This window comes from Pongo abelii, chromosome X (assembly GCF_028885655.2).
Source record: "Pongo abelii isolate AG06213 chromosome X, NHGRI_mPonAbe1-v2.0_pri, whole genome shotgun sequence".
In the NCBI taxonomy this organism is placed as follows: Eukaryota; Metazoa; Chordata; class Mammalia; order Primates; family Hominidae; genus Pongo; species Pongo abelii.
In genome coordinates, this window is record NC_072008.2 from 91,296,422 (window position 1) to 91,540,214 (window position 243,793).

General features: G+C 37.1%; 1 protein-coding gene and 1 pseudogene across 7 annotated transcripts; both read right to left on the bottom strand.

Moving 5' to 3' along the window:
• Window positions 1–39,946: 39,946 nt before the first annotated feature.
• On the bottom strand, window positions 39,947–40,669 carry LOC100445689 (swi5-dependent recombination DNA repair protein 1 homolog; annotated as a pseudogene).
• An 11,451-nt stretch (window positions 40,670–52,120) lies between these two features.
• On the bottom strand, window positions 52,121–234,490 carry CHM (CHM Rab escort protein). Of its 7 annotated transcripts, none has more exons than XM_054543979.1 (18): window positions 234,409–234,482; window positions 232,501–232,633; window positions 213,879–213,945; window positions 175,305–175,371; window positions 175,121–175,197; window positions 174,164–174,236; window positions 171,213–171,337; window positions 157,083–157,470; window positions 152,283–152,399; window positions 151,276–151,396; window positions 149,576–149,801; window positions 102,680–102,757; window positions 92,417–92,521; window positions 91,979–92,042; window positions 85,202–85,298; window positions 69,938–70,036; window positions 64,042–64,202; window positions 52,121–55,800 (listed from the first exon to the last, which is right to left on the bottom strand). In XM_054543979.1, the coding sequence occupies exons 5-18, from the start codon at window positions 175,177–175,179 to the stop codon at window positions 55,609–55,611; spliced, it is 1,905 nt and encodes a 634-aa protein (XP_054399954.1). In that variant the 5' UTR covers window positions 175,180–175,197; window positions 175,305–175,371; window positions 213,879–213,945; window positions 232,501–232,633; window positions 234,409–234,482; the 3' UTR covers window positions 52,121–55,608.
• Between the last annotated feature and the right edge of the window lie 9,303 nt (window positions 234,491–243,793).

Genomic DNA, 243,793 nt, shown 5'->3' on the forward strand with positions numbered 1-243,793 from the left:
GCCTCTTTCCCAGAATTCACCATGGTGGCAGAGGCAGCACAGCTTGGGGGTGCTGAGAAGGGGCTGCTGTCAAGTGTGCACACAGTCACCCTGGTGGTGGTGTTAGCACAGAGGTGAAGCACTGGTGGGCACAGTTCTGTGTGCACTCTCTGTGCCACAGGCAGGGGTGGTTGCTCAGGGTGGGGGAGTGTCTGCTGTTCTCTGTGCCCAGTTTCACTGCCATGGCAGTGTTGATGCAAGGGAGTAGCACCGGAGGGGGCAGGGCTGGCTGTCTCTGTGCCTGCCAAGGCTGTGACTGTAATAATGGTTCAGCCGGGGTAGGGGGAAGTGGAGTGAATCCACCACAGCAGTGGCAAGGGAAAGTGATCACACATATGCATGCTGGTGGGGCAAGGAAGGCAAAACCTGCCTGTGGACACATGCACCAGCAAAGTGATGTGGGGAATTCCTGTGAGCTCAGAGGAAGCTGTAGTGTGGGAAATGAGTGGGCAGGCTGGCATATGGCTGTGGGGGCCATCCTGCTGGAGCTCTTCACTAGTCAGAAACAGTCCACCAGCACAGAAGCTATGATACAGGCCCCGCAGGCACCCAAGGCTTTCCTGCAAGCAGGCCCAGCCAGGCTAGGGCCCAGGGAGAGGCCAGCAGATCAACGGGTACTCAGGTGGGACTGACCTCACAAGATGGCCCTGAAGAGTTCAGGCGTAACAATTCCCCTAAAGCTAAACGAGCAAATAGAGCCTAGGGAGATGGGCTTTCCTGGCCTTACACCACTACAGATGCTCCCACACAAAACCCTCTGGGCTCAACCTCAACTGGCACGCTGCCCCTACCACTTCTCTAAGCACCTCTCCCTGCCAACTCAAGTGTTCGTGGTGGTTGAGGGGTCTCCTACTGCTGAAATTCCAGAGGCCCATGGCAAGATTGGATTGCTCCTTGCCAGTTCAACTCACCCATTCCCCGGGGGTCATTGGGGGCCAGAAACAAGTCCTGGTGTGGGGTAGCCCCATGCACAGTTCCCAGCTTCCTCTCCCTTCAGACCAGCTGCTATGTCTTCCCTCTATTTATTCTCCATGCCTTCTCTCTGAATATCTGTTAGGAGTGCACCAGTCATCTTGGTCTCTCGGTGGCAGCTTTTCTACCTGGCTGTATCTAGTCAGCCATCTCCCATTTCTTTTTTAAAATGACTTATGCTTTGAATTTTCAATAAGTCTTGGGGCTTCCAACTAATTAGTCTAAACTACTAGGATGAGATTATTCAATAAATCAAGTATCTGTTGAGCAACGACAATGATATTGACTGGATTACAACCCAATTACAAACCCAAACATAATGGCTTCTCCTGGTATTAAAATTCAAGATGTCGGCCAGGCATGGTGGCACATGCCTGTAATCCTAGCACTATGAGAAGCCAAAGCAGGAGAATTGCCTGAGCTCAGGAGTCGGAGGCCAGCCTGGGAAACATGGTGAAACCCCATCTCTACAGAAATACAAAAATTAGCCAGCCTGTATTTCCACCTACTTGGGGGGCTGAGGCAGGAGGATCGTTTGGGTCTGTGAGGTGGAGGCAATGAGCCAAGATCACACCACTGCACTCCAGCCTGGGTCACAAAGTAAGACCATGTCTCAAAAAAAAAAAAAAAATTCAATGTGTCTTAATAAAAAATGGACATTATTCTGGAACTTTAGTGCACTTAATAATTACCTAAGGTGGTGTAGATTCCTAGCCAACAATCCAGGTTCTGCTTCAAGAGGTTTAGGGTAGAGCCCAGGAAATTACATTATTAAACAAGCATCCTAAAATAATTCTGATACAGTTTGTCCAAAGACTACAATGAAGAAAGCTTAATATAAGAAAGAAGGCTGTTTTCTTTAAAAATGGGCAAACATCCCAGCTATACTTTTACACCAAATATCCAGACAATTATAATTGAAGTTACTTACTTTGGGTTTTGCCACATTCATGTGTGCCCTCATATCATCAGTTTGAAAATGTTGCTGGTAGTCTTTGTGTTAGCTATAGTTTTGTCTGCTTAACTTGCTCCTCTCCCACCCCATTCCCCCTCTGGTAACCGAAAATTGTTGTTGGGCTAACTGCTCTCTGTGACAATAGGAGTAGTAAGATGACTTAGACTTTTCAAATAGGAGTGTCCAATCTTCTTGGACAAAATGTTTAGTCCAGGAATGAGCAAGTGACCTAAGTTTCTCAATGAGGGAAGATTCTAGGACTTTTGTTGGACCTTAATAAATTTATTCCTATCTTTGCAATCTGAGAGATATAATGTAAGCCTGTACCTGCTACTACTGTGGGAAGAGATTTTTCCAGAGGATGAAGCACACACAGAGGGAATCAGAATAAAGAAGAGAAAGAGAAAGCCATTCCTTGAGGGTCTGGCATCAGTTCTGCTTGACGCTCTGAACTTTCCAACTCCACATAACAAGATTTCTCTCTTCTTTAAATAGTCTGAGTTTGTTTATCTTTCATGAAACTGAAATTGTCATAACATACCTTACCTTTGACTAACATTTCTATCTGCTTCACTCACACTGCCAGACCTATGCTCCTGGACACACACACACACACACGCACGCACACATGCACACACACAAACACCCCTTTCAGCAGTTCTGGAAATAGCTTCTATTTAAAAAAGACATATTGAATCTCCCTTTCTTAGCTCTTAATACACATTTATAAAAAATATAATTTTAACAAAAATAAGTTATAACAAGTAATGTCCACATATAATTTATGAAAGATTAAAATTCCACATTTTAATCCAAACCCTACCCTTTTGAATGCTCATTATCTCAACTTTAATAACTGAAAAGTTAGGGAACACATTTGTTTAAGCTCCCCAACATTCTATACTGTTTCTAGTGTTCCAAACTCTCTCACCTTTCTTAAAGCTCTAGTTGTTTTTGTTTCCAGCAGCCATTTCAGAACCTGAGGATATCCTTCTGAATCCTGGCACATCTTCATCTATTCTGAGTGCCTTAGTTCACACTATGATACTCTGCTTACAATACCCTAACTCTGGAAGAGAAGAAACAAAATTGTAATTTCTTTCTTCTTGTATTGCTTCCTTATTAAAAAGGCATGACTCCTCCCTAATCCCAGAACCTGGGAAGGCTTCTCCCATTCATCCATAAAAAAACCTTCTTAATGGTAGCATGCTGATTACAGAACCAGTGTCCCTTCTTCACCAATCCTACCTCTTTGCAGTTATACATTTACATACCCATGTGCTTCATTTCACTTACTCTTCCTCCATTCTTATAGACACAAAGTTTTAGAAATAAGACCATTTGTCTGTAAGATTCGCTATTTTGCATGTTTACAATAATAGAAAAATAAATGTGATTCAGTAGCATTCATTCTCATGTGAATTTCAGTTCATCATACTTCAAATTAATGAGAGCCATCTATGACAAACCCACAACAATAATCATACTGAATAGGCAAAAGCTGGAGGAATTCCCCTTGAAAGCTAGCAAAAGACAAGATTGCCCTCTCTCACCAGTCCTATTCAACATAATACTGGAAGTCCTAGCCAGAGAAATCAGGCAAGAGAAAGAAATAAAACACATCCAAATTGGAATACAGGAAGTCAAAATATCTCTGCAGATTATATGATTATATACTTAGAAAACCCCATAATCTCTTCCCAAAAGCTCCTTGATCTAATAAACAAGTTTAGCAAAGTTTCAGGATAGAAAGTTAATGTACAGAAATCAGTAGCACATCTATATAGCAACAATATCCAAGCTGGGAAAGCCAAATCAAGAATACAATTCCATTCAAAAAAGACACAAAAAGGATAAAATACCTAGGAATACAGTTAAACAGGAAAATGAAATATCTCATGAGAATTAGAAAACACTGCTACAAGAAATCAGAGTTGACACAAATGGAAAACCATTCCCTGCTCATTGGTAAAAGAATCAATATTCTTAAAATGACCATACGGCCAAAAGCAATCTACAGATTCAATGCTACTTGTATCAAACTACTGATAAAAGACTTAAGAAAAAATTACTTAGGCAGATAGTGAGGGTACAAATGTCCTCAGTAATGTTTTCCTTTTAATGAAAAGCAGCCACAAATCATTTTCTTTTCTAACAAACAGCAGCCTGTAAAATCGAGCTGCAGCCATAGATGCCAGTAGCTGTGCTAATCATGTTCAAAATGGTGGCCCCAACTTCCCTTCTCTTTATCAGCCACATGTACAGTAAGGAGCAGAATAGATATCACTGGTCAATGGGAGAGTTCATTTGCATAATAAGAGTAGGGTGGGGCAGCCAGCCTTCCCCATGCACTATGTAAATGTCATACCTGATCAGACCAATCTGTGAGTCCTATGTAAATCAGACATTACCTCCTCAAACCTAACTATAAGATCCAGCACATCCATGGACCACTGGTCCTTTCTGCTTGGAGACCTCTCTCTACAGACAGAGCTGTTTCTCTTTCTCTTCTCTTATGACTATTAAACCTCTGCTCCTAAACTCCTAATGTGTCTCTGTGTCCTAAATTTTCCTGGTGAGAGACAACAAACCCAGGGTATATACCCCAGATAACATAGCCGCTTCATACTGGGGGCTCGTCCAGGATACCAAGGTACAACATTCATAATAACAGTGAGTAGAGGAGTAGACTCCAACTCTGTCCTTTCACTTTGAGATTCTTGGCCTCCATTTTAGAACCAAATCAAACCAAATACTAGTCCCCTTTCAGTTATTTAAAAATGATTAGTGTGGCTGCCAGCCTTACAAGATTTGGGGGACAGGCTTACTGGGGAGATCACGGAGAATTCTCCAGCACCCATGGATTGCTGGGCATGTTGGCCATGTTTGAACCAGCTTCCTTTCATAGAGGAATTAGCTGTCATGTGGAACTGGAAGAAGTCCTGGGGTAACTGAGGATTTCTGGCTGAGGCTACCCCTGGTGTTATCCAAAGGCTTCTGGACTGACCCCTGCCTCCAACTGCCTGATGGGATGTTGGCAATAGGATCTCCAACTTTCCTATTGTAATTACCTCCTTTCCTGTTTGCAACTGCCATATCTCTTATCCTCTCTGTGTATGCAATGTGCAAGAAGTTTTACAGTTCAGGGAGGTAATCTTGTTTGGCACGATCAGGGAATGTCATAGTAACTGGGGATATAGCTCAAGGGAAGGCACCTTTGTGATTTTCTAGGAACAGAGGGTCCCCACCCACACAGTGAGCATCACTCTCTGCCCTTTGTCTGGAGAGCACATGGCATTTCAAGGTCAACAGCCCCACCTAGTGGAATAGAGATCCTCTCCATGAGGCACATTTTTGGTCCTTTCCTGAAACACTCTAGCTTCCCAATTCTCCCTTTATTCACCCCTCTACCAGAGACCACGTTTTATGTTGCTTCTGTGAACAGGAAAACTTTACCTTCAACAATTAGGAGTAAAATGTTCTCTGGAACCAAATTTTAGTCTTGATACTGTCCCATCAGCAGGAAAATGGCCATTCAGCCCCTACATTTTTAATGCATCTATTCTGCCTCCAATTTAAATGGTACTTAATTAGTAAGGGGATTTAAAGTTCAGAAGTTAACCAGGACCATTCTCTAAGGGTAAATGCTTTAGCATGGGCCATAAAAGCAGGATATAGAGCTCAAACCAGCACACTTCCTCCATTAAGGAGGGAAATGCAACTGTCACATAGTCTCTCCTGAGATCCATTTATCAGGGAGTCAGGCAGGTCACACAAGTCTAAGAAGTCAAAGGGAGATCACAGGCAGATGACCAGAGCCACATGGGTGAGCATGACTAATCTTAATCACTTAATTATTCTGGTTCCCCGGCTGGAGTTCATGCCTGCCGCCATGGACAGCACATTTAACAAAGTGCCAGTACCCGGGAACCGTGGAGGGGAAACAGCATGGAGGATGCCCCTGCTGTCTTCCTCAACACCCTGGGTCACACTAAAAGGAAGGAGACTAAAAGGACGCCTTTTTCTCACTTCTCCTTCAAGATGGGTAACAGACCATCTTCAGCTTGCACTCCTAGAGTGCATTCTGAAGCACAGGAGCTCCTTTGACCCTGAGACTTTGAAGAAAAAGTGGCTCATTTTCTTTTGCACAAGGGCATGGCCTTCTTACTACACCTTTGTAAGCATTGCACAATCAACCCAGCTCTTTTAGCAGCCATATCAGGCAGGCTTATAAAGAATGATTCTCCCAAATTAGAGAAACAACTTCCAGGGGCACCATCTGAGGATCCCCCTTATTTGGGGCCCCCTTGAGTTCTCTTCTCACTACAGGGCCTTGTTCAAATAAAGGGAGATTTAGGCCAATTTTCTATTGATGCTGATAAGTATATAGAAGCTTTCCAAAATTTAACTCAGGTTTTTGATCTCTCATGAAAGGATGTTAGGATGCTCCTAAGCCAAACCCTAACTGCAGCTGAAAAACAGGCAGCTCTGCAATCAGGAGAGAATTTTGGAGATGAGCAATATCTCTCCTATAGTAGGCCAAAAGGGAAAAGAAAAAATAAGGAAGGCAAAGAAATAGGGGAAACACATTCCCAATAGGAAGAGAGGCAGTCTTGATGACCCTAATTGAAACCCCCAAACTTTTCTACGGTATTTTTCCTTCTTTCATGGTTTAAATGGCTTTATATCTTTTCATAATGCTCTTCCAAACTTGGAAAGGTTAAATTTCCAAACATTTAAATGCTTGGCTTAGAGTTGAGCTATGGAGAAGGGAACCCAGAAGCCTGACAGGTGAGCAAAAGGGTAAAAATTTCTTACCAGTTGGCCTTTTGGTTTCTCTCTCCCTGTGAAAACTGGTAAAAGAAATAATAAGGATCATTGTTTATATTCTTAAGTTTTAATTGATGAAAAACTGTTTGTGAGGTTGTTCTTAAGCTGTAGCCAATCTGGTGTACTTTATGTGTCTTTCTGCATGATTCTGTCAAAAGAAAGGATACCTTAGGTTAGGATACAGGCATGGGACCCCATAAACCTGCTGTTCAAGCCAGCCCAACAAAATAGTCAATAACAAACATGGCAACAGGTCTCCATCTTGTTACATGCTCTTGGCAAAATGACCTGTAACCACTTGGCAATACTTTATTTTAGTCTCCGCTATTTTACAATGGTGGCTGTCTTCTTGTGCTAAGTCAGTTCCTGGGTGAGGACCATAAAATCAGATAAGCCAGTTTATCAATAGGGGAAGGGCCAGCTAATCCATCAAAGGCAGGGTTTACAAAATACCTTAAGCACTGATCTTGAGAGCAGTTAAGGGAGAGTCAAAATCTTGTAGCCTCCACCTACGTGATTCCTAAGCCATGGTTTCTAATCTTGTGGTGAGTTTCTTGGTCTGTTCCCCAGGCAAAAGGGAAGCTGTCTTAGGAAGGGGCTGTTATCACATTTGTTTTGGACTATAAACTGTAAACCAGGCTCCTCCCAATGTTGGTTTGGCCTATGTCCAGGGATGGGCAAGCTTGGGGGCTGAAAACAAAATGGAATTGGTTGGGTCAAATCTCTTTCACTTTCTCAGCCACAAATTTGCAATGATGGTTTCAAAAGCTGCTTATCACCCCTTTGAAAATACCTCATACATTCATGGTTAAGTCATAACCTAATTATGGCTTGTTAATTTCACCTGTTAGGTTACTTTTTGTGAAACTCAAAAGCCAAAAATCTTAACTCTTGGCATGGCTAGAGTAACAAGGGATTTAAAAGGATTTTCTTAAAGAGGGCTCAGCTTAATTAAAAGTGTATGTTCAAGTTGTAGGTATATTTAAAAGGTCTTTATGTTTTTCTCTTCTTGGATCTTGTTTTTCTGGAAAAAGTGGTTGTTTTTTTTAATTTTCAGTCAATTGAATTATTTTTCTCCATTTTTTTGTCTTGCCACTCATAATGCACACAAGAGAGGCCCTAAGATAACTTCTGGTAGCCTGGGACTCCTTGGGAAACAAAACCCTATTTTCCTCATGAAACCCCAGGAATTAGAAGCAGATAGTTCATTCTCAAATTTAAAGGCTCTGTTCTGTTTTGCATTGTGTTATCTGACAGTTTTGAGTTTTGGGGGTACCAAATTACTTCATATTATGAGAGAGCTTTGGTGTGTAATAACTAGGTAGGAAATACACTTTAAGGGAGGCTAATAGTAGTTATGGAGGAATACTTAACTCTTTGCACATTTAAATCAGAGAAGCATGCTCTTGGTCACCAGAAGATATGGAAACATCCCCACCCCACATTAAGAGATGAGACTCCCACAGGGGATGGGCTGATTACAAAATAAGCCAAACTGGCTTTGGGTTGCCTTGCAATGAAATGCATGGTAGAAGCACTGCACTGTCTTCTCTCATGGTATCTCCCTCCTTTTGGGGATCCAAGATCCAGTATAGAGTAGCACCCTTAATTTTGGGGATCTGTCTTTTGCTTTCAGCTATGCCTGCTTATTAGGCCCTAAAAATGCATGATATTCTGACCCTGTTCCTCCAAGGGCTCCACCCTTAAGCCAGTAATCCAATTAAGAAACTGGCAAATGAAACATCTTACAAGTGCTGAATCTTCTGTTTGTGTTGCTATATATGTGTTGTGTGTAATGTCTATAAAAAGAGCTCTAATTGATTGGCTTAAAGAAAAAATAAGTGCTTAAATCAAATATATTTTAGTTCCCATTACTTTAATCTTTAAGAAATAAAAATAGTCTTAAGCATTATTTGTAAAATTCAAGTGTTGTCAAACTGCAAATTGGTGGTCTAAATCATACAACTTAGATACTAGGTTTGCTAAATGTTCCAAGGTTGTATACTGCCTATTTTACAGATAGGTAAGGCCTGGGACATGTGGGGTTAGACGTTGGAAAGAGTCAGACCTTACCTGCACTTCTGTCTGGGTTCTAGACTCCACACCTGGTACATAATTGAAATAGCTTACTAACCATGTTTTTAATCAAAAGTAAAAGTCGCTAAGAGTTAATAGTGCAACATGTATTTGAGACCACTAAACAGGTTTACATGCAAGGCATATAAAAACAGGAAAATGTGGTTTTTTAGTAAAAGATTATAAGAAAGCATGGAAATGTAAATTTTTCCAAGGGATGAGGGATTATCTTAGATTTAATAAGATAAAGCTAGAGGCTTAAGCAAGTTACAGAAAGATTATAAAAATTAATCTCACAAAATCCCATTTTTAAACATCAAACTCAAACGGGTATTATATGGTCTTTTCATAAATTAAGTATTGAAATAAAAACACAGCAAGGTTGTCTTAAGATGCTAATCTGCCCTTTAGCAAAAGGGGTTATAATAGGTTTGTAAACATTTCACCTCATGGTCAAATTGGTTAAGATTAGATGGAATTTTCTATGAGGTGTCATTAAAAATTGGGGTTAACATTAATAAACTAATGCAAGGATAAAATGTGGCTTTAAGCAGGATTTTTACATAATAGTAAAGGCTAATAAAAGGTTTTTTCTCTTGAGTCATCACTTTGGCAAAATAAATAATTTATGGAAATCTGGAATTCTATTTCATAACATCAAGTGTTTTAAACCTCTAACATTTAACAGGCTCCCCAAAATCAAACTTCAAAATTGTCTTTCCTGATGTCTGGCTTTCTAGATTGTTCAGAGGGCCCCTGAAACATCCAGAAAAGAGGTGAACAGGATTATTTGACATGTTTAGTTACATGGGATTGTCAAAATGATGTTCAAACTTAAGTTATATTTTAGTGAATAATACTAATATATGTTCCAAAATTAAATTGTATGGGACTTCTAAAATTCTAATGTCTAAGTATATACTATCATCAATCATAATTAATGGTAAAGTTATTGTAAACCACGGAGATAATTAAACTTCTTTGTCTGTCATATTTTTAACTGTAACTATCCTGGGAATTTTGTCATTCACATACGATTGTTGTCTCTCTTTGTTCCTTCTCAAAAGATGGTTAATAATCAAGCTGTAAGACTTTAAAGGTGTTCTCAAATGCTGGTTTCTAATAGCTTTGAAGATTGTAATATTGGAATAGAGAAAACATACAAGACTCATGAAGAGCTGAAATGTTCATGAATGTAGAGCAAAACAAGAGTTAACTGAATAGACTGCACTCAAAAAGTTAAAGCAACCTCTTTTGACTTTTCATTGGAATATTGCTGATCCTTATTTTGTTTTTCAGAGTCAAGGAAACTTATTTTGATCTATTTAAAGCCTTTAATAATTAAGTAAACTATTCTTATGTGAACAAAATTTGGAGCATGTTTATTTCGCTTTGCCTAGTTCCTCTAGAATTTGGAAACTATCTGTGAGTATTCTTAACTTATGGCAATATAATTTTTGCATCAGTGCAATAAGAATACATTTTTCTTTTGCAACAGGACACAGTTGGAAAGAGAAACTGGATATTTTACCAAGGCTTTGACTGGAAGTGTGTGTTTCCCTTTAAGGAATCAATCTTGACATGTAGAGCCAATAAAATCCCCTTGGGGAAGACTGGCACCATACCTTATCTACACAGTCCCTGTACAGAGTTTCTGACCTGTGGTCAGTAAAGAATGTCACTTTCTAACAGGTCCAGGAGCTCCAAGTTTATCTTGGGATCTTAAGAGAAAAGGCTCACGCATCTCACAGGTATTTGAGGATACAAACTCATGGCTGAGCTCCACTTTAAAAGGTTTTATCTGAGATTCCTTGTGGAACAGAGTTCCATGAAAGCCAAGCCAAAAAGCCCATTTAGAGTTAATTATTCCTGCTGCACATTATGCAAATAACCAGACCAAGTATGAGACTGAAGTTTATTCTGTGAACAACACGATCCTATCATAATTGTTCTTTTACCAAAAATGAGGACTTGAGAGAGAAATTATGCTCCAAAAGTTATCATACATTTGTCATTAAATCCTAGTCTCATTAATTGTTTTTAAGCTTTTTGCCTACATTTTAGACTAACCTTCTTATTCCTGTGAATTAAGTGGTGATCTCCTGCAGCTTGGGAGAAACAAAACAGGGTTGGGTAATGTAAATATCTGGATCAATATGCTAATTCTGAGCAATTATCTTGCAAGTTCTGCCAGGTAATGATGTCACACTTGTGGGAATGGCTATACTCACTCTATTTGCAGTGAGATGATATACTGTTGCATCTTCTAACTGGAATATCAAACAAAGAGTTTCCATTGCTGTAGTATTTTGCTTAATTATCATCTTAATAGCAGGGATAATAGTTACCAACATAAAGGAAGCGTGAAAGTTTTTCTATCACTGAGCCTCCTAGGACTTTTTATTGGGTTTGGTAATATGTCACACCCTGGCTATGCAAACAAGGTTACAAAGGAAACAGAGTTTATATAAGAAAGAATCTTGTATGGCAGATACTTGCCCCAAACAGAATAGTTGGTTGTTTAAAAAGAAGGATGTTTAGGACAAGTTGGAAAGTTTAAGCATGTTTTCAATGGTCTATGGAGGTCATGAAGGGATTAATAATTGTAGGAAAGATTTAGCCAAGGTTAACGCTAAAGTTACTTTAGCCACCCAAATTCAATGCCACTTATCCTAAAAGAAAAGTTACTTTTATATTAATGTTTCAGCAACATCTGGTGGAGGCACACTAGTGTTACAACTTATTGGAATGGCTGACAGCAATCAAACTCCAAATGGTGCTGCAGACAGAACCACACATGACCATGCCTTTCTCCTTAGGACCCTTAGATTGACCACAGGAGGAGCAATTAGCTGCTGTTCCCCACATAATGTCTCTTTTCAGCAGGAAGTAGGCAGAAAGAGTTGTCATCCAATACCTCTCACAGCAGTTAGGGTTAGCACTCCACAGGGGGCAATGATACAGGAGTTAAGAAGAAATTACTTAGGCAGATACTGAGGGTATGTATGTCCTCATAAGGTTTTCCTCTTAATGAAAAGCAGCCCCAAATCATTCTCCTTTCTAACAAAGAGCAGCCTATAAAATTGAGCTGCTGACATAGATGCTGGCAGCCGTGGTAATCATGTTCAAAATGGTGGCTCCATCTTCCCTTCTCTTTATCAGTCATGTGTACAGTAAGGAGCAGATAAGGTGGTGCCAGTCAATGGGACAGTTCATTTGCATAATAATATTAGGCTGGAGCAGCCAGCCTTCCCCACATGCTATGTAAATGTCATACCTGATCAAACCAATCTACGAATCCTATGTAAATCAGACACCACCTCCTCAAATCTGACTATAAAATTCAGTGCATCCACTGTCTGCTGGTCCTTTCCATTTGGAGACCCCCTCTCTCTAGAAAGAGCTGTTTATCGTTCTCTTCTCTTCTGCTTATTAAACCTCTGCTCCTAAATTCCTCGTGCATCTCTGTGTCCTAAGTTTTCCTGGCATGAGACGATGAACCCCATGGTATACACCCTAGAAAATGAAGCCACTTTACTACCAATGACATTATTCACAGAATTAGAAAGAAACTATGTTAAAATTCATATAGAATCAAAAGAAAGTCAGAATAGACAAGGGAATAATCCTAAGTAAAAAGAACAAATCTGAAGGCATTGCATTACTCAACTTCAAACTATACTACAAAGCTTCAGTAACCGAAACAACATAGTATGGTACTGGTACAAAAACAGACACATAGACCAATGGAATAGAATAGAGAGGCCAGAAATAATTCCATACACCTACAATCATCTTTCCTTTGACAAAATTGACAAAAGCAAGCAATGTTTAAAAGATTCTATATTCAATCAAAGGTGTTGGGATAACTGGCATTAGCCATAGGCAGAAAAGTGAAACTGGACTCCTTCCTTATACCATATACAAAAATCAACTCAAAATGAATTAAAGACTTCAATGTAAAACCTAAATCTATAAAGCCCTTGGAAGATAACCTAGGAAACACTATTCTGGACATAAGACCTCTCAAAGATTTCATGATGAAAACCCCAAAGAAAGCAATCACAACAGAAACAAAAATTGACAAGTGAAAGCTAATTACATTGAAAAGCTTCTTCACAGCAAAAGAAACTATCAGCAGAGTAAACAGACACCTTACAGAAAGGGAGAATATATTTGCAAACTATACATCTGACAAAGATCTAATATCAATAATCTATAAGGAACTTTAATATACAAGACAATAGAGTCCTGAAGATCATGACAGACAGGAGGCAGGACTAAATTGCAGCTCCTACTCAGATGGAAAGAGCAGCTTATGGAGCCTCGCATCATGAACTCTTGCTCCAGGACTACTGCAGGAAAAATTCAGGAAAGCCAAGAGAACCCACAGACTCTCTGAAAAAAGTGGATTGCTCCTGCAGGACCTGAGAGATAACCCAAATACTGTGAGTGCCCAAACTATGGAAATAAGAAAGGAGGATTATCTGCCCCTGAACACACACCCTCGCTGGGAAACTTGAAGGTCTAGATCACAGGAGAAGATTCTGACCTTACCTGGAGCTAAGTCAATTTAGACAGCCAAGTGAAATACAGGGGGTAGAGAAACCAGCAGGAAAAGCCCTGTGGGATCTCTGGGTTCCCAGAGAAGCCATTTCTGACTTGTCTCACAGAGCTACTTAGGGAGGGCTGCCAGTGGAACTGGGAAAAGGCTACAAGGAGAAGGAAACCTCCAGCTGAACTTTGTAACAATTCCAACCATATGAGAAGTCTCCTGGCCAGAACCTGGGGGAGGGCATGAATCCGGTGTGCAGTCTCCACTGGCAGGGAAGCACAAAGCCCTACTTGCTTTTGCAGTTGGGAGGCAGGTAGCCTGGGACAAGTTATCAGCCCTGCTTGCCCACTGCCTGGAAACAGACTTGGTGCTGTTGGGGGGAAGCATGGTGAGACTGGCCTTCAGGTTCTTGTGGGAGCTGGGTGAGACCTGTGACTGTCAGTTTTCCCCCATTTCTCTGACAATCTAAATGACACAGCAGAGGCAGCCATAATCCTCCTAGAAATATAACTCCATTGACCTCAGAACCACACCCCCATCCCCCACAGCAGCCACACCAAGTCCTGCCCAAGGAGAGTCTGAGCTCAGACATGCTTATCCCTGCCCCAACCTGATGGTCCTTCCCTACCCACTCTGGCAGATGAAGACAAAAGGCATATACTCTTGGGAGTTTTAGGGCCCTGTCCACCATCTAATCCTTCCCATAGTACCACAGCTGATGGTCTCCTGAAAGTGCCACCTCCCAGCAGGAGGCCAACAAGCACAAAGATAGTGCATTAAGCAACCAAAAACTAAGGACCCTCACAGAGTCAATTTCACCTCCCTGCCACCTCCACTGTAGCAGGTGCTGGTATCTACAGCTGAGAGACCCTCAGACAGTTCACATCACAAGACTCTGTGCAGACAACCACCCGTACCAGCCCAGGGCCTGGTAGACCTACTGGGTGGCTAGATCCTGAATAGAGATAACAATCACTACAGCTCATCTCTCAGGAAACCATATCCCTAGGAAAAGGAGAAGAGTACTATATCAAGGGAACACCCCATCGGACAAAAGAATCTGACAATAGCCTTGAGCCCTATAGCTTTCCTCTGACAGAGTTTCCCCAAATGAGAAGGAACCAGAAAACCAACTCTGGTAATATGACAAAACAAGGTTCTTTAACACCCCCAAAATATCACATTAGCTCACAAGCAATGGATCCAAACCAAGAAGAAATCCCTTATTTACCTGAAAGAGAATTCAGAATGTCAGTTATGAAGATAATCAAGGAGGCACCAGAGAAAAGTGAAGCCCAATTTAAGGAAATAACAATTTATAATACAAGAAATGAGGGGGGAAATCTTAAGTGAAATAAATAGCATAAATTTAAAAAACAATAAAAACTTCAGGAAACAAAGGACACACTTATAGAAATGCAAAATGCTCTGAAAAGCCTCAGTAATAGAATTGAACAAACAGAAGAAAGAAATTCAGAACTTGAAGACAAGGTGTTTGAATTAATCCAATCCAACAAAGACAAATAAAAAAGAATAAGAAAATATGAACAAAGCCTCCAAAAAGGCTGGGATTATATTAAACCACTAAACCTAGGAATAATTTGTGTTCCTGAGGAAGAAGAGAAATCTAAAAGTTTGGAAAACATATTTGTGGAAACAATCGAGGAAAACTTCCCTGGCATTGCTAGAGACCTACACATCCAAATACAAGAAGCTCAAAGAACACCTGGGAAATTCATCACAAAAAGATCATCACATAGGCACATTTTTATCAGGTTATCTAAAGTTAAGATGAAGGAAAGAATCTTAAGAGATGTGAGGCAAAAGCACCAGGTAACCTGTAAGAAAAACCTATCAGATTGGCAGCAGATTTCTCAGCAGAAACATTACAATCTAGAAGGGATTGGGGCCCTACCTTCAGCCTTCTTAAAAAAAAAATTATCAGCCAAGAATTTTGTATCCAGTGAAACTATGTTTTATAAATGAAGGAAAGATACAGTCTTTATCAGACAAACAAATACAGAGAGAATTTGCCACTACCAAGCAAGCACTAAAAGACCTGCTAAAAGGAGCTCTAAATCTTGAAACAAATCTTGGAAACACATTAAAATGGAACCTCTTTCAAGCATAAATCTCACAGAACTTATAAAACAAAAATAAAAATTAAAAAACCACACACAAAAAAAACAAGGTATACAGTCAACAAATAGCAGGATGAATGAAATAGTACCTCACATCTCAATACTAACATTAAATGTGAATGTCCTAAATGCTTCACTTAAAAGATACAGAATTGCAGAATGAATAAGAATTCATGAACCAACTATCTGCTTCCTTCAAGAGACTCAGCTAACACATATAGACTCACACAAACTTAAGGTAAAGGGGTGGAAAAAGACATTGCATGCAAATGGACACCAAAATCAAGGAGGAGTAGCTATTCTTATACCAGGCAAAACAAACTTCAAGGCAACAGCAATTAAAAAAAACAAAGAGGGACATTACATAATGATAAAAGACCTCGTCCAACAGCAAAATATCACAATCCTAAATGTATATGCACCTAACACTGGAGCTGTCAAATTTATTTAAAAAATTACTACTAGACCTAAGAAATGAGATAGACAGAAACACAGTAATACTGGGGAACTTCGATACCCCACTGACAGCACTAGACAGGTAATCAAGACAGAAAGTCAATAAAGAATCAATGGACTTAAACTATACCCTAGAACAAATGAACATAACAGATACTTACAGAACACTCTACCCAACAACTGCAGAATATACATTCTATCCATCAGTGCATAAAACATTCTCCAAGATAGACCATATGATAGGCCACAAAACAAGCCTCAATAAATTTAAGAAAATTGAAATTATATCAGGCACTTTCTCAGACCACAGTGGAATAAAACTGGAAATCAACTCCAAAAGGAACCTTCAGAACCACACAAGTACATGGAAAATAAATAACCTGCTCCTGAATGATTATTGGGTCAACAATGAAATGAAGATGAAAATTAGAAAAATTCTTTGAACTGAATGGCAATAGCCACACAACCTATCAAAACCTCTGGAATATAGCAAAGGCAGTGCTAACAGGAAAGTTCATAGCCCTAAATGCCTACATCAAACAGTCTGAAAGAACACAAACTATCTAAGGTCACACCTCAAGAACTAGAGAAACAAGAACAAACCAAACTCAACCCTGGCAGAAGAAAGGAGATAACCAAGATCAGAGCAGAACTAAATGAAATTGAAACAAACAAAAAACAACAATGCAAAAAACAAATGAAACAAAAAGCTGGTTCTTGGAAAGGATAAATAAAGTTGATAGAACATTATTAGCAAGATTAACCAAGAAAAGAAGAGAGAAAATCCAAATAACCTCATTAAGAAATGAAACAGGAAATAATACAACTGACACCACTGAGCTACAAAAGATCATTCAAGGCTACTATGAACACCTTTATGCACATAAACTAGAAAAGCTAGACGAGATGAATAAATTCGTGGAAAGATTTACAACCTTCCTAGCTTAAATCAGAAAGAATTAGATACCCTGAACAGACCAATAATAAGCAGCAAGATTGAAATAGTACTAAAAAAAATTACCAACAAAAAAATTCTAGAACCAGCTGGATTCACAGCTGAATTCTAACAGACATTCAAAGAAAATTGGTTCCAATCCTACTGACACTATTCCACAAGATAGAAAAAGAGAGAATCCTCCCTAAATCATTCTATGAAGCCAGTGTTACCCTAATACCAAAACCAAGAAAAGACATAGCCAAAAAGGAGAACTACAGACCAATATCCCTGATGAACATAGATGTAAAAATCCTTAACAAAATACTAGCCAACTGAATCCAACAACATATCAAAAAGATAATCCACCATGATCAAGTGGGTTTCATATCAGGGATGCAGGGATGGTTTAACATACACAAGTCAATAAATGTGATACACCACATAAACAGAATTAAAAACAAAAATCACATGATCATCTCAATAGATGCAGAAAAACCATTCAACAGAATCCAGCATCGCTTTATGATTAAAACTCTCAGCAAAATCAGCATACAAGGGACATAACTCAATGTAATAAAATCATCTATGACAAACCCACAGCCAACATAATATTGAATGGGGAAGAGTTGAAGCATTCCCTCTGAGAACTGCAACAACACAAGGATGCCCACTCTCACCACTTCTCTTCACCATAGTACCAGAAATCCTAGCCAGAGCAATCAGACAAGAGAAAGAAATAAAGGGCATCCAAATTGGTAAAGAAGAAGTCAAACTTTTGCTGTTTGCTGATGATATGATTGTATACCTAGAAAACCCTAAAGACTCCTCCAAAAAGCTCCTAGAACTGATAAAATAATTTGGCAAAGTTTCCAGATACAAAATTAATGTACACAAATCAGTAGCTCTGCTATACACCAACAGTGACCAAGTGCAGAATCAAATTGAGAACTCAACCTCTTTTACAATAGCTGCAAAAAAAAAAAACTTAGAAATATACCTAACCAAGGAGATGAAAGACCTCTACAAGGAAAACTACAAAACACTGCTAAAAGAAATCACCAATGACACAAACAAATGGAAACACATTCCATGCTCATGGATCAGTAGAATCAGTATTGTGAAAATGATCATACTGCCAAAAGCAATCTACAAATTCAATGCAATTGTCATCAAAATATCACCATCATCCTTCACAGAACTAGAAAAACCAATCCTAGAAATCATATGGAACCAAATAAGAGCCCACATAGCCAAAGCAAGACTAAGTAAAAAGAACAAATCTGGAGGCATCACATCACCTGATTTCAAACAATACTATAAGGCCATAGTCACAAAAACAGCATGGTACTGATATAAAAATAGGCACATAGACCAATGGAACAGAATAAAGAACCTAGACATAAACCCATATACTTACAGCCAACTGATTTTTGACAAAGCAAACAAAAACATAAAGTGGGGAAAGGACACTCTATTCAACGAATGGTGCTGGGAAAAATTGGCTAGCCACATTTAGGGGAATAAAACTGGATCCTCATCTCTCACCTTATACAAAAATCAACACAAGATGGATCAAGGACTTAAATCTAAGACCAGGAACTATAAAAACTCTAGAAGACAACATCAGAAAACCCCTCTAGACATTGGCTTAGGCAAGGATTTCATGACCAAGAACCCAAAAGCAAATGCAATAAAAACAAAGATAAATAGCTGGGACTTGATTAAACTAAAGAGCTTTTGCATGGCAAAAGCAACAGTCAGCAGAGTAAACAGACAGCCCACAGAGTGAGAGAAAATCTTCACAATCTATACATCTGACAAAAAAACTAATATCCAGAACCTACAACTAACTCAAATAAATTAGCAAGAAAAAAACAAACAATCCTATCAAAAAGTGGGCTAAGGACATGAATAGACAATTCTCAAAAGAAAATATACAAATGGCCAACAAGCATATGAAAAAATGCTCAACATCACTAATGACTAGGGAAATGCAAATCAAAACCACAATGCAATACCATCTTACCCCTATAAGAATGGCCATAGTCAAAAAATAAAAAAATAATAGATGTGGGCATGGACACAGTGATCAGGGAACACTTCTACACTGTTGGTGGGAGTGTAAACTAGTACAGCCACTATGGAAAACAGTGTGGAGATTCTTTAAAGAACTAAAAGTAGAACTACCATTTGATCCAGCAATCCTACTACCAGGTATCTACCCAGAGAAAAATAAGTCATTACACGAAAATGATACTTGCATACATGTTTATAGCAGCACAATTCACAATTGCAAAAATGTGGAACCAACACAAATGCCCATCAATTAATGAGTGTATAAAGAAACTGTGATATATATGATGGAATACTGCTCAGCCATAAAAAGGAATAAATTAATGGCATTCACAGCAACCTGAATGAGATTGGAGACTATTATTCTAAGTGAAGTAACTCAGGAATGGAAAACCAAACATCGCATGTTCTAACTCGTAAGTGGGAGCTAAGCTATGAGGATGCAAAGTATAACAATGACACAGTGGACTTCGGGGACTCAGGGGGAAAGGATGGGAAGGGGTTAAGGAATAAAAGACTATAAATTGAGTCCAGTGTATGTACTGCTCGGGTGATGGGTGCACCAAAATCTCACAAATCACCACTAAAGAACTTACTCATGTAACCAAACACCATCTGTTCCCCAATAACCTATGAAAATATAAAAAATTTAAAAAGACAATAACTCCATTAAAATGCACAAAGGACATGGACAGACACTTTTCAAAAGAAGACATACATTGGACAACAAGTAAATCAAAAACAATATCACTGATCATTAGAGAAATGCAAATCAAAACCACAATGTAATACCATCTCACACCCATCAGAATGTCTATTATTTAAAAGTCAAAAAATAACAGGGGCTGGCGAGGCTGTGGAGAAAAAGGAAGACTTTTATACACTGTTGGTGGGAGTATAAGTTACTTCAGCCGTTGTGGAAAACAGCATGGCAATTCCTCAAATACATAATAACAAAACAACCATTTAACCCAGCAATCCCATTACTGGGTATATAAACAAAGGAACATAAATCACTCTGTCGTAAAGACATATGCACACATACATTCTTTACAGCACTAATCACTATACCGAAGACATGGAATCAACCTAAATGCCCATCAGTGGTAGACTGGATAAAGAAAATGTGGTACATATATATCCTGGAATATTATGCAGCCATAGAAAGGATGAAATCATGCCCTTTGCAACAACATGGATGCAGGAGAAGGCCATTATTCTAAGCAAACTAACACAGGAACAGAAAATCAAATACTACATGTTCTCACTTAAAGCCTAAACACTGAGTACACATAGACACAAAGAACGGAACAACAGTCACTGGGGCCTACTTGAGGGTGAAGTGCGAAAGAAGGGTGAGGATCAAATATCTACCTATCAGGTACTATGCTTATTACCAGGGTGGTGATATAATCTGTAAACCAAACCCCCGTGACATGCAATTTGCCTATATAACAAACCTGCACATGTATTCCTGAACCTAAAAGTTAGAAAGAAAAAAATTATAAAACATAAAAAGAATGCCAATTCATTTGAAATATGCATAAAATGAATATTTTTGAAAAACTTAAAATATGTATTTTAGAGTTGGAAAAATGTTAGTTTGTAAATATGACCTTTTTCAGCACCTGGTCATAAAAGAAAAGTTCACAGCCTTATCAAGCAAGAATATAATGACATTAACATTTACTCTGCTAGCAAATCATGTGCAGAAGTAAAATATATTTTAATAAAATGTCATTTTGTGTTATACTTTGATTGCTTCTGTTTTGATTAAACTCCAAACAAAGCAATGTTTTGTGGGTCAATAAAAGTGACTCAAAAAAAATAAATATTAGTGATGGAAGTCGTACTTGGTCTGGGAAACATCTGCTGTTCCATCACGTATTATTACAACTATATTTGATTTTCCACACAGAAAATTGTTTGCACCTGTCGTTAGCATTTTTTTCCAGCACATATTCTTGGCTTATCATTAACACTCCCTATTTTCTCTGCTAAACAACACTTCACACTGTGCTGCCGTACATGTCAGAAGAAGATTATTTAGCCATTTATCACTGTTCTGGCAGCGCCTATGAACCTGCACGCAGGTATTGCAGTCAAAAGGCATTAGAATGGACTGTTTGCACTTAGTGTTGTCAATCAGGCTATATAATTAAATCAGGCAGAATAAATAATTTGAGTTGCATACTGAGACAATACACTTTCAAGGATACACTGACAGCAATGGCTGCATTTTATTGCCACATTATATCTGATTAAAATTTAGAGCCATTTGAAAAACATGATCTTCATACAATTGTTTTAACACCACCAATTAAGTTTGAGCAGTGCCACTTAGCTCAAATTTTATTTTTTGCTCACTGCCTAGTGTCTTTTAAGAATTGAACAGGGCCATATCTCTTGCATTAGGTGAGGAAGAGTGTAATCTGTCTTTCACATCTTGGATATAATCCAGTCTCCTTAGCAAACAACTTGGGCCTGATTGATCCAGCTTTCCTGTCAGGGCCCAGTTTTCCTGGGCAAGATGGCCTGCTTAAGATGAGATTCATTTAATTTTGTTGAAATATTAGACCAGGCATTCATTTATCTGATGGTGTAGTAAACTCTGCACTTCTCTCTGCTAGTGAAAACTATGCCCATAAAACTATTTCTCAGCAGACTACATTATTAGACTAGAAGATTCTAAATATGAAATATGTTACTTTCTCTTAATGGAGGTCAAATAAGAAAACTCTGCCATGGTGAGGTTATAGATGGCCTATCATGGAATTTCTACTCTAAAGTTGTTGGGTAAAAAATTCTACAGAAATTGAGCTACTAAAATTGTCCAGTATGTTGTACTTTAAATAAGTGAGAGATTTGCATCAGAATCAAACATTTGGCTACTGCTCTCTCTTTTTTTAATTTAACCCCCTAAACCACCATCAAATGAAAGAGACAATGCAAAGTTAGTAGGGGAAAGGGGGTAGGGAATGTCGCTACTATGCATTCAGATTTATTTATTGCTTTTACAAGATCCGAATAACCAAAACCCCACGGGTTTTAATTGCCCTAGCTTCGGAATCAGATTGCTTGGGTTTACACCTTGGCTTTGCCACTGAATATGTGATATCGGGCAATTTATTTAACCTCTCTGTGACTCAGTTTCCTCATCTATAAAAATGAGGATTAATAGTGTCTGCATTCCTGGCCGAGCTAATGTATATAAAGCATCTAAAACAATGCCTGTTCCAGAGTATGTGCTATGTGGGTGTTAACTATTAGCTAATTATTAATTAGTCTTAGTCAATGATAAAATCTAATTAATAAAAGTTAAGCCTGTTTTTTAAACACACACACACTTGCCATTCTAAGAAGTTTCTTTTGCTTGTTGTGCTTTTCCTATTGATCTCATTTATTCAATTGTTCAATATTTCTTCTGACCCCTTTCGTGCTCTCAGATTGAGATTGTCCAGAAAACAAAACTCCCATTTTAACAGGTATCTTGTATCTACCTCTGAGCATGTTAAAGCAGAATGAGAGCAGCATTCATAACATCCTGCCCTTGACTCATTAACTTGGGTCCATGCTGAAAGCTCCAAGTGCAATTTGGAAGCACTTTGATGTTCAATTTTAAGCAGCTGTCTTCTTCTTAAAGCCTTTCAGTCTTAACAATACAGCAGAAACAGAAAGCAGAATAAGTAGACATTTCCTAGCTGACAAAATGTATGAGTTAGAATCCTGTAATTTTCCAAATTGTAAATATATGTAATTTTTTTTTTGCCACCACACCAATCCTGAAACGGTTATCTGAAAAAAGAATATTTTTATTAGTCCTATAATTCTAAAATTTCTTAATCAAAAAACGTTATGCTAGATATTTCAAATCAGGCCCTGTATAGCATAAATAAACTTCATTTCTATTCAAACCATTTTAATTTAACAAAATAATTTTTATTTTATTATAATTACTTAATTTTGGACTGAATTCTGAATGCACAATTTAATTACTACCAAATGTGTTTTGTGCTTTAGAGAAAATAATAGAGAATTTTGACCTGCTTTAGGATAATAAAGAAGTCAAAACTGAGAATCTCTCAAGGCTTTTCTCATAGTAGCAGTTTATTTTCCTTAAGTGGCATCTCTATTCTATCACAAAGTCATTTATTGACATATGAATTTGGGTTTGTTCTCATAGCTTGTAGACATTTTCTCTTTCTCATTCCAAGAAAGGAGACAAACTTCTGTATTCTGAGTTCTGAGCAACGTTTTTCAGAGAATGGTAGTTTTTAACTGATTTTGTGTTGCCATAGAAGGAAAATTGCAGGATGCAAGATATTGAAAAAACCTGAAACTGAAGCTTTGCTGAGAAGAGCAGATATATTATTGTAAAACATGCATAACCAAAGACTTAAAAGAACAAAATTCTGAAACTCTGAGATGACCGAGACACAGTTTCTGCTCTCAAATAGCTCACCAGTCTATTAGAGTAACCTGTAAAACTAGGCAATGCCAATGTTAAGCAATGTAATGGAGGTGTGGAGAATGTACCCTAATTTGGCACTTAACCTGGACTGGGGGTAACAAGGAAGGCTTTTGGGAGAGGTGATACTTGAGAGGTTTTGTTTTTGTTGTTGTTTTTGTTGTTTTGGTTTTGTTTGTTTGTTTGCTTGTTCGTTTTTGAGACAAGGTTTACTCTGTTGCCCAGGCTGGAGTGCAGTGGTGCAATCATAACTCACTATAACCTCAAACTCCTGGGCTCAAGCAATCTCCCCACCTCAGCCTCCTGAGTAGCTAGGACTGCAGGCACATTCCATCATGCTCAGCTAATTTTTTAATTTTAATTTTTTGTAGAGACAGGGCTTCACTATGTTGCTCAGGCTGAACTCAAACTACTGGCCTCATACAATCCTCCTGCCTTAGCCTCTCAAAGTATTAGGATTACAGGCATGAGTCACCGTGCCTGGCTAACCTGTGAGTGTCTATGTAAGAGATATCCAGGCAGAGAAGGGCATTCAAGAAAGTAAGAATAGCATGTGCAAACACACAGGTAAGACAGAGCATGGCATCTTCAATGAACTGCAAATAATTCTAAATGATTGGAGCACAGGCTGCAGTGGGGTAGGGTACCTAGTGTACCCTAGGTGGAGTAGTGATTGAAAAGACATTAAAACATTTTTAGTAGAGAAATGATGTGATTATATTTACATATCATTTTAAGAAAGATTGTTCTGATTGTACTGTGTTAAAAGGATTATAGGGAACCAAAAGTGGAGGCAAGGAAAGCAGACCAGTTAGCAAGCTATTCTAGGGGTCAAGCTGAGTGATGATAATGTCTTGGACCAAAGAGTTGAGATGGAAATAGGGAGATATATTCAAGAGAAATTTCAGAAGTAGAAATCACAAGGATTGGTTACTAAAAATTGATAAAGGGTAGGGAAAGATACAAAGAATGACAGGATGATTCCTAGGATTCTGGTTCTGGTCAATAGGTTGGCTTCATGTGGGTGTCATTTGTTAAAAAATAAGGAGTAACTGAAGGAAGAGAAAATCTGAAAGTAGGAAGCTGTGAGATGTTGCTTTCTATTTTGGATGAGTTAAGTGTGAGTGCTCCCCAGGGACATTTAAGTGGAGATGTTCCATAGACACTAAAATATGAGTCCTGAGCAAAGAGAGGATACTGAAGCCATGGGAGAAGATGCAATTACCCCAGGAGAGTGTGTAGATTGAGAAGAGGGCGTAGGGTAGAAGAACAGAGATGAAGAGATCTAACATTATGTATAATTGTCACCCTTCCAATTCCTTGTTTGTAGAGTGGGCTGATTTCTGGATTTGTAGGTTAGCCATGGCGTTTAAAATTATCTTGGGAAAATATGACTTTTGAAACACTGGTTCTGGTGTAGGCCTGTTACTTACCCAATGAGTGATCATATAGGGATTTCAAAAAACTTTCACACATGGTGTCCTATTGTATATTAATACACAATAATTCCAAGAGACTTAAACACATAACCCTTCACATTAAGATACACATAAAATCTAAATTAAAAGCATTAACTCATTATAGGAAAGATTAAAATGTATGTTTTTACAATGACAAAATTAATAAGACTTATTTTTTTATTTTTATTTTTTTCCTTTAGGTTTTTTGGCATTTCCCAAGCTTTTACTTTGTTTTGTTTTTTTTTTGTTTTGTTTATTATTATTATTATTATTATTATTATTATACTTTAGGTTTTATGGTACATGAAGACTTATTTTTAATATATGTTAAATGTAAAAAGTATTAGCAAAATGTGCCTGTCAATGGATGAGTGGATAAAGATAATGTGGTATATATGTACAATGGAATACTATTTGGCCTTAAAACAGAGGAAATTTTGTCATTTTCAACAACATGTATGAACCTGGAGGATATTATGCTAAGTGAAATGAGCCAGGCACAGAAAGACAAATACTGCATGATTCCACTTATATGTGGAATCTAAAGAAGTCAAACTCATAGAAGTAAAAGAGTGGAATGGTGGTTGCCAGGGCCTCGGGAGGTGGGTGAGAGGGGAATGGAGACATGTTGGTGAGAGGGTACAAAATTTCAGTTAGATAAGAGGACTAAGTTCTTGAGATCTAATGCACAGAATGGCGACAACCATTATTAATAACATAATGAATATTTCAGAATTCCTAAGAGAATAGATTTTAAATGCTGGCACCATGATATGGTTTGGCTGTGTCCCCACAGAGATCATTGAATCATGGGAGCGGTTTCCCTCATCCTGTTCTCCTGATAATGAGTTAGTTCTCAGGAGATCCGATGGTTTTATAAGGGGATTCCCTGTTCACTGGGCACTCATTCATTCTCCTTCCCACAGCCCTGTGAAGAAGGAAGTGTTTGCTTCCCCTTTCACCGCAATTGTGAGTTTCCTGAGGCCTCCCCAGCCATGCTAAACTGTGAGTCAATTAAACCTCTTTCCTTTATAATTACCTGGTCTTGCATAGTATCTTTGCAGCAACATGAGAATGGACTAATACACACCACAAAAAAAAAAAGTTAAGATGAGGTGACAAATAAAGGAATCAGCTTGATTTCAACATTGCATAATGTGTACAAGTATCAAAACATCACATTGTACTCCATAAATATATATAATTATTTGTCAATTAAAAATTTTCTAATTAACAAAATAAAAATCACTTCAAATCCTACCTTGAGTTTACTACTTTAATATGTTTCCTATAAGCCTCATTTCCATCAAGTATTTTTTCTTTGCTCATGTGTACGTGAACAAAATTGGGAGATATATACTAATAATTTTTTATTCTGATTTTTTGTATTTAACATTAAAGTATGTACATTGTCATTTTGATTGGCTTTCTTTGATTTGCTTACAGGGACCAATTTGGAAAACAGCACTTACGGACTGTAAAGACTTTTTCCAGGAACAAACAAGACAAGAGCTTTGTGCTAATATATTACAATGAACCTAGAAACATTTTTCATATCACCAAAGGAAATTGCAACTGGGAGCAAAGAATACTCAGTATTGGCTACTTTCATGTCACATAATCACTCTTATCTGCATGTGAGACAGCGTCCATAGTAGATGAAGGCAAGGGAGAAGTGGATTCTGAATGGCTTTTGAGTAGTAAATATTCAGTGTCTGTCATGTTAGCTCACATGATCTCACAGGCCTTCACTAAAAAAGTGTTTAAGATTTTAAAATACTGGGCCATTGCATTATCATCTTTATTTATGAACTGTAAGCCTGTCACTTGGGAGCATTTTCAATGAAAACTTCTCATACCTTCAATAAGTTAGCCTTCAGTGACAGTTTTTGTTATTGCTTTATTTTGAAAATTATTTGGGGATAAGGACTACCATTAAATTTTTTCTGTGGTGGGTGTGTTATGTAAAATTAAAGGGTTTAATGCAGTTTATCTCAGTTGGTTTAACTCAACATAGATTGAATCCCTACCAATTGACAAGAACTGTGCAAATCAATCTAGAAATGTAGTGTCTAATGCCACTGAGGAGTGCCAAATGACATATTTTCCAAGTAATATAGAGACCACATATCTTCTAACCTCATTCCACTCACTGAAAATGATGGTTCTAATAATAAAAATTTTCAGGGGTAGACCACTGAAGTTTAGCAACTCCCTAGATTTGGCAGCAGACAGGAAACTGAGGGGCACACATTACACTTGAGTTACTTAATTGAAACCTTGCTTCTCCTCCTCCGTCTTCTCCTCCTTTTCCTTTTTCATCCTTTCTCTACACTCTCCTCTTTATGCTTCATCTTCTCTATAGAGACCTTGGTTCCAGTGCTTTACTCTCATGTAAAAGTTTGGGAAACTCATATTTATTTATTGGAACATTATTATTCCAAACACATTTGAGAACATCAAGTTTCTCCCCCAAAATGAAAATTCTATCACTTCAAAAATGAGCAACAGAGAAGGAGAGGGGGAGAGAAGAGAGAGAGAGAGAGAGAGAGAAAGAGAGCGCACGCGCGCGCGCGAGAGAGAGAATGCCTAAACATATAGTGGATTAGAATAACTATTTATTTGGAGGGAAAATGTAGAGTAATGTAATTAAACCCTGAACAACATTTACTGATAGTTTTGTTATATAAATATTTGAAAATAGAGCTAAGATACCTATTTGGGATTAACAATAGTTCTAAAGGTAAGAATATATAGACTGATAACATAAATTTCACAAATTGCTGCCTTGTGACATTAGTAATATATTTCTAAATGGGAACAACTATCAACTACTGATAAACAGCCACCAACAAAGAAACCCAATTTATTCAGAGATGTATAAAGCTGGGCACACTTCATTCATAGATTTTCTATTTTTAGAATTCTCAGCACATTAAATTTTTCTGAGAAAAAAATGTGTATTCATTTATTCATACTCATTTTTGAACTAACATTTATTTAAGGTCCACAATATGCTAGATATTTTATATTAATTTTTGATTACTTAATGCAAATATAGCAACACTAAGAAGCCAGTATTATTATTCCTGATTTACAAATAAGGAAATAAACTCAGGGAGGTGAATGTGTTCAAAGATACATAGTTAAGAAAGTTAAAGAGAGAGGATTCAAGCCTAAGTCTGTCTGACTTCAAAATCTCTCTTCTTCCCACTATATATTGCTCCCTATGAGTTTATATTAATGAAATCTAAAATCCCACTTCAAGTGGTATAATGAAGAAATTAAGAAAACCACCTGCGATAGTGATATAATTTTTCTAATCACTAAATATTTTTTCTTAGCTCTTCTTGTGGAACAATATACAATATGATTCTTGGGACTGGTTGAACATATCTGCCTTATTTTAACTCAAATTTATTTAAGATATGTGTTTTATAGTATTCTGCCGCTGGAAATATTACAAATACAGTAATAAAATATATCATTTATTAAATAAAATAATAAGGAACATGAGTAAAACATTTTGCCTATATTATGCCAGCAGCTATGCTATGCACTGGCAACACACACAGGCTTACAATGAACCCAGAGGTGGGAGCATCTATGTCACTAGGAGAAATTTAGGGAAGATTTAACATTTAAAAACTATTAATATAGTTTATTACATTAATAGATGAACGGAGTGAAAAACGTGATCAGTGCTTAGCCCATAATAGGCAATCAATAAATAGATGCAGAAAAGGCTTTGGTCAAAATTTTAGACCCATTCATGATAAAAGCTCCTTAGCAAACTAGAAATAGAAGTCAACTCCCTTAACTTACTAAGACCTACAATAAACATACACCTAATGGTGAACTGTTTTAACCTTTCCTTTTTCACAGCCAGGAAAATTAGAAGTACGTCTAGTATCACCACTTCTGTTTAGCATTGTATTGGAGGTCCTTGGCCGTTCAGTAAGACAAGATAAAGAGTTAAAATGTATAGGACTGACAAGGAAAAATAAAACTGTCATTGATCACAGATTATATATTTATCAACATAGAAAACTGAAAAGATTTATAGATATATTATTACTAAGAGAGTTTAGCAAGGTTATTAGCTACAAGATCAACATATAACATTAATTTTTTTCCTATACATCAACAACAAATTATTATAAAAGAAAAGTTTAAGAAACAGTATATGATGTCTTGGAGTATATAAAAGATGGTCAAGACTTTTTAATTAGTCAGGGTAATGTTCGCTATGCTGTGATAACACATAATCCCTGAAATATCCATGTTGTAACACAACACCAATTTATTTCTTGCTCCAGTTACAGTTAATGTGAGTCAGGTGGCTCTCTGGCACAGCTTCCCTTTAAGAGCTGACTCAAGATTCCTGGAAGCTTCCAAACTGTGGCAATGCCATCTGGACTACTAGTTAGTTATAGAAAGGAGAAAAAGGAATGCAAGAGGCAAACTGGCTCTTAGCTGCCCAACTACCTGAACTTATCTTCAAAACAGAGTGGGAAATATAGATCTGAACATGGATATTTGGTGGACACTATCACTGTCTGCCAAAAAGTATAATATTATTTAGAAAACATGGTAAAAAATTAAATAAAAGGAGTGATATACCCTCCCATTCATGGATGGGAAAGTGAAATAATATTGAATGCAATTCCAATCAAACTTGCAACAAGGATTTGCGTGTGTATGTGTGTGGAACTTGACAAAATGATTCCAAAATGTATATGAAAGAGCAAAGGGCCAAGCATAACTAAGACAAAAAAAAAAAAAATGAGGCAGAAAGGCTGACTCTACCAGGTATCAAAACGTGTTCCAAAGTTACAGTAATTAAAATAACATCATATTAGTATAGGAATGGACAAAATAGCAATAACATTGAATATAGTCCAGAAACAGATCTCATGTATAAGAATTTAATAATTGATAATGGTAATATTTCAGATTAGTGTGAAAAAGATGATCTCAAAAAATGGCATGAGGAAAATTGGATATTCATATATGAAAAGTTATGGTAGATTTCTATCTCACATAAATCCCCCAAATAAATTTCAGGTCAATTAAAAAAAAAAACCTATAAAAGTATTGTATTAGGGTTCTATAAAGGAACAGAACTATTAGCATATATGTATATGTATATGAAGGGGAGTTTATTAGGAAAATTGATTCACACGATCACAAGGCAAAGTTCCACAATAGGCCATCTGCAAGCTGAGGAGCAAGGAAGTCAGTCGGAGTCCCAAAACCTCAAAAGTAGGGAAGCCGACAGTGCAGCCTTTGGTCTGTGGCCAAAGGCCCGAGAGCCGCAAATCACTGGTGTAAGTCCAAGAGCCCAAAAGCCGAAGAACTTGGAGTCTGATGTTCAAGGGCAGGAAGCATCCAGCACAGGAGAAAGATGAAGGCCAGAAGACTCAGCAAGTTTCCTCATTCCACTTTCTTCTGCCTGCTTTATTCTAGCCATGCTGGCAGCTGATCAGATGGTGCCCACCCAGATTGAGGGTGGGTTTGCCTCTCCCAGTCCACTGACTCAAATGTTAATCTCCTTTGGCAACACTCTCACAGACAGACCCAGGAATAATACTCTGCATCCTTCAATCTAATCAAGTTGACACTCAATATTAACCATCACAGGTGTTTTAGCAACATATGGGACATATTTTCCTACTAATGAATTGAGAAAGACTCTTCTAGACAAGACGCAAAGTCCAGAGCCATTAAAGAAAATACTAAGTGAATTGTCTACATCAAAATTTAAAATTTCTAGGTAATGAATCACACCATAAAAGTTAAAATCTAGAATGAAAAAAAGATTTGCAATATGTGTAATGAAGTATTAATATGAAAATATAAAAAGAATTTTTTCAAGTTATAATAGTGGCAAGGCCATAAACTGAGAAATCATAGAAGAGGTAACTCAAAATTGGCAGTGAACATATGCTTCGACATATAAGGAGGGAAATACATAGTATAACAATATGATACCATATTTTTTAGCTCATTAGATTGGCAGACATTTAAAAAGTAATAATATCTAGTATCAATGAGTGGAAATCAGCTTTTTTAAAGTACCATTTGGCAGTCTATCAAAATGTAAAGTGTACATACCCTTTAAACCAGTAATTCAACCACTAAGACTCTATCTACCAGAGATATGCATGTGAACAGAGATATATGTACGAGATGTTTGTTGAATCATTACTTAAAAGAACAATAAAACTGAAAACAACCAAATATTCATTAATAATTGTTGGATAAATAGATTTCATACCATGGAATGCTATGCAGCAATAAATAAGAGGGAAGAACATTCTTATGTGCTGGTATTTTATGATGTCTAAGATATAGTTGTTGAAATAAGCCAATTACGGAACTATGATGTGAGCCAACTTATGTTTTTAGAAAACATTTAAAAAGACCCTATACCCTTATACTCAGTGTGTGTGTGTGTGTGTGTGTGTGTGTGTGTGTTTGTATACACATGCATATGTGGAGAAAAATATCTGAAAGAACACACCAAACAGCAGTTTTACATCTGGGAAGAAGTTATATTATAAATGGTGGTAAAGGAATATTTCAAAAAATGTAGAAAATTCAAAAGTAGAAAGAAAAAAGACTGTTCACAAATTCCCTCAATTCAAAACTAACTATTGTTACCCTTCTGTGTACACACACATACATATATGCAAGTAGATATCTCTAGCTCTCTTTTACACAACGTGGGATCCCACATACATGCTACTTTCATAACTTGCTCTTTTGTTTAACCATACACTGTGGATTTTTTTCATGACATTAATTGCCTATTTTATTTATTTAACAATAACTTATAGTGCATACTATATTCCAGGCACTTTCCAAAATACCATATGTATACATAAATCTGAATTCTTTCAATGCTTTTTAAAGGTATTATTGTTACTGCTGTAAAAGCATTATCATTTGTGTATGTAACATCAACATTAATCATTCAGATGAAGGAGAAATAAGGAAAGAGTGCCTATCACTGTAGTGGAACTGAGATAATTTTCAGAGGACCTTCCATTCACAGGTTGAGGACTTTCTAGAGAATACCTGGAAAATGTTATTTGGATCTGGACTGCAACATGAAGAGAGAAGCAAGTTAATGACTCTTTTTACAAAACTCTATTCATATACACAGCACATTTTTGTTATACATCCAAGTAATTTTTTTTAAACCACAAAGAGAATTACCAGTCAAGTAGCTCTGACACAAGCTTCCTTTGATTAGACCTCCCATGCTGGTAGCCACTGCAACTGCTTGGATCTTTTTTTTTTTTTTTTTTAAGACAAGTCCCATTTGCCACAGAGATTTATAGTATTTCCATTTCAGCCTGTATAGCACTAATCACTATTAGAATATGGGCAAAAAGCCTGTCAATAAATATAGTGATGGAATCCATAACAGATGTTTTTCTCACAATAAAAGCTTGAATTTCACACACCTCCTAAATTTCCTGTGTCTCATGACCAAATTTCAGGTAATTGGAAATTTATTTGATAAAGTGTCACTTGGAGATAAGAGATGGACCATTTCTCTCAGAATTAAACCTGAATATTTAGACTTCATTGCCTCTTTGAATGTACTCTTATAGATGCCACTTTTCAACTTGCAGGTTTAAGTATCTAAAACCACTAACACCAAGTAATGAGAAGGACTCTAGTCTGATTATACTAGAAAATCTCAGTTCAAGTTCACTAAAAATTCTCCAGCACATCTGCTGTTACAATCATGGTGGAGAGAAGAGTGACCTGGTAATTAGAAAACCTGGCTCCTAACCCTGGCTCTGTCCTTAGTCATGCAAACAGTAATGCTATCTTTTATTGAGTTCTATTCTACATGTCAGGTACTTTGCTGAGTGCTTCACATGGATTTTGACATATTGGCTCTTACAAACACCCTATGAAGTAGGTACTATCATTATTCTTGTTTAACAAACAAGGAAACTGATAACTAGAAAGATTGAAATGATTTGCTAAGAGTTACAGGTAACAGCCCAGCACCACACCCATGAGTGCCCATGCATGTGGACAAGGGGCCTGGGGATCGACCCACTAGCTCAATGCCATCAGTGTCCACCCACATGTTTCAGAAACCTGAGGACAAGCCATTCCAGCCTGCTGGTGCCTATGCACATCAGCTGAGAGCCTGGAGATTACCCAGCCACACCTGCCACAGCCTGCATCTGTGTGCACCATCAGGAGCCTGAGTACAGGCCAGCTCTCCCTGGCACCACCTCCTCTAGTGCCCATATATGTCTTTGGGGGTTCTGGGGATTGGATTGCCTCACTTGCTGCCAGTGGTATCCAGAAACTCCTCCTGGGGGTCTGAGGATGTGCCCACCTGTCCTGCTACCACCACCACTGCCAGCACCTACTTGCATAAACCACCTGGTAACCTGGGGATTGGCCCACCCAGTTTGCAGCTGTCACTGCTGATGTCTGTGCACACCACATGAAGGGCCAAGAGCTGGCCTGCCACAGCTACTGCCACCATTGTCAATTGCTACACACACCAATTGCTACATACACCATCAATTGCTACACACACATTTGGGGTGACCCAAAGACACACTTGACTTACTGTTACCACTCCACTGCTGGCACATGAACAAGATACCTGGAGGCCCAAGGATCAACGTGCCTTGACCCACTACCACCAGATCTTACATACATCTCCTTGGGGGCCCAATGACTGGCATGTTTGGCCCACTGCTGCCACCACTAGGGCCCAAGGATCAACCCATCTGGCATCCCTGTCTCCAGTAAGGCCCTACCACAGCCTCCACTAACAACTTCAGCCTAAGCCACTGAAGAACTCACAGACACCATTTATGCTCATTGCAGTCAAATAAATCACACAGAGACTGCAGAAAAGCATGCACCCAGAATCAATGGAAAATCACCCAATCCAACCAGAGCTATAGATACATCTACAAGAAACAGTCTTTACCTACAAAATACTATCCATAAAATAAGTGACTGCTACATCAGACATGCAAATATCAACATAAGAACACAAGAAACATGAAAAAACAAGGAACTATGACACCTCCAAAGAACATAATTCTCCCGCAATAGATTCCACTGAAAAAGAAATCCATAAAATGCCTGAAAAAATGCAAAATGATATTAGAGAAGCTCAGTGAGATGCAAAAGAACACAGATAAACAATACAAAGAAATCAGAAAAAAATTATTTATAATCTCAATGAGAAATTCAACAAAGATAGCTATCATAAAAAAGAATCAAACAGAAGTCTTGGAACTGAGGAATTCAATGGACGAAATGAAATACAACATATAACTGAGTTTCAACAATAGACTAGATCAAGCAAAAGAAGGAATTTTTAAACTTGAAGGCAGGTCTTTTGAAATAACCCAATCAGACAAAAAAGAGGAAAAATAATTTTAAAAAAGAATAAAGAAAGCCTATGTGGCATATGGAACATCATAAAGCAACCAAATATTGAAATTGTGGGTGTTCCAGAAGAAGACATGCCAAAGGCACAGAAATCTATTTAATGAAATAATAGCTGAAAACTTTGAAGTCTTGCAAGAGATACAGACATCTAGTCACAGGAAGCTCAAAGATCCCCAAAGAGATTCAACCTAGACTGGTCTTTTCCAAGGCATATTATAGCCAAACTGTCAAAAGTCAAAGACAAAGAGAATTCTAAAAACAGTAAGAGAAAAGTGTCAAGTCACATATGAGTGAATCTCCATCAGTGTAAGAACGGATTTCTCAACAGAAACCTTATAGGAAAGGAGAGGATGGGATGAGGTACTCAAAGTGCTGAAAAGAAAAAAAAAAAGAGGCCAGTCAAGGGTAATACAACAAGCAAAATTCGTCTTCAAAAATGGAGATATAAACTCTTTCCTCCACAGGCAAAAACTGAGGGAATTCATCAACACTAGACCAGCCATCCAAGAAATACTTAAGGGAGTCCTACATCTGGAAGCAAAAGGACAATACCTATTATCACAGAAACACACAAAAAAGTATAAAGGAGACACACAAATGAGAAAGAGAAACAACTCAAATATTACCACTACAGAAAACCACAAAACCATAATGATAAATGGATGGAAGGAAGGAAGAAACGAAGGAAGGAAGGAAGGAAGGAAGGAAGGAAGGAAAGACTCAGACACCACTTATGCTGATTACAGCCAAATAAATCACACAGAGACTACACAAAAGCATGCACCCAGAATCAAAGCAAAAGTGCCTTACCCAACCAGCACTATAGATACATCCATAAGAAACAGTATTTACCTACAAAATCCAATCCATAGAATAAAAGAGGTGACTGTTACATGAGACATGCAGATATCAACATAAGGACAGTTGATATCCTTTGATGAATTTCTCATTGAGATTATAAATCATTTTTTCTGATTTCTTTGCATTATTTGTGTTATTTTGCATATTATTGAGCTTCTGTAATATCATTATTTTACATTCTTTTCAGGAATTTTATGGATTTTTCATAGGAATCTATTGCTAGAAAATTATTAAGTTCTTTGGAGCTGTCACGGTTCCTTGTTTTTTCATGTTTCTTATAGGTTGTACAAAACAATCAGAAAATAATTAGCAAAATGACAGAAATAAGTCCCCACCTATCAATAATAACCATGAATGTAAACAAATTAAATTCCCCTAAAAGATATAGACAGGTTAAAATGGATTTTTAAAAATATGACCCAATTATAAGCTACCTACAAAAAACTTAGTTCCCTGTAAAGACATGCATACACTGAAAGTAAAGGGATAGAAAAAGATATTCCACGCAAACAGAAACAAAGGTAAGCAGGAATAGCTATACTTCTATCATATAAAAGAAACTTCAAGTCAAAAATAGTAAATAGAGATAAAGAAGGTCACTATATAATGATAAAGGGATCAATTCATGAAAAGAATATAAGAATTCTAAATATGTTTGCACCAAAACTCAGATAACCCAGATATATATAGCAAATATTTTTAGATATAAAGGGAGAGATTCATTCAAATACAATAATAGTTGGGGACTTCAACACCACACACTCAGGATTGGACAGGTCATCTATAGACAAAATTAACAAGGAAACAATCGCACTTTAGACTAAAATGGATGTAACAAATACTTGCAGAACATTTCATTCAATAACTGCAAGATACACATTCTTCTCATTAACACATGGAACATTCTCCAAGATAGACCATACATTAGGACACAAAACAAGCCTCAACACATTTTTAAAAATTAAAATCATATCCTGGTCAGGTGCGGTGGCTCATGCCTATAATTTCAGCACTTTGGGAGACTGAGGTGTGATTGCTTGAGGATTGCTTGAAGCCAGGAGTTTGAGAAGAGCCTGGGCAACAAAGCAAGACCCTGTTGCTACACAAAAATTAATAAATAAATCAGGTGTGGCAGCATGCACCTGTAGTCCCAGCTACTTAGGAGGCTGAGGTAGGAAGATTGCTTGAGCCCAGGAGGTTGAGGCTGCAGTGAACCACACTCACACCACTGCTCTCCAGCCTGAGCAACAAAGCAAGACTCCCTTCTCTTTCTCTCTCTCTCAAAAAAAAATTATGTATCTTCTCAGGCCACGATTACATAAAAGTAGAAATCAATAACAAGAGGAACTCTGGAAACACTACAAATACATGGAAATTAAACAACATGCTCTTGAATAACCATTGTGTCAAGGAAGAAATAAAGAAGGAAATCAAAAATGTCTTGAAATAAATGAAAATGGAGGCTAATCAACAGAATGAAGAACAAAACAATGTGACTATATAAATCGATGCACAAAAAGCATTTGACAAAATTCAGCATCCCTCCATGGTAAAAACTCACAACAAGTTACACACTGAAGGATCATACCTCAACAGTATAAAGGCCATTTATGACAAAACCACAGCTAACAACATACTGAATGAGGAAAACCTGAAAGCCTTTCCTCTAAAATCGGGAGCAAGACAAGGATACCCACTTTCACCAGTCCTATTCAACATACTACTAGAAGTCCTGGCCAGAGCAATCAGGAAATAGAAAGAAATGAAAGGTATCCAAATAGGAAAAAAAGGAAGTCACACTGTCCCTCTCTGTGGATGACATAATTGTATATATAGCAAAACCTGAAGGTTCCACAAAAAGCTCTTAGGTTAGAGAAAGAAACTGAGTAAAATTTCAGATACAGAATAAACATACAAAAATCAACAGCATTTCTACACAACAATAAGAAACTAACTGAAAAAGCAATACCAAAGACAGGCAATAACAAATGCTCAGTATCACCAGCAGAGGCTGCAGAACAGCAAAGATTGCTATCTGTTCCTTCCTCTGGAAGCTTCGTCCCAGAAAGGCACCCACCAGATGCCAGCTGGAACTCTCTTGTATATCTGTCAACCGCTGCCGGGAGGTGTCTCCCAGTCAGGAGGCACAGGGGTCAGGGACCCACTTGAGGAGGCAGTCTGTCCCTTAGCAGAACTCCAGCGCTGTGCTGGGAGATCCACTGCTCTCTTCAGAGCCAGCAGGCAGGAACATTTAAGTCTGCTGAAGCTGTGCCCACAGCTGCCGCTTCCCCCAAGTGCTCTGTCCCAGGGAGATGGGAGTTTTATCTATAAGCCCCTGACTAGCCATACACAAAAAACTGAAACTGGACGCCTTCCTTACATCTTATACAAAAATTAACTAAAGATGGATTAAAGACTTAAATGTAAGACCTAAAACCATAAAAATCCTAAAAGAAAACCTAGGCAATACCATTCAGGACATAGGCATGGGCAAATAGTTCATGACTAAAACACCAAAAGCAATGGAAACAAAAGCCAAAATTGACAATGGTATCTAATTAAACTAAAGAGCTACTGCACAGCAAAAGAAACTATCATCAGGATGAATAGACAACCTAGAGAATGGGAGAAAAATTTTGCAATCCATCCATCTGACAAAGGGCTTATATCCAGAATCTATAAGGAACTTAAACCAATTTACAAGAAAAAAACAACCCCATCAGAAAGTGGGCGAAGGATATGAACAGACACTTCTCAAAAGAAGACATTTATGTGGCCAACAAACATATGAAAAAAAGCTCATCATCACTGGTCATTAGAGAAATGCAAATCAAAACCACAATGAGATACCATCTCACACCAGTTAGAATGGCAATCATTAAAAAGTCAGGAAACAATAAATGCTGGAGAGGATGTGGAGAAATAGGAACGCTTTTATACTGTTGGTGGGAGTGTAAATTAGTTCAACCATTGTGGAAGACAGTGTGGCGATTCCTCAAGGATCTAGAACCAGAAATACCATTTGATCCAGCCATCGCATTACTGGGTATATACCCAAAGGAATATAAATCATTCTACTATAAAGACACATGCACATGTATGTTTATTGCAGCACTATTCACAATAGCAAAGACTTGCAACCAACTCAAATGCCCATCAATGATAGACTGGATAAAGAAAATATGGCACACATATACCATGGAATACTATGGAATACTATGCAGCCATAAAAAAGGATGAGTTCATGTTCTTTGCAGGGACATGGATGAAGCTGGAAACCATCACTCTCAGCAAACTAACACAGGAACAGAAAACCAAGCATCGCATGTTCTCACTCATAAGTGGCAGTTGAACAATGAGAACACATGGACACAGGGAGGGGAACATCACACACTGGGGCCTGTCATGGGGAGGCTAAGGGAGGGATAGCATTAAGAAAAATACCTAATGTAGATGACGGGTTGATGGGTGCAGCAAACCACCATGACACATGTATACCTATGTAACAAACCTGCATGTTCTGCACATGTACCCCAGAACTTAAAGTATAATAAAACAAAACACACAAACAAACAAACAAATGCTGGCAAGGAGGTGGAGTAAAGGAAATACTCGTATACTGTTGGTGGGAATGTAAATTAGTACAACCACTATGGAGAACAATTTAGAGGTTCCTCAAAAAAATAAAAATAGAGCTACCATATGATCCAGCAATCCCACTGCTGGGTATATATCCAAAAACATGGTAATCAGTATATTGAAGAGATATCTGTACTCCAATGTTTATTTTAGCATTATTCACAATAGCCATGATACAGAATCAACCTAAGTGTCCATCAGCAGATAAATGGATAAAGAAAATGTGGTACACAATGGAATATTGTTCAGCCATAAAAAGAATGAAATCCTGTCATTTGCAGCAACATGGATGGAACTGAAGGTCATTATGTTAACTGAAATTAGCCAGGCACAGAAAGACAAACATCATATGTTCTCACTTATTTATGAAATCTAAAAATGTAAACAATTGAACTCATGGACATAGAGAGTAGAAGGATGGTTACCAGAGGCTGGGAAGGGTAATGGGGGTGTGGGAAGGAGGTGGGGACGAAAAATAGAATGAATAAGACCTAGTATTTGATAGCACAACAGGGTGACTAGAGCCAATAATAATTTATTTTTATTTTTTAAAAAATCTGGACATATGAGTTTAATTACCTGCTAGGTCATCAGATGGAAATATGTAGTAGTAAATGGATGGAAAAAAGGTTTATAAACTTAGGAGAGAGGCGGGCATTTTTAGACCACTTGAAATTTAGACATTCACCAGATTGGACAATTTTGGGCATTTAAAATAAATCGTTTTGCCATAAAAAACACAAAGCAATGTATTAAAACTGGTTTAGAGAATTGCCCAAATGATTTTTTCAACATGATTTGAATTTTTTACATATTACATTAAACGTCAAATTTTCTTCGGCAAATCTATCCAAATACTACATTTTCATTCTACAACTTAATTTATATTAACATAGTAGAGTGTCCTAAATTGATGTTCATCAGGATACGTTCCTCTAAGCCCTAACGGTTTCTATCTTCCATTTAAAATGTATAAGTATCTTTTAATTAAGTTGTTATTCTCAAAGATATTCTGGAGAAATGATTAGGAATTAAACACCTATAAATTCTTCTTCACTTCTGTTACAGTGTAGCAATTTATTATCCAACCCATAGTGGGCTATCAATAGAGTAGGTTTACTTTCTTGTTGTCTTCAGACATAGCTGACTACAACTCATAAAGCAACGGCTGGCTACAGCTTCTCCACTTCTTTATTAACAACTGTAACTGAGACGGATCAACATTCTTTGATCTATACATTTGGACAAGATTTTGCCTCCAAAGAAAGTCTTCTTTCTCCTGAACCTGCTTCACCAATTTTGCTTTTTCTTCGTTTAATTCTTGTTTAGGAAGATTCTAATTCACAATCTTATTTTGGAGAGCACTGCATGACACAGAATCAAGTGACTGAGATTCACTCACATTGATATTCTTGAAGGTATTTTTCAAATATGTGATTTCTTCAAATTCACTTGTCTATGTGTTGAAAATTTTCTTGAAATTCCAAACAGTTTTCCTCTGTGGAAGATGCTGGTTTCTCCGAAAAGTTCTGATTGTTTTCTTCATTCTCTACTTTAAGACGTTTTATCACATTGTAACAGGAATTAAATGAAGATCTTGTTTTCCTTAATCTTTCTTTAAGTGTCGCACTCATAGGTTGTTTTCATGAACTAGATGTATGGGGAGACGATGGATTCACAAAGCCCTGTGGAGTACTAGGCAAAACCACAGCTGAGTCTGACTGACTTTCCATCTTGAAAATGAGATCTTGGTTTACCTCTCTGCTCTCCCCAGCATAAGCAGAAAGCACATGCAGTTGCAGCCATAAATCTATCCTGTGCCCAAGGTGGGGCCATGCGAGAGAGCTATAGTCAATAATAATTTAATTGTACATTTAAAAATAACTCAAGGAGTATAATTGGATTGTTTGTAACACAAAGGATAAATGCCTGAGGGGAAGGATACCCCATTCTCTATTATGCAATTACTATGCATTGCATGCCCGTATCAAAACACCTCATATTCCCCATAAATATATACACCTACTATGTACCTACCAAAATTTTGAGAAAAAGCAATCCCATTTGAAATAGCTACAAAAAGGTACCTGGGAATAAACTCAACTAAGGAGTTGAAAGCCCTCTCCAAGGATAACTAAAAAAACTCTAATGATTTTTGTTCTTGCGATAGTTTACTGCGAATGATGATTTCCAATTTCATCCATGTCCCTAAAAAGGACATGAACTCATCATTTTTTATGGCTGCATAGTATTAATCCATGGTGTATATGGACACAGGAAGGGGAACATCACACTTCGGGGACTGTTGTGGGGTGGAGGGAGGGGGGAGGGATAGCACTGGGAGATATACCTAATGCTAGATGACGAGTTAGTGGGTGCAGCGCACCAGCATGGCACATGTGTACATATGTAACTTACCTGCACATTGCACACATGTACCATAAAACCTAAAGTATAATAATAATAATAATAAAAAAAATAAAAATAAAAATAAAAATAAAAAAAATTAAAAAAAAAAAACTCTAATGACACAAAATGAAGAGGATGCAAACTAATGGAAAGACATCCCAGGCTCACAGATCAGAAGAATTAACATCATTAAAATAAGAAGACTGCCCAAAGCAGATTCAGTGCAATACTTATCAAAATACAAATCTAACTGACACCTGATCATCAGAGGTGACGTTTTTTACAGAAATAGAAATAACAATCCTCAAATCCATATGGAAACACAAAAGACCCTCAATAGGCAAAGTAATCCTGAACAAAAGAACAAAGCTGGAGGCATCATACTACCTGACTTCAAAATATACTGTATCAAGCTATAGAAACCAAAACATCATGGCATTGATATAAAAAGACACATAGACTAATGGAAAACAACAGGAAACCCAGAAATAAAACCACATATTTACAGCCAACTGATTTTTTGACAAAGGTGACAAGAATATACATAGGGAAAAGGATACCTTCCTCAATAAATGGTGCTGGTGTTTTACTGTCCCTTCTGTATGGAGCTTTGGACCTGAATCTTTTATGACCCTTCCTAATCAGTATAAATGTAAATTTGCATAGTACACAAATAGATTCACAGACATACACATATAGATATGCATGAATAATAACAGAGACCATTGATCAGCATGTTTCATGTTGGCCACTGTGGACAGTGATTTCATCCAAAAAGAACATACGTTTTAAACATCTGAGTAGTTTAAGTTAGAAAAAAATGATGAAAAGAAAACAAGAAAACGGGATAAGTGTCCTCCAAAGAGCAGTAGCTGATGACCATACGTTGTAAACAGCCTGACTTCGACAGTGAGTGATAGGGGACATGTAATAAAGCCTGGTAGAACCCAAGAAATCCAGTGTGTCCACAGGCAGATAGGTTTATAGTATGGACCAATGTTTCTACAATTTAGGGTGAATCTTTCTGTCCCCAGTTAGTTGTGAAAATAGTTTTTAAAAACAGTTTTATCCTTTTAAGAGTAATTTTCTAGTCCCTTCTGTGCTTTGAAATGTTAAGGATCAAGTTTAGGGGCAAGTTCCCTGTTGGAAGATCCTTGTTTTCAGGATTTGAACATGTGCGCGACTTGCACCACATACTGCCGGCAGATGGGGCACGTGCTCATGCGCTTGCTACACTTGGTGCAGGTGATCATGTGCCTGCACTCAAGCAGGTAGAGGCATTTTCAGAGGTTCTAATAAATGACATTTCCCAGAAGTGTGTATTTCGTTTAAACATTTTGTGTGCAAGTGTCAGAAATCCAGTGGTGTTTTCTGAACATCAAAGCAGGGGATTTGATTATAAGGATACAGGAGTGTATCACAAACCCCCAGGGCAGGAATGATACTGGACCTCCAGTATCATTAGAGTTAGAAAGCTCTCAGAAACCAATTCTAGGTTCCCCTGGCAGTTCTGTGTCTCTCATCTCTGTTTTTTTTTTTTTTCTTTACAAACAGATTTTCTCTGCTCTGCTGTCCACCTAGTGGAAAATATGGCTGCCTATAGCTAAAGAGGTTTCATGGTACATATCAGCCACACAGAGAATTTAAAACTCATTATGGATCTCAATTTCAAAGTGGGTCAGGGGCCTGTCCCCACCCTAGGTCGAGTCTACTGTGGCCAGAGGAGCAGGGTTATGCAGGTGATGCATGGCAATGAGTCAGGCATTGTCATGTGCTGAGGACACAAGGATGAATGGCAGAGTCCCTGCACTCAAGTTGTTCACTGTCTAGAAGACAGAAACAAAATCAGAAAACTTAGAATCCAACGAAGTAAGTACTTTATGAACAGTACTGTGGGTTCCACAGAGGGAAAAGTAATTTTGCCAAAGTATTAGCAGTCGAAGTAACACTACATCTGCATTTTAAAGGCAGAATATAAATTTGTTGGAATAAAAGGGGTGTGGTAGTAGCAGAGAGAGGTTAGAGGTTAGGGCAGGGGTCCCCAACCACTGGGTCACAGACCTGTACCAGTCCGCGGCCTGTTAGAAACTGGGCAGCACAACAGGAGGTGAGTGGCGGGCAAGCAAGCATTAGTGCCTGAGCTCTGTCACCTGTCAGATCAGCAGCTGCATTAGATTCTCATAGGAGCACAAACCCTATTGTGAATTGGCATGCGTGGGATCTAGGTTGTGCACTCCTTTTGAGAATCTAACTGATCCCTAATGATCACAGGTGAAGCAGTTTCATCCTGAAACCATCCCTGCACTGCCTCCCGTCTGTGGAAAAATTGTCTTCCACAAAATTGGTCCTTGGTGCCAAAATGGTTGGGGACCGCTGAGTTAGGGCATTTTAGAAAAAGAAATGATATGTGCAATGGGCCAGAGTCTGAGGATAGTGGGAAGTTCATTGTGATTGAAGAATAGAGTGAGAGGTGAGAAGAGAGGTAGAATGACAGATGCAGCAAGAGAGGAATATTTTGTATTTTGGGGAGGTGAATTCACATGTATACTGAAGAGGTCAGATTGTATTTTATAGGCAACAGTTTTAAAGGACTGACATGATCAGGGCTCTTATGTGTATTTAATTTTTAGGTGAAACTCTGCCACTGGTAGGGCAGGCAGATATAGTTCATTATGATGAGAAAGAATAGAATCTTACTATTTACTAGTTCATAAACATGTTTTGATGTGTACCAATTCAGAGGAGCAATCCAAGCCTTTCCAACTATGACCTTGGATGTCATTCTATCTCTCGGCGCTTCAGTTTCCTCATCAATGTCCTCATCTATAAAATGGAGGATAATTACTTACAAGTTATTATGAGATTAACAGAAGAGAGCCGAGTACATAGTAGGCACTACAAGTGTTACCTGTAATTTTTTTCCTATCCTCTGAGCTATGCTCAGGGTCCCAAGCTCTACCTTGTCACAATCACATATGGTGCAGGCTGGGGATACCTACTGAACGGCTTCATTCTTACATATCTGTGGTGTGTTCCTGTGCTAAATGACCTCCTTCTCATAATGCATAAGCAGAAGAAGGAACCAATGCGGTGATTTCTACCTCAATAGGTATTGGAGTAGACAGAAGAGCCTGGTGTCAGGATAACTCATTAGAATAGTCTGAAAGAGAATGATAACAGTGGGTCGTGGGAATAAAGAGAAGGTGGCTGTGATCAGGAAGATATTCTGAGATAAAAGATCAGTAAGATTGTGTGCCCAAATGCATGCGGAAATTGAGGAAAAGTGATGAATTGTAATTTACCATGTGTGTAAGCAAGATGAATAGATCTTTTGACTCTACTGGATCAACTACTTTGATTTTTAAAAATCCTGCAGATTTCAGTTGGTTTATTCACTTGTTCCATTGATAGCATGAGTTAGACAAAAATAACTGGCATGATCTCCACTCAACCCTTAAGAAGAATAGGAAAAGAAAAACTAGCCAGGTGTGATGGTGTCTGCCTGTTTTCCCAGCTACTCAGGAGGCTGAGGTGGGAAGATTGCTTGGGGCTAAGATGTCAAGGTTGCAGTGAGCTATGATTGTGCCTTTGAACTCCAGCCTCAGGGACACGGCGAGACCCTGTCTCTAAAAAAAATAAAAATAAATTTAAAAACACAATAGATCTACTGCCCCATCACTGACAATTGTTGAAGGCAACAGCTAGTAACAGTGAAACTATATTTATTTCTTCCAGTTTTACTAATATAACTGACAAACAAAATTGTACCCAAAGGATTATAAATCATTCTACCATAAAAACACAGGCACATGTATGTTTATTGTGGCACTGTTCACAATAGCAAACACTTGGAACTAACCCAAATGCCCATCAATCATAGACTGGATAAAGAAAATGTGGCATGTATACATCATAGAATACTATGCAGCCGTAAAAAAAGGATGAGTTTATGTCCTTTGTGGGGACACGGATGAAGCTGGAAACCATCATTCTCAGCAAACTAACACAAGAACAGAAAACCAAACACCGTATGTTCTCACTCATAAGTGGGAGTTGAACAATGAGAACACATGGACACAGGGAGGGGAACATCACACACCAGGGCCTGTCAGGGGGTGGGAGGCTAGGGGAGGGAGAGCATTAGGAGAAATACCTAATGTAGATGACGGGTTGATGGGTGCAGCAAACCACCATGGCACGTGTATACCTATGTAACAAACCTGCACGTTCTGCACATGTATCCCAGAACTTAAAGTATGTTAAAAAAATTAAGAAAAACCACAATAGATCTACTGTCCCATCACTGACAATTGTTGAAGGCAACAGCTAGTCACAGTGAAACTGTATTTATATCCTTCCAGTTCTACTGAGCTATAACTGACAAAATTATACATATTTATGGTTTACACGTTTTGATACATGTATATATTGTGAAATGATCTAATGTACAGCGTGGTGACTATCGTTAATAATACTGTATTGTATATTTGAAATTTGGTAAGAAAGTGGAACTTAAGTGTTCTCACCACAAACGTACAAACATAAAGGTAACTGTGGATAAATGAATGTGCTAATTAGCTTGATTGTGGTAATCATTTCACAATGTATACATATATCATTTCACAATAAATTATATTTTTAATATAGGGCAAAGATTGAATTTTTGACTGGATAATTAGGGCGAAGATTGAATTTTTGACTGGTAATTGGGGCATACATTATACAGTATATATTTTCGGCTGTTTCTGAAAAAAAAATATTCAACAGATTCTCATAGAATAGTGTCACAAGTCCAAATGTGAGGCATCAAAAAGGTTTCATGTGTGGAAATTAGTAGCAGGCTCCACGTTGCAACGTCTAAAAACTGCCTAGATAGAAACATTTTAGAAGTTAAAAAGCATTAACAATTTTATCATTGATTGGTGATAATAAAGTAGGCAATCTAAGTTGTAAGATTATAAATTCCCTCCACTCCATGGTACTCAATAATGCCATTTTCATTTTTAAATTTTTAACTAAGACAGGGGAAGAGAGAGGGAGGAGGGGCTGACTCTGTAAACATGTTTATTCTTCCTGACTTTGCCCTGTGCCAGTGTTGCTCAGCCACACTACCTCTTTCTCTTTTTTTCTCTGGCCTGGGAAGACATCAATCAAAGGTAATAAATTTAAACAGGTGATTTTTAGAGTCCCTGGTTTCAAAACATTATAAAACAAAGTATATAGGACTGAACTGAATCCTATAAGACCTCCTTTTCAGAAATAGTGGGGGGTAGTTATGTTGTAAAGGAAGAAACAACGTACAGGTAGGTTATTATTATTATTAACCTATATATTATTATTAACCTTTATCTGTCATTTAAAAAATTTACTATGAAAAATTTTAAACACAATAGAAAATACATAATAGAAATAACTCCCCATATATCATGTATTTAACCATTGTTAACATTTTGTTATACTTATTTCATCTATTTTTAAAATCTCTAAGAGATATCTTTTAAAAATTAAAATTACTTCATTCAACACTATTAATAAGAATTCCTTATAACAACTATCATCCAGTAAATGTTCAATTCCCTCTGATTGCCTCAAAACGGTCTGGATTTTGCTTTAAAAAAAAAAAAAAAGATGTCAGTTTGGGTGCTGTGGCTAACGCCTGTAATCCCAGCACTTTGGGAGGCTGAGGTGGGTGTATCATTTGAGGTCAGGAGTTCCAGACCAGCCTGACCAACATGGTAAAACCCCGTTTCTACTAAAAATACAAAAAAATTAGCTGAAAAAAATTAGCTGGGCGTGGTGGCCTGCACCTGTAATCCCAGCTACTTGGGAGGCTGAGGCAGGAGAATCACTTGAACCCGGGAAGCAGAGGTTGCAATAAGCCCAGATCACATCACTGCACTCCAGCCTGGGCAACAGAGCAGGGCTCCATCTTAAAAAAAAAAAAAAAAAAGTTGTCATTTGTTCAAAACAAGGTCAGCATGTTGCAGTTGTTTGATATCTCTAAAATCTCCTTTAGTCTGTAATAATGCTTCCTCTATTTTTTTTTCCTGTGCCAGTTAATTGTTGATAAAATTGGGTCATTTGTCCTGTAGAATTTTACACGTTGTATCCTCATGGTGTCACTTAGCATGCTTTCCTGTCCCCCTCAGGCCTGTAAGCTGGTAGTTCGAGCTAAAGGCTTGATTAGATTTGGGTTCATTTTATTTTTTTATTTTGGCAAGAATTCTTCCTAGGCAATGCTGTATACTTTCTATTTCAACACACAAGGAAACTTATAATGTCTGCCTTTCTACTTGTAGTAATTTTAAGATTGATCAGTAGGTTCGAGAGATGCCTTTCAACTACAGGTTTTAGCAGTCATTGATAATCATTGCCTAGGTACATTATTATACTATATTGAGTTTACAAAACAGTGATTTTTCTAATTCTATCATTCCTCATGCATTTATTAATTGTGATTCTTCTACAAGAACTTTAACAACTATTTGGATATCCTGAAATACAGTTTTTACAGGATATATATGATAATTGCTTTCTTCTCTTTATTTATTAGTTTCTAGAACAAAGAGTGCCTTAGCAATCTTCATGGCTGGTCAACGAGGTTCGTTTGCTTTTTGGAGTATCATTATTCACGCTTGATGTTCAAATGACCTTATCTATGACCAATGGGAGTTCCTTCACATCGGTTCTTATGTTCTTTTGACATGACACCAGTAGACTTTGCTAATTTTCTAGCTAGAAAATATATATTTTTTTAGAATGAAGTAACTGCATCTTGAATGTATATTGATTTTTTGGGGTGGGGTTATAATTGAAATCCAAACACTGCACATATTTAATCTGTACAATTTGATGAATTTGAACATATGCATACATTGATCTGATTCAAATTAAAGAGCACAGGGTTTTTTACTTATCTTTTATATTGTTTTCTTGTTCTAAATGTTAATAATTCCATCAACATTATCTATCACAATAAATATTAGCACTATCATTAAGTCCACTCAATAAAGTTTAAGATTTCTTTGTGTTCTCTACCCATCTCCATATCTTACAATATATACTTAAATACTATGCTTGTATTAGTCCACTTTTGCATTGCCATAAAGAAATGCCTGAGACTGGGCAATTTATAAAGAAAACGGGTTTTATTGTTTCACAGTCCTGCAGGCTGTACAGGAAGCATGATGCTGGAATCTACTTGGCTTCTGGGGAGGCCTCAGGAAACTTACAATCACGGTGAAAGCAGAAGCAAAAGAGAACTTTTAAATGACTAGGTCTTGTGAGAATTCACTCTCTACGGTGAGGTGGGTGCCAAGAGGACTGTACTAAACTATTCATGAGAAATATGCCCTTATGATCCAATCACTTCCCACCAGGCCCCATCTCCAACATTAGGGATTACAACTCAACATGAGATTTGGGTGGGGACATAGATCCAAACTACACCAATGCTTTGAAGTCACTTAATTCTACATATAGTTATGCCAACAACTCAATACATGGTTATTAATGGTTTCACATTTTACGGATTGCTTTTGGTTTCAAAGTCAAAACTATAAAACAAAGTACAAAGAGGTCTAGCTTCCATTCCTCCACCCTGCCTCCTCCCTTTCACAATAGGTGACTATTTAAATATGTGTTTTGGAATGCCCCTACCTTTCTTACACAAAATGAAGATATACACGCACATTTGTGTATATTGTTCTGTCACTTAAAAGTGTATTCTGGTGATCACATAGGCAGTAGTTTCCTAATTCCGTCTTACAACTGCATAGTACTCATTGTAAGAGATGAATCACAGTTTATGTAACTAGTCACCCATTGATTATTACCTTTCATATCTGAACTGCACTTTATAAAACATCAATGTAACCCAAAGTCTGAAGTCACTATTTTTGGAGGTCCCACATGCCACCTAAGAACTTGGTGTTGGATTACTAAACAGATTCAAATTTTAAATACAACAATACATGAATACTTGCTAGCTATAAAAAACTGGAAAACTAAAACAATTGTGTAGAATTAGAAGTCTTTTCATTCTCCCCCTATGAATACTAATCTCTTCCCAACATAACCAGTTACCATTTTAGTATGTAACTTCCTAAAAATTTTCTATGATAGGCATATATATGTAATAAACACAGGGTTTTGATTTTTACACATATATACTTACCATTCTGTGACTTGGTTTTTAAACATGTTGGACATATATTTCATACAGATGCACCTCACTTTTCGCAGCTGCATAGTATTCTATACTATTAAATGCATATATTAACAATTCAAGCCAGTCTCCATTTAATGAACATATAGGTTATTTCAAAAATTAAATAAAACCACAAAGCTATAGTGTGGAACCTTGTATTTTGTGCATATGTACAAAACATTCTATAAGCTGGGTTTTTAGAAATGAAAGTGTTTGGCCAAAGGCTATCTGCATTTAAAGTTTTGATAGGTTTTGATTTGCATTTCTGATGCCAAATAAATCATTCTACCAAAAAGACACATGCACTCATATATTCATCAATGTGCTATTCACAATAGCAAAGACCTGGAATCAATCCAGGTGCCCATCAATGGTAGACTGGATAAAGAAAATGTGGTACTTACACACCTTGAAATGCTATGCAGTCATAAAAAAAAAAAAAGACGAGATCATGGCCTTTGCAGCAATGTGGATGGAGATGGAGGCCACAATCCTAAACAAATACAGGAACAGAAAACCCAAATCCAGCATGTTCTCACTTGTAAGTGGGAGCTAACCACTGAGCACATGTAGACATAAACATGGTAATAACACACAATGCAGCCTACTAGAGGAGGGAGGGAGGGAGGGAGGGGGACACGTGTTGTAAAACTACTTACTGGGGTGCAGCACACCAACATGTCACATATATACATATGTAACTAACCTGCACGTTGTGCACATGTACCCTAAAACTTAAGTATAATTAAAAAAAAACAAAAAACTACTTACTGGGTACTATGTTATCTGGGTGATGGGATTCATATCCCAAACCTCAGCATCATGCAATATTCCCATGTAATACTCCTTCATATGTACTGCCTGAAGCTAAAAGTGGCAATGAAAAAATGTGTAAATATTAAAAATAATGTCATTTTAATAATCTGCAAAAAAAAGTTTTGACAGGTTCTGCCAAATTGCCCTTTGAAGAGGCTGTAACCTACTTATGTACTTTCTTACAATGTATGAGTGTCTTTTCCCCTACATCCTTACCACTCTGGCTATTATCAGTCTTTGGGATTCTGCCAACTTGATAAACAAAACATATCTCCTGGGTTTGTCTGCATTTCCTTGGTTGTTATGAGACTGGATTTTATTATATAGCTTTAAGATGTTAATTTCCAGAACTTTCAGGATGGTATTGACATATTAAAATGTGATTTCCACACAACCTTGGGCAAACTTATTTTACTTTTAAAAATAAGAGAAAAAATGCTATATTAATAGTACACATAGAGCAGTAGTTTCTAACATATTTTAGAAATGGAAATGGAAAAATTAAGTGCTAGTATTTCATCTTTTCAAGCTCTGGAGAAAATGCTCAGCTAAGTTGGTACACTCATTCTATTTTTTTCCCCACACATAAAAATTCTGAATAGGACAATTCACCGAGGCTTCTAGATCAGTTACAGTGTCCACCTCTAAAGAATGTTTCTTTTAGGAGTCAACTGTCTCATTGACAGGAGGAAGATTTACACATGCAAGTCCTATTAACATTAATAGGAGTTACAAGCATAAATCCCCCTGCAACGATAGACCAAAAAGACCCTACAGTCTACCAGGATCCAGGTTCTAATAATTACCTGTCATACTGTCCTAGGAGTCATCACCAGAAAGAGCAGACGTGGCAACTTATACCACAAGGGTATCTCATTGCAGCCCCAAAGCTAAATTGTGCATCAATGGAAAGAAAAGTGGCCTTCAAAATGTGACTTGGGATACTAAGTGTTAAACCACTTAACCAGTATTTTTAAACAGCCGTCATTAAAGAAAATTCAAACATTTGGAACCATTTTTTTTTAAAGTGTGACTATTGTATGAGTTTCAAGGTACTTGAAGGATAATACAGCTATTTATTTAAAAATTCAATTAATCTTATCTTTCTTAAAATTGATTAATAATCTCACAGATAAGCTGCCAGTTTTGAGAGTCCTGTTATCTTTTTAATGTCTCCTTACTGAGGAACTTTAGAAACTACTTGAAATTGACAGAAAGTGTCAGTCTGCTTTAATTATTTGACTCAATAGCAAATCATAGTTTAGTGAATAATTTCTGCATAAAAAGAACATCAGCAGTCTCTTGTCTGTTGCAAATGAGTTGCTGGGGACTCAAACCCCTTAAAGAAAAACATTTCAGGTTCTCATTTACCAAGCAGATATGAAAAACCTTTCAGATTCTCATCATGTAAGTGAGATGTGAAAACAGTCTGTAGGCAATCAATCTTCTATAAATTCACAGCCCATGCCGCACAGCCTCTACAGCACTGATTCCAAACAGAAAAAGGTCTCATCCACGTTTGTTTGATATTGGCACTAATGTTGGCATCTAGAACAGTTTACAAAGTAGCTCATGCCCCTATATTATTTCATTGCTTTTCTCACAAACTTAGCACAGTTGGCAGATGCCTAAAAACAAAACCAAATATACAGCTTGACAATTAACTATTTACATACTAGACTAATATTAAAACATAAATCAGGTTAAAGGCAATCTTCAAATTCTTGGCATATATAAAAGATGCAAGTACTACAAAATATGACACCATGACTGAAAAGGATTTAAAAGTCTTTTATTTCCTCTGAAAACTTACTGTTAAAGTGTACAATTTGTGAATAATCATACATTCATGCTTTTTGAAATACATCTGAGTAAAAGACAAATTATTCAATATCAATAGCAGTAAATAACTTATTTGCAAGAAAATTATTACAATTCCTACTGTAAAGAATCACCAACCACTATTTAGCAATTAAATTTCAACAAATTTTCTTTGGAACTCTTTAGGACTTTAGACAAAGGCTACCAAGGCTGCCAATCCAGGTAACTATGGCAGTGACAGAAGTCAATCATTAATATTGCCATTATTTTAGACAAAGGGCTGACAATCTCAGAAACTAGTTCTAGAAATTATCATCAATGTGGCCATTTTACTGTGGACAAATAAATATTATGGGAGATAGGGAACTTGTTACTCCATTTTCCTATAGAAAAATATATAAATTGACCTTTTATATATACACAGGTATGTATACACACACAGTATATGTTTTTCTGAGCAGGCACACCAACTAGGAAAAAATACAATAGCAACATAGGATTAGGTATTGGTTCTCATACTGGTCACTAAACTGAATGGTATTAATCATTTTTGGTTAATAAGAAGCATGCATAACTAAACAGTTTAAATACACGAATCAAAATTCTTTAATAGCATTTTTTGAAATTTTAAATTAGCTACTGAAAATTTTCCACTATGTACAATATATTAATTTTATTAATATGACTTCAAGCTTAAGGTTTTATAACAAAAGATGTTTCTTTTTGATTTAAAACTATAAGAACAAATATTTATTTGCAGTAATTAGGATAGCTAAAAACAAAGCTCTAAGAATAATTTGTTACATTTTGAGGCAACAAGAAATATATAAAGTTCTTAAAGTCTTTTATCAGTTGTATGATATTTTAATCATCATGAATCATGTTCAGGAACTTTTAAACATTTCAATCATATTTAATAAATGACCTGAAAGAGAGATTCTGATGCTGGCTAATGGATGAAACAGGGTACAATAATGGACCACAAACTATCTCCTCCATTGTTCTACATATAGGCGGCTGCAGTAAGGCCAATAGAATTTTTGTGGTTATTCTAGGCCTACCCTGATTGTCTGTTTACATGAATGTGCATGCTGCATTCAAGCGGCCTTAACTCTAAGACCGTAACAGTACAATATCTTTATTGGCACGATTTACTGCAATTGTATTCAGACTCAATCGTCTCATCTACTGGAACCTTTTATAATATATTGCTGATATCCAGGGGCAAGGCCAATACCCGGTACATTAATAGGTATGTATTAGACATTGAGTGCATATGCCTCAGCTGGGTTTCAGGAAACATGATTTGATGTAAGAAAAATCGAATCCCTGTGACAAAGTAGGTTATAATGTGATCCTACTGTCCCTGATTTATGTGACATTATAAAAGGGGACGCGAGGGAAAGGGGACTAAAGAGATGGGGAGGGGCTGTACACTGGGAGGTAGGGATATGAGCAGCCTGAGAGGCCAGTAAGTTAAGTTCTTCCATTATTCTGGCTTGAACTATATCTGCAGTGGGTAGAAAGGTGAGGCAAGAGCTATATTCCTTGGTTCTTTCCATTTCCCATGAATCTGTGACCTCCCACAGCTGGCTTCCTTTAAGAACATCTCTGAAACCTGGTGAGGTCAGGGACCAGCTGCAGCTGAAGTATGTAAGAACTATGTACTTTACACTGGAGCCATGGCTTCCTGACAGACAATATAGGCCAGATGTTGTGGAAAAAAAAAAAAAAAAAACCCAAATAGTTCATTTGTTTGTTTATTTACAGGCAATTATAAGTCTAAATTATTGCTCAAATAAAGTAGACCATCAGAGCTTGGCCATTTGAGAAAATTTAAATATAGGCAACGTCACTGCAGCTTGGTTTGCTGCCTATGTACAGCCCTAACTTTTTTTTTTTTTTTTTTTTTTGAGACAGAGTCTTGCTCTGTCACCCAGGCTAGAGTGCAGTGGCAAAATCTTGGCTCACTGCAACCTCCGCCTCCCTGGTTCAAGTGAGTCTGCTACCTCAGCCTCCAAAGTAGCTGGGATTACAGGTGCCCACCATAACACCCAGCTAAAATTTTGTATTTTTAGTAGAGACAGGGTTTCGCCATGTTGGCCAGGCTGGTCTCGAACTCCTGACCTCAAGTGATCTACCCACCTCAGCCTCCCAAAGTGCTGGGATTACAGGCAGCCCTAACGTTTTTATGTAGAGTACATAATAGGGCTTACCAACTGTCATACACAATTTGGAGTCCTTGGTGGTTGCAGGTTTACCTACCAGAAAAGGAATAAAACAATTTATAGAGTGTTTTCCTTAGTAATATTTCAAAACCACAATTCTACTTGTTACTATTTTTACTGGTCTGTAAGACTATAAAATACTACTTTAAAAAAGAAATTTTCATTTAAAAAGCTTAATGCAATAAAAACCCTGTGATCTATTTTGTTTGGAAGTTGACTGATAGCAAGCAATTATTTCCTGCATGAGACTTTTGAGATTCATCAAGTCAATGGGAAAATTCTAAAACAATTTTCTTCTGGCAAACCCATTCTAAATATGGCATTGCATTTGTCTTCATAACCATTCTCATATAGTAGGCATAGTAATACTATTTCCACTTTATATATGGAGAAACATAGGCTCAGAAGTTAAACAATTTACCAAATATCATCAGTAGGACAGCCAGGATTAAATTAGGTCTGTAGACAATTAGCCTAATGCTCTAGTTACTTGACAGACAGAACATCCAAATACCAATGAGCCTATCCACACCTTTCCTTCCATTCTTTCATTTCTTCATTACTGACCTTTCCCAATATGTAAATAATTTACAAACAAATAATCACTACTGATACTAAAAAACACTACTGACTTGTTCGTAAAAATGTCTAAACACCTTTATATTAGCATTTTCAATGATTCTCAACATAGAAAGCAAAACAAACCTGTATTCCAAATACAGGCTTCTATGTAGATCATGATACTTTAAGTTTTTCTATCTGTTTTTATCATTATGTTATGATGCTCTTGTCCATAAAGAAAATATAATTCAAATAACCAAAGAAAATACGTGAGCTGGTTCTGAAAATGTGACTTTCAAACAAAGATCCAAAGTGGTAAGCAAAATTGTCCTAAGACCATGGAATTATTAACAATGCATAGGATCACTTTCATATCCACAGTTACATTCCTGAGAATCAACTGATTTATAATTTTCATCTGCTAGTCACGTGAGTTTGGTATTTAAAATGAGCAAGTCAATGTGCTTTATAAGTGTTGTGTGTTCTTGGAATGTCCTCTATAAGGAAAATCCCCTTTTGGATTTCTATTACCTATTTTGCCTTATAATTGCTGCTGCTTTCTAACATTTCTCAAACAGTCCTTCTATCAAGTAGACTCTGAGACCAGTCGAAATTTCCAAAGTTGGGTATCCAGTTTGGTGTATATCCATTATTCAGAGGACTCCTCTAGGTTTCCAAGGTTTGTGCTTTCCTCGAAAGTCTCTGAGTTAGCCTCTGGTATGGCAATGGATTCTGAAGTCTCTGGCTGTAAACCGTCTCCATCAAGGACAATGTCTTCAGGATTTGGTGGAGGGGGACAGAAATCTTCATTGGGGCAGATTTCCTGGAAAAGTGTTTCAGCCTGGCCAAGGAGGAAAAGATAAAATCGTTTTTGGAAATCGGTTTAAAATGTGTGTGCATTTCTGGCATTAACTAAAAAAAATTAAGTGTTTTATCCTTAAAAATTTGCTTAAACAGGTTACAGTACTTTATCAGAATACACGAACTTCTGTAAGTCTGTTTTCAGAATTCTATGACTTCTCCCTTTAATTCTATACATGTATTCAGGTCCACTCTTCAAGGATGGCAGTACCTCATCAGGTTCATTATCAAGTGTTCAGATTGTTGAGAACTGAAACACATTCATTCTATATATCAATAGAAATACAATTTCCTTAATATTGTTTATATGATTTCTTATAGAGCCTTGATATGGTTTGGTTCTGAGTCCTCACCCAAATCTCATCTCAAATTGTTATCCCCACGTGTTAGGGGGTGATTAGATTATGGGGGCAGCTGTTCCCATGTTGTTCTTGTGATAGTGAGTTCTCAGAATATCTGATGGTTTAAAAGTATTTAGCAGTTCCCCCTTTTCTCTTTCTCCTGCCACCATGTAAGATGTGCCTTGCTTCCCCTTCACCCTCCGCTATGATTGTAACTTTCCTGAGGCCTCCCCAGCCATGTGGCCTTGTGAGTCAATTAAACCTTTTTTGTTTACAAATTACCTAGTCTCAGGTAGTATCTTTACGGCAGTGTAAGAGGCACTAACACTAAGAATTGGTACCAGGAGTGGGGTACTGCTAAAAGATAACCTGAAAATGTGGAAGTGACTATGGAATTGGGTAACAGGCAGAGGTTAGAACAGTTTGGAGGGCTCAGAAGACAGGTAAATGTGGGAAAATTTGGAACTTTCTAGAGACTTGTTGAATGGTTTTGGCCAAAATGCTGATAGTGATATGAACAATGATGTCCAGACTGAGGTGGCCTCAGACGGAGATGAGGAACTTATTGGGAACTGGAGCAAAGGTGACTCTTGCTATGCTTTAGCAAAGAGACTAGTGGCATTTTCTCCCTGCCCTAGAGATCTGTGAAACTTTGAACTTGAGAAAGATGATTTAGGGTATGTGGCAGAAACAATTTCTAAGCAGCAAAGCATTCAAGAGGTGACCCGGCTGATTCTGAAAGCACTCAGTCATGTGTGTTCACGAAGAGATGGCTTCACATTGGAACTTATGTTTAAAAGGGAAGCAGAGCATAAAGGTTTGGAAAATTTGCAGTCTGACCATGTGGGAGAAAAGAAAAACCCATTTTCTGGGGAGGAATTCAAGCTGGCTATAGCAATTTGCATAAGCAATGATAAGCCAAATGTCAATAGACAAGACAATGGGGAAAATGTCTCCAGGGCATGTCAGAGATCTTCCCTAGGAGGAAAAATGGTTTCGTGGGCTGGGTGGGCCCCACTGCTTTGTGCAGCCCTGGAACATGGTACCCTACATCCCAGCTGCTCCAGCTCCAGCCATGGCTAAAAGGAATAAAGGTACAGCTTGGGCTGTTGCTTCAGAGGGTGCAAGCCCCGAGCGTTGCCAGCTTCCGTGTGATGTTGGGTCTGAGGGTGCACAAAAGACAAGAGTTGAGGTTTGGGAGCTTCTGCATAGATTTCAGAGGATGTTAGGAAACGCCTAGATGGCCAGGCAGAAGTCTGCTGCAGGGGTAGAGCCCTCATGGAGAACCTCTGCTAGGGCAGTGCTGAAGGGAAATGTGGGCTTGGAGCCCCCACAAAGAGTCACTAGTAGGGAACTGTTTAGTGGAGCTGTAAGAAGAGGGCCACTGTCCTCTAGACCCCAGAATGGTAGCTCCACTGACAGGTTGCACCATGCACCTAGAAAAGTCACAGGCACTCAATGCCAGCCCGTGAAAGCAGGCACAGTGCCTATGCCCTGTAGAGCCACAGGGTTGGAACTGCCCAAGGCTGTGGGAGCCTAGCCCTGGTATCAGCATGGCCTGGATGTGAGACATGGAGTCAAAGGAGATTTTGGAGCTTTAAGATTTAATGACTGCCCGGCTGGGTTTTGGACTTGCATGGGGCCTATGGCCCCTTTGTTTTGTCTTCTCCCATTTGGAATGGGGACATTTACCCAATGCCTATACCCCATCGCATCTTGGAAGTAACCAACTTGCTTTTGATTTTACAGGTTCATAGGCAGAAGGGACTTGACTTGTCTCAGATGAGACTTTGGACATGGACTTTTGAGTTAATGCTGGAATGAGTTTTAAGACTTTGGAGGGCTGTTGGGAAGGGATGATTGGTTTTGAAATGTGAAAAGAACATGAGATTTGGGAAAGGTCACGGGCAGAATGATATGGGTTGGCTCTATGTCCCCACCCAAATCTCATTTGCAATTGTAATCCACAAGTATTAGGGAGGGACTGGTGGGAGGTGAATGGATTATGGGGGCAGTTTTCCCCATGCTGTCCTCGTGATAGTGACTTCTCACAAGACCTGATGGTTTAAAAGTGTTTGGCAGTTCCCTCTTCGCCTTCTCTCTCCTGCCGCCATATAAGACATGCCTTGCTTCCCCTTTGCCTTCCACCATGATTTTACATTTCCTTAGGCCTCCCCAGCTATGAGGAACTATCAGTCAATTAAACCTCTTTTGTTTATAAATTACACAGTCTCAGGTGGTATTTTTATAGCAGTGTGAGGACAGACTAATACAAGCCTACATGTGATACTGGTATAGTCTAATTTAGCATATAGTAATTTTAACAAGTCACTGTTCAAATGAAGAAAACTCTTCACTGTTTGTTCAACTATTTGCTTTTTGATATAATTCCTATTCCCTGGACTTTAAGGACTATAGCACTTGTTTAAGCTCATGGGTTTTGAAAAATACTGACTCAGTAAAATACTCAGTAAAAATACTGGCTCTACAATTTAGCAGCTATGTGATTTGGGGAATGCTTTCTCAATTTCTGAGCTTTGGCTTCCTTATCTATAAAATATCAGAGATTAAGCTGACATATATGATAGCTATTTTCATTATTACTAATAATAACATAAGTAAAAATGTCAAGATTTAAGCTGAACTTATTAGTATGACAGGGTAACAGAATAAAAAAACTTCAAGGGTATGTTTCTGGACACGCCAATTACTATAGACAATTTAAGTTTTTAAATACTTAATTGACAAAAATTATATATATTTAAGGTGTACAAGGTCACTTGATATACACTGTGTAATGATTACCACAATTAAGTTAACACGTCCATCACCACTAATAGTTACCACTGTGTGGGTGTGTGTGTTTGTAGTAAGAATACTTAAAATCTGCTCTCTTGTCAAATTTGAATTGAAGAATCCTGTCATTTATGACAAGATAAATGAACCTGAAGGACATTATGCTAAGTGAAATAAGCCAAGCACAGAAAGATAAATACCACATGATCTCACTTACATGTAGAATCTAAAAAAGTTGAGGGTGGTTGCCAGGGGCTGGGGAGTGAAGAGCTGTTGGTTTAAGGGTATGAACTTTCAGCTATAAGTTCTGGGGATCTAATGTACAGCATGGTAACTATAACTAACTGCATTTTTTATTATGGCTATTTGGAAATTAAACATTACAGATGCCTGTCTTTGCTCTCCATCCCGGGAACTCACCATACTCCTTTGCTAGAGACACGCAACCCCTGTAGAAGCAGGACCTAGGTCAGACAAAGCCATTACCTCATACTTCTGTTCCCCTAATGGTCTTTTTGTCTTACATCTCTATCTTTACTATCTGTAAAAGTTCTCCCTCCCTCCCTTTTAGCCTTGGCATGCAAACAATCATCAAATTCTATCAATTTTATCTTCTATCTCTTAACTTCATCTGTTCCTTCCCCACTGACATAGCCCAGACATGCACCATCTTTCAACTAGACGACTACAATAGCCTCAGAATTGGACTGGTCTCCTTGCCTCTAGAGTTCCCCCATATAATCCATCTCCATGCCATCCTCAGATGGGTCAATGGAAAATAAAATTCTGTTTATTCCATTTTTGGGTTAAAATTCTTCAATGACTCCCCATCACCAATAGGATAAAATCCAAGATCCCTACTATAGAAAATAAAACCCTTCAGGCCTACCTTCTCTGATCTTATCATATACCACTTCATCTAGCCTCCATCTCTCAGACTTCTTGATTTACTAATACCTGTTTATTTGTATGAAACAATACACCATGATATTTATCTTTTACATCCTGGGCTGGTACCAGTGTTATTCTTCACACCCAGAATGTTTCAATTCTACTGTCTTTGATTTAGATGGAGAATTGCTACTCTTCTATTATACCCCTCTCTGTGAGGTTCTCTGACTCCTAGATTGGGCTCATTGCTCCTTTGTGTTATTTCTAGACTTTGGATATATTAGTACATATACCACACTACACTGTCATTTGTTTACATGCTTTTCTCCTTTACCTGACAGTGATTCCTCCAGGATGACAAATACTTTTAGTCAACTCTGGATCCTTAGTGCCTTGGCATAAAATAGAATGTCAGTAACATTTAATACAAATATTAAGTATGAATATAATAATAATTATTATTACTACTAATTCTTTTACTTCTTCTATGCTAGTTCCTCTGTGTTTGACAGCTTGTTTCCCTTTTGCCTCCTCCCCATAGAATAGCTTTTACCCTGAACTCCAGTCTCTGTGGCTGGATCCCACACCATATACTTCCATATATCTTGTCATGCACCGCCTACCTCCTAAGATTAGCAGCAGTTGCAGGTTGTCACACCACTCTTCCTTGTGTTCTACCTGCTTATGAAACTCCCACCTACAGCCCATCTGCCCTGGCCCTTGTTGATGCCAATTTCCAATAGCCGGACTCCAGCCCTTCCCAAATCTCTCCTCTCTCTAACTCCTGGAACCTCTTAGGGTCAACTGCCATGCTCTGGAAAGTGTATCTAATGCTTCTCAGTCTGCTACATTTTGTTTGCCAACTAAACCTAGTTCTAAGCACAGAATAGTTGATTGGCAACTTTTCATCCTCTTCACCTTTTTTAAGCCAGAAGTTAGCTCAAAGGGCAAAAAATTTCAGGTGGTTAAAACATTGGAAAGGGCTAATTATATTGTGACTTGGTGTCCTCACACTGGGAAGTACAGAGAGAACAAAGTGAATTATTTAAAATATTTCTATGTTTAGTTAACATACATCAACACAAAACAAAAATAAACATTTCATCAATATAGTACTTTAATGTTTTTAGGATGTATGCCTACTCATAAACCGAAAGTAGCATATAACACTGGGTGAGTGTACAAGCACTGGGATCCAAAAGAGTTGAGTTTAATTCTTGGCTCAAGAACTTACTAGCTATGGGACCTCTGGACAAGTTATTTAGCCCCTTCAGGACTTAGCTTCCTTATCTATAAATGGGGATATCATAAATACTTATCTCGTAAGATTGTTTTGAGGACCAAATAAGATAATATATATGAGATGCTAAGGATAGAATCTGACACACAGAAAGTGCTCAAATGAATGGCAGCTACAGAAAATATGACATCTAAAATTGCCCTCTCTCTCTCAAAGGCATGAGAAAACAAATGGCACTACAGTATGTGACCAACCTGATAGTTCAATCTATACAGCTAGCTCTCAACTTAATAATGGGCTGTATATCAAACGTCGTAAGTGACTGGCTAATCTGTCCATAAAACAATGCTCTAAATGGTGGTTAAGTTGCCTGCCCAGCCCAACATCACCCAATTTAACTCATTTTATACTTGAAATAAAATACAAAGAGTATGGTACTATTTATTCTTATTCCCATGGTAGTGACATCTCCTAGAGGGTGGGGCTCCTGAAGGAGTGAGCTATCAATGTCTTGGGAATGAGGACTATGGAACTGTCCAGCAGTACGTTTGGGTAAATGGTACACAACATCTACCAAGAAAAGAGATATATCAGATGTCAGTTTCAGAAAAATAAAAACAAAACTGAAATACAAAAATGAGCAAGTCATAGAAAGAATCACAACTATCACTTAGGTTGGTATTGCGGTGGCAATAGAGAATGTCTTGGAGGCCAGGAGCACACAATTTGAACTTGTGGGTATTAAAGACAGATCACTTTACGTTTTCGGTGCATCTTCAAATCATAAATAGTTCCCTATGAACACAAGAGTGTCAAGTTTACATTACTCAACCTCTATACATTTTACAAATAAGAAAAGATGTAAACCTGCCAACTGGTAAAATGAAGTATTTAATTTGTTTTATAAAAATGAAGAAATCGGGCTGGGCGCGGTGGCTCACGCCTGTAATCCCAGCACTTTGGGAGGCCGAGGCGGGTGGATCTTGAGGTCAGGAGATTGAGACCATCCTGGCTAACACGGTGAAACCTCATCTCTACTAAAAATACAAAAAATTAGCTGGGCGTGGTGGCAGGCGCCTCCCAGCTACCTGGGAGGCTGAGACAGGAGAATGGTGTGAACCCAGGAGGCGGAGTTTGCAGTGAGCCGAGACTGCGCCACTGCACTCCAGCCTGGGTGACAGAGCGAGACCCTATCTCAAAAAAAAAAAAAAAAGAAGAAGAAATCTGCATGGGCTTGTGTTGTCTACACAAGCAAAGTCTAGGTGATATTCTGAGAGCTTTTATGGATAATCTTCATTTGGAAAATACCAATCACCAGAAATCACCAATTAGTGATTGACATTAATTACAGGCTGATACACAGGAATTAGCATGCAGTTTATCTGAATACACAAGCTATTCATAAATATTGTCAATGCTCTTTGAAGTAGGCATTATAATATTTCCCCCAAAATTGATGAGATTAAAAGCTATACAACAAATTTAAAACTGCTTACATTTAACAGCATATATTAATTAGCACCAAAATTAGCACTATACTGTTTTCTACTGTATAGCACGTTACCTCTGAAGATTATCTTCTTGAGAAGCAAATTACCTCATGATAAAATTATCCCTCAATTATCTTCTAGCATGCAGTTTAGATGTTTAGATTACATTAGTACTTGTATTATAAGACCTTACTTAAATTTTTTTGGTTAAAAAATGCTAAAAGTTCATTCAGGGATAAAAATGACCTAAGCTACCTTGCTAAAAACTTGTTGGCAATTTCTACTTGCAAAAAATTAGAACATCAAAGTAAAAATGACTTGATCATTTCAAGCTATAAATGTAGATCTTCAGCCATCTTGGGTTCTCACTAAACTAACAGAATGAATGATGGATGAGAGATGTGACTTCCTACTTTTGTTTGGTGTCACTGGCTGAATATGATTATCCAGGATCACCATCAGGCACTGAAAAAAATACACAAGAATTCTAGAAAAAAACTGCAGATGTCTGTATCCTCATGATAGACATAGCTTTGCTACTATGACTCAAAATTAGATTACAGGCTCAACCAGGACATTTGCTACTATAAGATCCTTGCCACTGGCGGGAATGAAAGTTCCATCTGTGGTCTTAGAACAATGTTAAATTACCCATTTATTGACTTAATGGACAGATGTGCCAGTTCTACCTGTGAAAAGTTTAGAAATGTGTCTCAAAAAATATTTTCTGTTTGTTTTTGTCCTGTCCAGGGCAAAGACGTATATTTATATATACATATCAATATTCAGCTTAATGGAATCATGGCTCACTTTTAGCAGCTCGTATCAAACTGTGCCTCTTCATAGCCCTGACCAGGATGGCTATCACAAACTTCCACCTTACTTTACAATAGACCTCAGCAGCAGTAATGGTAGCTCCTGGGACAGGAATTTGTGTCAAAACATAAATGGAATCAAGTTAACTATGTAAAACTACGCTATAACTTATTTTCTATGATTAAAAAATGCATTAAGACTACTGTAAAATTAATTTTATAAGCCTTAGTAGTTACAACCTTCTTGAAATGACTGTTTACCAAGAAAAATAATTTATGTATTTCAAAATAATATAGCAATCGTCCAACTGTTTAAGTTAGAAACAATGTTTCTTTAAAATATTGGCATTATAAATTCTTATTTATGAATATGTATTTTTAGCATCTTCTATCCTCATTCCCACGATGGAACTCATAAAAAATCCCTGTAACTCAACATTTTATTCAAGAAAGTGAAAATACCTGATCCTGTATTTAAAGTATATTTAAAGTAGCTTTGTAGGTCATAGAAAAAACTTTTAGGGCAAATTACAGAAATGGTATTACTGAGAGATGCTTTTCTAGACTTTTCTCTCCTCCCAGAGGAAAAAATATTTCCCAACCACACCAACATTTTAATACAAAACTGAGAAACATCAAGAGCCTTACCTGTTTGACTGCGTTATCATTTCCTAAACCACAATCTGGGCCAGAGCAGACATAAACGTTGGATGGTAAATCATTATAACAGCTCCTGCTGATGTCTGACGAATCTCTCATATTGAAGTAAAGAGCCCACAGAATTCTTGGCTTTTCTACTTGTTCATTTTCTAAATATAGAAATAAATTTTATTTACATTCTAAAATACAATATGCTTGTCAATTACTACACTGTGTAGCCTATTACCGATTAAGCCATGACTAGACATTGTAGTAAATCAGAGCTTCGTATGTAAACAATTAGTAAATTTGCATCTACACACTCTATTTTGATTAGTAAGTTAATTAGATTTTACTCCAATCATGCTCCTTTGGACTTCTATTACTTCTTCTCACTAGTATCAAAGGGTTTATGATCACATTTATCCTTAAATTTTCCCTATAAAGAGAGAAGATAACATAAATTGATTTCCTTATGTTTCAAATGGACAAACCAACTTGATAAATTATATAGTAATTCAATAGTATATACACATGAAATATCCAGGATAAGCAGGAAGTGAGTTAGTAGGTTACCTAGGGCTGAAGGAAATTGGGGGCAAATGGGAGGTGATCACTAATTGGTATGACATTTCTTTTGGGGGGATGGAAATGTTCTAAAACTGATGGTGGTGATGTTTGGACAATTCTACAAATATGCTAAGAGACAATGAATTGTACACTTCAAATGGGTGAATCATAAGGTATATGAATGATATCTCAATAAAGTTATTATTAAAAAAATAGTAAATACAGGGTTAAGACTTTGTTGTCCTAACTCACATCCTAATGTTTTGTCTTACTGGATTAAAAAATTAATGACAACCAACAAATATCAAAAATGAAGTCATAACAGTGAATGCCATTTTGAGCACATGTTCTCTCATTTAGGAGCATGTGTCTATTATGCATGTTAGGCATTGAGCTAGGAGCTGGGGATATACACATGAAGTAGACTTAGTTCTTACTCTCCTTCCTTGTTTTTGGTTCCCTAATATAGGGCCTAGCACACGACAGATGCTCAGTAAATAACTTCTGAATTGATGTTATTGTATTTTCAGGTATGATCAAAGTACGATGTGCTTATAAAAAGGTCCAACATTATTAATCTCAATGCATAAAGCCTATTTCTTGCTAATTTGATAATCATTTATTTGCCTCTCCTCTTTAAAATTGTTATAATTAAATTTTCTTTGTTTGAAAACATAAAATATTGCTGCTGATACATTTCATTGACTAGATAGAGATTTCTTTAGCCTGAATCTGAACAAAAGTTCAAATTTTGTACAATAATAATGAATGTTTATGAAGATTTCCCAAGACCATGAGGCACCTCATGAATAATAAAGGAAATGCTAAAGGCATAATTATCTCATTAATTACTATTATTTAATTGGTAATCAATGTAGAGAAATCTTCACCTAATAGCAGTATTCAATTAACAAGAAAGCCCTATTTCCCACATCAGGATAAACAGGATTTTATTATATTTAATTTACAGTATCTCCACTATAAGAACACCAAATAAGTTATTTTCCTAGTTCATCCTGAATAATCCATAATTATTAGTGGAACAGGATGAAGAAACTGAGTGGAAGAAGTGATCTCCTAAGATGCCCCTTTCTAGTGCTAAGATCTACGAATCATCTAAGATATCACCAACTTCATGTAGGAACATATTAGGTGGCTAAATCTATTGACAAAATAAAGGAACATAAGGAATTCATATTTTATAGCTAACATCATATGGCTCTTAGTAAACTGATTAATGAGTTTAGTTACATGAATCTTATGGGAAGATACTTAAATGTATCTCCTATGATTTGGGATACCAGACTTGGGGAGCACTGCTAACAAGTGGGCTAAGGTCTGGAAAGTCTTTAATATTGCCCAGCCCATTTCTAAGCATATACTAGGAGAGCTTATCTTGTATCTCATTAAACATCCAGCTCAAAGGAACACTTCACTTAATAAACGTTGGAGGAAATGAATAATCCAATAGATTTAAACTAATTTCATAGAGGTTGCGCCTTTGAAAAGAAACCATGAGGAAGGTGAAAAACTGACATAGGCTGAAGATAAATGCTCTGGATACAAGGGCATTATCAGGCTTTGACCTTAAAACTTTAAAGAGATATATAATTGCTTCATCTTTCTTTGAGGTCAGCTGGAAGGCAAAGAGATAGCTAGAAAAATAATATGCAGTTGTGAAGTACAAAACTGTCAAAAAATATTAAAATTGCTGAGCTTTGGCTAGGAGTGCATCACAAGTTGCCAGGGGTAGAACTGGTTTTCTGTAGTAGCTGATTTCATTCAATTTGATAGTAAGAAGGACTAAAGATGTAATAGGTAATTTAGAATAGGATCTTGGGCAAATTAAACTGGAGTAAGTGTAGAATCGGGTAGGTAGAAGAAAAGCAACTATAGCACAACAATAACAAGAAAGCAAGAAATGGTGTCTACAGCTGCATGCCATGTTTAGGGATAGAGTAAACTATGTTAGTAATACCAGCAGAGTGGTGGAGACTGTCATAGCCCTGACTGAGTCTGGATACAGCACACACAGAAAGGAATTAAGACATTTGCTTTCACAGCCCAACAATTACTTAACACACTAGCTATGGACTTTAAACTACACCTATAAGGGAAATTTCTGTTTTTTTAGGCAGTGTTGCTCTTTGAGATAGAAAATGAGTGAGACGCTTCACTGACAATATGATTCTATACCTAGAAAATCCTAAAGACACCATCAAAAGGCTCCTTGAATTGATAAACGACTTCAGTAAAGTTTTAGGACACAAAAATCAGTAGGATTTCTATACACTAATAACAATCAAGCAGAGAGCTAAGTCAAGAATGCAGTCCCATTTACAATGCCACAACAAATTTTTACAAGTCATGTATCTGATAAGGGATTAATATTCAGAATATGTAAAGAACTCCAACTCAACAACAACAAAAAATCCAATTAAAAAATGTGCGAAGGAAATGAATAGATATTTCTCCAGAGAAGACAGACAGATGGCCAATAAGCTCTTGAAAAGATGTTGAACATCACTAATCGCTGGGGGAGAAGCAAAGCAAGACTACAATGAGATACTACTTCACACGTACTAGGATGGCTACTATATAGATTTTTTTTAAAAGGTGACTAGGCTGACTTTCACTGAGGATTATGAAGCACAGAGAATGTAGAATTCAAATACAAACAAAAAGAAAAAAGCCCAAATAATGTTATTCCTTTGGTACATGTTTTAAACTAAAATATTTACAATGCAGTAAAGCGTAAGGTATTATATGAATGTCAAATAATCAAAACATAATACTAAAAGCCATCAATCTGTGAAAATAGGGGCTTCTCCTACAGAGAAGAATGTGCTTTAATGTATTAAAAGTTCATATTGCTCATAAAGTTCCTTCTTCCTCATTTAGGCAGGAAAATGAATTGAGTTCTCTTCTCCAGGTGACTTTGCCTCTTTGACCTGCCATGGCCCAGTGCTCACTTTATCTGGTGATTCATTTTCAATAACTCCAACAGTATTTGTTCTGACATTTTAATTAAAATATGACCACTACCTCATCCTGATGATAAAAAGGCCTATGTGTCAGTGAAAACTAGCTTTTCAGTGCCTCAGTGCACCTGAGGACCCTTCTGAGCACATAGTTCTTACCAAAGAATTCCTCTCAGGTTCTAAACAATACATCATTTCAAAATGGGATCACTTTAACTATTAAGATTAATGTTTAAAAATCTAAAATGGATAGAGGATGCTAAGTAATGAACATGTAATTTCCCCCAGCTTGATTTTTTTTAAAGAAAATTAAATGCATTTAAAAAGTGAAGAGTAATGATATGATTCATATTTAGTGCATTGAGACTACTACACAATGAAATTACAACATAAGAATTATTTAAAATTTCAGAAATAATTAAGAAACTCAGGGTTTCTACACAAAGTATAGTTGTAGTTAAAGCCAAAAGAAAAAACTATGACTCCATATTAGATTTAGGAATATTATCATGTATTTTACCTTGGCAATCAAATTTTTAATAATCTAAACATTTATATGATACTTTCCAATAAAGAAAATACATAACTTACAAATTAATACATTATAACTAAAATAATTTAATTTGTAAAATAACTCCCAAACTAAAGTGAAGTTTTCAAAGACTTTATTTGGGTAGCTCCCAAAAAATATAATTGATATTAGCCTCTGAGAACATAATAGGTTCATTATGTTAAGTGAAATAAGCCAGGCACAGAAAGACAAACTTAACGTGTTCTCACTCATTTGTGGGAGCTAAAAATTAAAACAATGTAATTCATGGAGACAGAGTGTACAATGATGGTTATCAGAGGCTGGGATGGGTAATGGAGAAGGAAGAGGGAAAAGTGGGGATGGTTAAAGGGTGCAGAACATAAATAGAATGAATAAGATCTAGCATTTGATAGCACAACAGGGTGAGTATAGTGAACTTTAAAAATAACTAAAAGAGTATAACTGGAATGATCGTAACACTGAGAAATGATAAATGCTTAAAGTGATGGGTATCCCATTTACCATGATGTGATTACTCCACATTGTATGCCTGTATCAATATATCTCATGTACCCAATAAATATATACACCTAGTATGTATCCATAAATTAAAAAAAATTAAAGAACAGTTTGCCTTCTTATGTAAATAAACCCCCCTCTATGCACTATCTCTGCATTAAGAAAATAAGCAACCCACATAGGAAATGAGCTGCAAGGAAACAGAATAGGTATGAGTAAATAAATGGTTGCATGAACAAAAGTAACATGCAAAGAAAATAAAGATATATAAATCAATGGAAGAAAATGATCAAGATTCAAGTGCACATGCAAATCCTACAATAAAAATCACCTTCACTTCATATAAAAGAAAATGCAAAAGGCTTCTTTTATCATTTACACAGAAAATATGCCAAATTTTCTCCATTCACAGCTGCAAGTGCTACCCTATTATGTAGGGGGAAAGTTTTAAAATGTGTTTCCCCCATGAATAAGTAGCATATACACTTTTGGGAGTTAAATATTAAATCACTAGCACACTATGTATTAAAAGACTCTCAGAGGCTGGATGCAGTGGCTCACGCCTTTAATTCCAGCACTTTGGGAGGCTGAGGTGCGTGGATCACCTGAGGTCAGGCGTTCCAGACTACCCTGGCCAACACGGGAAAACCCCGTCTCTACTACAAATACAAAAATCAGCTGGGTGTGGTGGCACTCGCCTGTAGTCCCAGCTACTCAGGAGGCTGAGGCAGGAGAATTGCTTGAACCTGGGAGATGGAGGCTGCAGTGAGCCGAGACCCCACCACTGCACTCCAACCTGGGCGACAGAGTGAGACTCTGTCTCAAAAAAAAAAAAAAAAAAAAAAGACTATTAGATAGGAAAGGATTTCTACATCTGCCAATTAATATTTTGTTAGTTGAATCTTTTTTCCTTAAAGGAAGATACATTTTTCTGATAAAGGAATATACGCTTTTTGTACAACACTTGTAAAATAAAGAAAATTATAAGGAAAATTGCCCATAATCCCACCAAAATTAACTGATTTTCTAACAATCCTTTTTCGGTGTAACTATACATATAAATGTATATTTTTGTGCTTTTTTTTTGTGTGTGTGTATGATGTATATATTTCCTTTAACATTGTAGAGTGAACATTTTCCCACATGTTTAGGCAGACACTGTGCTCAACCATCTTACCAAAACATGTGAATTGTTGAATACATCCCATTTCAGTTCAGGTTGCAGAAACTTTCATGATATATCTAAGAAGATTATGATGGTTACATTACCTTTCCATCATGACTCATCAATTATTTTTCTTACCTATCTCCATTTCAGTATATGGAATAAACAATTTCTGCACAACTGGTTCTAAATCTTCTCTTGCTGTTTTAGAAGATGTGCAAGTCAAATGAACCAAATCTGTTAAAAAAAAAATGTTTGAGTTCCTTCTCATCACAAATCTATTTTACTCATACTTAAGGCATTAAGCTGGTATTATGGATCATGGTAGTTACAACATTTGTTAACTAACAGCTAAAGGAAGTACCCAACAAGTACCCAATAAGTACCAGTTGATGTTAATTTGATAAAACAGAATAGAAAATCTTAGACAATCATTTATTCACAGAAAAGAGTTTGTTATACTTATGACATTCCTAAAGAATAACTGGGTAAAAAAAGGCTGAAAGTGAGGTATGTATTTACCTAAGAGAACACACTTCATATACTGCAGACAGAAAAATCCATTTATACATGTTTTGCTGATAAGTTAACAACAAATTATCTACTAATTACAGGGTTCTCTAAAAACCTTTTGGGAGAATCCTGCTGACTTAGTTAGAATCACACATACACTTGAAAGCACATAAAACAGCATAGGTTAAAACAGTCTATAATATTTTCAGGAATTTCAAATTACTTTCCTTTTGCATTTACAGAGTTATGGGGCCTGAATCTTGGAGAATGTTTATGTTGGAGAAAATCATGTACAAACAAGGCCCTTCATGGAAGTAAAATACTGTAGCCTAACTCCATTAAAACTCCTAAAGGCCTATGCACAAAGGTGAAGAAAGCTTAAAGAGTTCCGTGTTTTGCAATAAAGGAGTAAAGGGATCTCCAAATGAGAGAAGTTCTTATGGTCCTGTTATTTGGGATGAGATACAATAATTGCAGAAAGAATATATTAGAGAACAGTAAGTACCAGTACCGAGAAATTCCCCCCCCATTATATTAGTAGGGGGAGAAAGATACACCCACTTCTCTTCCAATAGTTTATTTCAGACTACTAGAATTTTTTTTTTTTTAACTCCAGGAAGATAGTTCAAATTTTATCATGAAAGCCAATATCAGAATAAGATTCTCATTATCAAAATTTATTCTAAATTCAACTACTCTAAAATATATCTAAGCATAAATTGAGGGACTCTAATAACCATGGAACTAAAATCAAATGTTGTAGCTTTTTCCCTCCCAGGTCCACTAAAGGAAGTGTATTTTCGGATGGTTCCTGAATTACTTATGGACCAATAATAGGTCTACCTTATTTAAGCATTGTTTTTACATGAATTTAACAATGATTCTCATTGGTTCTGGGATACTGTAGGATGTATGGTACTAATTATTTCCAAAGATATAATGAGCTTCATAACAAAAATTATTTTGGTTAACTTTTTTCAAATGCTGTATAGCACTAGTTGGGATGAGACTTAATCCTCCTAGAAAATTACTGAAGTAAACAGGGTATGCAATTACAAAGGTCAGTAATCCACAGGAGAGAATCTATCCTGTCTCTTATTTCAAAATCTCGTGAAATACCAATGCCCAAAGTTCTCAATTTTCCAGTTTTTTGTTTGTTTGTTAATGTTTATTAGGGAAAAGCAGATGAACCTGGATATAAATAAGTATATTTTGAAAAATATCTTAATGGGTAAACTATTGGTTCTTTTAAACAGGACATATATTTTAAAGAGATACGCTTAAGTTAGTATATCATTATATTTCTTAGCAATATAACAGAGAGTTCAGGTTATGCTAGGAAAAATGTCTAGCAGTGAAGTAAGATTATCATCTCATGATTAATGAGTTTTATAACAATTCTTACAAAGACATTCATAAGCTGAATTAGAATCCCTATACCTTGACTTTGCTTAGAGGCTACATTGTTAATTGATCTATTAATACAAATTTAAGGTATGAATAACTACTTTTTCCCCTTACCCTTCCTGCTTTTCCTGTTACCTAGGTCACCTTCTAGTATAGATTACTGAATTCATTTTGGTTCTCTTCAAATCAGAGATTGCTGATTGTGCTATTTTTAAAATTCATTGATTCTCAACATTTGTTTATTAATCTTAATATATCTTGTAAGTCCTTTCCAGGGGCAAGCTTTAGAGTCGATTTTTCTCCTTTTTGTTAAATACAACTTTTACTTAGAGTGGGTATTCAATAAATGTTTGTTAATTATAATTTGTCTCACTGTCACAGACAAACATTAAGTATTCCTGCGTATAAACAAATATGCATTCCCATACCAATAAATCTATGTGTACATATTCATGGGGAAATTCTGATTAGTTTCTTGTATAAAATGTGGGAAATCATCTGATTTACCAGGAAAGAGGAAATGGAAGTACCAACTGATAATCTCAAATTATTTAAATCTGTCTGAGAAATGCTTATAAACACATTAAGATATATCTATAAAATTCTCAAAATACATTTAAGAGAATATCTAGAGTTGACTGTACAACTAACATGCATGTGTTAGACACTATTTTAAGCATGCTACAAGTATTATTTCACTTTACTTGTGCAACAGCAAACTGTTATTCTCATTTTACAGATGAGAAAACAGGGATGGGGGGCTACGCAGATTTCCTAAAGTCACGCAATTAGTAGAAGGAAGAGCTGGGACTCAGAGCTCTAACTGAAGCCCATATGGCCTGCCTGCAGAGTGTCTGCCTTTAGTCACTAAATTATATTATGTGATTCTAATAATCTCCTGCAGAAGGCACAGTCAGTCACTTAAGTCAGCAGCATTCAAACTGGGATGTGTGTGAGGATACAAGAGGACTTTTCACAAGTTATATCACCTACAAGGGGGTTCTCATACAGATGCTCAGCTCCACCTCTCCTACTTCATTCAGTGACACATTTCAATAAATTTTACTTATTCTGTTTAATATTTACCAAAACTGTAATGTATTTATGACAGTTAGATTAATTCTGTAGAAATAATAATTGCATTAATTACTAAATCCAGAAGAAAATTTTAGATAATTAGAAGCTTATTGCCCTAGAAAGTTTCAAAAAAATTATATTTCCATTTATTTTTTTAAATGGGTGATGGGTATCAAATATCCCTGGTACTTAGATTCCACTGAATACATTTAAATGACTCATGTTATAGTTTTACTATAAGTCAATATTTAAGATGTTACAAATTATATTCTTTGCAATTATTTGACTCTTCTGATGAAAAACTGTGTATGTCAACTTGTAAAGGGTTCAAGGGATAAATGAACAAAAAGTCTGAAGACCTTAAGGGTGTAAGGTAAACTCAAAACCAAACATGTAGAACATGCTATCACATTTCTACTAAAATTCAATTATGTAAAATACTTCTTTGCATCTATGACTTTAATTCTTCTCCAAATAATGAACTTGCTCAATACAGGCCAACAACGAGCACAAATTAGATCATACAGGGCAAATGCTTTCCTAAAAGTATTACATTTCATTAGTACCAACTGACAACTATTACTAAGATCGTGGAAGACGCAACACAAGTGGAAACATTTCCCACAGGCACCATGTGAGATTATAACTGAACAAAAAAAAATTTAATATCTTTTTATAAACTATGCTCCTTTGACTTCATTTAGCAACTGCTTAAAGGCTTAATGAGCTAAAAATGGCCAAAGACTTAATGAAAAAATGTGTTTTCTATCACAATCCCTCTTTTGGCAATACACTTAGATTTGTATTGGCATTAAAGAAATCTTAGTGCAAAATAAGTTTTAATTTAGAAGTGAGAAGCAACTCAACACAAAACTAGAAATAACAACACACTTTCAGTTCTCCAAAACTGCCTTTGGAATGATGATCGCTCTTACGACTTGTTTTGAAACACATGAGAAGTAGGATTTCTACTCAGAATGTGCACAATAATGAGCACATTTAAAAGTAACAAGTCCAATGTACAGTAGCAGAGTGACATAGTATAGGATGATTACGTGGGTCTGGTATTACTTCAGCTCTCTATATCTACTTGGCCAAGTCAGTTTTTTTCTCCGGCTTCAGTGTCCTCATAATTAAAATGAAGGGGTGCAATTAGTCCATCTATAAGACCTCTTCTAGTCTCAAATTTACGAAGCTAATTCCTTACTCACCAGCTACAATTCTTTCAATGATGACAGATTTTAAATCAAAACGGATGGCATTACAAATGTGAATGTAAAACCTAAGTAAATGCTTGCTGTAAAAGGTAGGAAATCTATTCCTGAAACTTCTGAGGTTACCACATACAGCAGTCATTCACTCTATACAAGCAGGCAAAATTGTTCCAAATGCATTTAAAGAATCTTTATTTATAGGCTAGTCAGCAAGTAGGCTTTGCTGTATAACCTAACTAGAAATATGTAATTAATTTACATAGAGATCAATGTGGCTGGTAATGTATCTTTCATATAACAATAAGGCCACGTGTAATTTATGTAATATAGCACAAATGAGGATATGACTGTATCAACAAAACAGAGAACCTCAGAGACACACTTTCCCTATGGTAGCAAGTAAGGAACTGAGTTTGATGATATATGACACACAATTTAATTTTTTAATTCAACTATGAAAAAGTCTATAGTCGGCTTATACTTTCTCAGTAGAATTTAAGAAAAAAACTCCAGAATGTCACCTTAAGATCAGGAAGGAAAATCAGTTTACATATAATAAAATCAAATCTTTGTTTTGTGATAATACTAATAATAATAATTTGAAATGTCACATTTTCAAAAAGCAAATGAAAAAGGCACTGATAATTGTTTTAAATCAATATCTAACTCATTTTTATAAAAGGTATATAGCATTTTAAAACTAGGGTCACAAAAGCAGAAAAAGTATATAAACCAGTACCTACATGAAATTCTAGATTATTACATATATCATATATATATTTCACATTATATATTCACAAATATATAATCATATCACAGATAAATAACATCCTGTAACGTCAAATCCCAGAATAAAACACCTGTTATTGCCTGATTAGTATGTACGAAAAAAATTAAAAATGTCTAGTGTATGAGTAAGTACTGCAAAGAACATGAAAATGAATGTCGAATGGAAGGGCTGCAAAGATAATGTTTTGTTCATTTACAAATGACTTTAAAAGAAAGTAAATCTCATATTAAATTCACTTAGGATATAAGATGAATAGAAATAAATATATTAGGTATGTCCTGAAAGATGAACTCTGTGAAAAAAAAATATGGCTTGTTTAGCTTTGAAAAACACAATAAACAAATACATTTCAGTTATTTAACAATCTCAGTAACTTGAACCAAATTAGCTGAGGGGAGGAAAATTTAAGAGGACTTATAGATTTTACAAAACATAACTCTACTACTTTAAAAAAAGATGCAATAACGATGCTAACCCAAAGTTGCTTAGAAAAACCCCTGCATTACTGGATAATCATGATTTCCTATCAGTCTATCAAAATATCAGCTTAAGTAACATTGATACTAATAACAGTCCTGAGGTAGATAGTATCATTATTCCTATTTCACAGATAGGAAAGCTGAGGCACAGAGAAATTAAGTAACTTGCCTAAGGTTAGTCAAGTAGTTAGTAAAAATTGGGATTTGAACCAGCCTATGTTCTCCACCACTATATGGTAGTATGTTAATGAAATGTATCTCCCTTGTTTACTGAACTATTTATTTGCCTTTCAAGAACCTTTCATACATACTATTCCCATATGATGTGAAGGTAAATTTCAGTGGCATACGTATGGTTTTACAAATTCTAAATCAAACCAAATTTAAGGCAATGTGACATCTATGAAAAGTCATTAAAGAGAATAAAAAGTATAAGTGAACTCTGAGGTAGTTTTATGTCTTAAGCACATTCTTGAGCACACACTTAAGACTACATACAGTATAGCATTTGCATAGCACAGGATTAAAAATAAAAAGTGTAAAAAGTGTGATTTGTATAAAGAAAAAAGTGGTTGAGAAGTTGAAAACACTGAGAATTATACATTTTATCTTATTACATGACATCTAAAACATTAACATTTAATGTTTTATATATTATACACCACTGAAAGTGACACAGTAATTAAATAATATTTAATATAAAGTGCCACAGTATTAGTCAAACCTGATTAGTTGACACTAAAAATTCGCAAATTTCTACCCCATGCTCAATGGGAAGTAAAAGCTTGTGCTGATTTAAGAATGGATGAATTTGAGTAGTAGATACTGAAAAGAAGTGAAGATAAAATGAGTATCAGAATTAGTTAACAAGTGAATACTTAATATGTACTTAAAGACAACAACAGAAAACCTTCACTAGTTAAGAGTAGAGTACCCGTGACAAATTTAAACTTCCTCATCTGCTTGGATTTATCTATGTGGGGAAAATACCTTTAAAATCAGTAATATTTTTCAAAGAAAAATACATCTTCACATATAGATGCTTATGGCTAATGAATAATGGACACACTAGATCAGACATAAATGAAATCCAGTGTTTAAAACTACAAAAAGGCTTAAATTTTTACTGAAGAATTCCCATAATTTCTCTAAAAGCCATAATTTTGTAATAAGTATGTCCAAGTTAATTTGCTCATGAATAATATATCTTTAAAATACATTCTTTGTTAAACAATTGAACTCTAATTAAATCACCAAAGTTTACATCATTTACTTTCTATAAAATTCATTTTACAAACTTTGAGGTATGGGTACAAGTCACAAAGTCTCATTGGTCTATATTTTGATTATATTTGATTTATTCAAGTATAACTAAATCAGTTACAGTACTTGCCAATATTTGTCAAATGATTCTTCCAACAGGAAGAACAATAAGTTTATTTCATGATTTCATTATTACAGCATCAAGTTTTAGGGCAAGGGAAGGCACTTGGTTCCACTCATTTAGCAATACTGATTACATGTCTGTCACTTATACAATGGAACCAAAGTTTAAATGTAGATGTGTTTGTCCACTTGTATAGATGTGTTTGTCCACTTATTTTAAGTAATTGTTTGAAGGGAAAATAAGTCACAACAAAATCCATTTAGAGTTAATGATTTTTTAAAAATATAAAATTTACATTTAAAATTTATTCTTCTTAAACACGATTTTATTGTTTGATTTCTACAAAACCATGATCAAATGGATGATCACAAACATTTCAACATCATAATTACTACAAATATGAGAATTCCACCACATAGCTAATGTAGACATATATAAATAACAACATTCAGATAGAATGGTAAAAAGCCTTCCACCAAGAATTCTATTTGAAACAAATTCTTCTGAATATACATTTCTTTCCAATTATGAGTAATGTCAAATTCCACACATCCTTCCCCCCAAAAGTGGGATGTTATGGCACAATAAGCATATGTAGCATTTTCAGTTTTTGGTGCTTGACCTAGAAAATAATGAAATTATGTTTCTAAGTTATTCTGTAAAGAAACAATTATGTGAATTTTAAAACATGTTCTATTGTGCTCAGGATATGCTTTATTCAAAAGGTATAGGAAAGTCAAAACCCTTAAAAGAGATTTGGAAGTAAAAGTAGTTAGGAAAGAGAATGACTGTGTAACATTCTAAACTACATAATTTGCCCATAATTGGGGAGCTTAAAAAGAGAAAAATAAATGAGTTACAAACAGGTTTGGATACATAAAATAAACACAGGGTATATTTGCTTCTTTTTCTTTTTTCTGACTTGAAACAGAAAGAAAACAATAGAAAAGTAAAAGGTGGTTTAAAGCCTTCTATGAGATTATAAGGCTAGTTGTTTCAGAAGACAGACTGAGAACAGAACAACTTGCAACTATTTGTGACGTCAATGACTCTCAATTAGGGCGGCAGCAGGAAAATATACCATTAAAGTCCTTTAATGTCCAAGTTACAAATTGCTCCTGAATGTCTATGAACAGGCCAAAAGCATTAAAAAAGAAGGAGAAAAAAGAATGTAAGCTTTAATAAGAACAAGTGAATGATAAAAATATCAGTTTCTATCTCAGTGTATTTCTTAAGTCTTGTTATATATTACACATTAACTCTATTATAGCACTACTACAGTAATGAATATTTTAAAAAGAATGCATACAAGATTTTTAAATGAAGATCAACTTCTCTTTTTATTGAGAACAAGGCATAGTATAAATAATAAATTGAAACTTAACTTTCTCAGTCAACCTTCCTGGTGTAAGCCTTACTATTAAGACTAAAAAACCCAAACCCAGTCCATTTGTCTAGTTTTGTGCTGATAAACTGATTAAACTACGGTGATATGGTTTGGCTGTGTCCCCACTCAAATCTCATCTTGAATTCTCACATGTTGTGGGACGGACCCAGTGGGAGGTAACTGAATAATGGTGACAGGTCTTTCCCATGCTGTTCTTGTGACAGTGAATAAGTCTCATGAGATCTGATGGTTTTATAAGAGGGAGTTTCCCTGCACAAGCTCTCTCTCTTTGCCTGCTGTCATCCATGTAACACACGACTTGCCCCTCCTTGATTCCTGCCATGACTGTGAGGCTTCTCCAGCCACGTAGAACTGTAAGTCCATTATAAACCTCTTTCTTTGGTAAATTGCCCGGTTTCTGGTATGTCATTATCAGCAGCATGAAAATGAATGAATACAGTAAACTGGTACCATTAGAGTGGGGTGCTGCTGAAAAGACACCTGAAAACGTGGAAGCGACTTTGGAACTGGGTAACAGGGAGAGGTTGGAACAGTTTGGCGGGTTCAGAAGAAGACAGGAAAATGTGGGAGAGTTTGGAACTCCACAGATAGTTGTTTAATGGCTTTGACCAAAATGTTGATAATGATATGGACAATGAAATCCAGGCTGAGGTGGTCTCAGACGGAGATGATGAACTTGTTGGGAACTGGAGTAAAGGTGACTCTTGTTATGTTTTAGCAAAGAGACTGGCAGCATTCTGCCCGTCCTACAGATCTGTGGAACTCTGAACTTAAGGGAGATGATTTACGGTATCTGGTGGAAGAAATTTCTAAGCAGCAAAGCATTCAAGAGGTGACTTGGGTGCTGTTAAAGGCATCCAGTTTTGAAAGGGAAACAGTGCATAAAAGTTTGGAAAATTTGCAGCCTGACAAGGAGATTAAAAAGAAAAACCTATTTCCTGAGGAGAAATTCAAGCTGGTTGTAGAAATCTGTATATATAATGAGGAGCCAAATGTTAATCACCAAGACAACGGTGAAAATGTCTCTAGGACATGTCAGAGACCTTTGCAGCAGCCCCTCCCATCACATGCCTGGAGGCCTAAGAGGAAAAAATGGCTTCATGGGCCAGGCCCAGGGCCCCCCTGCTGTGTGAAGCCTAAGGATGTGGTGCCCTGCATCCCAGCTGCTCTAGCCATGGCTAAAAGGGGCCAAGGTACAGCTCATAACTCATAACGTTATGAGTTATTAAATGCAAGTTTAAACACAATATTTCAATTTTCAAATTGGCAAAAGAGTTTTGATAAGATAATATTCAGTGCTCTTGAGGCTTTGAAGAAAACAGACATGCTTGTTTATAAACTGCCATTGGATGTGTAAGTTGGTATAACTTTGGGGGCACTTTGAGACTTTCACATCCGGAAAGAATAAAGGAGGTTATCCCGGTTTTTCCTGAGTACAGCTAAAAATCTTAGACATAATATATAAAACCAACATAGCAACACTCTGAAAGCTGGAACGAAGAAAGCAGACTGGCTAGAGAACTTGGGACCAAAAGAGCAAAATGGCAGAGTCCCCTAGGTTTTCTTTTTGTATCATATATCTCCAAGTAAGAGCCATAGAAACTGACAACTGGAAACACCAATGGACTCAGATTTTAAAAGCCCCAACAAAAACCTACACTCTCTAGCAAAAGACCGTATCTTAGCAAGATAGAAAACTTTGAGACAATAATTGCTCTACTCCTTCCAAGCATTACTGAAAAAACAGGTCTCACTTCAGTTTAAATGGCATAACCAAAATCACTGAAAATGCTATCACAGACATGCAAAAACATTTTTGTACTACATTTATTAAAAAACATATTAGAAAACAGTATATAAAACAATATTGCATTTTATGAAAATACATGTGCATGCCCATACAAAGAAAAAAGGACAAAGAATCATACACCAAGGGTATTTATCATTATTTGGTAGAGGGATTATAGTAACTTTTCTTTTTTATATCTTCCAAATTGTCAACAGTGAACATGAATTATTAGACTGGGGATATTAAAATATGACAAATGGAAAAATAATTTACAAAACAATTTATGAAGACTATTTACAATTTATGACCAAGTCCTCAAAAGCAATTGCAACAAAAACAAAAATTGACAAATGGGACCTCATTAAACTAAAGAGCATGTACACAGCAAAAGAAACTATCAACAGAGTGAACAAACAAACTATAGAATGGGAGAGAATATTCACAAACTATGCATCTAAAAAACAACTAATATCCAAAATCTATAAAAAACTTAAATCAACAAGAATAAAACCATCCCATTAAAAAGCAGGCAAAGATTTGAACAGATGCTTCTCAAAAGAAGATACATAAGTAGCCAACAAACATATGAAAAAATGCTCAACATCACTAATCAGAAAAATGCAAATCAAACCACAAAGAGACACCATCTCACCCCAGTCAGAATGGCTATTATTAAAAATTCAAAAAATAACAGATGCTGTCCAGGCTGCAGAGAAAAGGGAATGCTTCTACACTGTTGGCAGGAATGTGAATTAGTTCAGCCACTGTGGAAAGCAGTTTGGAGATTTCTTTAAAAACTTAGAACAGAGCTACCATTCAACCAAGCAATCCCATTACTGAGTATATATCCAAAAGAAAAGAAATCATTGTACAAAGAAAACAAAATGCACTCCCATGTTCATCACAGCACTATTCATGATAGCAAAGACATGGAACCTAGGTGCCAATCAACAGTGGACTGGATTAAAAAAATGCGGTACATATACAGCATGGGATACTATGCAGCCATAAAATCAAAGAAAATCATGTCATTTGCAGCAACATGGATGCAGCTGGAGGCCATTATCCTAAGTGAATTAACACAGAAATAGAAATCCAAATATTACATGAACTCACTTACAAGTGGGAGCTAAATCTGGCATACACAAGGACATAAAGATGGGAACAATCGACACTGGAGACTCTAAAAGGAGGGAGGGAGGGAGGAAATGGCTGAAAAACTTCCTATGGGGTACTATGTTCACTATCTGAGTGACAGGATAAATAGAAGACCAAACCTCAGCATCATGCAACATACCCTTGTAACGAACCTGCGCATATAGTCCGTGAATCTAAACTAAAAATGGAAATTTGAAAAAGAATATTCATAAACATAAAATAAATACAAATTACAAAAACCATAATAGGTGCAGTTTTATTTTATATCTAAGAAGCTAACACAGATAAAAAGACACGAAAAATAGTTAAAGTGATAATAGAAAATAACAACAACTGTCATGGTCAAGATTTTCCTGTAGTACAAATCACTATATGATATGGTTTGGCTGTGTCCACAGCCAAATCTCAACTTGAATTGTATCCCCCAGAATTCCCACGTGTTGTGGGAAGGACCCAGTGGGAGGTAATTGAATCACGGGGGCTGGTCTTTCCCATGCTATTCTCATGATAGTGAATAAGTCTCAAGAGATCTGATGGGTTTATTAGGGGTTTCTGCTTTTGCTTCTTCCTCATTTTTCTCTTGCTGCTGCCACGTAAGAAGTGCCTTTTGCCTCCTGCCATGATTCTGAAGCATCCTCAGCCTATGGAACTGTAAGTCCAATTAAACCTCTTTTTCTTTCCAGTTTCGGGTATGTCTTTATCAGCAGCATGAAAACAGACCAATACAGTAAATCAGTCCCCGTAGAGTGGGGCATTGTTGAAAAGATACCCAAAAATGTGAGAGCGACTTTGGAACTGGTTAACAGGCAGAGGGTTGGAACAATTTGGAGGGCTCAGAAGAAGACAGGAAAATGTGGGAAAGTTTGGAACCTCCTAGAGACCTGTTGAATGGCATTGACAAAAATGCTGATAGTGATACGAACAATAAGGTCCAGGCTGAGGTGGTCTCAGACGGAGCTGAGGAACTTGTTGGGAACTGGAGTAAAGGTGACTCTTATTATGTTTTAGCAAAGAGACTGGCAGCACTTTGGCCCTGTCCTAGAGATTTGTAGAACTTTGAACTTGAGAGAGATTATTTAAGGTATCTGGTGGAAGAAATTTCTAAGCAGCAAAGCATTCAAAAGGTGACTTGGGTGCTGTTAAAAGCATTCCATTTTAAAAGGGAAACAGAGCATAAAACTTCAGAAAATTTGCAGCTTGACGATGCAGTAGAAAAGAAAACACATTTTTTGAGGAGAAATTCAAGCCTGTTGCAGAAATTTGCATAAGTAGCAAGGAACCTAATGTTAATCCCCAAGACCATGAGGAAAATGTCTCCAGGCCACGTCAGAGACCTTCACTGCAGCCTCTCTCATCATAAGCCTAGAGGCCCAGGAGGAAAAAGTGGTTTCATGGGCCAGTCCCCCCATGTTGTGTGCAGCCTAGGAACTTGGTGCCCTGTGTCCCAGCCACTCCAGCAGTGGCTCAAAGGGCCCAACATAGAGCTCAGGCTGTGGCTTCAGAGATGCAAGCCCCAAGCCTTGGCAGCTTCCACGTGGTGTTGACCCTGTGGGTGCATAGAAGAACTGGGGTTTGGGAACCTCTACCTAGATTTCAGAAGAAGTATGGAAATGCCTGGATGCCCAGGCAAAAGACTGCTGCAGGGGTGGGGCCCCCATGGAGAACCTCTGCTAGGGCACTGTGGAAGGGAAATGTGGGATTGGAGGCCCCATACAGAGTCCCTATTCTGGCACTGCCTAGTGGAGCTGTGAAAAGAGGGTCACCGTCCTCCAGACCCCAGAATGATGACAGATCCACCAACAGGTTGCGCCAGGAAAAGCTGCAGACACTCAACACCAGCCTGTGAAAGCAGCTGGGAGGCAGGATATACCCTGCAAAGCCACAAGGGCGGAGCTGCCCAAGACCATGGGAACCCACTTCTTGTATCAGTGTGACCTGGATGTGAGACCTGGAGTCAAAGGAGATCATTTTGGAGCTTTAAAATTTGACTGCCCCGCTGGATTTTGGACTTGCATGGGGCCTGTAAACCCTTTGTTTTGGCCAATTTCTCCCATTTGGAATGGCTGTATTTATCCAATACCTGGACCCCCATTGTATCTAGAAGTTAACTAACTTGCTTTTGATTTTACAGGCTCACAGGCAGATGGGACTTGCCTTGTTTCAGATGAGACTTTGGACTGTGGACTTTTGGGTTAATGCTGAAATAAGACTTTGGGGGACTGTTGGGAAGGCATGATTGCTTTTGAAATGTGAGGACATGAGATTTGGAGGGGCCGGGGGCAGAATGATATGGTTTGGCTGTGTCCCCACTGAAATCTCAACTTGAATTGTATCTCCCAGAATTCCCACGTGTTGTGGGAGGGACCCAGGGGGAGGTAACTGAATCATGGGGGCCGGTCTTTCTTGTGCTAGTCTCATGATAGTGTGTAAGTCTTACAAGATCTGATGGGTTTATCAGGGGTTTCCGCTTTTGCTTCTTCCTCATTTTTTTCTTGCCACCGCCATGTTAAGAAGTGCCTTTTGCCTCCTGCCATGATTCTGAGACCTCCCCAGCCATGTGGAACTGTGATTCCAATTAAACCTCTTTTCCTTCTCAATTTCGGGTATGTTTTTATTAACAGCATGAAAACGGACTAATACACTATAAAAGGAGAAATGGTCCTCTGAGCTACTTTTCCAAAGGAAATTTAGGATTATAGCAATGTTGAAAAGTTTTCTTAACCCTCTCTGCTGGCATCAGACTTCCCACTTTTCTGCCTGACCACCTGTTCCCATTTTTAAGTAGTAGCTCTACATTTCCCCACTGAAGTTTTCCTTGTGACAACGCAAAATCATTATTAGTTTTTTTGCTTCTCAGAACTCACATAACAATCTGAGTAACACTTAACGTTTACGCAAATATTTCTTTACAAAAAATATCTTTCTAGTTAATGATATTATGTCTCCCTCCTATGAATCCCTAGAGTACACTGTTTGTTGGTACCTCTCATATTTTGCATCTTCCAGCTACTTCTGTGCTTGTTTTATCTGTTCAACTAGACTGTGAATCTCCTACGGTCAGGGGATATCTTATTCATCTTTACATACCATGAAATGCCTAGCACAATATGTTGTACTTGGTTAATAAATAGTCTTGTTCCATTAGGTGAGCAGTAAGATTATGAGCATTTCAAATCAGGCATCTCACCTTCTGCTTCTAATACTTATAGTACAGAGCTTAGGTCTAGGCACAGTGATGTATAATGTATACTTATTGACTCTTATTTACTGAAATATCCTCAAGAAATATGTTGTAGAATGCATGATATCTAATGCTGGAAACAAAAAATTTGAAACATATAAGTGAAAGAGCAGGTAAAGTAGTCCTTAACTTTAGTCTCATAAATAAACAAAATAAATTGAAAATTTATACATGAAAAAAGTTCAGTAATTGGATTTAGAATTTAGAATTCAAGGTGCTATGGTTTCAATGTTTGTGTCTCCCCACAATTCATATGTTGACATATGCAATACAAAAGTATTACCTCTTAATACCTCAAGTAGGCCCACAATGCAAAAGTTATTAAGAGGTAGGGGCTTTGGAAGATGGTTAGGTCACAAGAGCTCTGCCCTCATAAATGGGATTAGTGCTCTTAAAAAAGGGTTCAAGGAAGCTTTTTTATCCCCTTGCCTGTATGAGGACACACAGAAGGTGCCACTTATGAGGAACAGGTCCTCATCAGACACTGAATCTGCTGGCACCTTGATTTTGGACTTTCCAGCCTCTAGAATTGTGAGCAATAAATTTCTATTGTTCATTATAAGTTACCCAGTCTAAGGTATTTTTTCATAGCAGCCCAAACGGACTAAGAAAGTAAAGAAAAAAAAATTAGCAATAAAAAAAAAAATGTTATGCAACCAGGTTTTCAATAAGCTAAATAAAAATTAGAATTGAAAGTCATAAAATTCCTTAACTGGAGAACTAAAACATTATGCTTGTGAAGATTTAGCCACTGAAATGTTTATAGGTAAGGGGATGGTATGAAATGACTTACTCTATAACCATATTTTACATAAACAAAAACTGTGAATAATAAAACAGTAAGGAAATCTCTACAAATACAACCTTGACAACTGTAATAACTGCCCTCTTTACCCCCTAAACAAACACAAAATACAAATACCACTCTACTATGCTTACAGGTGCCTTTCATGCATGTCATCGTTGAAGAACATAACTCAATGACCCGAACAGCAAAAGTTCCTGGTTCCTCTGCTGGCACTGTCAAAATGGAAATCTAAAAAGCAAAAATAAAGTATCAGACACAGCTGTTAGATCTCATTTTCATTCTTCTAACATTAAAATGCTGTTAACTTCTAAACTGAGTATCTTTTTCAAACATCTCTTGATGTCTGAAAAACATATGGCTTGTAAGGATTTAATTTTGGAACAGAATTTGAAACATATTTATGTATCATTTTCATTATTCTCATAGATAATAACTATTTTAAATATCTTTAATATTTATTAAATCCTTACTTACTATAGGTTTCTTACTATAAACTTACTATAGGTTGAGTAACCATTATCTAAATTCCAAAATACTCCAAAATCCAAAATTTAGCACCGACATGATGCTCTAAGGAAATGCTCATTGGAGCATGCTAGATTTTAGATTTTCAGATTAGGGACATTCAACCGGTACACTCCAAAATCTGAAAAAATCTGAAATCCCAAACACTTCTGGTTTCAGGCATTTCAGATAAGGGATACTCAATCTGTATTTTCAAAGGATACAATTATGACTTCTTAGTTCTGAAATATGTGTATTTTGCTGTTTGAAATCAGACCATATTAAATCAATCTTGATTACTCATAATGGCTAAAAACAGCAGTTAGCACTAATAATTAAAGATGTTACCCATTCCAATTATATTGAAGCAAGCAGTCAAACTAAATATATATCAAAACATTTGAAAACAAACAATTTTTAAAGACTCCGTTAATAAAACTAGAAATTCAGAATCAAAAGTAAAATGTAAAATTATTCTTAAGTACTATTTATTTATATGTAGTATGCTATCCCAGGCATTAATGATATGCTAGATGGCTTTATATTTAAAAACTTTAAATGATCTTCAGGTCAATGTTTTTTTTTTTTTTTGAGGCGGAGTCTCACTCTGTTGCCCAGGCTGGTGTACAGTGGTGCAATCTCGGCTCACTGCAACCCCCGCCTCCTGGGTTGAAGTGATTCTTGTGCCTCAGCCTCCCAAGTAGCTAGGATTACAGGCATGCATTACCACACCTGGCTATTTTTTTTTTTTTTTTTGTATTTTTTATAGAGATGGGGCTTCACCATGTTGGCCAGGCTGATCTCCAACTCATGACCTCAAGCAATCCAGCCACCTTGGCTTCCCAAAGTATTGAGATTATAGGCGTGAGCCACTGCGCCCGACCCAGGTCAATGTTTCTTTGTAGATCCTAAAGTTTCAATACTAATCCTCAATCTAATATTCATCTGAGGAAATTTTATCCTCTCACATAGAAAATACTTGTCAAAAGGGAAAAGTCCATTTGCACTTTGCCCTATAAGTGCTATGCTACGTTTTGACTGAGAATGTCACAGTGATGGCCCAAAGAGGAAACACCTAAAACAAATTTTACAATAGAAATTATTTTGATAAACATGACTATCCTACTTTTATATGCATTTCTGGCCTCAAAATGTCTCAAAAATTTATTTCTCCATGTGCCTCTTAATTCCCTTTGTTCATGACAGACAATGTACTTTGGCATTAAAGAGACAGAAGCCACTAAGACATTGAAAGTTGAACAATAGTTAAATGAGTACAACTAAAAACAGGACCATAATTGGAAAAGTACCTTAATGACTACAATAACATGTAAGGACGTCTTTTGATTTCTACGACTATCACCTTTTCTTTTTTTTAACTGAGATGCAATTAGTAACCTCCTATTACAGTACCTCCGTCACCTGAACTCTGAGAAGTTAACTGTCTCATAGAGATGATAAAAACCATCAAAAAAGAACTCCCTCAACCCTCTACTATCACTTCCATAAAATTTACCTGGACCCACACCTATTCTTCCCTCTAAGTCTCATCATTCTATCTATACCGCACAACTCAAAAAAAAAAAAAAAGAAAAAGAAAAAAGGAGAGAAGATGAAAGAAGAAAACTCTCTACAGGGAACAAAGAAAGACAAGCAGTACACACACTTTAGACTGATCACTCTGAAGGATATGTAAAAGGCAGATTTGAAGTAGACAAGATGAGAGGCAGGGTGACCAATTACAAGTCAGAGGTGATGAGTCCCGTAACTGGAACAGTCAGAAAAGGCAGATCAAAGCAACTTTTAGGAAGTACATTGAAGGACGTGAAGGTGATGAGATGTCAGAGAGGGAAGGAAGAAGTTGCCATTGAAAGTATGTCAGAACTGTTCCCAGAAGTAGGGAACACTGGATGAGGAGCAGTTTGCGGAGGGAAGATGGTGAGTTCAGTTTTGAGTGTATTCCATTTGACAGATATCCAGCAGGAAGCTTAGCATGTGGGCCAGACACTCCTGGGAGATACAGAAGTGTCTGTCACCAAGATTTATGCAGAATTGATACCATGAGACTACACCGAGTCATCTAGTGAGTATGCCCAGAGCAAGACATACTGTGGGATGAGGGAAAAACACTGAGGAGCCCTGATATTTAAGGACTCGGTAAAGGAACAAGAGCCCACTAAAGAAGTAGAGAGGAAACAGCCAGAGTCATGAGGGGAACCACAAGAGCAGTTTCATGGAAGCCAAGAGTACAGACTTTCAAGAGAAAGGGAATAATAACATTGTCAAATGTACCAGAAAAGTCCCAGTAGACAAGAACCAAAAAATATCCCCTAGCTCTGACTTTTGAGAAGTTATTAATGAACTTAGCAAGAAAAAAAAGTGGCAGAAATATGAGGGTAGAAGCCAGGTTGGAGTGTTACAGAAATGAATGAGAGGTAAGGAACTGGTAGCAGCAAGTATAGACACTGTCTTGAAAATGTTGATAAGAAGAGGGAAGATAGCTAGAGATGGGGACAGAATCAAGGGAGTGGTTCCTTTTCGTTTCTATTTTTAGAACAGAAAATGCTAGTACGTATATATATATATATATATATATACACACACACACATATACATTTTCTATTTCATATATGCTAGCATATATATACTTTCATATATGCTAGTATATATATAAAATACATATTATATATAGTATATATAATATATAATATATAACATATAAATAATATATAAGTATTATATATTATATATAACATATATAATACATATCATATGATATATAAAATACATATTACATATATTATAATATGTAATACGTATTATATATTAATTATGTAATATATATTAATTACATAATATATTATATATACCAGCATATATGAGGTATATATATAATATATGTATATATGTATAATATATAGTATATATAATATGTAATATATAATATATATACTATATATTATATAGTATATATAATATGTAATATATAATATATATACTATATATTATATAGTATATATATAATATATATACCAGCATATATGAAAGTATATATATACTAGCATATATGAAATAGAAAGTAGTATATATATATATACTAGCATATATGAAATAGGAAATGCTTGTGTGTGTGTCTGTGTCTGTTTAAAAAAAAATGGTGCCAGCAGCAGTGGGGAGAGGCTGAAGATACAGGAGAGCAGGCAATAAAGGGTGGTGTGTGTGTGTGTCAAGGGCACTTGTCAAAAGGGCTGGCTTTGAACAAGGAGGGGAGCCTCCTGATTCCTTCCTGGGCTGAAGCACACACGTGGTGGTGGGGCAGGAAGTCAAGGACTACCGTGCGTGGTGGACAGCCTCACTATTTTCAGTGAAGCAAGGTTGGTGGGGGAGGGGCAGCAGGTTGAGAGGAGCAGGGGATAAGCAGGGTGGGTAAAATCATGAAAACTTGGATTAGGCACTGAGGGAAAAGGGAAAGGGGTTGTCTGAGGCCAGTGGAAGAACTGACTGGTGGTGTGTGCTGAAGGTCCAGCTGAATAACGCTGGCACCCTCGGGTCTGTGGCATGGTTAGTGTCTGGTTGCATGGTTTTCTTAAGCAGCCATCAGTGATCCAGATGAAGATTACAGCCTGACTCAGGGATGGGATCTTCCTCTGTGGGTGTAGTGGAAGGACATGACAACATGGGTACTGAGAGTGTCAGAGAAAGAGCAATTCAGAAGATTTACTATGGGGTCTAACACAGGGAAAAGGAAAAGGGCAGAAGAGAGATGATAAACTGAAAAGAAACAGGGAATGAAGAATTGTACGTCTTAACAGACTGGGTGGGGGTAAGAGAATGAAAGAGCTGGAAGGATAGGAGCAGATTAATGCCACTATAGATTCATGACCTTCAGACTCAACTGGGCCATTAATATTGCCCAGCAATTTGACCATGAGACAGTACACTCTCCAACTCCTTATGGTGATTATTTTACATCTTTCCTTGAGCTTCTACCCATCCACATTTGCACACCCCCATTCTCAAAAGATGACCTCACCTTGTTTATAATTTAAAGAATAAATGTAACCCATAAGATGGGAATTCCCAAATCTACAAATGCATTCACCCTCTGATTTCAACGTGTCTCCTATCCCATCCAAGGGCAACATTTTTGCCTGTTCTCTGAATTTTAGCCTCCCCAGTCTTTGCCTGGACCTTGATCTATCAATTATCCTCCTCCTTACTTCGGTATCTTCACCCTCTCCCTCTCTACTGGCCTCATCCCATCAGCTGAAATATATACTAATCTTTTAAAGTAAAGAAACACCCTCTTCATCTCCACATCCCTCTTCAAAGACCAGTTCCTCTCTCTCACTCTTCATAGCTTAGCTTCCTCCAAGAGTTATCTCTATTTGCTCTCTTCACTCTTCTGCCTCCCTGGCACTCTTTGATCCACTCACAAACCTCATAGCTTACTGGGAGATACAGACAATAAACCAGTAATTGTAGGACAGTGGAGTAAGTAATATAATAGCTGCTGTACTATTTCTTCTACACGCCCATGCTCATACTTGTCACACTGAACTACAGTTGCTACTTATCAGTATCTGTATTATCCAGACTGTAAGCTATTTGAGAGCAGAGATGCTATCATAGTGACCACTATCTCCTTAGAACCCAGCAACACTGGCTGGAAGGTAAAAGGCACTCATTGTTTGCTGAATGGCTTAATGAAAGTATTTATACTTACACATATAACAAGTATATCTGGGGGACTTTTTTGTATGTAACGTTCATTTATTAGCAATAAAAATTGTTACAAATGAATTGACTTTATCCACTCACATATTTCTTTTATATAAGAAGCAGCTTTCAACTTAAAGAACTATAGGAGCCTACTTTTAGCAGTGGCATACAGAACCGACAGTCACACCTACTGAGTAAGGTGATTTTATCAATCACTATAAAATATGGTCAGAAGGAGAACTGGTACCCTGGAATTTAAAAGGTCTGACTGAGGAAAAATCAGAGGCATAATGACATTCCTCTATGGAACTGGGGGTAAGGAGAAAGAAGAGGGTACTGAAATGAACAACGGTGGTAAGGAAATACCATAACCGGGGATATGTGTGGAAATACATTCAAACCAGGCCTAACAGTGGACTTACAGTCATTGCCATAGGGTTGGCTACTGTCTTTTCCTACCAGATTTTTAAATGTATTCTCTGGGGATTCTCTTTTTCTCCCCATAACAATGTATTTTCAATTTCACAGAAATAATCGTCAAAATCTAGTATTTAGTCTGATTTTCCTAAAATAAATCTGTTATATAAGATGCAACTATTTGTTCCACTGGATGGAAATCCTTAAGAAACCAATGCCATTACATTATTGCCATCATGTATTTTTTAAAAACACATTTAAAAAATACGACAAGCTGAGTACCCTAATCCAAAATCCAAAATGCTCTAAACCGCCCCCCCCCGCCAAAAAAAACCCTAAAATCCAAGCACTTCTGATCCCAAGCATTTCGGAGAAGGGATACTCAAACTTTATTACATATAGCTTAATACGCTGTATTTTGCCAGTACTGATTTATACATATTACCATGTAGATTAAGTTAGTAACAATGTTATTAGCACAGGACTCAATGAGGTTTCATCTCACACCTATTATTAACAAGACAAGAGATAACAAGTGTTGACGACGATGTAGAAAAAAGCAGACCCTTTACACTGTCGGTTGGAATGCAAATCAAATCTATACAAACATTATGGAAAACAGTATGGAGGTTCCACACAAAAATTAAAAATAGAATTATCCTATGATCCACCACTCCCATGTTCAATGCAGCATTATTCATTGCAGCGAAGATTTGGAAACAACCTAAGTGTTCATCAATGGAAGAATGGGTTTTTTAAAAATGGGGTGTGTGTATGTGTAAACAATGGAATATTATTCAATCTTTAAAAAAGAAGAAAGTCCTACCATTTGCAACAATATAGATGAACCTGGAGGACATTATGCTAAGTGAAACAAGCCAGACACAAAAAGGAAAATACTGTATGATTGTACTTATACATGAAATACAAAAAGCTTCAAATTCATAGAAGCAGAGAGTAAAACGGTGCTTGCCAGGAGCTAGGCAAAATGGGGAGACGTTGGTCAAAGGGTACAAACTTTCAGTTACACAAAAAGAATAAGTTTTAGAGATCTAATGTACAGCACAAGACTACAGTTAATATGGTATTATATATTTAAAATTTGCTGAAAGTAGATCTTAAGTGTTCTCACCACAAAAAAAAGGTAACTATGTAAAGACATATGTTAATTAGCTTGAGTGTAGTGATTAGTTCACCATGTATATATATACCGAAACATCTTCATATATACAACTTTTATTAAAAATATATAGGACTGAATTTACCTGTTGATCTGAATCTGTTTTTAGGACAGATCTATCTGTAATCAGCACTGCCCTGGAGATCTGCCTGTAATGCACAAAACAGTGAAGCAGTAATTCTGATTCCATGGATAAGTTTCGTTTATAGTTATATAACCACCAGAAGGCACATTTCAAAGATTTAAGTCAGGATAAAAGTGTCACCTCCCAAAACCAAGTCAAGTTTGGCTTTAATCTTTTCTTGGCTCATGAAAGAAGAATGCCTGACCTACAGACAAACCCCAGCTGAAGCAAAGGAGTTGAAATTATGCTAGGCTTCCCTAAAACCAGACCCTGTAAGTGAAGTAAGATATTGAATATATCTTTGGTTTGGCATTTATTTGCATGTTACCTGAAGAACAGAATTATACAGGAATGTCAATAAAATTACCTTCGCTTGCTAATGGGTGGAGGGGGCCTTACCTGTATTGCACACGTGAGCACATGTTCTCAGAAAAGTAACTGTCCTCCACGAGGAAATGCTCAGAGATTATTCTCTGACCAAACTGATCTATAATTGCTTTACATCTATAAAGAAGATAAGCATACCATAAAAGTTCATATTAATGATTAAATAATTGAGAAAAACAACGTAATCGGCTACCAATTTTGAATCTAAAATGAATTTCTCGTGAAGACAAGATTTAAAACTTGCCTACAATTCCACGTTTTCTGACACAAAACTGACACTAAATGACAGAATATATATTCTTATTGCTGTTTTGAGGGCTTTTAAAGTACAAAATGAACATGGAATGCAACTTAAACATGTATTTTGAATGCCATTAATAAGAATAAAGTCAGGATAAGAATTATAGTAAACCATAAGTTTCCTAATATTTAGGAACATAAAAGCATTTCCTTTGTTTAGAAAACAGGCTTTTTTTCTCCCCCTTCACAGCTCTAAGAAAAGAAAGAGAGAAAAATTGATTAAATACCTTGCTATACCATTCAGAGCCTGTAAAGGCCTTTTACAGGGTTTTTATTTTTCTGTTAAATGTTGGTTTCTCTTTTGTCCAAGAATAGCTATATGGTCACGTGTTGGATAATGTTTGAAGGAGAAAAATGTGATAGAGCTTCTTTTAATATCTGTTTCCACTTTACTTCAAAGGATGATCATAGAAAGATTTCTTTGAAGTGCTGTTTCCAAATAAGGAAAACACTTATGCACGGACATTATCAGGTCTCTGTCATCTGATATGTGTTGGGACAATGAATCATATAGAACCCTCCATTGACCTTCTTTCAATGTGTCTAGATAAAAGGATGAAAATTAGAATCCATCTCCTTGCAGTGCCACAAGTTATAAATGTACTTTATAGGGCTCATTATCCAAACTAATGGACTAAGGGCAACATCCTTGAAATGGACTTACCAGCACTGACAAAGCCAGTATGCAATATTTCAGGAACTATATGCAAATGACTGTGTGTTTGCTATATCTTTTGATTATGGAAATATCAATTTATTTGTGTCACAGCTTCTCCTTCAGGGAACAGAATTATTTTATTAGAAATGAACTTATGTGTTGCCCCTCATAAAATGCAAGCAAATTAATTCCAAAAGCATACTGTAAAATATACTGGTATAAGTTAAAATCTGTTCAATCACTCTAAAAATAAGCCATATAAGTGATATTTTCCAGGAATAAAGGCATTAAAAATAAAATGACTAACACTCAAGACCAATAGTGAGAGGAATTTAATTTGTATTTCCTAAATGCAGATTATAATATGCTGGTATTTTTTAATAAATGGCATCCCACTGTTGTAAGGATAGTCTATGATGTCTAGTGATGTTACATGTACATAATAGATATTTTAACCAATTAACCACCTTTTAATATAACATTTGTTATATTACGTTAATATTTACATGATTTTTTTCCATCTCATCTCCACCTTCTTTCTCTTCTACACTTCTGTTTCTATATATACCTCCTCATATTTCATTGAACTAGAGCTCTTGCCTTATAAAATACTTAACAAAATAGATCTGAAGTATTTATATCTGATATTCTCCAAAATAATGTTTTAAAAACTGAAAATATAAATAATTCACTCAGTCTTCTATTTTAAAACACTCATATACCATTTGAAACACAAAGTACTTCAGGCAATTGAGAAGAGAAATCTGTCATTAAACATCAATCTCTATTTGTCCTGTAAGCACTGACGAGTCTTTTTCTTACCTTTAATTCAGAGACTATGTAAAGTCAAGAGGAAATAACTGGGCAGAAAAAAGGGGTTGTTAAATTTCTATATCTTGATAGGGGCTTAGGTTATACAGATTTATCATTTGTTAAAACTCAGTTAAGAAGCACTTAAGATTTGGACCCTTCACTGTATATAAATTTACATCAAAAGAAAAACACTTAACAAATATTGAGCTCCAGGTAATAATATGCAAGCTGAAGTATTTAGGGGAAATTTTACTGACATCTACAATTTACAGTCAAATGCATTAAAAAGATGACTCAATACATGGATAGAAGGGTTAATATTTGGGTAGACATGTGACTAAACAAGTTTATTAAAATGTTAATTATAGAATCCAGGAGGTGGATATACAGGTGTTCTCTTGAATTCCTTCCATGTCAGTATAAGTTTGAAAATGTTCATTATAAAATGTTAAAATAAAACTGGGGGAGGGGGTCAGTGTTAATATAAATCTCAGACCGGAGTAAGTCTTTACAAAGGGTTCCCATTTAAACTGTATTATTAAACCTGGCCCTCAAGCTTTGTAGGCTTCTAAACATGAACAAGGTTGTTTTGGTGGTAGCCATACCTTTGGTGACAGACATTTGTTTCAAAAGTTATGATATTAGAAAGAACTAACGGAGATCACTCAAAAGGCAAGTATGGGGGTTTGGGAGTTACGGAGCTCAACCATACCAGGAGAAGATACTAATACATGTGCCTATTTACGCTGAGGCTTCTAATGAAACGGTGATTCTCAGAGCAGGAGGAGGAAAAGGAAGCAAATCAGAATCACACCTGGGGGACTTTTTGAAATTATAAAGTACCCCTGGAGATTCTGATAAGCTCCCAAATCCCAGGAAAAAAATCACTGTCAAGCGTGCCACTGCTACTGTTGTATCTCTTATGTTGTGCTAGGTGGAGAAAAGCCAAGGGCTATTGGTACAGATAAAATATTTGTTTCTGCAGAAATTGAGGTGATGGTCACATATGCCCAATTCTCAGTCTGGTAGATCATAATAACATGACTCACCCGATAATATCACGCTGAAGTACTAAGGCTCTAGGCTTAAGCAAAGCTGCTCAAATGAAGACATGTTTAAGCAAGTGATAAGATATGTTTTCTTCTCAGACATTTAACTTACTGTCATATATTCAGCGTAATTGGGAAAACAATGAATAAAAAAACATTGATTTTTAGATCTAAATTTAGTCTTTGTATTATAAAGATTCATATAAAAAATTAGATGACATTTAATTAACAGAAAGCAGCAAAATAAAACAGTGCTGCCAGAGTCATGAAAATACCCCACCCACATAAACCTGAGGAAGCCAGGAAAGATTAAACCACGTAAGATTTAGTTGAGGGCCTTGCTGAGCCTCATAAATAGTAACGTGAGGAAGAACATAATAGGTGTCCCCAGTTACAGGGACACAATGACCAAGCTGATCATACAAAACACTCAAGCCAGACAGAACATTTCTAGAGCTAAGCTTTCTAAATCAACAAATCACAAGTTATTCAGTTATTGGTCCAACGATATAAGTGTGTAGATAGCAAAATGATGATGAGGAAGAAAATAGCAAGATGAAAACTCAATATCTGGAATTTGGCCCAGAAGAGAAAAATAACACTAAAACAAGTATTCAATCTCTGTGATCAGCTAAGCTTTCTAAATCAACAAATCACAAGTTATTCAGTTCTTGGTTCAACGATATAAGTGTGCAGATAGCAAAATGATGATGAGGAAGAAAATAGTAAAATGAAAACTCAAAATCTGGAATTTGGCCCAGAAGAGAAAAATAACTCTAAAACAAGTATTCAATCTCTGTGATCTTCAGAATGAATATACCAAATAATTTTATGATAAAGAAAGCAGAAATCACATATGGAATAATTTAAAGGAAAATGTACTAAGGAAATGAGAAGATTCTCAATCACTGAAGAAAACAAAATAATTTTCCCTAGTCACTGCCCTTCTGAGCTTTCTCAAACACATTAGTTCAAATGCCACCTCATCCATAAAACCATTTCAAATGCTTCCCACTCATTTTTCTTGGGTGAAAAACACTCTCCTAGTTCTAAACACCATTAGCAGGCAAATAACTTCAAATCTATAGTTTTAGGCTCTGACCTCTGCTAAGCTCTGTATCCATATTTGTAATTGTCTATTATCTACTACTTTCTGGATAGACTCCAAGCTCCCTTTTAATAAATACTTAATTGAAAAACAAAAATTGTATATAGTCAATGTGTATAATGTAATGACTTGATATAACACTGTGTAATGATTACCACAAATTAATTAACACATCTATTGCCACCCATCGTTACCATCTGTGGGTGTCATGAGGAACTTAAAACCTGCTCTTACCAAATCTCAAGGAAATAATATAGTATTATTAGCCAAGCGTTTTTTAAAACTAGCATGCTGCAAACTGAGTTTATTATGGCTCCTCACCTGCTCCCACTCCCTTGGAATCCCTATGTCAGGCAATGGCATAATCAGCAGTTTTCCTACCTCAAATCTCTTTTTATATCTAGTCTGCTATAACATTTTGATTCCACTTTATAAATACTTCCTGAAACTAGCCTCTTCTCTCCATCTCCACTGATACTGCCTTAGACTCTTATAATGTCTAATACGGTAATGACCTGCTAGCAAATTGGTAGTTCATTTGTTCAACATAAATGCGTAGCATAACAACCATGTGCCAAGCACTGTTCTAAGAGGTAAGAATAAAAATGTTTTGCCCTAAAGGACAAGATTCAGACAGAGACAATTTTTGAAGATTCAGGCAGAGACAATTTTAAGACAATAGCAAAGTCCAGTGATAAAAGATAAGGATAGGGAATTACACAGTACTAGAAGAGGTACCTAACTCATCTTATGGTGGAGGGGTGGAGTATCAGGGAACGCTCTTTGGAAGAAGTGACACGTTTGTTGCTTTTAAAGGATAACATACAGTTAAGCAAGCAAATAAGGATACAGACATCTCAGGTAGAAGGGCAGAATTTGCAGGGTTACAAAGGCAAGTAAGAGAAGAGCAGGTACAGAGACCCATGAACAGTTCAGTATTATGTGACAATAAAATGAAAAGCAAGTAGGGAAGAGAGATGAGCCTAGACAAGGAGACAGAGGCCAGATTACAGAGTCTCACCCGTCATATGTCATGTAAAAAGGTCTTACACTTTATTCTGAGATTATATAAAGGCACTGAAGCTTTTTAAATAAGGAGGGGGCCAGATCTGCATACCGAACAGATCTCAATGTGCAATTATCCTATAAATTTAGTTGTTCTGTAATGTCCCCCAGTAGACTGTAAGTTCCTTAGAACAAAGACCCTGACTGTCTTATTCTCTGCTGTATCCCCAGTGCCTGGCAAAAAGAAAACAAATAATACTTGTTGCATGGATGGGTGAATGGATGGATGGTTAATGAAGTATTCCGTACTTTGTGACTAGTGTAGAGACAGGAAAAAAACGATACAGAATCTCTGATTTAGGAGGAAAAGAATCACTTTCCATCACAGTGCTTTTTCCAAATCACTGCCAGAATTACTAACTTAAAAGTAGCAAATTTAATCTTGTTTAAAACTACCTCTGATTATAGTCCAAATTCCTTATTAGCATAACACAGAAGAATCTTCACAATAGGTCTCCCCCACACTGGATTCCAAGGTCTCCAATTATATTAATAGTTATTGTTAGCTAACATAGGTAGCACTTACAATGTGTAACAAATGGTTCTACAACTTTTATCTATTTAGTTAATACTTATAATAACCCTATGAGGTAGGTGTAGTCAATTGTCCCAGTTTCTAGATAAAGAAACTGGGTCATAGAGAGTTAAACAATTGCTCAAGTACACACAGCTAGTGACAAAGTCAGGATCCAAATCCAATCTATCTAACTTTAGAGCTGTACTCTTTACTGAAGTCTCCTTGTATACAAGGGCAGGGTCCATGTTTCATTCACTTCTTTATCCCCATAACAACTAGCACGGGGGTTGGCAGACATTAAGTATCTAGAATATGACCACTACCATTTTGCAAGCAGGCCATGCTAAAATCAGTGCTTCAGCAATGACTATTGGTATTAACAGTCAATCACCTCAAACTTGGTCTAACATTCAATTCATTACTAACTTCCAAGTATCTAGAAAAGGCATAGACAGCCAGACGTGGTGGCTCACGCCTGTAATCCCAGCACTCTGGGAGGCCGAGGCCGGCTGATCACCTGAGGTCAGGAGTTCGAGACCAGCCTGGCAACATGGCGAAACCCCGTCTCTACTAAAACTACAAAAATTAGCCAAGCGTGGTCACGTGCCTGTAATCCCAGCTACTAGTGGGGCTGAGGCAGGAGAATCACTTGAACCTGGGAGGCAGAGGTTGCAGTGAGCCAAGACTGCACCACTGCACTCCAGCCTGGGCAACAAAGTGAGACTCTGTCTCAAAAATAGAAAAAAAGAAAAGAAAAGAAAAGGCATAGACATCAGAAAAATATATTCCTGACATCAAGAAAGAGTCATAGTAGGAAAGCTGGTAAGTGAGACAGGTGAAGTACACAGGAAACAGCAGCTGAAGTAATTAATTACAACTATTGGTTATAGATGTATCTGGTCCTGGTCCAAGGTCATCTCTACCCTACCGAAATATCAAATACTATACTACTAAATGGCCAGATCAAATTTACAAGAGTTTTACCTGGTCAGCATAGCTGCAAAGGAAAAGACAACTGTTCAACTAGGACATTCAGTTTTTCTAAAAACAGTCAATGGAAGCATGCAGTATTAGAATTTAGTGAAAAGGTTTAGAAAAGAACCACTGATGCATACCTATATCCTCTCAAATAAGAAAGCAGAACCAATCAAACAAAAATGAAAAATAAAATCTGGCTGAAAATAGGTATGTATTTGGTTACATATTCCATATACCATGATTTAATGTGCCTCCTCAATGCCCTATTTCTTCTGTCAAAGTTTGTACAGTGTTTTGATGTATAATCACCACATTAAACTCAATGCTGTGATCACTTATACCTCTCTCAGTTTTCCTAAATGGAGAGTGCAAAGAAAAGCACAAAAAGGGTTATAGTCATTCTTTAATCTTTAATCATTTATTTAACTCAAAGTTATTCAGTATAACGGCTACCAGGAACCTGCCTTGGTTCTGAAGATACAACAGTGAGATCCTGCCTTTTCTTACAGAGAACTTATAAAATGATCGTACGAGGGGACGTGACAGTGGGGAGTGGAGACTGACAGAGTAGTCTGTGGGATCACAGAATAAACTCAGAACGTTGACTCAAAGTGTAAGTAGTTCTTAACCGTCCTAAAGAGGACAGAGGATGTCAAGTGTTCCATATAGAAAACTAGGAAAAGAAAGGCAAACTAAAACCGTAAGGAGACAAATGCAAATCTTTGCAGATTCCTTAGTTAGTACCCTAACTATACTTAGAATATAACAATTGTTTAAGCCAGCCTTGAATTCTTAAAAAGAAATGTATGTTGGATTTGCCTAATACAATGTCAAGGTTTTTCCCCCAAAAAACTATCCCTCACTTTATATTCAAGTCCTAACAAAACATCTCCTATTACTGGTTATCTCTCTTGTATATTTGATTTTGAATGGCAAAGCTGTGTTTGGTAAAGATATACTGACCTGAGCCAACTTTAGTCAATGCTAGCTTTAGGTATTTATAGAGACTATTTGACTTGCTAGTTTAAAGAGGAAAAATTTAATATAAATATGGTAATTATTACTGAAGGTATAAATATGAACTTACACTTTTCAAGTATTGCTTGAGTCTTAAAACTTTTAAAGATCACTTAAGCAATTTAGTATAGTGAGAATATTGTAGATGACAGTAGTATTATGATTACAGGTCAAGTTTTAAAAACTGTCAAGTTACAGAAATAAATAATTATAGCTTAGAATAAATTTTCCAGGAAGAGATTCATATACAGAATCCAAAATTGTTGCATTCTGAAAAAACAAAATGGACAAGATGATGTTCACTGGAAAACTGGGGTTCTAGTAATATAACAATATAATTAATAGCACAAGACTGTGTGCTATTTAATTTATATTCATAAAAGCAGGCACATCCAAGTTGTTCAACTTTTTAAAATTTCTCACCGGGACTGAAGATTATGCATTATGTGAGAATGGCTTACATTTGAGCATATAAAATATTTTAAGATAATTTATTTCTAAATAAGGAAAAGCCAAGTACTTTCTAAGAACATTACCAAAGAACTATCTAAGAACTCAACCAAGGCATGTCAAATCTAGAAACAGGTCCAGAGATTACTGCAGAGTCCATGTCATTCATCTTACAGATAAAGGATCCGGTCCAGAGGAAAGGATTTGCCCACTGTCATTCATGACACTAGTGGAAATCCAAGTCTCCTCTCATTCAAGGGCTACACAACCTTTACTCATGCCTTAGAAGCTACAAAACAAGACATGTCTTTCTTAGAAGCAGTCTGCCTGCTATTTAAAATTCACATTTGATTGTCGGTATATCTGGCAGTTTCATATTGATACGGCCTTAGACTGAATTAAGACCTAGAAACCCCAGTTTGTCATGGAACGCAGTACCCTTTACTAAACCCTCAATTTTACTTTACAGATAAGTGTTTCTCAGTGTCATCTAAGGACTTCCTATACTAGATTCACTTGGGGTTTTCTTTAAAACTGCAAATTACTGCATTCTCCCTAAGCATATTAACCAATTTCACTTTCTGAGGGTGAAGAACAGAAATTTGCATTTTTGCCAAGATTACCTGGTAATTTTTAGGCACATTCAAGTTTGAAAACCACCAATCTAGAGATTCATTTGGTCTCTAGACCATTAGCTTTCAGCTATCTGTTGCAACTGGAATCTGTACCGGATCATAAAAAAGAGCTCCTCTGTTTAGACCATGTCATAAAAACTAAGTCAAAGGTAAGGAAAAGGTAGCCTTTAGTTCAACAAAGGCAATTACTATACTAGCATACCTTTAAAAAACAAACAAACAAACAAACATGAGCTATGCAAATTATTCATGTCACATGGGACTGAAATGGGACCCCAAGGGTAAAAGAATCTAAGCAAATAAACACCAAATAAGCAATTCATTATCTGGCTTTCTGTCATGGGAACATACTCTTGTAGCAAAATGAATGCACAAAGAAACATCATTCTAGAAGTCTAAAGACAACTATTCCTTAACTTCCATAGAGTTCTTCATGAATCAAGATGTTAACATCCTGGGCCTTTAGGGATTAATTTTTCTCTGCATACTATCATGTTTCATTTTGTACTATCCTTCTATAAAAGTGCTAAAGGTACTTTACAAGCCTTTTAAAATATGTATCAATGTTATCTTATACTACAGAATTACTCTTCTAAAGCAAATTTACTATCTAAGCATTACATATTTCTAGAGTTGAGGATTTTCTTCACCATAACTCAAAATACTATTTTTTCACTACAATTAGTCTATAAGAAGTTAATAGACATTGTATGCCACTTAAACGATACAAAACTTTTGTAAAATGAAAGAAACTGCTTAAAATTTATATTAGTTAAGCTTCCAGTTCAAATATTAAAATGTTTTATAACCTCAAAAATACTATTTAACTATATACTCCTAAAAACAATCATCTTAGAAATACAGGTCAGTAGATTGTTGAGAACATGTAACAAAAAAGAAAAACACATTGCAATTTAGATAGTTTCTAAAACTGGATCTAAAATATTTAAGTTTCAGTGTAGAAGGCAGAAATCAGAATATTTTATCCAGTGTAATTCAGACCAGTGATTATAACTGAAATATAAAATACACAGTAAACAGATGGTGTTCAGCTCTTTTAAGGAACAGGTAAATTCTTATTTCAATCCTAAAGCAGCCTATAGGCCTGATACTATTGTAAAAAATTTATCCTCAGATAAGAGGGCAGCATAGTTTACGACAACAATCTACCTAAAAACTCATTAAAGTCTTTTCTCTTGGGGTGACATGCATTATCAGCAGAGATTAATCTGATGAGTCTTTAGGTGAATTCCATTTTTAAAAATGCAATAACAGAGGGCTTTGTTGTCATCTGATGAAAATCAATTAGAGGAGGTAAGGCCACAAGGAAAACTAACATCACTCATCACCCACCCCCTGGCAGCTGAAATGATTTGTCTTCCAAGCTTGGATGACCAGGAGCTATAGGCATATTGCAGGGAAATTAATTTAGTTTCTATATTCTGAACTCACTATTCTTGTTCTGGAGGACCTAAACACAAATTACTTTTAATCAAGGTTGATATGTTATTAATACCAAGGAGGATCTTTGAAGAATCTTTTTCTTAAAACTGACTTCAGCATTTTTCACTTGTGTTTGGGAGATATATCTATATATATATATAGATATATAGATATATAGATATATAGATATATATAGATATATAGATATATATATATATGAAGGTTACTTATATCATCCTTACTTTCTGGATTCTTTGTCCACTACAAGGCACTGTACTGAATGGCGAAGACAATAAATTCCACCAAACACAGCACACATCCTAGAAAGAGAACAGGAAAATAAGAATTAGGGTAATTGGGTTGAAAATAAAGGTAAAAGTATTTTCTTTTAAGTATTTTACACTTCATAACTGGTATTACAGAAAAAACATTTTGATAATGTATTATTTTCTCTATCATAATATTAAAAATCTCTCAGAGGTAAGATTAGTAATATCTTGACACAGTAGAGGTGCTACTGATAATAATACAATGCTGACACTTAGAACTGTGACCAAACCAAAAGTGTCCCTAAGCAAGAGCCAATTATCCCCCGAAAATCAGCTCCTGCCTACCTAAGGTACAAAGAACACAAACAGCTTCAAGAGGTAATGCATGTATGACACATCCAAGAGAAATCACCATTGAGAAGTGTTAAAGAGGAATTAAGCAGGGAAGACTCTGGAAAACTCCTAGATATTTTACTTACAATAAATGTAAACAAAATCTCCAGTAGCCAAAACTAAACTGGGAACTGAAAGCTAGAGCAGTAAACATGAGTAAATGCAGCAGAAGCCCTAGGGAGTGTGTCTATCTCAGTAGTAATCTAAGTGCGTAAGTTTTAATGCACACATAAGGAGAGGAGAGGCCTTAAGATCCAAACAAGGCAGTAAGTAGGAAAGGAGATATTTTCTTATAATATCTGGATTATTAAAGAGCTATGCCTCAGTTAAAGGGTAACCAAGAAAAGAAATCCATGTACAAAAAGAGGGAGAAAACAAGCAAAAAAAAAAACCCATTTCTGTTTGGGTGGATCTCTGAATGGAGGAAGATTACACTGTGTATTTATTAATATTATCAGTAGTCTGCCCTCATACATGTTAGGGGTTTGAAATTATACCACTATATGATAAAAGAAACTCTCAGCCAATAAAATATAAAATATCATGAGAAGTGGCTCTGGGTCAGTGAGTAGACTCCTGGACACTTAGGGGAAGCAATGGCTAAAGCTTTCTGGTGGAATAAGACTAACCAAGGCCACATGAGATTGCCACAGATAGAGTCCCTAGATGATGAGTTTATAATCTAAAATTATACAACACATGAGGAAACACATCTTACTTTGAGTGAGCAGACAAAAGAAATAGGATTAAACTCCCCAAAATGTTATTTGGATAGTATAACTATCTGATTGAGATTATAAAATGGGTATGCTTAGGGTGAATGAATAAAAAACACAGAAAAATAATAATGGAATGTCCAGAAAGACGACCATGATAGGCTGAAAAATGCACTCTCCCATTAAGATGCTCACATTTTAATCTCTGGCTCCTGTGAATACATTACCATACCTGGCAAGAAGGACTTTACAGTGGTGATTAATGCACTGATCTTGAGACTGGGAGATTATTCTAGTGGGTGCAACATAATCACAAGTGTCTTTAAAAGAAAGAGGTGGCCAGGGAGCAGAGGCTCACACCTGTAATCCCAGCACTTTGGGAGGCCGAGGCAGGCGGATCACCTGAGGTCAGGAGTTCTAAGACCAGCCTGGCTAACATGGTGAAACCCCATCTCTACTAAAAATACAAAATTAGCCAGGTACGGTGGTGCATGCCTGTCATCCCAGCTACACGGGAGGCTGAGGCAGGAGAATTGCTTGAATCTGGGAAGCAGAGATTGCAGTGAGCCAAGATCGCGCCACTGCACTCCAGCCTGGGTGACAGAGTGAGACTCCGTATCAAAAAAAAAAAAAAAAAAAAAAAAGGAAAGAAAGAGGCAGGGCCGGGAGCGGTGGCTCACGCCTGTAATCCTAGCACTTTGGCAGGCAAGGCAGGCAGACCACCAGAGGTCAGCAGTTCAAGACCAGCCGGGCCAACATGGTGAAACCTTGTCTCTACTAAAACTACAAAAATTAGCTGGGCATGGTGGCACACGCCTGTAATCCCAGGTACTCGGGAGGCTGAGGCAGGAGAATCACTTGAACCTGGAAGGTGGAGGTTGCAGTGAGCTGAGATTGTGCCACTGCACTCCAGCCTGGGCGAGAGAGCAAGACTCTGTCAAAAAAAAAAAAAAAAGAAAGAAAGAAAGAAAAAAAGAAAAGGAAAGGAGAAAGGAGACGGGAGGGGAGGGGAGGGGAGGGGAGGGGAGGGGAGGGGAGGACAGGAGTCAGGAAGGCCAAAGTCAAAGAAGATGATGTGAAGACAGGAGTAGACGTCAGAATGATCCCACTGTTGGGAGTGGGGCACATGCCAAGGAATGCAGGCAGCTTCTATATGCTAGAAAAGACAAGGAACAGATTCTCCCCTAGCAGCCCGAGAAGAGATGCAGCCCTGCCAACCAGTTTTAAACTTCTGACCTCCAGGATGGTAAGATAATACATTTGTGTTGTTAAAAGCTACTAAGTTTGTTATGGCACCAATAGGAAAGTAATAAAAAGATCCATGTATGTATGGAAATGATGACAGAAGTGGCATTACAAAACAGTGGGGAAAGAATGGAACCTTGAAAAAATGATTTGGAAGGAGAAGAGCCAAGATGGCACACTAGACACAGCCAATAAAAGCTTCTCCCACCAAGAGAGACCAGACAATCAAGTAGACAAGCATACTGCATCTTCAGGAAGAAGGCACTGAGAGTGGATATAGAGAGAAAGAATGCAGGCCCCAGGGCTGAAAAGAGAGGAGGCCGAGAATACTCCATGGGGTTGCCAAACACCAAAACTTGTTCCTGGCCACTAGCGGCTCCTAAAGAAGGGGTGAGTGAAATAGGCATAGAATGGTTCACCTTTGTCATGGACCTCTGGAATGCTAGATGCAGGAGCCCCTATGAGCCCCATGGACATTTGAGATGGCAAGGAGAATTGCTTGGAGAGTTGGTAGAGACAGAAATCCAGTATACTTGGAGCCCAGAAGGTTTGGCATGGGAAGAGTTGCAGTGGAGCACAACCAAGGGAGCCCATCCCCCAAGGCTCACCATGCTCCTCTAGGTGGTTTTATCCTTTGTGAACAACTGGACCTGGAGACTGCAAGGCTATCTTACCTGCAGGATTGGGCCGGGGTGATCTAAACAAACCCCCATGTGCTGATATCTCCTCTGGCCACACCTGCTTGCAGCACAGCCTCAGCTGCCCTGACAAAATCCTTGCCAGAGTTCACTATCATAGATCATTGACTGACAGTCTCCACCTTCCCATCAGAGTATTTTTGAAGACAAACCTCCACCAGTGAGCATCCACTTGCAGCCTCCCCTCAACGGTGCGTACTCAGCTACAGCCTCCCCAAGCCACGCTGCCAGGGCCCACATGCATAAGAATCCACCACCACCACATCAGCGCCCATGCACACACAAACCAACCACAGTCCCACTGACACACTGGGAGCCCTTCCCTCAGCGATACCATTGCTGCAGTCACCCATGGAGCCCAACACTGCCCTGCTAGTGTACATTTGCCTGTGCCCCAGCTGCCACAACACCCATTCTGTGCCTCCCACGCCCAATTGCAGCACTTCTGCTGGCAGCCCCTGTTGAAGAATTGTTGCCATTGGAATGGGAACACCTCACCTTCTCCAGCACAGCAGGTGCTTGACCTCAATAAACCAGAACAAAGCAGCAGGCCTGGTCCCAGCCACCTAGGGTTAGAGCATGCAGCCCAGGACAGGTGAGCTGAGCCTTGGCCACCTAAAAGTACCCAGAAAGGAAGCCAATGAAATAAACCCAACTTATACCACAAACAAACCTTCAAGGAAATAAAAAAATATAAAAGCAAAAAACCCATATAAAAAAACTCCCAGCAACTTCAGAGGTTAAACACCAGCTCACACAGACGAGAAAGAACTACCGTAAGAATTCTGGAAACCCTGGCATCATCCAGATACCAAAATCTGGCAGAGATATAACAGAAGAAGAAAACCTCGGGCCAATATCCTTGATTATTTCAATAGATGTAGAAAAGACTTTCAATAAAATTCAAAATCCATTCATGTTTAAAATGCTCAATAAGTTAGGTATTGAAGGAACATACCTCAAAATAATAAGAGCCATCTCTGATACAACCACAGTCAATATCATGCTGAATGGGCAAAAGCTGGAAGCATTCCCCTTGAATACTGGCACAAGACAAGGATGCCCTCTCTCACCACTCCTATTCAACACAGTATTGGAAATTCTGGCCAGGGCAATCAGGCAAGAGAAAGAAATAAAGTGCATCAAAATAGAAACAGAGGAAGTCAAACTATCTTGTCTGCAGATGACATGATCCTATATCTAGAAACCCCATAGTCTCAGCCAAAAGTTTCTTAAGCTAATAAACAACTTGAGCAAAGTCTCAGAATACAAAATCAATGTGCAAAAATCACTAGCATGCCTATACACCAACAACTGTCAAGCCGAGAGGCAAATCAGGAAAGACCACCCATACACAATTGCCACAAAATGAATAAACTACCTAGGAATACAGCTAACTGAAGAGGTGAAAGATCTCTCCAAGGAGAACTACAAACCACTGCTGAAAGAAATCAGAGATGACACAAACAAATGGAAAAACATTCATGCTCATGAATATGAAAAATCAATATTGTTAAAATGGCCATACTGCTCAAAGCAATTTATAGATTCAATGCTATTTCCATTAAACTACCACTGATATTCTTCAAAGGACTACAGAAAAAAACTATTTTAAAATTTACATGGAACCGTAAAACAGCCTGAATAGCCAAGGCAATCCTATGCAAAAAGAACTAGGCTGGAGGTATCAGGCTACCTGACCTCAAACTATACTACAGGGTTACACTAACCAAAGCAGTATGGTACTGGTACAAAAACAGACACATAGACCAATGGAACAGAATACAGAACCCAGAAAAAAGACCACACACCTACAACTATCTGACCTTTGACAAACCTGACAAAAACAAGCAATGGGGAAAGGATTCCCTATTCAATAAATGGTGCTAGGATAACTGGCTTAGCCACATGCAGAAGATCAAAACTGGATCCCTTCCTTACACCATATATATACCTAAATTAACTCAAGATAGATTAACAACTTAAATGTAAAACCCCAAACTATAAAAACCCTGGAAGACAATCTAGGAAATACCATTCTGGACATAGGCATGGGCAAAGATTTCATGACGAAGATGCCAAAAGCAATTGCAACAAAAGCAAACATTGAAAAATGGGATCTAATTAAACTAAAGAGCTTCTGTACAGCAAAAGAAACTATCAACAGAGTAGCCAACCTACAGAATGGGAGAAAATTTTTACAATCTATCTATCTGACAAAGGTCTAATATCCAGCATCTATAAGGAACTTAAAGTAATTTAAAAGAAAAAAATCACCCCATTAAAAAAGTGGGCAAAGAATATGAACACACACTTTTCAAAAGAAGACATACACGCAGCCAACAAGCATATGGAAAAAAGTTCAACATCAGTGATCATTAAAGAAATGTAAATCAAAACCACAATGAGATACCATCTAGCACCAGTCAGAATGGCTATTATTAAAACATCAAAAAATAACAGATGCTGGCAAGGTGGTGGTGAAAAAGGAATGCTTATACACTGTTGGTGGGAGTGTAAATTAGTTCAACCATTATGGATGACTGTGGATATTCCTCAAGGACCTAAAGACAGAAATATCATTCAACTCTGCAATCCCATCACTGGGTATATAACCAAAGGAATATAAATCATTCTATTGTAAAGACAACAAACACATGAATGTTTATTGCAGCACTCTTCACAACAGCAAAGACACAGAATCAACCTAAATGTCCATCAATGACAGAAGGGATAAAGAAAATGTGGTACATATATACTGTGGAATACTATGCAGCCATAAAGAAAGATGAGTTCATGTCCTTCACAGGGACACGGATGGAGCTGGGGGCCATTATCGTTAGCAAACTAACACAGGAACAGAAAACCAAATACCACTTGTTTTCACTTATAAGTGGGAGCTAAATGATGAGAATATATGGTCATATAGAGGGGAACAACATACACTGGGGCCTATGGGTCAAAGGAGGCTGGGAGGAGGGAGAGGATCAGGAAAACTAACTATTGGGTACTAGGCTTAATACCTGGGTGATGAAATAATTTATACAACAAGTCACCATGACACAAGTTTAGCTATGTAACAAACCTGCAAATGTAGCCCTGAACTTAAAATCAGTTTTTTAAAAAAGAAAAAAACAAACAAAATACAATTCTGGCGACCCTAAAAGGCAGAGTGCCTTCTTACCTCCACACAACCACATTAGCTCTATAGCAGTGGTTCTTAACCAGATTGAAATGGCTGAAATGACAGACATATATTTCAGAACCTGGATGGGAAGAAAGCTCAATGAGATACAGGAGAAGGTTGAAAGGCACCCAAGTAAAGCAGTAAAATGATCCAAGAGTTGAAAGATGATTTAGCCATTTTAAGAAAGAACCAAACAGAGCTCTGGAAATAAAAAAAAAAAATCACTACAGGAATTTCATAATGCAACTGGAAGCATAAATAACAAAATAAACCAATCTGAGGGGAAAAAAAACCCCTCAGAATTTGAGGACTGATGCTTCGAATCAACACAGACAAAAATTTTTCAAAGAACTGAAAAACTGAACAAAACCTCTGAGAAATATGGGACTACAAAAAGAGACCAAACCTATAACACATTGGCATTCCTGAAAGAGATGGAGATAGAGCAAGCAACTTGGTAAACATATTTGAGGATATTATCCATAAAAATTTCCCCAACCTTGCTAGGGAGGTCAACACACAAATTCAGGAAATCCAAGAACCCCTGTGAGATAATATGCAAGATGACAATCCCCAAAACACAGTCATCAGATTCTCCAAGGTCAACTCAAAAGAAAAAGTCTTGAGAGCTGCTAGAGAGAAGGGGCAGATCAGGTACAAAGGGAACCCCATCAGGCTAACAACAGACCTTTCAGCAGAAACATTACAAGCCAGAAGAGATTAGGGGCCTATATACAGCATTCTTAAAAAAAGAAATCCCAACACAAAATTTCATATCTAGCCTAAGTGTCACAAGCAAAGGAGAAATAAAATACTTTTAGACAAGCAAATGCTAAGCGAATTCGTTACCACCACACCTACCTTAAAAGAGGTCCTCTGTTCTCACTCATAGGTGGGAATTGAACAATGAGAACACATGGACACAGGAAGGGGAACATCACACTCTGGGGACTGTTGTGGGGTGGGGGGAGGGGGGAGGGATAGCATTCGGAGATACACCTAATGCTAAATGATGAGTTAATGGGTGCAGCACACCAGCATGGCACATGTATACATATGTAACTAACCTGTACGTTGTGCACATGTACCCTAAAACTTAAAGTATAATAATAATAAAATAAAAAAATAAAAAAAGAGGTCCTCAAGGGACCTAAATATGGAAAAGAAAGATATTTGCCAGCAGAAAAACATGCTAAAGTACATAGACCACTGCCACTATAAAGCAACCACACAACCAAGTCTACAAAACAACCAGCTAACAATATGATGACAGGATCAAATCTTCACATATCAATACTGACCTTGAAAGTAAACAAGATAAACGTCCCACTTAAAAGGCATAGAGTGGCAAGTTGGATAAAGAAGCAAGACCCAACAGTATGCTGTCTTCAAGAGGCTCATCTAACATGCTGTGACACCCATAGGCTCAAAGTAAACAGTTGGAAAAAGATCCATCAAGCAAATGGAAAACAACAAAGAGCAGGGGATGCTATTCTTATTTCAGACAAAACAGACTTTAAGCCAAAAATGATCAAAAAAGACAAAGAAGGGCATTACATAATGATAAAGGTTTCAATTCAATAAAAAGACTTAACTATCCTAAATGAACCCAACACAGGAGCACCCAGATTCATAAAACAAGTTCTTAGTGACCTACAAAGAGACTTAGATAACCACACAATAATAGTGGGAGACTTCAATACCCCACTGATAGTGTTAGATTACTGAGGCAGAAAAATAACCAAGATATTGAGGACCTGAATTCAGAATACCCTACCCAACAACGACAGAATATACAATATTCTCATCTGCACATAGCAAATCCTCTAAAATCGACCACATGTTCAACCATAAAGCAATTCTCAACAATTTTTTAATCAAACCAACGAAACTCAGAATACAGAACAATAAAAATAGAAGTCAATACCAAAAATATCACTCAAAACCACACAATTACATGGAAATTAAACAACCTGCTACTGAATGACTTTTAGGGAAATAATGAAATTAAGGCAGAAATTTTTTAAAAATGCTTTGAAATGAACAAAAATGAAGATATGACATACCAGAATCTCTTGGACATAGCTAACACAGAATTAAGAGGAAAGCTTATAGCGCTAAATGCCTTTCTCAAGAAGTTAGAAATGCCTCAATTTAATGACATAACATCACACCTAAAAGAACTAAAAAAAACAAAAAACAAAAGCAAATCAACTCCAAAGCTAGCAAGACAAGAAATAACCAGAATCAGAGCTAAACTGAACAAAACTGAGGTGCAAAACTCCACACGAAATATCAATGAAACCAAAAGGTGGGTCTTTGAAAGAATAAACAGATTGGTAGACGACTAGCTAGACTAATAAAGAAAAAAAACGGAGAAGGTCCAAATAAACACAATCACAAATGACAAGGTGACATATAACCGACCCCACTAAAATACAAAACACCCTCGGAGACTATTACAAACACCTGCATGTACACAAACTAGAAATTCTAGAAGAAATGGATAAATTCCTAGAAACCTACAATCCCCAAGACTGAACAAGGAAGAAACTGAAATACTGAACAGACTAATAATAAGTTCTAAAATTGAATCAGTAATAAAGTCTACCAACCAGAAAATGCCCTGGGCCACACAGAGTCACAGCCCAAATCCTACTAGACGTACAAAGAGCTGGTACCAATCCCACTGAAACTACCCCAAAAAATCGAGGAGGAGGGTCTTTTCCCTAACTAATTCTATGAAGCCAGTGTCTTTCTGATACCAAAACTTGTCAGAGACACAATGAAAAAAGAAAACTTCCGGCCAATATTCTTCACGAACACAGATGCAAAAATCTTCAAAAAAATACTAGTAAACTGAATCCAGCAGCATAAAAACTAATCCACCATAATCAAGTAGACTTTATTCCTGGGATGCAAGGTTGGTTCAACATATGCAAATCAATAAATGTGATTAATAAATATGCCCAAGTGGCAGTCTGCCTCCTGTTGTTGATAGGGGAATACTGATATAGGGGAAACTGATGTAATCGAGACAATCAGCCCAATCTTCATCGTCAATTTTCTATTGATACTGAAAGAGCCCATATGAACATGAAATATTACAGGCCCATTCCACATCAATAGGCTGAATTAGGTTAAGTCCCCCAAAAAGACAAGGAAAAAAACCTGTCAGTTGGGCATAAGATACATGAAGAAAATACAGAGGTGAGAGAGGGAACAAACGCCACCATTGTGAGCTACACATATCTCCCCTTTCTAACAGTCAAGACTGGTATGGAGAAAAAAAACAATCAGAAGCAGTATGAAAAATGTATACGCATATGTAGCTATACACCTTTGCAATTGCAGAAATGTATAGTAGACCACATAATCAGTGTTCCAAATTTGCCTGAGGATATCTTATGCCACGTGAATGGTAGCACCTGTGTTTCCAAGCTCTTCGTAAGCAGCTATACATGAGTTATTACCTATCAACCTACTGAATTTTCCATTTCAGTCAGATGGACCATGTTTACATATACACATACACACACAGAAAAAGAGCATTAGATAAAACTTAATATTATTGAATCAATTCTCCGCTGGAGAAAAATAACTTTTAAATGTCTTTCCACATTACAAGAAATACAAAGGAATAAATTCAGAACCCACTGGAAGCTGTATAAGGTTAAAAATAAATAAAACAATATGCCACAGGCTATTACATTATCAAAAGCCTAAATAATCCACTTAACCAAAATTAAACGTAATTTTCTATAAAGACCTCCTTTTATGAAATAGTATAATGTTTATGAAATATACTATTACTTTATAATATTAAGTATCCTTTTCTTTGAAAATTAATTTTATAAAGTATTTTTAGGCTAAATGGGACCTCAAATACATTTAAATATAGTTATAGATGCCGAGATATAGGGACATCTATAACTACATATAGTAAATCATCAAAAAATTACCTGATTTTCAACAATATGATTTATTAACAGTGGATATATACTATATGGAAAAAAACAGAAGAATGTAAAGAATGTTAAGAACTAGTTAGTGTGAATGATGGGAAATATTATAGAAGTTTAATAATGAGACAGAATTGTAATAATTCATTTAAATATCCTCTTAATTTTAAATGAGAACATAAGAAGTATTTTGTGCTCTTGGAAAGGTATATGGTTACATGCGCACATACATTTTTCATACTGCTTCTCATTGCTTTTTCCCCCATACCAGTCTTTGTTAGAAAGGGAAGCTATGTGTAGCTCATAATGGCAGCATTTGCTCTCTGTCACCTCTGTATTTTCTTCACGTACCTTATACCCAAGTGAAAAAAAAAAAAAAAAAACAGTGATTTGTAAGAAGTGCCACACAAAATGAGTATTGATATGAAGACTCCTCTGTATGCTATTCTTATCAGTCATTCCGATAGTCTTTAAAAAAATAAGTTTTGGTTGGGCGTGTGAGGATTACTTGGTGTCAATGAGCAATAGCGGAAATCTTTTTTTTTTTTTTTTTTTGAGATGGAGTCTCGTTCTGTCACCCAGGCTGGAGTGCAGTGGCACGATCTCGGCTCACCGCAAGCTCTGCCTCCCAGGTTCATGCCATTCTCCCGCTTCAGCCTCCTGAGTAGCTGGGACTACAGGTGCCCACCACCACACCCGGCTAATTTTTTCTATTTTTTAGTAGAGACGGGGTTTCACCGTGTTAGCCAGGATGGTCTCGATCTCCTGACCTCGTGATCCGCCTGCCTCAGCCTCCCAAAGTGCTGGGATTACAGGCGTGAGCCACCGCGCCTGGCCCAATAGTGGAAATCTTTTATAAGTGGGTAAGAAGCACAACAGTAGGGAGTTCTTGAGAGCTGTATTCAAAACCCAAATAGGAGGCATTTACATGAGAAGTAGGGAATTACATGTGGGGAAATAACTATTGGCTACATACTGTTCTTTGGGGCACACAGCCAACAACAACCACCATACAAATAATAATCACAACTAGCATTGAGTGCTTACTACACAACAGATGTTTTACATGTATTAACACACTATATCCTACAATAATCCTATAAGCCAGGGTTTCACAGATTTGGAAACTGAGGAAGACGTCAAGTGAATTGCTTGAGGTCATTTAGGAAATGGTATTGCTGGGGTAAAAATCCAAGTGATTTGGTCTCAGAGGTTTCTCTGTTAACCATCATACCAACCTGGCCCATTGTCAGTATTATCTTTCTTGGGATTATGAAGGAAAGCAACAGAATCAGATGACCAAATTTACTCTAAGACTTGTTCTAATTCCTGTTGAATTGCAAAAATTATTACAAAGAGTAAAATAATCCCTCAACTTCTACACATTATTTTCTCTCAAGAAAGTACATGTTTATTCTGTCTGTACATGTTAAATGGATTATGTGTGACTTCATTTTAGATAGTGCAAAAACTCAAAGGAAGTATAACCATGGGAATAGTGGTCTTCAGAGTACCTAGCAAATTATGACTATCTTGTAATCCGTATTTTAAAAAGTGATATATAAAGTATACTGGTAAGCTAGAAATTTTTAAATAAAGAAAATGCTTTGAGTAGAATGTAAATACTTTACCATGATTTTGGGGGAGGTAATAAGTTTCCACATGACACGTTTTCTTCCAGTGCATTAAATGGCAGCCTAACAACCCAAAGGTTAACACGCCTTAGTGAAGGACAATTAAGCAACCAAAGATGACAAACAACTCTGAGATGTCAGGCAGGCTCCAGCTTTGGTGCAGTTTATAGCAGCCATCCTAAGGCCTAACATAACGCCTGGCGAGACAGCTCTGTACACCTCCCTTCCAAAGGGTAGTATGCAGGCCAGTGGCAAGCAAGTATAAATTTTGCAGGACTTATCTAAAAAAGAAATCTACTAAACACAGTAGGTAGGACTGTCCCTACACTACAAAAATACATTTGAACTCTTTATCTTTATCGAATTCCATTAAAAACAAACCAAACAAAAAGGTCTGTTACAAGAGAAAAATTAGAGTGACCATTGATCATCAATGTGCTTTAGTGACACCCCAGCTAAAACCATAAACTGAAAAGCAGAAGTTCCATTCCAACAGTAAGTGTAGGCATGTCTACATGTCACGAGACACTACAAGGCTTCAGTGATTGCATCTATCTATAAAAAGTTCAACTTTGTTTCTTGTAACTATATTCATACATATGCATTTATCATAACACTATATTTAAAACAACATACTGAGTTTTCTGTCAGGTTGTAATGTTGACCTGATTGGTGGCTGCCAGTCTGAAAAAATACATGTAGGGAAACCTAAATGCATATATTTATTTTTATATACACACACACACGGGAAGGGGATCCCAAAAGTCTTAGTGGTATTTACACACATGTGCATGAACTATAAATGCAGTTTTTACACAGGATGGTCTTAGTGCTGTTTACACACATGTTCATGCACTATAAATGCAGTTTTACTATATACTGTAGATCAGATAGCATGTTTGTGGGTTACATACTTATATTGCATATTTATGCTACTAAATCATGTAGTAGTAATATAAATGATATAAATATGCAATATAAGTATGTAACCCACAAACATGCTATCTGATCTACAGTATAAAGTAAATTATCAGAGTGTTCACTTATGCTAACGTCCCCCAATTTTTTTTCTTCCTTTTTTGGTATTTGGTATCTTTCTTTGAGCAGGAAGTAGAGGGAAGGAGAATATTTGTATGGTGGGTGTCAGAAGGTAAATGCTGCATTTTGCTGTAGTGGGTCTGGCTCCTGGGAAGGCAAAATTGGACGGCATATGCCATAGCATCATCTCTCCCCAAGATCCCTGCTAAGACTCAAGCTATTGGAATCCAACTCAGCATACATAGACAACTGGCCTGAAACAGAATGCTTCCTCAAGAGCAGTAGCTAAATACAGATGCTCCTTGCCTTGTAAATTGAAAATATCAATGGGTATAATGGGACACAACTCCATCATAAGTTGAGGAGTATACTGAATGTGTATCACTTTCATACCATTTTAATGTCAAAAAAACCTTAAATCAAACCAAGTTGGGGATGATCTGTCATAGGCAATGACTCCTGCAGCCTCAGGAAACAGTTACCTTCAAAACAATCCCAAGCCAGGCCTCATCCTCTGCTATAAGCTCTTGAAACTCATTATCTATAAGGTTTTACTCTATTCAGCAAGGCCATCAAAAAAGCCTTCAAATGAATGTTCCACTACAACATAGCCTCATTCACAATGATCCAGTATTGCCAAAACAGCAAGCATGACCTGATACGAGTCATGATGACAGAAGTTGAGTGGGCTTGTTTAGCAAGCAGTGATCACCAAAATCAAAATTACTAGGTCACTAGAAGTCAAGTGTATAACTTTAGTAATGATGTGCAAATTGCAAAGAGATCAACTCGTGGGGGTGATTGTGAAATTAATGTGGACATTCTAACTCTTGAGTCAGACTGCCTAGGTTCCTTTCCCGATTCCCCCCACTTACCAGCTGTGTGACAGTGCTTCAGTTCTCAAGACTATAAAATGGGGATAATGATATCTATTGCATAGACTTGCCACAAGGATTAAATGGGTTAATACATGTAAAGTGCTTACTATCCGCCTGGTGCATGGTAAATGTTAAATATATCATAGCTTTTGTTAGCTACTATCTTTTGTAGCAAAGGAGATAATAATTACAGATTGTACCACCAATGTGGGGTTTGTAGGCTACATTGCTCTTATTGACTGTGTGAGAGTCCACCTCCAGGTGTTCAAGCCCTGTAGTTTCTAACAGAATTCAAGCAACTTGGGGACCTGGTCAATTCAACTACCTTCTACAGAGGAACTTGTGACAGTTTTAAGAAAAGTGTTAATGCTGATGGCAACGAGCAACAACATTTATACCTTTATGCACAAATATTTGTAGAACTAGGCCTACTATGTACCAGGTATAATTCTGGGCACTGGGGATACAAAAGTATGTGAGACAAATGCTGTCCCTGCTGTCATATAACTTATCTAGTACAAGACAGAGACAACAAACAAGAAATAAGAGTAGATAGTGGTAAGTGTTCTGAAGATAATAAAACAGGATAAGGTGAAGGTGATATGGGGGTTGGAACATTAGACAGGGTATTCAGGGACAGTCTCTTTGAGGAACTGATATCTGAGCTGAGACCTGAATGATCAGAAAAAACTGACCACATGAAAGGGTGGAAGAACATTCCAAGCAGAAAGAAAATGAAATTTCAAAACTTGAAGTGCAAACTAGCTCAGTGTATTTGAGGAAGAAGAGAGATGGCTAATGGAGCTGGATCACAGTGAATAGGGAGGAATATAGCAGGAAATGAGGACGCATATAGTTGGGGGCCTAATCATGCAAGGCTTTCAAGGCCAGGGTAAAGATCTTAAACTTTACTCTTAAGTACAGTGAGTAGTACAACCAGCAAGTTTTGAGCAAGGCAGCAACACGATCAGATTTGTATTATTTTTAAAATGGGTCTGGCTGCTCTGTGGAGAATTCTCAAAGGGACAAGAGTGAAAGAGGGGAGGCCAGTTATGTCTGCCATAGACCAAGTAAGAGAAGATGGTGACCTAAAGCAAGGTAATGGCAGTGCAGATGAAGAAGTGGAGAGGCTGGGGACATATATAAGACATAAAGCTGACAAGAATTACTAATAGACTGGAGGTAGAAGGGAGGTGTCTTCCTCAGAACAAGTATAAGGTAATGTGCACATTCATGAAAGCAGTCTACCCCACGAAATGTGAAGCAATCAAATGCAACTGCTCAAGCTTGGTAGTCTTCCTATACAAGTACTGCTGTGAAGGAATACCCAGAAAGCACTCTTACTCCACCTGTGGGGTGATTATTAGAGAGAGCAAATTGTTACCAACCTCAAAAACCACTACTATCTCTTGGCCATTCATCAAGATTACAACTTAATACTCTGGGTACTAATTTCTGTATAGGAGGGCACAAGGAACAGGTTAGTTTCTGTGCCTTAAGGAGTCATCATGGACCTGGAATAACAGCACTGCTGCTAATTCAAGAAATTATTTAGTACAAGTATCTGAGTCTAGCGGGGCTTTTGGTGTAGATTTCCCACTCGAGGAAAAGGTTGTGGGCAGATGGACTGCCCTTTAGGAACTGCTGTCAATCTTGGAAGGCATAATCATCATGCTTAATTTAGAAAAAGCTGTCAAAAAAAACAACACATAGCCTTCAGAAAACTTGCTCCCAAAAAGTGCCTCCTTTTTATAAATCTTAGCCATTTATCTAGCTTCCTCTATTCTTGATGAGACTGTAGATGATATATTTATTATCTTTCAGTTTTTCCAGCTGTCCTTAAATTTAACCTTCTATAGGAAAGTCACAATAAAACTATGTATTGGATGACAAAAACAGATCTGTATTAGTAATTGCACCAGGGGTCCAGAATAAATTAGCACAAATTGTAGACTACAAGTGATCAATCTTTAAAACATAAAGCCTTCTAAAATATTCAGGGTCAACTTATATGTTTGGGTCAAAACCTAGCCTCCATGTCTATGTTTCATAAGTACAGTGACTACCTGGTTTGTACAAGGGCCAGAACCACCGAGCCAACTCAATGATTCGTCAATATAGCTTATCACAATGATGTCAATGGAACTTTTGGTGGAAAAGCACTGGTGTTTCCTGACTACTCTTTAAACATATCATAATTTAAACTAAGCTCTTAATAAAATTGAATTTTTCAGTCTGAACACTCATGCTATTTGCCCCATCTTTATTATCTGCCACAGAGATACCTAAGCAAATTCATTCAAAAATAGGTTTTTTAAATTCAACAGAAAGCCTTTGGTTCAAACTTTTGGGGTGTAGCAAACTAGCCTATAGCAATCCTACTTAGACTCTCTATAAGATTTCTTTTGCTCAATCTCCTTTCTTGGGCTCTTTCTCTGGTTTAATGTTCTGTATGATATATATTCATTTTTGTTTTGAATAATCCTTATTTAAATCATTGTTCCATTTTGCTGCCTAGTCTTGAAAATTCAAATTGTACAAATAACATAAAGGTAAAGAGACATCCATTTTGAATCCAGATAAGAATATACTTTTTTTACTTCTAATGCTCTTCATGGCTATGTCGGTTTTTCTGAATGTAGTAACAAAAATATCAAAAGTGAACATCTTTAGGAAGCTCCACATAACAACTCCTAGATCTCTTTCATGGGTTGAAAAATGTACAGAGATCATCTTCTTAGAAACACGGTCACTCATGCCATTTTCCTGGTTTTTCACAGAGTCCTTGTGAAACAGTCTGTTAGCAAATACTCTTCAGCTTAGCATTTTATTTTACTATCTATAAGCTCTCAGCATCAACAATAAACTGGAAGGTGGGTTGGAAGTGTGTTACTATGCTGACTCTTAAATCATTTATAAAAATGTTAAAAAAAAAAACAAAAAACTAAACATTGATTCTTGGCAAAGCCTACTGTAAAAATCTCCCCATGCAAGTAAGAGCTCACATAAACCACCCCCTACCTTCCATATTGTGTTTAAACTAGATCTTTATGCATGACTAAACATTATTCCCAACCCCATGGTGGGAGAACATTTATTTTTTAAAGCAGTCTTTGGTATAAAATCTTCTCAGATTTGAATTTGGAAATTCAAATGTTCACTGGCTCCCCCTTGTTCATACCTTATTTACCTCTCTCAAAGAACTCTGTTAGATGGTTGAGATATAATTACCTCACAAAAACCATGTTCTTCCCTCCTGTGGGTTATATGTTCAAGAATTTCACCCTTTAGCTATTTTTCACAAAATTGACTGTCATGCCACGGTAATAGTTAGCCTTACTTCTCTGTGGTTTCTGGCCTGTTTCTGGAAACTTCAGAAGGGGAAAAAAAAGAAAAAAACTATAGAATACTATATATTTCCTCTGATGAGAAAAAATATATATATTTCAATGCATAGCAAAAGATCAGGAAAGATACACCACAAACTGGCAAGAGCTCTTACCTTCCAATAGAGGGTTAGAGGGCTAAGGATGAAATTGAGGAGGATAAAAGCCTTAAGGGCACTCTGGCCTTATTTGCAATACTTCCATTTTTAATAGAGATTTTTCAATAATTAAAATTTAATTTAAAATAAAAATATCTCTCTCTGAGATGAGAGCCAGTGATAAATGAAAGTTTAAGCCTTATTCTGAGTTATTCTTACATAGAATGCTCATACGTTTTACATAACAGTTATTTGCCATTCAATACCAAGATAATCTTCATACTTTTCAGAAGTTTTGGAGAGTTCTGAAATTAACACAATGGGAATACTAATTTGAAAAAATGGGCATTTATTTGAAATTAATACCTGGGTCTGACTACTGACTGAGAGTAAAGACAATTTTCCTCACTTGTAAGCATGGTTTTCTTTTGTAAAAAATTAGTTACAAAAAAAGAAAATGTCACTTTCACGTATACAAAATAAATTATACTGCCCAGTAATTTAAAAATTGTTTTCTAAGTTAATACAGTCTTGGATTTTTTTTAAAAAATAAATTTACTTTAATAGGCTCTGACAAGAGTATAACATTTGACTGTACAAAGCTGTGGCTAAAACTTGCAGTTAGTATCATCAGCTAGTATCACAATTCCTGTATATGCAACTGTAAAAAAATACAAAGCTCAGCAGCAAGGAATTTCCCATTTGTCCTATTTTAATTGAAGTTAAAAAGAATATGGGAATCCATGTAAATAGTTTCTGAGTAATGTGAAGTACTGAGTCTAATGAGATATTTTTCCTGCGTAAGTTTCAATTATTAAACTGCCACTTCAATTACTTGTTTACAAGCTCGAGAAACATTCACAAAAGCAACTTAATATCTTGACAGTATATTATTCAGATAATTGTGTATATCTGGAGTATAATCTAATTCTTTGATGTTATTAACCCCAAACAACAGACATTTAAATCAATATAACTCTAATTGAATATATTATATCCAACGAGTCAGATTTTACTGAAAGAGAGCGTACCAACATGTACTGAATTTCAACTTTGCCCTGGTGACATCAAATTGTACTATAGATAAACTAAAAGTTGTGAAAATTTTTGGCTGGTAGCCCCCCTTCTACATATGCTTTACAAAAGCAATTTTGGTTCCTATCAAGGTACAAATCAGCAGTTGTAATTTTCTTAATCATAGCTGCAAAACAGTATGACCCATTAATAGCTGAACTTTTGACGGCACTATTCAAGATGATTTATGAGTTTGTATATAATTTGATTATTCTATTAATTCTTCTGATTACTGCTTCAGCTAATAAAGTGAAGGTCACTTCCAAAATAAATCTTCATTTCACAGAAAGTAGCTGCATCCAACTAGTTTTCTTTAATTAAAAACTAATCTATATAACAAGAAAGAAGACAGGCTTCAGGTTAGTGAATCTGTTAAGACAGAAATATACTGCGTGGACACAATGAAAGTGTCTCTTTATTCAGTATCTTTATTGTCAAAACATAAGAACTATTATATACATATGCATTCATACTAATTTTAAAATTATAAAAAATAGGGCCGGGCGCGATGGCTCAGGCCTGTAGTTCCAGCCCTTTGGGAGGCCAAGGCAGACGGATAATCTGAGGTCAGGAGTTTGAGACCATCCTGACCAACATGGTAAAACCCCATCTCTACTAAAAATACAAAAATTAGCTGGGCGTGGTGGCGGGCGCCTGTAGTCCCAGCTACTCGAGAGGCTGAGGCAGGAGAATCTCTTGAACCCAAGAGGCAGAGGCTGCAGTGAGCCGAGATCACGCCACTACACTCCAGCCTGGCTGCACAGCGAGACTCCGTTTCAAAAAAAAAAAAAAAAAATTAAAAAAAATTATAATAACTGAATTGTATTAATGTTTTAGAAATTGAAAACATAAAAGCATCTTTGAAAATAGCTTCCAAATTCATAAGTGCAATATGTAAGGCAATGTTTTCATTTCTAAAATTATGTATGTGGGATTCTATATATGAAAAATGAACAGCAGGTCTTTGCCTTAACCGGAGTTTTTCCTAAAGGTGACAAGAGGCCATTTCTGCCCCTTAAGATAAACACTGGGCACAAGGCCATGACAGGTTGGAGGGAGATCAGAGGAAAAAATGTCAAGGGACATTGATATATTATTATTATTTAATCTATTTTTATACACAGAACATTCTGTGTCCTGAATTTAATGCTTCATTTTATTATGTTTTTTAAAGTTCTCCAGCCCTTCAGCTAAGGTTCTATCATCAAAGCTGTTGAGTCATACAACTATATAAAAGCAATAAAGCAAATTAAATATGATGCATATTTTCCAAAAGAAGTAAAAAGTCTCAAACTCAGAAAATCATATACCAAAAGACAGAAAGCTTGAACATAAGAAATTAGGGAAGCACAGTGATGCCGCAAAAAAGCAAGCAGCAATGATTTGTATGCTCACCAATGGCCTCCATTGGTTTTGTCACAAACACACTCCTGATTAACTCCCTCACTCAACCTTTCTGCATAACAAAAGATCCTCTGACACTCAACAGTTCCTTCTGACTAGACAGCTCTTCCCTCAAATATTCAAAAACTCATCCATTCCCATCATATTCTGGTATCATTACACACTCAAATGCCACCCTCCTTAGTGGCCTTCATTGACCACTATGCCCTCTAAAGAGGAATTCCTCCCTGTTCCTGCCAACTGTTACTCCTTGGCCTATCTATCACCGTATTTTTTTTTTTCTTTTCTTCACAGCACATTCACTCTCGCAAATTTTATTTGTCTACTGTCTCTCTGGGAAGAGCCTTCAACATCTTCCACAACCAGAGTTTCTGTTTTCAGCAGTGTATTCCAAATATCTACAAAAGAGCTGCGATAAATACATTCAGTATATATTTACTAAATGAATCCTAATTTTTATTCTAAATATGCATATGATAAAACAGCCTGAATTTATAGTCAATTCCTCCATTTTCATTTAATAAAATATTAGTTTTAGGTCTTTTTATTCTAAATATGCATATGATAAAACAGCCCGAATTTACAGTCAATTCCTCCCTTAAGTTTCATTTAATAAACTATTAGTTTTAGGTCTTTGGTAAGAAATTCCATAACCAGGCCAGGTGTGGTGGCTCACGCCTGTAATCCCAGCACTTTGGGAGGGCAAGGCAGGTGGATCACTTGAGGTCAGGAGTTCGAGACCAGCCTGGCCAACATGGTGAAACCCCGTCCCTACTAATAATACAAAAATTAGCCAGGTGTGGTGGCATGCACCTGTAGTCGGGAGGCTGAGGCATGAGAATCCCTTGAACCAGGGAGGCGGAGGTTGCAGTGAGCCGAGATCACACCATTGCACTCCAGCCTGGGGGCAACAGAGACTCTGTCTCAAAATAGAAAATTTTAAAAAAAAAAGTTTTTTAAAAAAGAAAGAAATTCCATAACAATTAACCTATACCTAACATGCCTTAAAGCGTGTCTGTGTATGCATACATAGACAAAACTCATATGGCTATCAAAGAATGTTAGAAATTCACTAATGTACTGGTAGTAACAGACACATGAACCATTCCTACTCTTATGAGGTCCCTCTTGTGACCAAGAGTACCTACTTGCAAGACAGGTTTAAGGCCTCAATCTTTGGACAGGGAAGCAGTCTGTTTTCAAAGAGGACACAGTCAATGGGTAGAAGAAAATGAGATCAAAACTAGTACAAGTCCCCAAGGTCAAAGTTCCTATTTAAATTTCTTTTACAGTTTTGTTTTTAAAAAACCTCTAATGTAGAAAAGGCTGATTTTATTGAAATGTCCAGTTTCTAATTTAACAGTCATAATAACTGGCATACTTCAGTCTTGCAAAAAGTAGCATATAAACATATATACTGTTTTTTATTCCTACATTCTAGGGAAAAATGCCTCAACTTTGATGGATGGACGTCTGAAATCTACTCTCTTATTCCCAGTCCTCACAGAAACTTTGTGATAATACTATTTTTAAAAAACACACAAAGAGACAGAGAAATGCTTTCCCATAACTTAATTTCCCCAACTTATGGATTCAAGTTTATTACGTCTTGTAACTCTTCCCCTCATGAGAAATTCAAGTCTTTATCGAGTTATTTGTAGGAGGATCAGAATTTCTTCCTTTGCCAATAGATCATGTAAATATTAAAAAGGCAAAACATATTTGCAACACTGGAAGCCACAGAAGAGCGAAAAAAGCCTGAGAATTTTCAAACTTTAACAACAAACTTGTTTACAAAATGATACCATATTGAGCAATATGAAAGAGCTCTTTTTCGTTTTCAAGTATTCTAGTAGTATTGACACTATGCATAAATTAAGGCTGGGATACTAAGTAGCAGGATGGTCAAAGTAAAGATAAGCCTATACAAGCCATTTTTAAAACAAACCAAAATGAATCAAGGTAATTCTGATAAAAATAATTATTAATTTAAATTTTATGTTCTTAATACCGTCTTTCCTATCCAAATTCCTAATCATAGGCATGCATTATTTTCATAAGAAAAAAATACTTTATTTCAGGGGAAAAAAAGGTCAACTTGCTATGAGCCACAACCAAAAACAGAACAGCAGTAAGTTAGGGAAAAAAAATAGCAAAAAAATAAACAGAACTCTATCCTTACCTAATATATGCACTGCCAAAAATAGACCAGTTCGATTTGCTTTATGGAACTAAAAATGCGTAAAAATCCAGACCCACAAAGAGATATAGTTCACATATCTTAGATACTATTTTTTCATCCAAACAAGAAATCTAAAATTGTGTTTTCTTTTTTCCTTAAAACATAAGGAAACACATATATCAGTTGTTAATAAGTCAACTTCCACCTAACAAGATCAATAAAAGCTATCACTCCTAGATGACTTATGGATCTACTATGAATTTCATGCTTAGTTTTATAATATAGTGGTCTTAACCTTGATGGTCTGAGAGACAGTATTGTACCCCAATCCCATAGGAGAAAAAAATGGTGTCACAGTGGGACCCATGCAGAGACTATAGCCTCTCATCTATGCCAAAGCCTGTAAAAACTCCAGGTACATCCCTGGGAATGAGTCACATGTGAAAACACATCCACCATGTATGTTGACATATAAATGGGTTTAAAGAACTTATAATTATTTAAGTATTCAATTCTTAGCAGAACAAGAGGGCATCCTGCCAGAGAGGACCTCAAAGTACCTTACACTATGCTTTTGTGCTTTGCTGCTTTCAGTGTCCTCATTTTTACTAGCTTGATTTCTGATAGTATCTTTTCCTCATGCCATTTCAACATACAAACAATATGCTCCAAACTGACATTAAGGAATTAAATTCAATTTGGCAAACTTAGCTTTGTATCACTACGGAAAATATCCCTACTTATGGAGATATGTCACCCATAGCTCCTTTGATACCTTCCAGGGGGAGCAAACTGCACAGAAGCTCTAATTTAATCTGCAAGGTTGACAGATTCGTATTTCTTAACCTCACTATATAAGGGTACTCCTAAAACCTTTCTGAAGGCAATAGGCCAATTTTATTAGTACATTTCTAGGATTAAGACTATCTCTCTAAAGAATGGCTAAAGTGAACAGCAGAAATATTTGGTTTGTTCAATTGGCTGTGAATATCAACAAGCATCAATGTGTTTATTAGGGCCTTAAAATACCACTTTCAAAGTTTACATGTCCAAGGAAAATTATTTTCTACCCCAGAAACTATTCAGAAATAAAGCAATATTTCTTTTCTCATATAAGTTGTGATATTATTAAATCTATATTATAAAACAGAAACTGCACTGGACATGAGTAGTGCAGTCTCATCATGGCTAGAATACTGAACATATAAAAACATGTGACAAAACACTTCTGAGTTGCACTTGATTTATCTGTACAATACAGTGATTGCCTTAGTTTGCAGACATTAAAGAGCCCATTTCAAACATTAAAACTTTCATGTCCTAATTAGACATTAAACAGCACTTTTTATTTCTCCTTTTGGAGCACAAAGAAAACTAATGCTTGTTTTCATCTGTATATTCTAGGAAAGAAGTACATCATAGCATACACTACCGCCCCACCACAATGCATGGAAAAGAGTGAGGCCTAACCTCACAAAAAAAGACAAGCAAGAAAGTTCATTCAGTGAGGGACAAGTAGGTGCTACACAAGATGTGTGACAGTAGCAGCTCTGATCTTGGTACATTTACACTTGTTATAGGATCACTACAGCCTGGCAGTTAAGTGTTGATTATGAAAATATCACGGAAGGTAGAAACACTCCAGTCTGAAGTTTGTTTCTCAATTTGTTAGGCATTTGAGACCAGTCTACTATACCTAAGAACCTAAACTCAAAGCCAGGCACAGTGGTGTGCTTGTAGTCCCAGTTACTCGGGAGGCTAAGGCAGGAGGATCCCTTGAGCTCAGGAGTTTGAGGCTGCAGTGCACCAAGATCGCACCTCTGAATAGCCATTGCACTCCAGCATGGGATTTAGTGAGACTGTGTCTCAAAAAATAAAATAAAATAAATAAATAAATAAGAAAAAAAAATCTGAATTCATATATTCACAACTTAACACAGTTTGGAAATTATTTTAACTAACTATGGCTCATATAGTGCTAATCATGTGCCACGTATTATTCTAAGAGCTTTGCAAATATCAATTTCCTAATCCTCATAATAACCCCATGATATAGGTACTATTCCTTTTTTATAAAGGAAGAAATTGTAAAACAGAGAGGTTAAACAGTAGGATTCTAACTCAGAAAGTCTGGCTTCAAAGTCTGTGCTCTTGACCACCACACTATGCCTATGTACACTTTGCAGACTTTTATAATACAAGAAGTTAAAACACAAAGTTAGGACCAAAGTTAATTATTTGTTCAATAAATGTGTGCTATTTAAAAGGGTTATTTTAGAGTTAATTTCTCCTTTAAATACACGTGAAGAATAAGATTCTATGCAGATATGACCACAATTAAAGACTGTGGGGATCAAGAAGGAATATTTTACATTCTAATAGAGTCAAAAGAGATTTACTTAAGAAAAACAGCCACACAGAATCATATTTTTCTTTTAAAAACTCCAGATGGAAAAGCAAAACATTTAATAGGTATGGCTGTTTACAAACACGTGTGTACCTGCATGGCAAAATTTAATTTCTATGAAATAATTGAAGGATGCATATTATAAAATACAGGTTTATTAAATCCAAGTGTTGTCACTCAGTACATGAATTCAAGATTGCAGGAATCATTTACAAAATGGTTGAAACTAGTTTTTGTTTTTTTTTTCTTTGAGACGGAGTCTCACTCTGTTGCCCAGGCTGGAGTGCAATAGCACAATCTTGGCTCACTGCAACCTCCGCCTCCCGGGTTCACGCCATTCTCCAGCCTCAGCCTCCTGAGTAGCTGGGACCACAAGCACCCGCCACTACACCAGTTTAATTTTTGGATTTTTAGTAGAGATGGGGTTTCACCGTGTTAGGCAGGATGGTCTCGATCTCCTGACCTTGTGATCTGCCCACCTCGGCCTCCCAAAGTGCTGGGATTACAGGCGTGAGCCACTGCACTCGGCCTTTTTTCTTTTTTTTTTTTTTTTTATACTTTAAGTTCTAGGGCACATTTGCACAATGTGTAGGTTTGTTACATATGTATACATGTGCCATGGTAGTGTGCTGCATCCATCAACTCATCATTTACATTAGGTATTTCTCCTAATGTTATCCCTCCCCCCTCCCCCCACCCCATGACAGGTCCTGGTGTGATGTTCCCCATCCTGTGTCCATCCTGTGTCCAAGTGTTCTCATTGTTCAATTCCCACCTATGAGTGAGAACATGTGGCGTTTGGTTTTCTCTCCTTGCGATAGTTTGCTCAGAATGATGGTTTCCAGCTTCATCAATGTCCCTACAAAGGACATGAACTCATCCTTTTTTATGGCTGCATAGTATTCCACAGCGTATATGTGTCACATTTCCTTAATCCAGTCTATCACTGATGGACATTTGGGTTGGTTCCAAGTTTTGCTATTGTGAATAGTGCCGCAATAAACATACGTGTGCATGTGTCTTTATAGCAGCATGGTTTATAATCCTTTGGGTATATACCCAGTAATGTTTGGTTTCTTGAGTAGGTATAATAAGAAGGTAATATACCTTCCTGTTCATGCTATTCATTTGTTCAGCAAACTGTTTACATACAGAGTAGGAGGTAAAAACATTAAAATTGTTATGAATGTTTTGTTATAAATTCTAATTTGGTGAGATTAAAATCAGAGAAGTTTTACCAAATAAAACTGTCTTAGTCTGTTTGCACTGATATAAAGGAATACCTCAGGCTGAGTAATTTATAAAGCAGTTTATTTGGCTCCCAGTTCCACAGGCTGTTCAAGAAACATGGTGCCAGCATCTACTTCTGGTGAGAGCTTCAGGAAGCTTCCAATAATGGTGGAAGGCAAATAGGGAGTAGATGTGTCACATAGTAAAAGAGGACGAAGCAAGGGAGGGAGGAGAGGAGGCCAGGTTCTTTAACACTTTCCATGTGAAATAGAGTGAGAACTCACTTATGACCTCAAGGATCACACCAAGCCATTCATAAGGAATCCACCCCCATGTGCCTAACACTTCCCACTAGGTCCCAATTCCAACACTGGGGGATCAAATTTCAACATGAGATTTGGAGGGGATAAATATCTAACCCACGTCACCAGCCATCCATCGCTTAACAACAGGTCTGAGAAATGCCCCATTAGGCAATTTCATTGCTGTGTGACCATCACAGAGTGTACTTACACAAACCTAGCTGATACGACCTATGACATGCCTAGGCTATATGCTATATAGCCTATTGTTCCTAGGCTACAAACCTGTGCAATGTGTGACTGTACTGAATACCGTAGACAAACGTAACACAATGGTATTTGTGTATCTCAACATATCTAAACAACATAGAAAAGGTACAGTCAAAATACAGTAATAGAATCTTATAGGAACACCATCATATATGTGGTCTGTTGTTGACTGAAATGCCATTATGCAGCACATGACTGTAAAAGTATTTGTCGAAACTTTCATACTATTTTATTATATTAAGCAAGCGTGAATCTACTGCCTAATTTGGAGGGAGGGCAGAGGATGGAGCATGAAGAGATCGAGAAATAAAAAGGAGGAAGAGTAAAAGCTACATTAATTATTTCAGTCCTAACAGAGTTCTTTTTACAAATTATTTCTCTAGCACATGAAAAGTTTCTGTCCCATAATATTTAATTTCTTTTTATGGTAATTGCTAATTAAATTTTAAAAAGCCAATTTACTAAGCACCTACTGTGTGCCTACCAAAGTTCTAGGCAATTAACTGTGTATGAGAAAAACACAGAATTTGATAAGAAAAAATTATGGAGTACCCATTTTGTAGAAGGCAATATGCTCAGAACTATGGGAGAGATGAAGATGACTTTTATAAAGCAAATACATCTATCAACAGACATAAATTATTAACTAATTTAATTACATAATTAAATGTTAATACCAAATCTAGTTTGTATAAACTGAATCATCTATAATGTATAAATTAATCTTTCAGTAATCACCAAAACATTCATTCTAAACACCAAGACCGCAAAGTCATGCAACTTTCATGTAATAATACTCCGCATTAGTGTGGGATAAAATTCAACACACTCTTCCTTACATTATCACATACAAGTCTCAAAGTAGCCAAGGGTAGGAGGTAAGACTGGATTATGGCCTTTTCCATAACACAGGTAAGACAACTGAGGCTTTGAGAATTTAAATGACACGTTCAAGTCCACCTAAATAACAACATGACAAAGCTAGAATCAAAACCCATTTCTGAGATTGATACTTCTGTAGCACATGGAAAACCTTATAAAGTTCATAAGATGTAATAAAGATTTTATAAAAAGACTCAGTTTTTGAGTATTCCCTTCCAAAGTAGAAGGTAAACTGATGAAGAATCAGAAATAGCTTTGCTACAATTTATACCAATCACATTAATTGGATTATTTTAATCTAGAACAAAAACAAATGTACACTGGGGAATAGTAGAGAACACAAGGAAACCCAGCAAGTAAAGCCTTAGATCTGGATGCCTTTGTTTTGTTTGTTTTTGTTTTGTGTTATACTTTTTATTGAATGGCAATCTTAAATTTAGCTAGCAAATAAACACATTTCACATATTATTTCTATCACAACTGGCTAACAGTATACTGGTTCCAAAGAGATGGGTCAAGAATTATCTTGAACAATCTTTAAAAAATTAGTCTGTGCAGGCCGGCTGCGGTGGCTCACGCCTGTAATCCCAGCACTTTGGGAGGCTGAGGCGGGTAGATCACGAGGTCAAGAGATCAAGACCATCCTGCCTAACACATTGAAACCCTGTCTCTACTAAAATTACAAAAAATTAGCCGGGTGTGGTGGCGGGCGCCTGTAGTCCCAGCTACTCAGGAGGCTGAGGCAGGAGAATCACTTGAACTCGGGAGGCAGAGGCTGCAGTGAGCCAAGATTGCGCCACTGCACTCCAGCCTGGTGACAGAGTGAGACTCTGTCAAAAGAAACAAAACAAAACAAAACAAAAAAACCAGTCTGTGTAATAATACTATCTTTCAATTTAAACAAACTAAGATTTCATCTCCAAACACTTGCCTTAATTCAAATATCAGCCTTGCTCTATTATGAGTCAACCACCTTTTATTCTAATACAAACTATTAAAATTATTTTAAGAGCTGAAGTAGTATACATATACAACATACAGAGAAAACTGGACTGGGTAAGTTTTGTATCTACCTATGAGGGTAATCTAGTATCCAAGTTAGTTTGCACTGAAGGGAGCTATTATTAAAATAGAAAATCAGGCTGGGCATGGTGGCTCACGTCTCAAGCCTGTAATAACAGCACTTTGGGAAGCTGAGGTGGGTAGACCACTTGAGGTCAGGAGTTCGAGACCAGCCTGGGCAACATGGTAACATGGCGAAACCCCATCTCCACTAAAAATATAAAAATTAGCATGGCGTGGTGGTGCACACCTGTAATCCCAGCTACTCAGGAAGCTGAGGCAGGAGAATCACTTGAATCCCTGAGGCAGAGGTTACAGTGAGTCGAGAGCCTGCTACTGCACTCCAGCCTGGGAAACAGAGCAAGACTCTGTCTCAAAAAAAAAAAAAAAAAAAAAAGGAAATTAAACTGTATCCGCACCATAGGAAAGGTTTAAAAAAGAAGGAAATCAAACTCTATGATCTGTATAGCCGATGTAATTCCAATATACTCATGAGAGTCACAATAATTCCTCCACAAAATATACTTAAATGTAAGTTTTGAAAGAGGTTATTCCCAAATGGGAAATATTTTTCTGTCAAAACGTAAGGAATAATGCAGGCAAGGACACAAAAGCATTCCATTGCTTTATTAACGACAATGTTCACTGATCTGTGAATAACCTGGAAAAAAAATGAAGATTATTGAGTTACTTTACCAATATATCCATCCATCACCAGAGAACAGGTTTCAAAATGATGGATTATCTCACCACCCCCTTCTGTTTATCCCAAGAAACACTCTTTCCTCAAGGGAAAAACAAATAAATGATCATACAAACATAATCATGTATCATCTCCATGCTAATATAAACTATCAACTAGAGAGGAAATTGTCTTTAAAATCATATACAAATTATTCCGAAAATAAAGTATGTTGCTGTGCTTATTTTATCCTCCAAAATTCAATAGTTTGTAAGAATTCTATTCAAATAGTAACCTTCAAACTTTTGGGATAGAAGCTTTTTGTCAATCTACCGTACACTACTCTTCTAATTTAGTAAAGACAGTTCTCAATTGAGATAGTATATCTCAGTAGGTCCTAATCTTTTTTTTTTTTTTTTTTTTTTTTTTTTTTTGGTGGTGGGGTTGCAGGGGGCAGTCACACACTCCTCTGAGACACTAACAGAGACACTATGAACTTCCTTCCTAGAAAAAGGTAGCTATGCACATTATACGCACAATATTTGGCATGCAATTTCAGGGTGTTTACCCCCTAAATTCCTGAAACCCAAGTAACTGATTACAGACACTGAATATCAGTTTAAGGCCTCCTGAATTTAAAGACCTCCTCTTAATCTACCCAGCCTTCCGTTGCTATTTTAAGCTAATATATGTGTGTATGTTTTTTTAATGATGGCTGTAAGTTTGCTTATTCTATAGTTGAAGATGCCCAAATACAAAAAATATTGAGATTATAACCATGCGCCACATAACAATATTTCAGAGAATAACAGACCACATATATGAGGAAAGTCCCATAAGATTCTAATACTGTATTTTTACTGTACCTTTCCTATGTTTAGGTATGTTTAGATACACAAATACTTATCATTATGTTACACAATTGCCTACAGTATTCAGTGCAGTCACACGCTGTACAGGTTTGTAGCTTAGAAGCAATAGGCTATATCATACAGTCTAGGCGTATGGTAGGTTGTATCATCTAGGTTTGTGTAAGAACACTTTATGATGTTTGCACAACCATGGAATCACCTAATGATGCATTTCTCAGAATGTATCCCTGTTGTTAAGTGATGCATGAAGCTATATACTTTTTCAAATGTGTGGACTAAAAAAAGTAGAAGAAAATACACCAAAATATTCAGTGTGCTATTGTTAACAGGTGATGGGATTTCAGTTAATTCTTATAACAAAAAATAATACTTATGTTATTTTCTAAAATTTCTAGATATGAGATATTTCTTCCATATCAAAGACATCATTTTAACGCTTACACCAACAAGGAAAGTGATTAAATTATGGCATATACATCCTCATACCAGACAATACAGCCATCTAAATTTCTTTAATGTATGCATATATGTACTCATTTATACACACTTACCTGTACAAGCATGCAAAATGTAGGAAGACATGCAACCAATTTAACAATGATTAAGGGTGGAATTTGAGGGTGGGGAATGGTGCTTCTATTTCTTTATAAAATTGAGGAGGATATGCGTATGTGCACATTATTCCCCCCATATTCTTATTCTTTTTCTAACTACTAAGATATGGTGTACAAGAATTTGCTCATCAATGGCTACTCAGTATCTCCTATATGCTTTGGCACCTTGCTAAATAACCCTCACAAATTAGCCCATTGGTTCAAATGCCAACACATCTAAAACTGTCCTGTTCCTTAAATAGATTTTACTTTGTTCCAGACTACAGAATCAAAACAGGAGTAATAAGATTCAAAGAAAGGACTGCAAGAAAATTTTATTCCTCCTGCCTCTATTAGTCCATTTCCACACTACTATAAAGAACTACCTGAGACTGGGTAATTTATGAAGGAGGTTTAACTGTCTCACAGTTCTTCAGGCTATACAGGGAGTATGGCTGGGAGGCCTCAGGAAACTTTACAACCATGGCAGAAGGTGATAGGGAACAAGCACGTCTTACCATGACGAAGCAGGAAAGAGAGAGGAAAGGGGGAAGTGCTACACACTTTTAAACACCAGATCTCTTACAAACTCACTCACTATCACAAGAACAGCAAGGGGGAAATCCGCCCTCATCCAATCACCTCCTACCAGGTCCCTCCCCCAACACTGGGAATTACAATTTGACATGAGATTTGAGTGGGGACACAGAGCCAAACCACATGCCTTTCAACATTGAACTAGTTTGAGGTTACTCATTAAAGAGAAAGAAAATCATATATTTATCATATTATTGTAAAGACTACAACAATTCAATATATACTGAGTTGGAGCAAACCAGTATTTTTCAAGCGGTTATGGTTTTGCCTCTATAGGGCATTTGGCAATGTTTAGAGACATTTTTGTCTGTCACAAGTGGGTTGGGTGAAGGTAATGGCATCTAGTGGGTAGAATCCAGGTATGTTGCTAACATTTTACAATGCACAAGACAGCCCTTTCCCCAACACAGAGAAAATTATCCTGGCAAAAAAATGTAAATAGTGCTGAGATTGAGAAACTCTGGTCTAAACCATGAGTCTCTGGAACAATTAAGTATCTCAAACATATATGCACCATGTTAAAGATAGGTATGATCAGACCACTGATGGTTATTGGCTTAGAGTGGAACCCAATCTTGTTGCTCTTTTCTGAGAATGGATGGGTTAACAGTAGTCTGAGATTCCTATAACTTCAGCAAAGTAGTCAGCCTACTTTGATTAGTTTCATGTCACAACTGTTTAGGCCCCTTCTGATCATTTCTGAGTACCGATAGCATTCACACCTCTATTGAAAATTTTGGAACCCAATAAAATACATTTTCTAATTCTCTAATTGGTCCATAAGTGCATACCACCTGTCTTTAACTAGATGCTTCTTGACACTGATATCAAGGTCTATGTCATATTCTTTTTCATATACTGTACATCCACTATACCTAGAAGAGTATTATGCAGAGAATAGATGCTTTAAAAAGTTGTTGTTGAATTAAATGGAAAGAAATGAAAAAAATTACATTTACAATAAAGACACAGATGCTTCTTCAAAAGATTTTGGTCATTTTAACTAAACCCTTTCTTTCTTGTTCATCAGAATTAGGCCCAGAGAACAATTCTTGTGATTGCTTCTTCTACAGCAGTGTTCCCTAGACCAGCAGCATGAGCAACACCTGGGAATTTGTTAAAATTTCACATTTTCATGCTCCACCCAGATCTACAAGTAAGAAATGCTGGAGATGGAGCTCAGTAATCTTAATTTCTGACACACCTGAAAGCTTGGAAAAACACTGCTCTATCGTTTCCTTAACATACAATTTCCTCAGTTATACATCATCTGCTATTCATTCATTAATCCATCAAATACTTAGTGCATGAGTAATATACACTAGGCATTGCATTGAGACATTCCTGTATAATCTCTTAATACTGGGGTTTTTTAAAATTATTATTTTTTGGAAAAAAAGACTATTCAACTGAAGTTGGAAAAACCTGCCACCTATTTTTAGAAATAAATTTTTTAGAATACAGCCATATCCATTTGTTAACATATTGTCTATGGCTACAAAAGATTTCAATGGAGACCATGTGGCCTGCAATAACTAAACTATGTACTGTAATATTTGTCTATTTACGAAAAAAAAAATTCGCTGATTCCTAATTTAGATTACTAAATCTAGCTAAGTCTCTAACTGCCTCATATTTGCCCTGCTGGCATTCTGTAACAGCAGCAGCAGCAGCAGCAATGGTTAAAAACAATCACAGTAACAACAGTAATAGTAATAACAGCTAACACTTACATAGTACTTGGGCAAGCAATATTAAAAGCACTTTCTTCTACATATTAGCTCATTTTAATCCTCACAACCTATGAAGTATGTACTATTATCCCCCCAAAAATGAGGAGCACAGAAAAGTTAAATAATTTGCCCAAGGATACACAGTTAATACATAGCAGAATCAGGAGATGATCACATTGGTCTGGCTCCAAAATATACTTTCTTATACACTATTCTACACTTATTATAATATTTCTGTCCCACATGACTAAGGCATAGATATCACCTGCTTGCATGTTATATGAAGAGGTGCCTATATATCATAGTACTAACGGCAACATTTTCCAACTTTTCCCCTTCGCTTAGCCCCCAACCCCCAACCCCCAACCCCCAACCCCGAGTCTTTACATCTCAGAAGCACTCTTGTATTCACTCTTTAGGACCTCTTCCTTTTATAAGCTCTTAAGGAATGCTTATCTGAGTTTAAAAAAACAATAAAAATTCCTAACAATGGTTCTCAATCCTTGTTTTTAAGTCATGGATGCCTGTGAAATGTGATGAAACTATGGACTCCTTTTATGAAGAAACATAAAACATTTTGTAAATAAATTTCAAGGTCTAATGGACGCTAGATCAAGAACTTTTCGCATATCTCAATGCAGTTCTCCTCAGCTGCAGTGCTGTAAAAGGACAGTATGTTGTGATTCAATAATCGAGCTTCACACACACACACACACATTTGGACTAGTCAAATCTACCCATTTGACACAGGGTCAGTTTCTGCACCTAGATTTAGCTATATCAAGTGGTTCTGTGACACTGTGGGACGAAACCAATGGGGATGGGGACATGAAACAGATCAATGCTTTCTTTTTTTTTTTTTTTTTATACTTTAAGTTTTAGGGTACATGTGCACAACATGCAGGTTTGTTACATATGTATACATGTGCCATGTTGGTGTGCTGCACCCATTAACTCGTCATTTAACATTAGGTATATCTCCTAATGCTATCCCTCCCCCCTCCCCCCACCCCTCAACAGGCCCTGGTGTGTGATGTTCCCCACCCTGTGTCCCTGTGTTCTCATTGTTCAATTCCCACCTATGAGTGAGAACATGCGGTGTTTGGTTTTTTGTCTTTGCGATAGTTTGCTGAGAATGATGGTTTCCAGCTTCATAAATTGACAAATGGGATCTAATTAAACTAAAGAGCTTCTGCACAGCAAAAGAAACTACCATCAGAGTGAACAGGCAACCTACAGAATGGGAGAAAATTTTTGCAATCTACTCATCTGACAAAGGGCTAATATCCAGAATCTACAATGAATTCAAACTACAATGAACTCAAACAAATTTACAAGAAAAAAACAACCCCATCAAAAAGTGGGCGAAGGATATGAACAGACACTTCTAAAAAGAAGACATTTATGCAGCCAAAAGACACATGAAAAAATGCTAACTATTCTAACCGCTACTGGGCTCCTCAGCATTAATGCTTATCAAATGCACAAATTCAAGTTATGGGGTAAGGAGGAGATAATTTGCTCATGGCTTGATTTTCCTTTTACCTTTATCAATTAATTAAAATATAGAAAGTTGAAATAAATTCTTTATCTAAACTGGCATTTTATATTGGGCACAGAATTGGAACATGTTTCTAGAATACTGTAAAAATGCCCCGTATTCTCTCCAATTTTTTCTGGAAGCTGAATATGCATCCATAATGAGAAAATAAATAAGTCATAGCAAATTACAAGTTGTTAAAAGTTAAGAAATACCACAAATATAACAAGTTCCAGAAAATAACACAATATTTTTGCAAGTTATGTGTTAATTATTTTCAGAAAAGTTGTTTAAAAATTATATAATAGGTGAGTCAAGAAAAATACATATTAGAAAATCTGGTTTCTAGACTCAGCCTTTTTATCTTAACTTTGTTCATTTGTAAAAATTAGACAACCAGTCAAAACAATATAAAAGAGTTCTACCAACTTTAATTTTTTCTTGTACTGCTACCAGAATAGTAGGTAGATTTTTACAAGAAAAGAGGTTAAGGAGAATACTATGGAAGAAAAAAAAAATAATGTACTGTTGAAGAATCTACATCTATAATCTAACTCCAACTTGTTAAGGTAGAGGAGCAACAACATCGGGGGCAGACACTAAAATTCCATCTCAGTGTTGCTCTGACCTCACATGCAGTTGAATATATAAACCCTTTAAATTTTCCAACAGTATACTCCTTGGCCAATTTTAAGACTTCTCTTGGTTTTCTAATAGGTTGATCCAGGATAGGAAATGTTTCTTAGATTTCTGAAAACTCTCTGAAGAAAAACACAATGGTTATCATAGAATAAAATAAGGTAGTTCCTTTGGTCTAAGAGATGCTTTATCTTATGATTTATCCAAAGAGAACTAAAAAAAATTCAGTAAAATGTATTGACTCTGCACTGAAGAAGGGGATTTTTAAAAGCAGGGGGAAAAGATAAAACAATATAAAATACCTTACAGTCTATACAAATGCACAAATTCCATGGTTATGACAAAATCACAGTAGCATGTTGTCCCATTTTGGGCATATTCTGTCATCACTGAATAAGTTCATTAAATGGGAGATTCCTTTTCCATTCCCTCCATGTTGCTCCTATAATTTTGAGCAAGCTGCTTAAAGATACATATATCCATTTATATATTTGTAACTTTTGGTCTTCTCTAAATCTCTTTTTAAAAGCTGTAAGTTAGACAGCTGCTGGTGAGGCTGCAGAGGAAAGGGAAGCTTATACACTGCTGGTGGGTATGTAAATTAGCTCAGCCACTAAGAAAAGCAGTTTGGTGATTTCTCAAAGAACTTAAAACAGAACTATCATTTGACCTAGCAATCCCATTATTGGTTACATACGCAAACAATACAAATCATTCTACCATAAAAACACATGCACCAGTATGTTCACTGCAGGACTATTTACAATAGCAAAGACATGGAATCAACCCAAATGCTCATCGATGGAAGACCTGATAAGGAAAACGTGGTATATCTACACCATGGAATACTATGCAGCCATAAAAAGGAACGAGATCATGTCCTTTGCAGGAACATGGATGGAGCTGGAGGACATTATCCTTAGCAAACTAATGCAGGAAGAGAAAACCAAATGCCACATGTTCTCACTTATAAGTGGGAGCTAAATGACAGGAACACATGGACACATAGAAGGAAAAAATAGATGCTGGGACTTACCTGAAGGTGCAGGATGGGAGAAGGGTGAGGACTGAAAAACTAGAAAAACTACCTATCAGGTACTATGCTTATTACCTGGCTAACAAAATAATATGTACACCAAAGCCCCGTGATATAGTTTACATATTTGTCCCCGTCGAAATCTCAAGTTGAATTGTAATCCCCAGTATTGGTGGTAGGGCCTGGTGGGAGGTGACTGAATCATGAGTGTGGATTTCTCATGAATGGTTTAGCATCATCCTCCTGGTGCTGTTCTCACTATAGTGAGTTCTCACAAGATCTGGTTGTATAAAAATGTGTGGCATCTCTCTCTTTCTCTCTCTCTCTCTCTCTCTCTCGTTCCTGCTCTTGCCATGTGATATGCCTGCTCCACCTTCAGCTTCTGTCATAATTGTAAGCTTCCTGAGGCGTCCCCAGAAGCCAAGCAGATGATGGCACCATGCTTCCTATGGTGCTGCATCCTTCCTAAAGGCTGCAGAACTGTGAGCCAATTAAACCTCTTATTTTTATAAATAGCCCAGTGTCAGGTATTTCTTTATACGAGTGCAAGAACCGACTAATACAGAAAACTAGTACAGAGGAATGGGGCATTGCTATAAAGATATCTGAAAATATGGAAGCGACTTTGGAACTGCACAATGAGCAAAGGTTGGAAGAAATTAGAGGACCCAGAAGAAGATAGAAAGATGAGGGAAAGTTTAAAATTTCTCAGAGACAGGATAAATGGCTCTGATCAAAATGCTGACAGTTATATGGACAATGAAGTCCAGGCTGAGGAGGACTCAGATGGAAAGGAGGAACTTATTGGGAACTGGAGCAAAGGCCACCCATGTTACGCCTAAGCAAAGACCTTGGCTGCATTCTGTTCATGTCCAGGAGATCTGTGGAAGCTTGACTTGAGAGTGATGATTTAGGGTATCTGGTTAAAGAAATTTCTAAGCAGCAAAGCATTCCAGATGTGGCCTGGTTGCTTCTAATAGCCTATGCTCAATGAAGGAGCAAATAAATGACTTAAGTTGGAACTTATATTTAATGGGAAAGCAGAGTGTAAAAGTCTGGAAAATTTGTAGCCTGGCCATGTGGTAGAAAAGAAAAGCCCATTTTTAGGAGAAGAATCAAAGTGAGCTACAGAGCAACCTCTTTCTAGAGAAATGTGTATAACTAAAAAGGAGCCAAGTACTAACGGCCAAGACAATGGGAAAAAGGCTTAGAAGGCATTTCAGAGAACTTCGAGGCAGCCCCTCCCATCACAGGCCCTGTGGGCTAGAAAGAAATGGTTTCAGGAGCCAGGCCCAGGGCCCTGCTTCCCTGCACAACATGCTCCCCATATCCAGGCCACTCCAGCTCCAGCCTCAGCTCAGACGACCTCAGGTTTGGCTCTGGTCGCTACTTCAGAGGGTGTAAGCCATAAGCCTTGGTGGCTTCCACATTGTGTTAAGACTCCAGGCACACAGAGTATACGAGTGGAGGGGGCTTGGCAGCCTCCACCTGGATTTCAGAGAATATATGGGAAAGCCTGGGTGTCCAGGCAGAAACCTACTGCACAGATGGAACCCCCACAGAGAACCTGTATTAGGACAGTACACAGGGAAAATGTGGGGTCGGAGGCCCCATGCAGAGTCCCTACTGAGGCACTGCATAGTGGAGCTGTGGTAAGGGAGCCACAATACTCCAGGCCCCAGAATGGTAGAGGCACAGGCAGCTTGCACCCTGTACCTGAAAAAGCCACAGGCACTCAACAACCTGTGAGAGCAGCCACAGGGGCTGAACTCTACAAAGCCACAGGGGCAGAGCTGCCCAAGGCCTTGGGAGCCCACTCCTTGCAGGACTTGAATGGGGCCTGTAGCCCCCCTTTTTTGGACAATCTCTCCCTTTTGGAATGGAAATGTTTACCCAATACTTAAACTCCCATTGTATCTTGGAAGTAAATAACTTGTTTTGATTTTATAGGCCCAGAGGTGGAAGGAACTCATTTCCAGAAAAGAATTTGAATTTGAGACTTGGGAATTTTGAGTTGATGCTGGAATGAGTTAAGATTTTGGTGGGGATTATTGAAAAGGGATGCTTGTATTTTGAAACGTGATAAGGAAATGAGATTTGGGAAGGGCCAGGGACAGAATAAGTTTGTACATTTGTCCCTATCCAAATATCATATTGAATTGCAGTTCCCAGTATTGGAAGTGTGAAGCCTATTTGGAGGTGATTGTATCATGGAGGTGAATTTCTCATGAATGGTTTAGCACCATCACCTTGGTGCTGCCCTCATGATAATGAGTGAGTTCTCATGAGTTCTGGCTGTTAAAAAGTGTGTGGCACCTCCCTCTATCTTGCGCCTGCTCTGGTCATGTGACATGTCTGCTGCCCTTTTGCCTTCCACCATGATTGTAAGCTTCTTGAGGCCTTCCCAGAAGTTGAGCAGATGCCAGTACCATGCTCCCTGTAAATCCTGCAGAACCATGAGCCAATTACACCTCTTTTCATTATAAATTACCCAGTCTCAGGTATTTCTTTATAGCAATGCAAGAATGGCCTACTACACACAGCAATTTATCTATAGAACAAACCTGCACATCTACCCCGAAACTAAAATTTAAAAATAAATAAATAAATAAATGAAAGCTATAAGCTAGAGATCAGCTTGTGTTACACAATTTCCTATAAATCTCACATCTTCAATTTTCCACATACAACAGTCAGGAAAATTTCATCTGAGGTTCAACAATTGGTAAAAAAGTGTTTGGTGGTGAGAATTTACATGATTTATTTATATACATAAATTTATTTATATACATAAATTTATTTATATACATAAATTTATTTATATACATAAATTTATTTATATACATAAATTTATATCACATGCTACAAGTGAAACATATTCATCCCTCATCTTTTAACAATTCTACCACATTAAAGGAAAAAATTAGATCAAATCTAGGCCACAGAATAACGAAAGGCTGAATAATCTAGAAGGCTGACAGTTAAATGCCCTCTTTTAACAAAATTAAGTAACAATCTCTGGGCAGTTCACATCTACACATAAAAAAAAATGTGAAGTTTGTTCCCACTGATACTGCTTCAATTAACAGGTTATAAATACCTGACGTAGTATATAAAACTTATTCCGAACTAGAATGTAGTTTATAAAGGCTACTATGTTACCAACCACACAGATAAACAAATAGGTCAGTTAAGGCTTAAAAAGGACTTCTGTTTGGAAGATCTATTGTGAGAGTTTTAAAGTCTATAAACTGCATATATATCCTGTGCAATGTGCCAGAAAATGTATCAACCAATTAAGTTACATTAGGGAAAACTGTAAAGCTTGTTAGACTAGAAAAATATATAGGTTTTAATGACTTTTCTTCCAATATGTTCCAATTATTATATCCTGACATATTAATGGATACTAGGTAGCAACATAAATATGTTTCATTTTCTTTACTAAAAAAAAATTTACCTATTTAAATTGATAAAAGCCTCAAAGGACATTTATTCATGAAAGTTATCTCTAGTAGTTAAAATGTCACATGCAGAAATCATTTAGAATGCAAGGATATGACTTCCAAATGTCTTTGAATCCTTCACATAAATATGCATGCATACCATTTATAATAGTAGCCTTGATGAGAACATGCTGTAACTGGCTGTGAGAAATGCTTAAGAGGCTTATATTAAAACAGAATATAGAATGGTGGTTAGAAATCACAGAACAGGTGACACCTTATTCTGATAACCTGGTGATAAAAAGTGTAGGCTATGATGTATAGATGGTAATAGTGTTACTACTTTAGGATAAAAATAAAACAATATTTATATGGAATTATAAAGCATTATGGAGAGAATCTAATATAAAATTAAAAGTTAATATCTGTAGGTCAAGGAAATGCATGTTTATTATAATTCACAGACAGACTCTTGTATATAAAATGTAAGAACTCAAGAGAATTACCCAGAAGTTTAATATATTTAATCCCAAAGTGCTGGGATTACAGGCATGAGCCACCGCACCCAGCAGGATGAAGTATAATTTTTATAAAAAACATTCAATCTGAGCCACATGTAGGCCCTGCAGAGAATAAAAATATATGTAAGGCTGACAAATCTCAGCCTTAAGGTTACAACCATCTTTAGAGAAAAATGTTTTCTTTGTCTAAGATTCAATACATAAGATCACATTCTGAAATTTTATATCTGTACATGACAAACAAAACTTGTGAATGTCTTTTCCCTTCAAAAGAAATAAAAACAAAATGCATTTTTTAATGTATGAATTAGAAATAGAGGAATTTAGTGGAAAAAAGAGAAATAGGGCTAAACATTCCATTTTTGTAAAACACTAGTAAGGAGGCCAGTGAGCTTTAGATCACTTCCCGGTGATCTGTTCCTTCTGTTTCTGTTCCTTACCCTAAGCTCCATAGGAGTGAGTAGCAAGTGGCAACATAAGAGAAAACATGGTGTGTCTCCTTTGAATCAGGCAATGACAAAGGAAGAGGGAAAGAGTAACTAAGAAAACCACAGAACTCCCCTGCTTGTATTAAGTTGATAGAAGGACCTTTGGTTCCTGGGGGACATGGCACTCCCCATTTATTCCTACTTTGACAAGTAATCAGAAGAGGAAGAGCTTGTCTAGAAATACACAGATCTATCATATTCAGAAATAAGTTGCTTCCAAATTTATAACGTTCCCACCTAAAGTCATAAAATCACATATTTAGGAAATGTAAATTTGAGAATATCTACTTCCAGTGGTAAACTGAACTAGATACTATGAAGAGACTTCCAGTTAATACCAAAACTAAGTCTTGGATGAAATAATTGCTATTGAACCAATGACACTGAAGGAAGGAGAATGTCCATGGGAAACACTGATCCCCATGTATATACAATACAAACCCTAACCTGAAATAAAAGCTTTGAGCAATAAACACTGAAATTAAATATATATATATATATATATCTTGTAACAGTATCACTATGTGGAGGTTGTATTGCATTATTAAGTGACCACCCCCAAAGGGAACTAAAATGATCCTAATTCTGCAGTGCCTTGAGGATGAAGCAAACACAAACAATCCCTGAAGAAAGGCACTCCCAATTTGGGTCCCCAGATTAAAATCAATCAAATATAAACTCTCAGCTAAGGAAAAGCATTGCGCGCGCACACACACACACACACACACAAATCACTGAGATGAATCAGTAGAAACAATACATGGCAATATTATATCGTTATGAAGTTTAAATATTAGAGTTATCAGAAAGAGAATGCAAAATATCTATATATGAAATGAATAGAATAAAAAATTTCAAAAATGAACAAGTAAAAAAAAAATCAAGAATGACAAAGAAGATGGTGAGTAGAATTTCTAAAAATGAAAGATAATATTGAAGAAAGAAAATGAATGGGTTACAGGTGAAGAGAATTAATATGCTGGAATACAGATCTTAATTATGTACCCAGAATGCAGCCAGAAAGACAAGAAGATAGCAAATATGAAAAAGAGATTGGGAGATATAGAAAAGAGAATGCTAAGTTCTAAAACTTACCTACTTAGGGTTCCAAAAAGGCGAGAAGAGAAAAGGAAGAAAAAACAATACTTATAAAGATATTGGCTGATAAATTCCAAAACAATAAACATAAATTTACAGACAGAAAAAGCACAATGTATTTAGTTGAACCACAGGATAATGTAGGTGTAAAATGGTTGAATAATGTTAATTTCATATGGTTCAACCTATACTAAGCAAGATAAATACAAAGAAATTAACACCTAAGATTCACTGTAGTAAAAATATAGAATACAAAAGACAAACTATATTAAAAACAATGTGAGAGAAAAAAAGATATCTTTGTAACTTGTCATAATAAAAAATGACAAAGTAGGCTGACACTGAACTTTTCAGCAGCAAAAATGGAACACAAATGACAATGGAATAAAATTTTAAAGTATTAAAAAAAATTGTCAGCCTAGCATTGTTTACTCAGTAAACTTCCACTCAAGAGAAAAAAGAAGAAAAAGTTATTTTCAGATACACACAACTAGGAAGCATTTGCCTCCAGTAGATGTAAACTAGAGGAACTATTCTTAACTGCTTATATTAAAAAATATTTAAAAGATGAATACTTAATTCATGGAACTTCAGCCTAATAATTGCCAAGGGCAGGGGAGGGGAGAGATGATCTAAATATAATCCAGAGAAAGCAAAACAAAGGAGATAATAAAGAGCAGAAAATAATGAATTAGGACACAAAGCTACAACTGAATAAAAAAATCCCAAATTTGATTCCTGAAAAACAGAGAGAGGTCGTAAAACTTGCCCAAAGTTACATGGATAATAAACAGAAAAGTCAGGACCTAAATCTAAGCAGTCTTGTCTCTATACTTCAGGTATACTAAATGATCTCCCAAAAAAAGCTAAGCATAAAAAAAAAGATTGCTCTATTTGACTATATTAATCTTCATGACCTTTATGTATCATAAAAACCATAAGACAAAATACATCCAACACATATAACTGAAAAAAGATCACTAATCAGAATATATTTTAAAACTCCTACAAATCAATAAGAAAAAGACAACAACCCAATAGACAAATGGGCAAAAGTCAACAATGAGAGGGTGGACCAAGATGGTCAAATAGATGCCTCTAGTGATCATCCCTCCCACAGGAATGTGAAATTTTAACAACTAACTACATACAAAAAAAGAACCATCATAAGAAGCAAAAATCAGGTAAGCAATCACAGTACCAGGCCGCAACTTCCTATCACTGAAGGAGGCACTGAAGACAGTCTTGAATCGTCAGTGCCACCCCTCCCCAATTCCACAGTAGTGGCCATGTGGTGTGGAAAGAGAAATCTATGCATTTAAGGGAGTGAGCGCATAGCAACTGGGGGATGTAGCATTGAACTCGGTGCTGCCCTGTCAATGGAGAGCAAAGCTATGCTAGGCTCAGTTGGCACTGAGAGAACATTTGGACGAGCCCTAGCAAGAAAGGAATGGCCCATCCCAGCAGCTGGAACTTGAGTGTCTCAGCAAGCCTTGTCACAATGGGCTAAAGTGCTCTGGAGTTCTAGGTAAACTTGAAAGGCAATCTAGGACACAAGGACTGTAATTCCCAGGCAAGTGCTAATGCTAGGCTGGGCTTAGAGCCCAGGGACTAGGGCAGCACATGACCTAGGGAGAAACCAGCCTGGGCAGCTAAGGGAGTGCTTGTGCCACCCCTCCCCAAACCCTAGGCCATGCAGCTCACAGCAACGAAGGTGACTAATTCCTTCTGCTTGAGAAGAGGAGAGCAAAGAGTAAAAGGACTTTGTCTTTCATCTTGGATAGCAGCTCAGCCACAATAAGATAGGACACCAGGCAGAGTCATGAGGCCACCATTCTAGACCCTAACTCCCAGAAAACATTTCTAGACATACCATGGACCATAAGGGAACCCACTGCCTTCAAAGGAAGGGCCCAATCCTGGCAGGGCTCATCACCTGCTAGTTAAAAGCCCCTGGCTACAAAATAATCAACAGTAATACCCAGGTAGTATGCCGTGAGCCTTGGGTGAGATTCTGAGACATGCTGGCTTCAGGTGAGACCCAGTACATTCTCAGCTGTGGTATCTATGGCAAAAGACTTCTGCTTGAGAAAAGCAGAGAGAAAAGTAAAGGAGACTTTGTGTTGTGTGTTAAACACCAACTCAGCCACAGGGGTGCAGAGCACCAAGCAGGCTCTTGGGGACCCAAGTCGAGACCTAGGCTCTTAGAAAGCCTTTCTGGACCTACCCTCGGCCAGAGGGGAGCCCAGTGCCATGAAGAGTAAGGCCCAGGCCTGGAAGAATTCAACACAAGCTTACTGAAGAGTACTTGGGGTTTAAGTGAACATCAGGGGTGGCCTGGCAGAACTCCCAGTTGACCAGTGGCTGTGGTGGCCACTGGGAGACACTGAGAGAAGTCAAATTATCCTTGTTTGCAGATGATATAATTTTATATTTGGAGAAACCTAAAGACCCCATCAAAAAACTATTAGACTGACAAATTCAGTAAAGTTGCAGGGTATAAAATCAACATACAAAATTAATAGCATTTCTATATGTCAACACTGAAAAATCCAAAAAAGAAATTTTAAAAAGTAATCTCAATTAGAATACCCACAAATGCAATTAAATACCTAGGAATTAGCTTAATCAAAGAAGTGTACGATTCCTACAATGAAATCTATAAAACACTGATGAAAGATACTGAAGAGGACACAAAGAAATGGAAAACTATTCCATGTTCATGAACTGGAAGAATCAATATTGTTAAAATGTCCATACTATGCTAAGCAATCTACAGATTTAATACAATCTATATCAAAATATCTATGGCATTCTTCAGAGAAATAAAAAAAATCCTAAAATGTATATGGGGCCACAAAAGACCCAGAATAGCCAAAGCTATCCTGAGCAAAAATAATAAAACTGGAGGAATCACATTACCTTACTTCAAATTATACTACAGAACTATAGTCACCGAAACAGCATGGTACTGGCATAAAAACAGACACATTAACCAACAAAACAGAATAGAGAACCCAGAAACAAATCCACACACCTACAGTGAACTCATTTTTGACAAAGGTGCCAAGAATATACACTGGGTAAAAGACAGTCTTTTCCATAAAGGGCGTTGGGGTAACTGGATATCTGTATGCAGAAAAATGAAACTAGACCCCTATCTTTGCAGTATATGAAAAGCAAATCAAAATGGATTAAAGAATTACATCTAATGCCTCAAACTATGAAACTACTACAAGAAAACATTGGAGAAAACCTCCAAGACACTGGTCTGGGCAAAGATTTCTTAAGCAATGCCCCACAAGCACAGGCAACTAAAGCAAAAATGGACAAACGGGAACACATGAAGTTAAAAAGTTTCTGCACAGCAAAAGAAACCATAAACAAAGTGAAAAGACAACCCACAGAATGAAAGAGAATATTTGCAAACTACTCATCTAACAAGGAATTAATGACCAGAATATTTAAGTAGCTCAAACAACTCTACAGGAAGAAAATCTAATGATATAACTAAAAAATGGGCAAAAGATCTGAATAGACATTTTTCAAAAGAAGACATACAAGGAGACAGACAAGGAGACATATAAAAAGGTGCTCAACATCACTGATCATCAGAGAAATGCACATCAAAACTACAATGAGATATTTTATTATCCCAGTTACAGTAACTTTTATTCAAAAGAAAGGCACTAGCAAATGCTGGCAAAGATATGGAGAAAAGGGAACCCTTGAACACTGTGGGTGGGAATGTTAATTAGTACAACCACTGTGGAGAACAGTTTGGAAGTTCCTCAGAAAAGTAAAAATAGAGCTACCATACGATCCAGCAATCCCGCTGCTAGGTATATACCCAAAAGAAAGAAAATCAGTGTATCAAAGGGATATCTACATACCACATTTGTTGCAGCACTGTTCACAATAACCAAGATTCAGAAGCAACCTAAGTGCCCAGCAACAGAGATAAATGGATAAAGAAAATGTAGTACAGTTACACCGTGGAGTAATATTCAGCCATAAAAAGAATGAGATCTTGGCTGGGCATGGTGGCTCACGCCTGTAATACCAGCACTTTGGGAGGCTGAGATGGGTGGATCACGAAGTCAGGAGTTCAAGACTAGCCTGGCCAAGATGCTGAAACTCCATCTCTACTAAAAATACAAAAATTAGCCAGGTGTGGTGGCACGCGCCTGTAATCCCAGCTACTCAGGAGGCTGAGGCAGAAGAATCACTTGAACCCGGGTGGCAGAGGTTGCAGTGAGCTGAGATCGCACCACTGCACTCCATCCTGGGTGACAGAGCAAGACTCCATCTCCAAAAAAAAAAAAAAAAAAAAAAAAAAATGAGACTCTGACATTTGCAACAACATGACAACATGGATGAAACTGGAGGTCATTATATTAAGTGAAATGAGCCAGCCACAGAAAGACAAACAATGCATATCCTCACTTACTTATGGGAGCTAAAAATTAAAACAATTAAACATATGGAGACAGAGAGTAAAAGGATGGTTATCAGAGCCTGGGAGGTTTTTGAGGGGGCAGCGGGTAAGTAGGAATGGTTAATAGGTACAAAACGTAGTTAGAAAGAATGAATAAAATCTAGTATTTGATATCACAACAGAGTGACTACAGTCAATAATGATTTAATTGTACATGTTAAAATGAAGAGTATAATTGGATTGTTTTCAACACAAAGGATAAATGCGTGAAGGGATGGATACTCCATTTACCATGATGGATTACACTTTGCATGCCTGTATTAAAGTATCTCATGTACCCCACAAACACATATGCCTCCTATGTACCCACAAAAAATAAAAATTTTTAAAAATGTGTAAAACAAACAAAAAAAGACACAAACAAGTATTCCCTGAAGATAAAACATGAATGGCCAGTAAACATATGAGAAAAGGGTCAACTTCATAGGTAATTAGGGAAATGAAAAATAAAAATCCAATGCAATGATAATTTATGTGAGTTAGATTGACAAAAAAATTTTAAATGTTGGCAAACATGTAAAGCTTTGGGTATTTTTATGTATTGCTAAAAGGTTATAATTGGTACAGCCCTCTAGAGAAATAACTGAACACGATGTTGTAAAGTGTTAACATTCATGTATCTCAGGACTTGGGAATTCCACTCCTAGATATGTTCCCGAGAGAAATTCTTGAACATATATAACTTGAAGCATACACAAGGGTGTTAACCGCAAAAAACTGGAAACATCCTGTGTTCATCAACAGAAAAATGAAAAAATAGATTGTGCTGTATTCACAATAACATACTATATAGTAATAAAAATTAACTAAAATTATATGCAATGACAATACTTTCCATCATGCTATTGAGTGGAAAAAGCAATTTATAGTATTTTTATCAAGCTCAAAAACAGGCCACACTGAATATATCACTCAGGTGGGTAGATAGGCAGGTAAATAGATTATAAAAAATAAATAGAATAAAGTATATATCTGCATATACTAAACCTTGAATAAATCTCGTTTTTGCCTGCCTAATTTTCATCTGTTATTCAAGTATCACCTTTAGAAGGGACAAGAAAACCAATGGCAAACTTACCTGCAGAAACACTGGGGGAGTTCTCCTTGGCCATATAAAGGAAACAAAAATGGAGTGTTGCCATACCGCCCAAGACAGTGAAGAAAGTTTTTGGTAGCTTTGAGACCATCCATGGTACTGCTGGTTGTCTCTGATGTCATTGCAATTGAATGCAGGACAATATATTGGAGGTTGGGGGTTAATTTTTGAGTCTTTAAATATTCATAAAATGTAATCTCTTCATATCCTATGAAAAGATGAAATTTTATCACTTAAAACCAGAACTAAACTTCTATTTAAAACCACCCCACAAAAAGGAGATGAAGTGTGTTTCAAAGACCTCACAAAAGACATAGGTGGTATTACTACATTTTGGACACTGATGGTTGATCTTAGAAAAAAATGGAAACAATCTCACTCTCTTATTTGGAGTAATGGCACAATTTTTAAGCTTTAAATGATGAATTATGATTGAGCATTTCATGGATTTAAAAAAACTAGAAAATATTAAATAACTCAATGGGATGCCATAGTTGGCAATAATCTCACTTTATTGTCATGAAACCTGCAGGATAATGCCAATAATGGTACTGAAAATATTAAACAACTATGACAACATGGGAATGTATTGATTTAAAATGATAAATATGTGAGTTTTGTAAAACGTATACTTCTCACTAATACTCAGAAAATAAACTACAAAATAATGAAATGAATTTCCGTGTGGCTACTAGAATCAGTCTTATGGCCACATAACCACATCAAAACATATGGGACCTCTAAAAGTTACTCCTTTAAACCAAGAACAGAATATAATGTAATTGGACTGTTAGTGGTGGGAAATAAATCCCATGATAAAAGACAAAAACTTTACGGAAATAATTTACATAAATAAGAATTATGAAAATTTACTGAGAGAATTGAATTTTACACAGCCACTGTGGATAACAACATGACAGTACCTAGTAGACCTGAAGCTTTAAGAGCAAGGATTAGACTTTCATTATTTCACAGAGGAAAAAAAATATCGCTGCACTTCTCATTGTAACTTTATAAATAAATAATCAATAGTATATTCCAATTTTGGATAACATTTTCAGACCAATGGACTTAAAGTATATAGCTCTGACACTAAAATGGCATATTCAATTTTTAACAGACAGTGAAGTAACTGGCCCCAGATCACATAATGAAATAGGTCAAAGCCAAGAATAGAAACCATGCCTTTTCTGAATCTAGTGTTTTTCCCCATATACCATCTAGCCTTTTTTTTTCAAACAAAATAGTTCAAGATTCTATGCAAAAGCAATCCTGGAAAATGATAAAATACATAGTATTTTTACTTATGAGAAAAAACAATGGAATCATGAAAAGGGATCATCATCTATGAAGAGTCAGTTGACAGTCGTATTTAAATAATACAAATAAAAATTAAAATCTAGCATGCCACTCCAGCAATAATGAAAATATCTGCACTGTAGCCACATGGGGCTATGGAGCCCTTGAAATATAACTAATGAGACTGAGAAACTGAATTTTTTACTTTATTTCACTTTAATTAATTTAAATTTAAATAGCTACATGTTACTAATGGCTAACCTATTGATAGTGCAGAGTTAGAATGCATTTTAAAACAGTAATAAGTGGCTCACTAAATCAGAGCAAGCATATTAAAATGGTAAGAAATGTCAAATAATTGGAGAACATAATGAAAAAAATACCTTTATATTCATCAGGATATTTCTCATATTCCATACAAAATGTAAGAAATTTCATTAGCATTCGCTTTTCTACCATAGTAAGTTGTTTGCTATTAAAGACATCTGCTCTGGAACACGGAACCTGAAAAATATTATGATTTTAAGTTAAGAAGCTGCTTCCTAATGATATAACTATTCTAAATTACACTTTTTTCCCCTTTACATATAACAGGATTATCGTTTCCATTCTAGCCAGGCTTTTTCACATCACCGTCCATCAGTACTAATGGCATCTCCGCTAACTTCAGAGCTAATTGTGAGCTTTCTTACTTAATTCTGCCAAGTTACTCCTCATGCCATTAAAAGGTCAATGACATGTCATCCTAACAGAGAAAAATTTAGCAGTGCTATCTAAAACAAACACTGTGGTTCTCCCCATCTACATGTTAGTACATTTTTATGCCTTTTCTCCAATTAATCTGCTTTTTGTGAGTTGATTTTTCAGTGAAACTTCAGAGGCTTAAGAGGGAGTGTTTCCCTTGGCCCCTGCAGTTTTGGTGCTGTGAGCAGGATAGCAAAGCTCTGCTCTTCTGGAAGCTGCAGTGAAGAACCCAGGATCTGATGAGCTGTCATAAGGGTAAGAATTTTTTCCCAACAAGGCTCCGGGCCTCCTCCTCTGTTTGGAATCTGATCAAGTGGACAGTAAAAATCACCATTTCTTTCTTTTCCCTCTCCAAAACCTTGATTAATGGGAGAAAAGGATTTGTGTGACTAGTCTTGGGTATAGTGACTCTGGTGTGCTTTTTGGTTTTTTGTGTGCTGCTTGGTACCAACACCAAGCTGCAGAGTAAGCCATGAGAAAATTAGCACTCGAAATTTTAATTAAGCATTTACATTTGTAAATCACCATGGAGGACTGGAATTTACTGCTTTATAAGGAAAATAACAATCTTATTTGCTTATCTTTCCAAAACAAACCATAATAACTTAAGCTGATGCCCAGTTACAATTCTTGATCAGCACAGTACCTGTTCCACTTGTCCTTCTCGAAATGCAAGAATCCTGGTAATATTTTTAAACTCTGCATATCGACTAACATTAGATTTGATTAGAAGATCAATTAGTAATCCTCGAGAATACAGCAGCTGTACAAAGAAAATATTTTACAAGATAAAAGTTGAAATAGTAGAAAAATTGGAAAACAATAAAGATACATAATTTTGCTATATTTTTGATTATCTGTAGAAACAATCATACCTATAAATATTATAATACATAACACAATCTATTACAGGTTCAGAATTGATTAGCTGAAATTCAAAATTCAAAAAACTTTGCAATCCATAAGTTTTTACATAACATGTTTAGCAGCAAAACCTGATCCATACTGATAAGGCACTCTGGCTTTGTTTGTCCAAATTAACATAAATATTCATATATTTCACTGCAGAAATAATGTGTTTAGTTAGAGTTCCTCCTCAGACCCTGCTAATAATTTAACCTAACATATAACATATCAGCATATGTACTTCATTACTTTCTAAAATATTTTTTTTTAATCTTAATGACAGAACACACCAGGCCCTGAGGGTTTTGGATAAGAATCTATAGTCTTACATAAAGCCAGGTAGTTATAATAAGAAATCAGTCCAGTGAACCTCCCTACCCCATCAAAAAAAGAAAAAAATATTTGTGATGCATTTACACTGAAAGAGTCAAATTATAAGGTACCTCTGTAATTCTAGAAGTCTGGGTTTATATGAGATATGTCTTTCTCAAAAAGTGAAGATGATGGTTATTGCTGGCATGTATGGGAGAAATTGATTTAATCTTTCAACATCTCCTAAGTAATATCAGAGAGATAAAATCAATAATGTAAACAGTATTATCCAGCATGTTAACCGTATGGTTAAATGCAACAGATTTGACTATTTCCTATATTAAGATACTCTTAATGCCTATAACTCAATAGATATTAAAAATGAATATGTTACATCTATAATAAATAAATGGGAAAATTAGCTTTACTATACAAAGAAAAAGGAATCTCAAAATTCAATCTAAACCATTAGTCTGAGCAACTAATAAGTCAGTAAAGACTATCAGTAAATCAATACCATTCAAGTAAAATTTTATAAACTAATAGTTCAGCATTCTGCAAAACAAAATTGACATCACTTTTTTGAAGCTAATCTGATCATCCTGATTAAATATGGCATGTTACTTCATTACCCTCTTCCTAACATACTACATTACTAAAAGAGACCATGTTTTAAAGAATATATTGCCAATTCTTAACTCTATAATAAGGATAAAAAATAGTTACTTCAAAAATCACTTGTTTAAAAAGATACACATTTGAGATTCAAGGATCCCTGAAGAGCCATAATAATGTCACAAACATTAAGATATAAAATATGAAAATGCATTTTTATTGAATAAGATCCAATAAAGCTTAAGGTTTAATGCCAGCTTGAAAAATAATGCATTTAAGATATCACAGAAGAACAAAAACAAATTTCAATTAAAATTATACGAGATTTTTATTTCTGAAGCTCACAAATAATAAATGTGTACCATATTAGAATCTAAGCCTCTTTTTCTTTTTTTTTGTTGAGACAGTCTCACTCTGCTGCTCAGGCTGGAGTGCAGTGGCTCAATCTCAGCTCACTGCAACCTCCGTCTCCTAGGTTCAAGCGATTCTCCTGCCTCAGCCTCCCGAGTAGCTGGGATTACAGGAATGCACTGCCACGCCCAGCTAATTTTTTGTATTTTTAGTAGAACATGGGGTTTCACCATGTTGGTCAGGCTGGTCTCGAACTCCTGACCTTAGGCAATCCGCTCGCTTCAGCCTCTCAAAGTGTTGGGATTACAGGCGTGAGCCACCAAGCTCAGCCTAAGCCTCTTTTTCACTACCCTCTAAGTGATTTACCACAGTGATGAGGGGCTAAAGAGCAGTGCAATTTGATTACAATAATGGAAATTGGATTTAATAATTAACAATTTTTCCTTCACTTAGCATGTTGGTTCCATAATTATTAAGAGTAAGGACTTACTTAGAAATGAGCTTTCATTTTAAGAATTTCATCTTTGATCTTCTCTATTAGTCTGAGCAGTATGACACTATACGTATTTTATTTAACTAACCTACCTTGAGCTATTACTTTTTAAAAGGCTATATAGATGAATGTGTATTGTCAACTGTAAAGCCCCACAGTATTTGTTAATTATATCATGATGTCTTTGAGGTCGAACGCATATAGAAATGTCAAGTAGTTTGGAGATACTGAGTTGGACTTTAGAAAAAGAGGTAGGTCTTTGGACGAGCACGGTGGCTCACGCCTGTAATCCCAGTACTTTAGAGAGCCGAGGCAGGCAGGTCACGGGGTCAAGAAATCGAGACCAGGATGGTGAAACTCCATCTCTACTAAAAATACAAAAATTAGCCAGGCGTAGTGGCACGCGCCTGTAGTCCTAGCTACTCGGGGGGCTGAGGCAGGAGAATCACTTGAACCCAGGAAGCGGAGGTTGCAGTGAGCCGAGATGGCGCCACTGCACTCCAGCCTGGCAACAGAGCAAGACCCCGTCTCAAAAAGAAAAAAAAAAAAAAGAGGTAGGGCTTTAAGATAGATATTTGGCAATCATCCTAAACTTAGACGTTTATTAACTGCAATTATTAGAACAGATGAAATTTCTAAGGAGTGACCAATTGCCCCAATAACATGGAATATATTGATTTCCATCTAGTATGCACTGAATATGTATTAAATGACTTACATTTTAAAAACGGAAAATTAATCTCCTGTATTATATGTGATTAAGATACTTCTGGTTTTGAAAATGAGTACATTAAATGATTATTAGTTATCCTGTAGAACGTATGAACCCATGTAACTCTGCAGGACGCAGTCCCAACTGCCTAGTCCACTGCCTCTAGACATGTTTGGTTTTTACTTACTATAAGAGAACTGGTTATTACTAACCATTCAAACCGATGAAAATACCCAGATGTCTCCTTCAGGGTATCTTCAAATGTGTCAACTTCTAATTCAATTGTCTTTTTCCTCCCACAACCAGCATTCATTTTCTTATGCAACTGAATAATTTTCTATACCATTTCCTACAATTGAAACAGCACCGTCTTCTACCATTTCCCTTTGCAAGATACATACTAAACTTCAGCTAACATAAAAGTTACAGACTTTTATGAAATAGCCTTGATTCTTAACCACATTTATATCATCATTTATTTAGGTAAAACATTCCAAATTCCAAGTAACTACTTCAAAATGGAATTGTCACACAAAGCCCATTTGTTATTTCCTTTTTCAGTTTTTATGTTTTGTTTTACCTATTTCTTAGAGTACTGCTCATGGGACCAGGAAGGTTATTAGTGAGCTAGGATTACACTTCCATCCACAGATGAACAGCCAAGGTAATGTGGAAAAAATGCTAGATTTCAAATCATGACAGGGTCAAAGTAGATGGAGAAGGTGGGAGAGATAGTACGGAAGTATGAAGTAGAACCAATGCAATAGCCAACTATGCAAAATCAGACACAGAGTGCTACATGACAGACAAAGAAAAATGGGTAGTAAAAAGATATTTATATTTTCAGGCATCAAGTTCAAAGGCAGCAAGAGTATGAGGACATGGGATTTGCAGAAACAACTTGTCAAGGGAAATGTTTTGGTCCCTCTCTGTCCCCTATCACTTGGAACTCGAAGTACATTAAATTGAAAAGCCTAGTTCTGTGCTAGTTCTGTGGCAAGTCTTGTGCTATTCACTATCCTCTCCTACTTCTTTTCAATTACTTATTGTTAGCTCTCAACTTATAGGATTTAGTCTCTGTTTTTCTCTACTTTTACCCTGTCCTGTATCGTAACCCTTTAAGGCTATAATCCTTTATCTTACTGATTTTCTATTCTTTCGCACTAAAAATAGTCTTGCTTCCTATAAACCAAACGCAACATTGTACCCTCCTAAGATGGAGGGACCTCCTGTGAAGTTACAGTGAACTAATGTTCAAGTTAGTTAGGTTCAGGAACATAACTGAAGACAATAGCTTTCTTCCCAGCCTTCCTGCCTCCATCACTATTAAATTTTCCTCTGAAGCTTTCAAACCTGAACACATGATTTTTTTGAGACTTTTTTTTTAAATTATACTTTAAGTTCTGGGATACATGTGCAGAAAGTACAGATCTGTTACATAGGTATACACACACCATGGTGTTTTGCTGCACCCATCAACCCGTCATCTACATACCCGTCATCTACATACCCATCATCTACATACCCATCATCTACATAGGTATTTCTCCTAATGCTATCCCTTCCCTAACCCCCAACCCCGACAGGCCCTGGTGTGTGATGTTCCCCTCCCTGTGTCCATGTGAACAGACGATTTTTAAAAGTGCATTGGTTTATTCTGAGTATTCATCATCATACAGTTGTGAAAATAGTTACTATACATAAAGGCTAAAAGAATTGATGGAAATTGACCGTAAATAAGATGGATTTCTAAACAGGTTCATTAGAATTTTTCTTTTGATAGAATTCATAGTGTCCAGAGAATATTAGGTTGTAGTATGTGCTTAAGCACAAAAGTATTCTTCAGGTATAGATTAAAAACATAATTAAAGCATTTTAATGTGAGCACTTTAAACGTGTTTTTAATTTGTACTTAAGGACTATTTTAAATGAATTACAAACATCTGGCTACCATCTCTTTACAAAACAAATGTTCTGCATCTCAGAGAATTACAAAAACTGGGTTTATGGGCCCAGATACTGTTTTCAATGCAAAGATGGGTAAAATTAGTACTTACCTTTGATACTAAATCAATATTAAATCTCCTGCCTTCTTTAATAATTTGTGAGTAAGTAATTATGTTTTTCTTTGGTTGCTCTGTGGTATCTTCTGCTATAGGCACATTTTCACTCATGTCTTCTGCTGAAGTTGATGGCACGCAAGTTTTATCATCACAATGGTTTTCTTTTTCCCCTGTCACTTCAGCACCATTTACTTCTAGCGCATTCTCTGGATCACTGCTTGGAGTTTGTTCTGTGAGCATTTCACAGCTCATAGTGCTTAATGACTCATCCTCCGTAGGCAGGAAGGCAGAATCTGAAGCTTCTGTGGAGTTTGCAGATGTTACAAGAGCATGATTTTTCTGCAGTGCACCAGCTTCTTCGACATCTTCATTCAAATCCTGACTAATAAGAAATATAATAATAAACACCAGGCTTTTGATAATTCTACCCTGCTACATTTTTATACTGCTTTAACTTTTCACAGCAACTTTTATTCCCTTACCCCTTTTATCAAGTTCAGTGTACGTTTTGCTTCTGTGACTCAGACATTAAACATTCATCTGTTAATGTTTCAGTAAAATACGAAACAAAATTAAGATTTGAAAAACATAAAGATTTCATGTCACATGCACATTTTTGAGAATTTAAGGCAGACAGGGGAATTGTATTGGAAGCAAATTACCACAGTGATGAAGAACACAGTCTTCAGAATAACAGATCTTGGTTCAAATCCTGACCGTATGACTAGTAAGCTCTGCGAACTTAGACTAGTTATGTATCCTCTCTGAGACCACCTAAATTACCCATCTATGACACAGAGATAATACCACCTACCACAAGGTTGTTTTGAAGATTAAATTAAGTACTGCATGCAAAGAGCCTGACACAGTGCCTGGGACATAGTAAATACTCAACAGTGGTAGTTATCAAAGATGATTATTACTGAGGAATTCCTGACTTGGTGATACGACAGAAGACCTTCAATAAAGGGAAAAATATCTGCCTTGAAAAGATTACATTGGCCTATCACAATGTGGTATCTAATAGGACCTTTCTGTATAATTTCTTCCCTATTTTAATACTGATGTCTATTACTCTAGTCGAAGCCCCATTTCCAAATTTATTATTGGAGTTAACATTCTCAGTCCACCATTGTCTTGATTTATAGAACAGGCTCCCATTCAGTCTGCCTGCTTTATGAATTTCTGTATGATATTTTATCCTCCACAGAGCCCACTATTTTCACTGAGTTGCCACACTGCTCAATACCTGGCACAATGCCTTGTATGTGATTGGTCTTGGCAAGTAAAAATCTGCTAGTTGACTAATCAAGAACGAACAGTAGCCCTTCCTTATATCAAATACCCCACAAAAAAATCTTCCTCTTCCTGTCTCTAAACCAAACCACCTTCCTTATTTACTAATCTTCTGGTTTCATCTCCACCTACTTTCCAACATGGCATCTCTAACTCTGAATTTATCAATTCTAATTGTCAAATCATGACAGTTTGGTTCATATCATTTGTTTCTTCTGTCCTTTTCTTCCCACTCTGCATAATATCACAATACTTCCATTCTCAAACATAATCACATACTTTAACAAACTACTTTAAGAAAAAGTTTAAATTTAACTTCCAATTAGTCTTCCTTAGTCCAATTACACTCATCACTCTATTATATCATGCTCCCATAATACACATATGCAGTTTACCTTGCATGTATTTATCCATTCCTTTTTAATAGTCCTTTGGTTTTCCAGTATATCCTTTATCTTCCAAATCAGACTGTTAATTCCTTGAGGGAATACCTTAGCACCGCTCCTTCTGTGCCCCTCATGACACCTACCACACTGCTCTATAGATGTGATATCCGATAAATGCTTGATTAATAATGGTTTATACGTGCAAAGGCTATTTTTGTTTCAAATGTGAAACAAACTTGTTGCAAAAAACACAAAAAATAAGGCCAAGAAAAAAACACGGTATTGTAAATTAGAAAGTCTAAGTGAAAAAAAAAAGTGCCTTATTAAAAATAACACAATGAACACTACAAAAAAAAAAAAGAGGGACAATGAAAGAATAACACTCAAATGTCAAGAAATAAAATGCCATATTTACTGTTATAGTAATTCTAATAAAATCTAATGAAAAAACAAATTGATATCATTAATGTTACATGAATATTTTTGAGATCTAGGAAACCAAAGTGAGGAAAACACCCACGTTTTATCCTAGATTCATCACTTAGGAAATACTTGGCAAGTCATTTAATCTCTCTGATTCACCACATATAAAATGGGGATCAGTCCATCTGCCTTACCTTTTATGAAACCGTTGTGAGATAAGAAAGCTAACATATATGAAAAGTAGTTTATAAACTCTAAAAGGTTAATCAAATATAAGATACTAATCAGGCCGGGCACGGTGGCTCACACCTGTAATCCCAGCACTGTGGTAGGCCGAGGTGGGTGGATCACTTGAGGTCAAGAGTTCAAGACCAGCCTGACCAACATGGTAAAACCCGGTCTCTACTAAAATACAAAAATTAGCTGGGCGTGGTGGTGGGCACCTGTAATCTCAGCTACTTGGGAGGCTGAGGCCAGAGAATTGCTTGAACCCGGGAGGCGGAGGTAGCAGTGAGCCAAGATCGTCCCATTGCACTCCAGCCTGGGCAACAAGAGCAAAACTCCATCTAAAAAAAAAAAAAAACTAATCAAAAATAAGATATTGCTAAACTGCCCACAGCTCAACAGTCAACTCAAAACCTGTATACCTAGGTTTTCTGCATTCACATGACGAAAGCTCACTGGCCATATAAGCACATAATAGCATCGCTATTAACAGCATTAAGAATGAAGAGTGATAATATGAAAGGTGATTTAATTATTTTCTACAGAATTGTTCACACTCTGTATTCACTTTTATTATTTTGAAAACCAACAAAACTAAAGTGTGTTCCATGAGGGATCTAAGGGGACAATTTTCAGCAAAAGTTCCATGCCTAATTTTTTTTTTCAGTAAAAGTTCCATGCCTAACTCTCAAAGCAAAAGTTCCATGCCTTTAATTTTAAGAAATGAAAGGATAATTAATTACACTTTACAGATAAGACAGAATATGGCAACTTCTCTTATTACAGACTATGATGATGACACTGAAAACTGAGCATAGCAAATGATCTAGTCAGTGGTTCTCTATTACATTCTGTGATGGGGGCCTTATAGAGTGAATGAAATACATTAACCAGTACTGGACAACCTGGAAGATATAAGTCAAAATACTTAATTAAAGGTATAAGCGAAGAGAAGAAATTATTCTTCGGAAATTTTTTCTACATCAATAAACTATCGTTTTACTGTTCTCAACATTATAATTTGGTGAGATTCCTAGCACTACAGAAAACACAAGCAATAAAAACACGACACTGTCCTCACTTTCCATTAAAAACAACCACAGTATTTTTGGAGTTCTGCCAAGGTTGAAGTTAATACCTAATGAGAAAATATAAAGACACCCAAAAGCTCCTAAAACTCCACTTACATCCTCAGAAAGCAAAATTCTGTTCATCTAAAAGGGTTATCTTCCCCCAAATTTAAAACTTTATACTGTGGTAAAAGACATTTTCTTAAAAAGATATTCAACCTTTCAGAGAAAACCTCAGAATCCAGTAATAGTTCAATTCTATTAATTTAAAAGTGTTTGAAAACTATAAAAACACATTTACCAACTACAAAACAATGTAGCTGCATTATAAGCCTTCAAATGAACCTCGGAGTTCTAAGACATTACAATGATATTAACATACACAGGTGCTCCCCGACTTATGACAGGGTTACGTCCTGATAAACCCAATATAGTAAGACAAAGTGCATTTAATACCCCAATAAAACCATTACAAAGTTGAGAAATCATTAAGTCGAACCATATTAAGCTGCAAACTGTTGATAAAGGAAAACAATCTGCACCATTAGTTCTTATAAAAATGTTCACTATCAAAATTGATTTCACAAATTCAATTTAGTGTCATTTACATTGCTAGCTTTAATTCCAAAGGTCATTTATAATATAACAATATTTTTGAGATAATTTTTCTTAATAAAAACTGCTTAACACTGCTTTTTGCAAATGCATTTTTCACTAATTGCCAAAATTCATATATTACTCTGAGAGTTTGGAGGTATAAATTCTGAGATCATCTAGTACTGCTTCCCAATTAATAGTAATAACAAAGAAACACCTCAAAGTAAATGTGTCTTATGAATACCTTGTAACAGCCTTTTAGAGGAATCAAATGAAAAACTGAGAAACAGGTGTTTAATTTATTCAGCACAGGTGTTCACCATTTATTTTTCAGCCATTTGCACCTTTTCTTACCCAATACGACTTGCTGCAGACATTGTATTCTTTTACTTTGATGTTTATACTTTGTTCTAAGGCCATTTATTTCTGATTTTCACAGTATATATTATACTGCTACCCAGCTGTTTATTCCTAAAATAAATGTTTAATGGCTATTCATAAGAATTACAAAAATCAGACTATTCAGAAATTGTTGTTCTACAAAATAGCAATATAAAAAGTGAAATCAATTTTGAATTGCTGCAATATGATACATTGGTAGATATATATTTCCCAGTTTGTTACCAACCTAAAACGTTAACACATACTATAGAATACAGGTGAAATATTAACCTCTTGTCACGTTTACCCAAGAACAAAACTTCATAAAATGGCGTACAGCAGGACTGTTGGTTGTCTACTCAACAACAAATACCTTTTTTCTCCTTGCTTTAAGAGCTCCAATTTTGTTCCAATATTAGAGAGAAGCTGCTCAGTCCTTGGGGATGGATCATGACAGATCAAAACCAATTATGATAATTTTACCTCCCTTTGCTGGTGATTGATTTAGAAGTGAGTATATTATCCAGTTTTAGCCAATAAGATAATGATGAGTCTGCTGGGGGCCCTTGTTGAAGACTTTCCGGTAAAATAAAAAAGCATAAACATGTTAAGAAAACCTCTTCCCCCTTTTCCTCATGTTTAGAGGTTTTTTTGTTATGTGAGAACCTCTTTGAAATCCTGGCAAACATCTTGTAACTCCAAATGGAAGGCTAAGAGAAGTATGGAGTGCTGCCCCAGGGCTCTGATGGGCTGAAGCAGCACAATTACAAATCCTCTACCTATCCACCCACCCACTTACCTATGGACTTGTTTAAACCACATTTAGTTGGGCAGTGTTTCAATTCTGGCCTAAAACACACTTAACTGTAGACAGTGATGAGTAATTTCCCCTAAACTGTAAAAATCACAGGTGATTTTACATTTTATTTGTATTCCTTTCATCTAAATTAGAAGTATTAGTGTTCAAGAAGCTCCTGTTGCTTGTATAATTTTTAAGTGGAAATTTAAGAATTCAAAATAAATCAGTAGAATTTTAGATTCCTATTACAAAAAAATCTTTATTTTTGGTATGAATACATTAGAATTGGTTCATTTGAAGGTAACAAGTTTTCATCCTGCTTTAATATTATACCAGAAAAAGGGAAACAATGTTCAGTAAAATGCAGAAAATAGGGCAGAAAATGTATAAAGTTATTGTTAATATTTTAGAAAGACAAAATCTCTTCTCACTAAAGAAACTAGATGACTTTATGCAATTAACAAGCAACGTTATTTTACCTAAGAATAACTTGAGTTTGTGTGGCTTAAGTGTGAATTAATATATTGCACCTTTTTATAGTCTGTCCAAGATCTAAAACTAGAAACAATAGCTACTTTTATTTCCCCACATAAACTATGAAACTATTACATGGTAAGAAAGAAGAACTCTCATACACTGTTGGTAGGAATGCAAATCAGTACAGCCATTATGGTAAACAGTATAGAAGTTCCTCAAAAAATTAAAAATAAATCTATCATATGATCCAGCAATCTTCACCCTCACTACTGGGTATATAGCCAAAGGAAATGAAATCAGTAGGTTGAAGAGACATCTGCACTCCCATGTTTATTGGAGCACTATTCACAATTGCCAAAATAAAGTATCAACTTAAATGCCCATCAACAAATGAATTAATAACGAAAATGTGGCATATATACACAATAGAATACTACACAGCCATAAAAAAAATTAAATCCTGTCATTTGTGACAAAATGGATGACCCTGGAGAACATTATATTAAGTGAAATAAGCTGAGAACAGAAAGAAAAATACTGAATGATCTCACTCATATGTGAAATCTAAAAAACTTGATAGTGGTTACCAGAGACTGGGGAGAACAGGAGGGAGAGGAAGATGAGGAGAGGTTGGTCAATGGGTATAATGTTACAGTTAGGTAGGAGGAATACATTCCGGTACTCTATCACACAGTAAGGTGAGTATAGCTAACAATAATGCACTGTATATTTCAAATAGCTAGAAGAGATGATTCTGAATGTTCTCACAAAAAATAATAAAGGTTTCAGGTGATGGATATGCTAACTAGCCTATTTGATCATTTGATCATTCCACAATGTTTATATGTATCAAAACATATTGTATCCCATGAATATATACAATTATTATGTATCAATTTAAAAAATCCCATGGCATATAAACTGGTCTCAACAACTAAAGAATATTGTATTCTTCCCATAGCTTCCTAACACTGGGAGTTATGCACTTTAATTTCTCATTATAGATATAACTACATTACAATACTATATAGTATTCCAGTAAATTAAAGAAGTAAATGCACTTTCTTAGGTGCTAGTCTTCACAAAGGAAATACTTTATTCACTTGGTGGAACAGTTGGTTCCCTTGATGTGCATACATGTGTTTACCTGATGACTGAAATACAACATGATACAATGGAAACAGTACAGGTTTTTGAGTTAGAAAAACACAAGTTCAAATTTGGCTCTGCTATTTCTAGCATTCCTTGAGCTTCTGTTTGTCAGTAAGATGTACCTATAGCTCATGCACATGACTGCTGCACAGAATAAATGAAATTAATATGTAAAGCAACAGGGTACAGCAGCTGCCACAAAGATAATATCCAATAAACACTAGTCCGTTTTCATTTCCCTTCCATAACTCGATTGTGTAATCACAAAAAATCACTTCAATGAAAAACAATCTTTGTTCAGCAAAAATATTTTAGGTCCAAAATATTAAGTAGCTCACTTATTGTAAGGAAGAATCAGGAAAACAAAGCTCTGATAAAACAATCTGGATAGTTCTTTACAGTCTATGATGCTTGAACCTAGCCTATGATAGAATAATTACTACAATTTACATTTTAGTATTTAGCCTGTTTTGCAATACCCAACGTATTAAATTTAATGTTGGAATGATCATGAAAACCTTTAAGTTGAATAATACTTCAGAATATCTTTTAAATAAGTCATGGTAATCAAAAAATAACTATCCTATATATTTATATTAGAATACATAATATATAAATACACCCTATATATTTATATTAGAATACATACATTAGAATTATATTGCCCAAATACTTTGACGTATTTTCCAAGCAGTGGTAATGGGTTTGCACTAATCCATCTGAATTCTCGCCCAGTCCTCCTTGCAATCAAAGATAAAATATTAGAAGGCTATCGGTATGGCTATAACATTGTTTATAACCAAGAAATACACATTTTACTCTTCCTTAATGTTAAATAATCAAGTGGCATATATGAAAATCAAACCATAGGCCGGGTGCGGTGGCTCATGCCTGTAATCCCAGCACTTTGGGAGGTCAAGGCGGGCAGATCATGAGGTCAAGAGATCGAAACCATCTTGGCCAACATGGTGAAACCCCGTTTCTACTAAAAATACAAAAATCAGCTGCGCATGGTGGCACGTGCCTGTAGTCCCAGCTACTCGGGAGGCTGAGGCAGGAGAATCGCTTGAACCCGGGAGGCAGAGGTTGCAATGAACCAAGATCGCGCCACTGCACTCCAGTGTGGTGACAGAGTGAGACTCTGTCTCAACAAAAAAAAAGGAAAGAAAGAAAGAAATCAAACCATAGATTCTACCCTAATATACACCAACTCTATAAATAAGCTAAGTCATCTGGTCTAAAGTGACAAGACGTCATAATATTTTAGCCTTCATATCATTATAAAGTCATTTTTACATGATGTTTTAGAAATTTACAAAAACATTTAAAACAATATCCCACATATATAGTGCACCAATGATTCAAGTTTGACTTATATCTATTTACTTGCTTGATATAAGCAAATACAGTAAACTCTTGGCATGAATGATCATTTAAGGGTAGTACTTTTGGTAATTTGTCATTTGGCCAGATTATGGATTTGAATTGCATATGCTGAGACACCATGTGCAAGAACAATATATTCAGCAAATGAGAGACATGAAATGATTGCCCAGCATTAGCATATAATTAAAATGTCCTCAGGAAGTGATGAGAACTTCCTTTCCGGGAAAAAAGAACAAAGTAGGGCTTATTAAGTGAGCCTAAGGATAAGTAGAAAACACAATTAACCTGTTGCCATATGGCTGTGGATGGAAAACACGTGACTCACAACAGAAAATAGATTTTTTTTTTATTATTATTATACTTTAAGTTTTAGGGTACATGTGCACAATGTGCAGGTTAGTTACATATGTATACATGTGCCATGCTCGTGTGCTGCACCCATTAACTCATCATTTAGCATTAGGTATATCTCCTAAAGCTATCCCTCCCCCCTCCTCCCACCCCACAACAGTCCCCAGAGTGTGATGTTCCCCTTCCTGTGTCCATGTGTTCTCACTGTTCAATTCCCACCTATGAGTGAGAATATGCGGTGTTTGGTTTTTTGTTCTTGCGATAGTTTACTGAGAATGATGATTTCCAATTTCATCCATTTCCCTACAAAGGACATGAATTCATCATTTTTTATGGCTGCATAGTATTCCATGGTGTATATGTGCCACCTTTTCTTAATCCAGTCTATCACTGTTGGACATTTGGGTTGGTTCCAAGTCTTTGCTATTGTGAATAGTGCCGCAATAAACATATCTGTGCATGTGTCTTTATAGCAGCATGATATATAGTCCTTTGGGTATATACCCAGTAATGGGATGGCAGAGTCAAATGGTATTTCTAGTTCTAGATCCCTGAGGAATCGCCACACTGACTTCCACAATGGTTGAACTAGTTTACAGTCCCACCAACAGTGTAAAAGTGTTCCTATTTCTCCACATCCTCTCCAGCACCTGTTGTTTCCTGACTTTTTAATGATTGCCATTCTAACTGGTGTGAGATGGTATTCTTAAAAACAAAACAAAACCAACAAACAAAAAAGCAGCCAGTGAAAAGAAAGGCATAAAACTTTTCCTCTTTACTGAACACATAATTATCTAGGTAGAAAATCCCAAGCAATCTACAAAAAAGCTTACAGAACTGGGAAGTAAATTCAGCAAGATTTCAAGAAATATCCAAACTCAAAACATAAAAGGCAAGTGCATTGCTAGATAGTAGCAATGAATATGTGAAAACCAAAATTAAAAGATAATATCACTTATAATTGTTCCAAAGAAAATTAAATATTTAGGTATGCAATTAATAAAACATGTACAGGATCAGTATGCTGAAAATTACAAAATTCTATTGAAGAAAATCAAAGATGAGCTTCATAAGTAGAGAGACATACCATGTTCATAGACTGGAATACTCAAAATAATAAAGAGGTCAATCCTCCCAAACTAATCTATAGTATTAAAGCAATTGTTATCAAAATCTCAGCAAGATTTTTCTTTAGACATAGACAAGCTTATTTAAACATTTATATGGAAAGGCACAAACTCTAGAATATCTAAAACAATCTTGACAAGGAAAAATAAATTGGGAGGAATTTATCTGATAGTAAAGCCTATCACATAGCTTCAGTAATAAAGATAACGTGGTATTGGTGGAGGAAAAAACATAAAGATCAAACAGAATAAAAAACCTCAAAACAGACCCATCCAAGTACAATCAACTGATTTTTGACCAAGGTATAAAAGTAATTCAATGGAGGAAGAATAGCCTTTTCAATAAATGGTGTTGAAGCAATTGGATATCCTTAGATCGAAAAACAAAAAAGAACACTGACCTAAACGTACAACATAAAACTATAATTAAAAAAAAAAAAAGAGAAAATCTATACCTATAGGTAGGCAAAAAGTTCTTAGACTTCACACCAAAATAATCAAAATAATCAAAATAATTGATAAATTAGACCTCATCAAGATTAAAAATATTTGCTCTGCAAAATATCCTACTTAAAGAGGATGAAAACACAAGCTAGAGACTTGGGGAAAATATTCTCCAACCACATATCTGACAAAGGACACATATTTAGAATGGATTTTTTTTTAACTCTGAAAACTCAACAGTAAAAAACTACTCCAATTTTAAAAACAAGCAAAAGACATGAACAGACACTTCACCAAAAATGGTATATGGATGGCAAATAAGAGAACATGAAAAAATATTCAAAATGAGCCATCAAAATGGCTAAAATAAGAAAGTGACAACATCAAATTAAGGTAAATATGTGGAGAAATTGAATTACTTACACATTTCTGGTGGGAATGTAAAATAGTACAGCTCCTCTGAAACAGCTCTGCAGTTTCTTTTAAAACTAAATATGCAATTACCATATGACCCAGCAATTATACACTTGGGTATTTATCCCAAAGAAATGAAAACTTTTATCCCAGAGAAAGTCACATTAAAACCCATGCACAAAATTGCATAACAGCTTTATTTATAATAGCAAAAACTAGAAACAGTCAGATGTCTTTCAATGGGTGAATGATTAAACAAACTGTGGTAAACCCATTACTGTGGAATACTATTCAGTGATGAAAAATGAACAAACTACTAATGTACACAACCACCTGGATGAATCTCCAGGGAATTATGCTGAGTAAAAAAAAAGCCCATGCCAAAACATTATATACTATACAGTTCCATTTACATAATATTCTTAAAATGACAAGATTATAGAGCTGGAAAACAGATTGGTGATTGTCAGGAGTTATGAATGGTAGGGGTGAGTAAGAAGTAGATCAGATATGCTTACAGAAAAATAATAGTAGGGGTCCTTGTGGTGATAGAACTGTTCTGCTCCGTAACTTCACTGTGATAGTGAATACATGAACCCACAAATGTGATAAAATTGTATGGAACTAAATACACACAAACTCCATATCTGCAAAATGTAACATTAGCATCACTAACACATGTTTCAAAAAGCAATGACAAAAAGCCAGAAACCTGTACCATATTTTTCATTATTTACAAAAGGGTATCCATGAAGATTTTGCAATGTATCCTTTAAGAATGTTAAAGATCTACTATATAGTGATACTCTTACTTACTCAAGAGGAAATAAGAGAATTTTCTAGATGACAAAACCTCGTCTCTTAAAAGGGTACAATTTTTATTCTAATCATTTTTAATACTCATCTTTCTAAAACATACTTCAAATCCTCTACTTTTTCAAGTGGAGGATAAAGAACATTATTTAACTTTTGCCTGAAGACACTGGGATACAACTGTGATCATCAACTGTTATACTGTACTATAATATAGTGACGGCCTTGAGGGATCTTCTGATATGAAAAGCCACTTACCCATACACTAAATGGCCCAAAGTCTGCTTTCAGCTTGCTGATGCTGTCTTCTCCTTTATTATTCTACCAAGCAGCACTTAAAATAGTAGCATGTTAGAGCCGGGCGCAGTGGCTCAGGCCTGTAATCCCAGCACTTTGGGAGGCCGAGGCAGGTGGATCACGAGGTCAGGAGATCGAGACTATCCTGCCTAACACGGTGAAACCCCCGTCTCTACTAAAAATACAAAAAATTAGCCGGGTGTGGTGGCAGGCACCTGCAGTCCCAGCTACTTGGGAGGCTGAGGCAGGAGAATGGCGTGAACCTGGGAGGTGGAGCTTGCAGTGAGCAGAGACCGCGCACCACTGCACTCCAGCTTGGGTAGCAGAGTGAGACTCTGTCTCAAAAAAAAAAAAAAAATAGTAGCATGTTAGAGCCCAGAGAGACTTCTGAGATCGCCTAGTCCAAACCCTTCCAAACACGTTTTATTAATGGCAAAACATAGACTCAAAATAGAGACATCTCTTGCTCAGTATCACATAGCAAGTTAAGGACTATAACCCTAGTCTCCATGTGGTTCTCAGTTTGCTTGCCTCTAGCAGGTACCCCTTTCCTATTTGCTGCTTTAAACTACAGTGCTAGGGGGAACACACACACACACACACACACACACACACACACACACACACACACACACACAGAGAGAAAGAAAATGAGGTTGTCAGAAATATGTATTAAATAAGGCTTTTAAGTCAGTGAGTGCTAATGATAACCTCCTGTATAATGTAAAACTTTGTGACAACTATTTTGGCCCTAGCCCCTTTCATATAATTTCAAGTTTGTGAACATGATCCAAAAGATTAAGGATGCCAGTCTTGCTGGGGCTAAGTGAGATATTGTTAGTCCTATTTACCCATGTTGCCAGCACTTGCTATAGATAGCCCTTACAAATGCATTTTCTGTATTTTCTCTACTTTCCTGATGTTCTCAAGGCTTTTCCTGCTTACTACTATGACATTAATAACCAGCTAACTTTTCCAAGTGAATTAAGACATATAAAACATTATCCCAGTTCACTTTATGCTCCACGCTCTAACTGCCAAGAGGAACGTATAACAGAGTTCTATTTTGTCGTCTTCAAACAAACCTTCCACCAACAACCATTTAGTTTCTCACTTTGAGAAGTTATACAAATGAAACTGAAAAGATCAGGAACTGAAAATGAGATAATTTTCTTTGCACTCAAAATGTATCAACTCGGCCATTAGAAACTATTAACCTCAATTATCATAAAAAGTAATCAATGGCCTTGAAGTAACAAAAGTATAATACCTCTCAGAAGGCCAGTGTGACTGTCACTATATTGTAGTCAAGTAATATTCATGGGCACACAAAAGCACAAAAGAAAGTTACCAAATATTTATTCCTCATTTCATTAAAGCATATGTCTTTTCAGTTGAAATCATCTTCTGTTTTAAATCTTTCAGCACTGGCTCTGAAGAATATCTAGTGAGCTGTACCTTTTCATACCAAATGGCATTTAGCATTATACAAATTATAATCTATACCAGACATTTCAAAGGCTGTGCTTTTACAGAAAATCACAGAACACAAACAGTATATTATGGGGAAAGAATGCTACTTACATGAAAGATATGAACATAGGTTAAGAAGTCAAGCACATGTTACCAAACTTTTCACAGGCTCGTGCTTAACACTCTGCCACAACAATGATATGTAAGATGACAAAGTGTATCCTGAAGAATCTCTGGTGTATTGAATTTTAAGTTTTAATTACTATTAAAGTGCCTGACAGACTGATGTTCTAAGCCTCTGGACTCTATAACTACTTGAATGGCTTAACTATGTGATTATTACCTTTCAACCTGTCAATCATATATCATTTGAAAAAGTAAACTAATCCAATTGTTTTCAAACAGTGAATCTCTCACTCAGAGAGAGATACTTAAAACATTATTACTTCCCACTGTTCTATCCTAATTTACCAAAATATGTACCCAAATATTATGCTCCCAAAACTTATTTATTCAAAAATTATAATCTTCCATTTTGCTACACTGAGTATTATCTAAGAAAGATGATATAGTTGGAAGAACACTGGAGCAGTAGGAAAAACTCTGGAATTTAATCTTGAGCTCTACCACTCTGGAGCTTAAGTGTGGCCCTGCCATTTACCAAGCCATGTGACCTTCTGCAACTACTTAATCTCCTTAAGTTCCATTGAGGATTCTGTAAAAACTCCAACTATTAATACTACTATCTGCCCTACCCTAGCACAGAATTGTTTTAATGATCAAATGAGACAATATATTTAAAACAGCTTGGTAAATTCGGAGGCATTAAGGTAAGATGTTATCATTATTACCTAAACAGAGAAAACCGAAAGTTCCATTTAAAAACAGGCAAAACCAGCATATTAATGTGACTTGTAGCAACCAATGCCACATAAATCTTTATTGTTGGCTTCTTCTGAAGAAGAGTGAAAAAGTCATTAACTTAGTTTATCTGCAGTAAATACTTTTCATACCTGGCATAACAAAATACTTCCACATGTTGAATAGTTTTGTCCTTCCTGCTAAGAGCAATGGCTTCTTCATTTTCAAGGATCTGGTCTTGCCACACTGGACTGTCACTTACAATGTCACTGTTTTCCTAAACAAAACACAGATATGAAGTTTTAATCAAAGTGGGCAGTGTGAAACATGTAATTTTCTGAGGAAATTTACCTCTTGTCTAAATTCATGCTCATTTCATCTTACCAAAACTCAAAGGATATCACCTCAGAGTCACCAAACGAAGTCCAACAAGTGTTTCAACTTCAAAGGAAGGAGAGAAAAACAATGTGTAAAATCTATACTATCAAAAACTAGATCTGATTTACAGATTTCTATCAGGGTATATGAAATTTTGAAAAAGTCATTCAGACATGGCTGGTTAGACATTGCTTAAGAACTAGGACAACTAACCCTCTGTCTGTTGAGAATCAAGTATATCTGTTATATACATTACTTATTAATAAAAACAGGGCTTTTTAAAAAATTTTTTGGTCAAAACAGCAGAGTCAAAATAACTTCATTCTATTTATTTTCAGATCTTTGAAGGTTGGTCGCTGGTCATATCAAATTTTGATTACATATAAAAGTACTTCTGAAAAATATTCAGCCCAGTATAACTAAGGGCTTTATAATAATTAGTCCCTGAATACCTTATAAAACAAGAAAGACAATAAAAAACAAGAATGTGTACTAAAGCATGTAAACTCTCACTAAGGGTTGAAAGCGGTCCATTAAAATGTTCAGTAATTCCTAATTATATTTTATGGAGTATTTGAATACAGAGTATTTTTGAAGGTGTCAAGATATACCTTTTTCAAATGTCAAGGATCAATTTTTAATCTGTTTAAAATCTTAAGCTGTTTAATACACATCTTTCTCAGAGAAAACTTTTTGAAATTGTATTATATATACTGAAGGAACTAGTAGGAAAATAGAATTATAATATCTTTTAAGTAAATTCATCTCAGAAAACTTTTAAACTTATAAATGTCATAAAGGCAATAAATATTTTTAAAAGGCTTTGTTGTCCTCAGTTTAACATTTTAAACTGAAGAGAAATAGTGACATACAGCTCTTATTATCAAGTATAATATTAGATAGTACTAAACATCCAAACATAAGTAGAAGAGAAGGTGAAATACAAGATTTTTGAATGTGTAGACATGAGGTTACCAGCCTAAGAAAAGAACTGTGGACCAGGGAAAGGGAGTGGAGAGACAAAGACAGCGGCAGGGTCAAGATTCTGGAGTAAAACAATCATTAAAATAAACTAAACTTCAAGAAAAACATTTTTATATGAATAAATATTAAACATTACCAAACTTATTTTTTTAAATTTCCATTCAGACTATTGGGGTATATTTTGTTATTGTTGTTTTGAGAATCTACACTACATTTTCTCACGGAAGTACTAAATATGCCTAAATATAAGGTGACCCTCACATACACTTCCCAAAAATAAGGTGCAAAAAAGAGTTTCTGATCAAAGTAAATACATGAACATTTAAGCACAGACTAAACAGTTAAATATCTACTTATTTACTCTCTTGACTTACACAGTTTGAATTATTATATGAAATGCTACTTTATAAATATTGCTTGTTTCTCTATACTCATTTCATGCAACAATATTCAAACTGAATTTTCACTGCATCTTCAATATCAGTGTCTTTGTCATCATGAGAGGCACTTTTTGAGTCATGTATACTGATTAAGTCATGTACGTTGATTAAATCAGTCAATCAATGCAATGGTGCTTGGCACATGATAAATGCTTAATAAGTCTTAGCTAACTGAATACAAGTTTCTGGACTACATCATCCTCCTTTCCAAACATCTAAATTCTTTTGCAATACAGCAGTTTCTGATCTTCTGTATGATGCTCTCAGCAGAAATTTCATTTCAAGCCACATGCACCAATCTGCATAAGAGTAGGACAGTTGTTTTTAAATCTGTCTTATAAAAGTTGGCAAACTCCATAACTGACTCTCCATATTATGCTATACGTGATCCCTAAACAGTTTCTTTATAATGGTATTCAACAGCTAAGTATTGAGATCCTACTCTTAGAAAAAAAATTACTGAATTCATACTAAATTTCTTTGATTTTTCTTTTGGCTGATTCTGTCAGGTGACCCCTATAAAATACAAAATCACCACTGAGATCATTTCAAATTAATGTATATCCCCCAAACTGTTAGGTTTTTTTTTTTTTCTGGTTTTTGTTCAAAATATACTGACTCTAAGAGCAACCAGTAAATGTGAGATTTTATAAGGACTAGGATATTTTTTCTAAAGATGATTTTGGGGAAAAAATTATTATCTTATATTTGGGCACATAAATAATTAGGAAATAGTTATTAAGTACAAACAGTTTACTCTTTAGCCAACATTTCTATTTCTATATATATATATATTTTTTTTTTTTTCTTTTTTTTGAGACAGAGTCTTACTCTGTTGCCCAGGCTGGAGTGCAAAGGTGCAATCTCGGCTCACTGCAACCCCCACCTCCCAGGTTCAAGTGATTCTCCTGCCTCAGCCTCCTGAGTAGCTGGGACTACAGGCACGTGCCACCATGCCCAGCTAATTTTTGTATTTTTAGTAGAAATGGGATTTCGCCATGTTGGCCAGGCTGGTCTCGAACTCCTGACCTCAGGTGATCCGCCCACCTTGGCCTTCCAAAGCACTGGAATTACAGGCATGAGCCATCGCACCTGACCTCTATTTATATTTAAAAAGGGATAGAGACATTGGGAAAATATTAGCTGAAAAGGTGACTTTACATATTTTTTGTAAAATAAGTGAATAAAAATAAAGAATCAATCCTGTATTACAGGTGAAGCTTAGGGTTTTCTTCAATGCAGGGTTACTATGTAACATACAATAAAACAAAGCAAATTAAAAGGTCAGATACAAACTTTACCTGGTATTCCTTTAGCCAGGACAATAGTCCTGAAAAGCTAAAACTGGCCCAGTTTCCTCCATAGTAGCTTCTTCTGTAACAATTAAAAAAAAAAAAAAAGAGTAAAGAAAATGGTATAAAAATCAATTCACTGATCATCAACAAACCATCTTTAACCCTTAAACTTACTTCACTTTTTAATATTACTGCCTCAAGAGTTCAAAAGTACACATAATTGGAAGGCTCACATAAGTGGAAGTGGTAGGCTAAAAGTGGGCCTCTCAGATCCCAAAAGAAATTTTTCATCACATAAGGAGTTAAAAAACATCTTTGGCTTCCTTAAAGCTTTCTCCACCGATTATGTGAACCGCCTGACATGGGCATTTAGCAGGTAACATCAATATATATGACTCTTGGGTTAACAAATGTGGCAAGGAAGAAAACCTTGATAGATCTCAAAGAAAGCTACTGAAAAACTGCTAAGTTTTCTGTAAGTACTTAAATTTCCTCCTCCTCCACCACCACCTCCGCCACCTCCACCATCACCACCACCAAACCCATCTCCAACACAAAACATACACATACATACAGACACACAATTGGCTACTCTAGATAAAGTGGAAGACCCTGTGCTATTCTTAGCCTTTAGGGCCAAAAAATAAAAGGAGATCCTGGGAAATAGTTATTCACATCACATCAAGACATTTGCAATAAGTATAATAGAAACAAAATTATCACTAATAACCGGGTGAGCTATTATTCTTCATTACTCAGTCCTGTGAAGATCGCTGTTTTGGACAACCCAGCGGTCTCCTAACTAGGATCAGGTAAACCTTGTAGACATTAGACCATTAAGTGGGGATTTTTTGCAACCAGAACTCTTTAATTCTTCACTGCATATTGGGCCTCTGGATCCTTGTAAAACGATTTGCACTTACTGACTCTGTATGATGAGCCCCCAAGTACACTTGATCCTACCTACAACACCCGGTCTGGTTCTGGTTGGGAGGGATTCTTGGTTTTGTTTCCATTTTCATTTTTGCTTCTCTGTTTCTCTAATAAAATAAAAATCCATGAAAGGTTTTTAAACAATTAAACAAAAAATAAAACCTATAATGTGATATCTAAAATTACTCTTCCAGCCAGGCACAGTGGCACACACCTGTAATCCCAGCTACTTGGGAGGCTGAAGAGAGAGGAGTCCTTGAGCTCAGGAGTTCAATACCAGCCTGTGCAAAATAGCAAGACCCTATCATAAAATAAAATAATGAAATGAAATAAAATAAAATATAAAATAACTCTTCCATAATGCTACTGGAGATCATCTCCCAATTCTGATTCATGTTTCCTAAATCAACTGTCAACATAGTTCTGAAAAGTAAGCAGATTTTAGGCTCAAGCATTTTACCAAACAAGTACTGCTTTTCTCTAACAGAGAAAAGGGTTAAATAAAATGCCTGTGAAAGTAGCTTTATTAATATAGATCATATCATACTTACATCTGACAGATTCCTCGGAAATAATGTAAATTCATACACTGTCCAGAATCTCCAATGGTCTTTAAAATTTAGCTAGAATTTCAGCTATCGTAGCAATTCTAGATGGTCACCCTTTACCAAAATGTTGGAATCAGGAAACCTACAAGCAGTGACCCCTTGCATCAGAGAGAACAGTGAAAGGAAGGAGAAGGTGGGTGATGGCAGGCATAGAGAAGACAGAGGAATGTTAGAATTTGAGGTTTTCCCATAGCAATTTATACTTCCATCCCTTTTGCCTGAGAAGAATACAATTCTGCTATCTCTTCCCATCCTCCAAATATAATACTCAACAAAACTAGAAAATATCCTAGGTTTTGAAGGAGGGGAAAAAAACCTGACACTACTGACACTATATTTATTCGTTGAGATATTTAGATTTATTTGCAATCAACATAAAGTCTTAAGTGAGCAGCACTGGCTAATGGGTGAAAGCTTCAAGATCAAAGTAAAATTTATTTGAATAGATATACCAATATGTAAGTAATAAATATATATCAAAAATCTAACATTGGGGACAGACAAAAGTTTCTTCGGACACAAAAAGCAATTAAAACTATTGATAAATTAGGTTTCCTCAAAATGAAAACTTCCCTACAAAATAAATTATTTTAATAAATGAATGGGCCAGACACAAATATTCACAAAACATATCTAATAAAGGCTTGGTATTGATCGGGCACGGTGGTTCACGCCTGTAATCCTAGCACTTTGGGAGGCCAAGGTGGGCAGATCACCTGAGGTGAGGAGGTCGAGACTAGACTGGCCAAAATGGTAGTGGCACACACCTGTAGCCCCAGCTACTCAGGAGGCTGAGGTAGGAGGCAGAGGCTGCAGTGAGCTGAGATCGTGCCACTGCACTCCAGCCTGGGTGACAAGAGCAAAACTCTGTCTCAAAAAAAAATAAAAAATAAAAAATAAAAATAAAAATAAAGGCTTGTTACCCAGGATATATAAAGAACTCTTTCAACTTAATAAGACAGATATTAAAAGGTAAAAATGGGCAAAGGGTTTGAAGAGACGCTTCACAAAAGAACATGGTTAATGAGCACATGAAAAAGTACACAATATCACTAGGTAAGTGCATATTATAATAGCATTACAAATGAGCATATGAGATACCAGTATGTAGACACCAAAATAATTAAAAAGATTGTCAATACCTGGTATTGATGTGGATGGCCAGAATGCTCATATATTTTGGTGAACATATAAAATGGTACAAGCACTTTCTAGTATCTGGTAGTTTTTTAATAGATAAATATATACCCACCTTATGATCGAGTAATTTCAATTCCTAGGCAATTACACATGAGAAAAGCATATACTGACAATACTTGTACAAGTCTTTCCACAGCAGCTTTATTAATAGCCCCAAACTGATAATAATCCAAGTATCCATCAACAGGAGAATGAATAAACAAACTGTCATATATCCATAAAATGGGATACTATTCACCAATAGAAAGGAATAATCACCTGCTATATACAACATAAATGAATCTCAAAAGCATTATGCTGAGTGAAAGCCTTAGCCAAAGAGTACATACTGTATGATACCATTTATATAAAATTATGGAAAAAGTTAATCTATGATGAAAAATATCACAAGACTGGGAGTGGGGTCAGGACTTGACTGTGACTTTCCAGGCAACCTGGCTAAAGAAGCTGCGACTCCAAAGAAGTGGGAGGTTAGACCCGCATACATACCCCTAGGAAAGGGGCTGAATTCAGAGGACTGAGCAGCAACAATCTGCAGGCCCCACTTCCATGGCACCTCACAGGATAAGAACCACTGGCTTGGAAGTCTAGCCAGCCAAAGGGAGCAGCATTGCACACCTCTCTGAGACAGAGCTCCCAGCGGGAGAGGCGGGCTGCCATTTTTGCTATTTGAGCAACTTAGTCTTTCCAGCCTTTAGACTTTGGAGAGTCCAAGCCATCGCAGGTCAGAACCAGTCCCCCAAGCCCAGCACAGCGGCTCTACAAAAACATGACCAGACTGCTTTTATAAGTGGTCCCCGATTCCATTCCTCCTCACTGGGTGGGATGTCCCAACTGGGACCAGCAGCCCCTGCCAGTGTTCTCTGGCCAAAAGAGATTTGAAACCTCCCTGGAAGGAAGCTCCCAGAGGGAGGAGTGGGCCACCATCTTTGCTCTTTGGATGACATAGCCATTCCAGCCTTCAGGCTTCAGAGAGTCCAAGCCAACCAGGGACGGAAGTGGTCCGCCAGCACAGCACAGCTACTCTCCAAAAACATGGCCAGACAGCATTTCTTAAGTGGAACCTCAATCCCATTCCTCCTCATGAGGCAGGACCTCCCAACCAAAGTCTCCAGCCATATTCTACAGGTGCCTTAAGGCTGGCAACAAGTCCACATCTTCCTCGGATGGATCTCCCAGAGGGAGGGGCAAGCCACCATCTTTGCTGCTTCACAGCCTTCAATGTTGATACTTTGAGGTACTGGAAAATCCAAGGTCATCAGCAACTGGAGCAGGGACGCAGCATACCATAGCAGCCCTACAGAAAAGCAGCCAGACTGTTACATGGGAGCCCGTTCCCATAACTCCATACCAGGGAGGTCCTCCAGGCCTGGGTCACCAGCTACCCTCACCATAGCTATTAAGCCAGTAGCAGCTCGGTAACTCCCTGGACAGAGTCCCCAGGAGCAACTGAAAGCCTCTCTGCCACTGCCTCTGCAGCAGACTTCCCTTGCTACCCTCGGACTAACGAAGAAGCAAAGACCCTAAGTGCCTTACCCAAACCTCCAACTAACTGTAGTCAACAGAAAAAGGGGTCAGTCCATTTCCCATAGGTCACACCCACCCCCGACTGCTAGCCACTAGAGAACACTCAGGTTGGGCCCAGAGCACAGAACCTGAATCCTGGACTGCTCTCACTGAGCAACTGCTGACCTACATCTCTCTGGGGTGGAACCCCCAGGATACAAGTAAAAGACCCTTGGCCAAAATCACTACTAAGGTCCCTTACTCTGCTGCCTCCAAGTTCTGGAAAAAACATAAATGCTGAGATCACCCCAGAGTTTCAGTGGGCAGCCCAGGAACACCAAGCTATGGTCTACAGCCAGCACTCAAGGGGGAGAGGAGCCCACACTTTCAGAGCATTGATAGGGAACATGGCTGCAACTGTGAGGAAACATAGCAGAGGCACACAACCAAGCAAGAATCTATCAACTAACTAGTACACTTAAGTGCCACCTACTGCATGACACGCCAAAGCTTCAAGACCAAAAATACTCACTAACATACGTACCTCTCTTAAACTAAAGACAAGAAGTCAGCTTCCAATAAAGACCCTGCACAAAGCCTCGGTCCTGTGAAAATAACCAGAAAAGAAGTCTACTGACTGTACTCACTCAACACTTTAGTTAAAGTAATACCCACAGGCAGATATGAGAAAGAATCAATGCACAAACTCTGGTAACTCAAATGGCCAGTGTTGTATGTCCTTCAAACAACCACACCAGTTCTCCAACAAGAGTTCTTGACCAGACTGAGCCGCCTGAAATGACAGAAATGCAATTCAGAATATGGAAAGAAATGAAAATCTTTGAGATTCAGGAGGATGGAGAAACCCAACCCAAAGAAGCTAAGAATCACAATAAAACAATACAAGAGCTGAAGGATGAAACAGCTGGGAAAAAAAAAAAAAAAACTAACAAATCTGACAAAGCAGAATAACACAATACAAGGATATCACAATGCAATCACAAGTATTAACAGCAGAACAAACCAACCTGAGGAAAGAATCTCAGAACTTGAAAATTGGTTCTCTAAAATAAAACAGACAAAAATAAAAAAGAATAAAAAGATATAAACAATATGACTGAGAGGTATGGGATTCTGTAAACAGGCAAAATCTACAAATCACTGGCATCCCTGAAAGAGACAGGGGAAAAGCAAACAACTTGGAAAACATATTTCAGGATATCTTCCATGATAATTTTCCCAACCTTGCTAGAGAGGCCAACAGTCAAATACAGAAAATACATAAAACCCCTGCAAGATTCTACACAAGAAGATCATCCCCAAAACACATAATCTTCAGATGTTCCAAGGGCAAAATGAAAGAAACAACATTAAGGGCAGCTAGAAAGAAAGGGCACCCCATCAGGCTAAAAGTGGCCCTCTCAGCTGAAACCACCCAAGCAACAAAAGATTGGGAACCCATATTCAACATTCATAAAGAAAAAGATTTGCAACCAAGAATGTCAATGAAGACAGGAAAAACTATTCAAAAGATCCATGAATCCAGGAGTTGGCTTTTTGAAAAAAATTAGTAAGATGGATAGGACGTTAGCTAGACTTAAAGAAGAAAAGAAAGAAGACACAAATAAACACAATTACAAATGACGAAGGGAATGTTGCCACTGACCCCACAGAAATATAAATAACCATCAGAAGCTACTATTAACACCACTATGCATACAAACTAGAAAACATAAAAGAAATGGATAAATTCCTGGACACATACACCCTCCCAAGACTGAACTAGGAATAAACTGATTCTCTGAACAGACCAATAACAAGCTTTGAAATGGAATCAGAAATAAATAGCTTATCAACCAAAAAGGCCCAGGACCAGATGGATTCACAGCCGAATTCTACCAGATGCACAAAAGAAGAGCTGGTACCATTCCTACTGAAACTATTCCAAAAAACTGAGGGACTCTTCCCCAACTCATTCTATGAGGCCAGCATCATCCTGAAACAAAAACCTCACAGGGATACAACAGAAAAAGAAAACTTCGGGCCAATATCCTTGATTGAATATTGATGCAAAAATCCTCAACAAAATACTTGCAAATGGAATCCAGCAGCAAATCAAAAGGCTAATTCACCACGATCAAGCAGGCTTCATCCCCGGGATGCAAGGTTACTTCAACATACATAAATCAATAAATGTGATTCATCACATAAACGGAACTGAAGACAAAAACCATGTTTATCTCAATAGATGCAGAAAAGACTTCTGATAAAATTCAACACTCATTCATGTTAAAAACTCTCAGCACACTAAGTATTAAAGGAATACATCTCAAAATAATAAGAACCATCTATGACAAACCCACAGACAACATCATGCTGAATGGGCTAAAGCTAGGATTCACCTTGAAAACTGGCACAAGACAAGAATGCCCTCTCTCATCACTCCTATTCAACATAGTATTGGAAGTCCTAGCCAGATCAATTAGGCAAGAGAAAGAGATAAAGGGCATCCAAAAGAAAAAGAGGAAGTCAAACCGTCTTGGTTTGCAGACTACATGATTCTATATCTAGAAAACCCCACAGTCTCGGCCCAAAAGCTCCTTCAGCTGATAAACAACTTCAGCAAAGTTTCAGGATACAAAATCAATGTTCAAAAATCCCTACCATTCCCATGCATCGATAATAGGCAAGCTAAGAGCCAAATCAGAAAGCCAATCTCATTCACAATTGCCACAAAAAGAATAAAACACCAAGGAATACAGCTAACCAGGGAAGTAAAAGTTCTCTACAATAAGAATTAGAAACCACTGCTCAGAGAAATCAAAAGACACAAACAAATGTAAAAACATCCCATGCTCATGAATAGGAAGAATCAGTATCATTAAAATGGCCATAATGCCCAAAGCAATTTACAGGTTAAATGCAATCCCTATCAAACTACCAACAACACTGTTCACAGAACTAGAAAAGACTACTTGAAAATTTATATGTAACCAAAAAATACCCAAATAGCCAAGGCAATCCTAAGCAAAAAGAACAAAGCTGGAGGCATCACGTTACCAGATTTCAAACTATACTACAAGGCTACAGTGACCAAAACAGTATGGTACTGGTACAAAACCAGGCACATAGACCAACAGAACTGAATAGAGAGCCCAGAAATAAGGTTGCCCACCTATGACCACCTGATCTTCAACAAAGCTGACAAAAACAAGCAACGGGGAAAAGACTCCCTATTCAATAAATGGTGCTGGGGTAACAGGCTAGCCATATGTAGAAGACTGTATCTGGAGCCCTTCCTTATACCATATACAAAAATCAACTCAAGATGGATTAAAGACTTAGATGCAAAACCCAAAACTATTAAATCGTTGGAAGACTACCTAGGCAATACCATCCTGGACATAGGAATGGGCAAAGATTTCATAACAAAGATACCAAAAGCAATCACAACAAAAGCAAAAATTGACAAGTGGAATCTAACTAAACTTAAGAGTTTCTGCACAGCAAAAGAAACTGTCAACAGAGTAAACACACAACCTACAGAATGGGAGAAAATTTTTGCAAACCATGCATCTGACAAGGGTCTAACATCCAACATCTAAAAAGAACTTCAACAAATTTACAAGAGAAAAATAATCTCATTAAAAAGTGGACAAAGTACATGAACACTTTTCAAAAGAAAACATACATGTAGTCAATAGCATATGGAAAAAAAATTCAATATTACTAATCATTAGAGAAATGAAAATCAAAACCACAATGAGATACCATCTCACACTAGTCAAAATGGCCATTACTAAAAAGTGAAAAAATAACAGATGCTGGCAAGGTTGCAGAGAAAAGGGAACACTTGTACACTGTTGGTGGGAGTGTAAATTTAACCACTGTGGAAAGCATTATGGCAATTCTTCAAAGAGCTAAAAGCAGAGCTACCATCCAATCCAGCAATCCCAGCAGTGAGTATATACCCAAAGGAATATAAATAATTCTACCATAAAGACACATGCATGCAAATGTTCACTGTAGCACTATTCCCAATAGCTAAGACATAGAATCAACTTAAATGTGCATCAATGATGGACTGGATAAAGAAAATGTGGTACATATACACCACGGAATACTATGCAGCCATAAAAAAGAACAAGATTGTGTCTTTTGTGGGGACACAGATGGAGCTGGAGGTTATTATCCTTAGCAAACTAACACAGGAACAGAAAACCAAATACCAAGTGTTTTCACTTGTAAGTGGGAGCTAAATCATGAGAACTTATGAACACAAAGAAGGCAACAGCAAACACTGGGGTCTACTTGAGGGTGAGAGGAGGAAGAGAAGCAGAAAATATAACTTTTGGATACTGCGCTTAATACCTGGTTGCTGAGATAATGTGTACAACGAACCCCCATCACACAAGTTTACCTATATAACAAACCTTCACATGTACCTGCAGACATAAAAGTTCAAAAAAAATTGTAGAAAACATGGCTGTAATCTTTTGAAAGCTTCGCATAGCTTATTCAGAGTGCCACCTAAGGTTTTCCAGAAACAATAAGGAAATAAGTTATACAACCCTCTCTTAACACTAATCAAGAAGATAATAGAAAAAAATAGTACTAAAACTAAATCAAGATCTTTCTCGTCCTTCATATGGTGTTTAATGTTAAAGCAATATCAGTTTGCTTAACATCTCTTAACAGAAAAGAAATATTACAGGTAGACTCAAAGAAAGTTGAACTATATGAGAAGGCTGAGCATTAAACCCATTAACTGGAGCTTATTAATTAAATCCTAACAATCTTCTTTTCCATTGTGCATCATAATTATAATTCAGTGTTGAATATTCAGCAGCAGGCATAGCTAAATGCTACTAAACTACATATTGTATTGTGAAATGGCTTCTGTAAGCAAGTCCAAGAACAGTAACAAAAGATGAAGCTACTGACATTCAAGCATACTCATCTGGGAACCATTCTAATTATTAAGAAATTAGGAGTTGAAAATGTTTTCAGGCAGGTAGCTAATGGGATCCAAGGTTGCTCGATGGGAACAAGAGCAGCATAGCTCAACCTCAGACTGTCCTATTATTCATTCACTGCTCCTACAATTCCTTTTCCTAGAGTAGTAGTAATACCATCTTCCATTGACAGCAGTTTAAATTTCCCAACTTGTTTTTACAACTATTTTCTCATAGATTCTTCGGGCAATCTTGTGAGGCAGATAGAAAGGGTGTTATTTCATAGATGAGGACACTACGACTTGTCTGTGTAGAGTTTAGTCACTAGTCAGGGCCACACAGTTACAATTCGCAGAACTGCAATTGAAGCTCAGTTCTCCTGAACTCTAATCCTGTCCATTACAACATACAAATTCCCAAACTTTTAAGCTGGCTAGCACCATTTAGTCCACAAGATATAATGGTAGCTGTGGTTCAATGAGGTCAAACACTTAATTGAGTAGTGCCTGGTCCTCATTACTAAATTAACCTTTTCTAAAATGTACCCCATCAAAATGAGCTATTATTAATAGGTCTCCCAAGAAAAAAAAATGCACAGTGACAAAATAAACTTGGAAAATGCTAGGTTGAAAAATTTAAACAACAACAACAAAAAAAGATTTGTTTATATGATGGCTTCTCAGCACGATTAAATATGTTAATGTCTGTTATAGCTCTCCAAGAGGGAATTATAGCAGTAGGCAGAATTTCTCAAATTCAGTTAACCAACATGTTTTGTTTTTTTTTTTTTAAGTATATTGAAGGATTAGGGCTTAATAGAGCATCTGTTGAGAAACGCTGGCTTAATCCATGTTAAGTAGAACAAGAAAAATAGGTTACTAAATATGTTGAGTTTGGCATTTTATATTCACTATTCTCACAAGAATCCAGAGATTAGTGCTACAATTATCCCCGTTTTACAATTAGTGAGAAAACAACAACTGTGAAGCTGAATATTGTCTAACTCTCTCAGCTAGGAAATTGCAAAACCCAGATTTAAGACCAGGGACTATCAGGCACCAAAGCTTCTGCTCTTTCCACTAAATACACTGTCTCCTATAATTTACAAGATTAGAATATTTAAATTATAAACATAAGCATATAATACAAATCCTGGAATCTGACTTACTATAAGTAAAGACAGTGGCATCTATTCACAAACAGTAGATGGAATGAAATCTAGTTTTTATTTTGTTACCCCAATTCATCTGGATAATAATTCCATGGCTATGATTACTCTAATGTCAGAGCTGGGGAAACTATTCATTTCTAGGACCTAAAATACAACCAATTTTATTGCTTATCTCACATTTAATGTGCACAAATATCTTCACACATATGATAAGAATAGGAAAACAATAGTCTGGCATGTCTACTAGTATTGATTTGCCAGATATTATTGAGTACAATATACTATGGACATTAAAAGAGGCTCTATTTCATTTAAATTTGGTTGAAGTACTACAAAGAGTCATGACATCTCCCTGGTGACAAATAATAGAATAGGCTAGAAAATATACTGGACTTACTCCCTACACAAATTCTCATTTACTGTAAGTTCCACATACTTGCTACACAAGAAAGCTGAGCTCCTTTCACCATCTCCTTATTCCAAGACCAAGGAAACTGGGCCTCTATGATAGGGTATACAGAAGCAATTCTAATGTCAGAGAGGAAGACCAGGATCTTATTTGCTTTTATTAATTGACAAGCAAAAAGTGTATATATATTTCTCACATACAACATGTTGTTTTGAAATGTTAACTTGGTTTTAAGACAGCCCTATGAATCTACAAGAAGTTGCTTTGGCAATCAGATCAGCCTGCCAGAAAGAAATAGCAGATCGTGTTCACAGTCATTAGGGCTGGAGAGAGATCTTCCTGTGTTTGAGTTATTAGTCATTCCACGTTAGTCCACCCATTCAAATCCATTTATAGACAACCAAGGCAGGTAGATGAACAAATAATACACAAAGGTTGCCCTCAATTTTTGTTTCCCTCTGTGATCTCATCTGTTTCCACTGATTCAATTATCACTTCTCTGTTGATGACTCACTAATTGGTATCTCCAATCTGGGCCCCTCTGGTGAGCTCCAGACTCAAATCTACTTCTAGTTGGTTGAAAACACAGATCATGAGTCATGAGCTTATTGGACACCTCCTTTCACTAAAAGTCCCAGATGTACTTTAATCTCTACATGTCCAAAAGACAAATTTATTATCTGTCCCACACCCCCAATTTGGTCATCCATTCAGTTTCCCTGTCTCAATAAATGGCAACACCATCCTTACAGCCTCCTATGCTGAAAAAAAAAAATCTTAAACTCATTCATCATTCCTTCCTCACATATCCATTCTAGTTAATTTCTTAAGCCCCTTCTATCCTTGCTATCCCTACCACTGCTGCATTATTTCAGGCCCTCACTCCTTCTTATCTATCTATTGCATTAGTCTTATCAAAGGTTTCCCTGCCTGTAGTTTCTTCCCCTTCCAATTCAATCTTCACACTACTGCCATTGTGATCAGGTGTTGGCAAACCATATTATGCCATTCCTGGCTTAAAGAAGTTTAATGGCTCACTAATGTTTCTACAGTAGAGTCCAAAATTCTTAGCATTGCTATAAGACCCTTCAAAACTTAGTGCCAACCTAACTCCCCAGTCTTATCTCTGGACATTGCCTTTCTCTGCCATGCATCAGCCACAACTGCACACTCAACATTGCTTGAGTGAGCCAAGTGCCTGCATATCTCTCTGCTTTTATTAGTGCTATTGCCTATGCCCCAAATGCTATTCCACCATAAAACTAATGATGGAACTAGTAAAAACAGACAGAACTACTCAAATCCAGTATCATCTCTTCTGTGAAGCCTTCAACTCTTCAAAAAGAACCGATCCCTGTGCTTCCATAGCTTTGCACATACTTCCATTAGAGTTTTGTCATGCTGTCTTATAATCAGATTACATGAATGCTTCCTGTGACTAGACTGAGAGCAACTTAAGGGCAAGGACAGTAGCTTAGTCATCTCTGAATCCTTAATGCATAATAATTATAGTTAACTAAGGGAATTATTACGATTAATGCAATGATATTAATCAAGCCTTTGGCACCAGACAAATCTGGATTCAAATTGTAGTTGTGCCTTTTACTAGCAGCATGACCTCAGTCAGTAATTTTACAGAAGTTACTCTAAAACTCATTTTCTTTACCTGTAACATAGAAATGAAAGTATTTAAAGCAATGCCTAGCACATAATAAGTTATCAACAGCATCATCACCATCCTCCTCTCCTTGCAAAATGTGAACACAGAAGAATGTATCCACAGCCAGCACCCTTCTGCAAGCAATTAACACAGTCCAGTGCCAGTCAGGCATTGCTACATTCACTGACAACCCTGGGAAGGAAGAAGACAAACAGAAACAAGAATGGGGACACAGATGAGAGGACAGAAATGACGGATCAAAGGGTTAAGGACTGCTGATTCCCTCTTCCTTTCTCCCTATCCTCTACTTCAGAGTATTCATGGGTCCTTAAATTTAACCCTTCCTTTGTCTTGGAAGGGAAAATTAAACTCTATTTTCATTAATAGGAAAAATAGCAAAATTAGAATGTCAGAAAAAAGCTTAAAGCTTTATTGCTGCAGAGCACACTTTCAGCTGTGAAACTGACTGACATTCTTCAACTACCACCCCCACTCAATGGTTGTAGGGTTAGTTGCCATTTCAAAGTCAAAGCAAGCCAACAAAACAATAAAACTAAAACCAAACAAAAAAATAAGTAGGAAAAATGTAAGAGAAAAATCTTTCTCTTTATTTTTGAAAGAGGAAGGATAGTAAAGAAATTGCTCAAGGGGATAAGAGAGTTGTATGTAGAAGCAGTACATTTCAATTATCTTTGCTTGTATTTTTCTAGTCATATGAAAGCTGTCCTAATTCAAATCCACTGAATAAACAAGTCAAAGTAGTATGTAGAGAGAAGCTGATGTTTCACAATTTCTACATTAAGAGCTGTCTCAATCTAGCCTCTGTTTGAGCTCTATGGGAAAAAAAAATTCTCTCCTCATGCAAAAACTATAATATCATTTGCAAATGAAGCTCCTGAAATTTGCAAATGTCAATACGGATTTCAGTGACCTAAAAATATAATGACATTTGGTTTAAGACCATACACATACATAAATTACTTTTTAATATTTTTTCCCATTCTGCCCTCCAAAGTAAAGGGTGAAAACATTCCTTATTATTCAGAAAAAAAAAAAAAAAAAAAACGTTTTTGTGGAACCTGCTACATTTTATTATCAGGCCTTGGCAGCCACCCCTCAACTTTATACAGGTAACTCACTGGACCCTCACAGTGACTCTTCAAATGAGGTTTTGCACTAGACCCATTTCACAGTTGAGGAAAACAAGACAAGTCACATAACTAATCAGTGACAGAGTCATAACTTGAACCAGATCTCCTGACCATCAAACCCAGTATTTGTGTCTTTTCCAACCCTACAGCTTATCTTAGAGAAAAGAGCACAAGCTTTGTTGTCAAATGGACCTAGATTTAAAACCTGGTTCTTTCCCTTAATATGCATGTGACATTGGACAAGTTATTTCAATTCTCTGAGTTTGTTTCCTCATCTGCAAAAGGAGGGAAATTATACTTATTTTAGAGAAATGTAATAATTAAATGTTAAAACACTTGTAAAATACCTAGTAGAGCACCAAGTAACTGTTCAGTAAATGGTAGCTATTATTACATCATGTTGGCTTCAACAGCTTACATCTTGAATACTAGATTAGTTTGAACAAATGACAATCACTTTCATTCATAAATTAGTTCCACAGACATCATAAAATCTGTCTTCAACATGGGGGAAAAAGGAAAGGAGAAAACTAGGGTAACACTTATTCTTTGATACTTGTTCATTTTTCTCACTCTTACAGGTTGGCACTGTTTTATTTATCTAAATAGATAATTTCTTCTAAGTGAAGTTACGTTTACTTTATTCCCCTATCCCTTTATGGTAGTCTTGAATCTAAAACCTTTAAAATACTTATCTTTGAGTTACCTTATTCACATATGTATGATTATTTTGGTAGAAGAGAAAGAGCCATTTTATTTTACTTTTGCTGTAAAGAAAATATAAACTAACCAACCTTAATTTCCAAACAAGCCACTAAAAAGAAACCTCACATGAATAACTGTTGAATCAATACTGTTTTCTTAAGAGCAAATAATAATTGAGCATCTACACAAAGTATTTTTGTCCTTTCACTACTGAAGCAGGGCATCACAACTAAATTTCTCACCTAATTCTACATATGTACAGTTAATTTCCAAGGCAGAAAAAATAGCATAAAATTGACTTGACGAATATAGATGCAATTTCTGAAATAAGTCAATGAGGCGGAGCTTTTTCAAGCCACAAAAATCCGGCTCTACCAAAAAATCAACTATTTCTATAAAAGGATTACAGAGGAAAATAATGCTGGCTCCCTGTGAAAGGAAAATATATCTTGGGACCCCAAACTCACTAAGCCCAAGGGAAAAGTCAAGCTGGGAACTGGGTCATGCAGATCTGTTTCCCATTTGGTTGCTAAATAAGATGGCTATGAAGATAAAAAGCAACATACCTCCCTCACAATTTGCCCACAAGGAAATTCCTTATATATATAGCTTATCTTCACAGGTGCTGGACAAAGGAAAGAGAACTCAAAGTCACCCTTCTGCTCACCTAAGACAAATGAGTATCTGATTGCTTCCTCCGCCCTATTGTCTACACTATCTTATGTAAAAATGCAGATTCACTGAGCCAGATGAAGGTATGAGTGGCTATTTCCTCTACCCCGACTCACATGAAAATTGTGTATTCCATGACTGTATTCAGATACACAAATACATCACAGTTTAGTTTCCCACTATCCTATCAATAGACTTCTGGAATATTTTTCAGTTATTGTTTTTTTCCTTTTACAAACAATGATGCTCTTTTACATGGCTGCTGATGCATACATGTGTCAAGAATTCCTCCTCCTATGAATAGAACTATTATGTTATAAGAATGATTCAATTTTACAAAGAAATGCCAACTTGTATTTCAAAGTTATTGTCCCAATTCATGCATTTATGAGTAGTAGTATTTCCTTTTGTACCACATATCAATCCTTATTGTCAGTCTTTTAAAATTATTGTCAGTCTCATGGGTATAAAATTATATTCCATAGTGTTTCCATTTGAATTTTCCTAATTGCTAGTGAGGCTGAACATATTTTGATGTTTTCACTGGCCAGTTGGGTTTTCTCTTCCGGCAAGTGTCTGTTAAAGTATTTTACTTATTTTTTTTAATTTAGGGACTGGGCATGGTGGCTCATGTCTGTGATTCTAGCACTTTGGGAGGCCAAGGCAGGAGGATTGCTTGAGCCCAGGAGTTCAAGACAAGCCTGGGCAAGATGTTGAGACCTTGTCTCTCTCTTTTTTTTTTTTTTTTGAGATGGAGTCTTCCTCTATTACCCAGTCTGGAGTGCAGTGGCGTAGTCTCAGCTCACTGCAACCTCTTCCTCCGGGGTTCAAGCGATTCTCCTGCCTCAGACTCCTGAGTTGCTAGGATTACAGGTGTGCACCACCATGCCCGGCTAATTTTTGTATTTTTAGTAGACATGGGATTTCACTATATTGGTCAGGCTGGTCTCGAACTCCTGACCTCATGATCCGCCAACCTTATCCTCCCATAGTGTTGGGATTACAGGCATGAGCCACTGTGCCCAGCCAAGACCTTGTCTCTTAAAAAAAAAATGTTCTTTATCTTGTTGATTTTAATGAGTAAATATTTTTAGAATATTAATCTTTGACTGCTATGTGTACTGCGTATATATCCTATGAATTTTGGGGTTGATTTTTACTTCTTAAAAATATAGTAATTTTATGATTTGTACTTTTGGGGCCTGGTTTGAGATGAATTTTTAGGCAGAGGTTATGAAAGTCTTCAACATTATTAATTTCTAAAAGATTTAATTAAAGTCCTTAATTCTTATAAAATGGATTTTTGGTTATCATGTAACACTTTTTTTATGTATACAAATAAAATATTCCTTCAGCAAAAAAAAAAAAAAAAAAAAAAAAAAAAAAGAAAATTGTGTATTCAGTGAAGGCTGACCAAAGATTCAAAAGGATGCAATCCTTTTGTCTTTTTATCTATCGACACAGTTTTTAAAGATTTTTCTTCCCTCAACATCTGCCCTTTCCCTTTCAAATACTGAAGCCCTCAAAAGCATCTTTGGAGAAAGGCATAGACCTGCCTCCCAGGCACATGTCCTTAATGTTCGCAAATAAACCTAATATGATTAAGACTTGCCTCTGTCATTTTCTTTCATTTATATTTCAAATATGTTCAGAGTATCATATCCACAGTGAGAAGTCAATACGGGATTATTGCATTGTGGCCACTCCAATTCACTCCAACCTCCTACCACCAAATCTAAATGATGCCCCTATTATTCTTTAGTAGTACTCCCCTTTTTCCTTTCATAGTACAGTTTATAATATAAAATTTGAGCATGTTTAATGTCTATACCCCCTAGGGTCCAAGGTCCATCACAAGCGCAGGGGTCATAGTCTGTTTTATTGTTCACCTCGATACCCAGGAACTAGAAAAGAATATAACCTCAATCAGTTTTACAACTGCTTTCTAATTATATTATAACTTCTATATTTCTTGAGAAGTGACAATTATTGACAAGTTTTAGGGTATCCCACTTGAGTGCCACAACATAGCCAACAATGACATGTAGGAAAACAGATGCCAATACAATGTCAAGTCAATGCTGGAGAAAAAGTGAGCACAAAAAGCCCCTACTCCACTTTCCTCACCACTACTACCTACCCTACCTTACAAAGCCCTGAAGGAAGAAATTCTAACTCTCCCTTAAAAGTAAAGAAGCTGGCTGGGGGCAGTGGCTCACACCTGTAATCCCAGCACTTTGGCCGATGGGTAAATCACTTGAGATCAGGAGTTTGAGACCAGGCTGGCCAACATGGTGAAATCCCGTCTCTACTAAAAATACAAATTTTAGCCAGGCGTGGTGGCGCATGCTTGTAATCCTAGCTACTAGGGAGGCTGAGGCAGGAGAATTGCTTGAACCCAAGAGACAGAGGTTGCAGTGAGCTGAGATGGCGCCACTGCATTCCAGCTTGGGCAACAGAGCGAGACTCCGTCTAAAAAAAAAAAGTGAAGAAGCTATAAGAAATCCTGATAATCTTCAGTAGCACAATAGAGATTTCAAGCTACACTTTGAAATGACTGTTGGCCATAGCTCTACAGCTCCCAAGAAATCTATTGGGATGAATTTTCTTTATACATTCCTATATGGTCTCATTTCGTTTTGTAGCTTTTGTCAAATATTTATTTGTAAAAAAAAATTAATTTTTTATTGTTCTTTCACTATTAGTACTACAGCATAATATTACTAAATAATATTCTCAAACGTGAAAAGAATGAGTAAATACACAGAGGTGATGGTGAGATACTATCATGGCATATTTTCACTACATTGATTCACTCCATTTTATCCTTTCACTCATACTCTCCTTCATCTGTCATGAAACCTTCTCTCTTAAGTCCCCCAGACAGAACATAAAAAACTATGAGTCTCTTGAGAGTGGTATGTGGGAAGGATAACGTGTATTTTTCATTTTTCATGTATACAGATGTGCCTTGACTTATGATACAACATCCTGATGAACCCACAATAAGTTAAAAATATCATAAATAAAAAATGCATTTAATATACTTAGCCTACCTAACACCATAGCTTAGCCTAGCCTACCTTAAACATGTAAGCATACCTTACATTGGACTACAGTTGGACAAAATCATCAGGCAACACTGTAGAGTATCAGCTATTTACCCTCAAGATCACATGACTGCCTGGAAGCTGTGACTGGCTGTCACTGCCCAGCATCACAGGAGAGTATCCTATCGCATACTGTTAGCCCAAGATCAAATTTTAAAATTTGAGATATGATTTCTACTGAATGAGTATGGCTTCTGTACCATCATAAAGTTGAAAAACTGTAAGCTAAACCATCAGAAGTTGGGAACAATCTATATTGATGGTCTATTGGGAGTGGTATATGGGAAGGATGACATGTATATCTTTCATCTATGTATGCATATATGCTTTTAATATATAGATATATATGTTGCTTAAATTCTTATGACAAGCATATGTATATTTTTATAATTACAGAAAAAAAGGTTTATTTCAAACCAAGAAACAAACAAAAAACAACTACAGAGACAAAGATAATTGGTCATTTTTCTTTCTCACAATTCCTAAATAGTCACAACTCCTACCTAGAAAAAAAAAATTCATTTGTCAGGCCAAAGAGAAATCTAGTCCAGGGACTGACAGACATATAACAATGACATCATCAATTCTTAATCTAAGATAATACTATTTAGATGAACATGCTTACTTGGTGAAATTATTAAAATATAACAACGTTTTCAGTGACATCATCAATTCTTAATCTAACATAATACTATTTAGATGAATATGCTTACTTGGTGAAATTATTAAAACATACCAATGTTTTCAACTTTTAGGAATAATATGGTTATTATATAAGATTTAAAAATCAACAACTGTATTTACGACAATTATTTGGACCCATGACATAAATTCACCAAACACTTAGTATAATGAGATTTAAAGATCCCAAATATTAAGTATTCTCTTTTTAATAATGACTAAGAAAAACTGAATCTAAATGAACTCAGTTGGCATATATATGAAGGTAGTATATAACAGAACATGAAGACTGATATTAAAAAAATATAAAACCAAATGACATAAATGATCAGAAAAAAGGATCAATTGAGGTCATGTAAAGGGACAATTATTGATAGAAGTAGATTTTGTTCAAGTATAAACTTCTGTGCTTACTACACCTCCCTTTAACAACTTCAAGTTTAAAGTAAGTGCCAATCTCTACATTTAAGAATTGCAAATTGCTCTTTTAAATCACATCTATTCTTTAAATTTCACGTGTCCGCAGCTCATTAATATTTACAGTAATTGTAGGTCTCTGAAAAAAACTACAGATTTTACATTTACTGAGACAGATAGCTGGCACACAAAAATAGAGCTCCCTCAATTACAATATAGCAGAAGTTAACTTTAGTTTAAAATATGTCTACAGAAATTTATGGCAACACAACAATGAAGTGACTATTTTGAATAAGATTAGCTGCTCTTCATAATGACAGACAGTGTTTATAAATCAACAGAGGTTGTACTTGATATTTATAGTGGGGCACTTCAGAATCATCAACCAACATTACTTGAATGGAATATACAAGCAAACAATGGCAAACGATTACAAGTACTAAGATGATCTTCACAAAGTCATGAATGTAATACATGCACATAAAAAAGTCAAAGTGTATTTTTGTTTGCTGTTAGTCTTACAGTTTTTGTCTCATTTAATATTCAATGTTTCCAAGTAAGAAATATTTAATGAAAATAAGGAAGATAACCCTACTCAGCAGTTTTATCAGGATGAAATTACATTTCTTGAGTTCAGGTTACTATTCTACTAGCTACCTAAGTAAGTCTTCCTGAAAAAAAAAAAAAAAGTAAATTTCACCTAATTCCTTACTGTAACATTCAGTTTTATTGAGGCGCAGAAGTTATACAACTTCAATAAGTCAAACTGACTTTGTGACAGTTGTTTAAGTTAGAGAAATATTTAATGAAAATAAGGAAGATAACCCTACTCAGCAGTTTTATCAGGATGAAATTACATTTCTTGAGTTCAGGTTACTATTCTACTAGCTACCTAAGTAAGTCTTCCTGAAAAAAAAAAGTAAATTTCACCTAATTCCTTACTGTAACATTCAGTTTTATTGAGGCGCAGAAGTTATACAACTTCAATAAGTCAAACTGACTTTGTGACAGTTAAGTTAGAGAAAAAGAAAAAGATCAGTAAAGTAGTATAGCCATTATGGAAAACAGTATGGAGGGTCCTCAAAAAACTACAAGTAGAACTAGCATATGATCCAGCAATCCCACTACTGGGAATATATTCAAAAAAAAAAAAAAGAGGAAATCAGTATATCGAAGAACTGCAGCACTACTTACAACAGCGAAGATATGGAATCAACTTTAATGTCCATTAATGGTTAAATGGATAAAGAAATATTGTATATATACATAATGGAATATATTCAGCCTTAAAAAGAATTAAGTCCTGTCATTTTCAGCAACATGGATGGAACTGGAGGTCATTATGTTTAGTGAAATAAGCCAAGCACAAAAAGACAAATATCTCATGTTCTCACTCATATGCCGGAGCTAAAACAGTGGATATCATGGTGGTAGAGAGCAGAATGATAGTTAACAGAGGCTGGGAAGGAAAGGGGAGCAAAGGGCATGAAGTAAAGTTGGTTAATGGGTATAAAAATACAGGTAGCTATAATAAGTTCTGGTATTTGATAGCATAGTAGGGAAATTACAGTTTAAAATAATTATGTATTTCAAAATAGCTAAAAGAGAAGAATTTTAATGTTTCCAACAAAAAGACAAATGTTTAGGATGATATATTTCCCAATTAGCTTGACTTGATCATTACACATTGTATACATGTATGAAAATATCACATATACCCCAAAAATATATACAACTATGGTGTATCAATTGCTTAAAAATACAAATAAATAAAAAAAAATCATAAGTCCATTTTACAAACACACAAATGTGATAAAGATGTGGGACAATGCCCTTTTACTAAATATTAGACAGTTATAAATAGAAATGACATGCATATATGAATGTTTACATTTTGTTCATAAGAAGAAATTGGGAACAGCTTAATATGCAACAGTAGAGAAATAGCTAAATAAATCATGACATGTTCATCTGCATAAAAAAAAATACTATACTGCCAGTATTAGGGAGTTCTTGCATTGCTATACAGAAATATCTGAGGCTGGGTAATTTATAAGGAAAAGAGGTTTAGTTGGCTCAAGGTTCTGCAGACAGGACAAAAAGTGAGGTGCTAACATCCGCTTCTGGAAAGGGTCTTAGTTAGGAAGCTAACAATCATGGCAGAAGGTGAAGGGAAAGCAGGCACCACGCATGATGAGATTGGAAGCAAAAGAACAAGGGGGAGGTGCCACACATTTTTAAACAACCAGAACTCACGTGAACTGAGTGAGAACTAACTTATCATCAAGGGGATGGTGCTAAACCATTCACGAGGGATGCACTGCCATGATCCAAACATCTCCCACTAGGCCCCACCTACTAAACTAGGGTTTACATTTCAACATGAAATTTGGAGGGGACAAATATCCGAGCCATATCACAGCCCATTACAATCAATTGAAAAACGATTTTTGACATGTTAAAGTGTTGTTTAAAAAAAAAACAACAAGTACATCTTCTGTAAGAAAACTGCATGCAATCAAGCCAGCCCCATGGTGTAATGGTCAACACTCTGGACTCTGAAAATTGCATGCAATTACAAGCAAAGACCACTACCTCTCTACCAAATCTCCCATCTCCCACAGGTGGATGTAGACATATGGCAATCAAGCTAGCGATGAGTTTTATAACTCCATAAAACTGTATGTGGATTATGACTAGTTTTTGTCCAGGAACTATGAGCAAAGATGATATATGCCACTCCAGGCCCAGGACTTAAAAGAACAAAGGTCTATCCACTCTCCATCTCCTCTCTGAAAGCTGGAACCTGGGCAAACCTGTGACCCATTTTAGACTGTGCTAACAAAGAAAACCCTAGGGAGTGGTAAAGAAAATGAGATAAAAGGAACCAGAGTGCTCATGGACTCTTCACATTTGTTTTAACCACAAAATATTTTCAGTTATTGTTTTCAAGCCATCGTGTCTGGGTCTTTTTATTACAGCTTCTTATTCTTTCATTCTAACTAATGTAGTACAACATAGAAAAATGCCATAACTGTTCCAAGATGGCCGAATAGGAACAGCTCTGGTCTGCGGCTCCCAGTGTGATCAACATAGAAGACAGGTGATTTCTGCATTTTCAACTGAGGTACCTGGTTCATCTCACTGAGATGGGTTGGACAGTGGGTGCAGCCCACGGAGGGCGAGCTAAACCAGGGCGGGGCGTCGCATCACCTGGGAAGCGCAAGGGGTCGGGGTATTTCCCTTTCCTAGCCAAGGGAGAACTGCCAGGAGGCAGCCTGGCTGGGGGAGGGGCGTCGCCACTGCTGAAGCATGAGTAGGTAAACAAAGTGGCCAGGAAGCTTGAAATGGGCGGAGCTGACTGCAGCTCAGCAAGGCCTACTGCCTCTAGACTCCAACTCTGTGGGAAGGGCTTAGCTGAACAAAAGGCAGCAGACCACTTCTGCAGACTTAAACGTCCCTGTCTGACAGCTCTGAAGAGAGCAGTGGCTCTCCCAACATGGGGTTTGAGCTCTGAGAACGAACAGACTGCCTCCTTTAGTGGGTCCCTGACCCCCGTATAGCCTAACTGGGAGACACCTCCCAGTAGGGGCCGACAGACACCTCATATAGGCAGGTGCTCCTCTGGGACGAAGCTTACAGAGGAAGGACCAGGCAGCAATATTTGCTGTTCTACAATAATTGCTGTTCTACAGCATCCACTGGTGATACCCAGGCAAACAGGGTCTGGAGTGGACCTCCAGCAAACTCCAACAGACCTGCAGCTGAGGGACCTGACTGTTAGAAGGAAAACTGACAAACAGAAAGGAATAGCATCAACATCAACAAAAAGGACATCTACACCAAAACCCCATCTGTAGGTCACCAATATCTAAGACCAAAGGTAGATAAAACCACAAAGATGGAGAGAAAGCAGAGGAGAAAAGCTGAAAATTCTAAAAATAACAGTGCCTCTTCTCCTCCAAAGGATTGCAGCTCCTCACCAGCAACGGAACAAAGCTGGACGGAGAATGACTTTGACGAGCTGACAGAAGTAGGCTTCAGAAGGTCGGTAATAACAAACTTCTCCCAGCTAAAGGAGCATGTTCGAACCCATCGCAAAGAAGCTAAAAACCTTGAAAACAGGTTAGACGAATGGCTAACTAGAATAAACAGTGTAGAGAAGACCTTAAATGACCCGATGGAGCTGCAAACCATGACACGAGAATTTCATGACGCATGCACAAGCTTCAATAACCGATTTGATCAAATGGAAGAAAGGGTATCAGTGACTGAAGATCAAATTAATGAAATAAAGCGAGAAGACAAGGTTAGAGAAAAAAGAGTAAAAAGAAACGAACAAAGCCTCCAAGAAATATGGGGCTATGTGAAAAGACCAAATCTACGTTTGACTGCTGTATCTGAAAGTGATGGGGAGAATGGAAACAAGTTGGAAAACACTCTTGAGGATATTACCCAGGAGAACTTCCCCAACCTAGAAAGACAGGCCAACATTCAAATTCAGGAAATAGAGAGAACGCCACAAAGATAATCCTCAAGAAGAGCAACCCCAAGACATGTAATTGTCAGATTCACCAAGGTTGAAATGAAAGAAAAAATGTTAAGGGCAGCCAGAGAGAAAGGTCAAGTTACCCACAAAGGGAAGCCCATCAGACTAACAGCGGATCTCTCGGCAGAAACCTTACAAGCCAGAAGAGCATGGGGGCCGATAATCAACATTCTTAAACGAAAGAATTTTCAACCCAGAATTTCATATCCAGCCAAAGTAAGCTTCATAAGTGAAGGAGAAATAAAATCCTTTACAGACAAGCAAATGCTGAGAGATTTTGTCACCACCAGGCCTGCCTTACAAGAGCTCCTGAAAGAAGCACTAAACATGGAAAGAAACTACCGGTACCAGCCACTGCAAAAACATGCCAAATTGTAAAGACCATCGATACCATAAAGAAACTGCATCAATTAGCAGGCAAAATAACCAGCGAACATCATAATGACAGGATCAAATTCACACATAACAATATTAACCTTAAATGTAAATAGGCTAAATGACCCAATTAAAAGACACAGACTGGCAAATTGGATAGAGTCAAGACCCATCAGTGTGCTGTATTCAGAAGACCAATTTCACATGCAAAGACACACACAGACTCGAAATAAAAGGATGGAGGAAGATCTACCAAGCAAATGGAAAGCATAAAAAAAAGCAGGGGTTGCAATTCTAGTCTCTGATAAAACAGACTTTAAACCAACAAAGATCAAAAGAGACAAAGAAGGCCATTACATAACAGTAAAGGGATCAATTCAACAAGAAGAGCTAACTATCCTAAATATATATGCACCAAACACAGGGAGACCCAGATGTATAAAGCAAGTCCATAGAGACCTACAAAGAGACTTAGACTTCCACACAATAATAATGAGAGACTTTAACACCCCACTGTCAACATTAGACAGATCAATGAGACAAAAGGTTAACAAGGATATCCAGGAATTGAACTGAGCTCTGCATCAAGGAGACCTAATAGACATTTAAAGAACTCTCCACCCAAAATCAACAGAATATACATTCTTCTCAGCACCACATCGCACTTATTCTAAAACTGACCACATAACTGGAAGTAAAGCACTCCTCAGCAAATGTAAAAGAACAGAAATCACAACAAACTGTCTCTCAGACCACAGTGCAATCAAACTAGAAATCAGGATTTAAAAACTCACTCAAAACTGCATAACCACATGGAAACTGAATAACTTGCTCCTGAATGACTACTGGGTACATAACGAAATGAAGGCAGAAACAAACATGTTCTTTGAAACCAATGAGAACAAAGACACAACATACCAGAATCTCTGGGACACATTCAAAGCAGTGTGCAGAGGGAAATTTATAGCACTAAATGCCCACAAGAGAAAGCAGGAAAGATCTAAAATTGACACCCTAACATCACAATTAAAAGAACTAGAGAAGCAAGAGCAAACACGTTCGAAAGCTAGCAGAAGGCAAGAAATAACTAAGATCAGAGCAGAACTGAAAGAGACAGACACACAAAAAACCCTTCAAAAAATCAATGAATCCAGGAGCTGGTTTTTTGAAAAGATCAACAAAATTTATAGACCGCTAGCAAGACTAATAAAGAAGAAGAGAGAAGAATCAAATAGACACAATAAAAACTGATAAAGGGGATATCACCACCGATCCCACAGAAATACAAACTACCTTCAGAGAATACTATAAACACCTCTACGCAAATAAATTAGAAAATCTAGAAGAAATGGATAAATTCCTCGACACATACATTCTCTCAGGACTAAACCAGGAAGAAGTTGAATCTCTGAATAGACCAATAACAGCCTCTGAAATTGAGGCAATAATTAATAGCCTACCAACCAAAAAAAGTCCAGGACCAGATGGATTCACAGCCGAATTCTACCAGAGGTACGAAGAGGAGCTGGTAGCAATCCTTCTGAAACTATTCCAATCAACAGAAAAAGAGGGAATCCTCCCTAACTCATTTTGTGAGGCCAACATCATCCTGATACCAAAGCCTGGCAGAGACACAACAAAAAAAGAGAATATTAAACCAATATCCCTGATGAACATCGATGAAAAATCCTCAATAAAATACTGGGAAACCGAATCCAGCAGCACATCAAAAAGCTTATCCGCCACGATCAGGTCGGCTTCATTCCTGGGATGCAAGACTGGTTCAACATACACAAATCAATAAACGTAATCCAGCATATAAACAGGACCAATGACAAAAACCACATGATTATCTCAATAGATGCAGAAAAGGCCTTTGACAAAATTTAACAGCCCTTCATGCTAAAAACTCTCAATAAACTAGGTATTGACGGAACGTATCTCAAAATAATAAGAGCTATTTATGACAAACCCACAGCCAGTGTCATACTGAACGGGCACAAACTGGAAGCATTCCCTTTGAAAACTGGCACAAGACAGAGATGCCCTCTCTCACCACTCCTATTCAACATAGTGTTGGAAGTTCTCGCCAGGGCAATCAGTCATATACGATTATATTGAGTCATACATCCAGAAAGTATTTACTGAGTACTACTATGTGCCAATCATCTCAGAGCAGACAAAGTGTACACTAACACAAGGCTTCCAACATTTCCTTCAAAGCAGCTCTCATGGCTTAAGGGAAAGCTTATGCTAGGGGAAGCCAGGAGAGAGCTTACAGTCATCCCATATAAACACAAAATGTTTAATTTTCATGGGTCATCCTAACAAAAAAATCTGGTATATTTTGCATCTTATTCCATTATATATCCATATTTTAAATAATATTCTTAAATGTATTCTATTTAATTGAAAGTATCAACACAGATTTATGGTTTTTAGTGTGTGTGTGTGTGTGTGTGTGTGTGTATATATATATGTAGATAGGTACACAATGTAGATATATATGCATGAATAGGTCAATATACATAAATATATTAACCAGCTCAGAGGACCTAGAAACAATAACGCCTAGTAGAAATGAGCACACCCATTGCTCAGATCTTGGTTTCTAAATATCACTCTCAAATACATAGAGGCAAGGCTCTTGTAGAAATACCTAATGTAAACCTCTTTCATAGAGGTAAGTAGTTGATTCTATAGCAAGAGCAAGAAAAATAACAAATGAACATGGAGCATCTTGTGGTATCAGAAAGTACTCAAACAATGATGGGACATTCAAAAGTACATAGGAATCAAAAGGAAAGAACTCAGAGTGACCAAAGCTAGAATAATTTGAGCAACAAACTAAACAATGGTAGTATTGGATTATAAACAGTAGAACAATATAAATATCCATGAGCCCATATTGATATAAATAAGTAAATAAATAAATGGGGCACAAGGCTCAGCTCTTCTTTATAAAATAATTGCAATAAATATATGAAGCTGAGAAAGGAAAAATTGAAAATCAGCATAGGAAAACACCACAGTGTATCATGGGGAAGATGATCTGAGACTATTAACAACTAAATGCAAGGTAGTATCCTGGACCAGATCCTGGAACAGAATAATATTTTTTTAAAAATCCATCAATAATAATAATTTTAAAGTCCATCAATGATAGACTGGATAAAGAAAATGTGGCACATACACACCATGGAATACTATGCAGCCATAAAAAGGACGAGTTCATTTCCTTTGCAGGGACATGGATGAAGCTGGAAACCATCATTCTCAGCAAACTATCGTAAGGACAGAAAACCGAACACTGCATGTTCTCACTCATAAGTGGGAGTTGAACAATGAGAACACATGGACACAGGGAGGAGAACATCACACACCGGGGCTTGTAGGGGGGTGGGGGGGGTGGGGGAGGCTGGGGGAGGGATAGCGTTACGAGAAATACCTAATGTAAATGATGAGTTGATGGGTGCAGCAAACCAACATGGCACATGTATACCTATGTAACAAACCTGCATGTTGCGCACATGTACCCTAGAACTTAAAGGATAATTAAAAAAAAAGAAAGAAAGAAAAAAAACTGGTGAAATTCAAATAAGGTCTGTAGTTAATAGTATTCCACCAATATTAATTCCTGAGTTTTTATAATTATACTATGGATATATAAGATATTAGCATTAGGGAAAGTAAAATTAAGTATATTCAAAAACTACCTGTACCAATTTCACAACTTTTCTGTAAGTCTAAACTCAGACCAATAAAAACTTTAATGTTTTCAATTTAATAAAATGTATATACCAGACAGATGCTCCAGTGTTTACCCTGTGGCTTTATATTCCACCACCACCCCACCAAGTGCCAGAATACGACTACAGTTTCTTAGAAGCATGCTTCTAGCCTATTCAAAAGCAGAACTTAATTGAGGAATATCCAAAAATATAAGGTAATGATGTTGTATTCTGTCTATAAATTATAATTAGTTTGAGTAATACAAATCATCAACAGCAAAGTTAGTGTGGTATATTTCAAAGAATGCTGGAATAGGAACAAGAACATCTTAGTTTTGGCACCAGTCCTGCTGTGATCTGTCCATTTGACACTGGATCCACCTCAACTTTCTCATCAACAGATGACTTCCATCTGAACTACCATAAATTTATAAATCTACAGACGATCAGCAAGGGATCAATGCTTCCCTTATACTAGGCAACTGTACTAGGCAATTGTAAATTACTACCAACAGCACAGTGGCTTGGCACATATACATATTCTTAAACTTTATTCATTTATCAAAGGTTTATTGAGGGATTGTTATATTCCAGGCACTCTTAGGCACTGAGGATATACAGACGTATAAGACATGATCCCCGATCTTTAAGAGTCTAATAGGGCCAAGAGATCTATAAACAATAATACAGTATGAAAAATGTTACATTACAAAAACATGCATGGTACTTGAAAGCACAAAGAGAAAAATTGATACTACTGGGATTATCAAATAAGCCTCACTAGAAAGCAGTATTTTAGATGGGTCCTGAAGGAGGAGAAAGAATTGTTCACGTACAATGGGGACCAGCATAAAAAAGGCATAAAGGTATGAGAGAATATATATTCAGACAGCAAGGTGCATGGTGTCATGCTGCTGAAGCATGACTGTAGAGGGAGGGGAAATTTTCCTGAGAATCATATGTAACTGTAAACTTGGAGCACAAGTAAATATAGTGCTCTAATTTATACCACTCACATACAACAGGAACCCTCAATTCTAGAAATAAACATAAACATTGCTTTGGCCCAAGGTGGTAGACAATGGCTCCCCAAAGATGCTCAAGTCCTAATACCCAGAAGCTATGAATATATTATCTTATATGGCAAAAAGGATTTTGTTAATGCAATTAAGGATCTTCACATGGGAAGATTATCCTGGATTATCCAGGTAGGCCCTAATGTAATCACAAAGTTCCTTAAAATGGGGAGGTAAAAAATTCAAAGGCAGAAGAAGGAGATGGAATGAGAAGCAGAGTCTGAAGTGATGCACTCTGAAGTTGGAGGAAGGGCCATGAGCCAAAGGATTCAGGTGACCTCTAGAAACTGGAAAAGATAAGGAAACCGATTTTCCCCTGGAACCTCCAAAACTAACGCAGTACTGCCTACACCTTGACTTCGTCCCTGTAAGACTCATTTTGAACTTCTGACCTACAGAACTGTAAAAGAATAAGTCTGTATTGGTTTTAGCCACTACAATTGTAGTAATTTATAACAGCAGTAATAGGAAACTAAGACCACTAGTAATAGCAGTAAGTGATGAGGCAAAAGAAAACGCAAAACCACTCAGCAGAAACATAGAGATCCTCCAGGCAAAGTGCCACTTAAGAGAAATTCAAAATTCAACATTTCAGGGGGAAAAGGAAGGAAAAATACTGACCCTAAAGCTGGGGAGAAAATAGCAAATCATATTAAACCCTCCAAAAACATTGTATGTAAGGAAAGTGAAAATCACCTGGTGGCAATTGAACAGGTCCCGGAGACAAAAACTCCTTATCTGAGGAATTTAAAAGGGAGCAAAGACCACCTGGTGGCCATCAAACAGGCCATTTGGAGGATAAACTCCTTATCTAGGGAATTTAGAAATAATTAAACTTCCCTGGTATATAAAGTTGACATCTGATTCCAGGCCTCTTTCAACTTTTATAAGTAACTAAAATTTCTATACATCTCTGGAATGCCATGTTGAAACTCATTTTACAACCCTAAGCTCCCACTTTAAGGTCCATAAATACCCCTAAGGAAAAAGCCACGGCTGAATGCTCAGTCCTCTCACTGAGGCACCCCGCTGAAACCTTTTGCAGAGTTCTTCCTAATAAACTTTCCTTTTTCAAACCTATACTGTTGTTGGCAAATTCTTTTTACCAACCCAGAAGTTGACCACTTCCCACTGCCGGGGCTCTGAAACCTTACCTGGCAATATAATAGAAATATGTGAAAGAGGCTACTGATAGTGGCAGGAGGCAGACAAAGGCCTAGGCAGACAGCGGCAGGTCCGCAGTGAAACCTCACCTCCAAGCTGAAGACAGTTTAAAGCCTGAAAGCCAAGCTAGAAGTCAAATCCACAGATCGGATTGAAAACCTGTCTTCCTGTCTGGCGTGCTTTCCTCTGACTGATCCCCACCCGTCACCTATTTCACTTATATCTACCCTTTCCTAATTGCTTTTCTACACTGCTATGCCCAACTTTGAGTGGTGCCTTTGCTTTAGCCTTTCTTTGCATACTCAGCAATCAGCACACAATCCCCTATTCAGAGCCCATAAAAAACCCTGGACGCAGCCATACTGAGAGAGACAGAAACCACCCGGAGTCCCCTCTCCTCTTCCATCGCTCAATAAAATTCTTCTCTGCCCATCCAGACCCTTCTAATTGTCAGTGTATCCTCATTCTTCCTGAACGTGGGAAAAGAGCTCAGGGAACCACCAAACTCGAGTACAATCTACAACACAGGCAGGCTGAGTGGGCGGGTCACCTCCAGTGGAAGGCCCAGGACCAGGTGAGGTCCAGGCAGTGGGGATGTTGCTGGCTGTGGAGGTCCCTGGTTGGCAAAGTGGCCAAGAAAAATCCTGCGTCACTATAAAACAAGTATGCTTTACATGTTTTAAAACAATGAAATAGGCCAGGGACGGTGGCTCACGCCTGTAATCCCAGCAATTTGGGTGGCCGAGACGGGCGGATTATGAGGTCAGGAGGTTGAGACCATCCTGGCCAAGATGTTTTGAAACCCTGTCTCTACTAAAAATACAAAAATTAGCTAGGCATGGTGGCACGTGCCTGTAGTCCCAGCTACTCGGGAGGCTGAGGCAGGAGAACTGCTTGAACCCGGGAGGCAGAGGTTGCAGTGAGCCGAGATTGTGCCACTGCACTCCAGCCTGGCAATGGAACGAGACTTTGTCTCAAAAAAAAAAAAGAAAAGAAAAACAATGTAATAAATTGAAACACAAAGAACATGACAGCTTTAAAAAACATAACCAAACAGAACTTCTAAAAGCCATTGAGATAAAAATGATAGCTAAGTTAAAATCAGACACATCTTAAGGGAGAATTGAAGAACCGGCAAAGAGGTCTGCAAACAATGTTTATAAAGGGCCAGACAGTAAATATTTTAGGCTTTGCAGGCCACACGGCCTCTGTTGCAGTTACTTAATTCTGCCTTTGTAGTGTGAAACCTGCCATAGTTAATGTGTAAATATGCGTTCCAATAAGATTTTACTTACAAAACCAAGTGGCCAGTGGGCCATAGTTTGCAAACTCAAAACCAGAAGATAAAGCTGAGGAAATTACTCAGAATACAGCATCAAAAATAAAAAGACAAGAAATGGGAAAGAGATGTTATGAGGAATAAAAGAATGAGAAGATCCAATATATTTCTAAGAATTTCCAAAAGGAAGAATAAGAGACAGGCAACATTAAAAAAAATATATCGGCACTTTCCTACTAATAAAAGGCATAAAATATCTGATTTCAAGTGGCAAAACAAGTCCTGAGCAGGATAAATAAAAACAAAGCCCAAACCTAGACAGCTAAGAGCAAGACTGCCTGACTATAAACACAAACAAGAGAATGTTAAAGTTATTAGAAGGAAAAGAGAATTCATCTACAAAAGAATGACAGACTAACAGCAGACTTCTCAAGAGCAATAAAAGAAGCCAGAGGACAAAATGCTGATGGAAAACACTATGAATTACAGAACTAACTAAACTGTAATTTGAGACTGAAGGTGAAATCAAGACACTGCCAGGACCAGGCGAGGCCCAGGCAGTGGGGGTATTCCCGGCTGTGGAGGTCCCTGGTTGGCAAAGTGGCCAAGAAAAATCCTGCGTCACTATAAAACAAGTATGCTTTACATGTTTTAAACAATGAAATAGGCCAGGCGCGGTGGCTCACACCTGTAATCCCAGCACTTTGTGTGGCCAAGAGGGGCGGATCACAAAGACAGAGTGTGAAACAACAGACTCAGGGTGAAAGAACTTCAGGAAGCAGGACATTAGTGCCAGAATGAAGAGCAAGCAAAGAAACTGGTACGAAAAGGCAAATCTAGATAAGCATTGACTTACAAAATCAAACATAATAACAATAAGGATTAAAAGAGGTATAAAGTCAAAGTGTCACCAAAATGCTACATAACAAAAAACATGAGAAGGGTGGGCCTTGCATTGCTTGAGAAAACACTTTGATTAGCTTAGAAGTTTAGTTTCAATATATACATGAAAAAGTTTTTTTTTGTTTTATTCTAAAGGAATAGAAACTTCTTCATGTATCACTCTGATGTGGTTTGACAGTGTCCCCACTCAAATCTCATCTTGAATTCCTGTGTGTTGTGGGAAGGACCCGGTGGGAGGTAAGTGAATCATGGGGGCAGGTTTTACCCGTGCTGTACTTGTGATAGTGAATAAGTCTCACAAGATCTGATGGTTTTATCAGGGGTTTCCACTTTTGTATCTTCCTCATTTTCTCTTGCTGCTGCCATGTAAGAAGTGCCTTTCACCTCCCACCATGATTTTGAGGCCTCCCCAGCCATGTGGAACTGTAAGTCCAATTAAACATCTTTTTCATCTCAATCTCGGACATGACTTTATCAGTAGCATGAAAATAGACCGATACAGTAAATTGGTACCAGTAGAGTGGGGCGTTGCTGAAAGATACTCGAAAATGTGGAAGTGACTTTGGAACAGGGTAACAGGCAGAGGTTGGAACAGTCTGGAGGGCTCAGAAGAAGACAGGAAAATGTGGGAAAGTTTGGAACTCTTAAGAGACTTGTTGAATGACTTTGATCAAAAGCCTGATAGTGATATGGACAATAAGGTCTGGGCGGAGTTGGTCTCAGATGGAGATGAGGAACTTGTTGGGAACTGGAACAAAAGTGATTCTTGTTATGTTTTAGCAAAGAGACTGGTGGCATTTTGCCCATGCCCTAGAGATCTGTGGAACTTTGAACTTGAGAAACATGATTTAGGGTATCTGGAAGAAGAAATGTCTAAGCGGCAAAGCATTCAGGAGGTGACTTGGGGCTGGGTGGGGTGGCTCACACCTGTAATCCCAGCACTTTGGGAGGCCAAGGCAGGTGGATCACCTCAGGTCAGGAGTTTGAGACCAGCCTGGCCAACATGGTGAAACCCCATCTCTACTGAAAATACAAAAATTAGCCAGGCATGGTGGCGGGCACCTGTAATCCTATCTACTCAGGAGGCTGAGGCACAAGAATCACTTGAACCCGAGAGGCAGAGTTTGCAGTGAGCTGAGATCGCACCACTGCACTCTGGCCTAGGAGACACAGTGAGCCTTTGTCTCAAAAAATAAAAATTAAAAAAAAGGTGACTCACGTGCCGTTAAAGGCATTCAGTTTTATAAGGGAAGCAGGGCATAAAAGTTCAGAAAATTTGCAGCCTGACAATGTGATAGAAAAAAAAAAAATTCTGAAGAAAAACTCAAGTCAGCTGCAGAAATTTGCATAAGTAACTAGGAGCCCAATGTTAATCCCCAAGACAATGGGGAAAATGTTTCCAGGGCATGTAGGAAGTCTTCACAGCAGCCCCACCCATCACAGGCCTGCAGGCCAAGGAGAAAATGGTTTCTTGGGCCAAGCCGGGGATCCCCCAGCTGTATGCAGCCTAGGGGCTTGGTGCCCTGAGCCCCAGCAGCTCCAGCCTTGGCTGAAAGGGGACAATGTAAAGCTCAGGCCGTGGCTTCACAGGGTGCAAGCCCAAAGCCTTGGCAGCTTCCATGTGTTGCTGAGCCTGCAAGTGTACAGAAGTCAAAAATTGGGGTTTAGGAACCTCCACCTATATTTCAGAGGATGTATGGAAATGCCGGGATACCCAGAGAGAAGTTTTCTGCAGGGGCGGGGTGCTCATGGAGAACCTCTGCTAGGACAGTGCAGTGGGGAAATTTGGGGTCAGAGCCCCCACACAGAGTCCCTACTGGCGTACTGCCTAGTGGAGCTGTGAGAAGAGGGCCACTGTCCTCCAGACCCTAGAATGGTAGATCCACTGACAGCTTGCACGTTCACCTGGAAAAGCTGCAGACACTCAACACCAGCTGGTAAAAGCAGCCAGGAGGGAGGCTGTACCCTGCAGAGTTACAGGGTCAGAGCTGCCCAAGACCATGGGAACCCACCTCTTGCATCAGGGTGACCTGGATGTGAGACCTGGAGTCAAAGGAGATCATTCTGGAGCTTTAAAATTTGACTGCTCCACTAGATTTCGGACTTGCATGGGCCCTATAGCCATTTTGCTATGGCACATTTCTCCCATTTAGAATGGCTTTATTTACACAATACCTGTACCCCTATTGTATCTAGGAAGTAACTAGCTTGCTTTTGATTTTACAGGCTCATAGGTAGAAGGGACTTGCCTTGTCTCAATGAGACTTTGGACTGTGGACTTTTGGATTAATGCTGAAATGAGTTAAGACTTTGGGAGACTGTTGGGAAGGCATGACTGCTTTTGAAATGGGAGGACATGAGATTTGGAGGGGCCAAGGGCGGAATGATATGGTTTGGCTCTGTGTCCCCACCCAAATCTCATCTTGAATTGTACTCCCATAATTCCTATATGTTGTGGGAGGGACCCAGTGGGAGACAATTTGAATTATGGGGATGGTTTCCCCCATACTGTTCTCATGGTAGTGAATAAGTCTCACGAGATTTGATGGTTTTATCAGGGGTTTCCACTTTTGCATCTTCCTCATTTTCTCTTGCTGCCACCATATAAGAAGTGTCTTTTGCCTCACACCATGATTCTGAGGCTTCCCCCGCCATGTGGAACTGTAAGTCCAATTAAACCTCTTTTTCTTCCCAGTCTCAGGTATGTCTTTATCAGCAGTGTGAAAACAGACTAATACAACAAGGAAACCTAATGTCATTACATTAACATCACACAAAATAGTCTTTAAAGAAAAAAGCTACGAAAAAGCTAGAAAAAAGAAAAAATCTAGGCAAATGGAGTAATTACACAAGGATATCACAATTCTAAACCTGTATGCCCCTATCTATACTCAGAATATATAAAGCAAAAATTGGAATTGCAAGGAAAAATAAGAATTCCACAATCAGGATAGGAGATTTTAATATACTCCTCAATTAATAGATAACATACATTTCAAACAATAACATTAACAAATTTAATCTAACATATAAAGCTCCAACAATTAGAAAAAACACAACAAGCCACATGAAGCCATATACTTCCAAACCATGAAGCAATTCTAAAAAATGCCAAATAATTGATGTCATGCAGAGCTCATTCTCTGACAATAGTGTAATTAAATTGGAAACCAATTATCAAAAGAAAAACTAAAGTTAAAAATGTATTTGGTTAGAAGGCATAAAGAACTCAAAACCCAACAGTAAAACAAACAATCCAATTAGAAAATAGTCAAAATACATGAAGACATTTTATCATAGAAGATATACAGATGGCAAATAAGCACATGAAAAATGTTCAAGATCATTAGCCATTAAGAAAATGTGGATTAAAATAAGGAGATATCACTACACACCTATCAGAATTACCAAAAATACAAAAAAATGTGACAACACCAAATTCTGGCAAAGATGCAGAGGAATTGGATCACTCATACACTGTTAATAAGAAATAGTATAGGAACTCTGCAAAATAGTTTGGCAATTTCTTAAAAAGCTAAATATATATAATTACCATACGACCCAGCAATTGTACTCCTAGAAATTTATCCCAGAGAAATAAAAACTTACGTTCACGCACACCAAAACAACTATATAAATGATCCCATAGCAATTTTATCTGTAATAGCCAAAAAATAGAATCACTCCAGGTACCCTTCAACAGAGGAATGCTTATACAAACTGTGATACATACATAATATGAAATACCACTCAGCAATAAAAACAAATGAACTACTGATACATGCAACAACCTGGATGGATCTCTGGGGAAATAGGCTGAGTGAAAAAGGCCAATGCCAAAAGTTTACAAACTGTACAGTTCTATACATGAAATGACAAAATAATAGAGATGAAAACAGATTAGTGGTCACTGGGGTTAGGAACTGAAGGCAGGGGAGTGGCAGAGGAGGGAGGTAGATACAGTTATAAAAAGGCAACATGAGAGATCCTTGGTGTTAACTGCTCACTATCTTATAATTTTTCTATACCAAATCTAACATACACATTATAAATACATATTTTTCTGTAACTTACTTCTCTGGAGAATGTATAAAAGGTAACAGTAGCTGCTTCTGGGAGGTGGGACCTACATATATATATATATTATATATATGACCTATATATATAATATATATATAGGTTTCTATACTTGCCTGTTTTGTGTTTCACTATATGCATTTTCAGGATGATTCTATTCACTTCTTAGGTTTTAACAGCCATTTATTCACAAATAATGCCCAAATCTCTTCAGCTCTAGATCTTCCACTCAGGCTCCTTATACACATACCCACATACACAAACACATACACATCCCTAGATGAATGGATCTCTTCACCAAGGTATGTCACTGGTACCTCAAACTCAACATCTTCAATTCTGAACACATTATCTTCCCTTCCCCAGTTCTATCCTTAAGTCTGAACATTCTCTTGAATTCCTCGCGTAAGTAAATGAAATTGTCACCACCATCCACCAAATGGCTCAAACCAGAATCTTTGGTGTCATCTGTAATTCCTTCCACTCCCTCACCTACTTTATCTGATCCACCACCAAAAATTCTTGCTATAACCTCAAATCCTTCTACCTTTTATTCATTCTGATTGCCAATAGCTTATTCAGTTCATCATCCGTAAACCAGACCATTGCAAACAGCCACCTAGCAAGTCTGCCTAGCTTTCTCCAACCAACTCTCTACTGTATAGTACTAAAACACACATCTGATCATTTAATTCCTCTGCTTAAGAGCATTTAATAGCTCTTTAATATCTATAAGATAAAGTAACTCTTTGACCTGAGCCCTACCTTTGTACCCTCAACTTTCCACCCCAACCTGTACTTAATTGTATATTCTCTGCACCTGTCATACTCAACTACGTGTAGTTTCCCAAACTTGTCATTCTCTTTCATCTCTCAAGCCTTTGTACATGTTGCTCCATCTGTCCAAAATGTTATTCCCAGCTCCAACCCCTACTAGTACATCTCATCCGATGAAATCCTACCTGTCCTTAGAACCTGAGATAAGGTACCTACTCATATGGGAAGCCCTCTCACTGAGTTAGTTGTCCCCCTATAGCACCTTATATATACCTCCATCAAATAGCATAGCATGTGTGTCTATTTCCTTACTTCCCTTACTAGATTGTGAGTCAGTGTATTTTTATTTATCTTTGCATTCTTAACATCTAGCACAATTCCTTGCACAAAGATTCTCAATAAAAATGAATGAATAGTGATAGTGTAAAAACTTGATGACACTAAAAGTCAAGGTTACTGACTGCATACTTTAATTTTTAGCCACAGATTACATCTCTAACAGCTATTTATCCAAAATGTGTGTGACATAAAGATTATACGTCACCAAACTAACCATTAACAAAAAAAAATCATACACACAAATATGTATTAGTACTTATCCATCCATCAAATATCTAATGTATACCAGCAACTGTGCTAGGTGCTGGAGATACAAAGATGAATAAGACCTATGATGTAAGAGCTTAAAGGGTAGTGGGGAAGACAGGGAAGTGAATGATTAAGAGTATGATAAATGCCATGGCACTCTTATACAGTGTTATAAAAACCTGGGCAGAGTTGTGACACATATCCAGTGGGGTTTAAGGAAGTGGGACTTCCCTGAGGAGGTGGTATGTAAGCTAAACATTGAAAGACAAATAGAAGTTAGCCAGGCTGAGGGGTAGAGACAGGTAATCCAGGCTGAGGGGATACCTATGCAAATCCCAGACAAAAAGTGAGAAGATGAAGTAAAGACTACAGTATGTTCAGCTATTGCAAATTTCAGCATTGCTGGTGTCTACACCTAAAGATTGAAGTGGCAAGAGATGAGGCTGAAGGTGTAAGCAAGGCCAACAAACTCAAGTGCAAGCTCAACAAACAATAACTTTTACTATCATTCTACCTTTGAGAAATGAGAAGCAAGTATTTTATTTTTAATTTTAGGTTAAATAAGGTCATGAAAAATATATCTGAATTAATATTTTAGAGCATACTGTCTCAGTACCTGGGCTTTCAAGGTAGCAGATTTTCTTTTTTTTTTTTTTTTTTTTTTTTGAGACAGTCTTTCTCTGTCGCCCAGGTTGTAGTGCAGTAGCACAATCTCGGCTCACTGCAACCTCCACCACCGGACCAAGTTCAAGCAATTCTCCTGCCTCAGCCTCCCAAGAAGCTGGGATTACAAGCATGCACCACCAAGCCCAGCTAAGTTTTGTATTTTTAGTAGAGATGGAGTTTCACCATGTTGGCCAGGCTGGTCTCAAACTCCTGACTTCCTGACCTCAAGTGATCCGCCCACCTCAGCCTCCCAAAGTGCTGGGTTACAGGCATGAGCCACCACATCTGGCCCAAGGTAGCAGATTTTCTGACATGTAAATCCATGATATGTCAAAAAGACTGAACTGAGAGATTAACACAAGCAGTCGTGCATACAATAGTGAAATAGTAAAAGCAAATTACAAAGGTAGGACGTGTATGAAAACTGAATCCAATTTAGAAATTCCATCCAGTTGCTCCCAAATCTTAGCTATTATAACAGAGTATGCTTTCAAAATGAATTTAGAACAGGTTAAAAGAAGATGAACTCATGCTACTTTTTGGATTCCTACATATTTACAATGAGATAACCTATGGGAAGACACTATAAGCTATGACAAATCTAATTTTTTTATATTGTAGCATTCTGAAAAATATTGTAGTTAATATCTAACAGAAAATAAAAAGTGTGTTTCTTCTTTCTATTCCTATTCAATGAAGAATTAAAGTGCCAAGATATAATAGTCAAAAGCACTTAATAGAAAGGTGGGAGATTAGGGGTTTGTTGTGGGCGGATATAGAAATGGAGAGATTTAACCCATGCTTTATCTTAAACTTGAGTTTTCCATCAACCTCCTGTTTATCATCACATTTAAGAAAGAAAGGGAAAAACATCATTGTAGATATTTTTCCTAGTTAAGACTTCCTAAGTTTAATTTTGATGAAGTTTAAGAAAATAATACTCAAAATCTATTGGCTGACTTTTACAACCATCGAATATGAAGCCTAAAATACAATAGCATATATAGGTTGTATATACCCACACACATATGTAGGAAAAGGGGCAGGCATGAGGTTTCCAAGCCTCTTGGAGAATTACTTGTTATTTTAAACAAAATCACTCATGAGAAAAATAAAATGATGCATTTGGTTTATTCTCAAAGGAAAGATCACTATTTCACAGAATAGTAAAACTTGTATGCTATATATTTCACATATTAGTGGTTAAAATTAAACAACTCCAATCTTTTTTCTAACTTAAGTTTATGTATGATATATACATACATGTACATATGTACAGACATATATGTGTTTATGTAAATTTTAATCTTGTATAGAGATATTTAGGAAGTATTAAATGCTATCGTTGATAAACTTACGAATCAACATGCAGAACTCTCCGGCCACTTCTTGAACATGCAGCTGCAGTGATGGATTCAGGCAAACCTACAAAAACACACACCTGTATCATTTAGAATGTAGAAATATATATATTTTACATAAAATGTTCAATTCATGCCATTGCTGTATAAAACAGTTTAACCAAAGAGACCCATCCTTGCTTGTATTCAGAATTATGAAGTTTATATTAATTATACTGTAAGATGTTTCTTAAACATATACCACTCATACTGAAAATTTTATTATGTGGAAGACATTTTTTTTTTTTTTTTGAGACGGAGTCTCACTCTGTCACCAGGCTGGAGTGCAGTGGCGCGATCTCGGCTCACTGCAACCTCCGACTCCCTGGTTCAAGTGATTCTCCTGCCTCAGCCTCCCAAGTAGCTGGGATTACAGGCATGCGCCGCACACCCAGCTAATTTTTGTATTTTTGGTAGAGACAGGGTTTCACCATGTTGGCCAGGATGGTCTCAATCTCCTGACCTTGTGATCCACCCACCTCGGCCTCCCAAAGTGCTGGGATTATAGGCATGAGCCACCGCGCCCAGCCAGAGATTTTTTTTAAAAAGCAGTTCTGCTTAATTTGGCAAGAAAAAATAATTTTTAAAAGTACTTACAATCTTTTTGTATGTAAATTACCATCAATGAGCAACTGTAACTACTATATATTGTTCAGTTAAAAACCATGTTCACACACTAGCTCATCTGAGTCTCCCAATTGCACTGAGAGATAACCATATGCATATGCATTTTAGAGAAGAAGAAAAAGAACTGGGACATGAATATCTTAACTTTCTGCCCAATGCTTAAAACAAAAAAAAAAAAAGATCTAGAGTTGAAATTTAAACCCAGATATAACTCCAAAGCCACAATGCCTCTGAGGGGGAATGGCACACATTTTTTAGCTTAAGAAATATGTCAGCTAGTTTAGAAAGGGGCCGCTTACAAGATACATTATTTTGCTTTTGACCAATATAGCAGTATAAAGACAAAACATTACTGCTTTGGAATCAAACTTAATCATACCATAAAGCTGATTATCATAAAAAGACATATATATATTACTTCTACCAGCACCAACAAAAAATTAAAAATTGCCAAAGATAATGATGTTTTATGATTTTAAAAATTCAAGTTTTCTATTTGATAGTTAATACCTTGTAAGTTCCAGACTCTTCAAAAATTTTTGTCATATGATCTACCATGTTGATAGAAGCTAGTATTTTTTATATTAGCTATAAAAATAAAGCATGCTTTAAAAGTTTAGTGCAATTCTATAGTGCTACTATGAACTTCTTCACCATGATGAAACATCCTGATCCTCTCGTGTTTTTACTTAGTGGAAAAAAAACAGCACCAGTCTTTTGGCAAGGGTTTAAACTACACACTAAGCATCAAGGATTTCAAGAAAGGGGAAAGTCATCTTCTGTATATAAAAAGCAATATGCATATGGAAACAATTGATATAGTCAATCTCTAGCTAAAATCCATATTAAACACTAGCTCCAGCCTGCCTTCACAGAGGAACTAGTTTTCCAGTGTTGAACATTTTGTGGGCATATAATGCTTGGTTCAAAACAAAAGAAGTTCTAACAAATGTACTGAAAATAACCATTAAATATCAATCATTGAAAACAAGCCATCATAAAGTTCCAAGCTTAACTTTAGATATAATTCAAGTAAACAAAATAAGAATTTCTGGAGTAGAGAGAAAAGGAGAAAGTTTTAAATAGCTAAATGCAGTTTTTAAGTTAAAACCCTTATTGAACTCTCAAGACCATCTGAACTTTTTGCTACACTTAAAGAAATAACGTTCCTTTTTAGTGAAATGCAGTCATTATGGTACTTTAAAAGCTGATAAGCAGCTTAGTTAAAAGGATAATGGCAAAGAAATACTCAGGAAGCAGAATTAGTATGTTAAAGATTAATGCTGTTATGTGTAATAATCACAGCATTAATAACAATGCCACCAAATATTAGTATAGGGTTTTATCCTTCAAACTGTATTTTCACATACATCATCTTATTTATTCCTCATTATAATCCTAGGAGGCAAGCAGTATTATCTATGTGAGGAAATAGGTTAAGAAAGGTTAAATAACTTGCCAAATACCAAGTAATTTGGTAATTCCATACTCCCAATTCAAATTACCATGATAATTCACTATCTCCAACTTGGATGCAAGTTTGAAAATGAAGATTTAAGGACAACACAGCAACAAAATGAAACAGGCATGGTCTCAATCAGACAGACTTAGACTTGAATCTTGGTTTTGCTACTCACCTAGCTGCACAACCTCAGATAAGTCACTTGACTTCTCTGAGCCTTTGTTTCCTCATCTATCAATGAGAATATCATGATCTACCTCATAGAATTCAGTCCTGTTATTAGCAAGGGTACTTGCCCTATGAACACTATCTACTCTCACTATCCTTCAGAATGATACTTTAGAAGCATTATTTCCATCTAACACTACCCCAAACATACACCTATTTTCACCAGATGCCAACTCCAATGGTGAACAATAATAAAATTACTCGCCTCCATTTGGCCCAAAAATAACTGTTACTTAGGGTAGGCAGTTATACACGTGGTTATTTCCATGGCTGTGATCAACAATGTCAGAAGTCAAATCTCTGCTATTAAAGCAAAGCCAAGAATGGATTTCAATACTGAACATGATTTGAGTCCAAATTACATAAAGCCAAAATGACTATCATTTGTGTTTTTTCTTAATACTTCCATCCAAACATTCCCATAAGTGTGAAATTCATAAGCTGTTCTAATGTTAAATGGCAAGGGCCTATTATCTTCATGCTTAGAATGACTAAAATAGCAAACTAATAATACAGTTAACAATGTCTTCTTGGCCAAGATTTCGTATTTCTTCCCACCCATTCAATAAACAGAATTTCCAGGATACAGGAGGCATGTAGTAGGTTCTCTATAGATATTTGCTGAAGAAAAGAAAAAGAGAAAAAGAAAATGGGGAAAGGGGAGAGGAAGGGAGAGAGAAAACAAACTGTGCTAGGTAGTGAGAGGTTGCCATACGTTTTTTGCAAGATAATCCCTAGCCTGTTAGAGCTCAGAGTCTATGTAACAAGAATTTAAAGAGATTAAAATAATAAGTGTATTTAAAACTGTCATAGAAACACAATGGAAAGAAACATTCCCTCTGTAGAGAAGGTCATGGAAAGCTCCAAAGAACAGGAGAAATTAGCTGGGTCTTTCAGGGTCTCTAACAACCCTAACTGAGGAGTGCAGAAGTTGGAAAAAGGAAAGTGGAAAGGAGCATTCCTGGCAAAGTTCAAGGAAGGGAGAACCAAAAAGTGATGCTTTAAAAAAAGTGTTTGGACTGGCCTACTTCACTTAGCATGAAGTTTTCAAGGATTATCCATGTTGCAGCATGGATCAGTACTTCATTACTTTTTTTTATAACCAAGTAATATTCCCTTATATGGATATACCACATTTCTCTATCCATTCTTCTGTCGATGGACATTTAGGCTGTTTTCACATGTTACCCATTGTGAACATTGCTGCAACAAACATAAAGCCAGTCACAGAAGGACAAATGCTGCATGATTCCACCTATATGAGATATTTAAAAATAGGCAAATTTACAGAATCAAAAAGTGGAATGGTGGTTGCCATGGGTTTGGGGGAGAGGGAAATGGGGAGTTGCTAATCAACTAGCATGAAGTATCAGTTATGAAAGAAGAATAATTTCTAAAGAACTGCTCTACAACATTGTACCTATAGTTAACAACACTGTATTGTACACTTAAAAATGTGTTAAGAGCAGAGATCTCATGTCAAGTCTTCTTACCAACATAAAACAAAATTTTAAAAAATTTCCAGAGGTGGAAGCCAAATTATAGTATCTGAACTTGAACCTCTGAGGAATAGGGAGTCTTGAAAGGACTTTAGCCAGATCATGGTCAAATCAGGGTTTCAAAAAATAAAAATAAAAACTGTAGTCAAAGCAAGGAGGATAAACTTGTATAAAACTGGAGCTTTATGCTTCATGGTTTTTAAAAATTATTTAGGGCTGGGCACGGTGGCTCACACCTGTAATCCCAGCACTTTGGGAGGCCGAGGTGGGCAGATCATCTGAGGTCGGGAGTTCGAGACCAGCCTGACCAACATGGAGAAACCCCATCTCTACTAAAAATGCAAAATTAGCCAGGCGTGGTGGCGCGTGCCCATAATCCCAGCTACTCGGGAGGCTGAGGCAGGAGAATCGCTTGAACCCGGAAGGCGAAGGTTGCGGTGAGCCGAGATCGCACCATTGCACTCCAGCCTGGGAAACAAGAGAAAAACTCCGTCTCAAAAAAAAAAAAAAAAAAAAATTTTATTTAGGAAAAGTTTACATACTTAAAACTTTTGATCTTATTGCTAATTTGGTAAAATAATAAAATGACTGCTTGTTTTGTTTAAATTAATATTTCTAAGTGCATACTTAAAAGTTTTTGGTCTTATTGCTAATTGAGTAAAATAATGACTGTTTTGTTTAAATTAATATTTCTAAGCTCAATTTTAATAGCACTTAAACTCTTGATTAATTTCAAAATAACACCTGTTCAAATTCAACACTTAAAAAAGTGAATAACTACTCAAGATCACACAACATATTTGTGAGGCATTTAGATGAAACATGTATGTGCTTATTTTGAACTATACAGTCTCTCCCACGAGGAAAAGCCAGACATGAGCTAGAAACAGATAACCTAGATGAGGGTCAAATCATACAGCATTCCACTAGAAACACTCTGTAAAATGTGTGAGCACAAATATACAGGTACAATGTTTTCAGCTGTAAGATGGAGTTAATAATACATCTCATATGGGTGCAGGCAGGAACAGGTACAAAACGATATCAAACATTATACACAGTGGCTGTTGGCATGTCACTGACATTCAACAAATGCTGCTTCTCTTCCCTCCTCTTCCTTCCCCTTCAATAAGATTAGTTATTTGAAGGAAAAAAAAGATATCACTTGCTTACTATTTACTTAAGTTAACTTCAAAGATCTAGCAACTTAAAATCATTTTTTAAAAAGTCCAATAACCTTTTCTTTATGTAAACTATAGAGGTTCATCAACATTTAATACCATTTAAACATTTCGCATTATTAAATATAATTATTACATTCATTAGAGAGGCTGTACCAAACAACTTGCTCTGCCACAGTATTATAAGCAAGCATGTATAATTCTGATGCAAGACAACAACTTTGGCAAGTCATTTTTATTAAACACAGGTAAATATTAGGTATTAAATTACCATTTCATAACAGTTGTAGTGGGGGAAACTGAGGTTTCCTCCATCATGACTTTCACAGTTGAGGTTCTGTTACAAAGGTGGCAGCTAGAAAAAAAATTAGCAGCTTATGGAATGTTATATCATCATACACTAATATGTATGGTACCAGCTTTCTGCAATTTTCTAAAAACCTGTCTAGATGAAATAGAGATGTTTCATTATCAAATGAAGGAGCTAGGCTAAAATCAGGACCCAAGAACCTCACCTAAGATTTTTTACAGGGATGAAACCATTATTCATTCATTTTTCAAAATCCCCCTTTAATCCAAATTCTTAATGTCAAATCTCATCTTTACAACTATAACATTTAGGTTAGTTCCCCATGATATATTCTTAAAATGTATTAGTATCTGGGATTGATTTTTCCTAACACTATGCTTACACAAGATAAACATAAAATAAAGTACTTATACCACTCCCAGCATATCGAACAATAAATAATAGATTCCCCTGACAGGACTTTGATGACCTGGCAAAGCCCAAGTACTTTCAGCTCAAATCATATGAAACCATAAATCACTCTTTATTTTATAGAACATTTCAAAATGGATTTCTGCTTTCTACCTTGAAAGTCATTCCATGTGTTATTTATAACCAGTGAAGACCAGAATGGAAAGAAAATTACATAGAACTAGAAAATTTACTGTGACTGCTTTAGTAAAGAGTAAGTTCTTTTTTAGGAAAAACAGAATTGCTGGCAAGGAAAACTTGATTGAGCAATGAATGCAAAGGTGAAACTACATACTTAATTCATGTTGCAGCCACTCAAAATAATGACATCACAAAATTAAGCAGAAACTGAATTTCAACCCAGGTTTAAGTAGTTTTGTTGATCCCTATCTTAAATTCTATATTAAATATTTACATCTTAAGTCTACTTTTTAGTGGCTTCCATAAAAAGGGAAAAATTGCAAATGAAGTAGCCTAGGGAACTACCACAACATAAAGGTAAAAATATCATTTTTAAATTGACAATTATTTTTATTCACTCTAACCTCCCCACAAAATACTAAACATTAGTAAATGTAATTTAAAATCTCTGAACTCCTTCCTCATGGAACAAAATGTGTATTTATAGCCATGTAATTTTTAGAATTTTTTGAAAAATATACTACTCATTAAAACATTAACTTGGAAAATTTATTTTAATTTTTAAAAATTCACTATGGTGTGAGCCTTTAGGAATGGCTAATAAAAAGAGTTTCAGTATTCAAGAGTACTGAATTAAGAATCAGAAGGACTGGCTTCCTGTTTTTAGGTGGATACTAAATAGCTGTGACCTCACGCAAGTCACTTAACCTCTGGAATTCAGATTCCTTATAGATATCCTTATTAGATAAAATAAAGGGCTTGGAATAAGTGACCCAAAGGTTTGTTTCAAGTTCTGAAAAGTGAATGTTTATGCTAGGTCAACAACTTGACCTCTATTCTTGAGCAAATGATAAAGTGAAAGATAAAAAGAGGCTTCTGTAAAGATGGCAGCAGTTGTTGAATCTCCCCCATAACTCCCATAAAAACAGACAGTACAATCAGGATATCCAAACCGAACTCCCAGGGACAACGTCCATAACAAAGCAAGGTGATACAATATCATCATGAACCCCAAAATAGAAGTGGGTAGTTACAAGCCACCAATAGCTATAACACCCACATGGTATTAGAAAGTGTGCAGGCCGGGTGCGGTGGCTCACACCTGTAATCCCAGCACTTTGGGAGGCTGAGGTGGGCAGATCACCTGAGGTCAGAAGTTCGAGACTAGCCTGGCCAACATAGTGAAACCCCGTCTCTACTAAAAATACAAAAATTAGCCAGGCATGGTGGCAGGTGCCTGTAATCCCAGGTACTCGGGAGGCTGAGGCAGGAGGATCGCTTGAACCTGGCAGGCAGAGGTTGCAGTGAGCCGAGATCGCACCATTGCACTCCAACCTGGGCGACAAGAGCGAGACTTTGTCTCAAAACTAAAAAAAAAAAAAAAAAAAGAAAATGTGCAAAAGGAAATGAAGAGAAGATCAAAAAAACTGTTACAGCCCTGAGAGACAGAAAACCCCAAAAGTGCTATCAGGCACTCACTGGAAGCTTGGCAGACCATTCTGAGAACAGCAGCAGAAACTGGGAAGGGGTTTTGCAGATTTCACCTTATGAATGAGGGGATACTCCTGCACTGAGGAGTTAACTGCTGGGAACCTAATCCAAATTCAGTGGGGAAAATAGAGGCAAAGGAAAGAGAAGGTCTAGACAAAACTAGGGGAGGGTAACAGAGCCAGCAGATTTCAGGCTACATGTTTGATTACTTCCTGAAAACACAGAAGAGAGGTCTACAGCAAAACAGTTCGAATAGTTTTACTGGCCCCTCCTTCCTATTGAAAACAAAGGGAAAACATTTTTCACTTAAAAATGAGCAACACAAAAGGATGTCAGTTGAACCACATTCAATGTACATTGGAAAAAAGGGAATAAGGAACAAAAAAATATCCCAATAGACAATAAAAGTGTCAGAAAGCCTCACAAATTAGATGAAAAACATAGCTAATTATGGTATTATGTGCTAAAAGAAATTAACAAAATGGTGGCAGCTCTGAGAGAACAACATGAATCAAAATTAGAAAAACTCAAAAGTAAGGTGATTAGAGAACAGGAACACTTTGAAAAAATGGAGTTAAAAAATTAAAGAAAAAATCATTTCAGATGAGAAAACTAAACCAGGAAGAGCACAAGACCAAAGAAACAAAATGGATAGATGCCTTAGAAAAAACTGAAGATGCAAAGGAGGGCATGTGATGTAAGTGTTAAGCACGTGTTAAACAAAATAGTAGTTATGTTTAAAAAGGAGAGCCCTTACACTTTTTGATATATGTTGGAATATATACAGATAGAATGATATGATATTTAGGATTTGCTTCAAAATAACAGGGTTGGATGGTAAAATGAGAGAAACAGTGGAAGATACTGTCGACGAAAAGAGTTCAACTCTGTAAAATATATATACATATATATTTGTTTTGTTTTGTTTTGTTTTGTTTTGTTTTGAGATGGAGTCTCGCTCTGTCACCCAGGCTGGACTGCAGTAGCGCGATCTCGGCTCACTGCAACCTCTGCCTCCCAGGTTCACGCCATTCTCCTGCCTCAGCCTCCCAAAAAAGCTGGGACTACAGGTATTCGCCACCATGCCCGGCTAATTTTTTGTATTTTTAGTAAAGACGGGGTTTCACCGTGTTAACCAGGATGGTCTGGATCTCCTAACCTCATGATCCGCCCGCCTCGGCCTCCCAAAGTGCTGGGATTACAGGCATGAGACACCATGCCCGGCCAACTCTGTAAAATATTTGAAGGGATTTATTCTGAACCAAATATGAGTGACCACAGCCCGTGACACAGCCCTCAGGAGGTCCTGAGAACATGTGCCCAAGGTGGTTGGGGTACAGCTTGGTTTTACATATTTTAGGGAGGCATGAGACATCAATCAAATACATTTAAGAAATACATTGGTTTGGTTCAGAAAGGCAAGACAACTCAAAGCTGGTGGAGGGGGGGGAGGTGCTTCCAGGCTATAGGCAAATTTAAACACTTTCTGGCTGACAATTTGTTGAGTTTATCTCAAGACCTGGGATTAATGGAAAGGAAAGTTCAGGTTAAAATAAAGGATTGTGGGGACCAAATTTTATTGTGCAGAGGAATCTCTCAGGTAGCAGACCTCAGAGACACAGCAGGTTGTAAAATGTTTCCTATTGGACCTAGAACGGTGCCTGGCTCTTAATTGATTACCTCCTGGATCTGGAAAGAAAGGAAGCAAAATAAAGGGGGGAGGGGATTCTCTATAGAATGTGGATTTTTCCCACAAGAGACTTTGCAGGGCAATTTCAAGGTATGGCAAGGAAATATATTTTGGGGCTAAATATCTTTTCCTTGTCTCATAATGTTATGCCAGAGTCAGACTGAAAAATAAGTCACAATATATAGGGTCAAATAAAACCCATCTGATGAGAATTTACGGTTTGTAGGGCATGACTCCCTAGACCCCTTAGGTAGGAATTTGGGCAAGATAAAAAATCAGAGCTTAGTCCTCATTACAGAGAAAACAAGACTGGCCATGAGTTGATAACTGTTGAAACTGGGAGGCTGGTATGTAGAGGGTCACTTTATTCTACTTTTTTATGTTTGAAATTTTCCATTGTAAAAAGCTTAAAAAGGGACGTAGCATCCTGTTTTTTATCTAAATGGAGAAAACTACATCAACTCAAAATCTCTTAAAGTTTTGTTAAATAAATATAAATGTTTGCTGAAGACCTTATCATTGCCAGGAAATAATCTCTACTACAACTAATTTTTACTTTTCTTTTTTTTTTTTTTTTTTGAGACAGAGTTTCACTCTTGTCACCCAGGCTGGGGTACAATGGCATGGTCTCAGCTCACTGCAACCTCCGCCTCCCAGGTTCAAGCGATTCTCCTGCCTCAGCTTCCCAAGTAGCTGGGATTACAGGCACCTGCCACTACACCCAGATAATTTTTGTATTTTTAGTACAGACAGGGTTTCACCATGTTGGTCAGGCTGGTCTTGAACTCCTGACCTCAGGTGATCCACTTGCCTAGGCCTCCCAAAGTCCTGGAATTACAGGTGTGAGCCACTGTGCCCAGCCTAATTTTTACTTAATTTTCTTAACACAAATATTTCTATTGTAATTTAAGTGACCAAAATGATCTTTTCACAGCAAAGTATATGCCAGGCCAGTGCTCTTCAAACTTAACATAAAATTTAATTTGTGATAAGGAAAATAGTTTCTGTGTTCAGAACAAATTTTACTAATGTGCCACAGAAGAAACACGACCTTTACTGCATTACTCATAAAACTGTGAGTCTAAAATAGATGATGAAAGAGAATAAGTACTCATTTCAAAAATGTTACAAAAATGATACAAAAAAACCCTTCCCCTTTATATAAAATCCTATCATGAAAATCATTTTACAAAAAATAGAAATAAAAACTTTTCAGCTTTATAAACTACTTTTTTTAATGAGCGGGCCCTTGGACCAAAAAAGGTATTATCATACCCATCCTGTCAATTAAGATGCATGATGTATCCATTGTAAGCACTGACATTTGTTGAAGACTGTAGGAAACAAAAGAATAGTCAACCAAAAGAAAAAAAGCTCCATAAACAGGACAATGAGTCCCATATTTGATCTTGAAAATTTAATTTGGAAGAACACTAAAAAAGACACAAAATGGCAAACCCCAGCACATGCACAAATATTTCAGTGGGAAATTATGTACCTTGGGATTGTGAAAGGAAAGCAAATCTCCCCAAAATCACTAAACCAAAATGAAAACTCAAGTTGGAAACTGTGGTGGGCAAACCTATCTCCCATTCTATTCCTAAATAAGATCGCTACAAAGATTTTTAAAAAGCTACATACCTCCCTCACAATTTGCCCATAAGGAAATTCCTTGTGGACAACCAAAGGACAGGCAGAACTCAAAGTCATTCCTCTGTTCCCATGAGACAAATGCGTATCTGATGGCTTCCTCTGCCCTACTGTTTCACTACAGACTAAGGCATAAGTGACTATTCCTCATTTGTCTCTTAACTAACTATGACCCAGAAGCCTCCTCCCCACTTCGAGTTGTCTGGCCTTTCCTGATGGAACCAATGAATTATACATCTTACAAACTTTGATTAATGTTTCATGTCTCCCTAAAACGTATAAAATCAAGCTGTGCCCCTACCACCTGGGGCATGTCATCAGGACCTGAGGCTGTGCCACAGGCGCATCCTTAACCTTGGTAAAATAAACTTTCTAAATTAATTGAGATATTTTGGTTTACAGGATCAATGAAGAATTCCTACTGAAGCAAATCATTTCTTAAAATGTAACTGTAATCTCTGATCCCATTTCTGGCCATTGCTTTAGTGGTTGATTCTCTCTTCAGTTTTAAGGGATAAACGCAACCAGGTCATTCTGTTCACCTTCATCAAAAGAAGGTTTGCAAGCTGACACAGATGTCATGATGCTGTCAATAATAAGAAGCTGACATCATGTGGCTACCGCTGGAATCAGGATTTTAATGTCAACAATCATAACTCTCCAAAATAAAACAACTGCCAACCACAAACCCAGGTTAAAATAATCTAATCTTGATACTATGAGCTATTTTTTCAATTGAAAGATTCTAGCAAACTTAATCTAATACCTCAACCTTAGTCAGAAAAACTTTGGTCTTAACTGTTTCACCTACATCAAACTTAGCTAAGCCTCAGGCTTCACATTTGAAAAATGGAGATGATATAGTATCTACTGCAGGGTTACTGTGAAAATGAGACAATGCATTGTAGGGGCTTATCACAGTGCTTGGCATATAACAAATGTTAGACAATATTTTTCATGTGCTTGACAGTGTGTTGTAGGTACTAAAAACAATTTTCTAAATTGATTTTGCTTACATAGCATAAACCAAAGTAACACAGGTGTAGAAAATAAGGATTTGAACTCACAGCTCAGCATCTTCTTAATATGCCTGATACCCATGTGTAAAACTTTATTTTCTCTATACTTTGGCTTGTGTAAATTTTCTCATTATGATTTTAAATCCACATAAATAAGACTAGTTTAACAAATGTGCAAAGTCAGATCACAGAAACATGATTCAAAACATTTCAAAGCAATATAAAATGATTAAAACCGCCATTAACTAATAGCCATAATAACTCAATGAGAACACTGGCCTGGACCAAAAAAAAAAGACAGGTGAGAATACTCAAAAGAAAGAGTAGAAGTTAGTGATAGGGACAGGAGGCAGGGAAATTCTAGGCAGAAAAGGGCAGGTCCCTGAGAAAACCCCACCCTCAAGCCCGAAACCATGGCGCAAAGTGAGAACTTATATCCCCGTTTTCCCGTGCGAATGTTGCCTTTTCCGAAACCACTTACGGCCCACCCCACACCCCATCCTGTTTACATAAAAACCCCAGGTTCAGCCAGCAGAGAGAAGAGAAGCAGTTGGACATTAGAGACTACAGCTGGACATCAGAGAGAAGTGGCTCAACTTCAGAGGGACACCTTGACAGCATAACTTCGAAGAAGAATCTGGCCGGAGACAGCTGGCATTCAGGGGAAGATTACCTTCCTGCCCCATCCCCTTTTCAGCTCCCCTTCCCACTGAGAGCCATCTCCATCAGCAATAAGATCCCCTACATTTACCATCCTTCAATTCATTCATGTGACCTCATTTCTCCTGGATGCCGGACCAGAGCTCGGGAACGATGAGTGTGGACACAAAAAGGCTGTCATACTTGCCCTTTGCCCTCACTGGTAGAAGGCAGCCGATTAACACAAAAAGGCAGAGGGCCTACTGAGCTGTTAACCCTTAAGCCGTCTGCAGACAGCAGAGCTAAAAGAGCACTGTAACATTCCCTCTGGAGCTTCAGGGGTTGCAGGCACCACCCCTCGAGATGCTACCATGGGGCCAGCACAGAGTTGACTCCTGCCAGTGCCCAAAAGCACTCGCCCCGGCTCCTGCACCCACTCAACTGCACATCCCCTCTTGTGAGGGGTGAAACACAGCAGGTCCGAGTGAGTGGAGTTCATTCCTCCTGGCACAAGAGCGGCAGGCTGACTCCAGCACTCATGTATTCCAGTTCCTGCCTTGTTCACTCACGTGCTCCCTCCTATGAGGAGTTGAAAGCGGTGGGCTGAGTAAACAGGGTGCCCCCTTCACAAGTCCCGCAAAGGGGTCAGGAAAATATCCTGCTTCACCAGGACTTTTTAAAATGTGATAAAAACCAAATCAGTCAAGGAATACATTACCAACTTCAGCTCTTGATAAAATCCAGTATGAGATGAAACATTTATATTAAGCACCATACTGGCCAAGCTGCCTCTGGTCTCTTCTCCTGTCTATTTGCAAACTGTTCTTTTCAAAAACACCCTCAATATGATAACATGCTAGCTCTCATAATCATGCTCTAAAAAAGCAATATCTGTGATAAATTATCAACTCTTTTCACACTGAACCTTAAAAGAAATTATTAGAAAAGCAAAAACAAAACATCAACCTTTCAATGTATCCCTATTTTGCTGGCCACAACTAAACGCCCCCAAAATGTTTCCAATGAGCACCAACAGTGATTTTAGCCTATTTTACTTTTAAATATATTTACATACAGAACAGGCACAGACTAACTTTTTAGTTAAAGAATGCACTGAGACTGAATAGCAGATGATTTAGCATGAGTTAACAGGTCAATTATATGGAATTATAATTGTTTCTGTGCATTGGGATTTTATGTTAAACATGAAAATGTAATGGTGGGCTGCCATATTTGAATTTAATTGCCGTAGCCTGTTATCCAAAACATCATGAAAACACTGGAGAAAACGAGAAAAATGACATGAGGCATGGGAGATGAAAATGATGCTGCAGAGGAAATTATGCTAACAGATGTGGCTCTCTCTGAGGTATTGGCTCAAATTCATGATTTACAGAGAAGGGTAAGCATCTCCCAGAGAGTCTTCTCCAGAGTTAGATAACTCTTTACTTTTCTAGGTATTGGAAGCAAACAAAAACATACTTTTCCATCAATAAATGCCTGAAGAAGTGCAAAGCATTTTTCAGAACAGCAAAATCTGCAGGCTATCTTTCACTCCCATAGCATCTCTTACATTGACAACAGGGTGTTTCATACTATACCTCAAATAAGACCGATGCTAAATCTGTTCCAAAAACTATAAGGAAAACAAATGATAAATAATGCAAGCTGGTGAACAAAAGAGAAGACAACAAAGAAAGAAAAAAATAAAACCAGTAAGCCACTAGGTAAGAAATCTGATAGAAATAGTGATAATAGACACATAAAGGTCTTTCCCACCAAGCAGCCAATGAGAAGACAAGAAACATAAATCAGACAACTGAATCCTTCCACCATTCTTCATGAAAATCGTGACCCCTTCCTGGAAAGCATTCACGAAATAATAGTAGTAGTAAAAGCACCTCAGTATGGCATTACAACCACACAAATTAACTGCATTTTGTGAGCACCTACTAAGCTTTTTTATAGGAATTATTTCATTGAATCCTCAACAGTCTTGTGAAGTTTATCCTAGAGATAAGAAAATTGAAACATAAAGAGATTAAGGAAAATGTCTAAGATGACACAAGAGGAATAGCTGGAATTCAAACCCATGTCCGATTCCAGAGCCACACTGTCAATCGCTACACTATACTGCTCAAATGAGATAGACGTACATCAAAGTAAAAAAATATATACATGTAATGTACGGCATTTGTAAAACTAAAGAACTTTTGAAATACCATTTCACTCCTACTCACTACGTCATTCAGCTGATCAATATAGTCTATGCTTTAAATTTTTTGACCCTGCCCTCTCCAAAAACATATGTGTATGTGTGTGTAGGTATATGTATATATATGTTATATATATGGTGTGTGTATATATATATGTTATATATATGGTGTGTGTGTGTGTATATATATATATATACACATATATATAAAAAACAACATTCATCCTTACTACATGCATTCTGATATATTCTACCTCATTTTTATAATGCTGGAATTCACTCCATGATCCACTAATAGGTGGCATCTTACAATTTTTAAAAATCCACTGTAGACAATAGATGTGAAGATTTTGGAAATACACAGGGAGGACTATGGACATCCTGTGATGTGAGAACCACATTCAGGCATCCTGGGAGAAGATTAAGTTAGATATATAGGAAATCACTTGTGTTAAGGCTGGCACAAACAGATATTTGGTAAATATCAGTTTTCACAACTCCTCCTGCAATATTACCATCCCCCAAGGCTTACAGAAGTGATGCTATTCCAACATCATCATAAGTCAATGAGCTGCCAGTCAAGGTTAACTACCTTAATGTTTAAATTCACCAACATCAAGGAATGGGACTGTGCTACTTACGTGACCTTTTCTGAAAAAAGCAGCCTATCATTTTTAAGAAAATGCCTTTTCTAATCAGTCACTGTATTAGGCTGTTCCTGTGTTGCCATAAAGGAATGCCTGAAACTGGGTAATTTATAAAGAAAAGAGGTTTAATTGGCTCAGGGTTCTGCAGGCTGTACAAGCATGGTACAGGCATCTGCTCGGCTTCTGGGAAGGCCTGAGGGAGCTTTTAGTCATAGCAGAAGGCAAAGGGGAAGCAGGCATCTCCCTTGGTGAGAGGCAAGGCAAGCGAGTGTGGGGAGATGCCACACACTTTTAAACAACCAGTCGACCAGGCACAGTGGCTCCCATCTGTAATCCCAGCAATTTGGGCCACCAAGGCAGGTAGATTGCTTGAGTTCAGAAGTGCAAAACCAGCCTGGGCAACATAGGGAGACCCCATCTCTACAAAAATAAAAAAAAAAAAAAATTAGCCAGGCATGGTGATGCATGTCTGTGATCTCAGCTACTCGGGAGTCTGAGGTGGGAGGATTGCTTGGGCCCAGGAGGTTAAGGCTGCTGTGGGCCATGATTGTGCCACTGCACTCCAACTAGGGTGACAGAGCAAGACCCTGTCTCAAAAAAAAAAAAAAATTAAAAAATAAACCACCAGATCCTGCAAGAACAAACTCACTATTACAAGAAGAGTACCAAGCCATGAGGGATCCACTCCCATGACCCAAACACCTCCCATCAGGCCCCACCTCCAACAATGAGGATAACATTTCAACATGAGATTTGGGCAGGACAAATATCTAAACCACATCAGCCATTTTTATAGGAAAATTTCTGAAGTATATGAAACACTGACTTTCCTTCTTAAAAAGACTACACAGAACAGAATTTAGCCTTTTCTCAAGGACATGCTGTCATAGATAGATATATACAATGGTAATTTTAGAGCTGGTAGATCCCTACCTTGGAGATCAACTATTAAATTTCTCACTTTACAGATGAACTAAATGATGTCATAAGAAATTCTGCAATTTTCCCAAAATCACACAATAGGATGATCATGTGATTATCATATACCACGCTGCCACATCTACTACTGTATGGTGCTAAACACTATCTAGCAAGATAATCAGGATTTAGGGGCAGTGCTCCTTATAATTTCCATGTTTATCTTTGTTATCCCTTCTCTTTCCCCATAATCTTTAGCGATAAAACGTTTTTTTTTTTGAGACAGGGTCTTGCTCTGTTGCCCAGGCTGAAGTGCAGTGACACAACTATAGCTCACTGCAGCCTCAAACTCCCAGTTTCAGGCAATCCTCCCACCTCAGCCTTCCAAGTAGCTGGGACTACAGGCACGTGTCACCATACCCAATTAATTTTTGTATTTTTTTTGTAGAAATACAGTTTTGCTATGTCGCCCATTTCAGCTACTTGGGAGGCTGAGGTTTCAAACTTCTGAGCTCAAGCAATCCTCCTGCCTCGGATTCCCCCAGTGCTGGGATTACAGGCCTGAGCCACTGCACCTGGCCAATGAAACTTTTTTTTTTTTGAGACAGTCTCACTCTGTTTCTCTGACTAGAGTGCAGTGGCGCCATCTAAGCTCACTGCAACCTCCGCCTTCCAGGATCAAGGGATGACTGTGCCTTAGCCTAGGGAGTAATGGGGATTACAGGCCCACACCACCATGCTTGGCTAACAATAAAACTCTTAAATCAAAAGAATCTATGTGTTTATCCTATGCAGTAGAAAAATTAAGCTAACCTACTCTGCAGCCCATCTTAGGGGAAGAACTCCAAAAGATGTGAGCAGTGTGCTTTTAAAAAGAAAAAATGCAGGCTGAATCTCTACATGGTCTTCAAAAAGAAAGAAGGATGCAATGAAAAGCCTACATTGTCTTAAGAACAGCTTTGGGGATATGACTGTTAGGAAGGCCAGAAAGTTCCTGAAAATAGGTAATACAGTAAACTTCACAAGGGAAGGGACTAGGTTCTCAGTAAATGTGGGTTGAATGACCTGAAAAATGAGTATTTGTCACTACACTAAATGTTATCAGGCCTTTGTGATGTTTGATGTAAGTTTGCATTTTAGGTGTTTTTCTATTCCCTTTCCTATACAGATATAAACTGTCATTTATATCTCTAATAGCAACCCCCACCAAACATAGTCTTTGCAGAAGCTGATAACATTCCTTGTATCTTCTAAGGGGGTGGTTCTAATATGCTGAGCTTGCTAGAATTATTTTTAAAATGAGGATGAATATGTTCTAAGTGATGATCTCAGGGATTCCCCTATGTATGAAGCATGTCAATATTATCATACAGATCTTATAACTTCCATCTTGACTGCTCTCCTGTTGAGTTCTTGGCTCTGCTGTGCTGCAGATTACACAGGCTTCCAGATAAGTCACCTCCAGTGAGATGTAATGTTACTGAGACTATTTTTAACCTGAAACCAATGGTACTTGTCTATAATCCACAAAACTGTCATTTAAATGACTTTTTAAATGGCAAAAATACCCTGAAAATGACAGTTCTGTACCCAAGCTGAAGAGCACTTTCTAGACCCTTACCACATATATCTATTTTTATCCTCTCCCTTGAGACTCCAGTTGGCCCTCCTTCTTTATTCCATTTTCTTCTATTTTTTCCACAATTCACTTTATCTTACTCTTCTGTCTTTGGATGTTCAAGAGATATTTACTGTATTTTCTAATCAGAAGGAAATGGGCTTAACTAAGAAAATACAAAGTTTATTTTTTTCCATAATCTCCCGGAAATATGATCTTAAGGAAAAATTTCCATCTTGCATTACAGAAAATGAGAATGCAAGTTAATCAAGGTCAAAGGGATTATAAAATATTATCTTCACATGATTATACTTGAAGCAATTGTTCCTTTATGACATTTTAACTAGGACTAAATCTGCTAAAAAGTATATCTAATAGCCTATTTCTTCACGTTTCTGATGCATGCATTATTGCTTCTACTTTTGTTAATACAACTGCATCTATGAAACACTACTTTTTCTATGATTTGCTCAGTGTAATACATTTAATAAAGCAAACATTTTAAGGGCTACTTTCAGCAAACTATTTCACAAGAGAAATATCCCAAGCACACTAAAAAATAAATCAAATTAAATCATGATTGGAATTGTTGGAATCATTTATTTGAGGAATGACTCTTTTATTCAATTTTTACACTTTTGATGTACCTAAAAACAAAATTACATATCATAAATTTAAGCAATGTGCTTGATAAAACCTAGAATGTGTCACCAATAAACAATATGAAAAATTTAAGTTTTAAGATTAACTTCAAATAAGTTCTTCCCAAACACTGAAAAATAACATTGCACTCACTGGGATAAGTATAAAATGAGTATTTTTCCAAATACAAGCGATGTCATCTGATGCAATTCTCTGGCTCACTCACTGTAACTTCCTACCTCTACCATAACAGACTCCATCAGGATGGATGTATTCCAATTCTGAACTGTACAGAAGGCAAAATATTTATGAAAAGCATTAGCATCATTCATAAGAAACCCAGACCTGAAAAAAAAAATTGTTGATTAAAAAAATTGTTAAAAACACCTCAAGTTCCTACACAAAAAAAGCAAGATTATAAAACTCAAGTATGGTATAACAACTATTCCAAAATGGATGCTGTTCTCAGTTTTAGTATAGACTGAAAAGAAAAAATGAATAGTCCATTGGCTCTTTCCAGCTCTCATCCAACATCTGTTCATAGCAACTACAACCAGGTTATTTGCAGCCATGCAGTTATTTTCAGGCTAAGAATAAACATGTCCATGCTGTTCTGAGAACTGTTACCCAGGCATTTTTTGTTAGACAACATAAAGACCATCTATTTTACCTTCCCTATATTCAAAAACAAGGAAACTGAGGCTCAGAGAGATTTAGTGTCTGGCCCTCCCAATTCAAGCAATTCATACTAGCACTAAGCAAGGCCTAAAACCAAGTTTTCTCAATTGTTTCTACGAATATGGGTCAACTCTGAGGATCAGAACCACTGACTGTTTTTCTGGGATGGAATGGGCCTTTGGAAATTTACCAGCTGTGTGATCCCGAGGAAATTACAACTTTTCCAAGTCCCCTTTTCCTCTTCTACAAAATGCAGAGAGTACCTACTACTCTAACAAGGTTGTGAGGATTATGTTTGGCTTGTAAAGTGCTTAGCATAGTGATTAGGAAATTTTAAGCATTCGAAAACAGGTAGCTATTATTTTTACTCCCAACCTGAAAACATGGCTGCTCCTAATCATGGCTGTATGAGAAGACAACGAACTGAATTCATTAACACAACGGACAGGGTCCCATCCACCAGAGCTTCTCTGGCCTACCACATTCTACAAACAGTAAAAAAAACCCCATCAAACAACCTATTTCATTCCATCTAAAATGATCATCCCTTACACTACTAAAAAAAAAATTGAAATTGCTGCCACATGTCTTCTGCTACGTGTTGTACACTGAATATGTCAACTAGAAATTGCAGAGGAGTTTCTGGTTCCACCCAAAACATGAAGAACAAACGACGGGAAAACAAGAGTTAGATAAGGTCACACACCTGAACTGGAACTCAGGACCTTATTCTCAGCACATTTAGTTATTGATGGTAGAAAGCAAGATGCTTTGAGCACCATAAAGCAGGAATAATGGCTACCTCAACAAAATACAATTCCCTAGGTTTCCCAACAAAATAGAATCCGTTTGCTTTCCCTAGTAAATTCATACGCACATGGGCAATAATTGAGCATCTTTCCTGTAAAACTGAGGATTAAGCTGTGTCTGAGCTGCGATGTACACTAAGATCATACAAATCTATGAAAAAGTCCTATGAAATGGCGAGACAAAATGATGGGGAATATCACCTTGAAATCAATAAGGAAGGAATCATAATGTCTTGCCAAAGTCGTCTCCGTTGATAAAATCCCGACCCTCCATTTCATGACACTGCACATCCACTTCCCTCTAAGGAAATTAACAGGAATCACCGCAGCAACCAACCTCAGCAATCAGCATCGACCAGATCAACCCCTACTCAAATGGCGATAAGCACTGCGGGTCCAAGCCCCTCCCTGTAACTGCCAATTCCCGCGCTGACTCCGGACTACCTCACTTCCTTTCTGTTCTCCCTCCCACGCTCGACCCACGATGTTTGTCCCAAAACTCGCCACTGACAGAAAAAACAGAAACAAGACAGTCTTCCTAAACTTTGTCCAGGAAGTACCAGGCTACACATACCCGTCCCTATTACGATCACATCAAACTCCGAAGGGAGAGTATCCGCCATCTTGACGGGAAACGTGTCATGTGACTATTACTTGTGGAAATGAGATCAAGTTAGGCATTCCCTCGGTGGAAGGCGGAAAGGAAAACAATGCATTCTGGGTGTTGTAGTTCTTGGGTGGAAGGTCCAGGCAGGCGACTACAGTATCATATTTAAAATGTTTACACGTAAGTTAAAAGCTCGACTCATTTTCCAGGCTGAATGCTGTAGCTCATTTTGCCTGGAGGGTTGAAGTAGGAAAGAAATGTAGATTTTTATTCCGTTAGCTAGGATGAATGTGGGAGACTTGAATACCCCTTGACAATACTGAAGCAAGAACTGTTAGGAGACACGGAGAGCGGAGTGAAATTGAAAGGGGTTTGCTCTGTGAACAAAGAAGACTTTCATTCCAGCCTAAAAAACTGTTTCCCGCCAACGTGTCTGTACTTTCGTGTTGGCCCTCGAGGCACGGTTTTTCACACCAATACTTTCAGAATATATTCCATATCTTTTTCGTTTCCATGTCTCCTCAATGAAAACCCACAAAAAACCTCTCACCCTAGTTTCGCCAGAATGGAACTCTCACCGCGTCCGTATTTGTTCCAATTAGTCCAGGCACCACTCGGGCAATAAATTAGCCTTGCTTTACGGGAGGGAAAAAATATATGAAAGCATAGTTGCGCTGGATAAGCGTTTGTTGAGTCTGAATTTGATTTTCCGCACCAACTAGATAAGTTCATGTAAGAATCTCCTTAGTTTACATTTAGTTTCCAATCTATTAGTTTCCATAAGCTACCGTAGAAATAATTAAGGTAAAATGGCCTTTATATTAAAGTGATTGTATCTGATGAGGGGCTTTAGGTCGTCTATGTCTAACAGCTAACATAGTTCTCATAAGTATCTTCAAGGTCTGTCGCCTCCCACAGCTTCCCTCCATCCGCCTCCCATGGGAAGGATGCTGGGAATGAAGGAGGATACTTTTTTGACCACAGAAATTTCTTGTGTAGTTATTTTACAAGAGTTTCAAAATAAATCAAAGATAGTGTGCAGTAGTGGGCCTTCCCTGACACCACCTATCCTCTAAGATGCTTGTGGTTGCCCAGACATTGTTTTCTTTCCAGTCTCTGACCACGCTCATGCTGTTCTTTCAGCATGGAATGATCTTCCCATTCTCTAGCTAACAGTTATTCCCAGGATGTCGTTGGGCTTCCACCTCCTCCTCCTTTCATCTCAGTGTGTGGGCTGTTTCCCTACATGGTGCTAGACTTTGTCTTAACCCGCCATACTGCATTTATGTCGATTCCTATAGAGTACACATATCCCCATATATCCACACAAAAATACACACCCAGACATCCAATACCATAATTATAAACCCCTGTACAGCATGACAGACACCAAGTCTCATTTATCTTTTTCACTCCTGCACCTAACCTAAGCCCGGTGCATAGTAGGAATTTAATAAATGTTTGCTAAACCAAACTTGATTTTGACTCCCCTAATAGATGGATGAGACGAGTCCCTGTCCTCATAGTGCTTACAATCTTTGCCTTTATATCTGCCGACCACTATCATGTGTCTTATATTTAGATGTTCAGTGTCCATTAATTGTAAATATTTACATGAAAATGCTTTAAAATGTATTTTGATAGGCTTTTTACTGCATTTCTCTTGCATTTTACCATAATCATTAGCAACACTGTACATGTTTCATTAATTTCTTTTATAGACCATCCAGTTGTATTACAAAACTCTCTTGTGATATGGTCTTTGATTAGTATTTCCTGTAAAAGAGATTCCCCTGAGAAGTATAATGTACTGTTCAGTAAACCACTTTGTCATTTGCCTTGGTATGTAAAGCAAGTTTTTAGTATTATCAGAAGTGAAATAGATATTATTTGTGAGACTCTTGATACGACAGTAGAAAATGGAAACAAATGGATTTCTCAGAGTAAACACAGGAAACTTTCCAAAATCTTCTCTAATAATGAGAAGCCACAGATGGATGGTTAAAAACCTGATAAATAAAAGTTTTTCTACCATACTTTGGATATATATTTATATACATTTGTTCACGTATACGAGATATATAAACCACATACATATACTTTTCAATATGAGTATCACTGACTTTCTAGGGATTCAGAAATTTTCTGACAATCACACCATGAAGATGCAATTCATTAATTTGTTTATTCCTCAAATATTCATTCAGCACCTACTATGTGCGAGACACTATTTTGGATGCTGAGATTAGAGCAATGACCAGACAGGAACCCCTGTCGTCATGAAGTTTACATTTAGTAGGGTAAAACAAAATAAACAAGTAATTACTCTGTAGCATAGATTTTCCAATCTGTGCTGCCCTTAGTTTGAAACCTTCTTTTTTTACCCTAAGGATAGAAAGCACAATCCTCAGAAGGATAATATTACCCACTTATATTTTGCTGTCCTTTCTCTAAAGTTATTATGGGACTCATTCATACCCTTTTCTGGGCATGGAAAAGATTACTACATTAGGAAAATTTCAATCTTGTGCATGGAGAAAATGCTCCAAATACCTTTTATTTCAAATGTATTTTTGTAGACTTTACGCAAAGTAAAGATGAATACAGGAGTTAATAATTGCAGTAAAAAAGCGTAAAGCAAAACAGCTGAATTGCATCTATTCTGTTATTCTAAGGACATCTTTTTTTTTTTTTTTGAAACGGAGTCTCGCTCTGTCGCCCAGACTGGAGTGCAGTGGCGCGGTCTCCACTCACTGCAAGCTCTGCCTCCCGGGTTCACGCCATTCTCCTGCCTCAGCCTCCCGAGTTGCTGGGACTACAGGCGCCTACCACCACACGTGGCTAATTTTTTGTATTTTTAGTAGAAACGGGGTTTCACCATGTTAGCCAAGTTGGTCTCCATCTCCTGACCTCGTGATCCGCCCGCCTCGGCCTCCCAAAGTGCTGGGATTACAGGCGTGAGCCACCCCACTGGGCCAAGGACATCTATTATTGAGAGCTTAAATATTTTATTTGGATAAGTCACAGTACAATGAGATAATAGACACCTAAAAATTGACCACCCTATTAAAATCACTATGGCACTAATTCTGTACTTAATTATTTCCTGAGTTGAAAAAGCATGACTCAGGGAGGAGCCAAGATGGCCGAATAGGAACAGCTCCGGTCTACAGCTCCCAGCGTGAGCGACACAGAAGACGGGTGATTTCTGCATTTCCATCTGAGGTACCGTGTTCATCAAACTAGGGAGTGCCAAACAGTGGGCGCAGGTCAGTGGGTGAGTGCACCGTGCGCTGGCCGAAGCAGGGACGAGGCATTGCCTCACTCGGAAAGTGCAAGGGGTCAGGGAGTTCCCTTTCCAGGGGTGACAGATGGCACCTGGAAAATCGGGCCACTCCCACCCGAATACTGTGCTTTTCTGACGGGCTTAGGAAACGGTGCCCCAGGAGATTATAGCACGCACCTGGCTCAGAGGGTCCTACGCCCACGGAGTCTCGCTGATTGCTAGCACAGCAGTCTGAGATCAAACAGCAAGTCGGCAGCAAGGCTGGGGGAGGGGCGCCCCCCATTGCCCAGGCTCGCTTAGGTAAACAAAGCAGCCTGGAAGCTTGAACTGGGTGGAGCCCACCACAGCTCAAGGAGGCCTGCCTGCCTCTGTAGGCTCCACCTCTGGGGGCAGGGCACAGACAAACAAAAAGACAGCAGTAACCTCTGCAGACTTAAATGTCCCTGTCTGACAGCTTTGAGGAGAGCAGTGGTTCTCCCAGCACGCAGCTGGAGATCTGAGAATGGGCAGACTGCCTCCTCAAGTGGGTCCCTGACCCCTGACCCCCGAGCAGCCTAACTGGGAGGCACCCCCCAGCAGGGGCAGACTGACACCTCACACGGCCGGCCAGGTACTCCAACAGACCTGCAGCTGAGGGTCCTGTCTGTTACAAGGAAAACTAACAGAAAGGACATCCACACCAAAAACCCATCTGTACATCACCATCATCAAAGACCTAAAGTAGATAAAACCACAAAGATGGGGAAAAAACAGAGCAGAAAAACTGGAAACTCTAAAAAGCAGAGTACCTCTCCTCCTCCAAAGGAACGCAGTTCCTCACCAGCAACGGAACAAAGCTGGACGGAGAATGACTTTGACGAGCTGAGAGAAGAAGGCTTCAGACGATCAAATTACTCCGAGCTACGGGAGGATATTCAAACCAAAGGCAAAGAAGTTGAAAACTTTGAAAAAAATTTAGAAGAATGTATAACTAGAATAACCAATACAGAGAAGTGCTTAAAGGAGCTGATGGAGCTGAAAACCAAGGCTCGAGAACTACGTGAAGAATGCAGAAGCCTCAGGAGCCGATGCGATCAAATGGAAGAAGGGGTATCAGCCCTTGAAGATGAAATGAATGAAATGAAGCGAGAAGGGAAGTTTAGAGAAAAAAGAATAAAAAGAAACGAGCAAAGCCTCCAAGAAATGTGGGACTATGTGAAAAGACCAAATCTACGTCTGATTGGTGTACCTGAAAGTGACGGGGAGAATGGAAACAAGTTGGAAAACACTCTGCAGGATATTATCCAGGAGAACTTCCCCAATCTAGCAAGGCAGGCCAACATTCAGATTCAGGAAATACAGAGAATGCCACAAAGATACTCCTCGAGAAGAGCAACTCCAAGACACATAATTGTCAGATTCACCAAAGTTGAAATGAAGGAAAAAATGTTAAGGGCAGCCAGAGAGAAAGGTCAAGTTACCCACAAAGGGAAGCCCATCAGACTGACAGCGGATCTCTCAGCAGAAACCCTACAAGCCAGAAGAGAGTGGGGGCCAATATTCAACATTCTTAAAGAAAAGAATTTTCAACCCAGAATTTCATATCCAGCCAAACTAAGCTTCATAAGTGAAGGAGAAATAAAATACTTTACAGACAAGCAAATGCTGAGAGATTTTGTCACCACCAGGCCTGCCCTAAAAGAGCTCCTGAAGGAAGCGCTAAACATGGAAAGGCACAACCGGTACCAGCCACTGCAAAATCATGCCTAAATGTAAAGACCATCGAGACTAGGAAGAGACTGCATCAACTAATGAGCAAAATAACCAGCTAACATCATAATGACAGGATCAAATTCACACATAACAATATTAACTTTAAATGTAAATGGACTAAATGCTCCAATTAAAAGACACAGACTGGCAAATTGGATAAAGACTCAAGACCCATCAGTGTGCTGTATTCAGGAAACCCATCTCATGTGCAGAGACACACATAGGCTCAAAATAAAAGGATGGAGGAAGATCTACCAAGCAAATAGAAAACAAAAAAAGGCAGGGGTTGCAATCCTAGTCTCTGATAAAACAGACTTTAAACCAACAAAGATCAAAAGAGACAAAGAAGGCCATTACATAATGGTAAAGGGATTAATTCAACAAGAAGAGCTAACTATCATAAATATATATGCACCAAATACAGGAGCACCCAGATTCATAAAGCAAGTCCTGAGTGACCTACAAAGAGACTTAGACTCCCACACATTAATAATGGGAGACTTTAACACCCCACTGTCAACATTAGACAGATCAACGAGACAGAAAGTCAACAAGGATACCAAGGAATTGAACTCAGCTCTGCACCAAGCGGACCTAATAGACATCTACAGAACTCTCCACCCCAAATCAACAGAATATACATTTTTTGCAGCACCACACCACACCTATTCCAAAATTGACCACATACTTGGAAGTAAAGCTCTCCTCAATAAATGTAAAAGAACCAAAATTATAACAAACTATCTCTCAGCTCACAGTGCAATCAAGCTAGAACTCAGGATTAAGAATCTCACTCAAAACCGCTCAACTACATGGAAACTGAACAACCCGCTCCTGAATGACTACTGGGTACACAACAAAATGAAGGCAGAAATAAAGATGTTCTTTGAAACCAACAAGAACCAAGACACAACATACCAGAATCTCTGGGATGCATTCAAAGCAGTGTGTAGAGGGAAATTTATAGCACTAAATGCCCACAAGAGAAAGCAGGAAAGATCCAAAATTGACACCCTAACATCACAATTAAAAGAACTAGAAAAGCAAGAGCAAACACATTCAAAAGCTAGCAGAAGGCAAGAAATAACTAAAATCAGAGCAGAACTGAAGGAAATAGAGACACAAAAAACCCTTCAAAAAATAAATGAATCCAGGAGCTGGTTTTTTGAAAGGATCAACAAAATTGATAGACCGCTAGCAAGATTAATAAAGAAAAAAAGAGAGAAGAATCAAATAGATGCAATAAAAAATGATAAAGGGGATATCACCACCGATCCCACAGAAATACAAACTACCATCAGAGAATATTACAAACACCTCTATGCAAATAAACTAGAAAATCTAGAAGAAATGGATAAATTCCTCAACACATACACCCTCCCAAGACTAAACCCAGAAGAAGTTGAATCTCTGAATAGACCAATAACAGGAGCTGAAATTGTGGCAATAATCAATAGCTTACCAACCAAAAAAAGTCCAGGACCAGATGGGTTCACAGCCGAATTCTACCAGAGGTACAAGGAGGAGCTGGTACCATTCCTTCTGAAACTATTCCAATCAATAGAAAAAGAGGGAATCCTCCCTAACTCATTTTATGAGGCCAGCATCATCTTGATACCAAAGACTGGCAGAGACACAACAAAAAAAGAGAATTTTAGACCAATATCCTTGATGAACATTGATGCAAAAATCCTCAATAAAATACTGGCAAACCGCCTCCGGCAGCATATCAAAAAGCTTATCCACCATGATCAAGTGGGCTTCATCCCTGGGATGCAAGGCTGGTTCAATATACGCAAATCAATAAATGTAATCCAGCATATAAACAGAACCAAAGACAAAAACCACATGATTATCTCAATAGATGCAGAAAAGGCCTTTGACAAAATTCAACAACCCTTCATGCTAAAAACTCTCAATAAATTAGGTATTGATGGGACGTATCTCAAAATAATAAGAGCTATCTATGACAAACCCACAGCCAATATCATACTGCATGGGCAAAAACTGGAAGCATTCCTTTTGAAAACTGGCACAAGACAGGGATGCCCTCTCTCACCACCTCTATTCAACATAGTGTTGGAAGTTCTGGCCAGGGCAATTAGGCAAGAGAAGGAAATCAAGGGTATTCAATTAGGAAAAGAGGAAGTCAAATTGTCCCTGTTTGCAGATGACATGATTGTATATCTAGAAAACCCCATTGTCTCAGCCCAAAATCTCCTTAAGCTGATAAGCAACTTCAGCAAAGTCTCAGGATACAAAATCAATGTACAAACATCACAAGCATTCTTATACATCAATAACAGACAAACAGAGAGCCAAATCATGAGTGAACTCCCATTCACAATTGCTTCAAAGAGAATAAAATACCTAGGAATCCAACTTACAAGGGATGTGAAGGACCTCTTCAAGGAGAACTACAAACCACTGCTCAAGGAAATAAAAGAGGATACAAACAAATGGAAGAACATTCCATGCTCATGGGTAGGAAGAATCAATATCGTGAAAATGGCCATCCTTCCCAAGGTAATTTATAGATTCAATGCCATCCCCATCAAGCTATCAATGACTTTCTTCACAGAGTTGGAAAAAACTACTTTAAAGTTCATATGGAACTAAAAAAGAGCCCACATCGCCAAGTCAATCCTAAGCCAAAAGAACAAAGCTGGAGGCATCACACTACCTGACTTCAAACTATACTACAAGGCTACAGTAACCAAAACAGCATGGTACTGATACCAAAACAGAGACATAGATCAATGGAACAGAACAGAGCCATCAGAAATAATGCCACATATCTACAACTATCTGATCTTTGACAAACCTGACAAAAACAAGAAATGGAGAAAGGATTCCTTATTTAATAAATGGTGCTGGGAAAACTGGCTAGCCATATGTAGAAAGCTGAAATTGGATCCCTTCCTTACACCTTATACAAAAATCAATTCAAGATGGATTAAAGACTTAAATGTTAGACCTAAAACCATAAAAACCCTAGAAGAAAACCTAGGCATTACCATTCAGGACATAGGCATGGGCAAGGACTTCATGTCTAAAACACCAAAAGCAATGGCAACAAAAGCCAAAATTGACAAATGGGTTCTAATTAAACTCAAGAGCTTCTGCACAGCAAAGGAAACTACCATCAGAGTGAACAGGCAACCTACAAAATGGGAGAAAATTTTCTCAACCTACTCATCTGACAAAGGGCTAATATCCAGATTCTACAATGAACTCCAAGAAATTTACAAGAAAAAAACAAACAACCCCATCAAAAAGTGGGCAAAGGACATGAACAGACACTTCTCAAAAGAAGACATGTATGCAGCCAAAAAACGCATGAAAAAATGCTCACCATCACTGGCCATCAGAGAAATGCAAATCAAAACCACAGTGAGATACCATCTCACACCAGTTAGAATGGCAATCATTAAAAAGTCAGGAAACAACAGGTGCTGGAGAGGATGTGGAGAAATAGGAATACTTTTACACTGTTGGTGGGACTGTAAACTAGTTCAACCATTGTGGAAGTCAGTGTGGCGATTCCTCAGGGATCTAGAACTAGAAATTCCATTCGACCCAGCCATCCCATTACTGGGTATATACCCAAAGGACTATAAATCATGCTGCTATAAAGACACATGCACACGTATGTTTATTGCGGCATTATTCACAATAGCAAAGACTTGGAACCAACCCAAATGTCCAACAATGATAGACTGGATTCAGAAAATGTGGCACATATACACCATGGAATACTATGCAGCCATAAAAAATGATGAGTTCATGTCCTTTGTAGGGACATGGATGAAATTGGAAATCATCATTCTCAGTAAACTATTGCAAGAACAAAAAACCAGACACCGCATATTCTCACTCATAGGTGGGAATTGAACAATGAGAACACATGGACACAGGAAGGGGAACATCACACTTTGGGGACTGTTGTGGGGTGGGGGGAGGAGGGAGGGATAGCATTGGGAGATATACCTAATGCTAGATGATGAGTTAATGGGTGCAGCGCACCAGCATGGCACATGTATACATATGTAACTTACCTGCATGTTGTGCACATGTACCATAAAACCTAAAGTATAATAATAATAATAATAATTAAATAAATAAATAAATAAAAAAGAAAAAGCATGACTCCTTGAACTCTTCCCTGGTATTCAGACAGTTACTCAACTATGAAATCTGACTGTTATCTTTATAGAAACCATAATTTAATGGTCTCTATCCCTGGGGCCTTTCCTCTGTGTTCCAGACCCATATAACCAACCTCTTACTCAACATCTCTTCCAAACATGTCCA

Coding starts and splice junctions, on each gene's coding strand:
- CHM (XM_024240276.3), bottom strand. CDS start 234,457: ATGGCGGATACTCTCCCTTCGGAGTTTGATGTGATCGTAATAGGGACG. Junction 149,802..151,275: donor ATATCCTGATGAATATAAAG/GTATTTTTTTCA, acceptor ATCTTTTCATAG/GATATGAAGAGATTACATTT. Junction 70,037..85,201: donor GACATGCATGAAAGGCACCT/GTAAGCATAGTA, acceptor TTTTTTTAACAG/ATTTGGTTCATTTGACTTGC.